The following is a 288,358-nucleotide window of genomic DNA, read 5'->3' as shown; positions in this document are numbered from 1 at the left end:
CATTCACCTTGTGAAAGGTTTATGTGTTCCAACAATGAGCATGCAAAACAGCCTCTTCAGACTTTCCAAAGTGGGGGGAGAGATGAACATGACAATATAAATCTTTTTTGTTCAAGCAACCAGAAATGATGATGATGACACCCAACATGTTGTTACATTCATTAAACAAGTGACCAGTGCACTCAAAAGGAGTTGTTTCCACTGTGCGAAAGAGTTATATGTTCTGGCAATTAGAATTCTCATAGCCGAGCCAGACAAGACAGGCTCTTCAGACTCTATGAAGAGGAAGATGCGGACAAGCATGACTATGTATCCTGTTGGTTTAAGCAGCCAGGGATAGAGATAATGATACTTAGCAGGATGTCACATTCAATAAACACATTGTCAAAATACTCTAAAGGAGTGGTTTCCACTTACGCTTTGAAAGGGTTATCTGCTTTGGCAATGAGAAGCTGCCAAGTCTTCCCAGCCGAAGCATCCCTCTTCAGGATTTCCAAAGAGGATGATGTGGATGGACATGACTGTATGAATACTGCTTTGTTCAAGCAACCAAGGATAAAGATGATGACATCTAACAGGTGGTCACATGAGGCTAAAACACTGTAAAGGCATGTTTCCACTGTGAAGAGGTTATCTATTCTATCAAGGAGCAGGAGTCTGAAGAATCATCTTCACACTCTTCCAAAAAAGAGTCCAATGAGCATAACTGTATGAACCAAGCAGCCAGTGATAAAGAGGTTGACTCCTAACAAGTTATCATATTTATTGACCATCTGGTCAATACATTCTAAAGGCGTTCTTTCCACTCGCCTTGTGAAGGGGTCATATATTGTGCTAATTAGCAGTCTCAGAACCTTGTCAGACAAATCAACCCTTGTCAGATTCATCCAAAGAACATGTGTATGAACATGACTGTCTTATTCCTGCTTTGTTCAAGTAGACCGTGATTAAGATGGTGGGCACCAAGCTGTCACAATTAATTAAGCATGTGGTCATGTCACACTAAAGGAATTGCTGAATTCACATTCTGCAAGGGCCATCTATTCTGCCAAAACCCAGTCTTCCTTTTTAGGGCCATTATAACTGGTCTCAGAGCCTCCTCAAGCCAATCAATCCTCTTCAGTCCCTTCTGAAGAAGAAGATTAGAGCAACCTGTGTCCAGGTTTTTGATTACTTTTGTAGGTTTAATGGAATGCCTTTAAATATAAGCAAAGCTGTGGAAGTATTTTAAGTGCCTTCAGAGGACGGCTTGACAATTCCGTTATGGTGACTGAATCAAGCACTCATTCTACAAGACTGAAGCATGTTGTCACAGCAGAATGTCAAGGGCTTTGAATCACCCCTTGGGTCTGTGTGTCCCTTACAGAATTGGCCAGATACATGACTTACCATTAGAAGCTGCTGTGGCCTTCAAGGACATACTCAATCACTGCATTGTTCTTGATCTTAGAAGGTGAAACCTATATTAACAGCGGTCAGTTTGGCTTCCTGCCTCAAGATGAACATCTGTTGAGTTAAAGGAGACTGAAGTTCAAGAGTCAGTTTCCACGCACACTCCAGGGAGTATGGCTTCTGCATTTCTGGCTGGGAGTCAAAGAAAAAGCCAGCACATAATCCAAGAAGTTAGTGAAGAGCTCCATGTCAGGATGCTTTCTGGCATTTTGGGGATTGTGCCATCCATATATGTCTTATGGGCACTTGGTGATGGACACATGGTCCTTCGAGACAAGCATTTCAGGCCATATTTGGGAGATCTTTCATCCTTCACATCTCAGATTGGGCCACATAAATTGCTTCACTCCAGCAGGTCAAGTAGGCTCAGTTGAACTCTCACCACCTTTCAAATCGGGTTTCTGGATTGGTAGCAGTCAGAGGGCCTAGGTCAGAAGACATGGATTACGCCCTATATGAAAGTGAGCCTAAACTTGTGGTTAGAGAAGTAGAATCTTCTATGATGTCATTCCCATCTGATGACATAGTGGCTGGGGGTGCAGTCAGACACCAACAACGTAGTTGGAGAGCCCTAATTCAGGAGCAATGGGCTGAAGACCAATGGCCTTTTTTAAGGGTTGAAGCTGGTGTGCAACATCCTGGAGCTAAGAATAGAATTTCAGACTCTTAGCCTTCAGTCACTTCATCCAGGGTGGGCTTGTCCTGGTGAAGTTACACAGCACAAAGACTGGCCTACATCCGGAAACAAGGGGGCACTCTGTTTCTCGCTTCTGAAGAAGGTTTCTCAGAATCTAGAGTAGGCCCAAGTCAATATTCTGCAGCTATCTGCAGCCTATGTGACGGTCAGAAGAATCTTTAGGCAAATTATTTGTCCAGGACAATCCTGGACAATAATGAATGGTCCAGACTACCACAAGTCTTTCGAGAACTAATGGTCTTGGTAATTTCTTCCAGAGGTAGACCTGTTCACATCTCCAGTCAACACCAAGTTGCTGAAGTTCTATTCCATGGTCCAGCATCCACAAGCAATTGGGTGGAGGTGTTGATGGCAGATTGGATCTCCAGGACAGCTTATGCATTTCTGACTCTCCCTCTGATTTGCAGCTTGCTGCTGAGGCTGTGGCAGGGGAAGGTGATAGTTCTGGTGGTGATCCCAGATTGGTGGAAGGAGCCATGGTACCCTCTGCTCTTCCTAATGAGTGTCAAGGATCCACTCCCTCTGCCAGTAAGATCAGATCTTCCCCAAAGTCCCATTTGTCCAACACCTGACAGGCTCAAGCTCATGGCTTGGGTCTTGAGAAGCAGAGGCTAATAGTTCTCTGGTGCTCTGTAAAGGTTGTGGATACTCTTATGAAAGCAAAGAAGAACCACACTAACAGTGCCTATAGTAGAATATGACATAAATTCACAGGATTGCTGCTGATCAAGGTTTTGCACTGGGCTGTTCACAAGTCTGTCACATTCTGAAGTTTCTGTAGGCAGGGCTTGATTTAGGTTTATGCATAAGTACACTATGGACCCACATTTCAGCTGTCTCTGCCTTCATCGGTATACAGTGGGCATCGAACACTCAATTACAGTGAAGGAAATAAGTATTTGATCCCCTGCTGATTTTGAATGTTTGCCTACTCGCAAAGAAATGATCAGTCTAAAAATTGAATGGTAGGTGTATTGTAACACTGAGAGACAGAATAGCAACAAAAAATTCAAAAGAAATGCATGTCTAACAAATTATGCACTGATTTGCATGTTCATGGGGGAAATAAGTATTTGATCCCCTATCATTCAGCAGGATTTCTGGCTACCAGGTGTCTTTAATACGGGTAACAAGCTGAGATTAGAAGCAGTCTCTTAAAGGGAGTTCCGCTAATCTCATTTTGTTACCTGTATAAAAGACACCTGTCCACAGGAGCAATCAAACAATCAGATTCCAAACTCTCCACCATGGCAAAGAACAAAGAGCTGCCCAAGGATGTCAGGGACAAGATTGTAGACCTACACAAGGATGGACAGGGCTACAAAGCTATCACCAAGCAGCTTGGTGAGAAGGTGACAACAATTGGTGCAATTATTCGCAAATGGAAGATTCACAAAACAACTGCCAGTCTCCCTAGTTCTGGTGTACCATGCAAGATCTCACCTCGTGGAGTGTCAATGATCATGAAAACAGCGAGGAATCATCCCAGAACTGCACCTGAGGATCTTGTCAATGATCTCCAGGCAGCTGGGACCACAGTCACCAAGAAAACAATTGTTAATGCTCTACATCGACTGCAGTGCCTGCAATGTCCCTTTGCTCAAGAAAGCACATGTCCACGCCCGTCTGAAGCTTGCCACTGAACATCTGAATGATGCAGAGGAGGATTGGTTGAAAGTGTTGTGGTCAGATGAGACTAAAATCGAGCTCTTTGGCATCAACTCAACTCGCCGTGATTGGAGGAGCAGGAATGCTGCCTATGACCCCAAGAACACCATACCAACTGTCAAACATGGTGGTGGAAATATTCTGCTTTGGGGGTGTTTTTCTGCTAAGGAGACAGGACAACTGCACCGTATCAAAAGGACGATGGACGGGTCAATGTACCGTCAAATCTTGGGTGAGAACCTTCTTCTCTTAGCCAGGGCATTGAAAATGGGTCGTGGATGGGTGTTCCAGCATGACAATGACCCAAAACACACGGCCAAGGCAACAAATGAGTGGCTCAAGAAGAATCACATTAAGGTCCTGGAGTGGCCTAGCCAGTTTCCAGACCGTAATCTGTGGAGGGAGCTGAAAGTTCGAGTTGCCAAACGTCAGCCACCAAACCTTAAAGACTTGGAGAGGATCTGCCAAGAGGAGTGGGCCAAAATCCCTCCTGAGATGTGTGCAAACCTGGTGGCCAACTACAGGAAACATCTGACCTCCTGTGATTGCCAACAAGGGATTTGCCACCAAGTACTAAGTCATGTTTTGTGAAGGGGATCAAATATTTATTTCCCTCATGAACATGCAAATCAGTGCATAATTTGTTAGACATGCATTTCTTTTGAATTTTTTGTTGCTAATCTGTCTCTCAGTGTTACAATACTCCTACCATTCGATTTTTAGACTGATCATTTCTTTGTGAGTGGGCAAACATTCAAAATCAGCAGGGGACCAAATACTCATTTCCTTCACTGTATACTGTTCTTCAAGCTGCAACTTGGTTGAAACCTACCTAAGGGATTGGTGTGTGTGAACTGGGATCTCCCATTGGTGTTGGACTTGTTTACATCAGATGCCTTCAATCAAAGTGGCCCCCTGTGGTACCTTTTGCTGAAAACTGCTTTCCTGGTGGCAGTGGCATCAACCAGAATAGTGTCTGTATTAGCAGCCCTGGTGTTTAAAGAACCCTATCTTACATTCATCCCGGACTGGGTGTTAGGTTGATCCTCAAGATCATGCCTAGCTGACCTTCAGAGTCCACATCACACAAAAAATTGTCCATCCTACATCCCTCTTGGGGAGTACCCAAGAAGTTAGCTCATCAGATGTGGGCCAAGTTTTAAAATGTTATATCAAGGGACATCTGGCATCAAGAAGTTGGAGCACTTGTTTGTCATTCCAGGTGGAGTATATAATGATTTCACTGCTTCCAATAAGATTATTGCCTCTTGGTTGGTGAAGCTCATCTCCTTGGGGCCTACAAGTTGAAAGGGTTGGCTGTGCCAGGAGGATCACTTCATTGCTCACTCGAAGGGTCTTGACCTTGTGAAAGGCAGCAAGCTGAGTGTCTATCTGCAAGGCAACCACGTTAGCACCAATATATATATATATATATATATATATATATATATATAGTGGGAACTCGCTTCAAATGGTAGAGCTTGGTTAAACGCACACAGCAACTCGCTTTCTTTTTTAAGGCCTTTTTAGCCCACTTTTATATAAATGAAAGTTCAAAACATCAGAAGTTTCCCACACAGGGGTATCTATCACCCACATAAACAAACTTCAGCCTCCTGGCTCTCTCAGATATACACAAGCTTCCACTGGCCTTCCTCTTCAGGCTTACGTCTGACTCCTGCAGAATCGTTCAAAAATGGCTCTCGCACACAGCTAGCCACTAGCACACAGCTACTTCCAAGCAGCTCCTTGCCGCTTTTGGCGTCCACCTCTCCTTGGTGGAGCCCTCCTGACTCCTATCTGCCAGGGTAGAGCCCTCCTGACTCCTATCTGCCTGGGTGGAGCCCAGAACCCTGGTCCTGACTCTATGAAAAGGCCTGCACACACCTGTGCAATCAGTCTCCTGGCCATTCCCAAAACCTTGGTCCCAGGATTGGAGATTTCATCCCTCCCAGATCTCTTTGAAATCTCCAGGCTCCAGATCCCAAAACAGACCTTACAAACAAAGGAGGAAAGTGAAAAGCCACTTTCCTCCGTATCAAACACTTACCCTGGAGGCCCTCAACCTGCCTTGTTGAGAATCCTGGGTAACAGATTGCCACACTGTCACTATATATATATATATATATATATACGTTCATAGCTCATTACTGTATAGAGGCAGTCTTAATGACAGTTGAGCTTTGCAGAGGCATCCTGGCTTCTGCTTTTTGCCAGAATTGAGGAGTGTGTGGCATAATCCCTCCTCCGTGTGGCTAGTTAGTTCAAAGCTGTGCTGACATGGAGCTGTCAGGAAAAAGGAAAATTGAATGACAGATACTTACTGTAATTTTCCTTTCCTGACGAGCTCCATGTCAGCACAATTCTCACCCCACTTGGTAGCACCAGTTACAGAAATTTGAGGCTGCAGGTGGGTTCAAATTTATGAGTGAGGTCCTGGAAGCATGGGGGGGGGGGGCAGGGCCGTCAACCCCAGCTGTGCTCACATGGCGTTCGTTAGTCAAGGAAAATTACGGTAAGTATCTGTAATTTCTATTTTTCGTTATTTGTCCTGTTTGCTGTTTTCACTGAAAGTGAAAGAGAATCACACATTTTGGGTTGTCATCAATACAAAAATTAGGGGACACTAGTTCTGGTGACTACCAGGGGTTCCCTGACAGGAATCGAAGAGAATTCTCCCCAATGGGACACAGATATCACAGAAAAATTGACAGGGGTTATAACCTTCTCTTATTCTATCCAAAATGAAAAAAAAAGTGCCTTCAGCTCTACCACACTCCCTGGGAGGAACTGATGAGTAGAACAGCAAACTCGGCAATAATTTAAAAAAATTATAATTAAAAAATATACTTATTCTACACTCACTAATGTTTGATTACAATGTACCACAGTAATAAAAAATCTATAGTATATAAAAGTACTTAAATATTTTGAAAATATTCATATAGTTCCTCTTATACATTTCCTGGAACAATGTCTACTTTATCAAGGATATATGAGCTAAAGGTGGAATATTCTCATATCTTCTACAATCATAGACAGATAACAGACCCATAATTGGAATTAAAATCATATGTACAAATGGGTACAACCTGTCTCTAGATTGCAATACCAGAGGCACATGGTATTGTCCCTTTGCAGGGATGTTGAGTTCCTATCGCCTGATGCCGGAGATATGTAGTTCTGGGCACCGGACAGGTAATTTTTTTTTCCTTCAGCCCTGCAGGGCTCGCCTGTCGCCCAATTGCTTCCATACAGTGCCAGCCTCTCAGCCTCTCCACCCCCTGTGTGAAGCTCCCCCCACCCACTGTCTCCTGGGCTCCGCTTGCCCATCTCTGGGCCCGGGACCAGCTCAATGCCGGTGGCTAGAGGGAAGGGAGGAGAGCGGACACGTCCCCGGGTCCCCGTTGAGAGATTCCTGGAAATTGAGACCTGGAAAGAAAGTAATGCGGTGCGATGTGCACTGCATTACATTCAGGGGAGCAGAGGGGAGACTTCCAGGGTCTTTTAGACATTGTCCCCTATGAGATGAAAAAAAAATTAGGTAGAAAAAAAAAAGGTTTTTTTTAAATTGTAAAAAATGAAAGTTACACCCAAGCACATAACATCCCCCCCAAAAAAAGTACACACTGGGTGCCTACTCATGAAATGGTGATTGCAATACACATGTCACATATCGCAACGCACGCTAGAAGAATTAGAGTAATAATTCTAGCACCAGACCTCCTCCGTAACACTATACTGATGACCTAGAAGGGGCTTTAAAAGCATCACCTATAGAAAATATAGGGTACTGAAGTTTGTCGCCATTTCATGATTGCACACAAATGTAAGGTTTGACAAGTTGGATATCTATTTACTCGGTGACACCTCATCTCTTATATTTTACAAAAAAATTGGGTAATTTATTGATTTTTTTTGTGCCCTAACATTAACTAACTTGTATTTTTTACTGACATTTTACAGTAATATTATGCAACATAAAAAATTGGAACTACAACTATTTTATTCTCTAGGGTCTCTGATTTCAGAAAATATATAATGTTTGGGGCTTTTGTGTAATCTTCAGGCCTAAAATTATTTTTTTAACCTTGTGCAGAAACCATTTTGGCAGCAAAAGGGATAATGGATAAGCCTGACATTCCCCTTTCCTGACAAGCACCCAATCAGTGCTCATTACACTGCATGGTGTTTGTCTACTCCATGCTAGTCCCCGAGTCTGGTGCTGAAGACAGGCAGGGAGGGGAGGAGGAGATAAACAGCGCAATGTTAAAAATATTAAACATTTAAGTCACCATAAAACCCCTTTTGTTTTTAAAACATTCCTAATATCACTTCCGATTTAAATATGGTTTTGGTTAAAAAAACATTGTTTTTATCAGGACAAGTAGATTGTCATGAGGGACAAGTAGATTGGGACACCGATTTAGTCCCTTGGACAAGTAGTTATTCAAAACTTTCCACACCCCTGCTTTGAGTCAATCCATGTTGGAGAAACAGGTGTCCCCGCCCAGCTGTCCATAGAGGCAGAAAGGGAGTACAGGCAGGTTGTGCTTCCAAGTAGAATGCAAAGAAAAAAACTGACCTTGTTGGGATGCATATGCTTCCATGAATGGTATGGTCAGTGTGAAATAGGAAAGCAGGTGGACTGCCAGGATCACCAAGTATTTAACACCAAGGAAGCAATGCAAAAAGAGCAGGATACTTTTTAACAAGTACATCGTACAGGAGGTACATATCAGGAATATGAAATGTTGGGGTAACATACACCAAACAGCTGTTCAAAAGTATGGCTATCCCTGCTTTTAGAATTATCTAGTTTTACTTGAATGATTTTTATTGTTTGTTTAGAAACATACAGCAGTGTGTGCTGTAGTAGCTTTGGATATTCTTAATTGTGTGTAAAGTGACACTAAACATTATCCATATTTTTCAAAAATAATCCATACACATTTACTACTTAGTGTTTCTAAACCCAGGACCCTGCATTCACAATATCTGGTCTCCCACAGTTCACAGAACATGGAAGTGCAATTATTTTAGTAATTATAAACTGCTAAATACCTTTTTCTCATCAGCAGTTAGATTGTGACTGCTATCACTGTCCAGCTGAGCACTGGTTAAAGCTTGTAGGAGTTTTCATTTTGCTCTAGGAGGATGCAGAACCCCTGACCTCTGTCTGGACAGTGCTGATTGGCCCCGTTCTGATCACATTCACTCTCCCAAGAAAAAAAAGTCAGAATCAAACAGCGTTTTTACACAATGCAGAGGATTAACTCCTTAGGTTTCACAGTGAGTATAACAAGCATGCTTTACTGAATGTACAGACTAATTTTACTGTTGTGGGTTTAGTAACACTTTAATTCCCCTGTCATCTATTTTTATGAAATCTTTCCTGCCTCTTTGTAACATCCTCTGTGAGCTCCTGAACCTTATCTCCCTCCCTGATTGTTTGAAATAAATAGTGCATGTTAGGTGTGGTCATGTGGCCTGCTCTATGCACACATAAAATCCCATAGTCCACAGTTCCTAGTCCATCTCAGGAGTGAATGGTTTTGCACAGAGCAGCCCTGATCCTCTTCTTTTTTGAGTCCCCTGTCAGTGGTTCTGGCTACCTGACTACTCTCCCTAACCGAGTACCTCCAAGAGCAAGCCTCTTGCTATGGGGGCACTTGAGCAGGCTCACTCCCAAGCCACGCTCCTGTGAATGAACACTGTCCATTCACACACAGAGTGAGTGCAGATGCCCCCCCCCCCCCGCTCTCTCTCACTGGCTGTGACAACAGTGAGGAGACAGAGAAACGGGAGAGCCATAGCTCTCATGCATATCACTGGATCAAGTTGGGGCTCAGGTATATGAGTGGGGAGCTGCACATAGGTTTTTACCTTAACACATAGAATGCATTAAAGTAAAAAACCTTCTGCGTTTTGAACCAGTTTAAGAATTCATAGTTGAAAATATTTCCAGCGTTTGGTAATATTTTAATATGTCCAGATAGACTGAGAAAGTGTTAGAATCATTGTTCGTTTTTACTACTATCTGGGTGTTAAGCCTCCTACACACGATAAGAAAATCAGATGAAAATAAAAACGTTTTCAGAGTGATTGTCCTATAATCAGATCATTAGTACACAGCTTTCGAGGGCCAATCCATGATAGTTCATGTGAAATTATCCAAAGGGACAAGGACACAAATTTTTCCCTTAAGATAATTGAACAAACGATTTTCGTTAATCAGTGCAGTATTCGTCAATAAAAAATGCTCAGAAATGAAAGAATACATTACAATACATTACATCAAGGAAGTTGTATTCTGTCTTATGAGCATTTTTGTAACTCTAGTAACTTATTTGTTTTCGATATGAGACTAGCATGCAAAGAAAAACGGATGATCATTTATCTGCTATTCTGATCGTGTGTACCAAGCTTTACTGTCTTGGAAACAGTTTCATCAGACAGGAAGTTAGATAAATCTGCAACAGGGGCAAAAATTGCACAAAAAAAGGTCAAACATTTCCTAGCCTTCCCCTAATTGGAAAGCATTTGTGTATCTGTTTTTGTTGAACATTGCATTACATTACATTTTGTAGTGGACTGAAAGCATCCAATGCTGAATACAGGTCGCTGCACACAGAGCAATTAGCTGCAGTTGCGGGACAGATGTCCAAGCCTAAAACTAATGTCAACCTTAAAAGTAAACATCAGTGAGCAACCAATTCACTTGCATTCACAGTTTTTTCATATTTGGAGAGTAATTGGTCACCCCACAAGTCTGAAGCAGGCATCTATCATGAAGGCAGAACATCGGGTACTGCAGGCTGTATTGCTCAAGTAATTTCAGGCTTGAATGTAGGGCAGCGGAAAGAGGCTAGTAATTGGTAGGGCAGTGTATAGAGGTCCGTAATAGGTAGGGGCGGTGTATGGAGATAAGTAACAGGCGGGGGGTGTATACAGGTCAATAATAGGTAGGGCAGAGTACAGGAGTCATCAGTTGTCAGGGCAAATTATAGGGGTCAGTATGGCAGAGGAAGGGATCAGTAGAACAGTATACAGGGGTTGGTAGAGCAGAGAACAGTGCCAGTAGGGTAGTGGACAGTGTCAGTCAAGAGAGCAGTAGATTGTGACAGTTAGTAAGGCGAAGGATGGTGACAGTTAGTAGGGCTGTGGATGGTGACAGTAAGTAAGGAAGAGGGTAGTGACAGTTAGGCTACTTTCACACTGAGGAGTTTTGAAGCGTTTCTGCGTAAAAAAAAAGCGACTGAAAAGCTCAAGAAAAATGCTTCCCTATGTATGTGAATGTATATCTATGTATGTTTTCACATTGAGACATTGCAGATCCTTCAAAAAAACACTCAAAGCGCTTCAAAAGCTCGGTAAAAACGCCTAGGAGTGGATGGTGACAGTAAGGCAGTGGATGGTGACAGTAGTGCAAAGGATAGTGACATTTGGTAGTGCAGAGAATGGTGACAGTAAGGCACTGGATGGTGACATTTATTAGTACAGAGGATGGTGACAGTTAGTAAGGCAGTGGATGGTGAAAGTTGGTAGGGCAGTGGCAGTTGGCAGGGCAGTGGATGGTGGCAGTTGGCAGGACAGTGGATGGTGGCAGTTGGCAGGGCAGTGGATGGTGGCAGTTGGCAGGGCAGTGGATGGTGGCAGTTGTTAAGGCAGTGGCTGGTGACATTTATTAGTACAGTGGATGGTGACAGTTAGTAAGGCAGTGGATGGTGAAAGTTGGTAGGGCAGTGGCAGTTGGCAGGGCAGTGGATGGTGGCAGTTGGCAGGGCAGTGGATGGTGGCAGTTGGCAGGGCAGTGGATGGTGGCAGTTGGCAGGGCAGTGGATGGTGACATTTGGTAGTGCAGAGGATGGTGACAGTTGGTAGTGCAGAAGATGGTGCCAGTTGGTAGTGCAGAGGATGGTGACAAAAAAAGGCAGTGCATGGTGATGTTTAGTAGTACAGAGGATGGTGACAGTAAGGCAGTGGATGGTGACAGTTGGTAGTGCAGAGGATGGTAATAGTTGGTAATGCAGAGGATGGTGACAGTTGGTAGTACAGTGGATGGTGACATTTAGTAGAGCAGTGGATGGTGACAGTTATTAAAGCAGTGGATGGTGACAGTAAGGCAGTAGTGCAGTGGATGGTGACATTAAGGCAGTAGGGCAGAGGATGGTGACAGTAGGGCAGAGGATGGTGACAGTTAATAGTGCAGAGGATGGTGACAGTTAATAGTGCAGAGGATGGTGACAGTTGGTAGTACAGTGGATGGTGACATTTAGTAGTGCAGTGGATGGTGACAGTTATTAAAGCAGTGGATGGTGACAGTAAGGCAGTAGTGCAGTGGATGGTGACATTAAGTCAGTAGGGCAGAGGACGGTGACAGTAGGGCAGAGGATGGTGACAGTTAGTAGTGCAGTAGATGGTGACAGTTGGTAGTGCAGTGGATGGTGACAGTTGGTAGTGCAGTGGATGGTGACAGTTGGTAGTGCAGTGGATGGTGACATTTAGTAGTGCACAGGATTGTGACATTTAGTAGTGCGTAGGATGGTAACAGATATTAAGGTAGTGGAAGGGGCAGTTAGTAAGGCAGTAGTGCAGAGGATGGTGATAGTAGTGCAAAGGATGATGACAGTTAGTAAGACAGTGGATGGTGACATTTAGTAGTGCAGTGGATGGTGACATTTAGTAGTGCAGTGGATGGTGACAGTTAGTAAGGCAGCAGTGCAGAGTATGGTGGCAGTTGATAGTGCAGAGGATGGAGACATTTAGTGGTGCAAGTAGATTGTGACAGTTATTAAGACAGCAGATGTTGACAGTTATTAAGGCAGTGGGTAGTGACAATTGGTAGTGCAGAAGATGGTGACAGTTGGTAGTGCAGATGATGGTGACCCTTGGTAAGGCAGTGGATGGTGACAGTAGTGCAAAGGTTGGTGACAGTTATTTAGGCAGTGGATGGTGACAGTAGTGCAAAGGATGGTGACAGCAAGGCAGTACATGGTGCCAGTTGGTAGTGCAGAGGATGGTGACAGCAAGGCAGTACAGTGGATGGTGACAGTTGGTAGTGCAGAGGATGGTGACATTTAGTAGTGCAGTGGATGGTGACAGTTAGTAAGACAGTAGTGCAGAGGATGGTGACAATTGGCAGTACAAAGGATAGTGACAGTTGGCAGTGCAGAGGATGGTAACAATAGTGTAAAGGATGGTAACAATAGTGTAGAGCCTGTTGACATTTAGTAGTGCAGTGGATGGTGACATTTAGTAGTGCAGTGGATGGTGACATTTAGTAGAGAAGTGGATGGTGACAGTTATTTAGGCAGTGGATGGTGACACTTAGTAAGGCAGCAGTGCAGAGGATGGTGGCAGTTGGCAAGGCAGTGGATGGTGGCATTTAGTATTGCAGTGGATGGTGGCATTTAGTAGTGCAGTGGATGGTGACATTTAGTAGTGCAGTGGATGATGACAGTTATTAAGGCAGTGGATGGTGACAGTTAGTAAGGCAGTAGTGCAGAGAATAGTAAGTTAGCCGTGCAGTGTATGGTGACAATAAGGCAGTGGATGGTGACAGTAGTGCAGAGGATGGTGACAATAAGGCAGTGCATGGTGACATTTAGTAGTGCAGTGGATGGTGACAGTTTCCAGGGCAGTGGATGGTGACAGTTTCCAGGGCAGTGGATGGTGACAGTTGGTAAGGCAGAGGATAGTGACAGTTGGTAAGGCAGTGGATGGTGACAGTAGTGCAGAGGATGGTGACAGTTGGTAGTGCAGAGGATGGTGACAGTTGGTAGTGCAGCTCAATTGAAAAACAAACTGAAATCTTGGGGGAAGTAAACAAAAAAAAAACCTAAAATAATGTGGTTGCATAGGTGTGCGCACCCATTTATAACCGGGGATGTAGCTATGTTCAGAATCAAGCAATCACTTTCAAAATCATGTTAAATATTAGTCAGTACAAACCTGCCATCATTTAAAGTGCCTCTGATTAACCCCAAATGAAGTTCAGCTGTTCTAGTAGGTCTTTCCTGACATTTTCTTAGTTGCATCCTATAGCAAAAGCCATGGTCCGCCAAGAACTTCCAAAGCATCAGGGGGATCTCAATGTTAAAAGGTATCAGTCATTAAAAGAGTTTCCAAGGCATTAGATATACCAAGGAACACAGTGAAGACAGTCATCATCAAGTGGAGAAAATATGGCGCAACAGTGACATTACCAAGAACTGGATGTCCCTCCAGAATTGATGAAAAGACGAGAAGAAAACTGGTCTGGGAGGTTGCCAAGAGGCCTACAGCAACATTAATGGAACTGCAGGAATATCTGGCAAGTACTGGCTATGTGGTACATGTGAGTGGCAAGACGGAAGCCTTTTCTTCCAAAGAAAAACATCCAAGCCCAGCTAAATTTTGCAAAAACACATCTGAAGTCTCTCAAAAGCATGTGAGAAAATGTGTTATGGTCTGATGAAACCATGGTTGAACTTTTTGTCAAGGTAGAGGGAATTATCAACAGTTCCAAATACCAGTCAATATTGGCACAAAACCTTCAGGCTTCTGCTAGAAAGCTGAACATGAAGAGGAACTTCGTCTTTCACCAGAAGAAGATCAAAGTTTTGGAATGGCCCAGCCAGAGCCCAGACCTGAATCCGATCAAAGATCTGTGGGGTGATCTGAAGAGGGATGTGTACAGGAGATGCCCTCACAATCTGACAGATTTGGAGTGTTTTTTCAAGGAAGAGTGGGAAAATATTGCCAAGTCAAGATGTGTCATGCTGATAGACTCATACCCAAAAAGTGCTGTAATCAAATTAAAAGGTGCTTCAACAAAGTATTAGTTTAAGGGTTTGTACACTTATGCAACCATATTATTTTACGATGTGAACCCCAGAAATCAAAAAGAAATGGAAGGCGAAAAGAAGAAAAATAGGCAGAAATACTTAAATGAAGTGGAGTTGTCAAGATTAACACAAGAAAAATTAGAGGCCCTCGAGAGATTGCCCTGGAAGAAATTACCTTGGCCCTGAAAAATACAGCTGCAGGAAAGAGCCCTGGCCCGGATGGATACACTGTGGGATATTTAAAAAAATTTAAAGATCTCCTTGTCCCTAAAATGTGTGGTCCTATGAACGCAATAGGTGAGGGGCTGGAAATGAGTGAAGTCTTTGCAGGCACATATAACGAATATACTTAAGGGAAAGACAGCACACAGTGTGCCAGCTATATCTGCGCCAGTCATATCTTTATTAAACATTGATACCAAATTGTATGCTAAGGTATTGGCAATCAGAATGAAGGAGCTGATGCTGGAATGGATACACCTGGATCAGGTAGGGTTCATTCCAGGAAGAGAAGGTAGGGACAATGGTCTGAGATCATTGCTCCTCTTACAAAGGGTAAAAAGAGAGAAATTGCCGACAATATTCCTGTTGATAGATGCCGAAAAGGCTTTTGACAGGGTCAATTGGGGATTTATGTTTGATACATTAGAGGTCTTAGGAATAAGGCCTAAAATGTTACGGTGGATAAAAGGGCTTTACAATGGTCCATCAGCGGGGGTTAAGGTCAATGGATTCCTTTCATTTCTTTAAAATGTATAATGGTACCAGACAAGAATGTCCACTCTCTCTCCTTTTGTTATTTGTGCTGTCCTTGGAACCTGTCCTGGCGAGGATAAGAAAGTGTATAGATATATCATGAATAAAAATAGGGGAAGTCAAATATAAGGTGGCAGCATACACGGACGACATGTTGTTTTACATTGTAAATCCTAGAATAACATTGCCTAACTTAATGAGATTGTTAAATTAGTACGGTGAGCTGTCAAATTTGAAAATAAGTCCTGCAAAATCAGAGATTTTAAACATCAATTTACCAAAACCACAGGAGCTGAGTCTTCAAAAAGTTTACATTCACTTGGAGGGGAAAGGAAATAGGCTACCTGAGAATAAAAGTAACTCCTTCAATAAAAGGCCTATATCAGGCGAATTATATCCCATTAATAAATGAAATAAAGGATGAGCTGAGGAGACTGTCAAAAGGTGGAGCTTCTTGGATAAGTCGTATAAATCTCGTAAAGATGGTGACAGTACCAAAAGTCCTGTATAAGTTTCACATGCTACCAGTACACCTTCCAGGATCATTTTTTAGGATAATTAAGAAGATGATACTCAAGTTTATTTGGGCAAATAAGAAACCGAGAATTAGGTATGAGGTATTGTGTAGGGCAAAAGGGAATGAGGGCCTGGGTATGCCCAATATGAAGAAATACTATCTAGCGGTGATACTATCACGTACAATAGACTGGACATTTAATGCACAAGGGAAAGGTTGGGTGAATATGCAAGGGATTTTGAGTAGGGCACAGTTAAGGAAGATAGTGTGAGTACCACATAAATTTTGCATATTAGATGTGAATATCAGCTCACTGACAAAGATAGTTTTAAATGTTTGGGATAGGTTGTATAAGCAAAAAGTATGGAAATATAACTCACGTATGACTCCCCTGGTGGGGAATAGTGTTCCCCCCAAGGAAGGATAACATTTCTAGGAAATGGCTTAAAGATAAAAATGCACGTTTGAAGGATATATTGAACAAAGGGAAATTGCACACTTTTTTAGATTTAAAGAAGAAAGATGATTTATTTTTCACATTAGATGAGTGGCAATTAAGTCACTTTGTTTCAATGCTCCCACAACCATTGAGGACTGAGGAGGATCTGTATCCATTTGATAAACTTGTAAACATAACTACAGTTCCTAGACAAATAATCTCTAGGATCTATAGGATTCTTATGGACATGGAGAGTACCGATCCCCTTCAGTTCTTGGGAAAATGGGAACAGGAGCTTGGAACAGAAATGAATGAACAGCAAAGGAATAAAATATTCAAATTAACACATGGGGTGATGAATGAGTACAGTCAAAATGAATTACGAATGTCTGGTGAGATGGTATATTACACCGAGTAAGGCACATAAACAACAAGCAGATGTTTCACCGTTGTGTTGGAGAGGTTGTGGGGAAAAGGGAACAATGGGACACGTATGGTGGAACTGCCCGAATATAGAGGATTATTGGCAGGGAATAATACAATTTTTATCCAGGAAATATGTGGGATTATGGTACAGAGAGATCCATGGATGTGTTTGTTTTATAAACTCGAGCCTTCAATAAATGTGTTTAAGACTAGGGTACTATATCATTTAATCAGTGTGGCTAAGGGCTTGACAAGTTTTGGCAAGCCTCAGAGCCACCAAGAATAAATGATTTGGATAAACATAGTGGAAAATATTTATAGGATGGAGGAATTATATCATATTGAGGTGGGCAAAATAGATACATTTAGGAAAACTTGGGGTAGTTGGTTAGATTTTTAAATATCTAAAAAATATCTGGAATTAGTTGGACTCTAGGTGAAAAACATTGAGGAAGTCTTACAGAGATCCTGAGAGAAAGAATGGATGTAGGCGTATAGATATGGATAGAGAATCATGAGAGAGGATAGAACGCAAGTAATAGGATGTGGACTGGGGTATGTGGAAGGTGGGAGGGTGGAAGGAAGGGTGGGGAAGGGGAAAATGTGTTGCAAAGGGAACTTATGTATTGGTGATGTGCTTGTGATTTGTATTTCCTTCTTATTTTTTATGTATTAGGTGTTGTTTTTTGTACCAGAAAAATTCAATAAATAAAATTAATAAATACATTTTGAAGTACTTTCACACAACATTTGTCAAGTCATTGAATGTAACGAGAATTTTCGGATGAAAGTTTAGTGTCAGAGGTTAGGTGTTTTGACGCAGACATGTAGCTTCCTCACTTTGCTCACTGTATCAGCTCCTAATGCTGCTTGATAAAGACCTGAGCGTAGCCCAAAAGCCATTGAGGATACTTTATTTAAAAGGTTGCAAAGTTCCACAAGCTCAGTTACCTTCTCTTGGAGCTTCAACTCGCCAAAGCGAATACCCACCTACCTGGCCTCGGTTACCGCCAGTGAATCCACATAATGCCAGTTTGGATAGTACCTCGAGTATGACTTGACACTGGAATCATAAGATAGGTGTGTCTCTTGTAAAAATACCACATCTATAGAATGTTGGTGTACTTCCCTCAGTATCTTATGTCTTTTGGTCGGAGAATTTAGACCTTACACATTATAAGTCATAAAAGTAATCAAACTCATGTCTATTTACTATTCCTCTTCACCTCTACATTTCCATTTACAGGTAGGGAGACGTAGGCTGTTTGAATCATGGACAACAACCCTTCCACAAACTCTCCACACCCGACTGCTTCCCTCACTTCCCCCCCTCCCCATCCCTTGCCCAACTTACTCCTAAGAACCCCCTGGCCTATATATTGCCCTGGAATCTGACGTGAGAATCCCCCACTAGTAATTCCTATTTTGGGCTATGGCTCTGAGCAAGCACACCTATCCTGACCCCCCTCAGCATGGGTGTGTTTTTTTTTTTTTTCCATTTTGTGTCCTTATAAGCCTCCAGATGTCCCACTGTTTTTAACATGTCTTACTTGGGCTTCTTCAAGAAAACCAGATGGGGAAGGAGACCCAACTCCCCAGCCCAAAAGGCAATGCTAAAAATTGGCTTCCCCTTCCTCACCCCTCCTCTCATCCCCCGAACCCACCTCTGGCTATCTTCTCCTTTGATTTACTTGCTGCCATTTCTCATTTCTTAACTCCGCTCTTTCATTAAACACCTCTGACCACCCCATAATATCCACATTCTGCAGTTCTAGTTTTTCACAAAAGTCTCTTAGTTCTTTTAGAAATCTCACCCTTGCCGATTTCCCATCTTTCCACCCGATCAGGCATGCCGGAAACCCTCAGTTATACCAAACTCTTTTCTTTCTCATCTGATCCAATAACGGTTTCAACGCTCTTCTTCTGGATAGAGTCTCCGAAGCTACATCCGCAAAAACTTGCAAATTTGTTTCTCTGAGTTTTATTTCGGGAGTCTCACGCATATTTTTCCATATTCTCTCTTTCCTCGTAATAATGGAAGCGGACAATCACATCTCTTGGAAGTCCTAATGTAATTCCTGGTGGACGTCTAATTCTATGTACTCTCTCAATTTTTAAAGGGTCTGTGTCTGATCTTCCTATCAAAGGGTTAAGCACACTCCTTATTTTTTCCCACAGGTCCTCTTCTCTTGTATCTTCTGGTAGACCCCAAACCCTTAAATTACTTCTCCTCTCTCTGTTCTTTTGGTCCTTTAATTTATATGATAGCTTCCTCTGTTCCCTTTTCATCTCTTCTACTTGCATTTCTAATTTAATAATCTGCTGCGCCTTTCCATTTTCCCTTCTACTTCTTTCACTCTTGATAACATTCATCCCAGATCCTCATGAATCGCCGCAATTTAATTTTTCATGGAAAGTTCCAATTTTGCAAACATTTCCGCCATCTCGGTTTTTGTAGGAATTTGAGATATAGCTCCCTGTTGATCCGCCACATTTTGCTCTATCACATTGTCAGTATTTATAGATTCATTTGTCAAATTTCTGTCCCGCATTAAAAAATGACAGTCTAGTTTGTTCCCCGTCATACTTTCTGCTTCTTTCCTGTTGTTTCTCAGGGCCTTGTATCTCTGAACTTTTTTTCTGTATTGGCATGTATTTCTTAATTGTACTCATATTTGCGTTCGATTGCGGGCTTTGTACACCTCATCCCTTAACAGATCTATTCTTCATGTTGATTGAGCTTATCTGCTGGTTATCTGTTCACTGCTCACGTGCAATATTATCACACCTATGTGAAGCCCCTCCTCCTAGTTGTTCTGTCACATATACAGTCCTGGATAACTTTAAGCGGATATGCAATATTATCACCCAGCACCTTAATCTTCTGACCACCCAGTCCCACCTCTCATGTATACATTTTACTGTTAACAGAAACAAAGCAATAATGGCGTAAGAATCCTGCCGTTGCCCATGCCAACTCATTACCACCATCCGAACCTGGTACACTGGCTCCATTCCTGTATGTGCTCTTCTGTCCTTTGCAGAGTCTCTTGGCCCTGTATACAGAATCACCCTGGGGGGGATCTCAACGGGAAATCAATCTGTCCAAAGTGTCCTGTGCTTACAGGTGTCTCAGGGTCTCATGCTCTTTCAAGTATGATTTGAGTCAGCAAACTCTCCTGGGATCCCTCCAAAGTCAGTCCTCCCTGGGGATTTCTCCTTCCTCCTCATTTCTCCACACTCCACCAACAGGCACTCCAGGGTCCTGGGGTCCGTCTCTCCACTGTGCTGCTCCTCAGGTAGGGCTCACCATGACCGCCTCTCAGCCTCCACCTCCACGCAGGTGTCCCTCACTGCCCCGGCTCTGTTCCTGGCTCTCAGGCACCTCTCACCACCCCGGCCAGCAGGACCGGAAACGCTCTGGGAGTCAAGCGCAGGAGCGCAGCGAGAGACGCCATGGGCACACCCACAGCACCGACCATCAGGATCAGGTAGGGTCTGGTTGTGGGGTGTCGAGCGGTGTCTAATTAGGCAGCCTCCATAGAGCTGGCATCTGGATCTCCTTCACCTCACAGGCTCATACATTTTTTTTATTTATTTATTTTTTCTTACGAGTAATGGCAGCGATCAGTGACTCACAGCGGGACTGCGGTGGGCATTGTGACACTGGGTGGAACTGACTTGGTGTCACTGATATCCCCAGTGACAACAATACAGTGATCAGTGCTAACAAAAAGCACTGACACTGTACTAATGGCACTGGGCAGGGAGGGGTTAACATCTGGGGCAATCAAAGGGTTTGCTGTTTCACTGTGTGCTGTGTGTGTGCTGCTATGCAAAGCCATACAAAGCAGTGTGCAGGAGCTGACAGGGGAGAGATCTGTGTTTATACACAGGTCTCTCCCCCATCGGATATACTCGGCAATCACCGGGCGCTGGTAAGTAATCACCAGCCGGGACCCAGTGATTGACAGCCAAGGCCGTGAATGGCAGTATATACACGTGATTTTGTGCACCCATGCCGCCCTGTAGCAGTATTTCTGCTATAAAGCAGCGCAGAAGCGGTGTAGTTGAAGCAGATAAAGTTACTTTTTTTTTTTTTTTGCTGGCTAGCTGGAAAAAGTGTTCTGGGGACTCCCTTTGTAAAATCATGTAAATCTTTGGTGCCCAGTGGAGTTCCTAGCTGTGTTTACAAATGTCTGTAACACATTAGTCCCCTGTTGTGGCCTCTCACCTTGTAACTTGCTACAAAGTGGCACTGGACTGGAGCTTAATTTTTTATTATAAAATGTACAAAAACTATACTGTTGCTATATGCAGTATATACAGTAAAATTACATGTGAGCAATTTATCTATGCAGACTTGTAAAGTTTCTGAAAAGTCCACTTTAAAGTGTTCTGGAAACAATATTTGTGTGGAAACAGCTTTGCAATGAATTTTGTTGACATAGACGATATTTTAATTACACACAGCAGGCTCTCACTGCAACATTCTGACCACAAAAGGATGGTAGAGGAGGTGCTTTCTTAGCTTCAGTTTTGTGTAATGTATACATCATACTACAACACTTCTGCTCTGGTGATAGATGTATCCTGTTATTGAAACAGACGATTTCAGCAAGAGCAGACGTAGAGAGCCGTGCTGAAGCAAAGGGCAGAATGTCTTTACGGGTTTTATATACTGCTGTGATCCTCTTCACTCTTTTTAGCATCTCCAATGCTTCCTGCGGGAAAGGTAACTATTAATGGGATCTATTAATGTGAGGTATTTTTGTGTAAAGCTATAGATGGAAAGACATGCTACAAAACGTGGATTGACAAATCTCCAACTGTGGATTTTGTATTTTGACGCCCTGCCACCTTGCCAAATACCTGAACAATGCCTGCAGGCATAGTTTGGACAACACTTTTCCATCCACCTCCATCAATTTTTCAATAGAGGAATGTCATGTTGGAGGCAACCGTCGGGGCCACCCACTGAGTGAATTTTGTCTGGTTCAGAAACTGGTCAAAATTCGCTCTGTGTAGGTCCAGCCTAAATTAATTGGTAGTGATCTCTGAGGAGTTTACTGTACATGAATCAGGACAAAAGCTCATCAGACAAAAGTGCATAGTCTGAACATCTGTAGCTTGATCCGGTAAGTATAAAGTATTTCTGATTGCATTGTTTGAATTACTGACTTTTTTTTAACTTTGGTACTGTGGCTGTTGCTATTGGGAATTGTTTACTAGGTACGGCTGGTATTGGGGTAATTGTTTACACTGCATAGTGGTCACACTGCATATTGGATGTAGCGTTCGAGTAGTCAGGGTTCATGCAAAACTTCTAATGCAGTTGCATTTAGACCTGCTGAATGGATCAAACTGACTTAAGCTTTGCAAACATGACTCAAATTTCCAGGCTGAACTAGAGAAATAATACCTTGTATGGCCAGCTTTACAGCCATGCTTCTTGCTAAGCACCACTATTTATTGCTCCCAGCAGGTCCATCTTTATGTTAGCATTTTCTCCCTGCCACATTCTTTTTTGTCCATTATGGCTTTATTTAACAGGTAGAGAAGAGTTAAGCATGCTATACACTAGTAGATTTTTGAGAAAATTTGTATGAAAAATCTCAATACATTAGTGGGCTTGAAAAATGTTTGAAAGTAGTTAAAAAATTATTTGCTTTTAGAAATCGATTTTGGAGCTAGTAGAGTTTACAGAATGAAAACCACATACACTTTTAGAAATTTGTTGATTTTACCCCATTTAACATTTAGATACATTTTCATAAAACAAAACATTTTGAACATAGTTCTACTAGTTTATAGCTAACTTTACATTTTGTGTTGGAACACATAGCTTAAGTTTTCTGGAAATACCATGGGCATGAAGTCATCCAGCCCCTTCTTGCAATTTTTAACCACTTGCCTACCAGGCACTTTACCCTTCCTGCCCAGGTCAATTTTCAGCTTTCAGTGCTGTTGCACTTTGAATGACAATTGCGTGGTCATGCAACATTGTACCCATATGAAATTTTTATCATTTTTTTCACACAAATAGAGCTTTCTTTTGGTGGTATTTAATTGCCACTGGGGTTTTTATTTTTTTGCACTATAAACAAAAAAGAGCAAAAAATATGGAAAAAAAAGTTTTTCTTTGTTTCTATTATAACATTTTTCAAACAGGTAATTTTTCTCCTTCACTGATGTGCATTGATGAGGCAGCACTGGTGGGCACTGATGAGGTGGCATGGATAGGTAATACTCTTGGGCACTGATAGGCAGCACTGATGAGACAGCACTAGTGGGCATTGATGAGGAGGCACTTATGATGCTGCACTGATATGCAGCAATGATGGGCACTGATAGGCAGTACTGATGGGCAGCACTGTGAGTGGCACTGCTGGGCACTGATGAGTGGCACTGCTGGGCACTGATGATCAAGGTAGATCTGCTCTGTGACATTTGCCGGTTATCAGCAGTACTTTCCTCTTGCTGTGAGAGCGTGAGGAAAGTGTTCCTGATAACTGTATTTACTTTGTGATCTGCTGTGTCATTGGACACAGCTGGTCACGTGGTAAAAGGCCGCTGTGATTGGCCTTTTACCTATTCATGTGATCAGCTGTGTCCGTAGGACACAGCGATCATTGACAGCACTGGTGCGCGCCACTGGGGGTGTGTTCTGGGAGGACATCATATGACACGCTCCCAGAACTGGACAACTGTACTGTAGCCGTTTTTCGACTATAGCACGGTGGTAAAGTGGTTAAGACACATGAGATAACAAAATGTAACTACTTTCAATGGTAATTAGCAGGTCAACAGAAAATGGGGCAGAACTATATGACAAAACATAAACAAGGGGGTATAAACAGGAAAGGAAGGAAGGATGAGGAGAACCTGAGTTTGTAGCTGTGACTAGCAGACACACTGAAAAAGCTAGATCACCATTGTGAACTAAGAGTATGCAATGATGGCTACGGTTAAGTCATGTAGAAATGTTATCCGTGAGCTGTGTATTTTGTAGTGGTTATTAAGTGGAACCAACGCTGGATCACGTATAGCCCCGGCTGTGGTGTTGTTCGCTACAGCACAAACCGAACAGCGGGTCCCAGTCAATGATTTATGGACCGGACTTGCTGATTGGATAAGTGGATAACAAAAGTGAGCCCTGTGTTGGTAAACACCACAGGACTTTCTACAGACAGCAGTGATGTGTCCGTTTTTCTCCCTGCAAAGCATATTCAACACTATCTATACTGCCAAACTATGAAACTGTATTGATGGCAGCTATGCTAGGCCTTGACTGACTAGATGTGCACTGTCCATAGAAATTAAGGAAATAGGAGACAGGAACAAGGGGGACTTGCAAGATGGTTTTATGGGAGGGGCAGTCCTCTATGTTCTTTTGTTGGCTATTGTAGGAGCCCTTTAAGAATCATTGCTTCTTTGGTTCATTAGTAACAACAGTTTAAGTAAGCCAACATGCAGTATAGGTGTGGTATAGGTACAGTATACTGAACAATGGGCTCTCACCAGTGTCTGTGGTGCAGCTGTGAACTCTTACTGTAGAAAGGGGGGCCCTCAATCCACAGAATGCCTCCAGAGATTCAGCAGTCTGTGATGCGCTGCCTCGGGTATCTCATCTGGTCTAGCCTTAGCAGTCTGGTCAGTATGCAGCAGATGTGCTCACATCTGTTTCCTTGGCCCCAAAAGGAAGACTTTCTTAGAGCAGTTTGTAAAAAACTATTCCATAACTCCTCTCAGTGTTTTATGGAAACTTTAGTGTAAAGCAGGGGTGTCAAACTGGCGGCCCTCCAGCTGTTGCGAAACTAAAAGTCTTATCACTCCTCTGCCTTTGGGAGTCATGCTTGTAACTGTCAATCTTGCAATGCCTCATGGGACTTGTAGTTTGGCAACAGCTGGAGCGCCGTCAGGTTGACATCCATGGTGTAAAGGGTTAATAAGATCCACAATATGGCTTACTTCTTGAACTTCAAATTTCATGATCCTCAGCATTCTGCATAGGAATCCATAGGCTTTTTTAGCTATTGTTCTCCTTTTACTGGCTGGAGGGGATAGTGCAACACAACAGCAGAACGTGAAAGTAAATGATTGTAAAGAGGGAAATGTCTCCTTCTTCATGTTACTGTAGTCCAGCACCTGGCTACACATGTGAAAGGAAAAACCTTGAGTTCGTAGGAAAAAGATAACAAAAGTCATATAAAGCTTTAAGCATTTTACAGCTGGGGGACCCTATGACTAATGTTATCCTTACTGTTTGTATTGCTCAGTTGAATTGCTTGGGCACATAGCAATCTGTTTCCACTATTAGAAATGAGCTACTGCTTAGGGTTTGTTCATAATGTTCATTGAATGGCCAAGCTAAATGGGAGTTCGACCAAGCTGAACCTTTAGCTGCAGCAGAAGGTGAAACATTGAACAGCAGTATTACTACCACTAAATGGTAATTAAGAAGCTAGTGGGAACAGAGTAAAAAACAGTGTGGAGGCCATAAAAAAAAACCCATCCTCTTCCAATTCCATATTAGACCTTTCAGGTTTCGTATGAATTTTAAGGGGGGACCCTACACAAATAACAAGAAAAATGTGTGTTCTCCCCCAGACTGACAGCAGACCCTTGTGCAGCCCTCCTCATGATATATTCTAGGCCACATGCCCTCAACATGGGGAGGGGACCCCCCTGGCACTACACCTTGTCCCCATCTTGATGAGGGCAAAGGCCTCTTCCCCACAAACCTTGGCACAGTGGTTGTGGGGGTGAACTCCAGAGGAGATCTTATTGGAATCTAAAAGCCCCCTTCAAAAATTAGTTGTCCCTCAGATACCCTTCAACGTGAATGAGTAAGGTGTACATAAATGGAAAATAAAGACACACACTTTTTGAAAAGTCCTCCATTAACTACTTGCCCTCCAAAGGATTTACCCCCCTTAAAGACCAGGCCTTTTTTTGCTATTTGGCGCTGCACTATTTCAACAGGTAATTGTGCGGTCATGCAATGCTGTACCCAAACGAAATTTATGTCCTTTTTTCACACAAATAGAGCTTTCTTTCAGTGGTATTTGATCACCTGTGTGCTTTTTGTTCTTTGGTAAAAAAAATCCCAATAAGTGTATATTGATTGGTTTGTGTGAAAGTTATAGCGTCTACAAACTATGGTATAGATCAGGGGTGGGCAACTGTGGCCCTCCAGCTGTTGGTGAACTACAAGTCCCATCATGCCTCTGCCTTTGGGAGTCATGCTTGTAACTGTCAGTTTTGCAATGCCTCATGGGACTTGTAGTTCTACAACAGCTGGAGGGCCACAGTTGCCCACCCCTGGTATAGATAATGGAATTCATAGAGCTTTTACTTTCTGACTGCCTATCACATTTCTTGAGGTGCTAAAATACCAGAACAGTACAAACACCCCCAAATGACCCCTTTTCGGAAAGTAGACACCCTACGCTATCTGCTGAGAGGCATATTGAGTCCATGGAAGATTTATTTTTTTACCACAGGTTTTTAGGAAATGACAAACTTTTTTTTTTTTACACAAAGTTGTCACTTAAATGATATATTGCTCACACAAGCCATGGGTATATGTGGAATTACACCCCAAAATACATTCTGCTACTTCTACCGAGTATGGAGATACCACATGTGTGAGATTTTTTTGGGAGCCTAGCCACATACAGGAGCCTGAATTCCAATTACCACTTTGAAAGCCTGAAGGTTTCACTTCCTAACTAAGTATAACAGTTTTGGAGGCCCTGAAATGCCAGGATAGCGCGAAATGCCCCAAAATTACCCCTTTTTAGAAAGTAGACACCCCAAGGAATTTAAAAAGAGGCATGGTGAGTATTTTACAGATTTCACAAGGTTTCGAAATGTAAAAAAAGAAAAGGAAAAATATGTTTTTGTTTTCTTTCTTCACTTTCCAAAAACTTATGGCAACAAACGAGATCTGCAAAATACTCACAATGTTTCTTATCAAATTATTTGGGGTGTCTACTTTCCAAAAAGGGGTCATTTGGGGGGGTTTGGTGCTATCTTGGCCTTTCAGGGCCTCCGGAACTGTGATAGGTAGTTGAAAGTAGGTAGGTGGTCTTTTTCCTGTTCCTTGGGGGCCCCCTCAAGATACCAACGGTCACACCTGGACACAGCTACGAGATCTCGGAAAGTGAATGCACTCAAATCACCTCAGTTGCGATTGCAAACACTTCAGTTTTATTGGCATAACATCAGGGTTATTATACTGTAGTCTTTAGGCAAACACACCCTCAGACCTTCCAATCAAATACATGTACATTGTTTTACCTTAACTCAACAATTATTTGTATGAGGTTTGCATTTTCACTCTTCTGCTTTATCTATCATACCATATCTGCTCTATCGCCCAGACCATGGCTATAATCTGACCTAACACCCAAGTTGTGGTTAAAACTTTTCAGAAGTGAGAGTAAACCTTATCTGCTTTTTTGTAAGGTTTGCAAAAACACTAATTTCTACATGAAGCTGACATAGACAGTTTTGTTAGTGTGCACATATCTCATATATGTATATTAAACTAGCATCTTGTATTAGTGTATACAAAATGGATTCAGTTATATTCCATTTAATCCTTTCAGTAGTCAGGAAGTGTTATCAGGAAATAAAGCCCTTTAAAAGCCTGGAAGTGCTTATTGGATTTTGGGGTCCTATACTTGGCTAGACTGTCAAAGTCTTTCACATGTGGTATCCCCATACTCAGGAGAAGTAGCAGAATGTCTTTTGGGGAGTAATTCTACATATACCCATGGCATGTGTGAGAAAAACACTATTTAAGTGACAATTTTGTGTAAAAAAAATATAAATATTTTGTCATTTTCCAAAAACTTGTGGTAAAAAAATTTATTCTATTGGCTCAACATGCCTCTCAGCAAATAGCATGGGATGTCTACTTTCCAAAAAGGGGTCATTTTGAGGGGTGGGTGCATTTTATGCCCAGCATTAGAAGTTTGCCACACATCACTTCTAACCCAAGGCTTTTCTGACACTTATTGTGCAGTATTTTTTCTAGGAAATTACTTTGAACCCCTAAACATTATACATTTTTTTTAAAGCAGACACCCTAGTGAATAAAATGGTGGGTGCTGCAATTTTTTATGTCACATAGTACTCGCGTAGTGATTTTTCAAATGCAAATGTTTTGAAAAAAATACACTTTTTTAATTTTAATGCACAAAAACACAATATATTGGTCAATTATTTGGTAACTTATAAATGATAATGCTATGCTATGAGTAAATAGATACCAAACATGACATGTTTTAAAAAAACTGCACATGCCCTGTGCAATGGTGACAAACTGCATACGTTTTTAATATCCATAGGCAACACTTTAAAAGCCTTTACAAGCTATAATTTTAGATTTACAGAGGAGGTTTAGTGCTAGAATTACTGCCCTTGATCTGACATTCGTGGCGATACCTAACATGTATGGTGCAATTACTGTTTACATGCTGGCACGGTGTCCGCTCTTGCGGTTGCAGGTGCGCGAGCATGGGGGGGGGGGGTACTTTTTTTTTCTGTTATTTTAATTTTTTAATTATTTGTACACTGTCCCTTCTGTTTAATTATTTATTTTTTTTAGCACTTTTCATGCTATCACAGGGAATTCAAATATCCTTTATAACTTCAATGGGCATTGTCATGTATTCTTTTTTGAGACATCTGGGGTCTATCAGACTCTAGATATCTCCTCTGCCCTTACATTATCTAACCTCACCAAGATCTGTGTGATCAGATGCTTTCCCAATTTACAAATGGTGCTGTTTATATCCTGTGAAACTGAAGTGATAAAATGCTTGTAGCTTCCGATTTCTTAGACTATAGAGATGATTGGTACCGTTCCGGTCTCCAATCAGCTCTATGGTCAGCTGGCAGAAACACTGGCTGCATTCTCAGGTTCCCCCGATGGCATGGGACTGCCCAAGAAGGCCGTGGAAGGCAGTGGGGGAGGGGGGGCATTGTCTCCCACTGATTGTAAAAGCAATCTTGCAGCTAATTAGCCACTAGGATTGCTTTTACATGAAAGCCCATCGCCAGCTGAAAACAAACGAAAGCAGGATGATGTACCGTACTGTCGCTGGTCCTTGTTGGGTGTATATGCTATGTTCTTTTCTTTTTATGCAGCCTGTGGGCTGAATGAAAAAAAGAGAAGACATCTCTGCCAGAAAAGTGTGTGGTTTGCCCACCATTAGAATATACCTCCCTGCATCCACCCACTTCTAATGGTGGGCACACATGAAATGTGCCAACAATTGTAACAAAATATATATGCCGAAGCATAGGGGCCATCCACCCACTGGCCAACCCAGGCCCCCATGCTTCAACATATATGCTGTTTTTTTTAACTGTGGATTAAAAATCTCATCCAACAGCACTGCACACTCCTACTTATGTATATTCTGGGAGAAAGACCCTGTTGCTGTCAGAATAAACAAGTCAGTGCTGCAGTTGAATGACATTCCTGCAAAGAAAACAACAATGGTTAACAATAAACAGTAACAGTAACTCAATAAAACAAATTTTTTATTGAAATATCTCTGCCAGAAAAAGTGTATGGTATGCCCACCATTAGAATATACCTCCCTGCATCCACCCACTTCTAATGGTGGAAACACATGAAATGTGCCAACAAATATTATAAAATATATATGCCAAAGCATAAGGGCCATCCACCCACTGGCCACCCCAGGCTCCCATGTTTCAGCATATATGCTCTTTTTTTTAACTGCGGATGAAAAATCTCATCCAACAGCACTGCACACACCTATTTATGTGTATTCTGAGAGCAAGACCCTGTTGCTGTCAGAATAAACAAGTCGGCGCTGCAGTTGAATGACATTCCTGCAAAGAAAACAGGAATGGTTAAAAATTAAACAGTAAAAATTTAACAGTAGAACAGTAACAACAACAACAACAAAACTACAACTATTTTTGTTTTTTAAAATTTTTAATTTTTTTTTAGAATTTGTACTTTTTATTTTTTTTTCTTTACTTTTTTTTTTAAAACTTTAACTTTTTAAAACAGATTGTAGGGTCTCTCCAAATGCAATAGCCAGTTTCCTGACTACCTAACATCTTTCGAGACCCTGTGTAAATATGTGCCCTGAACTGTGCCATGCTGTGCCCTATACTATGATGAGTGTGTTGACAATATTACACTATATTTGATTTACATTTCTTGAAGGGTCTGATTTTTATATTGTAAAGAATTTCTGAAAGAGGACTGCACTGAGTCAAGAATTGATTTAAAGTATCCAACTATTCAGGCCTTGCTGTTTTTTAACATTCAGTTCCCACTGACATCACACTGTTATCAAGTAATCATTGCCAGCTTTGCTCACTGATGCTGATACTTAGATGGGAATTTCTTCCAGCACTTCTTTGACTACTGTATACTAATTTTGTCCAGATTGATACTAATAAAGTGCATGTTAACATGCACACTTGTGTGTTCATTCATCCCCTATTGCCCGATATCAGCTGACATCACAGAGGCGCTCCAGGCTCTGGAAGGATTCTGACCATATTGTCGGGATCCACCCAGCTGCCTGGTGGACAGCTGGCTCTGGCTTTCAGCTAACTGCTGATTGCTGAAGCCAGCTGTTCCCACCTCCTCTCCAGCCTGGAACTCCAGTAAGCACTGGAGGGGCAGAGCAGAGAGTAGTGTCAGTCACTGGTCTCCGTTATGAGAAGACCCAGAACTGAGCGATCAGCGGTCATGTGCTTGTTCAGTTCTCAGTCTTAGAGCCAACATGGGACAGCTGCAGCATCAGTGTGATGCTGACGCATTAAGGTGAGTATGTGAGAATTAATTCACCCATATGTAAGGTTACGTATGATCCACTTGAAGTGGTTGTAAACCGCAGACATGAAATATGAACAAATCATATCCTTCTATAGTGTGTACTTCTCTCAATTAGGAGCACTAAGTGTCATTTTGTCTGCTGCCTCATTCTTCTGCTATCAGCATGAATTACTTCTGGCAAGTTTTCCTAACACCAAGGGAAAAAAGGTGATAGGAGAGGGAGCTCTAGCACACAGCCAGTGATTGACAGCCTCAACTCTGTTCCTGTGTGCTGTGTGGAGGGAGGTTTGTCTCTTCCTTCCAATCAGCTCTCAGAGCTCTACTTGCTGAGCTCTGCAGTGTGTCATTTCAGCTCTCAAACCAATATTTTCTGAAAGCTCAGTCAAGCTCAATAAATTCTGCATTTGAACAGATGTAGAGAAGAAAGGACTAAGGATAAACAGTTATCTTTTCTATCTATCTTAACTTATGTAGAAGGATTTGTTTAATTTCCATGTACCACCTGATGCCAGTCACTTCACTGGGTATACGCCAGGGGCAGACTGACCATTTGGAAACTCGGGTACTGCCCGAGGTCCCGGGGTCAATAGGGGGCCCCATGAGATGCCCCTGGTACCTTTTTCATAGGCTTTTTTGAGTTTGGGTAAGGACACAGGGGCCCCATGATCCTCTATTGCCCGGGGGCCCCATGACTTGTCAGTCCGCCCCTGGTATACGCAAAGGGTTTACAATCACTTTAACATTTTGTAGATCCATAGAAGGGTAGACACTCACAATTATGTCTCAAAGGAGAAAAGGAAATCGTACCTGTCTCCAAAGATGTTAACTGGTTCACACACTGGACCAAATTACCATTGAACCGTTTTCTGTTATATAGTAGCATATGTGTAAATACCACCAATGAACCTAGTAATAGCCAAAACAATATTGAGACACCTTAATTTCTTATTCCTTTAGTAAGCTGGCCATACATGGGCTGAACAAGAGAAATCTATAGATTCAAATTCACCCATCCACGCTAAACAGTATTGATGGATGAATGTCCTGCTGCCTGCCTGCATGTAAAAGCATCTGATAAGACTTAGCAGTTATTCAGCCAACTTTTTCCTCCCAGCTCCTTTGATTTCTCCATCGATGTTTGTGTGCTACAGTAGATGATGCTGGCAGGGTCACTCACGACTTGAACTTAGGCCGATTCACAGGATTCCTATGAAATTTAAGTTGTATATGGCCAGCTTAAATGTTCCATTGTGTCTTGTTCATCATTCACTTAGGTGTTTTGTCCACGTGTTTTAGCAGTCATTAAGTCATTAAGTCATTAAGCTGACTGCTGATTAGATGCTGTAGGTTAGATCACTTTGATTATTATTATTAGAATTCCTGTCTAGTTTTTACTACTATCTGGGGCACCCTCACAGATTTATCCTCACTTCCTGTCCCGCTGATTATTTAAGACAGGAAGTAAAGCAAACTCTACAGTAGCGACACAGACAGAAATAAACATTATTTTCTTTTGTAGGGAAGGCTAGAACCCACCTCAGATATATATTTTTGTCTGTGTCCCTGTTGCAGTTTTTTCCTCACCTCCTGTCTGGTGAAACCATTTTCAGCAGGACAGGCGAGGTAGGGTAAATCTCTTTAGGGCTTCGTTTTACGCTTGATTCAAAATGTGGCATTTGAGATGTCAATCAAAGCGCCTCTCACTAAATAAAATTGTTACTGTATAGTCCTGGTCACGCGGTTGCGTTTAGTTTGGTTTGTTCCAAAACGTATACCCCATGTCCCTTTCTTGGAGCTTCAAAACACCTCCAAAGCCTCCATAAAAGTCTATGACAATGCCTGATAACAGCACCTGAAGCTTTTGAGTGACTTTTATTCATAGTTAGCTTTGCTTTGGAGGTATGAGATAACCCAGGATGCACTGGGAAACTAATAAGCGAACCAGAAAGACATCAGCAGTGACTTCTGGCTCATGTGTATATATTCTGGTTTGCAGCAAGGAGTAGCAGGAAGTTAACTACTTGCCAACCACAGATAGCCGAATGACGGCTACACTGCGGCTGGCCAGTTCTGGGAGGGCCTCATATGACGTCCTCCCAGAACGCACTCTCCTGCGCACCCCCGTGGCGCGCACCCGGTGATCGCTGTGTCCTATGGACACAGCTGATCACGTGATGTGGTAAAAGGCCAATCACAGCGGCCTTTTACCACATGATCAGCCGTTTCCAATGACACGCTGATCACCAGGAAATGCAATTGACGATTATCAGCTGCACTTTCCTCACGCTGTCAGAGTATGAGGAAAGTACTGCCGAGAACCGGCAGTTGTCAGAGCAGGGATCGGCACCGATCATCAGGGCACTGATGATCAGTGCCCTGATGATCGGTGCCCCCCAGTGCCACCCACTAGTTCCACCCCCCTGTGCCACCCAGCAGTGCACCCCCCTGTGCCACCCAGCTGTGGCGCCAGTCAGTGCCCAGCTGTGGCGCCAGTCAGTGCCCAACTGTGGCGCCAGTCAGTGCCGACCCATCAGTGCCGCCTATCAGTGCCCATCAGTGCTGTCTCATCAACGCACATCAGTAAAGGAGAAAAATTACCTGTTTGCAAAAAATTTGAAAAAAAAAGTTTTTGTTTCTATTATAAAATTTTTAAATTTTTTTGTTTATAGCGCAAAAAGTAAAGTGCCCAGCGATGATTAAATACCACCAAAAGAAAGCTCTATTTGTGAGAAAAAAATGATAAAAATTTCATATGGGTACAATCTTGTATGTCCATGTAATTGTTAATCAAAGTGCGACAGCGCTGAAAGCTGAAAATTTTGCCTGGTAAAGAAGGGGGTATATGTGCCCGGTAGGCAAGTGGTTAAGCAGGGTCTGTACTGGAGCGGAGAAACTAGTGGATAACACACATGATGTGCAACATGGGAATGCTATAGCAGAAGCTGAATGGGGACAGGAAAAAAAGGCCTGACCGGCCAAGGATCAGCAGAGCTGGGGGACCAGAGCAAGGAAAACTAGCAGATGCAACATGTGGTGCACACCACGGGAGCAATATAGCAGGAGGCAAGAAGGAGGGACGAGGATCAGCAAACCAGAAGATCCCCACCCTGTGAAGAATTGCTACTGCTACAATCTGGGTGCTGGGCTTTCTCTCCCCTCCAGGTTCTTCCTCCTGTAATTGCCACGCTCCTCGATCTGGACTGTCACATCGGACTGAGCAGGATTTGTTTACCTGCCCCCTTCCCACATTCTTTGCTGGGAGATGGGGGCCAGGTAAGCCAATCCTGCCCAGTCCGATATGACAGTTCAGGTCGAGAAGCGTGGCAATGACAGGAGGTAGAACCTGGAGGCGATATAGAGCCCAGCGCTATCTGATAGGCATTGCATCTCTATTGTGAGTCTCTGCAGCTGCTATCCCACACCCCTGTACCTCTCCCTGCCAGCCAATTGTTAAAAGCAGGTTCCCCCAGGCTCCTCCTCTTCTTGACACCTCACAGTTCAGGAGAGGCCTGGGGGAAGCTGCTTTTTCACATCCCACAGACATCTGCAGCAGCATTGTATGTGAGGTCTGTATGTGAGGGAAGGAGGATTAAACTTTGCGGGGGGAAGGGAGGTGGAGTAACATATTTGTGCTGGATAGGACAGTATGTGTGCTAGGAGGGGGAGATAGAAGTGGATTAGTGGTAGGAGGAGGGGTTTGGGGGGGTGATATGTGGGAGGAGGGAGTTAAGATTTTTTTTTTTCTAGAACATAAAAATTTAAAATTTGGGTGGGGGGGGGGGGGTGAGTGCTGTGGGGAGATTGTGGGGGGAAGGAGCTAGGAGAGGTTTATGCTGGGAGGTGGGCTTTTATGGGGGGTTATTGAGAGAGGAGCATTTGTGCTAGGAAGGAAAGCTTTTGGGGGGGGGGATACAGTATGTGTTAGGAATTGTGATTTGAGGGGAGGTTATGTACTAAGGGGGGAGTTTGGGGGGATTTGTGCTGGAAATGAGGAAGAGGAACTTGTGCTGGAAGGTAAGATGAGGGACGTTTTGTTCTGGGAGGGGGAATTCTGGGGGTGATGGGGGGTAAGGTTTGTTCTAGGAGGTTTAATTTTTGGTGGAGAGGATGTGTGCTGGGGCAGAATTGAGGGTGTGCTAGGAAGGGTAATTTAGGGGGATTTGTGCTAGGAGGGGGGATTTGGGGGTGAGATTTATGCTAGTAGGCATGCTGAGGGGCATATTCGCTCAGAGGGGAAATTTGAGGAGTAGAGGTTTTGTGCTAGGAGGAGGGGATATGGGGAAGGAGAGGATTTGAGGGCGGATGGGGGGGGACATAGATTTATGCAGGGTTGGGGATTTCAATGAGGGGGTGGAATTTTGTATTGGGAGGAGGGGGATTTTTTATTTTGGAGAATTTGGCTTTCAAAGGCAATTCATGCTTAGGGGGTAAGCATGCACAATAGAGCTCAAATTTTCAGGGGGGGGGGGGGGGAGATTTTTGGCTGTGAAAATGGCAAAGAAAAATGGCATATTTTTATGAGAAAGTGCTGTGCTATTGGTAAAAAAAAGACACATCTGCACATTTGCCATACAATAGTGCCATACCGGAAATGCAAACATTTTGTTTTCAATGTCCATGTACATCTTCAGCAAATGTTGAACGGAACAGGCTTTTATAAACACAGTAGAAAAAAAGTTGTAAACGATCAGTTTACCAAAAAAAGTAACTACAGGTATGCAATCTTTTGTTAGTAATACTCCTTGGTCTTTGAATGCTTAAAGGATAACTAAAGGCAAATCTTTTTTTTTTTTTTTTTTGGGGGGAGGGGGGGGATTTGCCTTTAGTAACATTTTAAGCATTCAAATACAAAGGAGTACTATTGGATATCACTGTCTGTGCCCTCATTAAGGAGATTCACCCTCTCTATTTGTCCTGTTTACCATTATCCTTCAAAGTAAAGAAAGTCCCAAAATTTGGGTTGTCCCCAGAAAAGTAATAGGGGGGAAATCTTCCAATGGAGACACTAGTTCTTGTGACCTGGGGATCCCTGAAGAATTCCCTTAATTTGCAGGGATTTCCTCTCACTTCCTGTTTGACTATGGGACAGGAAGTGAAGGGAAATCTCCAAAATGAGACACAGATATAGGAAAAAAAATTGACAGGGTATAACTCTCCCTCACTCTATCCAAATTGGAAAAAAAATGTTTTGCCTATAGTTCTACTTTAAAAGATAACTAAACCCAAAAATAAAAATAAAATATATTGTGGCTTACCCATCCTTAGATGTGGTGGATGCTAAGTTTTTAATTTTTCAAGCTAATAACATTTTCAGCAGATGAAAAAAAATTCTGTTGATTTTGCTAGAAATGCAGTGCCCTTGTCCATTCCTGTACTCTGATGCAAAAACAAGCAACGTTATCTTTCTTCTGTAAATTACTAATATCCCCACCCCTGCAATGTAATTGAGATAAACAAAGGCAGACATGTATTTGAAGTCCAGCCTTGGTGACAACCATGGCTCCTTCTATAGAAATAGTGGAGAAGCGAACATAGCCAGTCAGGGATAGGAAATGTGTTATTCACAGGCGCAGGATCATCAAGTGAAAATAAAGGAAAGAATGAGTGCAGCTACTTCAATTGAGGACTGGTATGCTGCGATATAATAAACTATTGTGTTTAGGTTTAGATACACTAAACCAAGGTGGAGCAAGGACACACAGTAATTATTTTCCTATGATAGCTTGGGTGGGGGTGTATATTTAGGAGACATAATCTGAGTGATGGTCAAAGTTGAGAAATCCTGTAATGTAGAAATTCAGGCTTGGGTTTAGGTGTTCCCAGAATAACCGTTTAGTAACAAGCAGATAGTTTTACGTTAAGGTTTAATCTGGTGCTCTTAACGAAATGGATGAAAAATAAAAGCCATAGACAGCCTATGCACCATACTTGTATTGTCATAATAATTTCTTATGTTTACCTGGAGTGTACCTTTAAGAAAAGTCACCAGTATTCATTGATTTTGATCTTTTTTTATTCTACAGTTGGGAAAACATCAAGAATTTTACGCCCCAAAAATTGTAGTTCTCTGGTATTAGATGATGACCTTCAGTACTATCTAAAGTTTCCTGTCACTGTCCTTGTCGTGCCATCCTTCTATGTAGTCATATTCCTCTTGGGACTTCCAGCTAATGGGATTGCGTTCTGGGTACTTCTCTTTAGATCAAAGAAGATGCCATCTACATTTCTACTAATTAACCTGGCAGCTGCAGACTTGTTGTTTATGTTGGCATTGCCTTTTAAATTTGTTTATCACTTCCTTGGAAACAACTGGATTTTTGGAGAAACCCTTTGTCGGATAGTCACTGCGGTGTTCTATGGGAATATGTACTGCTCTGTGTTCTTTCTCATGACCATCAGCATTGATCGATACTTTGCTCTGGTCCATCCCTTTCTGGCCAGGAGTCTACGTGGTTGGAGAAGTTTTGCATCTGTCTCTAGTGGAATCTGGTTGGTCGTGATGGCTGGTGTCTCAATATTCCTTATTGTCCCCCAGTCAAAAACATATAACAATCCAAATTTGACAACCTGCCATGAAGTCTGGGTAATTTGTGATGGTTACGAATGGTACACTATATATTTTCTTGTGCTCTTCATCGTGGGATTTGCCATTCCTTTAATTGTTATTTTGCTTTGTTATGTGTCAATTTTGATCACTTTGTCAAAGAATAAGGAATCTCACAGTCAGGTGATAAGACTGATAATTCTAGTGGTTGTCGTATTCATCTTCTGCTTTACCCCCAGTAATATTTTGCTTATTTTTCATTACGTGGTAACAGACCGGGATTGTCACAACCAACTGTACATCTGGTACATGGTGGCATTATGTTTGACATCATTCAACAGTTGTATCGATCCATTCATATACTATTACATGTCAGAGGACTTCCGGACAATGGTAAAAAATACTTTTCACTGGAACAGCAGTGAAAACAGTGAGTCAGTAGAGTGCACGAAAAAAACTAAACTGACTTCAGAGATGGCCAGAATAAGTACCTAAACTATGCCTATCACATGAGCTATGTTTATACCACATCTCATAATACTGACCACATATATAAAATATGCATTTACTTTTTGGACAAATATTGAAATATATTTTTCTTTTTGTACATTGATAAATTATATTTTTCTTCTTGATCAATTTAAAATTTTATTTTTATTATTTTTCCTTCAAGGATATGTACTGACAATAAAACTGCATTCAATTCAAATGGCTGTTTCTTGTCTCATGAACAACAGACTATAATATTTGTATGAAATATCAATGTTATACATTTGCTTGTTGTCTGTGGGGTGTGTAAGCTTTTCAAATAGTTATTAAATATGTCAGTGCAATGAGAATAGTGGACAAACTGGGGAGTAGTAATCCAAAGCTATAAAGGAGCTCTTAGTTGATTAAACTTGGCAGATTATGAGTTATGCACAGTTTTCTAGCTGTTCCCTGTTAGGATGGACTGTCCTTTTGGAAATTAAGTCTGGTATACATGTTGTTTTTTTTTTTTTCATTCAACACAGAGGGTTGAACTAAAAAAATTTTGAGGAAGTCACTGTATTAACTATGCGATGTTAGCACAGTGATCTCCCCACTAATTTGACAGAAACCGGTCATGAAATCAGTTTCTGTTGAATAAGCAGCTGTACACACGCAGAAAGTCAGGCTGTTTCTACTGTAACGGCTGATTTCAGTTGATCTTTGGTGTGTGGGGCTTAAAGGAGAAGGACAGCCAAAGCTCTTTTGGTTGTACTTCTCCTGTGGATCACAGGAGTGCAATTAATTCTGCACTCCTGTGACCTGTTTTCAGCTGACAGCGGGATGGAAGCCCGCTGTCGGCTGATGTCAGCCGATCCAGGCTGGGGAAAGACCCAGATTTTAAAATGAAGATCCACCCCAGAGTTTGGAGCGGCACCTGGCTCAGCCTCTCAGCTATCTGCTGAGAGCCTTAGCCAGTTGCTCCCTTCCCCTCCACAGCCCTGCACGCCAGTGAGTGTGGGGGGTGTAATGGCTATTTTGGGCCTATAATAATTTTTTAACATTATTGTGAACTTCTGATAGGGGTCTAAGTCTCAGTTCCTGCAACGTATTTTTCATCACCTCAACACCCCCCTTTTTGAAGCTTTCCTGTAGAGGTTTATAGCAGTATGGCCACCTGGCTGAACAAGCCCTGGAGTTGTCATTTCTAACACCTCCTAGGGAGTATTGTCATAGATATTCCTGCTGGAACTGGCTTCAAAGGAAGTATGCTTCACTGGACATTGGCCTATCATAAATTCCATCTGGTGAGCTACAGTTGGCCAATATCTTTCACAAGTCACAGAGCCCCCCTTTGAACAGAAATGGCAAAATACTGGAACTTATTGAAGGGTGTGCCTTTACATGGAATGGAGGGGGGGGGGTCATTGCCCATTTTCTCCCCTTTTCTCTTTTGAAGCCCAGTCATCAAGATGTCTACGTAACGTATAATTCTATGTTTCTTTTCTGTAACTTTCTTTCCTGTAGTCATCTCTTTGTATTGGTAAGATTCTATATTTGCATTGTAATATTACTGCTTTTAAAGTTATACCGGCTACATTATATTTTGTTATATTTGATTAATAGCAAGCTTCTTTTCTGTGTAAATAAATTAGATCTTTATTTTTTGCACAGTTGTTATCATTTGATATTAACTTCATTGGTAATAGCCTCATCAGGATTGGCTAAATTCCTGTATAGACAAAAGGTTGTAATCACTTATTACATTTATAATCAAGGGAATAAGTGCAGTAGCAAAACCGCCAAAACAGGGGGCAGAGCAGAAAGCAGTGACTGAGAGTCACTGCTCTCTGCTCAGAGAGGTGGTGAGAATACAGCGATCAGCGTTCAAGTGAATTCTCACACTTAGAGCTGGCGAGGGACAGATGCAGCATCAGACCGATGCTGCATCCACCTAGGTAAGTATAAATGGAGGGGAAAAAAAGCCCATATACTTATTTTAAGAGCATATTTATGAGACCGTGAATGTGACTCTGACTGAACATTCACCAATGGTAAATTAATCACTGTCATTTAACACACACACCAGGAAACTTTACCTGCAGTGAAAGCTAGGTGAATACTATATTCACTTTATTATAAAAAAAAGCATATTTAAGCACAAAAGTAAACATTTTATATGTTGCAGCTTATCAGCTCTTAAAGTGTAATTCAACCTTAACCCTAACTACTCTTAAAACTGTCCCCATACCCCTCCGAACACCTATGCTAACCAACCTGAGAAAGAAAGATGTATATACCTGTCAAATCAAGGTGCTGTGGTCTGATCATGTGTCATCCAGCGCTGATTCAGGGGAGTGAAGGGAGAATCAACAACGAATGGGCTATTGAAGTCTATGGGTGATATCACCACTGCAAGCTTTACTAACCATTGTCAGAGCACTCTCTCTCCTCTTCCCTGCAGCCACGTCTGACCGGCATGGGAGATCACGTGACCAGACCAAACAGGTAAGTATATACATTTTTCTTATGCAGGTTAGTGAGTGGGCGGAGGGGACAATTTTAAGAGTAGTTAAAGCTAAGTTGGAATTGCACTTTAAATGTGCACTTTAAGTATGATGGCTGCTGCACTTTTCTTTTTGAGACTTTTTTTTTTTCCTTTATTTTCACCGGGTGATCTGGGTAGTATGTCTATTATAGTTCAACTTCTTTTGACAGACCAAGCTGTACAGCAAATGTGGTAGTTGGACAGTTGAGATGAACCATGTAACATTGACAGGGATGCTTATAATGGTCAGTATTTAATCATTTATGTTAAACCTTTTTGCCCTAAAGGAAAAAAATGTTTGCTGTAACTGCTTAAAAAGTGTTAGCGGGAGTGTATATTTAACTTGTCAGTCAAGCCCATCTAAATCTGCTAGTACATGTGACCCTACCCTCTCCACAGGTTGATAATACTGCTGTCCAAAGGTTTCTCTATTGCTTCTGCATCCATAGTGGAGCCACCCTAAAGTTGGCTATAGTCTGAAATGTGGCCAGTTCAGCAGGGCCCAGCAAATTTCAATCTGTGTGTAGCTGTGTCTGTTCGATAGAAGTTGAGTACTTGGAAAGTTTTTTTTCGATCAACCGTCTGCTTTTAATGACCCCTGAAAGGCACAGCAGTGTTCATAAACCTCCCAATGCTGGAATTGACACCCCGTCCATGTGAACTGCTGCAGGTGTGTATGTTAACGACACCCTCAAATCATTTTGCAAAACATGGTGCGATGTACAGTGTGAATTGGCACTCAATGCACCAAAGCTTCTCTTGTGTATGCATAATGACTAGAGATGAGCGAATCGAACATGACGAAGTGGAAGTCGTTTAGAAGATTAGGAAAAATTCGATTCGCGCCGAATCCGAAAATTAGCAAACTTCGGATGCACGAATCGAATTTTCCCAAAAATGGGCGGCGACATGTGTGGCGACGGAGCGGGGATCTCTGGGAAGGCGCGCAGACAAGGCGCGCTGACCCATAATGCATTCATTCATGACATGTGATCGCATTAGCCAATCAGCAGCCAGCCAGCACTGTGTAATGGTGGAGCTATAAATCGCGGCCATCTTAGAATTCTCCATTAGCCTCCGGTCATTCAAGAGAGACAGACCTGTCTGTATTAGGGACAGAGTTAGGGCCACAGAGACTTTAGGGCCACAGAATCGTTACTCAGGGACACAGAATTGTTACTCAGGGACACAGAATTGTTACTCAGGGACACAGAATCGTTACTCAGGGACACAGAATTGTTACTCAGGGACACAGAATCGTTACTGAGGGACACAGAATTGTTACTCAGGGACACAGAATTGTTACTGAGGGACACAGAATCGTTACTCAGGGACACAGAATTGATACTCAGGGACACAGAATTGTTACTCGGGGACACAGAATTGTTACTGAGGGACACAGAATCGTTACTGAGGGACACAGAATCGTTACTCAGGGACACAGAATCGTTACTCAGGGACACAGAATCGTTACTCAGGGACACAGAATCGTTACTGAGGGACACAGAATCGTTACTCAGGGACACAGAATCGTTACTCAGGGACACAGAATTGTTACTCAGGGACACAGAATCGTTACTCAGGGACACAGAATCGTTACTGAGGGACACAGAATCGTTACTCAGGGACACAGAATTGTTACTCAGGGACACAGAATCGTTACTCAGGGACACAGAATTGTTACTCAGGGACACAGAATTGTTACTCAGGGACACAGAATCGTTACTCAGGGACACAGAATCGTTACTCAGGGACACAGAATCGTTACTCAGGGACAGACACAGAATTGTTACTCAGGGACACAGAATTGTTACTCAGGGACACAGAATCGTTACTCAGGGACACAGAATTGTTACTCAGGGACACAGAATTGTTACTCAGGGACACAGAATTGTTACTCAGGGACACAGAATCGTTACTCAGGGACAGACACAGAATTGTTACTCAGGGACACAGAATCGTTACTCAGGGACACAGAATCGTTACTCAGGGACACAGAATCGTTACTCGAGGACACAGAATCGTTACTCAGGGACACAGAATTGTTACTCAGGGACACAGAATCGTTACTCAGGGACACAGAATCGTTACTCAGGGACACAGAATTGTTACTCAGGGACACAGAATCGTTACTCAGGGACACAGAATCGTTACTTTCTGCTTCACAACCACTATTGAATTAAAGAGTATGTCAGACAACACGCAGAGGAGTGGCAGAGGAGGCAATGTTTCAGGAGCGAGCAGATGTGGCAGCAGAGGAAGGGGTCGAGGCAGCACTAGTCGCAGCCAGAGGCCAGTGCTCCCGGTGTCATCCAGCGGTCGTGTCTCCACCGACAACCCTGCCGTCATCGATTGGTTGACTCGGTCGTCTTCCTCTTCCCAGGTCACCTCTGACACCTACAGCCAACGGTCGGTGGGTACGTCAGACACAACCGTTAGTTGGCATGGCCCGGGAGCAAGCCCACTGAAATCACGTGTCCTCTACCTGCCCCTGTCCTTTGGTGTTCCCTCACCAAGCGAAGTATCGCATGCTGTGGGCTCAGCCCCACTGTACAGTGAGGAAGAGCTAACAGAGGGCGGTCAGGAACGGGGGGAGACATCCGCCTCTTCAGCAGCCAGGCGAAGAAGTACTGGCGAGGAGAGTGGCTCGGTAGCCGGTCTAGAGACAGGTCTGTCTCCTGACCCACACGCAGCCGAGGGGGCTAGTAGTGAGGCGGAGACCCTAATTGATGATGATGAGGCTGATCGCACTTGGCAGCCTCATCGTCATCAAGCTATTGCTTCCGCATCATCAGGAGAAGAGGGTGCCAGCTTGCCAGCGAGCAAAACAGTCGGTGGGTTGCCCAGGAGGCAGCAGGGTCGCAGCAGTGTCAGTGGAGGCAAACGGCCACGGAGTAGAGCACCAGCTCCACTGCAGCCTACCACCACGGCCAGTAGTGGTGCCGGTGTGCACGGAGGAAGTAGCAGTCAGCCAGTGAGGAGTAGCGGGGGCAAAGTTTCCTACTCGGCGGTGTGGCAATTTTTCGTCAAGCCGCCCGAGGAAGTAAACGTAGCCGTATGTCGACTATGTGGCCAGAAAGTCAAGCGTGGCCAGGGGGCCCATGTTGGGACTACAGCGTTGCGTCAGCATATGCAGCGTCGCCATTCGGTGGCCTGGGAAAACCGTGATAAAGATACGGAGGTTCTGCCTGCCCCAGCCCCCGCTCCATCACCCGCTCCGTTACTTGCTCCGTCACCCGACGTCAATCGCCCTCTATCAGCCAGTCAAGGCTCCAACACCTCTGCTGAGGGGAGTTGTCGCTCGTTGGCATCTTCCGCTCGTTCAGATGCTCCTTCTCCTGCTACTCCTCTTCACGGATTCCGTCAGCAGTCTTTCTTGGAATCCGTTTCCAAGAGACAACAGTTTGCGAGCACGCACCCGACGGTGCAGAAGCTGAACGTCCTCCTGTCCAAGTTGCTGGTGCTGCAGTCCCTCCCTTTCCAAGTGGTGGACTCAGCACCTTTCTGAGAAATGATGGCTTGTGCCGAGCTGCGGTGGAGAGTGCCAAGCCGGCATTTCTTCGCCAAAAAGGCAGTGCCAGCCCTGCATTCACATGTAGAAGAGATGGTGGGCCAGTCTTTGAGCATGTCGGTCTCTGCCAAAGTGCACGGCAGCGCCGACGTGTGGAGCTGTAACTACGGTCAGGGACAGTACATGTCATTTACGGCCCACTGGGTGAACGTGGTGCCGGCACAGCCGCACCAGCAACTTGGACAGGTCACGCCGCTTTTGCCTCCATGTTTGCACGTCCTTGGTCCAGCAAAGATGTCCGCCTCTACCACCTCTTCTTCCGCCGTGTCCTCAGCCGCCACCCCCGTGCCAAGTCCCATTACCCGACCGGCATATCACATGTGCAGGGCGCAACGGTGTCACGCTGTGCTGCACCTGGTATGCCTTGGCGAACGTAGTCACACAGGGGAGGAACTTCTCAGTGTAATGAACAGAGAAATCGACAGATGGCTGTCTCCGCGCAAACTGAAAATCGGAACCATGTTGACCGACAACGGAAAGAACATGGTGTCTGCTCTGCGTCAAGGAAGGTTGTGCCATGCGCCATGCATGGCTCACGTGTTCAATCTGGTTGTCAAGCGGTTCCTAAAATCCACCATCCCACTGCAAGACATCCTTAAAATGTCACGTAAACTTTGCATGCATTTCAGCCATTCCTACACCGCAAAGCACACCCTCCTTGAGCTGCAGCGGCAGAACGGAATTCCACAGCATCGCCTGATCTGCGACGTTGCAACAAGGTGGAATTCAACCCTACATATGTTAGACCGCCTTTACGAACAGCGAAAGGCCATCACCGATTTCCTGATGTTACAAGCGGATAAAGGTACTCCCCTGTGTAACTTAGATGTCAGCCATTGGCAGCTCATACGTGACACCTGCCGCTTGCTCAGGCCCTTTGAGGAGGCCACGCTGTTCGTGAGTCGGCAGGACTATGGGATGAACGACGTCATTCCTCTGTTGCACGTCCTGGAACAAATGCTGTTAACAATGGCTGGTCAGGGTGCGGTAGACGTGGCGCACAGATCTCAACGCCACATGACCCCTGTGGGGGCAGGACAGGAAGAAGAGGAGGAGGTAGAGGAGGACATTGGTGCTCAGGAATTATTGAGTGAAATGGGTGGTTTTTCCACTCAGCGGACAGGAGTGGAGGAGCAGGAGCATCTGGTAGAGGAGGAGGAGGAGACAGAGGACCCAGACGCACCGTGGCAGTATGCTGTGGAGATGGAGGCAGGGAGTCCCTCGCATTCCTTGGCACAAATGGCCCATAGCATGCTCGGTTGCTTGCGTAGCGACAGCCGAATAATAACCATCAGACAGAGGGATGACTTTTGGCTGTCCACCTTGTTGGACCCTCGCTACCGTTCAAAAATGGTGGCCTTTTTCACACCTGCTGAGAGGGAGGCCAAAATAAAGTACTATAAAAACCACCTATGTAGTCAGTTGGTCTCTGCCTTTCTGCGCCAACGTCCATCCTCAGACACTGTGGGCCCTGTGCGCTCGCGTTCCGCTGCCATGGCAGCAGGGGAGGGGTGGGGTGGTAGGAGCAGTGGCAGCTCCACCAGCAGCGGCTGCCTCAGTCTGCAGTCGATGATGAGTAGCTTTCTTCACCAGCGCAGTGAGGAAACTACTAACCAGCCGCAGCAGCAGCAGCATCAGGTGGACCTGGAGCAGGACCTCAAACAACAGGCTCGGGCCTACTTGGACAGCACCCTGCCAACCGAGGTAGACAATCCCCTTGACTACTGGGCAACGAAACTTGACCTTTGGCCCCAACTAGCTGAATTTGCCCTTGAAAGGCTGTCATGCCCGGCCAGTAGCGTGGCATCGGAGCGCGTGTTTAGTGCGGCAGGAGGTATTGTAACTCCGCGGAGGACACGACTGTCCACCCAAAGTGTGGAGAGACTCACGTTTGTGAAAGTGAATCAGGCGTGGATTAGTCTGGATTTCAAACCACCAGTTCCTGACACAACTGACTAAATCCGCCATGAATCATGCCCCAAACATGTTATTATTTTTAACATAGGCCTCTGTATGGCCTTCAATTTAAGCTGCTTACGCTTCGCCACTCTGCCATGGGCCCCTGTACCGCCTCCTCTTGCTGCTGCCAGGTCCAGAGTGTGTCATGGGTCCCTGTACGGCCTCCCATTGCTGCTGACTTCATCGCCAGACTCTGCCATGTGCCACTTTCAGGTCTCCTTACACTGTTGGTGGATTCCATTTTGTGATAGGGTGCTGTATGGCCTTCCATTGCTGCTGCCTCCACCGCCACCCTGCGCCATGTGCCTCTGTCGTCTGCTCACGCTGCTGACGGCTTCCGCTTTTTAACCGAGGCCTGTGTTTGGCTTCCGAATACTGCTGCATCCACCGCCACCCTGCGCCATGTGTCTCTGTTGTCTGCTCACGCTGCTGACGGCTTCCGCTTTTTAACCTAGGCCTGTGTATGGCTTCAGAATAATGCTGCCTACACCGCCACCCTGCGCCATGTGCCTCTGTCGTCTGCTCACGCTGCTGCCAGGTCCATACTGATTCATGGCCCCCTGTACCGGCTCCTCATGAACGTGGTTCAGCGGGTTTGCATCACTTAACGGCAAATCGTTGACAAACGCTGGGACGTTCAGTGTTGTGCGCATTAAGCCAGACACCAAAGGGCAGCACAGACCTGTTATTACTCGCTCAAGCATGGCTGAACAAAAATAGTCTCTACCACAAATTGGACCCAGACCTGCCCAGGGTCTCGTAAGTAGATTGCACGGAGGAGTAGAGTTCGTTATTGGAATTAACTGTGAGGGACTTTTAAACCTAGGCCTGTGTATGGCCTTCAATTGAAGCTGCTTCTGCTCCGCCACTCTGCCATTGGACTCTTGATAGTCGTCTCCCCACGCTGCTGCTGGGGGGACTTTTTAACATAGGCCTCTGTATGGCCTTCAATTTTAGCTGCTTACGCTCCGCCACTCTGCCATGGGCCCCTGTACCGCCTCCTCATGCTGCTGCCAGGCCCATAATCTGCCATGGGCCCCCGTACTGACTCCTCATGCTGCTGCCAGGCCCATAATCTGTCATGGGCCCCTGTACCGCCTCCTCATGCTGCTGCCAGGTCCAGAGTGTGTCATGGGTCCCTGTACGGCCTCCCATTGCTGCTGTCTCCATCGCCACACTCTGCCATGTGCCACTGTCAGGTCTCCTCACACTGCTGGTGGGTTCCATTTTGTCATAGGGTGCTGTATGGCCTCCCATTGCTGCTGCCAGGCCCGTAATCTGCCATGGGTCCCCGTACCGTCTCCTCATGCTGCTGCCAGGCCCGTAATCTGTCATGGGCCCCTGTACCGCCTCCTCATGCTGCTGCCAGGTCCAGAGTGTGTCATGGGTCCCTGTACGGCCTCCCATTGCTGCTGTCTCCATCGCCACACTCTGCCATGTGCCACTTTCAGGTCTCCTCACACTGCTGGTGGGTTCCATTTTGTCATAGGGTGCTGTATGGCCTCCCATTGCTGCTGCCAGGCCCGTAATCTGCCATGGGCCCCCGTACCGACTCCTCATGCTGCTGCCAGGCCCGTAATCTGTCATGGGCCCCTGTACCGCCTCCTCATGCTGCTGCCAGGTCCAGAGTGTGTCATGGGTCCCTGTACGGCCTCCCATTGCTGCTGTCTCCATCGCCACACTCTGCCATGTGCCACTGTCAGGTCTCCTCACACTGCTGGTGGGTTCCATTTTGTCATAGGGTGCTGTATGGCCTCCCATTGCTGCTGCCAGGCCCGTAATCTGCCATGGGCCCCCGTACCGTCTCCTCATGCTGCTGCCAGGCCCGTAATCTGTCATGGGCCCCTGTACCGCCTCCTCATGCTGCAGCCAGGTCCAGAGTGTGTCATGGGTCCCTGTACGGCCTCCCATTGCTGCTGTCTCCATCGCCACACTCTGCCATGTGCCACTTTCAGGTCTCCTCACACTGCTGGTGGGTTCCATTTTGTCATAGGGTGCTGTATGGCCTCCCATTGCTGCTGCCAGGCCCGTAATCTGCCATGGGCCCCCGTACCGACTCCTCATGCTGCTGCCAGGCCCGTAATCTGTCATGGGCCCCTGTACCGCCTCCTCATGCTGCTGCCAGGTCCAGAGTGTGTCATGGGTCCCTGTACGGCCTCCCATTGCTGCTGTCTCCATCGCCACACTCTGCCATGTGCCACTTTCAGGTCTCCTCACACTGCTGGTGGGTTCCATTTTGTCATAGGGTGCTGTATGGCCTCCCATTGCTGCTGCCAGGCCCGTAATCTGCCATGGGCCCCCGTACCGACTCCTCATGCTGCTGCCAGGCCCGTAATCTGCCATGGGCCCCCGTACCGACTCCTCATGCTGCTGCCAGGCCCGTAATCTGTCATGGGCCCCTGTACCTCCTCCTCATGCTGCTGCCAGGTCCAGAGTGTGTCATGGGTCCCTGTACGGCCTCCCATTGCTGCTGTCTCCATCGCCACACTCTGCCATGTGCCACTTTCAGGTCTCCTCACACTGCTGGTGGGTTCCATTTTGTCATAGGGTGCTGGCAGATTACGGGCCTCCCATTGCTGCTGCCAGGCCCGTAATCTGCCATGGGCCCCCGTACCGTCTCCTCATGCTGCTGCCAGGCCCGTAATCTGTCATGGGCCCCTGTACCGCCTCCTCATGCTGCTGCCAGGTCCAGAGTGTGTCATGGGTCCCTGTACGGCCTCCCATTGCTGCTGTCTCCATCGCCACACTCTGCCATGTGCCACTTTCAGGTCTCCTCACACTGCTGGTGGGTTCCATTTTGTCATAGGGTGCTGTATGGCCTCCCATTGCTGCTGCCAGGCCCGTAATCTGCCATGGGCCCCCGTACCGACTCCTCATGCTGCTGCCAGGCCCGTAATCTGTCATGGGCCCCTGTACCGCCTCTTCATGCTGCTGCCAGGTCCAGAGTGTGTCATGGGTCCCTGTACGGCCTCCCATTGCTGCTGTCTCCATCGCCACACTCTGCCATGTGCCACTTTCAGGTCTCCTCACACTGCTGGTGGGTTCCATTTTGTCATAGGGTGCTGTATGGCCTCCCATTGCTGCTGCCAGGCCCGTAATCTGCCATGGGCCCCCGTACCGACTCCTCATGCTGCTGCCAGGCCCGTAATCTGTCATGGGCCCCTGTACCGCCTCCTCATGCTGCTGCCAGGTCCAGAGTGTGTCATGGGTCCCTGTACGGCCTCCCATTGCTGCTGTCTCCATCGCCACACTCTGCCATGTGCCACTTTCAGGTCTCCTCACACTGCTGGTGGGTTCCATTTTGTCATAGGGTGCTGTATGGCCTCCCATTGCTGCTGCCAGGCCCGTAATCTGCCATGGGCCCCCGTACCGACTCCTCATGCTGCTGCCAGGCCCGTAATCTGTCATGGGCCCCTGTACCGCCTCCTCATGCTGCTGCCAGGTCCAGAGTGTGTCATGGGTCCCTGTACGGCCTCCCATTGCTGCTGTCTCCATCGCCACACTCTGCCATGTGCCACTTTCAGGTCTCCTCACACTGCTGGTGGGTTCCATTTTGTCATAGGGTGCTGTATGGCCTCCCATTGCTGCTGCCAGGCCCGTAATCTGCCATGGGCCCCCGTACCGACTCCTCATGCTGCTGCCAGGCCCGTAATCTGTCATGGGCCCCTGTACCTCCTCCTCATGCTGCTGCCAGGTCCAGAGTGTGTCATGGGTCCCTGTACGGCCTCCCATTGCTGCTGTCTCCATCGCCACACTCTGCCATGTGCCACTTTCAGGTCTCCTCACACTGCTGGTGGGTTCCATTTTGTCATAGGGTGCTGTATGGCCTCCCATTGCTGCTGCCAGGCCCGTAATCTGCCATGGGCCCCCGTACCGACTCCTCATGCTGCTGCCAGGCCCGTAATCTGTCATGGGCCCCTGTACCGCCTCCTCATGCTGCTGCCAGGTCCAGAGTGTGTCATGGGTCCCTGTACGGCCTCCCATTGCTGCTGTCTCCATCGCCACACTCTGCCATGTGCCACTTTCAGGTCTCCTCACACTGCTGGTGGGTTCCATTTTGTCATAGGGTGCTGTATGGCCTCCCATTGCTGCTGCCAGGCCCGTAATCTGCCATGGGCCCCCGTACCGACTCCTCATGCTGCTGCCAGGCCCGTAATCTGTCATGGGCCCCTGTACCTCCTCCTCATGCTGCTGCCAGGTCCAGAGTGTGTCATGGGTCCCTGTACGGCCTCCCATTGCTGCTGTCTCCATCGCCACACTCTGCCATGTGCCACTTTCAGGTCTCCTCACACTGCTGGTGGGTTCCATTTTGTCATAGGGTGCTGGCAGATTACGGGCCTTCCATTGCTGCTGCCAGGCCCGTAATCTGTCATGGGCCCCCGTACCGTCTCCTCATGCTGCTGCCAGGCCCGTAATCTGTCATGGGCCCCTGTACCGCCTCCTCATGCTGCTGCCAGGTCCAGAGTGTGTCATGGGTCCCTGTACGGCCTCCCATTGCTGCTGTCTCCATCGCCACACTCTGCCATGTGCCACTTTCAGGTCTCCTCACACTGCTGGTGGGTTCCATTTTGTCATAGGGTGCTGTATGGCCTCCCATTGCTGCTGCCTCCACCGCCACACTGTGGCTCCACACTCTGGTTTTGGCCCCGTGACTGCCCAAATGAGTGAAGTGTGCGGTGATTCTAAGATCGACGGCACTCATCTGCATGTCATACTGACTGACAGTATTATTTCTCTTCCCCAGCAGACTCCAAGGGCATTTAAATTAAAGGTACAGTGTTCTGCACTAATATAAAGGCTCTCTGAAGCCTAGAAACACCCTTTTTATACGTTAAATTCGCAGCGAAATATATTCGCCTCAAATCGAATTTATTCCGCGAATTCGGCGAATCAGCCGAATCGAATTTTTGAATAATTCGCTCATCTCTAATAATGACATTTTCATCAAACATATTAAAGTTATCAGTTAAACAAAGCATGGTTGTCTAATCTTATATAAAAAAGAAAGAGGGGTAAGTTCTTTGACATATTATCATCCGAAATTGGTGTAGATGGATGCTCCTCTATCAAAACACATATTTAAATAAGGCTGAACAATGCACACAGCCAGTAAGGAATGAGGGCATTGCAAACACCAAATCTTAGAATATTGAATTTATTTCCATCACAAATTCATGAATAAGTATAAGCCTTGAATGGAGATGTTTAGATGCAGGACTACTCTACTCCCCACACCTAGTGCAACCATAATGTCAGGGAATGGGAACATCGCTGCGGCGATCGAATCCGCACATGCGTAGAATCCTGACAAAACGTACAGGTAGGCGGGCACTAGGACCCAGGTGCGCCTGTCACCAATGACGGCGCCGGGCAAGCACTAGGACCCAGGAGCGCCTGTCAGGAGTCGGGCAGGCTATTTAAACCCAGCTGTTGCAATGCTCAAGTGCCGTATGGTCTTTCCTGTGTTCCTGTGAGTTTACATTGCTGCTGACCCTGCCTGATCCTGATCTGCTGACTTCTCCTGCTCTGACCCCTGGCTTGCCTGACCATTCTCCTGCCTGCTCCTTCACTTTTGATCTCCTGTTGCCAAACCTGGACCGTGACCTGTTTATTCTTCTGCCTGATGTTTTGTACCGACCTACTCCGCTGTTACCAACCCGGCCTGTCTGACCTTGTTTACTCTACCTCCTCACATCAGACTCTCACCTGCTGCGTATCACCGACAGATGCCTCTACCACAGCTGGTTGCACCCAGGGGTCGCGACCTGGTCTCGGCTTGCTCCAAGTCCATCACCATCAGGGGCTCTGGTGAACAAGCAGGTCGGAACTTTGATTCCGCGCCCTGGGGAATTCTGGTCTGTGGAACGCTAGAGGCTACCACCGGCTGGTCCCTAACACATAAACACTGAAAAAACAAGTAAGCAAGGTATGCATCTTTTAATTCCAAATGACTTGCTGTAACCTATCCTGCTACCATTAATAATTAACAGAAATCCCAAAACTGAAATAAGAGGCTGTGCTATTGCCCTCTGGAGACATTTAATTGTATACATTTTATATATACAGTGCATTCTATTTAAATTATAGAGGGATGCCCTGTTACAGTAAGTTATTTGGAATTAGGAGATGCATAATAAATTTTGTCCTTGGTCCTGGAGCCCTGAGTGTTTGTAGAGCTTTGGGTGGGATAAAACCTAGGCCCACATCTTACCTAGTAGCCTGGTAGTCAGACCTCATTATTAGCCAAAGCTGTCCATGGGTCTTTGTAAGCTGATTGATGCTTGGGGCTACCTCTCTTGTTCCCCCTCTGCTGTGGGAGTCTCCTGCTGTGTAAAAAGCCTGAATGCTTACAGAACATGAAAAAGGTACAAGTGTTGCCTGTTTGTGTTGGGGAATTCATTGTTAGTCAGAAACTGATCAGAGTTATAAGTTGGCCATAAATCGATTGAAATTAAGCAATGAATCAATGAATCGTAACAAAGCAAGGACCGGCTGAGATTCGATCCATCTATGGGCAGGTTGGTTGTACTGAAGTCAATCCATCGATTGACTTCAGTACAACCAGCCTGTCGGATTTTGTGTATGTGATTACTGCAGGCGGCTATACCAGTGATCACTGTGTTCTGCAGGGAAGGCTCTCTGTCGGCAGAACACAATAGATCCGCTGAAGGCATTCTCCCATCAACACTGATTGTGATGGGGGAATCAAGCAATTTTCTCTCCTTCCACCCATAGTGGAAGGACAAAATTCATATAATTATTGGCCTACTTTAGTTGGTGGCTTGGACAAGCAGATTTTCTTTGTTTATGCTATAAACTTACTGTATAAAGCCCAGCTGCAATGAACCTGTATTTGTTTTCTGCCTTGTTGAATAAATGTGAAGAGTTAACCATTCACGGGCCAATTTTCTGACCAACCTGGTAGTTTTAGACCAAATCAATCAATAATCAGCCCATGTATTAAGTGTAGATTTCCCCACACATTTAGAACCGCTAAGGTTGTCGAATGTGTGAGATGAAGAATCCAGCAGCTGCCTGAGCTATATGCCTGTGTTCTGATTCTCTGTGTCTCAGTTGCTCCCTATGTAATTTACTATGTTGCAGATTTGGCAGTATATGTGTAAGTCTGAATCTGTGTGTGATCAGACCTTCTGAATTGAAGCCTGTGTCAGACAGTGTGGCCTGGAATTAATAAGTGCAATTAGTGAAGCCAATGCCTTTACTGATATATTCTTAGCAGATTGGTTTTGTCTCATCAGATGTACCATTATAAAGCAATGATAGTTTTTCCAGCTGATAAATTTCCAATTTGCAGTAAGTCTAGACAAAACTTCTTCTTTCATCTTTTGAAATACACCGAGATCACATGAAAAATGCTGAGATTTAATCTTTTTCTGCTGCTGCTGCTGCTGTGAATAGAACAGACATTTCCTGTTTGCAGAATGCGTAATGTATCATGCGTGGCTCGTGAGGACTGTTAGTAATACTGGCAACAGTTCTATGTAACAGCTGGTAGTGATTCCTTCATTTGTTTTTTTTTCAGAATGTAAACCATCAGGCAAATTCAGTAGGGCAATGCAAAGGGCAAAGTTGGCACGAGAAGCACTGTAAACCGTGGCATGCAATGGAAAATTATCTTGTAACTGATCTGACTACAGCACGCTGAAATTTGATTAGCTGTATTGTTTACTGATTATTGCACTACATTAGTGTTCATTACACAGCCACACTGAAAAACAAATATTTTAGGCATGTCAGGTTTTATAGGTTAAACTGTGGTCCTGTATTTAAGTTAAAGCCCAAATGAACGTCCAGTTTAAGGGTCCTTTCACACGGGCTTTCCAATCAGTTCTGCCTGTCAGCTTACCTGAGTGGAAGCTCCATGTAAGTCAATAGGCAAGAGAATATAAACAGACACGCTCCCATTTGCATCCATTTACCTTCACATAAATCCAGGTCCAAAAATGGAAAAGGACTGCGTTCTTTTTAGTTTTTCTGAACCTAGCATGGATTGGAGGTAGCCTTGATGTCACAAAAATAACATCTGTTCTGCTCCGATTCAGCAGGGATCTGTTCACAGATCCTCTGCTGAATGGACCAGGCATTGACTATGTGGAGTCGTAATCAACGAAATATAATCCAGGTGAATCAAAACAAAAAGTGTTTAAGATCTTACACTTCATTTTCTTTAGAAAACCTCCACAGCCTGAGTATAGATGCTGTAGAGAGAGACTCTTGCTCTCTCTGGGGAAGCAGTGCTTTCACTGCAGAGGTCCAACACACCCTGATGAGTTACAGCAAAGGCTCTTGTTGATCATTATGCACCAAAATATTATAAAATAATTTAAAGCCTAAACTCTAGCCAAAATTCTGTATTTAGTTTAGGATAGGGCAGGGAAGGTATTTAACTGCTATTGGGCTTTTATTACTTTTTATGTCTCTATTGTGAATCCACATTATTAGCAGCATAGGGAAGGGTTAAAGCTTCTGACACTGTTTTTTTGCTGTTTGTGGCTTCCTGTCCTAGTGAAGCCCATGCCCTCCTTTTCTCACATGGGTAACAGAAGCAGTTAGCAATGAGAAAGTCTCCAAGTCAAGTCACAGATAAAAACTAAAAATTCTATAGAAAAAGTAACTCTTCCTTACTATCCAAAGCTAATAAAATTCGGCTGAAAAATTATTACAGGAATTTATATAAAAACAGTTCCTAAATACACATCATGCTTTCAGTATAACATACAGGTGAAACTCGAAAAATTAGAATATCGTGCAAAAGTTCATTTATTTCAGTAATGTAACTTAAACGGTGAAACAAATATATGAGATAGACTCATTACATGCAAAGCAAGATAGTTCAAGCCGTGATTTGTCATAATTGTGATGATTATGGCTTACAGCTCATGAAAACCCCAAATCCACAATCTCAGAAAATTAGAATATTACATGCAATCAATAAAACAAGGATTGTACATAGAACAATATCGGACCTCTGAAAAGTATAAGCATGCATATGTACTCAGTACTTGGTTTGGGCCCCTTTTGCAGCAATTACTGCCTCAATGCGGCGTGGCATGGAAGCTATCAGCCTGTGGCACTGCTGAGGTGTTATGGAAGACCAGGATGCTTCAATAGCGGCCTTCAGCTCTTCTGCATTGTTCGGTCTCATGTCTCTCATCTTTCTCTTGGCAATGCCCCATAAATTCTCTATGGGGTTCAGGTCAGGCGAGTTTGCTGGTCAATCAAGCACAGTAATCCCACGGTCATTGAACCAGGTTTTGGTGCTTTTGGCAGTGTGGGCAGGTGCCAAATCCTGCTGGAAAATGAAGTCAGCATCCCCATAAAGCTCGTCTGCGGAAGGAAGCATGAAGTGCTCCAAAATCTCCTGGTAGACGGCTGCGTTGACACTGGACTTACTGAAACACAGTGGACCAACACCAGCAGATGCCATGGCTCCCCAAATCAACACAGACTGTGGAAACTTCACACTGGACTTCAAGCATCTTGCAGTGTGTGCCTCTCCATTCTTCCTCCATACTCTGGGTCCTTGGTTTCCAAATGAGATGCAAAAGTTGCTCTCATCAGAAAAGAGGACTTTGGACCACTGAGCAACAGACCAGGTCTGTTTTTCTTCAGCCCAGGAAAGACGCTTATGACGTTGTTTGTTTTTCAGGATGGCCTTTTCCTGACAATCCTCCCCAGGCTGCTTGTGCACTTTTTTCTTCCACACTTTTCCCTTCCACATAACTTTCTATTAATGTGCTTTGATACAGCACTTTGGGAACATCCAACTTCTTTTGCAATTACCTTTTGAGGCTTTCCCTCCTTATGGAGGGTGTCAATGATGGTTTTCTGCACAACTGTCAGGTCAGCAGTCTTTCCCATGATTGTGATTCCTACTGAACCAGACTGAGAGACCATTTAAAGGCTCAGGAACCCTTTGCAGGTGTTATGGCTTAATGAGCTGATTAGAGTGGGACACTTTGAGCCTAGAATATTGCACCTCACAATATTCTAATTTTCTGAGATTGTGGATTTGGGGTTTTCATGAGCTGTAAGCCATAATCATCACAATTATAACAAATCACGGCTTGAACTATCATGATTTGCATGTAATGAGTCTATCTCATATATTAGTTTCACCTTTTAAGTTACTGAAATAAATGAACTTTTGCATGATATTCTAATTTTTCAAGTTTCACCTGTATATCAGAATATGTTTTGGGTTTTTTTATTCTTCCCTTATACTCCCCGCCCACAAGTTAACAGTGTATCTAGCCGTGCTGCTAGGAAGCTTTCATTACCTGTGGAGGACCAGTAGCAAAATTAAATGTTTGCTGAATTTGCAGCAGCGTTATCAGCCCTCTATTCTGTGTCCTCCCATTCCTTCCAGAAGTGACATCATCACACTGGTGCATCCACCACCCTAGAAGCATTGGCGGCTGGGTAATAAAAAAAAAAAAAAAAGATATACCTGTGGTTAAATCCTAATAGCTTCTACACGTATTTAATCTAGCAGGTGCTAATGGGGTGTGACCACATGGTAATACTAAAAATTCTGGATGAACCCTCTGCATACTGCAATGCACCCTCTCTAGCAAACTTTGCAATAAAAAATAGGGTAGAAGTAGTGTGTTCTAACATTGTATGTGTGTCATTACACAGGAGCTGCAACACACCCCCTCTAGCAAACTTTGCTATAAAACAATAGGGATTTTTAGTTCACATACATTGCAATACATGTTTAAGCTGGCCAACCGCATCAAAGTAATCCTTCCAGTTCTATTCTGCTCTGCAGAGTGCAAATGCTACATTGGATACAGTGCCAATGTGAGGCAAATACACAGTTGTGCCAGCTTAAACATGTATTGCAATGTATGTGAACTAATTTTTTTTATTGCAAAGTTTACTAGGGGGGGTGCATTGCAGTGCCTGTGTAATGACACACATACAATGCTAGAACACACTACGTCTACCCTTCTCCCATCTTCAGCGCCAAAAGACAACACCTGGAGAAACTGAAGTCTGTCTGAGATAAGTATCTGTGGTCAATTGACTCCAGCAAATACTTAGGAAATCCTATTTAGAGGCATTTTTTTCAAAGCATCAATTACTGACGGACTATTCATGATGGGTTGTTCTGTATGTTTGATTGTGTACACTTCCCATATACTATTGTATATTGAAATGTGATTGATAATACTCGTGAGCCAAAATGTGATACTCCCCTTAACGTGATAAGTAAATAACTAGAATCATATATAGCTAATGGTGCATCAGCACTTTACACAATACTCATTATCTGTGCAAAAACATAAACATAAAACATAGTATGTATCTACATACACATATACGTGCCGCGCTCCATGATAAACTGAACAACTCATATACTAGTGAAAATTCAAGCAATAACGCGAACAAAATAAATGTGCTTCAAGCAAGTGCAACATATAGTGCATATCAAAATAATGTTCATCCAGTATTTAAACCGGTTATATAAACAGTCCTCTTTATACTTCTATAATATTTCAGTGACAAGTGAGGTGTATTGTGCCACACTCCCCGTGCTCTGTGGATAGGTGTGCGCTCACCTCCTTGTCAGCCAGACAAGCTGGCTAAACACACTTTTTTGTCCTCACAGGACAAGGTGGGAATCTTTACTTTATATGCGTGTTTCCATCCATATTATGGGTTGCCTTATTTCTGCCACCAGAGGCCTCCCTCCTTCCACACTTTAGCCTCAATAGGTTTCTTTAGGGATGGTTAAGATGATCTTTCCTCCTCTCAATGAACCATGTAAAAAAGAGCCACAGATGGTGCCTTATCCTTGTGAAGTCTCTTGGTAAGATTGTTTTATCTTACGCAGCAGTTCTGAGCAACTAATGGCAAGGATACCTCCATTCTCTAGACAATGGGCTCAACTGATCATAGTTTAAACAAACCAAGATGGCTCCACATTCTTCTTCCTCAAGCTGCCACTAGAAAACTGACTTTTGTTGAGACAGTTGGTGCCAACAGGACCATCAACAGAATGAATTTCAGGAGGTACAGCAAGGATCAACTGAGTTGTTCAGTTTATCATGGAGCGCGGCACGTATATGTGTATGTAGATACATACTATGTTTTATGTTCACTATTGTATATTGAACTTAAAAGTTCAATAAAGTGCATAATTTTTACAAACTCATCATTCTGAGACAGATTTTTTTCATAACATTAAGATATAAATATGAAAAATATAAAACTTATCAAAATTATTATCCTATGGTGACCATTACAAATCAGTGATAAACCAGCAAATTTATACCTCCAAATAAAGAAAAAGCATTTTTGGTTTTCTTGTTTTAGTTTTCAAGCATAATCATTTAACATCTACTCAAAGAGAAATAAATGGAATGCATTTTTAAAAGTGTTTTAATAAAAAAAAAAGTCAAACGGTTCCATCACAAACATGTTTCATTACATTTGGCCTGCCATCCTGACTCTAGCCTGCCAACCTGACTTTAGCCAGCCCTTGGATCATTTTAAAACTGTTTTGGTGGAAAATGTCTTAGTGGTCCATTTATCAATTCTTTCACTCAAAATTCACCCATTTTTCTAAATTAATCATATGTGAAAGATGGGTGTAATGATGTGAAATTTGTGTAAATCCTGGGTGTAAACACTGATAAACAGACCCTTTAATGTCAAACATGTATGATTTTGGAGTGCCATTATATACTGTAAGCCATGATTGACCTTTTTGTGTGCTCCCAAACAAATTCATGTCCTGCTACAATTCAAATAAGCTTAAAAAACAACAGGTTGAGATAAACCTTCCAACTGGTATAACCATAAATCCTTAATAAAATATATAACTTAATAGTCACAAGAATTAAACAATTTTAAAACATCATGGTCTTTATACAATGGATATTGAGTAAGCAATGTGCTGAATCTTGGCACTGATCTAAAGATGACCATGTATAATTTTGTACAAAGAATATTTAGATTACATTTATGACATATCAAAGCAAAAAGCCAATGATTTCATAGTGCCATATTAGCTCATGGTTACAGTTATCATTGTTTGTTCTCATGTTCTGTATTTAAATTAATATACAACAGAGTGCCGTGCTGCAGTTCAAGACTGAAGATAATTCATGTGATGGGGGTGTACTAGGTCACGTCACTTGCTGGCCTGCTCCTGACCCAGTATCATTTTTCTTATTAAGCATGGTGTTAAGTTCCTGTACTAGCTTTTCTTGCATATTCATGGAAATAGGAGAGGTCTTCTTCCACACAGGAACCTTTGATGAGTCTGAGGGGGCAGCTGGCTCAAAAAACAGTGGTAATGTGCTCAAATCAAGTGTGCTTTTCCCACCCTGTATTCTTGTAGTACCTAGCTGAGTTCGGTTTGGCTCCACCTGCCTTTCGAGAGAATATGATTTTGTGATGCTAGGACTGGCACCTCTGTCTGCCATGACTGTTTTATTGCTATCGCTTGGGAAAGTCTTGAAATTTTCCACACAGAGGTTTCGGTCTAAAGACTGAGTCTTGTTACAGTGCTCTTTGTCAGACCTCTCTGGGGAGCTGGACTTTGTTGGAGCAGATAGAGTTGTCTTTATCTTGTCTGGATTGGGATTTAGTACAGGTTTTTTGGTCCGGTCCAGTGGGGGAGGCAAATGAAGTCGCTCTGTTGACAAAATGCAGTCTAGTTCTGCCTGTGGTATGCTGTGGAAATTTCCTACTTCTTCATACACAGGCTCATGTTCATCATCTTGTTTTTCCTGAAGCTCTTCTAGAGAGTCCTGATGCATTTTCATGGGCTAAAAGAATACAAAATTTTATGTCAGAAATCAACATAAACATTTTCCTATTACCACTGCAGCTTTAAAGCAGACTTCTGCTTCACTCACTCATGCAGGACAAAGCAACAGGCTTGCTTTAATGAAGTGAAATAAGTGCCTGTTACTTTCAGGTATAGTGAAGTAAATGACTCCATATGACAGTGATGGTGCTTGTTGATTGTTCCAGATCCATCACTCCCTCCAGTCCTTTGTAAGCTCTAACTGCAGAAATTCAGAACTTACACAGGACTTTCTTTCTTTGATCTTGGTGGTTAAATAAAGCTGCGAGGAGTGACATAAGATGAGTATGTGTCACTAGGGAGTGGGACATTAAAGGGAACCTGTCCCTGTTTTTACTGGCAAAGTGCAGGTTCACTTCAAGAGCTAGCACATACAGAACCCTTCTCTGTCCCCCTGTTCTATTATGCTGAGCTCTTTTCCCTAAAGACTGTTTACTTGGCACAAGATCCTGGCTTAATTAAACTGTCTCTCGAACATTGCATGGCTGCATACCCCAAGGTATTGGAACATGTCCTATTGGCTTGTGGTCAGCACTGGGTATGATATCCCCATATGATACACCAGTACAGTGGCAGGTGCGTTAGCTGCAATGTTCAATGAACATTTTTATTTTTACAGGTAAGTTCCTCTAACCCTGTTGTCTGTGCAGCTCAGCAGAATAGAAAATTGGAAGACACTTGATGCTAGTTTTTTTTTAAAGTACAGTTCATGCAAAAAGCAATACACAAACACATGATAAGTAAATTTACCTTACATGCACATGCAATTTGAAGTACACTCATGTTAGTCTGTGGCTAAACATTAAAAATACTTGTAATTTAATTTATACTCACTCAGTCATGCTATCTAAAGCTTGTGTCACCGACTGCACAAAGCAGCAACTTAACAGGCAATTTCCCTAGCTCTGCAATGCTATCCCGTTACTTTTTCAGTTAATATGATTTATGGGTATTATTTATGAATACACTATATCGCCAAAAGTATTGGGACGCCTGCCTTTCCATGCCCATGAATTTTAATAGCATCCCAGTCTTAGTCCGTAGGGTTCAATGTTGAGTTGGCCCACCGTTTGCAGCTATGACAGCTTTAACTCTTTTGGGAAGGCTGTCTACAAGGTTTAGGAGTGTATCTATGGGAACGTTTGACCATTCTTCCAGAAGCGCATTTGTGAGGTCAGGCACTTGATGTCGGACAAGGCGGAATGGCTCACAGTCTCCGCTCTAATTCATCCCAAAGGTGTTCTGTTGGGTTGAGATCAGGACTCTGTGCAGGCCAGTCAAGTTCCTCCATCCCAAGCCCGCTCATCCATGTCTTTATGGCCCTTGCTTTGTGCACTGTTGTGCAGTCATATTGGAACAGAAAGGGGCCATCCCCAAACTGTTCCCACAAAGTTGGGAGCATGCAATTATCCAAAATGTCTTGGTATGCTGACGCCCTAAAAGTTCTCTTCACTGGAACTAAGGGGTCAAGCCAAACTCCTAAAAAAACAATCCCACACCATAATCCCCCCTCCACCAAACTTTACACTAGACACAAAGCAGTCAAATAAGTACTGTTCTCCTGACAACTGCCAAACCCAGACACATCCATCGGATTGGCAGACAGAGAAGTGTGATTAGTTACTCCAGTGAACACGTCACCACTGCTTTAGAGCCCAGTGGCGGCATGCTTTACACCACTGCATCCGACACTTTGCATTGCACTTGATGATGTAAGGTTTGGATGCAGCTGTTCGGCCATGGAAACCCATTCCATGAAGCTCTCTACGCGCTGTTGTGCTAATCTGAAGGTCACACAAAGTTTGGAGGTCTTTATCTATTGACTCTGTAGACAATTTGTGACTTCTGCGTACTATGTGCTTCAGCATGTGCTGACCACGCTCTGTCATTTTTGCAGTTGTTCCCAGTTGCTTACACTTTGTTATAATATCACTAACAGTTGACTGTGGAATATTTAATAGCAAATTTCACGGATGGACTTATTGCATAGGTGGCAACCTATCATAGTACCACGCTTGAGCTCCTGAGAGCAGCCGCCCATTCTTTCACAAATGTTTGTAGAAGCAGTCTGCATGCCTAAGTGCTTTATTTTATACACATGTGGCCATAGAGGTGACTGGAACACCTGAATCCAATGATTTGGTGGGGTGTCCCAATACTTTTGGCAATATAGTGTATATGTATGCAATAGTTAACGACTGGTTTAAGAATAAAGGTATTCTAAGGAATGAAACTCTGCAGCATTGGTGGAAGCAAATTCCCAGCATACTTACTAATAATGGCACTGGAAAGCCTGAGGCCTCTGAAGTCATATATGGAAAGAACAGATGGGAGAGGTACTCCACATAACAGGGTCTGCCATTAATTCTTCAAGCAAAGCAAAAATAGGTGAAGACTGCCTATTCTCTAGCACAAATGCAGATGGTCCAGGATAGTTTTGGCCTCCACAACTTCATTCACACTGTGCTCATTGGTATTGCTGATCCCTCAGCATCCAGGATAGTTGCAGTAGTATTAACAGTAAGACTGCAGAAATGTACAGTATGCATTGCAATTTGGAATCTGTCTTTCCAGAAAAATATGTGACAGAAGAATTATCTACACCAAATTGGATTCCTAGCAGGGACACTGTAAGCTGTGGGGCCTTAAAGCAAAATCATTTTAGGTTTATTCTCAATGTGGATTCACTATTTCTATTCAAATGGGTAACAAAAGTCCCCAGGACAGACATTAATGTAAAGTTCAAACTTGAAAGCCCACCTGAACATGAGAGAAGGAGTATGAGCTTTGCTGATTGCAGATGTCACACCTTCCTCTAACGCAGGTGGTCAGACACTATAGCTGGCTTCTGTGTTCTTCACCTATAACAGCCCCCTTTCCCATAAGGCAAGCAGGCCTACTGGTACTAAGTTGCCCCCAGGACTTATACACAATGCTATAGTGCCTAGCCACCACACTGGGGGAGGTACGAACTGAGCAAAGTACTTTGGCAGACAGGCAGAGTCCTTCAATGACAGTCCAGGTACAAGGCAGGCAAGGTTCAGGATAATGTGAGTCAGATATGTAGTCAAAAGGCAGGCAGAGTTCAGAGAGCAGTAGATATCCCATCCAAGGTCATCAACAAGGGAACCCAAACAGCAGAGCAAGGCAGACAGACAAAGAGCTTGCAGTATTTTTTACAAATGCAATATCACAAGCATGAGACTGCAGACTTGGCTGGCCTAAATCAGGTTTGGTCTCCACCCAGAGACTGGCAACATCAATCACCTTGCAGGGTGAATGTATCACCAAAACCAGCCAAAACCACAATGCTGGAATAAGACCAACAGCTGTGATGGATCAGCTGCGCTAGATGCTCCTGACATTACCCCCCCTCCTCCTGAGGAGAGGCCCCCTGGCCCTTAAAAACAGGCTGGACATCGAACACTGGACTATCAGGGGAATCTAGCATAGGGCCATCAGGCTGGGCAATGGTGGGGATCAGTGAGGTCAGGTTGGTTACCAGGCAGAAAGTCTATGGAGCCAAATTGGACAGTAGACAGTAATGACAGGCTGTGTCACTGGAGTAAAGCTGGATAGCTGGAACATAGGCTGAATGCAGAGTGTCTTTAGGAAATGGTCGAATTATCATATTTGGGATTATCAGTAACCTGGCCTCATCCTACTGCAACTACATCTACTCAAACCTTTTGAAGAAGTTCCATCTATCCTTTGGATAGGCTGCCCCATTCGGCCAGCTGCCTTCTGTATTCTTCACCCAATATGAACCTGCAGGAGGCTCAATTGGCATGGGTTGGACCAAAATAACCGATGTAGAGGCAAACTAGACTGCAGGTGTAAAAACAGACTGGACCACATCAGCAGGTATGGAGGCAGACTGAACTGCATCGGCAGGTGTAAAGGCAGACCTTGGGGAAAAGTTAGCCTGGATGTGTGACCCCAGAGCATTTAGGGGTAGGCAAAGGTAAGGGTATTCCAGAGGGTTTGAATTTTGAGGACTTAGAATGAGCACAGACTGCAATACATTGGGTAAGTTCGGCCTCTGGGAGGAAAAGATTCAGACTATGTCAAATGACTGGAGAGGTGGTCTATAGAGGATTCAATAAATTTGTCAGTGTCACATAATTTGTCATATAAAAGCAGTACTGGTATTTGCCACAAAAGAGTTACAAATAGGCACACGGGTCCCCATGGTCAGAGTAGTAGGTACAGTGCACAAGGTGACCAGGCCCATGGATAAGAGAGAGTTATCAACAGCTAAGAGTGAAAATGGTTTATGCACCTTAGTCAAGGGAAATTGTAGACTGTGTGGTAGGTCATTATCAATGAAATTGCTAGCAGCACCAGAATCTATGAAAGCTGAGAGGTGAAGAGAGAACATGGCAGAAGTTGCTCAGTAACAAATAGTTTGTCTGGGGGGGGGGGGGGGGGACCTGGCACCGTATGGTCTAGAGAAGCAGACCACACCCGCACTAGACTCTTGACAGTTCCCGGCTTATTGGGGCAGCTGCTGACAAAATGGCCGAGGTTGCCACAATACAAGCAGAGTCCCTGGGATCTTCTAGACTTTTCCCCAGTGGATAAATGGTTAGCTCTAATTTGCTTGACTCCTCATCCTGGAGAGGTTGAGAGGGTTCAGGAAGGTCTGATGGAGAAGAAATGGGCAGCATACTAGGTGGCAAAGAAACAAACCTTTCAGTATGCCTTTCCCATAAATGCCTGTCTACATAGATGTTTACTTGCATGGCTTCATTTAACGACTTTTGTTCAGGGTAGTGTACTAAGGAGTCATTGACTAAGTCTGATAAGCTTAACCTGAACTGGCTTTTTAGAGCAGGGTCATTCCACCCTGAGTCAGGTGACCAAAAGTGGAAATCAGAACAGTATTGCTCAGTGGTGCATTTACCCTGACGTGAAGACCTAAGGTTAGTTTCTGCTGAGTGGACATGAACTGAGCAATAAATCAGGTACTTGTGGCTGGCAGACAGGCAGAGCGGTGCAATGACAGTCCAGGTACAAGGCAGGTAAGGTTCAGGATAGTCAGTCAGATCCTTAGTCAAAAAGCAGGCAGAGTTTGAGGAGTAGTCGATATCAAATCCAAAGTTGTCAACGAGGGAATCCAAACAGCAAAGCAGGGTAGACAGACAAGGAGCTTGCAGCACATTTTACAAACACAATATCACAAGCATTAAACTGCAGCCTTGGCTGGCTTAAATCAGGTTTGGTCTCCACCCAGAGACTGGGAATGTCAATCACCTTGCAGGTGGACAGGCAGCGTGAATGTATCACAGCCAAAACCAAAATGCTGGAATGAGACCAGCAGCTGTGATGGATCTGGAGTGCTAGACACTCCTAACAGCAGAGCTATAAGTCTGACTATACAAGAGGCGCGTCAAACCTCTGTAGAGGGACCACTGCTTCCACATAAAGAGAAAGGGTCCTTCTCTACACCATGCTAACTGGGGACAGGTATCTCTGCTGGTGGCGTTTGGAAACCTAAAACATGGCTTTAGATATGCTGCATTTCTCTTTCTGCCTGGATAAACTATGCAATTAAAGATTTGCGACCCCCATCTGGCTGTCCCTATAGATTGTAGTCTTACAATTATTTAGGAAACTGGAAAATATTTAACATTATCTTGTTACAGTAGAAATATCCTGTTTCATTTACTGAACTCCAATGACTCTCACCAGCATTACAGAGAAGACACTGATCAAAGCAAGGCCAGTGAGAACAAGCAGATATGGGGAGAAAATGTCACCACTTCTATATGATGCTTACATAAAGGTTTCTACTCTTTAAAAGGTTTAATATACATGGAGAACCACACTGGTGAGTTATGGGGCTCAGGGGTATGAAACAAACTGGACAGCAAAGAAACAACTTGCCCAACCAAAAGCAAATCTGTTGATCATTCCCACACCATACAGAAACCAACATTGGCAAAATTCAATATATAGTTAAAAATTACATTTATGGCAAACTTTTGTGACAATATTAGATGCATATAGCTGCATATCAATGGTGTTAGGTTGTACAGAGGTAAGTGATCTACAAAGTACATTATGTCCTATTTGCTGACATCTTTTGGTTTAGTCTTTTAATAGGCAGAAATGGTTACAAAAGTCAGAAGACTACAGAAACCAGCATTCACAACATTTGGCTGTCATGCTACTGTACTTGATGTCTCAAAACTGACATGCATTGTGACTGATCAGTGCACATGCAAAGGTGTATATTACCACATATATACTTACAAAGAACATTGACAGAGTTCTTCTTGTATGGAGACGACGCTAAGGAACAGAAATAAGGTTGAAAGAGAAACATGGAGACATAAACATTGCTAAAAAGGTCAGGGGGTGTTCCCTGGGCCTGGCCTCTTTCTTTATACATTTTCCCTTTTGATCATCTTTGTGATTTTATTGGTCATTTAAAATAGTGCACTTGTCACAAACATGAACAATTCAAGCAGAACCTATGAAGATAAAATGAATAAGCAGTGGCAAAGACTATCGAAAAGAATAGTAACTCCAGAGGTATAGGCAACTGAAAATGCATGCAAATGTCAACTTTTTACATAAAAGCTCAGCTCAGCCCCAGTAACCCCCTTTATCTCCCTAGTCATCAATGGGGAAGATGTGCACAGCTCAGTGTACTTCCTCAAGAACTACTCTTGTAGCAAATCAACCCAATCCTATCGCTTCAGCAATTAAAAAGAAATCCGGCTTTTACAAAGAACACTTGTTTGCCTTTTGCAGTAAACTGTATTCTACCATTATCTGTATCAGATTAATATAAAAAGTTTCAAGCCAACCACATCCTCCAGCTCCACCTTCACGAAGTTGAAATTGAATCTTTCCTGTGGCTGAGGTTTTATAAAAGACCGCAAAAAACATTAGCTGCAAGGAAAATCAACCAACCTAAAGTCAATGTTTGACGTCAGGTTTATTTTAAATAACAACTATAATAATGAAAGAACCAACAAGAAATGAAAGTCCAGTATCATGCTATCATTAGGTTTATTTCAAGGAAAAAGTATTAAAATTAAAGAACCAATAAAGAACTAAAAGTTCAGGCTAATGCTCTCATTTCATTTTTTTTTAGTTTCACTGTACTTTTTTGCCAGTTTCAGGGCTTAAAATGTTACTAAAGTCTTTTTTTTACTTAAAATAACAAACATGTTATACTCACCTGCTCTGTGCAGTGGTATTCCACAAAGCAACCCTGATTCTCCTTCTCTGGGTTCCCCTGCTGGCGATCTTGGCTCTTCCCCTTCTTTGTGTCTCCATAGCAAGCCATTTGGTATGGGGCAGACGATGTCTGCTCTATCCCAAGCTGTGTGTCTACAGAGCTGCGCTCCATTGACACCCACAGTGGGACTTAGCTCTGCCCCCACTTCCTCTTCACTGAATTTGACTGACAGCAGCAGGAACCAGAAGAGATGCAGCCGGGCGCAGTGCTGGATCTGTTCTCCCCTCACTTCCCTTTCACACAGGGAAGGGGGAGGACAGAGAGTAAGGAATGCATTAAAGTAAAAAACATTTTTAAGTTTATACAACCAATTTATTTGTCCTTGAACTTTAAATGAGGCACAGCACACACGACCAACAAATGACTAGCTTGGAACATTCATTTTTAAAACTTGTCATTGCTTACAAAAAGGATAAAATGGTAACAAGTTGATTTGTAATAAGTCCATATTAATGCATTTCATACATAATTAGATATACAATTGACCATATACAGTCCAGATGTCAATATATAATTACATTAAAATTACATCCAAAAACTCAATGTGTTTCGTGATTCTTAGTTTACTGCTTCAGGAGTAGATGCACAATATCTGCAAGGTAAAATATTAAGTATATATATGGAAACTAACTATTCATTGGCCAAGTGTGTTGTGCCTCATTTAAAGTTCCAGGACAAATAAATTGGTTGTATGGATATATTAAGGGATGGAGGCACATCACTAAGTGCATCAGGTCACAGTCTATTGTTGCTAATGTTTTTAAGTTTAGTATCACTTTAAAGCAGAACTGGAGGCTAATGGTACCTCTGCTCTGTTAGAGAAAAAGTATCGCCATAAGATAAAAATTTGAACTCCCAAGGCACCAAGTGCATGTAGTCCTTGATCCTGTTCTGATCTATACTGTGGTTTTGCTCTAAAAGTTGGCTGTAGGTGCATAGTATAGTATAGCATAGCATAGCACTAAAGCCACTGCCCACTCTCACTTTGCTTTGCACACACTCCCCTGGCTTTTAAGTTCAAGTATGGATATGTATGCCAAGTGTCCCCTGTTGCTTGCATTGTATTGTGTACATTCCAATGACAGGTCAGTCAATTGGCAGCCCCACTAGCACTGACTGATTTGCTACTGCTGTAAGTGTGGGGGAATGTTTATTACCAGCTTAGAAATAGACTGGACTCACAATTGTAAAGTATCAGTGAGCACTGGTGGGGCTGTGTGGTCTATTTTTTGGCTGATGCTAAACATTCCCCTGCAATTTCAATGAGCAGCCAACAATGGCAGCGCTGTCAATAGCACCTTCCAGTGTTGACAACTCATTGTAAGTGCAGGGGAATGTTTACCAGTCACCATTCTTATATTCTCTACTGACCCCTGCCCATGCAGAATGATGGCGTTCGTGCTAAAGACCAACACTATCAAAGAGTACATTGATCTGCGTGGTCAGACTTTGGTGGAAGGAGAGGTGGCGCACTATTGTCCATGCTAGCTCAACTTCAACACCACCTGGAAAATCATGACAAATGCTGCAAGCACTTTCTTCCCTGGAGGACAGGGTTAACAAAGAAAAATCTTGTGAGACTTCATTTTTGAAGAATATGTACACTGTACATTTCATATTCCTTGTATGTGTCTGCTGTACCATGTACTTGTGTGAAAAAGTATACTGTCCTCTTAGTGTTTCGTTTGCATGAAATCCCTGGTGTTCCTGTCAGTCCCTCTGCTTATCTATTAAAACTGACTAAACTAGGCATGCACAGAGTGGTCAGTTATCTGGCTGTGCTGGGACACAATGATCAGGCTTGTGCTGACAGCCCCCCCCCCTTCCCAAACATCTATTCACTTGGAAGATCATTGTGCTGCTGTTTCTCCTCCCTGAAATCCTTATACAGTTGAGAACAGATGGGCATGTGAGCACTTTTAAAGAAGGAAAAAAAGGTATTCATAATGTTTTTTTATATCTATACACAAATGTTTTGCCTTTCATTTCTATTTTAAAATGAATGTGTTGTTTTGCAAGGTGAGCATTTACATATACTTTATGGCATATAAAAACTTGATAGAATTCATTCTGAAGGTCTTGAAGGTAGACACCTACAGCAGTGGCGTCCCGAGGCAGGTGCGGGGGATGCGGTTCCCACCGGATGACATTGACCGCACGGGGTGACATCAGACCCACTCCAAGAAAAGGTAAGTTGTAAAGCAAGCCGACGACCCCCGCAGGATAGATCCGATCCATCCTGCGATGATCGTCGGCTTTCTTTACAACTTACCTTTTCTTGGAGCGGGTCCGGTGTCACCCCTTATATGTTGCATGCCGATGCTCCTGCGGGCATCCTGCAACCTATACGGGGTGACACCAGACCCGCTCCTAGAAAAGGTAAGTTGTAAAGCAAACCGACGATCCCCGCAGGATGGATCGGATCTGCGGACTGAGCATAATGGATCGGAGTCCGATCCATTATGCTCATTCTGCAGATCCGATCCATTCTGCGTGGATCGTCGGAGGGGGTGTCACCAAGTGTTACCGCACCGGGTGACACCAACCCTAGGGATGCCTCTGACCCACAGTACTTTGTAGTAGGATAAAATCTCCAATTTCTGTAACAGGGTATTGAGCGTTGCCAGCTCAATCTTGTGAAACCTACAGACACACAATTGTACCCAATTTTCTTAACACACCTCAAAAACATCTAAACTTGCCCCACTTTGTGGGTTTGTGGGTGAGATTACTACAATGCAAACTTTTTTGCCCAAGTAAAGATTGATATAAATGGTTCTATGAATTCTGGAATGTATTCTGTAACGTACACTGTATGTCAACGCTATATAAATTAACAAAGAGCATTAGGAGAATTATAGAAACTATAGGAGTGTGAATAGACCTTGTCTATGGTGCATAAACCTCACAGTATGTAATAGTCTCCTGATCAGCTCTATAGTTTAGTGTAATAGCTCTTTGACATGGCATTTTAAACACAGGAAAGAACTTTACAACTGATGTTTTTGTGTGACAGTAATTTATATTTAGGTCTGTAATATACAGTATATGTCTTAATGAGGTCATCCTCTTGCTCACAAAGGAGGGAATATTTTTCAGCTCATATAGTGGGGAAAATAATTATTTGATCCCCTGCATATTTTGTAAGTTTGCCCACTTACAAAGAAATGAAGGGTCTATCATTTTTATCAGAGCTATATTTTAAATGAAAGAAACAGAATATAAACCAAAAATCCAGAAAAAAAACCGATACAAATGTTATAATATTGAGTTGCAGTTCAGTGGGTAAAATAAGTATTTGATCTCCTACCAACCAACAAAAATTCTGGCTCCCACAGACTGGGTATGTGCTCATGTGATACACAGATTAGTCCTGTCAATTTAATAAGGTGCTCCTAACAACAACTCGTTATGTGTATAAAAGACACCTGTCCACAGAATCTTTTTCTTCCATTCAAATGTGCATTCCATCATAGGCAAGACCAAAGAGCTATCAAAGGACGTTAAGGACAAAATTGTAGACTTGCACAAGGCTGGAATGGGCTACAAGACCATCAGCAAGAAGCTTTGTGAGAAGGAGACAACTGTTAGAGCGATTATTCGCAAATGGAAGAAACACAAAATAACCATCAATCGCCGTCGGTCTGGAGCTCAATGCAAGACTTCGCCTCATGGAGTAAGGATGATTATGAGAAAAGTGAGTGATCAGCCCAGAACTACATGGGAGGAGTTTGGGAATGATCTCAAGGTAGTTGGGACCACAATCACCAAACAAACCATTGGTAACACAATACGCCACCATGGACTAAAATCCTGCATCTCCCGCAAGATCCCCTTCCTCAAGAAGGCACATGTGCAGGCCCTTCTGAAGTTTGCCTATGAACTTCTAAATTATTTGGGAAAGAATTGGGAGAAAGTGCAGTGATCAGATGAGACCAAAATTGAGCTCTTTGGCATTTATTCGACTCGCCGTGTTTGGGGGAAGAAAAATGCTGACTATGACTCTAAGAACACCATCCCTACAGTCAAGCACAGAGGTGGAAACATTATGCTTTGGGGCTATTTGTCTGCTAAAGGTACAGGCCGACTTTGCCGCATTGAGGGGCCAATGGTTGGGGCCATGTATTGCAAAATCTTGGATGAGAACCTTCTTCCTCAGCCAGAACACTGAAGATGGGTCGTGGATGGGTCTTCCAGCATTACAATGACCCAAAACATATCGCCAATGCAACAAAGCAGTGGCTCAAGGAGAAGCACATTAAGGTCATGGGGTGGCCTAGCCAGTCTCCAGACCGTAATCCTATAGAAAATGTATGGAGGGAGCTGAAACTTCGAGTTGCCAAGCAACAGCCAAAAAACCTTAAGGATTTAGAGAAGATCTGTAAAGAAGAGTGGACCAAAATCCCTCCTGAGATGTGTGCATACCTGGTAACCAACCACAAGAAATGTCTTACCTCTGTGTTTGCCAACAAGGGTTTCTCCACCAAGTACTAAGTCATATTTTGCTGGGGGATCAAATACCTATTTTACTCACTGAATTGCAACTCAATTTATAACATTTGTGTCATGTGTTTTTTCTAGATTTTTGGTTGATATCCTGTCTCTATCATTTCAAATACACCTATGATAAAAATTATAGACCCTTTATTTCTTTGTAGGTGGGCAAAATTACAAAATCTGCAGGGGATCAAATAATTATTTACCCACTGTATATTTCTGTTGAAAAGCTAAAGTCATTGGATGTCTCAGATGTCATATGTAACTAGCCCTGATGAAATGGATGTTAGGAGAAATTCTTTCATAGATGTCTATTTAATTTAAGTATCCACTACATCAGTATAAAAAGATTTTTTCTGACTTCCATAATCATGTAGCAAAAAGTGTCAGTGGAGAAGGGGCTTGTCTTTTTTTTTCCCTCTGAATAGGTTACATTGAGCACATTAGATGAAGTGGCCAGTCACTTGGGTCATTACCAGAGGAAGGAGATGCCACATGTGCTCTTCAAAGTTAGCTGCACTGTTTGACCTCCTTCAGAGTGAGCTATGAGGACGTTCACCTTCTTCAAGGTGAACTATGAGTGTAGCCAGCTGGGTTCCCCCTTATGCCAGACCAAACATTGCACAAACAGAATAGTGTTAAAAATGGTTTAACCCTCCTATCCTTTACAGCCAAGGAAGGGTAATCCTAGACTCTGTTTAGATCAGCAGTTGCAATGGTGTCAGCCATTTTGAGAACTTGAAAGGGCTTGCCTTAATTGTAATTGTTTTGGAAAACCGTTAAATCAGTGGATTCACTTGCACTTTAAGCTTTTAGGGAAAAATAATAAATGCAGATATTTTTGCAGTAAAAAAATATGCATTTAATATTTATGTCTCCAGGAGCCTGCAAAGCATTGCACCCACGATTATTGGGGGTGCAATGTTAGGCTCCTGCAGATATGTCTTCCAGCTTTCTTACCTCTGTATGGGCTTTCTGTCAGAAAGCTTTAGAAAGTGCTAATGGCCTATGGGAGCACCCTCACAGTCCATTGAGAACTACAATTCTGTCTGCCAGACTGTCCTCTTCAGAGGGGACTTGTAGTTTATTCATTCACAGATCCTAGTGAATGAATAATAGGGTTGTGTAGGTGGAGCCCTGCATAGTCATCTCAATTTTGAATGTGACAGAAGCTGCAGTGTAAAGAACCCCCTGCCCACTGTTACAGAGTGGGGGGAAGGGATCAGGTGGGTGATGAAAGAAGGTGCTGGGGCATGCTACATGTTACACCCCAAATGATGGTGTAATATGTAACATGTGCCAAACATGAACTTATCCATCAAGGCATACATATATTAACCCAAGAACAAAAATGTAATATTCCAGTTCACCATTCCTTAAGCTGGCCATACATTATACAATTTTCTATACATTTACCTTCAACTATGCAGTGAAATGGCCTGGTTGATTGCATACTAACTGAAAGTGCCACCAGTTGCCACCTGGGCTAGACAGACATGTCTGCCTTTGTTTATCTTTGTTTACATAAGTAGTGGTTAGATTAGTAGTGTACAGAAGAAAAATTACACTGTTTTATGCTTTCAGCTAAGACCACAGGGCGTGACAAGGACATTGCATTTCTAGCAAGATCAACAGGGATTTTCTGTACTTGCTAAAAATGTAACCACAAAAAACTGGACTTGAGTTCATTACTGGATCCCTTAGTCTCAACTAGATTTGGATCCATCTGGCTAATTTTGCATAATGCAGTCATTTGGCATCTTGACCATTTCTCTGGAATAAGCAGCACAAAAGACAAAATGCATGAGGATGACTGCATACAGACCTTCATTATCTTGTGTCTGACTTTTCCACCTTGACTTTACTTGACCACTAGCAGATAAGATCTTGTAAACTAGTCTGATGTCAAACTATTTTCTTTAGAATAAACAGACATCATTCATCTGGCTGGCTAAAGAGAAGTAATACATCATACTGAAACTACAGTGGGTTATCTTGCTTTGCTGCCTTCAGAAAACTTCTATATTTATCTTTTTCTTGACTTCATAGAATATTTTCAGAGTCAACAATGTCTGCTGTTACCATATTGCTGGTTAAACTGTAACTAAAGGCAAACCTTTTTTTTTAGCTTTGGATAGGGTGGAAAGTAATAGAGGTCTTGTCTGGCTTTTATTGTTGTCAAAGCCCTCATTATGGAGATTCACTCTCTATTTGTCCTGTTAACCATTATCATTGAAAGTAAAAGAAAATCCCAAATTTTGGGACATTAGAACACTAAAAGAGAAAGTCTACCAATGGGGACCCTGGTGACACCCCAGGATTCCCACACTTTGGAGAGATTCCCTCTCACTTCCTGTTTTGGCTGTAGGACAGGAAGTGAAGGGAAATTTCCCCATTGGAAACAGATGGCACAGATGTATGAACCAGCAGTATTAAAACAACAGGAAGCTTGTACATATGCACTGACATGCCTGCAGTTTACAGGTCATTTATATAATGCAGAGCACAGTGTGGAGTCTGTAGTGTGCCATTTGTGACTGGAGCAGAGTCCTGTCCTGAATTTGCCAGGACTCTCCTCCTTCAACCTTTTTTTTGTTTTAAGCATTCGGTTGAATGGCTCTCATTTGTAAATCTCAAAGCTGTTCTTTATGTTATTTGTTTCTTTATTAAAATGGTAGTAAACTGCACCTAAAAAAAAATATTAAAAAAATCTCCTGCAAGGTAATGTGATAATGTGCTAATATGCATCGCATACTTACCTTAAAACGAAGCCCTTCAGCAGCACGCTGTCACTGCTGCAGAGGCTTCCATCTTCACCCGTTCTTCCTTTTGGGTTCGTGAGCTCAGGCCATCTGATTGACCAAGCCATGATGATGCCACTCCTGTACATACACGTGGGAATCCCAGGCCACGGCACAGTGCTCCGAAGGAATAGCATGGGTATGCCGTTTCTTCAGAGTGAAAGAGCCAGCTTTCAAAAAGAGCGCATATCTCCCAAACAGTGCACATTTAGGAGATATTCATTTTACCTACAGGTAAGTGTTATTATACTTTATTATAATCTTACCTGTAGGTAAAAGTATACAAAAAGAGTTTACTACCACTGTAACACCTTCACGCCTATGGGTAAAACAAATGTTAATGCCTAAGCACAATTTTGCAACCTTGACATATATTAATAAAACTGTAAATAGCATCACAACTGCTTTGTGCATCCAGGTGGATTATACCTTGCTTTTTTCAGGACAAATTGGACTTCTGATTTTTTTTTTTTTTTTTGTATACATACATTTTTTAAAATTTACCTGTATATTTCTTACTACTACCATAACCTGCCACCAAAAAAACAACACAACATAAATTCTCCTGCTCCTGATGATTGCAGTAATACCACAAATGTGTGTCTTAGTTGTTGTTTGTACCCCGTAGTACAGCCCAGAAACAATAGTATGCATTTTGCTTTTTTTATCCTATCTAAATCACACTAACTGACACTGATATTAATTTTAATTTTATTTTTATTCCAAAATGATAATAAAAAAGTTTGGTCTGTGATTGGCACCTCAGGCAACCAGCACTCTATCATGAGAAGAGGGAAAGTCACATGATGCCAAAATTGCCAGAATGGGCAGTAACAAAGGCAACATCATAAGGAGACACTGAGAAGCTATTCTCCATACATATCCTTCATGTAGCATTTGATATTATTTTTCGATAGAATGCCCCATCACTTCCAGTCAGTATCAAGGGCAAGATTTGGGTGGGGCAGGCTATATACACTTTGAAAATGTATGATTTGTGTTCCCCTATTTTTTCAACATATGTAATGAGATCAAGTTGGCAACTAGCATTGTTCTGGTGTAGGCTGTTTCAGGTACAGTGAGGAACAGAAGTATTTGAACACCCTGCGATTTTGCAAGTTCTCCCACTTAGAAATCATGGAGAAGTCTGAAATTCACATTGGAGGTGCATTCCCACTCTAATAGACAGAATTTAAAAAACAAATTCAGGAAATCACATTGTATGATTTTTAAAGAATTTATTTGTCTTGCACTGCTGAACATAAGTATTTGAACACCTAAGAAACAGCAAGAATTCTGGCTCTCAAAGACCTGTTACTGTGCCTTTAAAAAGTCCACCTCTACTCCACTCATTAATCTAACTTAGTAGCACCTGTCTGAGCTCTTTAAAGACACCTGTCCACCCCACAGTCAGTCAGACACCAACTACTACCATGGGCAAGATCAAAGAGCTGTCAAAAGACACCAGAGACAAAATTGTGGACATCCACAAAGCTGGAAAGGGCTACGGAGCAATTGCCAAGCAGCTTTGTGAAAATAGATCAACTGTTGGAGCAATTGTTAGAAAATGGAAGAGGCTAAAGACGACTGTCAGTCTCCCTCGGACTGGGGCTCCATGCAAGATCTCACCTCGTGGGGTATCACTGATGATAAGAAAGGTGAGGAATCAGCCCAGAACTACAAGGGAGGAGCTGGTCAATGACATGAAGAGAGCTGGGACCACAGTTTCAAAGGTCACTGTCGGTAGAACACTACGCCATCATGGTTTCAAATCATGCATTGCACAGAAGGTTCCCCTGCTCAAGTCATCACATGTCCAGGCCCGTCTGAAGTTTGCCAATGACCATCTGGATGATCCAGAGGAGGCATGGGAGAAAGTCATGTGGTCAGATGAGACCAAAGTAGAACTTTTTGGTCTAAACTTCACTCGTCGTGTTTGGAGGAAAAAGAAGGATGAGTTGCATCCCAAGAACACCATCCCTACTGTAAAGCATGGGGGTGGTAACATCATGCTTTGGGGGTGCTTTTCTGCGAAGGGGACGGGACGACTGCACTGTATTAAGGAGAGGATGAATGGGGCCATTTATTGTGAGATTTTGAGCAACAACCTCCTTCCCTCAGTCAGAGCATTGAAGAAGGGTCGTGGCTGGGTCTTCCAACATGACAACGACCCGAAGCACACAGCCAGGATAACAAAGGAGTGGCTCCATAAAAAGCATATCAAGGTTTTGGAGTGGCCTAGCCAGTCTCCAGACCTAAATCCAATAGAACATCTTTGGAGGGAGCTGAAACTCCGTGCTGCTCAGCGACAGCCCCGAAACCTGACATATCTAGAGGAGATCTATGTGGAGGAGTGGGCCAAGATCCCACTGTTGCAGTGTGTGCAAACCTGGTCAAGAACTACAGGAAATGTTTGACCTCTGTAATTGCAAAGGCTTCTGTACCAAATATTAACACTGATTTTCTCAGGTGTTCAAATACTTATGTTCAGCAGTGCAAGACAAATAAATTCTTTAAAAATCAAACAATGTGATTTCCGGAATTTTTTTTTTAATTCTGTCTCTCAGAGTGGGAAAGCACCTACAATGTGAATTTCAGACCCCTACATGATTTCTAAGTGGGAGAACTTGCAAAATCGCAGGGTGTTCAAATACTTCTGTTCCTCACTGTATGTGCAGTTAACTGATGTAACTCACACAAATACCATTATTTTTTCACAAAGTTTTCTGAGTTAATGCACAATATCATGTATTGCATGGCTGCATCACCAATTTGCCTTGATCATCCTTGGAGCTACTTCACTGAAACTTACTAGTGTCTGATTAGCAGTCACCATAGTAGAGTTGGTGTCATCCCCACGAATCGGTACTAAAGGCATAGTCCCAAACTTCTGCTTGGTCACATCGGAGGAGGAATGACGTCTTAAAATCACTGGGCGGAGGTCATCATGCTGTAAAACATTAATTGTGTTTTTATTAATAAATATTGCATCATTAAAATATTGTATCCTCATAAAAATAGTTTGTGATGTTTGTGTATGAGTATATTTAATTTTTTTGTTAAAAGTGAAACTTTTTATATATATATATATTTTTTTTTCAGTTAGTATACATTACTGTTTAAAATTTTTAGGCAGGTGTGAAGAAATGCTGCAGTAAGATTGCTTTCAAAAATATACACTCACCGGTCATTTTATTAGGTACACTTGTACCTATACAACATTGCAAAAGATAGCAGGACAAACCCCAAAAAATTATTCAAATATATTAATAGTAAAAAGGTTCGGTCCGAGCATGTAGGCCCTTTACAAAATAATCTAGAGTGGGTGACTGGGGACAAAGAGAAGCAAACTGGGCAATGGTATCGACACAGCTCCAGATGATCTACATTGGCTCACAATTGATATGATCCACAAATATTTAGACAGTATAAAGGTGAATAAAGCACCAGAATCGGATGGCATACACCAACAGGTCCTTAAAGAATTGAACTCTGTCATTTCAAAGCCATTGTTTCTAATTTTTAGGGACTCTTTAATGACTGGCATAGTACCTAGATTGGTGTAAGTCCAATGTGGTGCCTATATTTAAAAAGGGGTCAAAATCTTTACCAAGTAATTATAGACCTGTTAGTTTAACATCTATAGCTGGGAAGAGATTGGAGAGTTTAATAAAAGACCATATAGATGAGGTCTTGCTGGAAAAAAATATTTTAAGCAACAGACAGCATGGATTCATGAAAGACAGAAATTGTCAAACAAATCTGATTTCTTTTTATGAGGAGGTAAGCAAAACCTTGGACAGAGGGGTGGCGGTGGACGTGTATACTTGTATTTTGTAAAAGCATTTGACACAGTTCCCCACACATGGCTAATGTGTAAGGTAAAGTCTACGGGCTTGGAAAAATCTGTATGTAAATGGTTAGAAAACTGGCTAAAAGATCGTACTCAAAGAGTAGTGATCAATGATTCATACTCTGAATGGTCTAGGGTTGTCAGTGGTGTACTCCAAGGTTCAGTGTTTGGACCGTTACCTTTAAATATATTTATAAACAATATAGGGTCTGGGATTAAAAATATTGTTTCAGTCTTTGCAGATGACACCAAGCTGTGGAATAACGTCCTTACAGGATGTCTCCAATTTACAAGCCGACCTCAATGCACTGTTTAATTGGGCAACTATGTGGCAAATGAGGTTTAATGTTGATAAATGTAAGGTTATGCATTTGGGGGCTAAGAATATGCATGCATCATACATACTAGGGGGGGTACAACTGGGGCAATCAATGGTGGAGAAGGATCTGGGGGTTCTGGTAGATCACAAGCTTAATAATGGCATGCAATGCCAAGCTGCGGTTTCTGAAGAGAGCAAAATCCTCTCTAGTATTAAAAGAGGTATAGACTCCAGAGAGAGAGATATCATATTACCCCTGTACAAATCATTAGTAATACCTCATCTGGAATATGCAGTTCAGTTTTGGGCACCAATTCACAAAAAGAACATTGGGGAACTGGAGAAAGTACAGAGAAGATCAACCAAACTGATACGAGGCATGGAGGAGCTCAGCTATGAGGAAAGATTAGAGAAACTGAATTTATTCTCTTGAGAAGAGGAGATGAACCACTTCAAGTCCGGATACTTTCACCCCCTTCCTGTCCAGGCCAACTTTCAGCTTTCAGTGCTATCACACTTTCAATGACAATTGCACGGTCATGCAACACTGTACCCATATGCATTTTTTTGCATTTTTTTTTAGATAAATAAAACTTTATTTTGGTGGTATTTATTCACCACTGGGATTTTTTTTTTTGCTATATAAATGAAAAAGTCCAAACATTTTGAAAAAAGGTGTTTTTTTGCAAATAAATTATCTTTCTTCATAAATCTTGGCCAACATTTATTCAGTTATCTTTTTAGTAAAAAAAAACAAAACAAAAAACAAATTAGTTTATAACCAAAAATTATATTTAAATTTTTTTTTTATTTTTTATTTATATCTTTATGTTTTTTTTCTTCTTTTTTAACATACCATCACCCTAGCAGTACAGTGTCGCCATAGTGGCACTGTACTACTTGTGGGGGGTGACAAAGATTTTTTTTTACAGTGATTGGTTTTACACCCATAAAGGCTGTAAAAGCAATCAATTCTCCTTCTCTCTGGCTGCATTCTTGCAGCCACTGAGAAATACTGTGTGAGCTGTGATTGGTCACAGCTTGTCACATGGTACAAGGCTATTGTGAATAGCCTTGTACCATGTGATCTCTGTGATCATTCACAGATTTCACACGTAGTAAGCAATGATGTCACAAGTGATATCTTGCTTACTACTCTTCATGTGATCACTGATTGGCCAATCAGTGATCACATGATCGGGACCTCACACAGAGGTCCTGTACAACGATTGGATCATGGCGCTGTGCGCTCTCAGGGAGCGCTCACAAGCAGGGAATCAGGGAGGACATTTATAAACGGCCACCCGCCCCTGCACTGCTAACGTCTGGCCGTTTATATACATGGGCCGAGGGGAAGTGGTTAAGGGGGGATATGATCAACATGAATATATACATCAGTGATTCATATAGTGAACTCGGCGTAGAGCTATTTACCCTGAGGTCATCACAGAGGACAAGGGGGCACTGGAGGAAAAGAAAATTAATCTCCAAGTATGGAAAGGTTACTTCACAGTAAGAGCTGTTAAAATGTGGAATAGACTCCCTCAAGAGTTGGTTCTGGCCAGCTCAGTGGATTGCTTTAAAAAAGACCTGGATTCTTTCTTGGATACACAGAATATAATTGGATACTAACATTTATAGGTAAAGTTGATCCAGGGAATATCCAAACGCCTCTTGGATGATCAGAAAGCAAATTGGATCATGCTTTGCTGTTTTTTTTGCCTTTCTCTGAATCAACTGTGGGTGTAGGATTATAACTTTTTTTTTTATGGTTGAACTGGATGGACTTTTGTCTTTTTTCAGCCAGACTACTGATAAGAGTTTTCAAACTCCAGGGGGAACAAATTAGGGTGGAATTTTACTCATAACAACTTGTTAAAAAATAATGTTCTTTAGCATTAAACATACATTCCACATTAATAATTATGCTGCCAAAATGAGTGTGTGCTGTAAATTGGCTATATTTTTGGCATATTGCAGAAAAAGAGAGCAACTGAGCATGTGCAGAACAGGGTGACACAGTGTACCAATTGATTTTAAACAGTAAAGACTCTTATTCTTAGTGGTTTATATAGTGTAACCGCTTATCCAAAATTGTCCAGCACTAATGGGCCATTTTAACCCTCCAGTAATGTGTTTGTGGTGCTCAGATGCAGCGGAATTGCACTTTAACATTAGTGCACATGGCCATAATATATTACCCTTCTTTGAAAAATATAAAAGATGAGGTTGTATCATATAAGCAGTTACCAACATGTCAAGCCTTAAAACTGTATGCACCTGTGAAACGGTGAAGAAAATCTGGTACTCAAAGGCGTCCATAGCAATGTTTTAACCTCCCTGGCGGTATGATTATTTCAGATTTTTGGTGCTGAAAGCGGTACCATTATTTTGCATGGAAATATGTCGTTGTTTTATTGTAGGCCTGTAATTTTTAGGAATAACTCACTGAAATCTGTCCGAACAAGAGTCTATTAAACATCCCGGGTATGATAAAATTTGAAACACAAAATCATAAATTATAATTTAATAAATAATCATAAAAAATAATAATATAATAATAATACATTTAATTCAATAATATAATCAAACCGAAAACACTGAAATTTGAAATATAGCTCCAAGTTCGCACATTGCTGAGCAAAGTTGCAAAATCGTTTTCAGTGTCTGATGACGAATTTCCCCACGAATCATTATCACTCAATTCTGCAAGTGGTTCCGATTTACTATCGCTGTTCTCTAGCTGATATAAACCCGCTTTTGACCTAAAGGGACACTTTTTGGACGCCATGCACTTTTCTAAGTTGCCAGGCAGAAAGAACAGTAAAAATGCAGGCAGGGCACAGGACAAAGCACTAGGGACAAAATGTATGTGAAATGGGTTGAAACAGCAATGTTTTACTATGTAAAATTTGTTTGGAAAAAAATGACATTTTTTAAAATTTTCAAATTTCCCGCCGCCGGCGGCGCCCGTACGTCCCGACGTCACAGGGACCGGAACACAGAAGCCGGATGCCGGCATTGGCCGGAGGAGATGGCCGGGGACGCTGCAGGGGACACATCGCAGAAGCGCAGGACAAGGTTAGCTCTGCAGGGAATCCCTATGCAGCGCCGCATGGTAAGCCCGAGTGTAGCTCGGGGTTACTGCTTTTGGTACTGACATTTTACCCCGAGCTACACTCGGGAATACCGCTAGGGAGGTTAAAAGCCTTTACAGGTTATCAGTTTAGAGTTAACCATGAATGATGGTCCTATTATTGCTTTCACTTGTATGTGCATGTACATAAATTGTTTTATGTTACTTTAATTGTATTACCTTTCTGATTACATTTAACTTCATTGCAATTAAATAGGGAGACAGCCCCTCATGTGATAGCACAGTAGAAATGAGAAGTGCTCTTTAGAGTGAATCATGGGTCTATTAGACCCCTAATGTCACCTATGGAACCCACTGAAGCTAATCAGGCACAGATCGTGATCTTTCCAACAGAAAACTGACCATAGCAGCTGAGAGTGTATTTGAAAACCCTTGCTATTAGCTGCAGTTTATAAACAGTGCGGGTAGACAATTGGTTAAAGAGCAGCTCAGGCTTAGATATCCTTAACCCTTGAGTGCACCCATAGGACAATATTATTCCAAGTATTTAGAATGAAATATACTTAGAATTTTACTTGGATAGCTAAGGGAGAAGCATCCAGCCTCCTAGGACACTAGCAAAAACTAAAGTACTGTATGACAGTTAGAGGTGGGGTTATACTGGGGGAGTGACTTAATGTTTTTTGTTTACCAGTGTTCCAACCTCCTGAAAGCCACAGTTTAACCCATCAGTCTAAGATTAGCTACTATTCCTGTGTCTGTCAATGGACGATAAATACCCGGTGACCTCATCTATGGACTGATAAGCTGAAATATACTACATTTTTGTTTGGGATTCACATATACTTTAACTGGAATGCAGGGATTCATTGCTGGATGGACCTGTTTTGTGTGAAATTGATACTCTGTGTCCTGAAGCTACAGAAGCATCATTGCACTGCAGAAAGTATTTGTTCCTGCTGCGTGATTTGTTGAACAAAAACAGATGTCCACTTTGCAAAATGTTTGGTTTGGAGTGGTTTATAAGTTGGTGAAATAGCTATCAATTATCCTGCTTTCATAACACAGAAAGTTACATAGTCAATGGGGTTGATTTACTAAAACCGGTGAGTATAAAATCTGGTACAGCTCTGCATAGAAACCAATCAGCTTCCAGTTTTTTGGGTTTTTTTTGTCAAAGCTTAAAGTGTTACTAAAGTCAACATTTTTTAAATTAAAATAATAAACATGTTATACTCGCCTGCTCTGTGCAGTAGTATTGCACAGAGTGGCCCCAATCCTCCTCTTCTTAAGTCCCCCGGCGGCGATCTTGGCGGGTCCTCTTCTTTGTGTGTCCCCATGGTAAGCCGTTTGCTATAGGGGCACACAGTGTCTGTACGCTCCATAGAATTACACAGCAGGACCTAGCCCCACCTCCTACGTCTTCCTCACTTCATTTGATTGACAGTGCTTGAGTGCTGTGTGAGCAGGAAGAGAAGGGTGAGGAGATGCAGCAGTGCACAGCACTGGATCTATTATCCCCTCTCTTCCCCTTCACACAGGGAAGTGGGGGCAAATAAATACAAAACATTTTTACCTTAATGCAAGGAATGCATTAAGGTAAACAATGTTTTTAACTTTAATGTCACTTTAATTAAACAAGCTGCAGTTAGAAGCTCATTGGCTACCAAGTGCAGCTGCACCAAATTTTGCACTCTCTACTTTTAGTAAATCAATCCCAATGTGTTATATTACCTTTCCTTAATTAGTTATTTTAAGTACTATGCATGTTATGCATATTATTATATTACCTGTGCTTTAAGAATGCTAGTGATCCAGTCCCACATCTCTGGCTGTGTTGTGCAGCAGAGGCACCTGCAAAGTATGCAATATAAATACATTTTTATATCTATACATAGTTCCAGTTTTCCAGTAATATATAAGCAATCATCATCAGCTGCCACAAGTCTCTTAGCACACACAATACTTACAACTGCTGTTTATCCAAATGTATAGTGAAGCCCCATCTAGTGAAAAAACAAGGAATTGCAATCAGCATGAATAAAATGCAATAAAGCACTGGAAGGGTAATGCAGTAAGGCAGAGCAGAACATAAAGCTTATTTTAAAGTGTATGTGATTTAAACCTATAAAATTATATTCTCTTGTTATATCCATTTTAGTTAGTTAAATATACCATGAAAAATGTTTAGGTACGTATATCCAAAAAGAGCAAATGAAAAATAACAGAGAAATCTTGTGAGCTGATAACTTTCTGTGCTCTCTGCCTCTGCTCTCTGTTACCAGTTAACATCATTCCCAGTTCTCTCAGTGGACTACAGAACACCTCCCTTCTATGTTATGGAAAAAAGGACAGGTGTTCAGTTGCTCCAAAACACCTTAGGGTTTATTTACTAAAGCTGGAGAGTGCAAAATCAGGCTCACCTCTGCATAGAAACCAATCCACTTCCATGTTTTATTGCCAAAGCTTAGTTGAACAAGCTGATGTTAGAAGCTGATTGGTTTCTATTCAGAAGCAAGCCTCATTTTGCACTCTCCAGCTTTAGTAAATAAAACCCTTTCTGTCATAGCGTGACAATGTTGCCTCTCTATACTGCACAGAGAGTATTACGACCCTAGGACAGGAATCTATAATTTGCAGCATCACCAGATGAAAATAAAGCAGGAAAACGAATGCAGTCACCACGTCCAAAGATTGATGAACTGCAAAAAAAAAAATATATATATATATATATATATATATATATAATTTTTTTTCTGCGTTTACACACTTTAACCAATCTTGATTAATATTTTTATCAGTCCGATTACAGAAAACAACAATGGAATTGCCTGTGATGAACAACTGCATTTTGCACGACATCATTTTAGTGAATAATTGAATAGAAGCTATTTGACCATTACATTTTTTATTCTGGAAACATAGCATAACTAAAACAATTAACTCTCAAACAGTCTCAAACAGACACAGTAATGGATCAGCTAATGTGTATTGCAGAATACAACAGCTGATGTGACATAAGGACAGAACAGGCATATAAGAGGAAGTTTTTAATCTTGAAACTAAAGTTTTTTCTGTTTCTATATTTCACATATGACCTAGTCCTTCATATCAGTCACGTCTACTTCATAAGAATCCTTGCCAACACAAGTTGTATCATTATTTTTATACAACAATAAATTTAAAGCCTTTATTATTATATGATGCCCAATTCACATGTGATCAATGCATTTTTGATATTTTAAACAGTTACTCTAAGAATATATATGAAAGAAAAACATACGGAGATGGTGGCTTTACTTTCTTTCTAATTCCCATGTAAACCTTGGCAGTTTCAAGAGTCCATTCTCTTTCTGGCTTGGAGCTCTGTAACAAAAGATAATACTCACAGTGACTATGATGCTTAGGTTAGGGCTTCAGAGGTGAGTATATTTCTTTGTTACTGAGAGATTTAAAATATATGTAATTATGTAAACTAAATTAGTAAAATAAAATGATGTAATTTCAAAAGTCAAATTCTGCAGCTTTCTTTAAAATAATGCTTGGTGTCCTACCATGAAGGTCCTTGTTTACATACTTCTGGGTTGATTTCTGAAAACTAGAGCGTGCAGCTCTGCAGAGAAACCAATCCACTTCCAGGTTTTATTGTCAAAGCTTAACTGAACAAGCTGAAGTTAAAAGCTGATTGGCTACCATGCACATCTGCACCAGATTTTACACTCTCCGGTTTTAGTAATTCAACCCCTTCATGTCATGGGGCGACAACATTCTGCCCCTGTCTCTCAATTGTTCTACTGCATTGTCACCTGCCCATACGGACATCCAATGGAGACCACAAGTGTGTGTCCACAAACACTATGCAGGCGCGGTTTACTGCTGTCACTATCGGGAAACCCATCCCGAGAAATTCTATGTATCCATCACTGTAGTGCATGTAAACAGTAAATAGCTGCAAAAAGGCTGCAAGAAATCAGCAGCCTTAGGATGTAACTAAGGATAAAAATGTTTAAAAAAATCAGACATTTTTCCAATTGAATCTTATGTTAAAAAAAACAAGTGTTAATCTTGGGTGAAAGTTTTGTGAACCGCAAGTGAAAACATTGAAAAATGACTTTTTATTATTATTGCTGGACCTAAGGTGTAACCAGTAATAAAAGATACACTTTCAATACTCCTGTTTTGTTATCCAATTCTTGATTGATGTTTTTGTTAGAATCAAAAAGAAAAAGCATGAAAGCAAGGAAGAGGAGAGAAAATAAAAAGATGGGATGAAGAAGAGAAAGGATCAAAGGGGTTTTAGACATTACACCTTTTTTTCTTTAAGCAGAAGCAGTTTTCGATCCTTGATAACAAAATATCTCTCCTGAAATTTGCAGGCCAGCAGCTTTGGGGTTTCTTCTCTGCATTTCAACAAGCCACATTTTGGGGTTTCCCTCTTTGTACCTAATGGACACATATAAGTTAGCGATGCTTACGTTTTTAAAAATCTTTATTATGTGTTAAAGATACATATACTTTGAAAGCACAAACATTTAAATAACCATGCAATCCTGTAACGTTTAGTGTGAACTTGTGGTTAGGCTATGGACATTACTGACCTCTGTAGCTGCAGGCACTGTGGAGTAGTTCATCCTCAGATTCACAGCAGAAGCACTGAGAATCTTTAAGGCTGCTCTCTTTATAGACAGCAAAAAATATCACTGGTGTCTGTAACTTGGAAACCTTTGTTGTGAATTGCTGCTCTAATATAAACACAGAACAAATGCTTTCGGATAGGGCAGTAGAGTGAGATGAGCTGTTCAGAGAATGAATTAATTCAAGTGTGGTTTGGACTAACAAATAAGAATACATAATGGTGCTTCGCAAAGAAAATTATATTTCTTCACTGTGATAGCTAAGCAGCATCTCTGTAATCATGGCAGTAGACAGTTCTCTTCAATGCATATCTAATAGAATATAAAACACATCTACATGCCTTTATTACCTATGGCCCATGGATACGAGGATGCCACCTAGCAGTGGGCAGTGTAGGGGCTCCATCTGAGATATTATGGAAAGGGTAGAAGGAGGAATATTTTTTCTTGTTAGTCTTAACCACGTGTATCATCTTAATGAATGCCTATACAGGGAATCACATTATGCAGATTAACAACAAAGAAGGTTTGTCATAGACCTTGGCTGCTATTGCTCTGTTCTTGAATGTATTGCTTGCAACTTTCTTGTGATATAGATAATGCATTGATAACATTCAGATGGGATGCAGTGTATGATCATTCAATGATATGGCATTAGCTCATTTTTTACCATTGTACCCCAAATTAAATTCATGGTTGGTGCCTTTCCAGACTGTCAAAATCTGTCAAACTGCTCCATCATCTTGGAATGAATATGCTATAGATTAGGGGTTCCAAGAAATAAAAACCTTTAGTAGCCTGATGTGCCCATGTATGAGCCTTGTCTAACATGACAATTCACAAAGTCTGGAGTGGCCTATGGTAAAGAATATGAGCAAGGTGATTGTTTTAACAAAGGGCAGTGACAAATTAGTTTTGAGATCTGTGACTATGATCCACCTGTGAACAGACAGATTCCTTCAGCGAATGAAATCTTCTTTACAAGCAGGTAAGCAGAGCTAGGCTCCGCCAGCTTGCACCACTGTAGGGCTTGCTCCAGGACTCTCTCCTTGGGATGTAAAGGTCTCTCTGTGGAAAAATAGGAATATAATAAATATCAGGAAAGAGTCTTGTTAATTGGTCAGTTTAAGGTTATCATTGCAATTTACATTACAAGCCCATTGAAAGGTAGGCATAGCTTTAACATCACCACATTCTAAGGGATTTTAGACAGGCAAAAGCATCACACTTTCAAGTGCACTCAGCTTGTATTTGAGATCACTTAAATGTGTTCCCCATACTGTTTCTTCACAGGTGCTTCTGCAGCTAACTGCCAGGCCTAAACACCATTCACGCTGACAGGATGACATGAGATCAAGTCTGTCTAAAATCTGACATATCCAATAAGAAGCTTACACAGGGTGAGAACAGTGGAGGAATGAAGCAGCAGAGGAGTTCAGGGGAAGTAAGTATAAGTGGATCAGGAGTGAGCTTGATCTGCTTTTATATTCCCATAGACTTGTATGGTTTGAAAATGAACAAAAGCCCATAAAAAATATTTATAATACCCCTTCATCTTAATGGTTTTCTCTCTGTACACCTTGTGTAGCTACAAGGGGTGCAGAAGGTGTTTTAGTTCCTGTTCCCATGAGGTCAGTGGGCCCATCATTACTGTCATTTTATTCTATCTATTCTATCTTTACATCACCTCTTCTAGGTTATTACATGCTGTCTGAGCCATTACTAGGCTTGTCAGGATTGATGAAGATCCATTTATACCCATTTTATTAAAACAGTAACACCTTAGGGGCTGCAGAGTGCTTTTTGCTGCAAAAGTGAAATCAATATAACGACTGAAAATACAAGATTTTGAAAAGTTAAATCTCTTCATTTGGCATGACACAATGCTCAGTCTCTAAACCACACATTTGTTTCTCTAAAACTTAAAACAGAACTATAACCCCTGTCATTTTTCCACTGTGTCTTACTGTGAAGATTTACTTTCACTTACTGTCCCATAGCAAAAACCGGAATTGAGAATAAATCCCCCTCAAACTTAAGGAATTGCGGTTTGTCACTAGTCATCAGAACTAATGTCCCTATTGGAAGATTTTTCACTTATGGGTGACAACCCAAAACGTGGACATTTCTTTCACTTTCACTCTTGGTGATAAAGGTCAATAGGGGAAATAGTGAGGATAAATCTCCCTAACAGGGACAAAGACAGCAATAAAAAAAAACTGGTAGGTGTCCTAATACCTCTCCACTGTACCAAAATTAAAAAAAAAAGTTTACCTTTAACCCTGGTGCCCAGCATCAACTCCTATGAGCTCAAACCAGTGTTTCTCAACCTTTGTTTCAGTCAAGGCACACTTTAAAATTATGGACAGTCCTGAGGCACCATTTAAAATTATGGACACTCTGGAGGCTAAAATGGGGTGCCTCAAGACTGTCCATAATTTTAAAAGGGCACCACATTCTAAAATGTGAAAAACTATTCTAATAGTTTTATATAACGCAGCAACATCCACACATGTAAGACACCCAACATTAGAGGTGATTTATTCTTCCAAAGAAAATGCACTTTTGCACACTAAGTAGTATTCCAGTGTTTCTCTTTGCCATCAGTTTTTCTCCATCACTGAGCTAATGTGATCCCAGCACTGATAGAGGGGCAGGGGAGGGTCAAACTATGATGCTGTGCAGGCAGCTGACATCCTCCTTATCAACTAATGATGTAATTGGTTGTCAGGACGCCGGGGGTTAGAAGGTTGTAATGGTGCACAATGAAAACCTGTGGCTTTGTGTAATAAAAAAGCAGGCTTGATCCACATCCTGGCTTGTATACAAGTTTTGGGCAATTTTCAAACATTTTGCCACGGCACCCCTGAAGAAACCTCAAGGCACCCTGGTTGAGAAAGGCTGGCTCAAACCATCATGGACAAAAAGAACTATAACCTGTTTAGTAACAATCCTGGCCATGTTTTATTATTAGTGGTTCTTAAATCAATATGTATGAATTCTTCATCGCCTTTGCTTACCCAGTTCACCATTTTCAAAAACTTCAAAGGTCAACCAGATGTCTGTACTGGCTGGAATATTCCTCATATCTAAAACCTGATTGGTTAGTTCTTCAGCAGTCATCACAGGAGAGACCTAGAAAAGACTTAAAAGTTAATTTTGAACATTTGTAATGCTTATATTAGGAGTTACATACTGAAATTTTAGTCCTTAGCAATTTTGATGGGCAGGGGTGTCCCTTTAGGCCTAGTTCACACTGTCATGATGTGGTAATGCACAGTGCCATGCATTCTTAATTGCACCCCAACGTACTTTGCTAACGCATGTATGTTGTACTGCACCACAACACAGGGAAAGACTACCATTTATTGTTGTGCATTGCATTGCAGAAAAAGTATATGTTTTTTGGTGTGTTTTAAATGAATGGACTGCTCTTACACAATGCATATTAGTGCCTTAATAAACAAGTGCAATAACACACAGCAACAGTGTCAATCCAGCCTCAGGAATACCATAATCAGCTATTTTGAACAAATCAACTAAGTAGGGATACAGCTCCTCACTGTTGCTTAATTTTCTTTGGCTACCCTTGAGGGATCATTGCAACATATGACAACTAGTCGCCTATAAATAGGATGTTTTGACACAAATTTTTTCTAGAAGTCAGCGGCTCTGAAATTCTGGTTTAAATGTTGATGATTACATGCAGTGGAAAGCATAAAAATGTGACATTTCTGTCATTTTAAATAGTGCATGAGGGGTTGCCCATAAAGTCCAGTAAACAAAAACATTCGCCCTTTATAGTTTATTTGGGATAGCGACACCCTAAAAAACCTTGTATTTATACATGTTACAGTTCTATATCCTATTACGGCTCACTAATCACTGACCTTTAAAGTAACACAACAGTCTTGTTCTTTCCTTTCCAAGTAAACCTCAATAATGAGATCTCCGGCTTGTGACAGCTGTTGGAGAAAAGTATATATTTTATTATTAGATGTTTATTCACAGTGTATTACTTCAAGAACAACACTTGGTATTGGCTATAGTAAACATAAACCCCAGTTAAACATGAAAACATTTATATTAAGCCTGTACCATTCAAGGTTTAATTAATTAACTGTCAGGGTCTATAGCAGGCACCTCACAAGGATTTGATCTAAGTCCTTCAAGATTTCTATCAACTTTCTGCCCACCATAGTACAATGCTTGGGTTGGGTGACAGACCAATTGGAGAACAGAGACTGAATTGTGATAGACAGAATGGGGTTTATTTACTAAAGCTGGAGAGTGCAAAATCAGACTCACTTCTGCATAGAAACCAATCAGCTTCCAGGTTTCATTACCAAAGCTTCATTGAACAAGCTGAGGTTAGAAGCTGATTTGTTTCTATGCAGAAGGGAGTCTGATTTTGGACTCTCCAGCTTTAGTAAATAAACCCCAAAGTGTCACATATTCCCCCTTATTTAGATAAACCACATTTTTTTTTTTATTGAGACAGCAGATAGCACTTGTGTTGGTGAGGGTCTGTACTATCCAGCACAACTTAAAGGGAACCTTTTGCTGTATGAAGAAAACAAACATTGAATTACTACATAGCCGATGTAAACAGCCACTAACCCCTCTAAAGCTTATAGAATGATGGTACACGGAGTTCAGCTTTAATCCTTCAAGAGACGGCATTTAGATGAAATGTATGATAAAGATACACTACAGGATGTGTTGTTACCTGAACATCCTTCCAGGTTGTGATCAGGCTGTTTTCCAAATCCATTTGTGTCACCTGCTCTTCATCAATCTTAAATAAAAATTAAATGCGTCAGTTTTTTGTTGATAAGCTAAAATAGTCAAACTATATATCTCGCCTACACAAGAAAAATAAGTTTGTTTGTGCTTTCTGTTATAGGAAGATATAAGAGATACTGCATTTAGCAGTTATTTACTGAAAAATATTCTTGGCCTAAATGAAAACAAATGTAGCCACCCTTTTGAGGACTGTTAGAATGAAATATACTATACTTTTGTTTTTGGATTTAGATATATTTTAAAGTGACTCTGTTTAGAGAAAAGCATGGGGCTGCCACAACTGACCTCTCCTATAAGAATGCACCCATTCAAACTTGAGCGTTTTTGCTACTCATTTCCCTGCGCTTGACAACGTCTTACTACACCTGACTATGCAGAGCCCCATTCTTTCTAACTGTCCCTGTTCACACGTGTACGCTCAGCCACTCTACGCTTTATATCCTATGCTCTAAAAAGTACATGAGCAAGTTTTAAGTGGATTTAGGAGTTTTTGATCCCATAGACTTAAGTGGCAATGCCTGAAATTGCATGATTCACATGTTTTTGTGAATTTTTACACCTGAAGAATTTCTCTCCTTTACTTCCTTAGCCTAGGAAACAAATTCCTGAAGTTTGGTACATGTGCAAAAAACCCCATAAAACACATGAAATAGGCCTATAATATGCCAGGAAAAAGCCTTTCAAATGCCTGAAAAATGTAAAAAAAAGGTTCAAAATCACCAGGAATATGCTCTGTTCAGTTGTAAATGCAGGCTTAGTCTGCTACTTTCTCTTTTTTTACGGCACGTTTTTCCTAGGTCTGTGGTTAAAAATATTCCAAGCCAGGCACAGCCATGGAACATTTTTTAAAAAGTGGACCTGTGTTGGCAGACCCCATACTTATAAGCACAGAGTCACTTTAAAGTAATTTAGGGAAAAACTGGCTCCTCTTGCTGTATTTAACCATTGGAATATGCCCCATACAAAACTCACATTGTTATAAATGTGTAGCCTGCACTGTGAGCTGGGAAGTTAGAGGCCAAGAGTAACAATACATACATGGCTTTCCATGGAAATAAAGGGGAACCTATTGCCATCTTCATACTCTATAGATTAAAAGTCAGCTTTGCACAGTATCTCACTGTTCTCACTGGACAGGCTAGAAAATGCCAGCCCAGGCATCAGCTTCATCAGTTAAAGCAAAGTATGGGACTAATCTGAGATCTTGGTCATGCATGCAGCCTTGCTTGGAAGAGTCTGTACGGGGGGGGTCAACTGACTTTAACATATTTAGAATTATGGGAGCTACAATAGCTGCATGTGTCTGAAGATGCACACTCCAGGGCTGTCATCCTTTTACACTTCATTCACAGCCTGGTGAGTCAGTGACCTGGAATAAGCATAGTACATGCTTGTTCCAAGTCAGTAACTCTATAAGTAATAAAGGATAAGGACGTCAACCTTGAAACTGGCACATTCAAAGAAAAGTCAGCAGTAGTAGCTCCCTTATTTCTATGATGACTACAGTAGGTCAGACATACATACTAGTAACTCATCCAATTAAACAAAAATGTATTAAGTACATTACTTACAGAGAAAACACTAGCATAATTGTCAATCAAATCCTCCATTATCTTCACTTCGTGTTCTCCTTTCCCCTCTGTTTGAAACAAACTTGGAGCAAAGAGAAGTGCAAGATTCTTGGTGCACATCTGATTTAAATCTGCACATTTCTGGACCCTGGAATATCACAAAATAAATTAATAAAGCAATACACAAAGATCATTAGGGATACTGTATTAAACTGATTTGTAATTTCTATAATACAAAAAATACCAAGGAACATCTTAACATGATAAATCTTTAACAGAGAACACCATCCAAAAGTTGCCCATACAGCAGACCAATACATATGAATATTACTTAAAGTGAAACTCCAGCGAAAAGCCACTAAGTACAAGCAACAAAAATTCCCTTGCAGCTTGTAAAATGGCCAGACCTCTTTACTTGCAGACCTGTGTCAGATTGTAGGCTTGGGGTAGAGTGGGCTTTGACGTGTGCTTTTTAGACCTGCCAAAGGGACCTGCTACCAAAACTGCAAGGGTCTTCTAATTAGAAACCAGGGAAGGACCCATACAAAATACAATATGTTGCTAGTCATTTGGATGGATGATGTCCATAACAATTACAGAATGGTCTAAAAAATAAATAAAAAAATACAGAACATGCATGAGAGCCTGTATTCTCCTTGTATTCTGCCTTACATATAGCTGAACATATCTCCTAACAATGATTTGTTTAACATTTTGCAGAGTAAAGTGCCTAATTATACATCCTAAACAACAAAGTTTAGAATACCCATTTGTGTTTATTATAGTTGTTGATTACCTATGTGCACTGACACAAGTATTAGATGTTAACTCATATAAAAGCATATAAACTAAAGTTGAAACATGCACATAAACTGAGGTCAATGCACTTCTCCATGCTGAGGAAAACTACTTTTTTTGAGATGACTAGCATGGACAATTGTATGCCAATTAAGCATTGGATTGCAAAAAAGCCTGAACCAAAACCAAAAAAACCAAACAATATCCCTACCATATAAATATAAAAATATACACTCTTGATGGTAGGTTGCCTTGAATGCAACTGTTCAACTGTTTTCTGTGAAAGAATATAGCCAAATGAGCCAGATTCCAGCTTTACGATTTCATTGTATAGGTTATAGGAAATTAGAAGGATATTATGAGCAATACAGACACTATACTTTATAAACATACGAAGCACTGGTTGAGAACCAGTTATATGCAAATGAACGGTCAGTAATTAGTGAGGAGAAAAACCACACCACTGCTAGTGGACCCTGCTTTGGTCTCAGCCAGCAAATATTTTTGATGTGTGCCATTGTTGAGTGAACTAGTAACGATGTTTGACCTTTTACTAGTTCACTATGGTTAATAAGAAAAGTGCACAGCAGACATCTCCCCTGCCCTGCAGAAATGGCATGTTCCATTGGAGAGGACTGACTCTCAATGGGGATCTCAGGTCACCAATATGAGAATCTCTGTTCCTGTCCTAACAAAATAAAGAAGTACTTTGTTTCCTTATACCAGTTTCTTTTGGGCCACTTTACCAGTTAACAGAGACAGGTGTATACAGTGTTTTGTCATGTTACAACCAACAATGTAAATGTTTTTTATTGGGATTTTATTTTCCTTCCACTTCACAATTATGTGCCACTTTGTGTTGGTCTATCACATAAAATCCCAAAACGTGGAAAATTTCAAGGGGTATGAATACTTTTTCAAGGCCCTGTAGACCGTGCATGGATTGGCCAGTTCAAGCAAACTTTTGTTTGAAGTAATCCTTCATGAATTCTGACTTGAACAAACCAGTTTGTTCATTTCTATGGTCATATCAAGTCACTTCATTTTACAAACTCTGACTCAGTTTATTTCCTAAATTCTAAACACTTGAAAACCATGACAGAGTTCAATTTTTAATTTGTAAACTAATATATGATTTAAAAGTTGTGGCAAGTGTAGAGGTGTTACCGGTAGAGGTGACCAATCAGCGCAGCTAGTGTAGCTCGATTTACTTTAGGAAGGTGGTTAATCAGCTCCATGTATTTTTCTAGCCTCTTGGACTTTTCTTGATGTTCTTAAAAAAAAAAGAAAAAAAAAGTTTGGCATTTAAACAGGAAGATACAGTGTAAGCAGACACATGATGAAAATAGTCAATAAAAACCAGGAGTTTTATATTCACTGTAATATCCCTTTTTTGGAGTCCTTTGAAGAACACAGTCTAGCTATAATGCCACCTATAGGATGATTGGATACTGGTAAGCAAACTGTAGGCCAGCCTAGGATAACATTTCTACTACCAGCATGCCTCAATTTTAGAACAAAGCAGTATTAAAAGCATGATCAAAAACACAGAAGGGTCGAATCTGCGTTCTTTCATGGACTCAAAAAAAGGATTTTATGGGGAGTACAAAAATTCTACTTTCTTTCTCATCCATTGAGGAACACAGGAAGTCTAACTTTTAGGACGTCCAAAAGCAGTTGAACTGAGGAGTGGGGATATAGTAAACAGCCACTAACAAGCCCAAGAAAGAGACAACACGTAATGCTGGGGACAGCTTGCATCTCAAAGAGCTATTTGAAAGATCTTATGCCTAAATCTGGCATCAGATGAGACTGAAACATCCTCCTCCTTAGAGAACATGTAAACAGAGGACCAGGTGGCAGCCTTGCAAATTATGATGATGGTCTGCTTGGAAAGTGTTGGAATAAGAAGATGGTGCACCCGTACGAGGCCCATCAAGGATGACAAAAAGGGAATTAGTCTTTCTGAAAGAAGCAGTGGCTGAGAGACAGATTCTTACAGTCTGATAATGGAGGGAAATTAATTTTTTATGAACAAACAAAGGGATGAAAGAACAATGTCCTGGTTGAAGTAGGACACTGACAAAAACTACCTTAGGCAAAAAAGAGGTCCTGGGCCTCAACACCAATTTGTCCCTATGCAAAACTAGAAAGGGTTTCTTGCAGGATAAGGCTACTAGTTCAGATGTTTGCCTTACAGAAGTGATTGCTACAAGAAACATGACTTTGTGGGTAAGAGTAGAGAGAGAGAGAAATGTCTCTAATGGGTTCAAACAGCAGTTTCTGAAATTCAGAGAGAAACAGATTTAAAGCCCTCAAAGTCACAGTGGGATCGTAGGGGAAGGCTACATGAGAGACCCCTGTACAAACCTAACCCTTGATAGTGCTGAGATCCAAACACTGGTCCAGACCCAACTACAGGAAGAAGAAAATTCGCCCCACAGAGAATCTATTGGGATGGAAGCCCCAAAACTCTCCCTAATCAAGTATGCCTTCCATATATGATGATCGACCTTGTGAGAAGTAGACTTCATAGCTTTTATATCGTATAAGTCACAGACTCAGAGATTTCTCTGTCCCTCAGCCATGCTGTTAAAGCCAGCAACCATTACGGAAAATGGTAAATCTATCCTTGGGACAGAAGAATATGACAATTTGGCAAGGTCTATTGAGCATCTGCCAGGAGTTTTACCAGGCTGGCATACCATATCTACTTGGCCCAGCTGACATAATAATTATAACTGGAAGCCCTCCATCTTGAAGCTGCATAACAGACGAGAAAGAGGTATCAAAGAAAGAAAGGTAAATATCAGGGTGTACTGATTTTGGCATAGCCACCAGAGTATCTACTGCTTCTGCTAGAGAATCCCTGTACACTTCCCTGGCTCCAGGTGCTGCCAGCTGAGAAAATCTGCCTGCCAAATGCTTATGCCTACAATGTACATGGCAGGCAAGGCTGGAACGCAAAGTTCTACCCAGGACAGGATCCAATCTACCTATCTTGCTGCAGTAAGACTTCTGTTTCCAATCTGATTATTGATATATGCTACAGGCATGGTGTTGTTTGAATGAATCCAGATAAAATGCCCTCCAGTAGGATAGTCCTACTCTGGCGATACAGCAGAATTGCCTGAAGTTCCAGGAAGTTGATTAGGAGACAAGACTCCTCTGACAATCAAGCTCCCTGCAGTGAAAGAGAACCCAGAACTCCTCCCCTGCCCAATAGGCTGGTATTCATTGCATGGATACCCTAAAGAAAAGAAGCAAGGACTGCCACTGCTTCAGATTCCAGAGTTACAAAGCCAGAGACAATATGTTCCTTGGTGACAGACAAGTGTTGCATTGTAAAAGTCTGGAAAATAAAGGGGGCAAATAGAACTGTTTTGAAAGAAGCTACCATTAGACCTACGACTCCCATGAAAAAGCAGAACTTTGGACTCCTGGCCTGTTTATCTTGTGGCCTGTATTATATCTAGAAATAGACCTAGATACTCTAAACCAGCCTTTCTCAACCTTTTTACAATAGAGGAACCTATAAACAAACTTTCTTATCTCAGGGAACCCCTGCAAAGAAATACTATATCTACAGCAAACAGTACATTAGTGTGATGATCACTAGGAAGAATGCTCCTTACATTGTTGGTAAGTGTGAAGAATTCCCACAGTTAAAGATAGCTAAAGTGATTATTGCTGTTAATTGTTACTTATCTGAGAGGCAGATACTGCTCACTGAGGAACCCATAGCAACCTCTGGAGAAATCCTACGGTTCTACAGAACCCTGGTTGAGAAAGGCTGTTCTAAACAATGAGTCAGTTTCAGCTATGATTTGTGAAGGTTCAGAATCTGGGCAACTCACTGTATGATCTGGACATTTAAACACGTTTTCTGACAGAGCACACACCAACTGTTCGCTCAACAGGAGGTCATTTAACTATCCCACAATGAGGATGTGTCAAAAGCCCAGAAGGGCTAATACTGTAGCCAGCTCCACAGTGAATACATGAGGTGCGGAAAAGTAGCCAAAGAGCAGAGCCATGACCTGGTAGCGCAGGAGCCCTAAAGCAAAGTGTGGAATGCTGACCAGGTTCAGGCTCTTCAACACCTCAGGTTCTTTTTAGGGGGGTACTTGCAAAAGGGGCCACATACTCAACTCTCCTCCTTATGGGGGCAAAAATGTGGTTGATCTGTTATTAGTTAACTGGTTTTAGGGGACCCCTAACCAGGTGCCTGTGGGTAAGAGAAAAATGCAAATAAGCAAATCCTGCCAGAAAATGCTGGTCAAATTGTCCTTGAGAAATATACAAGCTGACTGTAACAAAAAAAAAAAACAACAACAAAAAAACAGAATTATAATCTGTTTACAACAAGAAGAATTAATAAACATGCAGATAAAGCAAGTACGTTCGCCTCCCTGTTACTTTTCATGATTTTTAATTTCACGGTTTAATGAACAGTATTTTACTTTTATGGTAAACAGCAAACAAAACAACAAAGATAAATGTGCTGCTGCTGTAGCAAGACTTTGAATGTCACATGTAGAACAGTACACTTGCTTGACATAAAAGATTTAAAGAAGAGCTCTATTCAAAAAAAAAAGGACTCGTGCACATGGGCTGTTTGGCCCGCCAGCATTAAATCCCAAGATATTAGGGTGCCTGCAAGGCACAGCATCAATTTTTCGGGCCAGCAGCCTATCAGAAATTCTGCACTCGGAGCATACATATATAAACACGTGTATCCTGAATGCATACGGCCCTAAATGTGTGTGAACACTCGGTGCTTAGCTGCCATGTATTTCAGCCTGTCATACATTTTGACAGGCTGCTGGCAGGGGAACTAGATGCTACACCTGTGCTCCCCCCTCCCCGTGTCAGCATTGGCGGTTCTACTTCTCTTAAATTTTTTACAACCAGTATCCACTACACATACACAATCCAATAAGTGTTCAATTCCTGGGTGCCAAGATATCACTTTCTCCCCAGAAAGTTCAAAATCAAAAGTCCTTCACAACGTCCAAACAGTGAATATCCCCTATATCCCTTATAACCATAAATGTAGACTCTCCTTTTTCAATATCCTTTAGTGTGCAATTCTCACACCAAAATCTTCATGTTCAACTTGGTACCAAAAATGTGTCAAAATCCATGCATATCCACTCCACCATGTGTTCACTTCTATTCGTCTGCAATTCTTACTCTTATCCTGTCTATATTTAAATAGCCTTGTAACAAGTTCCACAGAAAATTTTCTTTAGTTCACAGCTTCCTCTTTCCGTCCTCCCCTTCATAGGAGATTTACCCTCTGGAAAAATTATATTACATAGTGTAGTACTATCAATTCCTCAATATCATGTCCTCCTGTGCTCCACTCTTTATCAAATTGTGACCACCAGTGAAAAAGTGATAGAACCACTCCACCACCTAACAGACCATGCACCTTACCATACTAAATCAGTCAGATAGCATTGGATAGAGACAGCTCTTCCCAACCAACATTATTCCCGTTTTTCCAATGATAACGATATGTAATCCTCTCTTTGAGCTCTATGGAAAGTCCTGGCTGGTAGAAGAGAGGAGGAGAGGATTTCAGACCTACATATTGTTATCATTGGAATGTACTACACTACGTAATATAATTTTTCCGGAGGGTAAATCTCCTATGAAGGGGAGGACGGAAAGAGGAAGCTGTAAACTGAAGATAATTTTCTGTGGAACTTGTGATGATCTGGTGATTTAAATACAGAGAGTAAGAATTGCAGACGAACAGAAGTGAACAAGTGATGGAGTGGATATGCATGGATTTTGACACATTTTTGGTACCAAGTTAAACATGAAGATTTTGGTGTGAGAATTGCACACTGAAGGATATTGAAAAAGAAGGAGAGTCTACATATGGTTATAGGGGATATTTACTGTTTGGACGCTGTGAAGGGTTTTTGGTTCTACTTCTCTGCATCTGATGTAACTTTTGAAATCAGCAAGGGCTCTGAACTGCCATGTCATTCATTCACACAGATGTTTGAATGGATGAACTACAGGTCCCATCTGCCTTTACCACACTGGTAGTTCACTGGCACTTCCTCCAGTTTTACACCTCAAAGCCCATACCTAGGTAATGACAGGGAGCAGGAGGATAACTCTGCAGGAACCTGGCTTTGCGCCTGGGATCCACTGAGCACATGTCCAATTCCAGGTTGATCAACTGATTGTAAATGCTTTGCAGGTTCCTATGCAAAAAAAAACATCTTTTGCAGCAATATTCTTTTTCAAGCTAGAGATTTCACTTGCAGTACTTTTGGTCAGCATTATTTGATGGCCAGCATTATTTAACTCACTTCCTCTGACCCCAGATCATCCAGGACTAACCCCAACCCCAGCCCCAGTCTATGATTGGACATTGCACAGTGATGAGCTCATCTTGCACTGCTTTCTCTTCATATTAGCATTCTCTGTGTCAGCACCTAAACTGATTTGCTCCTTGTGCTGTTTCTTCCTCTCACTCTCTAGCCCTGCTGTACAGTGAATGTAGGAGACTGATAGCAGGTCAGATTCTGGTAGTTACACTGCTTGTGTTTACAAAATACATTAAATGATGTATAGTAATAGGCATTACAGAGTTGCAATAATCTGTGTCTTTTATATATGCCTGGAGTTCAGCTGCCAGTTATATATATATTGCATATTCCTACTTATTCTGGTCACACAGGTGACTAGTTTCCTCAAGCCTCCTCCAGCAGACCGCTGAGTTAGAGGTCCTGCCTGCTATCCCTCCAAAATCAGGCCCAGTGTAGTAAGCACAAACAAATCTACATCTCTGCACTTTTGCAGATACCGTACAGCAGTAACAATCTCACCAGTGGCAGCAAACCTAAGAACAGAGCTCAGAACGGTTGTGATTTTACCACCAGCACTGTGCACACTTCTGGAAAAATCAATGAGCTAATCACACGAGTGGGAAATTATGTTTCAGGATGTATATTTTACATAAATAATGTCTGGTTTATCTTTTTGGCTGACAAGGGCAGCTTGCTCCTGATTTTTTACCTGCAGCTTCTCTCCATTGTGGGTGGCGCTCTGTTGTGAAAATGGGATCATCCAGCTCCCTGAAAAACCTCTTCAACACATCTGTGACATCTTCAACAAAGTTGTCGCTGATACGAAGTTTGACGTTTCGGGCATCTTTTCGGAACTCGTCCATTAGCAGTTTAATCCGAGATTTGGCTCCATTTTTCCGATATATTCCCTCGTGACGAAGACCTGTAAAAACACACTTCTAAATATCCATAGACACCTTGAACATATGTAATGTGTTCCAGAGTCAGGACAACTCATCAGATTATGGGGAGGTGGGCAAATGTATGGCAAACACTGAGTTCTTTATTGCTGTGCCCTCTTATATTTCCATTCACACAACTATGCTTTATGGAATGTGGAACATTGGCAAGGTTGAAGATAAGGACACACTGAGCATTAGAGTCTTGAAAGCGAATGTGTTAGTCTGGTAAGACTAATGCATCAGTTATCTGCAGGATATATTTATAAAATGGATTTATCTGACTACCTATTATGGGTCATGTCTATTGCTGCCATTTTAATACAATAGAAATAATAAAGAAATCTCCGACTGTACAGTCCATGGCTAGAATTAAATACTGATATGAAGAATATGGAACAACATATAACAATAGACAGGGATAACATATACAAGATTCTGGTCTAGCTAGATCATCTGTAAAGAATCACAGAGGTTTAAAACCCTTATTACTCAATTCTCCTCTTAACTAAGTTGAGTCCTACAACTTCCAAATTCTACATTGACAAATATGACTTACTATTCTTGCTCTACACCAGATATGCAGATGCAGCCAGGATCATGGAGGGAGAACTAACACTGAACTACAGCTCTTCCCTCTTTCCTTCCTTTCCAACCTTTCTCTTCATACACTTTACTGATTCCTTAAGCTTTTCCCCTTGTGTAGTCCACATTTAGAGAACTCCCCCATCCTTTCTCTGTAGTTAATTACAATGCAGTGTTTGTCCTTGTATCAGGCTAAAGCTTTGTTTTACTTTGTGAATGTACTTATACAATGCTGTACTCTTCAATGTATGTAATGTAACACACACATCTTTTATGCACCGATGGTCAGTGTACATGTACGCTCTCAATTAAGCTCAAGCTGAAAAAATAAATTGGCCTTTAGATCAAAAATTAAATAGAATATTAAAATATATTTTTAACATAAAGGAAGAATCTAATTTCAGTACAGATTTTGAGATGCTTCGCTTTGTAAATTATAAGCTTCATGTTAGCAGTCATTTGAAACTGAGAAAAGACTGACTGCTATGTGAATGTCACCAATATGCAGTATGTATACTAAACTGTGTATAAACCTAGTTGTAATTTAGGAATCAAATGTATGTCATATTTTTCATCCAAAGGGGCTGTGAAAAGTTAAATACACAAGTATAACTTTTCATTTTATCTTGCTGCAGTGTCAATACATTGGCAAGTAATGATCAGACAGTATAAATAAGACTGGGTAGAGGAAACAATTTTTAAATTGCATGTCTACACAGTCAAACACTGAAGGAGGAATCACTACTCAGAGATCCCCCTGTGTCCCTTCTTTCTATAGACTCCTTCTAGCACAAACATCTTCCTGATTTTTTTTTATTTTGCCAATGAAATCCCTTTAATTTATCAGGTAAAATAAAATTACACCCACCATACTGAGTAAGGAAAGCAATGCAACTGTCTACAATGATGGGAATGTCATTCCTGCTAAGTTGCTGGTCTCGTAACATGTTGCCGCTACTGCATGCTGCAGACTGGATATCCAAGCTCCATGCCAAGAAATCTGCCCGTGTAATACCTTGCAGATAAAGGGTCCTACAGAGTGGAAATAATGTCAAGTCAAGTTTATTTTAAAAACTGAAAAAGCAGGTGCATAAAAACATCCTTTTGTTCATGTACACTTTATAAAGCCATAAAATCGTCATCACTAGTTTTTCATAGTGTCAACATAAAAATGGGGCTGGCTCCGTCCCTTGACCACATTGGTATGTTTACATGATGGAAGATAGAAAAAGGAAAAAGTAGAAAAAGGAGGAAACTCCTGTTAAATGCTCACCGTAATTATTAAGACCAGAAAAATAATCAGGGAAATTGTTGAGTTAATCAAATCAGAGGGTGCAGGCAGACCCATTGTTATGTGGATATGAACAAGACCAGGAAAAGAAAATAACTATTAGTATCTGACACCAATTTTCTCCTCTCAATCTAGCATGTGCAATTACCTGAATACTATCCACCTAAAACAGATATAATGAGTGTGTGTGTGTATTCTTTGAGTTTCCCTGAAAACGCTAACACTATTTATATAGTTACAAAACTAAGATTTTGAAACATAATTAAGTAAAGTGAAATACAACTTTTGTAAGATAATGCATGTTATAAATCGGGGTCAGCAACCAGTAGATCTTGGCCAGGTGACTGGTAGATCTAGGTTGCTAACACGCCATCCCAGAGCATCAGAGTGCAATGCAGAGGGACTGCTCGTAAAGCTGGAGCTATAGTAGGGAGCAAGAGCCACATAGGTTGATGTCTCCTCTGTAGTGCTGCTCCTATGCCCTGTCATGGTTGGTGGGTGTAGCACCAGCCAAGCATGACTCATTCAAGAGAATGAGGTTGCTCAGCAATTGCCCTGCAACCTTGTGCTGTACAGCAAACAAGGGGTTAAACAGGCAGCGGTGTGTTGTTTTCTCACCACCTGCTTTAAGCCCTTGGACCCCACAGAAGCATGAAGTTATGCAGAGTGGCCCATTTACTTGAATGGGTTTTGGTTGCGGTAGCACCAACCAACAGCAATAGAGAGGGGGGGGAACTTTAAAACCATGATTCAACCGCAAGGTTTTGTCACCCCCAAACTTTAAATGTGAACAGGCCCTAAGGGCGCCTCTGCCGACTACAACTAAGGGCTCATTCACAGGTGCAGAAGGCACTGCTGCTCCCCCGCAAAGCAATCCCAGTCCATTTGACAGGTGGTGAGCAGGTGATATGTTGCCTTCTCATCACCTGATTTAAATGATTTGACTTCTCCCATTTTGTGAGGTAGATCTCCACCTCTTTAAGGTTGCCTACCCCTGTTAATAAATGGTCTACGTTTATAGTTTAACTCTTTTCTGTTGTTCTGAAAAATGGCCACCAGGTGGCAGAAGAGCACCATGCAAAATTATCAGATTTTTTTTTAAAAGGAATGTAAAAAAGTGACAAAAATTAACATAAAAAGAAAGAAGATAAACATACCTTCCTTTTTCTACAAGTATTATTATATCTTTCTTCTCAGAATTTTCTGCAGCTGGTGATACAGCTAAAAATCAAAGAAAGGCAAAAGTAATGAGACACTCACTAAAATGAACAAAATCTAGTTTTCAACATTTAAATATATTCCAGGACATAAATCCACTTTGTATTCACCAAGATGATCTGCAAGCTCCGATATTAGATTGTAAAAGTAGCAGTAAAATCATTGCTGTGTTACAAAGCCTGTGCAGAGAGCAGAGCTGTGAGTAGAACCCAAAACAAGCTGCCTGCAGAGAACTATAGAAGGGGGCAAACACAAGAATGCATGAAGGTAAAACACCTTGCGCCTTTACAGCCACTTTAAATTTAGCCTGATAACACAGTGAACATAAAATGGTGATAAACAGTTGTCACAGGAACCAGTCAGACATCAGATGTGAGCCAGAAAAATGGGTGTTTCACATGAGAGGTCCAATAAGGTCCACCTGCCAGTTTTTCAAGCAGACCTGATTAGACCCTCTATTCGCCTCTATGGAGCAGTGGGTGCAAATTGACTTGTATTCGTTTACACCCACCTACATCCAATATGATCTGCTAAAAGGAGCAGAAGGGGACCGGTTCCCCTCCCATATAGGTGGATCAGATCAGAGGGCAGTTGGATGTAAACAAGCAGCCGATCTGTTTACACCTGGCCGCCCATACAGCAGAGTGGCTCTGTTCATGTCCGCTCTGCAGAAACTGAGCAGATGCAGACCTGTCATCCGCCAGCTCAACTCAGGTCAGCGGGGGATCAGTGGAGAGATCCCCTGCTGCGCAAAGCGGAGTCTGCCCCATGTGTAAGGGGCCTTATGAAAGATGGTGATTAATTGCTTACCATGTGTTTAAGTAAGCCTTGGACATACGATGGTGGTCTGAAGTGTGTCCAAGGAACAACATCCTCATTTCTTTTTAAGCTAACTACTGCACAGAAATTTATATTCATATACAGTAGCATAAAGTGCACCTATCCCCAAACTATAGAAAAGTAGTTTTTCATATTCTTAACAAGCAGTTAAATGGTTTTAAAACAAGCCATCCCTGACCTTTGTAGCTGCTTGTATTTTGAAGGAATTCATACTCAAAGATCAGTCTCTAGAGTTTCAGTTAGTTTGTAACAGCTTAGAAACGCCCATTGATTGATTATACTGAAGGGCTGGTAGGCTGCCAAGAATTGCAAAAGCTTTCAGATTTCAGTGCCACTGTCATGAACTTTAAAACACATTTCCTCATAATGGCTATAGCTGCAGAGATGAGTGAGGGCTTGTGTTAAAATGATTTTACTTCTATTACAAAATATGTAAGACTCTATTTAGTGTGTTTAGTCTGGGCACACACTAGTTTTAAGTGTACATATCTTAGCATTTGTCTGGGAATAGTAGTGACTGGCTGGAAAGTGGTCAATGCTTGGTCTAAAAACAGAGAGGCATATTATAGAGGCTAAGAACATAGACAAGAACATAGACTGTGTTTCCCATAAGTTCAGTTCTAGTGGTTATCTTCAACCCAACAATACTGGCTGAGACACAAGTGGTTTAGTGTGGACATATATAATTAGTTGAGTAGTACTAAAGGCATTTTTTTTTCAGTTTGCATTGGTTGAAGAAAGGTTATAACCCCTGTCAGTTTTTGCCATCTGTGTCCCAGTGGGGAGATTTCCCTTCACTTCCTGTCCCACAGTGAAAACAGGAAGACAGAGAAATCCCTCCAAAGTAAAGGGTCACCAGAACTAGTTGCCCCAAGTTTTTTCCTTTATTTCTCTTCTGGTGACAACCCAAAAATGTGTGATTTTCCCTCACTTTCACTCTCAATGACAACGGTAAAAATGGCAAATAGAGAGGATGAATCCGCTGATGGGGGCACCAACAGCAATAGCAAAACCTAAGATGTACTCTAAACCCTCTCCACTCTATCCAAAAAATCAAAACAAAAAAAGTTATGCTTTTACAATACCCCAGAATAGAGTACTGCAATGACAAATTAGAGGCTGGGCCACATAGATGTCAATAGGGGTATATAGAACAGGAATTTTTTAACTGGTTGTAAAAAAAAAAAAACTCAGGTGGCTGCTAACTAGTCCTTGTTTATGGAAACAAAAAATAATATGATCCTTTCACATGATTTTCTAACACAAACTGGATGACAAGACACACTTTGCCTCAAAACACCTTGTTCCTGATTACCCATGTGCCAGCTGAGACATTGTGTCACATTTGTAGAAAACTGTCTTTATAATACTTACTGAGTTCCTGGAGCTGACGTAAATTGACTGTGTCCTCTGCTGCATCCTGCTCTTCTGGACAGATAAAAAGGTGACTTTTCTGTAACAGAAAGAAGCCTTCCTTCCACTGATCTGGGTTCAGCATTGCTTTGTAGCGCATCTTACCCACTCTCTGGAACTCATATCCTAGCAGACAGTGGCAGCTGATTGGGGTGAACCACTGCATGGAAAGAAAAATATCTACTGTCACAGGTTTTAGAGAATAACCCCTTAAAACCTAAAGAACAACTCTTGACAGTGGGGATATGCAGAATTTAATGTATTATGTAAAACACAATCACCCCAATGACCCTTTACAGTAGATTCCCCAGGTGATAGTGAAGAACCCATGGGCTGTACCTCCAACTACTTAGAATAATTTCCTGTAAAACCTCTGCAGTTAACCATATATAGTATATATATATAGAGAGAGAGAAAGAGAGAGAGAGAGAGAGAGAGAGAGAGAGAGAGAGAGAGAGAGAGAGAGAGAGTCAGATGTCATAAAGGCATGGAACTACAATATAAAATGAAGTGTAATTTATGATTTTCTCCTCCTCTCTGTTTGCCTGTGCTGCATGAAGTTGCCATTTAAAGTAAAATACACTTTTGCCAGTTATGTATTCTATTTATTTAGTTTTTTAACTAAATCTGATTTTTGTTAGCTTTTAATAACCCCTGGTCATCTGGACCAGGACAGGAAAGGGCAGCATTGTTTTGTGCTATTAATATAACATTGGGAGGTTATGTGTAAGAACGCAGAGAACAAGGATACTTTATTAATGAAATATAGCTCTTTCTTTGTCTAGTCACAAGCTAAGGAGAATCAGTTCCAAGTTGATTAGCTTAAAAGGAGTGGAAGAAAGAAAGTTACTAACCTGACCTTACTATATGGTTGAGGTGCCTGCATCACAAGACTGACTGAACAGAATTTTACATTTTTAGCAGGTATATACAGTATATATACTAATTGTGAATTTAGCTGGTATACTGTAGTTGCCCTATAATAAATAACTTTTCTGCTCACCTTCCCAATTGCACTTGTCCATGTTTGCAGTGTTTCAGCAGCATCAGTCCCAAACTGGTGCACCTTTTCACAAGCCAAGACAATTTCAAATGTGTACCGAAACCTAAAATGTTAACATATACAAATCTGTAAACTGAATAAATCGGTATCCAAATATTAAAAACAAAAATTGTGAAAATTATACAAATAAATGTGAAAGAATTATGAATATAATAAATAAATGTGAAAAAAATATGAAAAATGTAATAAATAAATGTAAAAAGTTTATGAAAAATGAATATCCTATCCCTTGACACTTAAAAGTCCCACTTTCACCCCTGAAAGTCCAAAGTATAAGTCATAAATCCTCTTTAGTGTCAGTAAGTCCCTTCAAATAATCTTCAATGTGATAGTCCAAAAATGAAATCCTACATTGCCGTGTACCTCAAAGAATACAAAAACTAAAATTGTGTATTATCCTCAGTGTAACAATAATCAGAACCATATATACATATGTGAAAAATTGGGAAAAACACAATATAAACACTGCGCGAGAACACGAGAATTGGTGCAATACTCCGTGTACACTCCAATATAAACATGTACACTCCAATATAAACGCCACTCCTTGAACACTCCGTGGACACTTCTATGTGGCTAGAGTGAATACTCTTACCATCAAAATGTGATTAAAAAGCCTTAATTCAATTGCCACCACTCCTTCAGTTGATCCTCAAACGTTATGTCAAATGCCAGACATCCTATACTTCCAAGTATGGTACATAGCCTCCCCCAGCCAATCACAGGTAAACACCCATAGAAAAGAAAGGATAGCCATATAGTGTAATATGTCACATAAATCTATTCAGACTTTATTGGTTGTGCTTACATGTATATGTAAAATATATTCAAAAGACATTATTGAATAAGTCAGGAAGTGACGAAACGCATCAAGGGACATGACTTCAGACGTTGCATGGTGACTGGAAGTGCCCGAGCGGCCATCTTAACTGAGGGAATATCGCAATTGGCGTTCCTGGAAGCTGCTCTGGAATGGGAATTTTTAACTATATTTTACATGTAAGCACAACCAATAAAGTCTGAATAGATTTATGTGACATATTACACTATATGGCTATCCTTTCTTTTCTATGGGTGTTTACCTGTGATTGGCTGGGGGAGGCCAATTCACGTGTTCTCACGCAGTGTTTATATTGTGTTTTTCACAATTTTTCACATACGTATATATGGTTGTGATTATTGTTACATAGGATAATACACTATTTTAGTTTTTGTATTTTTTGAGGTACACATTGATATTGGACTTAATTTTTGGACTATCACATTGAAGATTATTTGAAGGGACTTACTGACACTAAAGAGGATTTATGATTTATATACAAATTTGTGCAGCACAAATGATTATGCATTCACATGTTTTCAAAACAGGAACTAAACTCAATGGAACATAAAGACTGTCCAAAACCAGCTACTTTCTGCAACAGTTCTAGGCTGCTGGGGAATACTATACTGACTTCCAAAGTGGTACATGGTATTATTTAAAGTATTACAGGTTAATATTTTTCTGTACACAGAGTGTTCTTTGAAGATCAGTTAAGCTGGGTACCACTCAAAATTTGCTACATGGGTGCTCCTGTTGGCCACCTCCATCACCCTTTAAAATCGAAGAAGCCTAGCAGAAAATTGTTGGTTGTACAGCAGCCGTATCCAGACAAATGCAACTGCTGTATTAGTTTTCTGACAGGCGTTTGCTGAAGCTGTCAGAATACAATAGCCACAGTGGGAGATTCCTCCATCAGTGCTATGTAGCATGGATGGCAGAAACTGTTGATTATTTTAATTCGGCCCATAGACTGAACAAACATAATCTAAGCCTGAACACCCAGCATAAGTCTATGGTGCTGCAATTTTAGTGTAGGATGGTTATGAAGTTTTTGGAGAAAATAGCACAATGGCTTGAAAAAGTAAATATATGGCATTCCAAAGATAATGCAGCGGTAAGCACAAACTGGGGATCAAGTTTAGTATTTACAGAATATTTTCAGGCAAAGCAATAGGTTAAAGCTGAAGTTTAATCTGCCTATAGTTGCTTTCCTTGATTCCTCCTTTCCTTCCTAATCAACATAATAATGAAATTTTAAAAAGAACCTTTCTGATTTCATTACACACCTTGTTTTACACCCAGCGACGGCATAACTGGGTCTCTTTGCTTTGCTATTCAATGGGGGCTGATCATGACTGGTGGAAGGGATTGGTAGGGTGCTGTATAGCTTCCTCAAAACATCATAGCACCCAGCCTCAGTACTTTTCTCAAGAGCCCTCAGCCCTGATGCCAGCAGTGTGTTGGTTCTTGGGAGGAGTTATGAAAATACCAAACTGCCTACATGGACGGGTGTCAGTTTGGAGGAGTAGGTGTTCCTAGGTAGGCTCTATTTGCATGCAGACCATGCTAGGTAAGGCCCACTTGTGGTGCATCCATTATTGAAAGAACTGGAATCCAATGAATGAAAGGGGTGTGTCAAGGACAGTAAGGCTGGGGAGGAACAGCTAGATAATGCTGGACATCCTCCAGCCAGTAAATGGGGCATGCACTATCTGACTTGTGATGCTTCTAATGTACAGTGTGAGAAGCTTACAATGTGTAGTGAGCTCAAAGTAGGCATTTTCAGTACTTTGCAAGACTGAAGGTAAGGCTGGAGCTTTAGGAATCCAGTTTGTGTTAATTTGAAGGGTAAGTGTTAAGGGCTCTAAAAGGATGTTTTACTAAAGGGAGGAGTTCCACACAGATAATAGATTTTTATTTTTCAGGAATGTAATAACAAAAAAAAATACAAAATGATCTTGTGATTTTGGGACATTATTATCCAAATTTAAAAATTGTATTTATACAATATACTGTATAGCACGGAAGACACTCTACAATATCGGTATATTTATATCTTTCTACCCTAGTAGAGTAGCTAAAATAGGGTATATTTTCTCATCAAGGTAGTTCAGAAAACGATACTGCGTTTTAGTCACTAGATGGAGCTGACAATTAAAGAAATTCACCTGTTATAGAAAATACAGGGAACATTTGTCCATCCTGCATGAATGTGTGTGATATTTGTTCAACAAACGTTATATAAATAGACCCCTTATTGTTTAAAGGCAGCCATTAAGTATGATTGTTTTTCATGATTGACAAAAGTCAATTATTCAACTGGCTTTTGTAGAAGGAGCTGGGCCAAAAATTGGCAGCCAAAAAGCACCCGCAGGCAGTCAGCTTCAGACACGGTTTGGGTATCCTAACAGCTGGAGCTTAGGACTGTCAGAATACAATGTCCCAGCATCGGGGATTTGTCCATCCACGCCATTTGTGAAGAAGTAGGAATCTGTTCGGTTTATTTTTTTCAGCCTACAGACTGAGTGAAAAAAATCTATTAGTGTATGGTGAGCTTTAGAATACTGTACGTCTGTATTTCAGGTTTAAGGAGATAATCTAAATGTTAGAAGACCATAAAGATATACTACTGATAAATGTAGTACATGTTATCTGCAGGTACTTTCTCGGGCTACCAGAAAGTAGGCCTTACTGCAGTAGTTTGAAACCTACTGTCACAGTGGGCAGCACAGTGGCTAAATGGTTAGCACTTCCGCCAGGCAGTAATAGGGTCATTGGTTTGAATCCCAACCGTGGCACCACCTGCCTGGAGTTTGCATTTTCTCCCTATGCTTGTGTGGGTTTCCTCTGGGTACTCCAGTTTCCTCCCACATTCCAAAGACATGCTGGTAGGTGAATTGGCTCCTGTCTAAATTGGCCCTAGTATGTGTATGTATGAATGTAAGTTAGGGAACTTAGATTGTACGCCTCTTGAGGGTTAGGGACAGATGTGAATGTACAATATACATGAAAAGCGCTGCGTACATTGACAGAGCTATATAAGTACCTGTAATAAATAAAAATAAAATAAATAAATCGCAAAAGTAGACATTTGTCTGCTTCCATGAATAGACAGTAGAAACATACAAGGTTCACAACAGTCAATAATATATTAACGGGTGACTTCTGCATAATGGAATGTATTTAAAAGAAAAGCAGCCTGCCCTATACATGCCATATATGATGTCTGACCTTTCCACAGGTACTGGGCTGTTCAAGATGTCCAGCTTGTTCACTCCCAAGCAAACCACTTCTGGAGGATCGATCTTCCCAACCTGTTCTGAGCTTCTGTCATTCTCATAAAATATAAGGGATCTTTCCAGGACACACCAGTGCTTGTGGAACTCTGTTCATGAAAACAAATGTTACATAAAGGTATCTGTAAAAAAGGATGGGACAGGAGCAACTAGACCTCTCTCTGTTTCAGTAGATATTATTATTATTATTACTTACAGTGCTCAGCATAAATGAGTACACCCCAACAGATTTGTCAGAAAACCTTTACTTTCCTTTCAGAATCAATATTTACATATTTATGGGATGCTATAGTACAAAATATTCCCACAAATGCGGGCCATTGATTGCAAACAAGATTTATTAATTTGCACACACAAAAAAGTATTTTTCCAAACAAATTAATTCAAGACCATGTTGCAAAATTAATGCAACCCAATTCAATTCTTGGGAACAAAGCTACATTTTAGAAAACATAATCTTAATTAACATGAATTCAACTACAGGTGAGTCTAATTATTCATTAAACAGGTGTCCAGCAAAGAGTTGATTATAAAAGGGCATTACTTAACAAAGAAAACCCTTCCCATTTCATGCTGTCAGCAATGGCACCACATGGAAGAGAAATGTCACAAGGCCTAACAAAGAAAATAACTTCTTTACACAAGAAAGATGAGGGCTACAAGAAGATCAGCAAATCTTTACTTATCAGTCAGAATACTGTAGCAAAAGTGATACAAAAATGTAACCACGATGGAACTACAACCATTTCATACAGACATCCAGACCGTCCACAGAAGTTAAAGTGTTACTAAACCCAGGACCATACATTCACTATATCAGGTCTCCCACAGTACACAGAACATGGACGTGCAATTATTTTAGTAAATATAAACTGCTAAATACCTCTTCTCATTAGCAGTTAGAGCAGTCTTGTGGCTACTATCAGTGTCAGGCAGAGCACTGGTTAAAGCTTGTAGGAGGAGTTTTCATTTTGCACTAGGAGGATGAAGAACCCCTGACCTCTGTCTGGACAGTGCTGATTGGCCCTGTGCTGATCACATGCACTCTCCCCCCCAAAAAAAGAACCTCTCTAGCAATAAACACAAAACTGAGCATGTGCAGAGTGACTCCACATGATATGTCTTATCAGTAGACAAGAGGGGGACACTGGAAGAAGGGGAGGATCAGAGAAGACAGGATCAAACAATCTTTTTACACAATGCAGAGGATTAACCCCTTAGGTTCAACAGTGAGTATAACAAGCATGCTTTATTGCATAAACAGACTGATTATACTGTTTTGGGTTTAGTAACACTTTAACACCTCAACAGGATCATCTTTTGATGAGAAGAATTGAAGAAAATTGGCATGCAAGTTCACTGCAGTTAGCTAAAGAAGTAGAAAGCCAAACTGGGGTGATTGTTTCCCATCATACAATACGGCGTACACTCCAGAAGAATGGCATGCATGGGTGTCATCCACAAAGGGCACATCTCCTAAAGCCCATGCACAAAAAAGCCCACCTAGAATTTGCCAGGGCCCATGCTGAAAAATAAGAAGACTACTGGGATTCTGTACTCTTGAGTGATGATACCAAGATACATGTTTTGGAACGAATGGCTTCAAAACTGTGTGGCATCTCAAAGGTTAGGAGTACAAAGAAAAATGCATGGTGCCTACAGTGAAACATGGTGTCTTTCTGTGGGGTTGCATGAGTACTGCTGGTGTCGGGGAGCTGCAGTTCATTGATGGTATCATGAATTCACAGATGTACTGCTCTATATTTAAAGAGAAGATGCTACCAGCACTCTGTGCCCTCGGTCATCGTGCACTTTTCCAACATGACAATGACCCAAAACACGCATCTAAGGCCATTGTTGCATTTCTGAAGAAGAAGAGGGTGAAAGTGATTTAGTGGCCAAGTATGTCTCCTGATCTTAACCCAATTGAACACCTATGGGGAATTCTGAAGAGACAAATTGAGCATCACTCTCCATCCAGCATCCATGCTCGAAAAGAGGTTGTTCTTGAAGAATAGAAAAAGATAGATGTTGCAATATGTCACCAACTTGTTCGTTCCATGTCTAGAAGTCTTGGCATAGTCCTTACAAATCATACAAAATACTAGAGTAGTTTTTGTTGTGGGGTGTATTCATTTTTGCATCAACTAATTTGAGTAAAACTGAAGATTTTATAATTTAAGTTATATTATTTACCTTACTTTCATATAATGAGCTAAACAAACTTTATATAAAACACAGTTTTGTCAAAATTTTGGAAATTGTCCTTGTGTTCATTGAGATATGGATTAAAATCGTACTTTTCAAAAGTGGTGTACTGATTTATGCTGAGCACTGTATATACTTAAGAGTCATAGACTCCAGAGAAGAGACATAATCATGCCCCTGTTTAAATCATTAGTAAGAACTCATCTTGAATATTCAGTTCAGATTTGGGCACCAGTTCACAAAAAGGATAACTTGCACAGAGCAGGTATGACATGTTCGTTATTTTAAAAAAAATTATGCTTACAATCACTTAAAAGGTGGTGTCTGATTGACCACTGTGGTTCTGTGTACATTTCACTATTTCATTGCCCTTTTCCTTGCCTTACTAAGTAGCCCTTAAGGCCTCATGTGCACTGGCCATTTTTACAGCTGCTTCTAGGGGCGTTTGGTGTTTTTTTTTTCCTGCCTCTAAACTCCACTGCATGTTAACTTGTAGAAGAGTTTAGTGGCAGGAAAGTTTAGAGGCAGGAAAAAAAACCCACTGCCAGTGCATCTATGAGCAGCAGAGTTTGGGCATATAAAAAGGTTGACGCTTCTAAACGTGTCTAAGCAAACATTAACAATAGGTTGGTTTGGTGCTTGAGTGTTAATTCATTTCAACAGCCAGAATAAATAATTTACTCTGGACAATGAAGTGATTTAATGCCCAAACGCTTGACGTGGCTAAATGTGCCTAAAGGTGTTACACACTGTTGCAAGCAACAGGCATTTTTTCTGCCAAAATGGTGCTGCCAGGAGGAAAGGCTTCTAGGAGAATTTAAAAAAAATCCTGTGTGCATGAAGCCTAAGTTCTGGTACAAAAAAGTTTCAATTGACAACAAAAGGCATAGAACAAGCACAATATAATGGGCAAACATGGGCGGACTGACAACTCATGGGGCCCCTGGGCAATAGGGGATCATGGGGCCCCTGTGTCCTTGCCACACTCAAACCACAGCCAAAAAAGCCTATAAAAAGGTACCAGGGGCATCTCATGGGGCCCCCTACTGACCCCAGGCCCTCGGGCAGTGCCCGAGTGCTTTAATGGTCAGTTCGCCCCTGCGAGCAAACCTTATGAAAACGGCCTCACCTAGACTGCAAGCTCATGCAGGGGCAATTCAGCATACAGCAGAAAAGAACTAATTCTAAGGTCAATAACAGCCGATAACAAAAGTGAAAGGAGCACAAAACATAAAAAGATACAATTAAAAGGATGTTTCGGTATATATCTAGGTAGTCGAGTGGAATTGCCTCATAAACCACAATGAGTAAATAAAGTGTGCTCAGCATTAAATTGCTGATGTGTAAATGATTCAAAAGTGGACAGAAAGGAGGAAAGGCGGGAAACTGGTATAGACAGAGAAAGGAAATAATAAGGGAAATGAAAAAGGAAAAGAGAAGAGAAAAAAAATAAAGGAAAGAGAGGGCTAACTCAAGAAAATCTCCGAAGACAATATTAAGAAAGAAAAGGAAAAACACCCTTAGCTATCAAAGTTGGCACAAACATGATGTATGTAACGAGGAGGAAAAGGTAATCCAACTAGGGCTGCCAGATCGAGAAGAACTTATTACGCTTATTCTCCAAGTCTGCTGTTAGCAGGACAAATGTACCGAGCCTTAGATTTGACCTCTTCAAAGTTGAGAGGAGGGGACTTCCAGACATGCACGATGGCCTGTTTAGTGGCTATAAAAATGTGTGAACCTCTTAATAGTTCTTACCATCTTTTGTTTTCTTGGCTATGAATGTTTTACTTAAGATGGCAGCCTTGTTCAAGTACCCAGAATGCACCACGGGCTGCATGATCTCATCGTAAACTCTTCCTTGGTTCAAGTCATCTGGAAAGAGTCCTTCAGCTACAAAATTAGCAAGCACAGCAAAATTATTGTTTTTATTATACATAAGAGCTCATTTAATTTACTGTTAAAATTACAACTGAACTATAACTGATCGTTATGAGAAACACAGCAATTTTCCATGTATTCACAGTTTATAAACAATGCCCTGTGCAGGATTTTTTGATAATTCCTAATATCTATACAACATTAAGGGGCTTATTTAAATAAGCATGGCCATATTGCAGTAACAAGGCACCAAATTTCAAATGCTAGGCATAAATTGAAGTGGTTGCTATTTTATAGTTTGTTGACTGGAAATGGTGTGGGGACATATTTGATGCCTTCAGTTTCCAGTGCACTCTTGCTGGGCTTCTAATATGTCACAGTACTTTTAAGGTGGAATGGGCTGCTTCCAGACATACCTGCCCATAATTTATTAATTAGAGAAAAATGGGGAGATAGTGTAGGACCCATATGTTTATTTTACTGGTATTGTTGTCTCAAGGTATTAATAATGGTGTAAATGATTTGGTTCCTGGGCAGATGGCTTCTACACCCCAGAGTATCCCCACAGTCTGCTTGGCTTGTAGTGTGATGTAAAAAGAGTTGAAATTGAACTGCCACACCACTGCTAAGAGGTCCAAATACAACTTTATTCAATTAAATTAAAAGCATATGCCTAATCAGCACTTGCTTTCCCGCCAAACAAGCTGTTGATTAGGCCTGTGCTTTTAATGCACACTGGAAAAAATACCATTGCAGGTCCAGTTAACTTCTGCTTTGTTTACTTTGTTGCCAGTCGAATCCTATTGAAGAGAGCAATTAGATCCCCAAAACACGTTGGCTACTTTTTGAACCGTACCCCTGACCTTTAATGGAATAAAGTTGTATCTGAACCTCTTAGTAGTTGTGTAGCGATTCTATTTCAACTCTTAATTTTTCCATTGCTGTATAGGCTTCAAAATGGAGAATCTCAAATATAAGCGATAGAACCGCACTTTACATAGGAGCCTTGGTGACACAATGCATCTTCCACATATTTTTGCAAATGTGTACAACTAAAACCTCTGCTTGTAATGTACATTTTAGACATTGTCATTTTTTTTTTTTTTGCAGACTAGCTGTGCTGGGAAATCATTTGTTTTATTGTGCTGCAGTAATAAGGCGCAACAGAACTGAATGAAAAAAAGGAGGAAAGCCCAATCATATGTCCTGTAAAAGGCAGATGACTTGCACTTCTCACAAAGCTCTTACACAGAAAGAACATTTTGGGACTCTGCCGGTCACACACCCTGGCCTGATTTTTATGAATGGAATGGTAAGTAGTGTGCATAGTGAAACACAATGTAATGGAAAACTGGTAGAGAAATATCTACCCTACATTGTAAATGAGCCCCCAAGTGAGGAAGTGTTACAACCACTAATCTCTGTGTGAAAAGAGGGAGCAAATGTTGACATTTTGCCAGATCATAACAGTCCAGCATCAGGCGAGCCAAAGGATAGTGAAAACTGCTGCAAGTATGTGCAAGCACCTTTGGGCTTGTGTCCTTCATATCATTCTTTCAGAATTCCTAATGTGGCAAAGCTTCTTTAATTACATAAACTGGAAAAATACATTTTATCTTAATATGGAAGTCTCTCTGACTAAGGAAGTGAAACACTTGTAATATATGGTAGAATTCAGTGGGTGGGAAATTATGCTTAGCGAGAAATGTGAAAGGGACATCACCCTTCTACCTCTCTCTGAAAGGTGGCAGAGTGTCTTCAAGTGATTGTTACTTTCACATGCCTAGTTCCCCCCTCAGCCTCCCATAATGCTTACCTGAGCCTGATCTCGATCCAGCGATGTGCATGAGAGCAGCGGCTCTCCTGGGTCTCTCCCTCCTCATTGCCTCCTGTTGCTGTCAATCACTGTCAGTGAGGAGGGAGCATTGGACGGGGGCCGAGCCGCACTCTGTGTCTCACAGACACACAGAGGTGGCAAGGGAGCAAGCATGCATGAGTGCCCCCAGAGCAAGCGGCAGGGGACCTGAGAAGAGGAGGACTAGGGCTGCTCTGTGCAAAACCATTGCACAGAGCAGATAAATATGACATGTTTGTTATTTTTAAAACTGAACCTTTAGTATCACTTTAAATCAATAGTTTTTTATGTATTTTTTAAAATCTTATTCAGGGAACACATCCCCGCATCTCCTGTATTCTTGCCTAAGCAAGAATGACATATGCATTACCCACAGCCTTCTGGAATATTCATGTCATGCATGCCAAGAGATCAAAGGGTATTCTACTGCACATGCACCACACCATCAGGGTGACCAGCTGTCTTTTCCTAGCTCTTTAACGTGTGGAAATGCATGTGTGTCATCAGGGGCCAACTGCAAGAACTTGGAAAAGACAGCTGGCCTCCTGAAGACGTCAAAAAGATGGCGGAGTAGGACTCATTGTGCTGCAGTGGTAAAGCAGATTCCTACAGAACACAAATGGATCATTAGGTGTGACCATTTTTTTTGTGGATAACATAGCTACAGTGATAAGGGATGGGTGTATAGAAGGGAGGGGTGAAGTTCATGTTTAATCGACCACTGGAAATCATGTGTATTCTATGCTGAAATGCAAGTCTGGGCTAGAGAGAAGGCTAGTTACAGGGCAGGGGTTGGGTGGATTTTATGTAGATTTGTATACTCCTCCAGGTAATAGAGGCTGTTGAGGAATCTGCAAATTCCAGAGGAAAGGTAGAATATGGACCATATTTGTGTTGGGAGCAGGTACTAAAGTTTTTAGTTTCCTACTCAAGAGATTTTATCCTGAAACAATATTTTATGGTTGCATTTCATACATAATTTCGACTCTCTCTTATTTCCTTTAGATATTAAACCTGTTTTGTGTTCATTCTTTTCAACAATAAAATGGCATTATAAATCACTGGTGTGCTGTTCCTCACTGCTCTTGAGAATAGTGTGAGTCATTTTTATGAATCAGATTGAGGGCAGTCAGTGTTATAGTGTATTCATGCAGATCACATGCCATTGAAACCCCCCTTCGGGCAGCACGTGGTTTGTTACAATGAGCTCTTGTTTGCAGTGGAATTAAACGTTAAGGGGAATTTATAGCCACGGCTTATTTGCCTTATATGGACAGGAAACACATCAACATAATTAATTGTAGGCTGACAATAAGTCTTTTCTATGAGATGGGTAATAACAGACTTTCCTATACTCATGCTGTATAAATGTGGGGAGTACCTTGTGCTTCAAGCTCCAGCACACCATACATAGACCCTACCTTGTGTTTTGTTAAAGGTCTATCTGTCCAATGTGTCATTTAAATTTTCCTGTCCAATTACAATTGTCATTGGGACACAAAGTATGGTTAATAAATTATTTAGGTTTAATCTCCCTAGTGGGGGCACAGACAGCAGTAAACACCTGACAAAGATACTGATATTTTCACACCCCATCCAAAATAAAAAAAAAAAGTTTTGGTGGAGTCCACTTAAAAGGACAGCAACCCTAATCACAAAAGAAAACGGCTTTAGTTTAAAAAGCTGTTAATATTTGTAAATATAATATTCCCAAAAACGTATGAACATGTTTCTACAAAGAAAATTTTACATGTTTATAACTTTGCTGGACAATCCATTTGTCAGCAGCAGTTTTATGGTAAAGAAGGCTAATAAAGCTGGGTTCACACTAAAGCTTTAAAAAATAAACTGAGGTAAAATGAGCAAAATACATAAAAATAGTGTTAAAATTCAGGGTTGCAAGCCCTGTCATTCTTTTCGAAGGGAAGAAGTCACAGGAAGTGACGAAACGTGTCATAACGGGGCTACCACGGTACCAGGAGGGTGTCCATACACACAAGGGCTTGGTAACAGTTACATCTTTTTAAATAGACATTATTGGAGTTTGCTAGCTGTGATTTGAAGTGGTGCACTACTGTCTATTTGTGCACTAGAATTGTAAGCACATATTTTATTGGTTTAATAAATATATAGTGGTTTTAAATGGTAAAACAGTATGTACAGTTTCTTGTCTTATCTGAGCTAACACGCAAGAGTGGGGCGATCAAATACTTTGACAGAAGCCAACACAAGCATAGAAAGGAGGAGTAGTTTCGATAACCAAATAGACCCCTTGAAGGGGAAGGCGTATGGTGACCTACGTACATACAGGTCATAAACTAAGGTGAGAGCTGTGATTGATAGGTGGTGGGAATCAATGAAGATTTTGTCACTTCCTAATTTTGTACAAGGATTGGAACAGTAGTTTGGAGAATTTTCAGTTGGACTGTGGGGACGTCACTGAACACAGAGTATTTCACAAGGGAAGGTTTATTGTTTGGATGAATTTTACTTTTTATTATGTACATTGATGTGATATGGAATATAGAATTTTATACTAGTAGAAGCAATACAGGAATTGTACAATTGATTAAGTTGTTTATCACAGTGGTGGTGTTAACTTTTTGGATATATAGTAGGTACTATAAGATCGGGTTGTATAATATTCACACCATCAGAAGGTTTGATGAATAATTATGTATTAATGTAGTGCAGCATCTCAGGTTAATATTCATTTTGTGGGATCACATATGGTGCGTTGCAGCAACACTAATATACACACAAGTTTATTTGGTGTTTATATAGAGGATGTTTGAGAATTTAACACTTTTCATTGCACATAAAAAAAATTGTTTTCAGAGTTCTCTAGCAGTGACTTGTGTTTATCCAGTGCGGAAAAACACAGGCCACAGCACATAGTGTGAATAAGCCCCAAACATGTCAGACACAGTAATCAGAATTTGTTTAATAATATTAAAAACCTTATTTATTAGAAAAACAAAAATACACAATTGATCATGCAAGTAAGCAGGTGTAGCCCTAGCATTCGTTCATCACGATCGTGCAATTCCCATTGCACTGAGAATTTTAGCCATACTTGTATGATCAACTATCTATTACCATTGGTGGATGCGTTTACTGTGACATATGCTGCGTGTGTGTTTAATACTTTTGTAACTATTATTACTTTAATTTTTTAACAAATCATTTAATCAATTTTTCAAACTGAAACCTTTTTTTTTCTTATATCATTTCTCAAAAACCCATATATGAGCTGCACCCATATACAGCTGTGTTCAAAATAATAGTAGTCAGACATCACTAACCTGGTCAATCACTGTTTTTGGTAGAAAGTATATTTCTACATTGCAAATAATTTACTAGCAGGTGTAGTAGAGTAATAGAAATCCAACAGACCCAAAAGTCATGTCATGCATGCTGCTGATTCTGTGTAACTGAATCACTAATTGAAAGGGGCATGTTCAAAATAATAGCAGTGTGGAGTTCTATTAGTGAGGTCATTCATTCTTTGAAAAACAGGTGGCAATTATTGCCCTTATTTAAGGAAGGAAGGCAGCAAATGTTGCACATGCTGGTTACAGTGTATTTCTCTCTGAAATTCTGAGGAAAATGGGTTGTTCCAGACATTGTTCAGAAGAACAGCGTATCTTGATTAAAAAGTTGATTGGAGAGGGGAAAACATATAAAGAAGTGCAGAAAATGATAGGCTGCTCAGCTAAAATGATCGCAAATGCTTTAAAATGGCAACCAAAACCTGAAACACATGGTAGAAAGCGAAAAACTACCATTCAAATGGATAGAAAAATAGCCAAAATGGCAAGGACTCAGCCAACAATCAGCTCCAGGAAGATCTAAAGTTACCTGTGAGTACTGTTACAATTAGAAGACGCCTATGTGAAGCCAAGCTATCTGCAAGAAGCCCCCGCAAAGTCCCACTGTTGAAAAAAAGACGTGCCGAAGAGGTTACAATTTGCCAAAGAGCACATTGACTGGCCTAAAGAGAAATGGCGCAACATTTTGTGGACTGATGAAAGTAAGATTGTTCTTTTTTGGGTCTAGTGGTCAGAGACAGTTTGTCAGACGACCCCCAAACCCTGAATTCAAGCCACAGTACACTGTGAAGACAGTGAAGCATGGTTGCACAAGCATCATGATATGGGGATGTTTCTCATACTACGGTGTTGGGCCCATTTATCGCATACCAGGGATCATGGATCAGTTTGAATACATCAGAATACTTGAAGAGGTCATGCTGCCGTATGCTGAAGAGGAAATGCCCTTGAAATGGGTGTTCCAACAAGACAACGACCCCAAACACACCAGTAAACGTGCAACATCTTGGTTCCAGACCAACAAGATTGACGTTATGGAGTGGCCAACCCAATCTCCGGATCTTAATCCAATAGAAAACGTGTGGGGTGACATCAAAAATACAGTTTCTGAGGCAAAAACAAGAAATAGAGAAGAACTGTGGAATGTAGTCCAATCATCCTGGGCTGGAATACCTGTTCACAGGTGCCAGAAGTTGGTTGACTCCATGCAACACAGATGTATAGCAGTTCTCAGAAACAGTGCTTATACAACTAAATATTAATTAAGTGATTCAAAGGAAAGCAAAATCTTCAAACATTTTTCAGTTTATATAGTGAATGTTTGAGTTTGTAAAGAAGAATACAAACACTGCTATTTTTTTGAACAGTCTAATATTCACTTTTCTTCAATTCTTTTAGAGGAACAACACAAATTTGATATATTTTTCTTCATGTTTTGATTTGGAATAGAATGTGTAGTGTTCCCAATGCATTTGTGTGTATGGAAATAAAAGCTATTAGAAGGACTTTGAGCTTTATTCACTTTTTTCAACACACTGCTATTATTTTGAACACAACTGTATAAGCTAAAACATCCTTTTTATATGAGCCCAACAAGACCTGTCTTTAATTATCTTTCTGTAGACTAAATTGTCTTGATTTCAGTTTCATATATTAGTCCAGGGGTGGGCAAACTTTTTGACTTGTGGGCCGCAATGGGTTCATATATTGGACCCGGGGGCCGGACCAAGAGTAGATGAATGATGTGTATGTGTCATCCATAGTAAGTATAGTAATATTCCCCCATAGTAAGCATAGTAATTAATCCCCCATATAGTAACTCATCCCCCATAGTAATTCATCCCCCATATAGTAATTAATCCCCCATATAGTAATTCATCCCCCATAGTAATTCATCCCCCATATAGTAATTCATCCCCCATATAGTAATTCATCCCCCATAGTAATTCATCCCCCATAGTAATTCATCCCCCATATAGTAATTCATCCCCCATAGTAATTCATCCCCCATATAGTAATTAATCCCCCATATAGTAATTCATCCCCCATAGTAATTCATCCCCCATAGTAATTCATCCCCCCTATAGTAATTCATCCCCCATAGTAATTCATCCCCCCTATAGTAATTCATCCCCCCTATAGTAATTCATCCCCCATATAGTAATTCATCCCCCATAGTAATTCATCCCCCATAGTAATTCATCCCCCATAGTAATTCATCCCCCATATAGTAATTCATCCCCCATATAGTAATTAATCCCCCATATAGTAATTCATCCCCCATAGTAATTCATTCCCCATATAGTAATTCATCCCCCATATAGTAATTCATCCCCCCTATAGTAATTCATCCCCCATATAGTAATTCATCCCCCATATTAATTCATCCCCCATATTAAGTCCCCAAGTCCCCCCTGTGTCAATTCACTTACCTTTGCTCCGCGTGTTCCCGTGCCATTCCGGTGTAGCATAAAAATCTGTCTCCTATGAGGATCTGTCCCCCTCGACGTATCTGCGCATGTGCCAGTTTCAGGCATCAGCAGCCGATCGGCGATCTCTGGCACATGCGCAGATACGTCGAGGGGGACAGATCCTCATAGGAGACAGATTTTCATGCTACACCGGTCTTCAGGGCGGACTGTGAGAGGAGCCTAGCTCCGCGGGCCGGATTAAAAGGTCCGCCGGGCCGTATACGGCCCGCGGGCCGTAGTTTGCCCATTGCTGTATTAGTCAGTTGATCTCTTACTCATGGTTCTAATATGAGGCCACAGTTTCCTTTGGAAATCAAGATATTAATTTTGAAGGATATTAATCACCCACAAGAATGATATATAGTAAGAAAATACTTTTTCATCATAAATGAAGTGCCCAGGCAGCAAGTAACTACACTGTATCAGGTCTTTAGTTGTCAGAGAATAGGTGTAGAAACTCTTCTTCCCCCCGACCAACCCCGCCAATCGCGGGGGAAAATTAGTGATGAAGCGCATTGTACGGTCCATGTCATAGGGTGGATGTGGCCAAACTGCACAAACAGGGGGCGGGGAAGGGGGGGTCTTAAAGGTGCATTGTTAAATAAAACCAAGAGTGCGTTTAGCACACAAAGTGGAAGGGGTTGGGAGTGCGCAGCACACAGAATGCAGAGTTCAGGAGTGCAGTATGCACAGAGTGCCACATTCAGGAGTGCATATCTCATAGGCCAGTTTACAACCAAAAATATTCTCCCCCAGTTTCTCACAATACCCTCTCCTTCTGCCTAGTGCAGAGCTTTCTCCCAAACTTCCCCATAACAAACACCGAACTGCTGAATTACATACTCTTGACCACTGTGCTGTCCCTCCCTATCAAGTAAAAATCTTCCCCAGTGGAAATGTTTTCCCCCAAAAAAGCAACACCCATCATTTACCTCTGCAATCCTCACCCACAGTTGAACTGTGCAACCCTCTTTCACAGCTCACCTCTGCACCTCCCACCCACAGCTCAGTTCTGCACCTCCCATCCACAGCTCACCTCTCCCTCATCCAAAGCTCACCTCTGTACCCCTGTCCAAAGCTCACCTCTGCACCTCCCATCCACAATTATCCTCTGCACCTCCTGTCCATGGCTCACCTCTGCACTCCACTGTCCATAACTCACCTCTGAAACCCCATCTAAAGCTCACTTATGCACCTTCTACCACAGGTCAATTCGGCACTTCCCGTCCACAGCTCACCTCTTTCCCATCCAAAGCTCACCTCTGCACCCCTGTCCAAAGCTCATCTTTACACTCCAGTACACAGTTGACCTCTGCGCTCCGCAACTTACTTCTGAACCCCCATCAAAAGCTCACCTTTGAACTCCTGTCCAAAGCTCACCTGTACACTTCCCATTCACAAATCACCTCTATACCACTGTCCACAACTCATCTCTGCACCTCTTCATTTGTAATTCCATTCCATTCCCCCCATTGGCCAGATAGAGACTGAAATGTACATGCAGCACAGCACCATGCCTGCCCCCCTCCTGCTCATAAACACACTGCTCTTTTTTTGCTCTGCCCAGAGTGAAGGGTCAGAAGGGTCAAAGAGGGTTCTGTGGGAGCTGTGCTGTGGAGCGGTGCACTGTCACTAGCAAACATGGAAGCTGGGCTTCTGTGTTTTCAAGTGACAATATAGAGTGGTGAGTTCAGGGCTGATCACAGAGGTGGAAGAACTCAGTTCTGCCATGTTCCAACACAAAAAAAACATACTGCATACTAAGTAATATATATAAAATACAAAACTGAATCAACTGTTGGTCTTTTTACATGCAAGGTAACTTTAAAAAACAAGAAAATATCTTTTCTATGTCTTATGCTAGGTTAAACTATCTTGGATTTAAATTATGCCATCCTGGTGAGTTAGCTGCCTCCGGGTTTAGTCAAATGAGCAAGCCAGACATTATGTAGAGAACATGCAGCTTGATTGATTGAGTTTAACTTTTGGTAAAGTTGCTTTTAAGAGGATTTTTTAAAATGTTAGAAAAAAAATACAGAAAATATATAATTACTGTTGAGGCTGTAGGAGCTTGCCCTCCAGTTGTCTGCTGAGCTGGAAGAAAGGGTAGGGCTCTCAAATGGCTCAGCTAAAGACTCAGCATCAGAGAAGAACTGCATGACCGTCTTTAGCAGATTTGGTCCTGAAACAGCACCAGAAAGCACCTGAAAAATACAATTATCCATATGAATCAGGAATTACACAAAAAAAGTTTTTGTTTTTGCAAAAAAGTATTAAAAAAAAAAAATTACCCAGCATTCCAAACTAGATTTATAACATTTTGGTTTTTTTTAGTATAGGTTGCTATATATAACCTACAGTACATGGCTGTTTGCCCCAACCTGAAATTCACATGAGTACTGATGTGATGGCTATGTAAAATTTTACATGTGCTATTCAAAAAAATCTCTGAAGAAACTGCAGGAAGGCTCAGTATTATGTATTTTAACATGTGTTGTCTTGATGTGCATGCTTTGAGATATGTTGCATTGACATTCTGAAAGACTCTTTAAATTTACTTGAATGGTAAAACGTAGGCTAATGAGCCCTTTGTCTAGCACTCGGCAAAACCCAACATGCTGGCATGAGCAACTCTATTGAAAACAATTAATTTTCTTATGTCCACACATCTTGCCTGCATTGGAGAATGAAGGAAAATGCATTAAGTCATATCTGGTGTGAATGAGACCTCGATTTTCCACTGCAGAGGAAGTAAGGATTCATCGACAGGTTCTTCTGGATATCCTGCCTAGTTTTGACCTATGGAAGGATGGGGGGGTGTAAAAAATGAGTGGTTGAGCCACATTTCTGCCACCCGCCAATCGCCTCCCCCCCCCCTTAAGCTGCAATAGGCAGCTGACAGGGGTGTTTACATGCCACAGCTGCAATGCTTCACTGCCCTGGCAATATTAACACGATATGTATTAACATCAACAGATCACTGCTATAGTAATATTGTTCTGTCTGAAAGCCAGTAATAGATCACTATTAGAAGAGTTTATTGGTGCACAGCTACAAGGGGGGGGTCTAGATCAGGTCTCCTCTCACCAGATTCAGAGCATCCAGAAGAAAAAAAAGTGTATCAAAAATGGCACTCTTCAATCTGGTGGCAGCTGCATTGAATGGCAGGCAATGCAGGGCCCTCCTATCCCTCTTGTATTGAACTGTATTGTTGCTGTGTGTATTGAACTGTATTGTTGCTGTATTGTCTCCTGTTATATTGTAAAGAGATGAGCAAACTGTTGGAGCTATATAAATCCTGTATAATAATGTATGTTTTTACATTACGAGTGTTTTTTTAAACTCAGCGTCATTTTGATACATTCATTATTGTATTACTAGGATTATACAATGTAAATTTACAGTAAGTGTATGATTGTAAAACTTTGTTTCTTTTGTTCACCTTCAATGTATCATAAGTAAAGAATTTCAAGAGTTTTTTAGGTACTTTTCACACATAGAAATACAAATTTTACAGAAATGATTTTCCAACATGCATGCTTGACATTTACAGTGTACTTTACCTTGAGGATTTCCTCTTGTGTGCTGTAGTTGGGATGTGGACCTCTATATTTCCCATCTCTGTACTTGTGTGCTATAAAGTCTCGTCTTTGTTCAATACTGTCTTCTGGATGGAGAATCTCTGATGGTGGCAACCGTGCAGCCCAGAAGCGGTTTGCTCGATCATTACCCAGGATAATAAATAGCTGCAAGTGTTAATATATTTTCAATTATAATTATTTTCTGTTTACTATTGCTTCCCCTGTGATATGCCATAAACGGGACTTTCGGAAGCACATAAGCAGTGTTTCCCTCCTGCCTGAACAGGGACAATCTTATGTCCCATACGTCCCAAGTACGACTGAAAGTAAAGTGGACCATAATACATTGAGACACAGCCAGATCACTAATGTCAGGCATTTTGATGCCCAGCTTTTGTCTGAAGCTGTCCATAGACATAATAAAAGAGTCAAACATGCTTGTACAGTGGATTTGTGGTCAGTTTTTCTTGTACAGAGAACTTGAAACATAATTTCTTCTCCACAAAAACACTTGTTTAGGACTGTTGTGCACTGTCATACAGACACTGGATTGTTACTAAGAAACAAGACTATCACGACCAAAAGCTAATGTGTATAGGCACCTTTATAATAAACCTCAACTGAAGGTGTTCATTTTTTTATTCCTGATGATGTAATGTTCCTTCTTTCCACTACAAAGTGTAGCACCCTCTTAGGAAAGCTAGGGGAGCTAGTTAATTATTTTTTAGTTAGAGACTGAATAGCAGCCTGGTGTAATAGCCAGAGGGGTCATATTTGGGTCAGGACTGAGAGGCTCTGCAGATCAGCTCACTGATATCCCCCCTGATCTGGAGACTTGGAGAAGTCTCTATAACCCAGTGGGCAGGGGTGAAGAGGAGCTGCTCTCATGGGATCCTGACTAATCTCAAGCATGGAGCTTTGCATGGGGTCAGGGCAGCCCTTAAGAGTGACCGAGCCTGCTCAGTAGCAGGAGAGTTCGGGTAGAAGATGGAGTGAGCAGGATGGAGTGTGGAGTCTGAGAGGGGGTCCAGGAGAGGTGTCTACCTACAGGTGGTGGAGATGGAAGAAAGGATCTCTCAGCCTCATCATCTCCTGAGAGAGGACACCCTGGGAAGCAGGGAAGTAGCTAGCCCAGTGTAAGGCCTGAAGGCAGCCACAACCCACAAGCTTGCAGGAGAAGACTGATTGTGTAATCCCACGCCCCCAGATAAGGGGAAAGGGCATTTGTGTGGGAAACCTGACTAGCCCCTGTCTGGGACTGCTGATCATAAGGAGGCAGATTCTGGGTCCTCTTGCCCAGGGATTCCCTTAGGCAGCTGATTGAAGAGGAGATTTCATCTAGGGTCTGAGGTGGTACACCAGGAGAGGCTGGATAGCTCTCCAAGAAGAGAAAACCCTTCTGAAGACTTGTACATAGTTCCAGGACATTGTCCTCAGTTCAACAGTTCCTTGGGCATCCCATGTATCCCTCATCCATATCCAAGTTTAAATCTCCTAATAAAACTCTAAATAAACAAGTTCAATGACTGTTTACCGTCTCTGGAGTGCAGGGCTGGAAGGAAATGCCTGTTGCCAGGCTGTGCAGGACTATAGGGGGACCCAGATCTCTAGCGACTCCTAAGAGGGTAGTGGTACACAAGGACACAGATACAAACACTTTAGTTCTGGGTATATTGCAGTCACTCTCCTCATTTCCAAATAAAATGCACTCCTCTTTATCACGTGCTAGTGGTTGTAACAGCCTGTCAGTACAGCAACTGACAAAGGTTCATCTTGTTGGTGCCTGCAGATGAAGCTGTGGCTGCTTTGGGATGGAGATAATAATTGGTTAAGATCCAAAACCAGTTCTGATCTTTATTGTTTTCCCCTGATATGATGCTGCTAACAGCTCCCCTCCTCTTTCTGTTGCTCCTATTTTTACATACACTTGTAAAGTCACTTGTAGAGTCAGTCATAAACAGTTATATGCAGACATCTGGATGATCTTGCTCGCATGAATGACTGACTTCTCAGTTTTACAGACAAGTTAAAATTGGCACAGACAGACAATTAGGAATATCAGAGTAGATCCACAATGCATTACTATTTAACAGCAGTAAATATGATTAGATCTGCAGACTGAGTTGAGTCATACCTGTACAATTTCATTGCTCCAGATGCTGATGTCTAGTTTTAGACTCTGCACTTTAGAGATGCTTGTTCCCAGACTTCTGTGTTGACCTGTACAGCAAAGACAAGCATGCTAGTGATTTGTCAGCTGCACACTCCTGTGTGTTTTTTTCTTGCATTTTCAAGTATGCGGGGGTGCCATTAAGTGCACCTGCCTCTGCCTGCAATTGTAGGAACATGTGATTTACATGCATTCACACACCTGCATCAGGGTGAACCTACTCCTATTGGATAAGATCTGGTGATTGGCCTACCATCTACCAAGATTTATCTGAGCTGGCCACATTTTTCCAGTCTTCAATGGTCCAGTTTTGCTGGGTCCGTGCCCCCTTCAGCCTCAGTTTTCTGTTCTTGACTGGCAATTGTGGAACTGGAAGTGATCTGAAGTTGTAGCCCAGGGGTGCTCAACCTTTTGAAGAGTGAGGGCCCCTTAAGTGATTTAGTAATTGGTCGCAGGCCTCTATGAAATTAAATGGATCAAAGTTTCTAAATTTTTATTTTGCATAGCATAATAGCACATTTTCTTCCTGCAGCCCCTGAATGCAGGGGGTAGGTAGATTAGGAGAAGCCAGCTTTCAGTGGTTGCAGGAGGAAAATGGAGAGGATCGGTTCCTGTATATGCCACCCCCGCTGCCCCTAGTGTCCAAGTGTAAAACAGAACATGACAGGGAGGCTGCACAGGCCCCCTGGAGTATTGGGCGGGGTCACCAAACTGCAAATGGAAACAAGCCCTTACTGTCCTGAGCCCCTTTAAGGTTGCTTTCACAGTGATTACCTGTGCATTACCCGCGCTTTGCCATAGGCTTCTAATATATTTTGCAGGTGTGGTGCACTTTCAGAAAGCGCACCAAACCCGCAGGATATATTAGAAGTCTATGGCTCACTACAGCTAACCCACAGGAAAGCAGTGCACCTGCGAACCAGTGTGAAATTTGCCTAATCCTTTTTTAAAAGTGCTAATATGCCCAAGGCAAATGTGCAGTGTATGTGCGATGTTTAATACATTTACCTTTTTCTCTTCCAGCTTCTGCTGGCATTGCTCTCCTGGCTGCTAGAAAGGTTCCAGGTAAAATGCACATGGTAGCATGGGACAGGAGCCGGTGCCATGGAGGAAGCACTGGCTTATGAGGCTCCTCCTTCCTCCACGGCCGCTTGCTTCCTCCGCTAGTGGTTTCATGCACTTTGATGGTCTGGGATGGCAGGTCGGCAACTTGCGATCTGGGCTTGCCCACTTGCCATCCCAGAGCATGAGGTCAAGGGGCACATCAGAGGGCCATGGGTTGAGTGCCCCTGTTGTAGCCCATCCACCCCAAGGTTCAAAGTGTTGTGCATTGTGAAATGCTTTCTGCTCACTACAGTTATAAAGAGTGGTCATCTGAGTTACCATAATCCCTCTGTCAGCTTAAACCAGTCTGGCCATTCTCCACCAATATCTCCTATCAACAAGTCAAGTGTACCAAAGATAGTGGCCACTAAGACAAGCAGGGATAGTAAATCTCCTCTGCAGGAGCACTGACAGCAATTAAAATCTGACAGAGGTTAAAACTCCTCGTTGCCATTCAAAACTAAAAAAGTATTAGGTTTACATACATTTTAGCTCCTGAGCTGAATCTGCATGATTTTATGCTCTGTCTTCCTGCTACATGATTGGCTAATAATTGCATGATTAAGCTGGTGTACAGCTGTTTCAATATATTGTTTGGTGACTGCAGTTTTTCTAGCATGCCCTTAGTTTTACTGCAGTTTTTCTGAATCTAAAGAGATGCTATAGTGGCAATGTCACAACACTTGAGATAAACATGAAATAGAGTAAAAGCTGAACCCCCCAATAAACAATTTTAAAAAGTTCAGCATTTCCATTGGAATATCTCATTTTAACCCCTTTAAAGTTCATAATTCCAAAGGCGTTACATACGATTCCTGATCATGTGATCACTATTATCGGCTGTCACAGGGATCACAATTGGCAGCCAATTCTAATTGCTCCCGATCATAACTGTGTGACCAGGAGCTGTCAGTGACAGCGTGGGCACTGTGCTGGAAGCTCCATGCCACCACATTTATGTATACCGTGGGAAGACATTAAATAAATAAATAATAAAAATGTGTATAGAAATGAAATAAAGTTTGCTAAACTCATAAAAGTATGTGTAGTTGGCCTTTACAAAATTGGAGCTTCACTGTCATTTAGGAACAAATAACAGATTTTGTATTATGTCATTACTAAAACCCACCTGCACATTGCTTGCATATGATTACACACAAGTTAATGGAGGCCCAGTCGGGATTGCAGGTTCGGCAATCTGCACATGACTTGTTGGCTTTGTTTGACCAGATCTTCTCAGCAACCTCATAGTCTGACAGGGACTCAGATATACATTCCAACAGGGCTTCCATCCATTCCTTCTTCTCCCTCTCTGAGTCTGCAGTGAAACTAGGAAACAATGGCATTTTGTAATAGAAAATATCATATATAAAAATATATATATACAATTTAAGATCCAAGCTGGCCAGTATTCCCTGCCCATTTTTTTGATAGTTTTCTATAGAGTGCCAAAAGATTGGAACCCCTGACTGTTTTTTATTGCTTTCTAGGGCTTCATTAGAGACATTTCCACTCACTTATAGTCCTGGTGATAACATTTTCACCAGGCAGAAAGTGAGGGAAAATATCTGACAGCAATAGCAACTTTTATTTAATAGTGCAGGAAAGGCTAAAACCCAAGTTAGCTTTTATTGTTGTATGTGTCAGACTTTTATCTTACACACTCTCTGGCTATACTGTTGTCCCTGGGGCAGTAAATGAGAGGAAATTTTTCTAAATGAGCCCCAGATACCAGAATTCTTCCCCGCTCTATCCACAATTAAAAAAATAGCTGGACATACACTTTAGAGCATACCTTAACCCAAGAACAAATAAGTTATCTACTGCAGCTTTCCAGTCCTTAGATGTGGTGAGCATACCTTAACCCAAGAACAAATAAGTTATCTACTGCAGCTTCCCAGTCCTTAGATGTGGTGAGAGCATTCGTTTTTTCAGGCTAATTAAATTTTCTGCAAGTAGAGAAAAATACCTATTGATACTGTCAGAAATTCAGTGCTCTTGTAACGTCCTGTGCACTGAATTGACAATCTTAATCAATGTTATTAGCCATTCCAACTACTTTGTATGAACTACAAAATACCTTCCGCACCTTTGAAATGGAGATGAGGGAAGGGGAGGTGTTTGTAGTCTAAATCAGGAGAGCAGCATAAGACGACATCCCTGTTCCTCTAGAGATACAATACAGTGAGTAAGCGTTGTCACCTTAGGACAGGAAGTGTGTTACTAGCAAGATTAAAGTGATATCTTTTTTTTAACATAAAAAACATGTCTATACTTACCTGCTCTGTGCAGTGATTTTGCATAAAGCAGCCCAGATCCTCCTCTTCTCGGGTCCCACGACTGTGCTCCTGGCCCCTCCCTCCTGTTGGGTGCTCCCACAGCAAGCAGCCTGCTGGGGGGGCACCCGAGCAGGCACGCTTCCGAGCCATGGCTCTGCGTGTCCATTCACTCATGGTGCCGCAGCTCGGCCCTGTCCCCTCCCTCTCCTGACTCACTGTTTGTGATTGACAGCAGTGGAAGCCAATTTATTCCATTGCTGCCTCAGCCAATCAGGAGTGAGAGTCCTTGGAGAACCGAGGCTCTCGCGGACATTGCTGGATTTGGATGGAGCTCAGGTAAGTGTTAGGGGGGCTACTATGCACATAAGGTTTTTTACCTTCATACATAGAATGCATGGAGGTAAAAAAAAATTAAGTCTTTGTAAACACTTTAACACCTGAAAGGCTAAAAAACCAGAAAAAATAAAAATATATTCAGACATCACATTTAAGAATGGGTAGGCTGCAATATGTTAGATTTTTATGTTTTTGAGTTTGTATAAGCTTTAAGCTTCTATGTGTGCTTTACAGTCACACATGCTAAATATACTAAGCCTAATCTGGCTGTTTTTTACAACTCTATAGCTACCAGGCATAGACATAGTAGGCTAAATGTTTGCAAACTTTTGTATTCAACACCTTTGTTTTTCACCTATTGTTAGAGTATCCTTGGTAAAAGTAACCTCACACAAAGGTCGATTTGGTAAGAATATTGAATAGTCGCACCACTTAAGCAGTAGGATTGCAAAATGTGTGTAGGCACCATAAAACCAACCATAGATTAATTGAATCTCAGTCAGTGTTTAGAGACCGGCAGAGATTTGATCCATCTATGGGCAGGCTGGTTGTAACCAAGTTGATCCATCGAAAGGCTTTGGATTGACTGTTGGATTTTTTTATGTGTGATTACTGCAGGTAGCTATAGCCGCTAGCAGTATTCATTGTGTTCTGCCAGCCAGAAAGGCTCCCTAACAGAAGAACACAGCGTGGGAGGAACTGACTGTGTTGGTGGGGGGATCGAGAGAATTTATTTCACAATAAACATGCAAATTTGATCACAGATATAAATGAAATATAATGTATTTACCTGAAGGTTTTATGCGGCGTGATCAACTCAAAGGTTTTGTTCCTTGCATCTCGGATAGTAGAGCCATTCATATCGATTATAAACATCCCAATGCCCATTTTAAAAAACTGCATGCAGGAACAGATAATCATTACATGGCTAATTTATAACTACAGTCAAATAAGGTTAGACACATTTTTTTTTAATCTTTTAGACCTCATGCACACAGAGCTTACAAAATGCCTCTTTTACAGCCATTTGGCTTTTTGTTTTTAGCCAGTAAAAGCGCCTCTATGTTAGCCTAGGTGTCTATGAACACATATGCCTTTACAGGAATATTAGCAGAGGAGCGTTTACAGGCTGAAAAAAAAACATCACATGACCGTTCAGGAGAGGAGCTTTTGGGCAGAAAAAACACTTGATGCGCCTAAACACATGTAAATGCACATAAACACTAGGCACGTTTCTGCATTAATGCATTCCAATGGCCAGAATAAATTATTATTTAGGCCAATGGAACCCATTAACACTCAAATGCATGATGCACCTAAACGCATTTCCAATATGCAACTTTAGGTGTGTTTTATTACCAGCATTTCTCCAACATGAGTTCTGGTATTTAGAGAAGAACAAATGCTCTGTATGCATGAACCCTAGTCATATTAAAACTCATTTTTTTTTTACTATTTTAGGAGAGCCCCATGAGCTCTGCAGAGCTATTCCGATATGTGAATTGTGCAGCAGAGTGGGGGGGGATTGGGTTTGAGGTCACAACATATAATTTGGAGTTTAACATAGACCCAGTCCTGATGCAGTGGGGTTCTGAAAGTGTTGCTCCCCACTGTACATATCAGAATAGCTTAATGGGGCAGTGGTGAATATATGCTGTTCTCATCAGATGACCTACACAGTATAATAAATTATATCAGGATGTGGTAGCTACTTCCAACCCAAGATTTTTCTTGTTCTCATCGCCAGTGGTGAAGCTAGGCATTTTTTCACCTGGGACAAAGACTCTGTTCATTAACCTCGCACCCCCCCCCCCCCCCCGCCCCCTCCCCATAGAGGACAGTACCAGTAGGGCAGTGGACAGCAGTTTTTTTTATTTGTATTATTTTCTTTTTAATATTATTTTCTGCTATTTTGTCATTATTTACATTTTTTAGGAGCTCTACTAGGGGTTTTGCTGATATATCAGGGGTCAAAACAGCCTTCCAGCTGTTGCCAAACTACACGTCCCATGAGGCATTGCGAGATTGACAGTTACAAGCATGATTCCCAAAGGCAGAGGCATGATGGGTAATTTTGCAACAGCTGGAGGGCCGCCAGTTTGACACCCCTGCTTTACAGCCTCAGCTGCACTGGACAGTGAATGATTGGGAAGTGCTCTGTGATGAGCAACTTCCTGTACACTCACTGGGGTTGATTTACTAAAAGTAAATATACTGTGCACTGCACCTGCAAGTGCACTTCAAGTGCACTGCAAGTGCACTTGCTTTATATCTGAGGGGAAGCTCTGAAATGACGGAAAGCTCTGTTGCTTTATTTCATCCGATCATGTGCAAGCAAAAATGCTGTTTTTTTTTTTTCTTTGCATGTTCCCCTCAGAACGTTTAGTGCAGTTACTTCCAGTCTATTTGCCTTTAGTAAATCAACCCCACTGTTTTCATTCACAAAAGAAAGGGGCTGGCAAATTACATATTTACTGGCCCCTTCCCCTGCTCTCCATCCTGAAATATCCCCTACAACAGCCGGTGGGAAAGAAGAGGAGGGGTGCCCAGGTACCCCTCCCCTCATCTCCAATTCAGCAGAGACCCCTTCCAAACCAGGAGACCCATACACTGGAGGGCACAGACTAAAGGGGGTACCCGGTATTGGAGGACAGAGTAAAGAGAGGGGCTATGTACTGAAGGACACAGAATAACAATTGACCCCTACACTGGAGAACAGAGATACCATAATGAAGGAATTATAGACACCCACAAATGAGAATACACATTAAAAGGAGACCCCCCATAATGGAGTAATTAATGCTGCCCTCTCATTGGAATTATAGTAACTTTGAACCATCCCTACAAAGTTCAATCATTAATGAAGACTTAGAAGTATTTAGGGGCCCCCATAATCAGAGATCCCCCCTCCTATTGCAAGGAGTAATCTGAGACACCCAACTGGAACTTCGAAAACCCCTCCACACACACACAGGCACATGCATACAGGGGAAATATTTAGAGATGCCCTACCACCTAGGAGTGCAGGGGGTGATCAGAGGAATACTGAATCCAGGAATACTGACCTTCCTCTAGGAGAAGGAGACCCCTTAATAGGAAGAGTGCATGGCGGTGAATAGAAGGGACCCCCTCTCATCCTCCTGGGAATATAGACAGACACAGGAAGATACAAGAATACAGGAACCACCCCTTCCAGTTAAAGGAGACCCCTGGATAGGAGGACTACAGAGGAGTGATGAGAGGACCCCTATGCAGTAGTACAGAAATTTCCTCCTTCCCCCTCCAGATAAAGAAGACCCCCAGCTAGGAGGGCAGGGGTGTGAAAAGAGGGGAACTATAAACTACAAAAACTTAGATTTATTATTATTTATTTATTATTAATCAATTATTTATTTATTATTATTTATAGCGGTACCTTGTTTTTTGGGGCAAGATCTGTTTTAAAGGAAAACTGTCATGCAAGGAGAATGCCATTGTTGACTTCCTTCTGCAGACAATCAATGCCTAGCTGTTTGCTATTTTGTTCTTGGTTACTGATGTAGAAAGAATATCCAACACTTTGTCCTAACTTTACTCCACAGACAATGCACAAAAGTCACTGTACTCATAGAACTAAAATTTTCTAAATACAAGTTATCACCAGTTAGCCCCACTCACGCTACTGTCACTTCAGTTTTATCTATGAAAAGGAAATAGTTGCTTCCCTTTTTGCTACCAAGAAAAAATAAGACATCACAATTCTTATGAATTCTTATGTAATATGCTTAAGGGTTGAGTTAATAAAATGTATGTTTTCATTTATTTGCCTATATTTTTTTTATATAAGCGCATTACCTCCTGAAGTTATGTTATCCTAAAATTTATCTAAAGTATTTTTTGTTGTTGTTTATAGAGTAGGGTATGTTAAAAACTTCAAGTCAGGCCAGGTTTCTTTTTTTTTTTTTTTTTTTTTTTAATTTAAATATTTATTAATAATTTTCACAGAAATAACAATAAACAATTTCATCTCAATCATCATAAATATACGATTATTTCTTATTATTTCAATTACCCCCCTCTTAAAACCTTGACCCCCCCCCCCACTCTGCATTTCCTTGACTTGTATCCAAAGCAAGCATATCCTACCCAATTTTTCTCTATAACGTTTTACTTTTCACTTTCTCATACTTATTACAAAATTTTCCCATTTTTCCCATTTCGCGAGATATATCTCCAGCTTATCTTCCTGTATATAATATGTCTTCTCCATCTCCCTAGTCCAGTTTACTCTCTCTATCCACTCCTCCTCTTTCGGTATTTCTTTTTTCTTCCAATATTTGGGGATCAGGCTTTTTGCTGTGTTCAAATAGTACCCTAAACCTAATTTCTTATATTTACTAACTGATATCTCTGAACTGTGTAACAGGCACAACCCAGGATCTAACCCGATGTTCATTTCAATGATGTTCTCTATTAAATATATTATTTTTTTCCAGAATATTTGAATCTTTGGACATTCCCACCAAATATGATAAACTGTCCCCACTTCCCCACACTCTCGCCAACACCACTGTGATTTCTCCGCACTTATCTTACCCTCCACACTCGGAACAATGTGCCATCTTGTCAAACATTTATAATTTAATTCTACATCCCTCAAACTTACATTTCCGTGAACTAATCTATTTATTTTCTTCTGTTTTCCTTCATCTAATACCACCCCCATATCTCTTTCCCAATTCACAATGTGCAATGGTTTAGTGTTTGTGTCTAGATCTGTGAGAATTCCATATACTTTAGCTATTCCATGTTTCCCATCACCCCGTGAATCCAACAACCTTTCAAACAAGTTCCAATCCTTTTTCGTTCTCAGGGGTTTTGGGAGATTTCCCCAAAAACGTTTTAATTGATAATAACGCCATTCATCTAGCCTAGTGAAGATATTTCAGGCCAGGTTTCTATTGCTTTCTTGGTGGGGAGATAAACCCTCTCTATTTGTCCTTATGACCACTGTCACCAGTACTGAAAATAAGTGATAAGCTGACATTTTGAATTTGCCAGGAGTCAGGAATATCTTACAAGGGGGCTATTTGTTACAATGCCAACTAAGAGAAATTGATTTTGAGAGATTGCCTCTCATTTCTCATTGTGTCAAGGAGTTTCAGCAACTAAGTTCTCCAAAGTTTTGGCTTAAAGTTGAATTCCAGGCTAGAACTAACTAAGCTCAAAACTGCTCCCACCCGCCTTTTAACACCTATACTAATTACCCTGTAAAAGGACCTACTCTCAGGGTGTCTTCAGGGGAGAGGAGAGACAGCAGACAATGGATGCCCCATAATGAGCTTATGGATGATGTCCCCTCCCAGGCAATTCATCCGTTGTCGGCGCTCTCTCCTCTCCACTGATGCCGGTCGCTGAAAAGATCATGTGACTGGACCGGAGCACCCTAAGAATAGATAGGTATATGCATCTTCCTTTTACAAGGTAATTAGTAAAAGGGTTAGAAGGTGGGTGGGAGCCATTTTAAGCTTAGTTCTAGCGTGGAATGTGACTTTAAGATGTACTTCAAAAGAGCATCTAATCTTACATCGCTTACCTGTTCATTTTTATGAATCCATAGTTGATCTGTAGTGAGAACGGCATAGATTTTTGACTTATAACCTTTGAGTTCTAGATAGCCGAATTTCTGACCGAACAGAAGACAACTTGAACGTGAGCGAGGATTAAACATGCGCTGTTCTTTCACCCTGTTCTGGATCGTTGAGCACCATTCACTCCTTTGAGCTAAGGAATTTACATATGGACATAGGTTAAATTATTTCTTAAAAGTTAAAACGTGCAGTTGCCGCTCAAGGCCCATCAGCCTTATGGCACTCTTCCCCCACCCCCATTTTTAATTATTTGCACTCAGTTACAACTACTAAAGGGCTTTTTTCTCGCTGCTATACCATGCTTCTGTCAGACTATTTAGAAAAGTACCCAAATAGGGCTAGTAGGCAGTGGGAGACAGATGTGTGGGCTTTTGAGGAAGACCAGTGGGAAGCTGCTCTGCAGTCTATCCATCTTAGCTCGCTGACGGTTTCTCACCGTATATATCACAACTGTATACTGTACTTAGGGCTCATTATACACCAGCTAAAATGTGTATTATGGGGCTACACCAGGACCCTCTTTGTGGCAGATGTAAGCGGGACCATGGGGCTCTTATTCACATGCTATGGCGGTGCCCGAAACTTCATCGATACTGGGAGGAAGTGGTCAACACACTTAATTTACTGTTTTCGAACTAACCTAATTCTAGACCCTAAACAAGCCTTTTAGGTATTTTAGATAATGTTACCCAAGATACATTTATACTAGAAACCCTCTCCAAGGCCCTGTTCAATGCGTGCAAGGATATTCTTGTGTGTTGGAAATCAGAAACTCCCCCTACTATGGATGATTGGAGGCAGAATATGGGAACCATCTTACAATACGATTGTTTAATTTACCAGCATCGGGAATGACCAGGTAAATTTAAGAAACTTTGGGAAGCATGGTTGGCCACTCCGGGTCTAGCCCCATTTGATTTGATAATGCATAGGCTGTTGTAATTATCCTTTCATGATGTGCTCTGTCTGCGCAGGTTCACCTCTATTACCATGTAGGGAGATCTATCTGCTCTACTTTCCACTGGTCCACTGCTGGAGAAGTACATCTGCTGCTCTGTGTGTGTGGGGTTCCGCATATGCCTTTACTGCATAATTTTACCACAGGTTTGTTGTATTTATTTGTTCATTGGACAACTGGTAACACAGGAAACTTTCTTTTAGTACTTTTGTTCCATTTGTTAATGGCTGATTCGTTCGCACTGTTTTATATATGGTACTATATTCTGTACTTTGTATACCTTAAACATTAATAAATAATATTTCTGATTTAAAAAATAAATATATTTCTTAAAACCGGTCAATAACAAAGTTTCACCAAGTTTTAGATGTGTTAGTCCAAAAAAGTCCAAATGTTTTAACCAGGCATTGCAAGTTTTCTTGCAATTTTACAGCACAAACTTACATCTGTTACCCATAAAATGACACTATTATTATCTTATTGCTAGATGTAAAATAACCAAATCTGTCATGTATGGGTATTTAGTTTCTATCAATATATATTTGCTTTCTGCAAAGAATAGAAGTCTATGCCTTTACTCGTATCCTTTCTTCTTGCTAAAACTCCTTTAGAGCATGATATAACTCTGTTAAGGAGACTTCTACATACGAGTTTAACTGACAAAAATAATACAGATGTTTGAGAAATAGAATATCAGAGACAAAGCAATTGTTAGTCTGAAACAATAACCTGTCATCTTCTTACACTAAGGAGAAACATTTCTTTGAATGACATCCAGACATCCTGCTCCACAGAACAGGAAGTCCTGCTTTAATGCAGTAAAAGTCAGGAAGCAGGAAGCCACTGATATCTACTGTTGGAAGGTTTCAGGAGACAGTTCTTGAAGTTTACTATATCTTGTGTTACTGGCTATTAATGGTACACTCCAGTCAAAAAGAAAGTTAAGGCTTCAGTTTTTCATAGCTGTTGTACATTGGTTCATTCCACTGTTTTTTGTTTCCATCCACTTTAATGCCAGCATTCCCAGCAGCTTATATATCATATATACAGTGAAGGAAATACGTATTTGATCCCCTGCTGACTTTGAATGCTTGCCCACTCACAAAGAAATTATCAGTCTAAAAATTGAATTATAGGGGTATCACTGAGAGAAAGAATAGCAACAAAAAATTCAAAAGAAATGCATGTCTAACAAATTATGCACTGATTTGCATGTTCATGAGGGAAATAAGTATTTGATCCCCTATCATTCAGCAGGATTTCTGGCCACCAGGTGTCTTTCATACAGGTAACAAGCTGAGATTAGAAGCAGTCTCTTAAAGGGAGTGCTGCTAATAACATTTTGTTACCTGTATAAAAGACACCTGTCCACAGCAGCAATCAAACAATCAGATTCCAAACTCTCCACAATAGCAAAGACCAAAGAGCTGTCCAAGGATGTCAGGGACAAGATTATAGACCTACACAAGGCTGGACTGGGCTACCAAACTATCGCCAAGCAGCTTGGTGAGAAGGTGACAACAGTTGGTGCAATCATTAGCAAATGGAAGAAACACAAAACAACTGTCAGTCTCCCTAGGTCTGGTGCAATCTCACCTTGTGGAGTGTCAATGATCATTAGAACAGTGAGGAATCATCCCAAAACTACACATGAGGATCTTGTCAATGATCTCCAAGCAGCTGGGACCACAGTCACCAAGAAAACAATTGGTAACACACTACGCCAACAAGGATTGAAATTCTGCAGTGGTCCCTCTGCTCAAGAAATCACATATCCAGGCCCGTTTGAAGTTTGCCACTGAACATCTGAATGATGCAGAGGAGGACTGGTTGAAAGTGTTGTGGTCAGATGAGACCAAAATCAAGCTCTTTGGTATCAACTCAACTTGCTGTGTTTGGATGAGGAGGAATGCTGCCTATGACCCCAAGAGCACCATCCCAACTGTCAAACATGGTGGTGGAAACATTCTGCTTTGGGGGTGTTTTTCTGCTAAGGGGACAGGGCAACTGCACTGCATCAAAGGGACGATGATTGGGGCAAATCTTGGGTGAGAACCTTCTTCCCTCAGCCAGGGCATTGAAAATGGGTCGTGGATGGGTGTTCCAGCATGACAATGACCCAAAATACACGGCCAAGACATCAAAGGAGTGGCTCAAGAAGAAGCACACTAAGGTCCTGGAGTGGCCTAGCCAGTCTCCAGACCTTAATCCGATTGAAAATCTGTGGAGGGAGATGAAAGTTTGAGTTGCCAAACATCAGCCACCAAACCTTAAGGACTTGGAGAGGATCTGCCAAGAGGAGTGGGCCAAAATCCCTCCTGAGATGTGTGCAAACCTGGTGGCCACAGGAAACTCTGTGATTGCCAACAAGGGATTTGCTACCCAGCACTAAGTCATGTTTTGCGAAGGGGATCAAATACTTATTTCCCTCATGAACATGCAAATGAGTGCATAATTTGTTAGAATTGCATTTCTTTTGAATTTTTTTGCTGCTATTCTGTCTCTCAGTGTTACAATGCACCTAACATTCGATTTTTAGACTGATCATTTCTTTGAAAGTGGGCAAACATTCAAAATCAGTAGGGGATCAAATTCTTAATTTGATATTAATTAAATATTTACAAATATAAATCATGTTGTGGGATGCTTTTTTTCAGCAGATGCAGGGCAGCTGGTCAGAGTTGATGGGAAGATGGATGGAGCCAAATACAAGGCAATCTTAGAAGAAAACTTGTTAGAGTCTGCAAAAGACTTGAGACTGGGGCAGAGGTTCACCTTTCAGCAGGACAATGAACTTAAACATACAGCCAGAGCTACAATGGAATGGTTTAGATCAAAGCATATTCATGTGTTAGAATGGCCCAATCAAATCCAGACCTAAATTCAATTGAGAATCTGTTTCAAGACTTGAAAATTGCTGTTCACAGGCACTCTCCATCCAATCTGACAGAGCTTGAGCTATTTTGCAAAGAAGAATGGGCCCAAATTTCACTCTCTAGATGTGCAAAGCTGGTAGAGACATCCCCAAAAAGACTTGCAGCTGTAATTGCAGCGAAAGGTGGTTCTACAAACTATTGACTCCGGGGGGCTAAATACAAATGAATGCCACACTTTACAGATATTTGTAAAAAAAAAAGTGAAAACCATTTATCATTTTCTTTCCGCTTTACAATTATGTGCCACTTTGTGTTGGTCTATCACATAAAATCCCAATAAAATACATTTACGTTTTTGGTTGTAACATGAAAAAATGTGGAAAATTTTAAGGGTATGAATACTTTTTCAAGGCACTGTGTATATATATATATATTTTCATTGGCTTGTGTAAACTCCAAGCACATACTGCTGCATGCCCGAAAGTATCAGGTATTTTCTTGGCTCTTAGCAGATGAATGAAGGGTAGGTATCAGGACTGTTGCATTGGAAGCAGGATTGGCTATTTATGGCTATATTTTTTTATTGAAAGTGGCAAATATGTTACCAATCTTATCTGTAAGTTTTATATCCATATTACAAAGAAATCCTGTCACCAAGATAAAAAAAACAAACTGTATGTAAAAGCACTTAAAGAGCAAGTATTTTAAATACCAACAATACATTTTTCTATTATATTAACAATTTTTTTTATTGACTTGCACTGTGACTCAATGCCTCTAGCACAGATTCCTACTTCCACTTACATCATAGCTCTCTTCTCTTCTGAGAATGTATATTTATCGTCTGTGGTGACCCAGCTCATTTGCCCCACCTCATCTACCAACATAACATTTGATGTGGTAGCCAGCAATGAGTGAAAGGGGAACACTATAGAGTGTCACTTGAGTGATCACATCCAAGAAGACAGCACCCAGCAGCAATCACAGGGCCTTTGGATGTCTTGAGTAGAGAGCCTTTTATAGCAAATAACACGCATAAAATACATCAAGTACACATATAATCTTATTGTAGGTGTTTTACTGAAATAATAGCCTGGTGACTGGATCTCTTTAAAGCAGAACTTCATTCTCTCAATCAGCATGGAATATTTGTAATCCTTATGTTGCTAGCATTAGTAAATAGATACATTCCTTCAGTTACTTCCTGGTTTCCATGCCTAGGCAAATTATGTCAAACATTCCAGGAGTCTTCAGGAGGGGAGGGAGAGTTCTCAGCTCAGGCAATGCATGATAGATTCCAGGAAGTAACTGCTGCATGAATCAGCTGCCCTTACTCAAGATGGCCACTGTCAGGAATGCCAGGGGGTGTTTTTCAAAATGATTTCTCAGCAAATAAAGCATGGGGACATGGATTGATGGAGAAGTTTGTTTTGAATGTTAATAATGAATTATATAGCATTTTTGGTTTGTGGTACCAAAAATGTGTAGTTCCACTTTAAGTAATATTTTAGCCAATTTTATGATGCTTTCATATTACAAAGGACTTTGCAAAGACACTTTACAGCAGTAGCTGTACATACATCCATTGAAGCTTGTTTGGGTTGAAGCCTGACCATATGTTTTGTGGAATGTTAGAGAAAACCTACACAAATATAAGGAAACTTTACGTAATGGTTGTTTCAGAGATTAAGCTGTGCAAGGCCATTATGCTAACCACCAAACTGATTCTCTTTTATAAATTAAGAGCATCTTACTATGTAAAAATGCTTTAGCATACCTTCAGACTCAGCTCGGAAGACAAAAATTCTGTGTTTAGTGACCACTTCAAATTTGTTTTCCTTTGTTGAGCGTGCCATTTCAATAGAGGCCAGTGGAATCACACCTTTAGAATATATGTCCTGTGATATGAAAGAAAAGAGTCAATAGAAATTCCTCCTTGTACCAAAAACAAGCCATAAATTTAAAGAAGAATTCTGGTATAGGCAAAAAAAAAAAAAATCACCCCTTAGTATACCTCCCTACACAAAACAATAAACAGTTAATACATATATGAAAATCCTTACCATTTAGGAGAAAAGTCTAATTGAATTTTCATGGCCTCATCTCTGTAATTGAAAAGATAACAGCATCTGCTCTGCCAAGGAGGGGGTGTAACAGCGGGGATTACATCATATCCTCTCCTCTCTCTCTGTAGTAAAAGGAAACTACAGTTCCCATCAACCACTGGGAATTGTAGTGAATGTAGGTGGGTACACTAGCCTGTACATGTTTAATGTGTCTGAGAGTCCTGGTCCGCCCATCCCCGCAAGTGGGGTTGAATTATGTCACTGCTTCCTGGAGAAAGAACTACAGAACGGATGTGCCAACACCAGTGGCTGGGGGGAATAGGAGGCATAGAAGCCACTGGCCTTATAAACAGGTAACCAAAGAGAATTAACGGTTTGATTTGAAAATGAATAGGCTATTTCAGAGCAACTACTGTGCAGAAGATGGATGAAATATTCAGAGAAGGTATGAAATCAGCAACAAGGACATGTAAAGAAGTTTTTCCCCGCAGTTCTGCTTTAAGACAGCAGTCAAATCATAAGAAACAATTCACACTTTCTTCCCAACATCAGGATGCATGTTCAAGGAGTGGTGTATAGCAAAATACCAATAATCCAACCTGGTCAACAAATTCTACTCCCTAAATCCATCAGTTGGAGACTCTTTGAAATCTGAAGATATCTAGTCTTTATGTACTTTTAGCCAGTAACACTGTTCAACAGGTAAAAAGTTTTGGGCATAAAATTAGCTAATCTTACATAATTTTGGGGTGCTGAAAACGAAAATGACCCTAAAAAATGTTGATTGGCTCTAGTTTCCATGATATATTCACCCATCTAATGACGTAAGCCATTCAAAATTATGATGCAACTTCAGCTGCATATTGCGCAATTGATACTGGTGACCAATAGAAAATTGCATGTATACTGAGATGATGCAATATTAGCCATTAATTGCATCACTTCACTGCATAAAAGCTGCAGTATCTGTAGCTGATTGTAGTTCGACAGCGTCTTTACATTTCGTTTTATGCTTATATAGGCTACTCAGTAATGCCTCGAACTTGTGTGAATAAAGCAGATAATTTCTGCTATATCTGCGGTGAAATAACTTTTATCTCACAAAAAAGGAGGATAACAGGAATGATTAAGAAAGCCTACAACTTGTATTTTGGCTGCAAGATAGGAGACCAGGACAAGAGCTGGGCACCACATATATGCTGCAATTCTTGTGGGACGGCACTGGAGCAATGGTTGAATGGAAAAAAGGCATCTATGCCTTTCGCTGTGCCAATGATTTGGAGAGAGCCAACAGATCATGTTAGTAATTGTTACTTTAGTATGGTGCCTCCAATTGTAAAAGGGCTAAATAAGAAGAAAAAGTTATCTGTGCACTATCCAAATATTCCATCGGCAATACGTCCAGTTCCTCATGGAGAGGGGCTACCAATTCCTAAAGCACCAGAATCCTTCGTGGTTGAGTCAACTGAGGAAGAACCTGAAGCATGTAGTCACGTGCAGTTGTAAGAGATAGCCCTTTCCTCGAATACAAGAGAAAAGCCAAGAGAAGCAAAACCGACACAAACTGAAGACAAAACTAGTGAGAATCCTAAGTATTAAAATGATTCAACTTAGCTTATGGCTATAATTTTTCTTGGTAATCCTATGCAATATATTATGCCATTTAGGCTTTGTTATGTAGTCAATATCACTTGCTTTATATTTGTGGAAAGACATCTATCTATATAATTATTGTGCATTATGTAGTCATTACGCCTATAGTAGAAAACTTTCCGTTTACAGAAAAACTAGAGCCAATTGACAAATTTCATTGTTATATTTGAACTCAGAATGTGAAATTCATTAAGAAATGGATCCTTTTGTTTCCAAAACTGGCAAAAAATAAAAATTTGTTGAACAGTGTAATCAGCAATTCACATGGAAGTAATAAACCCAAAACAAAAAATGTATTATATTTCAGTTTATCAATCCTTAGATGTGGTGACTGAATTAGTTTTCTTGTTTGAATTTTTTTACCCCTTTTGTTTTCACCTGGTGATCTGGTCAGTAACATACCTCCTGTATTAGAGTGCCCCTACTCTGGATGGCATCTTTGGACAGCAGATGGACTGGCAGATTTAAATAAACTAACAAACTGAAGCCAAACTCCAGCTAACACTTTAAAAGCAGTTACAGCAAAGAGTTTTTTTCCTTTTGGGATAAAGGTTTTACAAAAATAATTAAAAGCTGACTATTGTAAGCACCCCTGTCAATGCTAAACGTTTTGTCACAAAGCTGTAACTGCAAGAGAGCTTGTTCTTTTGACAAACAACAGATTTACTGGTTGGATCACCAGATGGAAATAGAAGAAAGAAAACCAAAGAAAAAAATGGTAAACTGCAATATATTAAACATTTCCTTCTGAGTTTAATACCACTTTTATTGAATAGGTCAAACATGTTTAATGCCTTTAAAGTGTATCTAGACCCAAGATCAAACATTTAAGATTTTTATTTTTTTTTTACAGCATATCAGTCCTTAGATGTGGGGCTGCATTAGTTTTCTTTGTCATGATTTTTCCTTTATTTTCACCTGCAGACCCTGTCAGTAACACACTTCTTCTCCTACAGTGACAATGCTCACTCACTGTACTCAGTGATATATTTAGGCTTTGTGCTGCCCCAGGCAACACAAAAATCAGCTGCCCTCCCCTCCTGCTCACAGAGAGAGCCTGATATCAACCAACACCACATCACCCTGCATCTATCAGAATACCCCCCCCCCCCCCCGTGAGAAGAGCCTGACAAGGACCAACACCAACAAACCAATCCTGCCACCCCCTGGCTGGGAGAGCCTTCCACCACCTCCACTCACCCGCTACCATGCCACCACCCCACCCAGCGAGAGAGACAGACATACCTCACAGCATCATACCTGATAGGCATCCCCGAGAACGAGAGTCAGGCTCTGCATACACAGTCAAGCAGCCCGCAGCCTCTTGCAGATCCCACCTGGTCCCCATGCCGCCCCCTGAAAAATGCCGCCGTAGGCAAATGCCTTATTTGCCTTGTGGTGAATATACCCCTGACTGTACTCTTTCTAAGGAGGAGCAGTCTGGTATGGAAAGTGTGTTAGGGCTACAGAACACCTGCTCTTCTCCAATAAGTGTTCTGCAGTCTTAACACACTTTCTGATAACAATGAGGTAAGACTGCAGAGTGCACAGGATGATATGGAATGTGTGTGGCAAGATCAACAGATTTTTTTTGGTTGCATTTAACTTGTACAACAAAACTCTTTCAATGGTAAATTTAACAGACCAAAGCAAACCAGAAGTTCATTGTTAGGCTTTACGTACACTTTGAATACACCAATTTACAGATTATTGTTGCTCGATCATACTATTATTCACTCAAACAAAGACTGATTAGTTAGTAAAACACCTTCTAAAGCTCCAATTGAATGATACTGATTGAATGATACTGCCATCATATGATACATTCTGTTTTATAGGCAAAATTGTAACTAGAATGTCTTCAATTTATCTGCAAATAACGTTTAAAAACAAACGTTTTTAGGTCTATTGATACATCTGGAAATCTACCACCTAAAAAATGTTATTTGCTGGTGTGTTCTTGTAGAATGACCATTCTAAGCCATAACTTGCTATTAAACAAATCAATTACACTACCTTCTAACAGCCATTCATTTATTTTATAAGAGAGCTCTTTGCTGTCAATTCCGAAATGAAATCTGTCTATAAATTTGTCTCTGCCCCAAACTACACTAAAGGAAATCTGAAGTCAGATGTACCATACCACAGGGCTGCTGAAGAGGAATAATAGGCACTTCCCACACCTTTCTTTAGTTTCCTTACCAAGTTCTTAAAAATCTTCAAATCCTAGAGTACTCTTGTGTGCCTAATTTCACTTGCTTTTCCACTTGGCCCAATTCCAACTCCTTTGTCCTATTGTGACAGATGGTCTCTCTGGCCAAAAGTCAGGTAGGGAAGTTTGGAGTAAGCAAAGCATGGCTGTCGACTCAATTAATAGGTCAAAATCTGGATAGTAGAATACTCTGGGATCTATGGATGATCTAACAGTATTAAGCACAAGACTAAAATAAAGACACTATGGGCATCTTCTATTGCATCATAGCAGTGTGCCAAGCCCCTCCCTCGTTTTACTTTTTATTCTTTATATTCATTATATGCACCCTTGCAAAATTTGTCTTTTAATATCTTAAAGAGTAATTCCACTTTTGTTAAGAAAAAGAACACTCCCAGTTTGGGTGAAGGATTGTAAGGATTTTAACTAACTTTGTTGCAGATTCCTATCTTTTGTTATTCTGCAGAAATAGCTGTTTGCCAGTGTATGTGTGCAAAGTAAATGTGAATGAGAGTGGTGCTATAATTATTAGTCAGCTGCTGTACTTGCAGGGTTCTCCTGAAAAAAGTTGCAGGGTCTGCATCCTTTTAGACATGATTTCCCTTTGGGAGTACCTCACCAAATATGACATATTTGTTTCAGGCCATGCCAAAAATTTGACTTGTATCTTAGTGCTGTTGGAAAAATCAGCAAGTCAACCATACACGCAGGAAATTATGTTTCTGGGGGGGAGCGTTCTGTACACTATCTGTGTTCAAACGCCTCCAGGTTGCCATATTGTATTGCATTTTACAGAAAATCACAGTGCTGTAGATTGAAAAGGAAAGGTAATTTTCAGTAGCAATCAATAACAACATGACTTGTTTCGCAATTTTTGCTATATTTTTTTTTTATTTACTATTTTTGTCACACAAAAGTGGAGTTTTCCTTTAAATCCATCATCATTTAGTTGACTTTCTGCCCACATTACTGAATTGAAAGCTGTTGGCACACACATAGAATATGCACATAGAACAGCATTGTGTTTATTGCTAACAAATAAAAGTCTGGACAAGATTAGTATTTTAGCACCATTGACATCCCCACAATGTTACCTTATTTCCAGTTCCTATGGGATGGCAAGGAAAAACAGAAGATAGAGGCAAGTTTAAAGAAAGAAGGAAAAAAAAAGTACTGAAAAAGAAAACAGACATTTGTATAAGACAGTAAGGACAGTTGGATTGCATTTATATACTTTATGTGGCCCATTATGACGGTGGTTCAAGTACCGCACACTAATGTCAGTGGGAAGTTAAAATGGGCTGAGACCAAACACAAATGGAAAAGGCACTGTGCAAGGACAAGTCGAAGAGTAGCCATGTGACAAGCTACATCTGCTTTTAAATCCACAGCTCTTATCAAACAAGTCACAGACTCTAATCTCCATAATATGGTTTATTTTGTTATTATATGCCTACTACCAACAATGCCATCTTTGCTTCTAGTCCTCCATGTGAGGAAGGTCACATAAAAATGGATCAGCAAATGAGCCACTTACCTTATCATTACTGAAGTACATTAAATTATTTCCATCAAACTTTACAAATCTTCTCTGGAAAACATAGTTCCTGCAAGAAATAGCAAACGGCACTCATTGGGGTTGATTTACTAAAACTAGAGAGTGCAAAATCCAGTGCAGCTCTGCATAGAAACCAATCAGCTTCCAGGTTTTATTGCCAAAGCTGAAGTTAGAAGCTGATTGGCTGCCATAAACAGCTGCACCAGATTCTGAGTGTTCCAAAGTTAGTAAATGTCCCCCATTACATCTTAGGGCTGGTTCACAAGCTTGTATTTCATAATTCATGCATTTGTGATTGTTTTTCATGTATTTTCAAGAATGTTTTAATGCATTTTCATGCATTTTCTAGGCTGTATTAAAATAAATATAAATCACACGTGTTGTGTTTGTGTTTCTCGTTTTCTTTGCAGATGCATCTTTGTAAAAATGCTGCTTGCAATTTAAAAACTGCACTGGATAACAGTGCAAAGATCTGAGTATTTTCTGAGCAGTTTCACATGCAATCTTACTTGCACCAAAAATAGAAACACAGGCATACCTCAATTTACAAATTTAATGCGTTCTCCAGGCCGTTTCGTATTGCGAAAAATTCCCCATAGGAATGCATTTAAAACCAATTAATCCGTTTCGTAGGTCATAAAAAACAAAAAAAAAGTATTTTATCTGTTAAAAATTCTTTATAAAGTGCACTTTAAAGGCATAAATACTGTACAGGGACACGATTAAAAATTAATTCGTAAATGCATTGAAAAATCCATTCCGGAGGTCAGCAAAAAGTCAAAAAAAGTCTTATCTGTTCAAAACTCTTTCTTTATAAAGTGCACTTTAAAGGCATAAATGCTGAACAGGACATGATTTAAAAAAAAATGTGTAAATGCATTGAAAACCAATTAATCCGTTCCGGAGGTCAGAAACAGGTAAAAAAAAGTCTTATCTGTTCATAACACTTTATAAAGTGCACTTTAAAGGCACAGGGCCGGCGCTATAAACCTCCCAGGTGCAATGTATCCTGGGGAAACTTACTTCGTATTGCGAAAACAATTTGTAAACCGAGGCATTATTTTCAATGGATTTTCATTTGTAAACCGAAAATTACATTAACAGAGGCATTCGTAAACTGAGGTACGCCTGTATATGAGATATATATATATGGGGTATTTTTTTCCAAACTGAGGGTTCCATCATAAAAGCAGATCTTGAGCTTCAGTTAAGTGACTATTTCTAGGCTGAGATAATGTGGCCAGTCTGCTGCAGGCAGGAGGAAACATTTTTTTAGTTTTCTCTCCCCCAGTATCCAGACTGCAACACTGTGACTTTTTAGCATGTACAGTGAGGAACAGAAGTATTTGAACACCCTGCGATTTTGCAAGTTCTCCCACTTAGAAATCATGGGGGGGTCTGAAATTCACATTGTAGGTGCATTCCTACTCTGAGAGATAGAATTTAAAAACAAATTCAGGAAATCACATTGTATGATTTTTAAAGAGTTTATTTGTTGCACTGCTGAACATAAGTATTTGAACACCTGAGAAAATCGGTGGTAATATTTGGTACAGAAGCCTTTGTTTGCAATTACAGAGGTCAAACGTTTCCTGTAGTTCTTGACCAGGTTTGCACACACTGCAACAGGAATTTTGGCCCCTCCACACAGATCTCCTCTAGATCTGTCAGGTTTTGGGGCTGTCGCTGAGCAACACGGAGTTTCAGCTCCCTCCAAAGATGTTCTATTGGATTTTGGTCTGGAGACTGGCTAGGCCACTCCAGAACCTTGATATGCTTTTTACGGAGCCACTCCTTGGTTATCCTGGCTGTGAGCTTCGGGTCGTTGTCATGTTGGAAGACCCAGCCACGACCCATCTTCAATGCTCTGACTGAGGGAAGGAGGTTGTTGCTCAAAATCTCACAATAAATGGCCCCATTCATCCTCTCCTTAATACAGTGCAATCGACCTGTCCCCTTCGCAGAAAAGCACCCCCAAAGCATGATGTTACCACCCCCATGCTTCACAGTAGGGATGGTATTTTTGGGATGCAACTCATCCTTTTTCCTCCAAACACGACGAGTGAAGTTTAGACCAAAAAGTTCTACTTTGGTCTCATCTGACCACAAGACTTTCTCCCATGCCTCCTCTGGATCATCCAGATGGTCATTGGCAAACTTCAGACGTGCCTGGACATGTGATGACTTGAGCAGGGGAACCTTCCGTGCAATGCATGATTTGAAACCATGATGGCGTGGTGTTCTACCGACAGTGTCCTTTGAAACTGTGGTCCCAGCTCTCTTCATGTCATTGATCAGCTCCTCCCTTGTAGTTCTGGGCTGATTCCTCACCTTTCTTATCATCAGTGATACCCCACGAGGTGAGATCTTGCATGGAGCCCCAGTCCGAGGGAGACTGACAGTCGTCTTTAGCCTCTTCCATTTTCTAACAATTGCTCCAACAGTTGATTTATTTTCACCAAGCTGCTTGGAAATTGCCCCATAGCCCTTTCCAGTCTTGTGGATGTCCACAATTTTGTCTCTGGTGTCTTTTGACAGCTCTTTGGTCTTGCCCATGGTAGTAGTTGGCGTCTGACTGACTGTGGGGTGGACAGGTGTCTTTAAAGAGCTCAGACAGGTGCTACTAAGTTAGATTAATGAGTGGAGTAGAGGTGGACTTTTTAAAGGCACAGTAACAGGTCTTTGAGAGACAGAATTCTTGCTGTTTCTTAGGTGTTCAAATACTTACGTTCAGCAGTGCAAGACAAATAAACTCTTTAAAAATCATACAATGTGTTTTCCTGAATTTGTTTTTTAATTCTGTCTCTCAGAGTGGGAATGCACCTACAATGTGAATTTCAGACTCCTCCATGATTTCTAAGTGGGAGAACCTGCAAAATCGCAGGGTGTTCAAATACTTCTGTTCCTCACTGTAAGGAGTGGCAGCTGGGGCTGAGCTGTGTCAGACATCTGTGAGCACGGCTATGACCAGCTCAGGCATCAGGATGTACATTTTGTCATCTATGAGCCAGCATCCCAGCCCAGGAAGTAGATTTTGACTTTAGATGTGGCCTGAACAAAGATGGAACCATCTTTCTGGAGAGTACTTTGGTCATCAAGGGGAGTACTTTGGTCTCTTTGAGAAGTAGTGAATACCTTACACATAAGGGCTGATTTTCTAAAGGCATACAGACTGTTCACTTTGCATGGAAAATTTCCCCTGAACTCAGTGAATAAGGTCAAGCGCTGCTGACTTCCATCATCTATTCACGTGCAAACAAAAATGCTATTTTCTATTTCCTTTGCACCTATTTAGGTATTCTTTGCAAAGTGAAATCACACAACATTCACTAAACTCTGGGGCAAATTCCCTTGCAAAGTGCAACTACCCTTGCAAAGCAAGGAGCCTATGTGCCTTTAGCAAATCAACCCCATTATGTAACATACATGCATTTAAAGTGGAAGAAAAGATAATCAGTCATATAACAGCTTCTTTTAATCATTGTAACTTGACTTACCCCTGCGGGGACAATTTATCAAGCCATCCACCTAGAACTGGCCTCGACTTGTCATGCATGGAAGTGAAGCTAGCATACGGTGAAATGGTCATATCATCTGTTATTTCATCTGTGTACAGGTGAGATGGGAGGCTGAACCTTTTATTTTCCTCAGGAGAGTCTAGAGTGGAGTAACCTTCCTGCTCGTTGTGCACAATCTGTGTGATTCGCTGTGTTTTCCCATCTTCAGCCTCACTTTTCTTCTCCTTTGAAGCATCACCAGCATTCCTATAATATATTGACACACTCGTTTACAGAAATGTATTTCATTGTGAACAAAAAAGTTTACAACAAAAAGCAATTATCAGTGGTGGTGGGAGGTAAGTAAGGGAGAAAAACATCCATAGCCATGAGATTCACGTTTATCCCCCAATGTAATTTGTATACAAAACCGTAATTTTAGTCATCATGGCTTTCTTAAAAAAAATCAATACAGTTCTATTTTGACAACCTAGTTTTAAGCCACAAGAAAATATACTACTCTATCTTTGCTTAAAAACTGTGACAGGCTAAAATACTGAACTTTGTAATAATTTTTGGAAACAACAGATCAACAACAATATGCAAACTTTACAATTATTTGTAAAATAGTTATTGCTCTCCTTTTCAATACAGAAAGCTTGCCAGAGCTCTGTTCAGCCTAATTTCCCATTTAGAAAATGAGCTCAGCCCCCCACTTTAATGTCCTCAGCCTCCACACACCACATTCCTTAGTCCCCCACATTACTGTCCTCAGCCCCCCCCCCCACATCACAGCCTCTAGTCCCTCACATTTCAGGCCTCAGCTCCTCCACTTTAAGTTTAATGTCCTCAACCCCCCCCACACACTACTGTCCTCAGTCCCCATACATTACTGTTCTCAGCCTCCCCCACTTAATGTCCTCAGCTCCCCATCAACATTACCGTTCTAAAACCCCCCACATTCAGTCATCGGCTCCTTTTTACATCAGCCCCCCCTTCATTATAATGTCCTTAGCCCCTTTAACTTCATCCCCCCTCCCCCCACTGACTTACCTTACAGAGTGACTGACAGACAGTGATTGATTGCTAGGGCTGCCTTTCATCCTAGAAACCAATCACCTGCTTGTTAACCTAGGGCAGCTCCCGCCCTCCAGAACTGTCCTGCCTCCCACTGTCAGCTCTGTGAGGATGACCGCGAGATGGCTGGGGGAAGAAAAGTCTCCAAAATGTTGGGAATGCATGGGTCCCGATTTGAGAGTGACTTGGTCCACATCCGGACCCCGGTCCACCATTTACTGATGCCTGTTCTAGAACATTATACTTAATATTTTGTAACACAAAGTCTGTTTTTGCATGCCACCAATCAGCATAAACCACCATCTCCATAAATACCAGACCCTCTAAAAAATCTCTATACTCTGGAGATACATTAAAGGCTAGAGAAAATGTTTCACATTCTGATTATCTCCCTTTGATGGGAAAACCCCAGGTTTGAGCTGGGTTCATCTACAGAGTATGCCAAGATGGGATGGATGTGGGTTTCCCAAAGACATAATCTTGTGTAGAGAATAAGGGAGAGCTGATCCCATTTAATACAGTGTATGGGTTATATCAGGATCTGTAAGATCACAATAAACACTGATTGGAGAGAGTCCTATTTGAAAATCATGAACATGGCATATTGCAAGATATGGTGCAATGTATAATAAGGAAGATAAACTGTTATAGACTGTGCAAAGCATTTAAAGTGGTTCTAAGTCAGAACATTTTTTACCTTAATGCATTCTCTGTATTAAGGTAAAAAATGTCCCAGTAATTGTATTGTCCCCCTACCTCTGCAAACATTTACCAAGTCCTTTCTCGATCCAGGGTTGTCCTATCTGCAGCAGCACTCTACCCTCTTCCCTTTCTCATAGGACAGTGAGGCAGCAGCAGGAGCCATTGGCTCCTGATGCCGTCAATAAAATCATATGAGAAGGTACCAGGGGGTGAGGCTGAGCAGTGCTGTGTGTGTCTATTCATGCACACATTCTGACTTGGTAGTGCGCCCACATGAGTGCCCCCATAGCAGCTGGGTTGCTATAGTGGAGCTCACAGAAGATGCGGAGTAGAAAACGCTGGCGTGGGACCACAGAAGAGGAGGTAAGAGACCGCTCTGTGCAATATGTCATGGCATGAGCAGGTAAGTATAACATATTTTTTATGCTAGGGAAAAAAATTTACCTTTATAACCACTTTAATTATTTTGACAGCACTGGCTGATGCATGGCAAAATATCTCCCCCATATCTCTCTTAACCAAAATAAGTGTATTGTAACCAAAACTGCTGCTTGATATGAAGCTTTGCCCGCAATGTACCCCAAAACACACTCCTCTGCTAAGGATCACTTCTTTTAGACATAGCATTTCTTTTTATCTGTGCTTACCTGGTTTAAAAAATTGAGACAAAATATAATGTGTTAAGGATAGATACATTTTTGCAACTGATATCTGATATCTGTACAGAAAAAAAAGCTATTCCTATATCTCTGCCAGGTATAGACAAAAGTATTGTTTGCCTAATAGTAAATCAAGCCTTGCTTCCAAGTAGATGTCAGGTGGAGGACCATGCCAACTTCCGAGGACACAGAAAGTGATGCCAGCCATAGATCTCAGCCAGTTCAGCAGGGACCGGCTGAGACTTGATCTGTGTATGGGCTACCTGGTTATACTGAAGTCCATTGTCTGACTTCAGTACAACCAGCCTGTTGAAATTTTTGCATGCAATTACTAATGGCGGCTATAACTCCCGACAGTAATCACTGGGTTTTGCTGGCAGGGAAGCCTCCCATCTGGCAGAACACAATAGCGCTGCGGGGGGGATTCCCCCATCAATACTCACTGTGTTGATGGGGAATCCAGTGATTTGCTATCCTGCAACCCATGCTTCCAGGAAAGAAAACTGAATCATCTATGGCTGGCTTAAGGATTCTCATGAAACACCTGAAAGTAATAGGCCGTTTAAAACTTCATAAAATCTTAAAACCAACCAATTCTCCTTTTCACCCACCTCATTACATAAACCTTCATAAACACAGAGCTCAGATCATACACATCTGTAATCCTTTTTAGTCTGCTCTAATTTTATGCAGCAATTTCCCCTTCTTCTAGGCATTTGGTTGCCTAGTAGTGCACATGTGCTGGTTTCACCATAGACTATAATATTTGCATATATACTTGTCTGCAGGCAGTCCATTATACTCTGTGGCAGAACTCTATGCTCATACCACAGGTACTGGGCAACCTCTATGTTAGAAGAAGAGGAAGATGCTACATGGAGAATGGGCGGGATACAGAGCTGAGTATCACACCAGGTTTAAGGTCTGTGTCCAAGTAGGATTAGCTCCTGAAGATATGAGAGGGCAAATAGGGGTAAATTATTTATAAATGTAGTTTTTCTGATCTGAAATATTTCAGACAATGCTCTATTGTTCTCTCCTACTTAGGCAGCGATAACAGACACCTCAGCATATTCCTCTATCTATAAATCTAGGCATTTCACTACAATTGAGTATCCAATAACTTGCAAAGGTTCATATAGACATGTAATCTAGTAAATAAATCTTACCATGGAAGACTTCTCTCTTCCCCGGGTGTAAACATTGGCATGGTGGAACACGTTCGTATTTTTCCATTCTTGACATCCTGTGTAATCAAAAAATATTTCCTAAAACATATTTCTTTTTCAGGTCACAGCACTGTTAACATTTCAACCTTCTGTCAATGAAGTATAAAGGTCCATGCATGAAAAGTTGAACAGGAACATAATATAAATTGTGATCTTAAGAGACAATGAAATACTTTTGCAGTGTTGACTACCAGGGTTGATTTCTGCTTCAATGTACCTATAGTATCTTCTTCTGTATACATAAAATCTCACAGGAGCACCAAGTCATTCACCTCTGAAAGTCGAGAATATAACTAAAGCTTGTTTGTCCTAAGGAGAAACTACATTGTAAACACATATTTTGAGTTACTTTTGTCATATTTTAATGCATCATTCTGATTTCACATGCTTGCTGTACCATATCTTGGCTACTGTATTATATATAAAGATTTATAGATTCTCTTTCTAATGGCTGTCTGTCTTTTACTTCAACAAATTTACCAACCCAGAGGATGACAATGGCCTGATTTTGTCTGTTTTTGGCTAGATTGGGTAACAGTCTGATGTCTATAGGTTAGACAGACATCAATCAACCAGGGGCAGACTGACAACTCATGGGGCCCCCGAGCAATAGGGGATCATGGGGCCCCTGTGTCCTTGCCCAAACTCAAAAAAGCCTATGAAAAATGTACCAGGGGCCGCTCATGGGGCCCCCTACTGACCCCAGGCCCTCGGGCAGTGCCCCAGTTTCCAAATGGTCAGTCCGCCCCTGCAACCAACTGACTCTGGGAAGGAATGTCAGTCAGAGAGGTCAGGTTTTCTGTGACAGTAGTGGCTCTAATGTAGTCTGCCTGATCCTTGAGGAGAAAGAGTTAATTGTGAGAACTATAGAGGAACTGTAATATTTAAATCTTTTAAGGTATACAGGACATGTAAAGCGATCAACATAAGAAACTAATTCTGATAAATGTATGTTGAACAGTAATTCCAGTCAAAAGGAAAGTTTTTGTTACTGATTGTGTTCAACTTCTAAGGACTCATTCTCATCAGCCCAGTTGGGCTTCTCCCATTCTAAGCAAAAAAAACCCAGTCCTGCTAGAGCGTAGGCTGCACTGTGCGTTAAGCACTCACTCCTAGCATCACAGGAGTGCTCTTCCTCACTCAAAACCAGTGCATGCACAGTGTGCTGCCCAGTAGCGGCAGTATTGAGCACTGGGGGTGACATTTAGTGCACCTAGCTATTAGGAAAGAAACGGCTGATGGCTTACAATGAGAGTTTATCGGGCAGGTTTTGGAGGTGGCACTCACAGCCTATTGGTATGGCATTTAAGCGAAGCAAAATTTAACCAACTGGGAATGTTTTCAAATTAAAGAAATTAAGCTTTTCTGAAAACATTTCCTGTTTCTGTACTGTACTGTGACACGTCAGGAAGACTTTAATAAGAATTTCTTTTGTTTACTTCAATGACCTCAAGTTATACCATTTCTGCAGGACTGAAGCAGGACTTGTGTATGTAAAACACAAATATGGCTGACACAATGCACATATATGATTTAAAGGTATACATAGAAGCAAGGTTTTTAAAACATTATAGTATATTTAGAAGATTATTTACATCAAGCTGATCTCTTCTACATAAATATTTAAAAAATTCAAAATGACTGTACATTCCCTTTAAAGCAAACCAACATATCAGTAGAATAAACTTTATAAATTGCCTGGTGGTTACAGGTGTTAGCAGATATTTCTACATGTGTGGAGTGCCCCTAATCACTGAAAACTGGGGGGAATCTTTTTTTGCAATTACAGAGAACATCAAGCCTTGGCATACTGTCTGCCACTTTTGGCTTTGCCTATCCATCTTCCGAACCACATTCTGCGAATCAAACAATGCAAACTTCTGCAGTTCATCTGGCACTCCAGTAGGTCACAGCTACCAGTGGCGGTGCTTTACTGTTGCAGGTGGTGGGTGGCTTGGCGGTCCCTAACCTTAAAAATTATTATAATGCGGCCCAGCTACATTATTATTATAATACGGCCTCCCTACTCTACGCCCTATGCCTTTGGGACTCCATGAAATACTTTGGTAATCTTATCTCTCCCCATCTCCCCCTGTCAGGTATTCTCGATGCTCCACAATTCCTCTGGCTCATGATAACCCACTGGTTTTTCACTGGTGGCGTAGCAAAGGGGTCAAATATGTCTACGAACGTTTATCACTCCATGGCATCAAATCCTTTAGTTATCTTAGGAAGCACTGTCAACTATTGGCCTTGGAAACTTTTTGTCATGTCCAAATTACACATCATATCCATGGCCTTCTCACCTACCGGAACCTCTTAAGTAGATGACTTCCTTCGAAAACCATTGCCAGAAAGACGCGCACTTAAAAGGGCATATTTCTGATCTTGATTCCTCCCTTATATCTACCTCAAATTGTGGCAAATTAATGTATGTGATGAAATGGGAAGCAGATCTTGATATGACGCTAGATCAGGCGGCCTGGAACACCATCTGGCTGACCTCCTCAAAGTGTTCCGAGAACATCTTCATTCAAGAGAATGCTTTTTAACTGCTTTCTTGTCGGTGCATAACCTCTGATCATATAACCCTCTTTGCCCCTGGTGCATCTCCATTGTGCTTTCGGGGCTGTACAGAACATGGTACTTTACTCCATATATGGTGGACTAGTCCCAGGGCAATCTGCTTCTGGACTCAGGTATGGGCCATGATTAGAGCTGTTCTGAATGTCTATTTAGCCTTTAATCTGTAGGAGGCCTTACTACATAAACCCATCATGACCTTGTCCAGAATTTTTGCTTGGTGCAAAACAATTTCTTAATATAGCCGAGGTCAAACAGCACATCATAAGAAACTCACTTTTATTTTGAATGACACACATGCTTTATTCCTAAAAGTTTGGGAATCATGGCTTGCATACAATGACAGCCTGAACATGGACTGTTCCCTGCTCTTGACTTAATGAGAAACTTTGGATGAGACCAATTGGTGTACCCTGCAGGATTTTTCCCCCCTCCCTTCCCTTCTCCATCCCTTTCCCCTTCCCTTATTCTTCTGCTGTGTCTTCTTTTTCCCTTTTAGGTGTCTTTCTCCCCCCTTGTATATTACCTGTGAGTTTAATTCATTGACCAGGAGGTGCAGAACCCACGATGAGGGGTTGTCCCTCTGACACGCACATCCTCAAAATTTGATAATACTCGCTTTGTCTGATGTTATGATGATGGCATTTTCCCATCTTTATTAGCAGTTGATGACCTCGACCTATGTGCTGACCTTTCTTGTACTTCTTTAATTGTATGTGCAGTTGTTTGCACTGTTATCTCGCGCTATATGCTTTTGTTGAAGAATTCAATAAACACCTTGTTTACAAATCATTGTTTAGGAGTTGGGAGATTGTGGGCCATGGACTGGAGTTTCTCTGGAGATTTGCATAAGACAAGTTTCCAGGTCCCCGATGTGCCATGGCACACGTGTTTGCTTTGAAGATATGTAGGCAGCATATGAAGTTTGTTCTACTGAAATAATTACTTGAAGCACAGATGCCATATATACCATCTGTGTGACAGGTATGTTGAGGTAATCTATGTATAGTTTGAGATAAGGCAGGTTCTTTCCCTCCATCAAGATTTTTATACGCTTTGTATCATTCACTGTATCTTATCATGCTGTAAGTGTTCACAAATATGGTTATCACAACTTTTTTATTCTTGATGTGCTTTATATTCTTAAATTAAAATACATACACAACATAACAATCTTACAGGTGCATCTGTACTTCTTTTCCCTTCTTTAAACTGGTAGTGGAGATATTCTTGAATTTTTTAGGTGGTTAATCCTATAAATCTGCAAGAGGAATTCAAAGCATGCACCCTCAGGTGTGCATACATACCTTCCAAGCTCTTCTCAAGCACACCAGAATCCCTAAAATCCAAAATGCCCTGATATACAAATATTTGTCAGCTGGAAGTATTTATTATAGTAAAATGCCAGTAAAGGTATGCTTGTTGATAGCACAGACTTAGTAGTCTGAGTTGTATAATGTGAATAAGTTATGGCATGAATAAATTCTATATACCAATATTGATATTCCATAAGGGGCATGGAATATATAATATACAGCACAGCATTCAAAGTGGACCACTGCGTTGTATGTCATGTAATACACAGAATGGCTCAGTCTGATGTATGCCTTGTCCTGCATAGTGAACAGAGTGGGATAGTTTTGAGAATGTCACATACAGCACAAACAGAATGAGAGTACTTTAGCTATTATCATAGTGGACATGGAGCTCTCCGCAGCAAACAAGATATCTAACTGTGACATATGAAAAGGCGTGGGTTTGGCTATCTCTCACTCATGTCTTGGGTTTCTCCTTTAATATAACTAGGATATATACAGCTCGTACTGTATAGTCCTTTTTTTAAAAGATTTTATTTTGCAACACCAAAGCGTTTCTGGGGCAAAAAGCTAAGCAATAGAGAAAATCTAAAAAAAAAACCTAAAATGTGTTAAAAGATATATCTATCTATCTACTATATTCCCAAAAGTATTGGTACACCCCTCCAAATCATTGGATTCAGGTGTTCCAATCACTTCCATGGCTACAGGTGTATAAAATCAAGCACCTAGCCATGCAAACTGCTTTTACAAACATTTGTGAAAGAATGGGTCGCACTCAGGAGCTCAGTGAATTCATGCGTGAAAGATAGGTGATAGGTTGCCACCTGTGCAATACGCCCAATTTCCTTGCTACAAAATATTCCAGCTGCATCCAAGCTTTACATCACCAAGTGCAATGCAAAGCCTTGGATGCAGTGGTGTAAAGCATGCCTCCACTGGACTCTAGAGCAGTGGAGACGTGTTCTCTGGAGTGGCAAATCATGCTTCTCTGTCTGGAAATCCTATGGATGTGTCTGGGTTTGGCAGTTGCCAGGAGAACGGTACTTGTCTGTCTGCATTGTGCCAAGTGTAAAATTTGCTGGAGGGGGGGATATGGTGTGGGATTGTTTTTCAGGGGTTGGGCTTAGCCTCTTAGTTCCAGTGAAGGGAACTCTTAAAGCATCAGCATACCAAGACATTTTGGACAAATTCATGCTCCCAGCTTTGTGGGAACAGTTTGGGGATGGCCCCTTCCTGTTCCAACATGACTGCGCACCAGTGCACAAAGCAAGATCCATAAAGAGGAGGTCCTGACCTCAACCCGAAAGAACACCTTTGGGATGAATTAGAATGGAGACTGTGAGCCAGGTCTTCTCATCTGACTCAAGTGCCTGACCTCACAAATGCGCTTGTGGAAGAATGGTCAAACACACCCATAGACACACTACTAAACTTTGTGGACAGCCTTCCCAGAAGAGTTGAAACTGTTATAGCTGCAAAGGGTGGGCCAACTCAATATTGAACCTTACGGACTAAGACTGACCATTAAAGTTAATCTGCATGTAAAGGCAGGCATCCCAATACTTTTGGCAATATAGTCCTTCACACGGACACACACCATTGCTCAAATATAAAGTATACAACGCCAACAAAAAAAAACCCGAAATGTGTTCTTCTTAAGGTGAAAAGACAAAAAAAAACAAAACACAAACACACAAATGAGAACTACTGTATATAGACTAGTACAATCTGTAAACAATACAATATTCTTACAAAGAGTCTTTTAAAGGATTATACAAGGTGGTATGGCGCTCAAAACTTTAGTAAACTCCTCTGGGTGTTCAGCCTGAGCAGCCCCTAGGATTGCACACCACTCATTACGTTATAACGCATCTCCATAAGGATCAGCGCTCCTACATCACAAAGATTATCTATCTGTCTATCTATCTATCTATCTATCTATCTATCTATCTATCTATCTATCTATCTAGGCAATAATGATAGTTCAATTATTAGGAGTAAACCAAATTCTTACCTTTGGTTCTTGAGAGATTCGGTTGAAGACAGTTTCACAGTAAGGGCTTATTGCTTCAGCTGTTAAGTAAACATATACAATTAAACACAAAGGAAATAATACCAGTTTGTTCCAATATACCAAAATATTCTGGAGTTGATTTAGGAAAGGTAAATTGGCTATTCACTTTGCAAGGAGATTTTTACTTTGCAAGAGGTATTTCTCTTACCTGAGTGAACATGGTAAAAATCCACTTTGTCAAGAATACCCAACCACATGAGAGGAAAATATAAAAATAAAAATTGGCTTTTTGCTTGCAAATGACTGGATGATGGAAAAGCTACACCTCATTCAATCAACTAAGGGAAAATCCCCTTGCAAAGTAATCAGATTTGCTTTTAGTAAATCAACCCCTTTGACGCATATGAGCTTTCCACTACAACAAACTACAATACAAGAAACCACATCACACACACAAAATGCATTAAAATATATATTTTTAAAGAAGCCCAAACAATATAATAAAATCCAAAACTTCCTTCCTTCCCTTCTTTATTTCTTTCCTCTTAACCCTCTCTAATCCATCTCTATTTCCCCCTATATATTTATCATTAATCTGTGCAATGGAAAAATTAATCTACAAATGCCTTAAAACAGCAAGTGTAGCTTTCATAAAACCTACAATTATGCTAATTGATATTGTTAAATGTAATGTAAATCTGTGTTTTGCCCAACTAGGACAAAGCAACAGGTTTACTTTAAAGCCCCCCTCCCCAGAGGCAAATACCTTCCTTTTGCTCCTCTGATGTTCTATTCAACAGTAGGGAGCAAGGAAATACAGCATTGTGTATGCACTTGTATGTAAGCGCTTACACAGGGTTGACTGTTTCTTGGCCACTAGCCAATCAGCTTCTAACTTCAGCTTGTTCAATTAAGCTTTGACAAAAAAATTAACTGGAAGCTGACTGGTTTCTATTCAGAGCTGCACCACATTTTGCACTCTTTGGTTTTAGTAAATCAACCCCTATGTGACAGCTCTAGACCAATCACTCAGCACTAGCACTGTCACATGGAATGAATCACATACCTAGAAGATGTTCTTATTTTATTTGCCCCAGTAGCTGCACTGAGCAGTGAGGAAGTAAAGTAACAGATTTGACTGTCTCTTGGTCCCCATGTGACAGCACTAGGCCATTCACTAAGCACCAACACTATCACATGGAGTGAGTCACAGTTATCTAATCCCAAGAACAAACATTTAATATATTGAACCTCAGTGCTTAGATGTGATGGTTGCATTAAGCTGACCATACATGGATCAAAATTCAGCTGATTCAGCAGAGAACAGACAAATTCTGATCCATGTGAGCCAGCTGGTTGCACATCTATCGATTGACTTGTGTGCAACCAGCCTGTCAGTTTTTTCCTGAATGATTAGTGCTGCCAGCTTTAACATTGTATTCTGCTGTCAAGGAAGGCTCTCTGCTAGCAGAGTACAGTAGCGCATCTGGATTAATTTCCATATCCATCTCGAATCTGTGGATCGGAAGCATCGGATCACTTTTTTTCGTTCAACCCACTGGTTGGACGAAAAAAAATTAATCATGTATGACCTTCCTAAGTTTCCTTTTGCGGACATTTTTTCTTTTATATTCTTCAGTTAACCTTGCTAATAACACAGTTTCTGTTTTAGGGTAGCTACAGTCACTCAGTCCTTTGTATTTACAGATGGAGCCATAGTTGTCACAAAGCTTCTTTCTCTAATTTAGACTACTAATATTATGCAGGATTTGTGCCACTAGCTTGCATAGCACTTTACAATATCAAGGGAGACAATACAGTTATAATACAGTTGAAGACAAGAACGTGAGTTGGGCCCTGCTTGCGTAGTTCACAAAAGGTAACTTGGAAAACTGCTAAATAATTATGTGTCATATCAGATCAGTACATAGGAAGTTACAAGAAAAATAGAATTTTGACAAGATCATTCTTCTATACTTGCTGAAAAAAAGAAACTCATGCAGTCACTACATCTTAGGACTAGTAAACTGCAATATATTAAATATACGTTTTGGGGTTTAGATATCATTTAATCTCATGATATTAACTATATATACAGTATAATGTGTAGCTCATCCATGTGTAGACACCATATCGACATCATTGGTTCCAATGACAATATAATGTATGTATTAACAAGCATTTGGAGGTGGAAGCATATTTTCAATGTGCACTGCTGTCTTCAGCTGCTTAAAAAAGTAACAAAGGCTTCTTACCTAAACTAGAGAGGGGTCTCTCTGGAATCACTGGCAATTCTGCTTCTGAAGAACCTGGACAACTTCAAAACATATTAATATAGTTTAGTATAATAATATTACCATGGATTGAACAAGCAAACAAATAAAATAAAAAAAAATGGTGGTGGGGGGTATAGGAACAATGTACTGTATGGGAAAAGATTAGAAGTAAAAATTTACGGTAAGTTCTTTTTTTTTTTACATTTCTTTTAGCTCTATTATTATATTTATCAATCAATAAATAATACTATTTATTTGTAAATGTAGGATTTTTTGTGATATACATCTTTGTTTAACCGAACTACTATTTACATGATTTGATGCTTTCATTTCATTAGTTAACTGATGTATATTCTTTCTATTGTAACCTATAACACTCTGACTGTTATTCATTACAAACACCCCCCCCCCCATAAATTGTACCGAAAAAAAAATGTGTTTTGGCAAAGCTTTTGTATCTTTCTTTAGCATTAAACATTAAAGTGATACCAAACCCTCAGTTTTTTTAAAGTGGAATTCTGGGATAAAATCCAATCATAAAACTGCTCTCACTCCCACCACTCCCCATTCTAACACCTAAACCAAATATTCTGTAGATGCACATGCTGTACATACTTATTCTCAGCCCACTCCGGTCCAGTCACGATTGGCTCCCTGTGTCATCCAGCAGCGACTTCAAGGAAAAGGAGGGAGCACCGACAATGGATGGCCCATAGTAAGCTTATGGACGATGTCAACACTCAGACCCCAGTCACGCTGGATGCAAATTGGCATTGGGTTTGCATGCCTTGCGTCTTGCAAATCGCAGCCTATTGTCCGCAATTAGAGCGGACATATCAGTGTGGTTTCAACTTGGAGCTGCACCGATTTCCAAAGTAGTACATGCACTACTTTTGGTGCAATTTGTATAGACATCTGTATCAGATGTCTTGCAAATCGCACCTGAAATTGGTATGTCATCTGACTTTGAAATAGTGCAACTTAACTGTAAGTCGCACGATTTAAAAGTAGGGTTTGATGTGACTGGGGTGTCAGGCATTCCAGCCATGGTCAGAGCGCTTTCTACTCCCCCTGTAGCTGACTGACACAAAGGCAATTACGATGGAACAATAGTTTGCTGGGGAATACTGTTCAATGTGTTAAACTAAACAACAATGAAGTTTTTATACTACTTTAATTTATAGTAGTTTTGTACATAATTTCTTTTTTTATTCATTAGTTACAGGTAATTTTATAATGAATAGGCAATTTACACATAGCTTTTACCTATTGTACATTCACATCAGTCCATCACCCACAGAGATTACAATCCAACATCCCTACCTCACATGCATACATATACATATTGCAGCCAAGTTAAAAGGGAGCCGATTAACCTAGCAGCATGTTTTGAACATTACGATCAGGACTGAAAAAACAAATACAGAATAATTTTCCCTTTTATTTTACAGCTGAACTCAGCAGCCAAACACACAGATAAAATACATATAAATGGGAGCTGTTGTACCTGCCAAAAGATTTGTATTCCTATCCATCCAGCAAAGAGATTTATACAGCTCTGCACAGCACAACCTTGTCTGGCAGGGCCAGAGACCTGTTTTTTTCTATACACAGTTAAGTAACACTTTTTCTGTGAACATTGACGTAAGTAACTATCTCTGTTATTGTCTGATGGATATACAAAGATTTAAGATAATACTATTAGTAATATACTTTTGTACTTTGTAGACAAATTTAATCCATACTCTCCTAAAATAGTGAAATTCACAAAATGCTGTATGACAAAAGGAGGAACTGTGGGTTGAAGTTATTTCTTTTGTACATGTTGTACGTTATGGGCTATACGATTTTATCTACTGATGTATATAAAACCTTTTAAATCTTTGCAATAAAAATGTAAATTTACTAATTGGAGCTAACATTGTGGATCTATTTTTGGTGACAGGATAGTCCTAAATATCTATGTTCAGAATTATTGTAATTTGTAATTGGGATGGAGGCACTCCCATTCAAATCCACTAGAGAGCTTTGAGGGTAATATAACAAAGTAATACTTTCAGGTCTTGTTCTCAGCCTGTGAGTGGTCAGTGAATGGAGAAGCAGTAGACTGATGAGTTCATCTCTGTGTCACTCTACTCTTTCCTCCTATCAGCATGTCCCCTTTTGGCACATGAGAACTGCAGCATAACTGACCATCTCCTTGTGCTGCTTCCCAACAAAAATAAATTGATTGAAGTATTAAAGTGGTTCTAAAGGCTCAAGGTTTTTTACGCATGAAGGTAAAAAAAGTCTATATGTAGCAGCCCGTCAGCACCCCCAATGCTTACCTGAGCTTCCTCTTGATCCAGCAATGTCCACGAGAGCCTCAGTTCTCCGGGGACTCTCACTCCTGATCAGCTGAGGCAGCAGGGGGAGTCATTGGCTCCCGCTGCTGTCAATCACAGCCAGTGAGCCAATCAGGAGTGGGAGGGGGCAGGTCCGAGCCGTGGTTCTGTGTGTGAATGGACACGCAGAGCTGTGGCTCAGGAGCGAGTCTGCTCAGGTGCCCCATACCAAGCTGCTTGCTGTGGGGGCACCCGACAGGAGGGAGGGGCCAGAAGCACAGAGAAGAGGAGGATCCGGGCTGCTCTGTGCAAAACCACTGCACAGAGCAGGTAAGTATAACATGTTAACATGTTAAGTATAACATGTATAACAAAAAAAAAAGACTTTAGTATCACTTTAATATATGCAGAGCTGCATTAATCTGTATATTTTATATCAGCTTTCAAGTGGTTGTAGAGGCTCAAGGTTTTTTACCTTCATTCATTCTATGCATGAAGGTAAAAAACCTTCTCTGTGCAGCATCCCCCCCAGCCTCCCTAATGCTCACCTAAGCCCCCTCTAGATCTAGATGCACTGGAGTCTCAGCTATCCCGGAATTCCCTCTTCTCATTGGCTGAGACAGAAGCAGGAGCCATTGGCTCCCACCGCTGTCAATCATTGCCAGTGAGCCAATTGAAGAGAGAGGGGATGGGGGTGAAAGCAGGTGCCCCCATAGCAAGCTGCTTGCTGTGTGGGGCACCTGAAAGGAAGTAGGGGCCAGGAGTGCTAGCGAAGGACCCGAGAAGAGGAGGATCCGGGCTGCTGTGTTCAAAACCACTGCACATAGTAGATAAGTAGATACAATTGTTATTTAAAAAAAAAAAGCCTTTAGAATTACTGTAAATAAAAAAATAATTAATATTAAAGCGGACTTTTCACCCAAATATATCTAATAACTATATGGTAGCCCCCTACCCCCAACCTAAAATCTCTATATATTAACATACAAAAATGTTCTGCTTTCCCAGGACACTGAGTAAAGTCTGCATTGCCTAGACAAATATGCTGGAAGCTGGATTGTAAGGTAAGTATCTTCTTTTATGCTAAAAGGTTTATTTTCCTTACAAATAGTGGCTTTAGATTACATGGTAGGGGACCATCACCAAGTTGTTAGGTATATTAAAGTGAAATAGATCACCTTGAATTCTTCTTTTGAACCAGTGGGTTAAGCTTTAAACTCATTTTCATGTTTTCCAGGCCATTACTTTGCTGCAAAGTTACATAGACATATGACTGACTTATCTCAGTGACTTTTTAAATAAAGGAGGGCTATAGACGGTTTCGAAATAGGACCAGTTCAACAAGGGCCGGCCGAGGTTCGAACCATGCATGGGTAGGCTGAATGTACCCAAGTTGATCAATTGATCAACTTGGGTACCATCAGCCTGTCGGATTTTGCATGTGATTATTGCTAGCAGCTATTATGGCTCAGCGGGAGAGATTCCTTCATCAACACTGACTGTGTTGATGGGGTAATTAAGTGATTTTCTTTCATGCAGCCATCTATGGTCAAATCAGACAACTGAGACAAAAGGCAGGTAGCTACTGTTGAGTTGTCTCTTTAGCAAATCCACAGTACTTTAAGAATCCTTTATCACATATTAAATGCCTATTTTCAAAGAAAAATTGTGTCTAAATAGTAAAAGACACATATAAAACAACATTTTAAAAACATCATCTAGAAAAATTAAACAGACCTAAAATCATTTGACCTTTCAACTTTGTGGAAGCTAATAGATGCTCAGAAATAATGCATAAAACTATATTTATTTAAAAAAAATGTAAATTGACAGTTGTAAAGATTGATAAAACTTTTAAAGATCAGGACAAAATTTATTTTGAAAGAGTTATTATCTTTATTTAAATAAGGTGTGTCTTGACCTTTCAGCTTAGTTTATCTCACGTTTATTTTAGTGGATAGAACTTTATAAAAGTCGATGTTTCCCCCTAGTATAGATCATGTAGTTTCAAGTTATCCATGATGTGGCCACAACCAGAACCCAGAATACAAATATTTTCCAAACTGCTCATCATTTTTTAAAAAACATTGTTATGAATCATTTGTTACACGAAACAGAAGTACCCCCTGAAGCCAATGTAACTCGGGGTACAACTAGATTTGAACTATTCTATTGCTTCATCAGCACAATGCAGAATACAGGTTCTCAGTAAAGAGTATATCCTACTTGTCAAACATAACAATTTAGAGTTTTCACAAACAACAGGTCTGTATTTACATCTCTTAGAAACACTAACACACACAGAGGGACTGACATAGCCAGAAGGTACACAATTTGTGGCTCAATATGGACCTTTACTTTTTTTCTTACTCCAGCCCACCCCCTCCCTCCTTCATTCTTGCCTAAATGAGAATGACATGTCTTTCCTCCTGCGGCTTCCTGGGATATGTATGTATAATATCCCAGGAGGGACTGGCTTCCATACTGCAGACAGTGGAGGACAAACCTTGCTCTGCATCATCAGGGGAACATCGGGGGACACGCTAGAAGAACCCAGAAGAGACAGCGGATGAGGATGAGCAAAGTAAGAATAATGGCGGCATGGGCCAAGTGAGCAGTGCAATAGAGATCTCACAATTACTTTTGTTCATTGCTGAAATGCAAAGTGCGGTAACCCATTGCAACCATAGCAGTCAGAAGTTGTTTTACTGAAGTCAGTTTCTTACAATGTGATTGGTTGCTATATTTTCTATATGACTCTGCACTCTATTGAAGACAGTTCTGACAAAAATCTATTTTTTGAACTTCCATCACAATGATAAAAGTGATCATCACAGAATAAGGTAATTCATACAGGCAAACTTGACAAATTTTAAGTAAATAATCACAAGAATACAACAAAGTGCTTTCACCATTTTTATTGTGTAACTTCTTAAGCCAATTGGACAAGTTGAAAAATACAGAAATAAACTGAGTCCACGTTGTACAACATAGAAAAGTTTACTAACAAAGAGGAGAAAATCCCAAACCAATGAATTAACAGATATGACAGCAAACTGATGGTTGAATTATGCACTGCATCTTCGTTCATTGTAAAATTTAGATCAGATTGACTCCCCTAAAATTAGAAGCAAAAATCCAGCTTGTAAAGTAAAGGATCAATACTTACCTGTCCCATGACACTAGTCTTTGCTCTGTGGTCCCATCTGCCAGTTCCCATACCACTAAAGGGTACAGAATTGGTGTTGGAGCACATGGAAGAAAACAGTGCACAGAGGGGAAGCAGGCATTCCACACACCTAAGCTGGCTAAACACGGCTCAAACTTTACCAGATTCCTGCTAAATTGGACAAAATTCAACCCATGGGTGGCTCTGTTGGCACAGCCCAGCTCTAATAACTTTGAATGGAAAATCAAAGGAGAAAGGTGGAAAGTTGTCAACTAAACCGTGAAAGCATCCCATCAGATGCAATCTTTGGGTATACAGACAGCTGCGGCAGCTTGAATACATTAGTCAGCAGCAAAGATTTGACTAGCCTTAGAAGTGTGTTGGATACAAAAATTTTTATTTTTTTAAAAAAAAGCTTAGCTTTTCAATGGAGTAACTGCACAGTTGCATTTGAATATTATTTTTACCATCAATGGATTTTTGAGTAAGACAAAGCAATTAGATATTCTGCAAAGGACAATGGCCTACAACACTTAATAAGATTGCAGCTGACTGTAGTCAGTTAGGCTTAACAATCTTAAAGATTTCAAGATAAAAGACTATGGGGATGATTTACTAAAACTGGAGAGAGCAAAATCTGGTACAGCTGTGCATGGTAATCAACCAGCTTCTAACTTCAGCTTGTTCAATTAAAGTGTTAGGCAGGCCATAGACGGGCCGTTTATTGGTCGGCTCCGTTGCTGATACTGCCACCAATGTCCACGAAAAACTGGCTTTTTTCGTGGATTTTCCAGTATGACCGATAAAAATAAATGTGAAGATCCGCAAAAAACGGCCGACGGGCTGACCCCACTAACGACATGAATATCGGCCAATTTTTCGTGCAGATGAAAATTTGGCCTTTAAACGACCCATCTATGGCCTGCATTACTATACCCACAACAGTACAATCAGTCTGTATATGCAGCAAAGCAAGCTTGTTATACTCACTGTGGAATCTAAGGAGTTAATCATCTGCATTGTGTAAAAAAGGCTATTTGATCATTTCTTCTCCATTCCTCCCCTTTTTCAAGCGACCACCATTTATCTCCTGATAAGAAAGACTGAACCATAGGCATTTCACATGCTCAGTTTGCTGTGTATTGTTAGAGAGGTTTTGTTTTTCTTGGGAGAGTGCATGTGATCAGCACAGGTCCAATCAGCACTGTCCAGACAGAGGTCAGGGGATTTCCATCCTCCTAGAGCAGAAAGAAAACTCCTCCTACAAGCTTTAACCATTGCTTGGCTGAACACTGATAGAAGCCAAAAGACCGCTCTAACTGCTGATGAGAAAAGGTATATAGCAGTTTATATTTACTTAAATAATTGCATTTCCATGTTCTGTATACTGTGGGAGACCAGATATAGTCCTGGGTTTACTAACACTTTCAGCTTTGGAAGCTGATTGGTTTCTTGCCTCAGATTTTGCACTCTCTAGTTTTAGTAAATCAACTCTTTATCTGACTAGTTGCAATATGTCTGGGCAGGAATAAAGTGAATATATTAATGTAGTTCATGTAGTTCATGCCTCTGTTCATGAGATCCACAGCTGAAATGTTTGGATCCCTGCAAGCTTCTGACTATAAAAATAGTATAAAATATGTTGAAACCAGAAAACTGCGCCAGACCTCGGGACTAAGGACATACTCCAGCCAAAACTTTTTTTTTTTTAGAGTAGGGAAGAGCTAGTACCTGAGCTACTTTTTTAATTTCTGCCTTTGTGTGAAAATAAATCACTTCTTTGACAGTTGTCACTGGAACTGGGAAATTTCTGTTCTGCTGAGTTTGAAATGGAAAGGTTTCCTTTTCCCAGTGGAGAGACAGACAGGAATTAAAACCTGACAGATAATTTAACCCTTCCCCACTCTATCCAGAACTAGAAAAAAAAACATTTAGTGCAGAGTTCTAGTTTAAAAGTAGATCAAATTAAAACTGATAAAATGAAAGGACATTACAGTCTGAGTTAAAGATTAACTGTAATAATGATATCTGGTGCAGTAAATGTTAATGTTCCCTATATTTCCTTAGTATGAATGTATTACTATGATGACAGATGTAACATGGAGCAACAGATGACCATCTACATCCTATCAGGAACCTGTAACAGCAACTCAGGCTTGTCACAACAGCAAAGTGAGTCTTTTCATGTTTCATGTGATCCTGATTACTGAAGAAAAAGATGTCACCTCTGGTCCCTGTGCTTCTCTAGGCAATACAGGCAAATTATGGTTGTGTATTTGTGTGGGGGGACATCACCCTGCCTCAGTACTCTTCTTAAAGCAGAACTTTACTCTCTCAATCAACATGAACTATTTTTAATCCTTATGCTGCTAGCATCAGTAAATGGATAGGAATGTATATCATATTTACTTGATTTAAACTTTTTTTTACATTTCTTCAGTTACTTCCAGGTTTCCATCATGTATGATGTCATACATCCCGCCAGTCTTCAGGAAAGAAGGCAGGAGTCTCAGCTCAGCCAATGCCTGAGCTAAGGGCAGATGGATTCCAGGAAGTAAATGCTACATGAATCATCTGCCCTTACTCAATATGGCCACTGCCAGAAGTGCTAGGGACTGTTTTTGAAAGTGATTTCTCAGCAAAATAAAGCATGGAGACATGGAGGGATGGGTGCATTTGCTCTGAATATTAACAATGAATGAAACAGCATTTTTGGTTTGTGGCTCTCAGATGCAGTGCAGTCCCATTTTAAGAGCCCTCAACACTAATACAATCAGTGGACTGGTTCTTGCATGCCGACTAACCTTGGCAGCACCAACATGTGCAGCTGAGCCTCCATGACTGAAAGTACCAAAACACAATGAATGAAAGGAGCAACTCAGGGACAGTAAGGTTGGGGAGGATAGACTTAGAAGATGTTGGACATCCTTCAGCCAGGAAATGGCTGTATCCTGTTGCAGCTTGGGGGAATCGGATCATTTTTATTTGTTTGACTTGCTTGGCTGAGTCACAAAGGCAGCCTGATGATGTCACAATCTCTGACACCACGCCAATCGGTGGAACTTCTGTATTCTTTGACAGAATACATCGCTTTCTATGAGTGGCTGAGCACTGCTCAGACAGACTCTACTGTGTTCTGGGTCTGACACAGAAAGGTTGCATTTTAAAATACATACTATTTTTTAATGAATTGCTTTAATATTTGCCTGGAGTTCAGCTTTACATTTACAGAGAATCTATTCTGTGAGATCAAGTTAGGCCTGATCCTTGAGTTGGCACTCAGAGAGAGGAGCAGTAAATCACAATCTATGAAGAAAAAAGCACAGTGTGCATATGTAATATTTAGAAACTACGCAAAGAAAGATTTTTTTTTTCTTTTTACATTAACACTCATTGATAACAATACTGCATTACACTGATCACATTCACATATTTATCTTAAAAAGACTTTTAAAAAAGGCTATAGTTTCCTTTTAAGTATCAAATAATGACACAAAAATGGAAAAGTGCTCAACAAAAGAACAAAGCATTTACAAATTATTTCTGAATATTTAAAAATAAAAATATTTTACACAGCTGTATCTTCCCTCAAGAAAGGCTACAAAAATATAAAATTGATTCATTCTTAATATGTTAAAACAAGTGCTCTAAAAAAATCTAAAAATAGTATTAAATGACTCCCCACTATCCAGTAGTGGAAGCATAATTATACAACTTAGCTATTGAATAAGTTCTTGTAATATGATTTTATGATAGTGCTTTCTGTTTAATTCAATTTATTAAATATTTTACAATGACAGCTACTTAAAGTGTTAGCATATGGAAGACTCCACCTTGTTTTTGTGTATGGGGGAGCATGTGACCTACGCCTAGAATGCTGTCACATGAAGAGGAGGACTTCACGGTCTGACTCTCAGAGGAATGGAGCAGTGGGAAAGTGGGTCCATAGGGTAGACCTGCAAGAAACCCTACTGTGTTCTGAATAGGCCAATAATGCAATAAGGAAAACATAGAAAACAAAAAGAATTCATGTTTTACTGATCGGAATACAGTAAACAGAAATCTGATTGATTGTCCTGGGTTACTGCACATTTCACATTGTAATTCCTCTTTTTACTATCCTTTTGTAAAGAGTCACTGGAATGAGCTTTCCACAGTAGTGAACACTGCTAAAAGGCCCAGACAGAGAACAGGACCACACTGTAACCTATGATTCTACCACCAATAACCAATGTCCTTTGGGCAGCTTATATTTTGGCAAATAATGGATGGCACCAAGGGCTTTCTTTAATGTTTTTCATTGGCCTCAACCATTTTAACATGGGGGAACCCTTGAAATAACATTCTGGTCTCAGAGAACCCCTGCTAATAAATACTATATCTACAGCTCATGGTACAATAACATGATGGTCATTGGGCAAAAGGCTCCTTACATTTGTGGTAATTGGGAAGATTCCCCCTCTAAAGCTAGCCATACATTAGAAATGTTTTTTATTCAGCCTGTGGGCTGAACAAAAACAAAAAAAAAATTCACAGTCTCAATTCTATATAGGGCGGATGGACAAATCTCTTGAAATCGGCCAAAATTCGGTCACTCTAGAGACAAAAAGATCATTGGTGTAAGTGGTTACTTATTCAAGAGGCATAATTTCTCATTGCTACCTCTAGTGATCTCTGGAGAAAACCTGGGGTTACAAGGAATCCTGGGTGAGAAAGGCTGTGTGTAATGGGGATCATGGAAAAGGGCAGACATAATTGGTTGACTAGTTTTTACCTGTGTACAAAATGGTAATGGCTCTTTATAGGGGACATGGCTGGACTGAATGAATGGGCATGCAGTCCAGGCATGTCACTTATAACAGAAAAAAGGAGGCTGGAATTGGCCTCCTCTCCTCCTGAAAATGCTAGCTGCTTTCATGCCATCCTACCCTCTTGCTTTAACAGATATTCAGATAAGAACGTCCTACTTTTGTTGTACATTCCTGATCTGCATGCTGGTTCCAGATCAGTGACTGAAAGCTAGTTAGTCAGCATGGCAGCAAGGCAGGTAGTATTTTGAGAACCTTGGTAACAGCTGAGCTCTCTCATGACAGGTTTATTTCAACTCAGAATGCCCCTCCTCTAGCTGTTTTATAGACTTCATATATGGATATATATCAAGTAGGAACTGGTATGATTCTCCTAACTACTGTCACAGTTTTAACTTAATTTGGACGAGGGTACGAAAATGCAAGCTTTACCTTTAGCCCCCTGTATAAGGTTTTTCTTGGCAAGAAATCTTTCAACAGCATGAGTGGCAGATCACTTGATATCAATGGCATAAACCAGTGGAAATATTTTATAAACCTATATTAATATTTGTGTAGTATTACTTTTCATTTAGGGCCCATTCACACTTCTGAATTGCTACATAGGCGAGGTGCGAATTGTGGTGCATACAGTAGTAACAACACAGATGCACTGCAACACGCTACAAAGCATATAGTCTATCTTAATGCGCTTTAACATATGATAATGTGCTTCATCAAAATGTTGCAATGCATAGTCTGAAAAGGCCCTCAAGGCCATAAAAACAATACTAACAACATTAAAAAGGGGTTTCAGATTTCGCTAGAAAGAAGGAAAACATCTGCACCTACTGGCCATGTGGGCTTGGGTGAGGTCTCCATGCTCTGTGCCCCAGCAGATCCACTGTTTGCAGTTGATGAGAAATATAGCTACAAGGCAGCTAAATCCTAATTGCCAAGTGCCTCTCTGTTTGCCACACTTCGTGTAACACAATGCTTAACCCAAAACCCATTGCTGTAAAGCTGAAAACGACCAAACAGGCACCACTATTACACATCACCAGGCAAATGCAAGGGTTTTCCAGGGTCCTTCTATGTTAGGAACTTCAATAAATTCCACTGGAGGCAGAGTATACTACACTTAAGGAGACATTTTGCAGACAGTTGTAGGAATCCTACAAGCAGTAACATTAAAAAAGAAAACTGGAAACACTGGAAATTGGAACACATGCACACCAAATAAGGTGTTCGGTGTTTTGAGATGTAAAATGCTTTCTGTCCATCAATACTGTTAAAAGTTTCATCATTTACCATCTTTAGCTTTGGAAATCCGGTATTTTTGCTCAAGGTACTCATCACTTATATGAGATCCCAATAGCCTTGGCCTAACAAGGACTAAATGTTCATCCTGTATTGGCCTGAATATAGCTGCATTTGCCCTAAGTGCTGCCTCCAGAGACTCCTCTGTTAAGCTTGTATCCCATGTGTCTGAAAATGTGTTATGTAGATCAAGACTGTCCTCTACTGGAGGGAAGTCCTGCACTGGATCTGTCACATCAGTTTCCTCTACTCCTGTTACATTAGGAGCAACTTTCCACCCTGGTGAACACACAAAATAACTATTCTCCTCTGCTCTGGAAACAGAACTTTTCATAATAGTCATTTTTGGAGATTTCTTCTGCATAAATGGCAACCTAGGCAAAAGCTGGCTGGCTAATTTTTTCGGTGGAGTTCGTGCAATGCTTTCAGAAGGCTTTTCATAATTAGGTGAACTCTTTGATTTAGAGGGTATTGATTTATTTCCCAATGTTTGTGGTCTTGGTGTGACAGTATTAGTAGTAGTGTCATTCTGCTTTGCTCTTGATATAGGAGTTTTTTTAATCACTTTTGAAAGCGATATGGTGGAGGTGCTTGCGGTCCTTGCTACTTCAGCATTCCCTAGTGGCCTTGGCACAGTAACACTCTGCTGTGAGTTTTTTGTACTTGACACAACATTCCTGCATTTAGCTGTTTGGGAACCAGTGTTTCCTGTTTGCTTTGGCCTCTGGAAAGTTACGCTTCCTGCAGATTTCTGTATTGATAATCCATATTTTTCTGCTGGTTTCTGCTTCAGTGAAAACTTGCTTCCCTTTGCTTTTGTCCTTTCAGCAGGGCATTGTTCTGCTTCTATTGGCTGGGGCGATAAATCGTTTTTTGTAACTTTTACTTTTTGTGTGGCTGCAATCCCTATACATTTTGTCCTTGGCATCCATCCAGCTGGCTTTATTTTTGGTTTAGCAGTAGTTTCAAGAGGCCCTTTTTGTGAGAGAGCACTGTCTCCAACCTTTGATTTTGGTGTAGGAAGACCACTTACTGCTTTTCTGGGTGAAGAAATAAATGAAGCAGACTTTCCAACAAATGATTTTTTGAGAGTAGAAGATGGTGACATTCCCATTGGAGATGGTCTTTTTGATTCACAATTATCAGTAGCATTTGCTATATTTTTCGTATGTACATCCTGAGATACATCTAGGCATGCTGGAGAAATTGGTTTAAGTGCACTTGTATGCGTTGTGAGGGCATTCTTTGTAATTGGTAGCCTTGCAGGAATGGTATACCTCATCAGAAATGATTTCTGAGATGGAACATTACCTGATGGTGTATTGGAAGTACCTGCATTTCCAACTGGTGTTGGCCTGTGTGGCATGTCTTTTGCTGTCAGGGGAGATCCCATGGAACCAATTTTGACGTCAGCTGCAGATCTGTTCTTTGTAACAGACCTTTGTCTCTGCAGTGATGCATTTCCTGTTACATCCTGACGTCCTGTCATCTGTTTTTTCTTTGTTTGCTTTGCAGATGCAGGATTTGTTATAGCAGAGACATCATTCTTTGTTGTGTCTGCCACTTCTGGAGGCGAACTCTTCCCACGGGGCAGCAATGGAGAGGCAGAATGTCCAATCGGAGAAGGTCGTGGAAAAGATGCATGTCCTGTTCGTGAAAGTCTTGGTGATCCAGAATCTCCTACTGGATTTGGTCTTAGAGAAGCAGTTGAAAAAGTAACAGGTATAATGCTTTTTTTCTGGTTGGGTGGAAGATGACCTTGATAGCTAGCTGGCACCTGTCTCCCTGGAGCAGATGTTCTCACTCTGGAAGCAGTTGGTGATGATGAAATCCCTACAGGTGCAGGCCTTGATGAAACTCCATCTCGTATCCCAGCTGGAGTCGGTGAAGGCGAATTCCTCATTTGGGCTGGATTTTGAGATGAATTCCTCATCGGTGGTGATCTAAATGAAGCAGCCACTAATCAGGTTTAAATGCTAGTCAAACTATGCATCCACCCTGTTCATGCTGCAGCAGTATCTATTATCCATGCATGTAATGGTGGAGTGGACGCTACAAAAACTAAACTTTACTGCATCAGATAAAATGAGCCTGTGGATTTTGCTCCCCTGAAAGCAAGCATTGCCTAGCTATTGCCTTTAATGAGTTATGTAAAGTCATTATTATAATTTCAGCAAGGTCAAGACTTCCTTCAATTGTCTGAATCCAGCTGTAAAGTAATCTCCACCCTTTCCTCAACCACTGGCTCCAGGAAACTCTCTTAGACTTCCATGGTTGGCTCCCTCTACATACTTATCTGTAATAACCCAGAGTTCCCACTACTATTATCTGAGCACACACACATTAACCTCTTCCTAACCAGCTTTTATGCCATAATTTTTTTATTTATCACCCCAACAATAATAATGGCTATAACATCAACAATGCCACCAAAACAGTATGCACCATGTGTTGTGCTTTACCTCACCAAAATGAAGGTCATATAACCAGTGGTCCTCCAGGTAGTCAAGAACTCAAATTACCAACATGTCCTGCCAACAAGGCGCGGCATGCAGGCATGTTTAGTTCTCAAACCAGCAGAAGAGCTGTAGGTTGTTCAGGACTTTTGTAAATCACTCTTTTAAGATTACATAAGATTACACAAAGGATTAATTTAAAGAACCAACACAAGCACAAACATGTTTCTACATCAGAAAGGTATTTCCTCTTGTGCTTTGGTCTGCATTAATTTTAAAGTCTCCTACCCACTCTAGGATCTAACACTTTTATATAGACAGCTGCAGCATATATCCTCTCTACATAAATACGTACACACTGTGATTTATACATTTCCTGAAAGTCAGGGGAAAAAAATGATATCACATTTCTTGATTTTAACTATTAAAATTATTTTACCTTTTGACCTCATTAAGAAACTTTGCAATGCAAGATGTTTCCAAGGTTTTAAATATATTTCCAAATAATGATGAAGTGACATTTTTTTTTAAAACAGTAATACATTTATTTTAAGTTAAGTTTAATTGCACTTATATTTGCCATCAATTCATAATATAATTTGAAGCTACTTTAGTAATTTAGTAAATAAATTGTGCTACATAAATGCATGTAATGCTTCTTAGAATATTGGAAACAAGAACATCCTTTAAGGTTTACGCATTATAACAACATATAAGGTAGGATATTGAACAAAGTATACTTACTTCTTTCGTTCTTTTGTTGATGATGTTTCTTGATTAATCATGTCAGGAGGGTTTATATGTATTTGTGGGGCTTCAGCGTCTGGGGCACAGCTGACACAGCCAGTCCTGGAACCAAACCCAGAATAGATTTCATTGGATATCATTGTTAGTGTTTCCTGTGGAGAAGAAGGATTGGTTGAAAAGGAGGTGACTTCCTCTTCATTTCCAGCAAAGGAAGACAAGCTCGATAACGGGGAACACTGCATAGTATCCGCTTCCATCTGAGTCCTGTGTTGCTGGTAAGAGGATCCAGGCTGTAGACTTTCTTTGTTCTGACGCATAGGCAAAGAAGGAATGGGATGAAATGGTTTCCCAGCCTCAGCGGATGTATTCTTAGGAATCCCAGCCTCCAGCTCCACCCCTCCTGGCTTCGACTCCATACATGAATTACAGTTCTCTGTATCTAAACTGTTTCCCCTTGGAATAACTGTTTCCTGCAGAGAGGACCTTCTAGCAACACTTGAATAACTGTCTAAAGAAACAGGTGATTGTACGGCATATATGCTAGCTTCTTTTGTAGCATTTGGATTGTATTTATTAAATACTGTCCTAGGTTTTGGTACTGGTTTGACAGCCAATTCCAAATCACCAATTTTTTCATTGCTGTTATTTTTATTATTAATAGCATTATCTTTTTCAGATATGTGAGGGTATTCCTGGGAATTAGTCTTCTCAATGTTTCGTAAAGTTGGTAATGAGTTTGATTCTCCAGAAACATGCCGCAATCGGCTCATTATTCTTTTTCTATGGCCTGTTGCTCCAACACCAATTTTCTGAAGTACGTCATTGTCCACGGAAAGAATGTCTTTGACTCTATGGTACCCATGCTGCCTAAAGCTGTCCTGGTATCTCTCAAGGTGGATGGCAGAGAGCCAATCTGCAATGTCCAGCTGTTCATTGTCAGAGGAAGTCATGGCCACTGTGGCCACCAATTATTTGTTTACCTAAACAAGAGCCAGGTGACCATATTTGTGGAGGAAAGCAGATGGATCTAGAAAGAAAGAAAATATGTAGTTATTAAGCACATTAAGTTAAAAAAAATAATGTACACATTGACTACATTTTACAGCCATTTTTGTCATTATGCCCCCACAACCACATAACTACATATTATTATTATTATTATTATTATTATACAGGACGTATATAGCGCCAACACATATAATTAAGGCAGTGCACAGTCAAGGTGCACCATTCTTTTTCTTGTTTCTTCTTGACTATACTTAGTGATACTTACTATACCTACTATAATGAGAGCTGAAGTGACATCTGAGAGGACTTACAAGACTCACAGTAGCTTAAATAACATTTAGCCACCAGGTCACTGCTTTTTCTACATGGCCCTCCTCCATCCTCACATGAGACGTAAGTGCAGGTACACTTGTCCCTTTATTCCACTTATCTTTCATACACTGTATAACTTACCCTACTTTTTTCTCCTGGCAACTGGCCACTTTGTTGCCCACATAGACTTTGTACCAAGAACACCCTCTTGCTTTTTATCTACCATGAAACTTAGTGGACCAAATGTACCACTTTTTTCAACCTTTTTTCTTTCCACTTTTTACATTTTCTGGAAAATACAAGACAATATAGGTATTATATAATTAACAACACACATTATATTGTGCACCCTTTTCTGTAAAATGATGTATTCCATGCAGATGTGGTTCTTGTTTCCACCTGTAAGCATCAATACTTGGGATGTCTATATTGTACTTTTATCGATGCCTTGTTAAATAAAGTTATTTTAGTTCTCTGCAGCCACCTGAATAGCGGACTATAAGGTTCATTTGTAGTTCCATATACGGTATACAGCAGACAATACGCCTTAGTGGTCCTCGCTCAGGCTAACAAGATCCAATAAATTGGATGCCGCTGACTAGTGAGGGTGCAGGATGGGGAAAGGTTCGTCCAGACCCAAATCACGCTGTAAAAATAGGAAGAGATACCAAGTGTCCCCAAGTGTGTTATTATTTTTTTTATTTATCTGACCCTGCTCCTTTATTTTACTGTATGTCCCACTGGTGCATGGCCTTTCCAAAGGAATGAACAAAGGTATTCCTACACAGAAGAAGAAGAGCCACCTATGAGACCTTTAGCACAGCAGCTGTGTAGAGCCCAACAGGCTAGACACTGAAGATCCCTGAAGCGGAAGAGGGTAAACACTAAAGCAAAACTGTGCTTAAAGCACCAATCCTGTGATTTGAGAAGAAGGGGACTGTTTTTGTCATTCCGAATCAAAAAGAGGAGCAGCTGTGATAGGCACAGACTGCTAAAGCAGGTAATTAATCACCCAAGCAGAGCAACTTTTATACAACAATGTGACAAATCTTTATTGATAGTGATATAAAAAAGGTAATGACATTTTCCAATTGTGAAATCTACAACATTTCTACCTAATAAAACACAATTAAAATTAAACCATCCGGATGGTCTCACTAATGCGGTTGTCAATAATAATAGGGGAGGTATAATTAGTCACCAGCGCTAGTGAATTCAACTAAGTGCTATATAGCAATCAATAAATAAATACAACTATACAAATCACCGTATTTCTCTAGGTCAAAAAGAAATGACCTTTCTAAATACAAACTGCGCTATAAAGATATCATGGGTATACTGCAAAACAAATAAACATTCAGCTGCCACTTTCCACTGTAAAAAATTATAAACAAATCATATTCTTTAATAACAAAATATAAGTGCAGTGCTCTGTAAATGATAAAGTGATAATCAAAAAAGTCCGTACATCAAAGGTCCTTCTGTAATCACCATGTGAATTAAATCATAATTGCCAAAAAAATCACCACGTGACTGATTAAATAATATCTTCAATGTGCCGTGCTCCCCCTTCAGGTGTGCACTCACCAAATTTATTTGCCTCCCACTCTCATGGTTGGCAAATGCGCTTTTGTATATATTTATATTCTTCCAGAGTAAAGGTGTTTTCTCATATCACAAATCGATTTCTCCCAAGAATGGTTCAAATTCTCCAATATTATTGTCTCTGATATTGACTCTCCACAGACATCACATAAAAGAAAAAAGATAGACGCCGACATGGTGCAGTACCATTTAAAATCATTTAATCTCTGCCCACAGAATCTCACTTACAAGATAATGAGTTAAAATAAGCCCAAAGATATAAAAACCTCCATGTGTCGTTAGTATCAGAGAGGGAAGACCGTACAATGCTCTCACAAATTGCCGCTCCTCGCTCTTGGACAGTCAGTGTCACTTCCGGTTCCAAGGTCCGTCACTTCCGGTTATCACTTAGCAAATCTTTGACGTGTTTCATCACTTCCGGACTTATTCATAGGAAGTCCCTATGAATAAGTCCGGAAGTGACGAAACGCATCAGTAATTGGCTAAGCGATAACCGGAAGTTATCCAGGTATTATCCAACATTACTACCTGATCACACAAATGCTCTGTAGGCACAAATTCCCAGGGACACAATCCAAAATCTGCATTATGTTTTATGACTTCTAGGGTCCAGAAAAAAAGCTCAGGTGTCAGGACATAGTGCCAGTCCAACGGAAGAAAGGCACATTGAGCTACTTGCCCCAAAACTGTGAATCATTCCACCAACTACGGTGACCACAAGCCTTCTCAGACTTCTTGTCTGGACCTACAGAGTGAGTGGTAACCTTGATTCTGACAGTGTCTGTAATGTCACAATACAGCACAGTCTTTACATGTGTTGCTTTGCAAGCTGTCACTCTACATGCTGTACTGAAGGTGAGGACCGATAGAAAAGGCCTTACTTATGAAAGGGGTATACACATAAAAGAGGCTGATTAAAAATAATTGAACAGATTGCCCCATCCACAGTATATAGCGCAGATGGAGGAATCTCCCACTGTGGCTATTGTATTCTGATAGCCACAACCAGTGACTGTCAGAATATTTGAACAGCAGCTGCATCTGACTGGATGCAGGTGCTGTCCAGTGGACAATTTTTCAATCAAAGAATACTGGGTGCAAAATTTACAACTGGAATTTATATTACATTTTCTTTTTTGCCTAAATCCCAATCTTGACCAGGATGAGGTCATGGTCCTGGCGCATGAGTAGACATGCTGCAGGTCTCTTATGCAGGATCTTGGAAAGTGGATCCTGGGATTTGGGATTTAGACGTTTCAGGATCTCTTTGCAAGACATTGTGCATGCGCATGTGTTAGGAGTCCTGCAGCTCGGGCTTCATGTGTACAAGGCAGTATTCAACAAAGGCTGTAAAGTCTGGGAGCCCTGGCATCATTTTCATGGCCCAGCCATTGTTGGCGCTCCTTCCTCTCCTCTGCAGCAGCTGCTCACTGACACAGAAGACCTGGAGCTGCTGGATCATGTGACCGGACTGGAGTGAATAAAAAATAGATAAGTAGACAGATCTTTTTATACAGCTTTGGCAGGATAAGTAGGAGGAGGACAGAGGGAACATTTCTTAGGAATAGTTAGACTAAAGCAGTGTATACACATTCTGTTGTTTTTAACCTGAACCCGGCCCCTCTCCACTCTGCAGCTGACTGTCTGTACGACAGTATCCTTCCACTGTCATGGCCTGACCTGGCCACTGCTGCGTATAACAACATGCTATCAGCTGTCCTAGACTCCTTAGCACCCCTAACCACACGTAGCATTAGACCCCGACCGCTTCAACCCTGGCAGAACGACCACACTAAACATCTTAAACGACGCAGTCGCGCGCTGGAACGATTCTGGCGCAAAACCAAATCCCCTCAAGCATTCTCCCTCTACAAATCCGCCTTCCTCACCTACACCTCCTCCCACACGCTGCCAAACAAACCTACTTCGTAACCCTCATCAACACCCTCTCCTCCAATCCTCGTCGGCTCTTCTCCACTTTCAACTCCCTACTCTTTCCCCCCCACCCCCACCCAGTACCTCACTTAATGCCCACGAGATTGCCATTCACTTCCAAAATAAGATCGACGCAATCCGTAAGAACATTGCCAATGCTCCACCTACCTCCCCACCTAGCCTCCCTCCCACTACAACCCCTCCAACTCTCCCCTCCTCTGACCTCGCAACCGCCCTGCCCCCCACCACCCTTAACATCCCACACACCATAACCCCCCCAACACTCTGCTCCTTCAGCCTTGCCACCACTGAAGAGGTCACCAAGGTCTTCTCAGAAGCCCGCCTCACCACTTGCCCCCTTGACCCTGTCCCCACACAACTCCTCCGGGCACCCTCCCCCTCCATCCTACGCTCCCTCACCCACATCTTCAATCTCTCCCTCTTTACTGGTGCATTCCCCTCCCCCCAAAGCACGCACACATCACCCCCATACTCAAAAAACTCTCCTTGGACCCCACTGACCTAAACAACCTTAGACCCATCTCCCTGCTGCCATTCACTTCCAAGCTCCTTGAGCGCTTAATCTACAATCGCCTAAGCTCCCACCTCACTGACAACAACCTCCTCAATCCAGTAGTCTGGCTTCCGTCCCCTACACTCCACCGAAACCGCCCTACTCAAAATCACTAATGACCTGCTAACCGCCAAAGCTAATGGCCACTACTCAGTCCTCTTACTCCTTGACCTCTCCGCGGCCTTCGACACAGTTGACCACCCCCTCCTCCTCGATAAACTACACTGACCAGGCATCAGAGACTCCGCTCTCTCCTGGCTCTCCTCCTATCTCTCCCAATGCTCCTTCAGCGTTACCTATAACGCTACCACCTCCCCCTCTCTCCCCCTCTCTGTTGGGGTCCCCCAAGGCTCTGTCCTCGGGCCCCTTCTCTTCTCCATCTACACCTCATCCCTTGGCAAACTGATACACTCTCACGGTTTCAACTATCACCTCTACGCCGATGACACGCAAATTTACCTCTCCACCCCTCAACTCACCCCTTCAGTCTCTGCCCGTATCACCCACCTGCTGAACAACATAGCAGACTGGATGTCGCTGCACTTCCTCAAACTGAACCTTTCAAAAACCGAGCTCCTAATTTTCCCCCCAGCCCGCGCCCCCCCCCTCTCCATCACGACCAACAACGCCACCATCAGTCCCACCCCGCAAGCCAAAGTGCTAGGTGTCACTCTAGATTCAAACCTGTCTTTCCAACCCCATGTCCAATCGCTAGCCAGCTCATGCATGCTCCACCTCCGTAACATCTCCAAAATACGTACGTTCCTAACCCCAGACACTACTAAACAACTCGTTCACTCCCTCATTATCTCACGCCTGGACTACTGCAACTCCCTCCTCACCGGCCTACCTCATCACAGACTATCCCCTTTTCAGTCAGTCCTGAACTCAGCGGCCAGACTCATCCACCTTACCAACCGCTCCTCTTCTGCCACCCACCTCTGTCATTCCCTCCACTGGCTCCCAATTGAACAACGCATCAAATTCAAACTACTAACACTGACATACAAAGCCATTCATAATGCTGCCCCAAACTGCCTCACTGACCTGATACCCAAATACCACCCAACCCGTAATTTTCGCTCCTCACAAGACCTCCTACTTTCTATCTCCCTGGTCTCCACCTCCCACGCCCGACTGCAGGACTTCTCCAGGACTTCCTCCATCCTCTGGAACTCACTACCCCAATCCATCAGACTGTCACCTACCCTCCTCACCTTTAGGCGCACCCTGAAAACCCATCTCTTCAGGGAAGCCTACCCCACCCTCACCTAACTGCCGATCTCCTCCACTCCTCCTACCACTCCATCCCCCACAGCCACTTCCTCCAGCTTCTACTGAACAGACAGCAGTACACATCAGCTTCCTGCTGAACCAGCTGATTTTCTGCCTGTGTATACCCTGCTTTAGGCTTTTCTTTTAATTTAAAGGAGCTTCAATAAGTGCTCATTGTCTGCACTTACTTTATGTTTGTATCTGGTATGTGTAAAGTGGTGACTTACTCACTTTAAAAGATATGTTAACCCCAACAAAATTCTTCTCGTATTTACTACTTTCTGGCCTAATACACATACCATTGAAAGAGTTTTGGTATACCTTTTAGATAAGTGCAAAAAAACTGTTGATTCTTCCTGAAATCTTATCAGCTGATAATTTCCTGAATTCCTGTGCTGCACTGTTATCAGTTATATTGTTCTGAAAACTACAGGACCCTATATAATTTACAAGAAGAAAGAGGGAGTTTCAAGTAGTCCTCTCCTGTTTCAGTTTTTCTTTTAACCACTTGCCCTCCAGAGGATTTACCCCCCTTCCTGATCAGGCCATTTTTGCGATAAGGCACTGCACTACTTTAACTGACAATTATGTGGTCATGCAACGCTGCACTCAAATGAAATTTATGTCCTTTTTTCCCACAAGTAGAGCTTTCTTTCGGTGGAATTTGATCACCTCTGCGTTATTTTACTATTTGAGCTTTTTGAGAAAAAAACAATACTTTTGACTATTTGCTATTAACCTCTTGCCGACCGCGCATAGCCGAATGACGTCTTCACCGCGGCCGGCCAGTTCTGAGTGGACGTCATATGACGTCCTCCCAGAACGCGCTCTCCTGAGCGCCCCAGGGGGCGCGCACCCGGCGATCTCCGTGATCGCTGTGTCCTACGGACACAGCTGATCACGTGATGTGGTGAAAGGCCGATCCCACCGGCCTTTTACCACGTGATCAGCGGTGTCCAATGACACGCTGATCACAGGGAAATGCAAGTGCCGGTTCTCGGCTGCACTTTCCTCACGCTGTCAGATCGTGAGGAAAGTACTGCCGAGAACCGGCAGTTGTCAGAGCGGGGATCGGCACCGATCATCAGGGCACTGATGATCAGTGCCCTGATGATCGGTGCCCAGCAGTGACACCCGCAAGTTCCGCCCAGCAGTGCGCCCACTAGCCCCGCCCACCTGTGCCCAGCAGTGCCCCCACCTGTGCCCAGCAGTGCCCCCACCTGTGCCACTCTGCCTGTGCCCAGAAGTGCCACCTACATGTGCCCAGCAGTGCCACCCACCTGTGCCCACCCACCTGTGCCCACCAGTGCCACCCACCTGTGCCCACCAGTGCCACCCACCTGTGCCCGCCCACCAGTGCCGCCCAGCAGTGCTGCCAGTCAGTGCCACCAGTCAGTGCCCAGGGGTTGTGCCAGTCAGTGCCGCCAGTCAGTGCGCAGAAGTGATGCCAGTCAGTGCCGTCTATCAGTACCCATCATCAGTGTCACCTATCAGTGCCGCCTATCAGTGCTGCATATCAGTGCCGCCTATCCGTGACCCCTAATTAGTGCTGTCTATCAGTGCCGCCTATCCGTGCCACCTCATTAGTACTGCCTATCAGTGCCCTTTAGTGCTGCCTATCAGTGCCCATCAGTGCCGCCTATCAGTGCCCATCAGTGCCGCCTCATCAATGCAAATCAGTGAAGGAGAAAAAATACCTGTTTGAAAAATTTTATAAAAGAAACAAATAAACTTTTTTTTTTTTTTTAAATTTTTTGCACTTTTTTTAATTTATAGCGCAAAAAGTAAAGCGCCCAGTGGCGATTAAATACCACCAAAAGAAAGCTCTATTTGTGAGAAAAAAATGATCAAAATTTAATTTGGGTACAATGTTGCATGACCGCGCAATTGTCAATCAAAGTGCGGCAGCGCTGAAAGCTGAAAATTGGCCTGGTAAGAAAGGGGGTATAAGTGCCTGGTAGGCAAGTGGTTAAACATGTCCAGTAAAAAAATTAAAAAAATCAAATTTCGTCATAAATTTAGGCCAAAATGTATTCTGCTACATGTCTTTGCTAAAAAAAAATCCCAATACGTGTAAATTAATTGGTTACAGTAAAAGTTATAGCTACTACAAATTGTGGTATATATGTTGGATTTTTTTTTTGTATACTAGTAATTGTGGCGATCAGCGACTTATAGCGGGACTGCGGCGCGCATTCTGACACTGCGGGAGAACTGATTATCTGTCACTGATATCCCCAGTGACACCAATACAGTGATCAGTGCTAATAAAAAGCACTGACACTGTACTAATGACACTGGGCAGGAAGGGGTTAACATGTGGGATGATCAAAGGGTTAACTGTGTGCTGTTTTACTGTGTGCTGTCTGTGTAAGCACACTGCTTTGCATGGCTCTGCTATACAGATCTCTCCCCCGTCCATAATACTCGGTGATCGCCAGGTGCCGGTGGGGAATCACCAGCCGGGACCCAGTGATTGACACACACACACACATATATATTATATACAGTTGCAAGAAAAAGTATGTGAACCCCTTGGGATTACGTGGCGTTTTGCATGAATTGGGCATAAAATGTGCTCTGAACGTCATCTATGTTACAACAGTAGAAGAACACAGTCTGCTGAACATAATACTACACAAACATTAGATGTTGCCATGGTTTAATTGCACATAGCATGTAAACATTCACAGTGCAGGGAGGAAAAAGTATGTGAACCTTTAGACTTAATAACTGGTTGACCCTCCTTTGGCAGCAATAACCTCAACCAAACGTTTCCTGTAGTTGCAGATCAGACCTGCACAACGATCTGGAGTAATTTTGGACCACTCCTCTTCACAAAACTGTTTCAGTGTAGCAATATTCTTGGGATGTCTGGTGTGAATCGCTCTCTTAAGGTCATGCCACAGCATTTCAATCGGGTTGATTTCAGGACTCTGACTGGGCCACTCCAGAAGGCGTATTCTGTGCTGTTGCAGCCATTGTTTTGTTGAATTACTTGTATGCTTTGGGTCATTGTCCTGTTGCATCACCCATCCTCAGCGGAGCTTCAGTTGGCAGACAGATGGTCGTACGTTTTCCTGCAAAATGTCTTGATAAACTCTGGAATTTATTTTCCCATCAATGACAACAATCCGTCCAGGCCCTGAGGCAGAAAAGCATCCCCAAACCATGATGCTCCCTCCACCATGTTTTACAGTGGGGATGAGGTTTTGATGTTGGTGTGCTGTGCCTTTTTTTCTCCACACATAGTGTTGTGTGTTCTTCCCAAACAACTCAATCTTGGTTTCATCTGTCCACAGTATATTATGCCAGTAGTGCTGTGGAACATCCAGGTGCTCTTTTGCAAACTTCAAACGTGCTGCAATATTCTTTTTAGACAGCAATGGCTTCCTCCATGGTGTCCTCCCATGTACTCCATTCTTGTTTAATGTTTTCCTTATTGTAGATGTGTCAACAAAAATGTCAGCATGTGCCAGAGATTTCTGTAGGTCTTTAGCTGACAATCTGGGATTCTTCTTTACCTCATGCAGCATTCTGCGCTGTGCTCTTGCAGTCATTTTTACAGGATGACCACGCCTAGGGAGAGTAGCAACAGTGCTAAACTTTCTCCATTTGTAGACAGTCTGTCTTACAGTGGACACATGAACATCAAGGCTTTTGGAGATACTTTTGTAACCCTTTCCAGCTTCATGCAAGTCAACAATTCTTGATCGTAGGTTTTCTGAGAGCTCTTTTCTGCGAGGCATGGTTCACATCAGACAGTGCTTCTTGAAACCAGTAAACCCAAAACAGGTGTGTGTTTTTTAAGAGCAGGACAGCTGTCAGCAACACATCCAATATCATCACACTGATTGGAGTCAAGGTTGGTTCACTCCTGGCTCCAATTAGCTCTGGGAGAAGTAATTAAGCTAGGGCCTCACATACTTTTTCCCCCCTGCACTGTGAATGTTTACATGTTATGTGCAATTAAACTATGGCAACATCTAATGTTTGTGTAGTATTATGTTCAGCAGACTGTGTTCTTCTATTGTTGTGACTTAGATGACGTTCAGAGCACATTTTATGCCCAATTCATGCAAAACTCCACGTAATCCCAAGGAGTTCACATACTTTTTCTTGCAACTGTGTATATATATATATATATATATATATGTGTGTGTGTGTGTGTGTGTGTGTGTGATTTTGCGCACCCCAGCTGCCGTGTAGCAGTATTTCTGCTATAGGACGGAGGGGAAGCGGTTAAAGTACAGTTAGCAAATGTTCCCATATAGAACAAGAAGTGTGTTACTGGCAAGATCACCAGGTGAAAATAAAGGGTAAAGAGTCTAAAAAAAATTAAAACTACCATCACATCCAAGGACTGATAGACTGTTCTTGGGTTTAAATATGATTTAACTACTTGCCACCCCATCACAGTACATCTACTGTGACAGGGCAGCATGTGTGGGCTCACATATATATACAAGATTGTGCCTGGTTTGGGAGCATGAAACGTGCCCCTTTTGTAACTGCTGTGTACACCAGATACAGCAGATCACTGTTACTGGTAACAGGTAACTGGGTATCATGTGATAGCTATGATTGCTTATAGTGATTACGTGATAACAATGTAAACAACCTATCATGAATGGCTTTCCATTCATTCACAGTTTGCTTTACTGTTGTGATCTGTGATTGGCCCACAGCAATCACATGGCACCTGGCAACCTGTACCATGTGATTAGTTGTAGCCAATCACAGATCACAACCAAAAGAAAGCTGACAGCTGAAACTATTGCTTAAATAATGATCATCATAAGCAATGACAGAATGTAAATAGTAAAAAAAGAAAATTAAATGTTGCAAAAAGAAAAAAATGTTTAAAAAACTGAATAAAAAATTATTATTATTTTCTACATACTGTCACCAGTTGGGTTTTCTGATCACTACCACACCAGTCATATGATGATGATGTACTGCACTGGTGACAGTATGTTAAAACATATTGTGAAAAAATTGTATTTAATTCATTTTATTTTATAAAACATTGTGCCACACCTCTTATTAGTTTGTAGATGCTAAAACTTTCACACAAATCAATAATATACACTTATTGGGATTTTTTTTTTATTTTTTCATTAAAGACATGTAGACATGTTATGAAGAAATTAGATTTTTCAATTATTTTATTGGATATGTTTTATTAACAGAAAGCAGAAATCTTTTTTTTAATTTTCAATCTTTCCTAATGTATATAACAAAAAATTAAAAACCCAGTGGTGATCAAATACCAACAAAAGAAAGCTCTATTTTTTAAAAAATAATTATATAAATAATTACATTTCATTTGGGTACAGTACTGCATGACCGAGCAATTGCCAGTTGAAGTAGCACAGTGCTGAATAGCAAAAAATGGCCTGGTCATGAAGGGGGTAAAAGTAGGTAAAGTGGAACTTTACTCTCTCAATCAACATTGACTATTTTTAGTCCTTATGCTGCTAGCATTAGTATACAGATAGGAACTTATATCATATTTCATGTTTTAAACTATTTTGTTTTTACATTTCTCCAGTTACTTCCTGGTCTCATACATCTCAGGAGTCTTTTGGAAGGGAGGAGGAGTTTTCCCAGCTAACCATGCCCTCCTGCTTGTATGCTTGAGCTAAGGGCAGATGGATTCCAGGAAGCCCATGCTACATGAATCACCTGCCCTTACTCAACATGGCCACTGCCAGAAATGCTATGGGGGTGTTTTTCAAAGTGATTTTCTCAGGAAAATACAACATGGAGACATGGATGGATGGGAGCGTTTGCTTTGAATATTACAAATGAATGAAATAGCCTTTTGCTTTGTGGTGCTTACATGCAGTGTAGTTCCACTTTAAAGTCTGTAGTAAAGCAACACAGTCTTGTATTTTCTAAGTATAAAAACAACGTTTGACATCACCCTGGCTCTGAATGCTGAGCATCATCCGAATTAAATGATTGCTTACATTTTATCCTATGCTGTTATGAATAAATGTGTTATTTTCTCTGTACACAGAAATGCTACTTATGTATAAACTGTATATATGTGTGTGGGGGTGTATTTAATATAAAGGTAGACAATATTTATAGGTATTGGAGCCAGGCCTGATATTTTATTTGCAGCAAAGATTTGCATCACGTCTGCTAATTCAAACAAATATAAAACCAAAGGACTATGTCTAGACTTCTTCAGGCTTGCGCACTGAAGGCTGACATCCAGCGGGGGAGTAAAGGGGAGAAGAGGAGCCAGAATATCTTGTGTCTTCTCAGCTGGAGCATGAGAGAGGTCAGTATACCGCAAGAACAGACTAGAGAACAAAATATAGGAAGCAGGAAATCTGTGGTTTCTAAACATTTCTATCTTATCTAGAATCCACACTGCCCCCTGATCCTACTTCTTCTGGGCAAACTAGAGAAATTAGGTGTTATTTGACTTCCATTGTTATATGGTGTTAGAAGACTTTAGTTGTCAGAAGTTTAATCATTTACTTTACAGATATACAGTGTACTCAGGAGTATGATTAACCACTGACATATGGTCCTATGGCTCCTGCACACCACAATGCATGTCAATACACGCAATTAAACTGTATATGTGTGTTGTTGTGCGTTGCCATTTATTGCTAATTTCTAAGTCCTCGTGCACACTGGACGTTTTTACAGCTGCTGTTTTTGGCTTTTGACTTTTTGTTTTACACCTAGTAAACCCTCCAGCATGTTATCCCATGTGTTCATGCACATATACACTGTAATCAATGTTTTTTGGCAGGGACGTTTTTGGCTGGAAAAAAAACCCCAGGACTAGTGGGTTTCTAGAGGAGTTTCTGTAGCTGTAAAAATGCTCTAACACTGAAAAACGCGGCAAAATGTGGTAAAACGCGGTCAAATGCTGCAAACTGACGTTTTTTTGACCTCTGACCCCCCCAATTTTTTTTTGGTAAAAAAAGCAGCAAAAAACGAGAAAACCGGAAAAAAGCCGGAAAATGCTGTTAAATGTGGCAAAACACCACTAAACGTTTATTCAAAAACGCTAAAAAAACCCTGAAAAGCTCACATTTTTAACATGTCTTTACACAGCTAATGTTACCAGTGTTATTAAAACACTCAGTGTTCATGGAGCCTCACAGTGTATGTGGGATTCATTCAGGAAATACGTTCCAAAATCAAAGAAACTTTCAAGTACTTTCATAAAGTCATTGAACTTACCAAAGAGGTACAGCGGGAGGGAGGGGAGAAGAAGCTAGCTTTCAGCTGCTTCAGAGAGAGCCATAAAGGGGATCGATTCCAATAATTGCCCCCCCCCACGCTATGCCGATCACCCTCTCTGCCCACATCCATTTCATCCAGCTGCCTGGGCCCCCCTACTGGCCTGGGCCCTGTACAGGAGGACTGGTGGTACCCCCTTATATTCGGCCCTGGGTTCCTAAGGAATTCTCTTAATTTGCAGGGATTTCCTATCACTTCCTGTCTGGCTATAAGACAGGAAATGAAGAGAAATCTCCCCAATGGGAAAAAGATGGCAAAAAAAATCTTGCAGGGGTTATAACCCTCCCTTTCTCTATCCAAAATGAAAAATAAAAGTTCTACTTTAATATCACTGGATTATCTCCATAAAAGCTAAAGCCAGTTGTACAGTAGACTTTCAAATGCGCATCCCTATGAAAATTTGTGTTTGTTCTAATCCATCTCCATTCTATCCAAAACTAAAAAAAAAGTGTTGTCTTTTGTTATACTTTAATATTTGTCATTGTGATCACTGGAACAGAAAATTAAGGGAAACACAAGATGTTATGGCTGTCACCTTGATAGAAATAGAATAGATTTTGTCCAGTGAAGTCACTTGTTTTAGTGACAGCTGGGATATCCTCACTTTGAGATCATTTTTCTAACAACTCTCTGGTAAATGAGGGTAAATCTCTTTAAAGTCACTCTGTTGCTGAAATAAAACTGTACAACATAGGCCATGTCCCTCTTTAAGAAGTAACTGTCCATTTTTTGGAGCCAAATTCCCATGTCCTTTTTTCCTCCTCAGTTGTTCATTTTTTTGGATGTATAGATCTCTATAAAAAAAGAGTAGTATTTACTACATGCGAACAGGCATGGACAGTATCAGCCTGTCATTGATTAGTATAGGTTTCCTGTCTACAACTAAACATACACACCAATGGTGCACAGCCATGAACAGCCATGTGAATGAGCCGCAACTCTTTCATCCAATCTTATTATTTTGAAAAGCCATAATAAAGGGAATGTGGTGAGTAAAAGCAATTTTTGTTTTTATTATACTGTGCATTCATTATTCAGTCTTTGTATCTGGGGGAGTGTCAGGGGTGTCTTTTTTGCTTTTTTTTCAGCTTACTTCAGGCTAAAAGGTGTCCATCTTTCTCATCCTCGAAAGTTAGGACATATGCTTACAATAATACACCCTCTGCAAAGAAGAAACTGAATACTAACCTCCCCTGTTTTCCACTGCTGCCAATTTCTGTAGTAATGAAGATTAACTGATGGCTTGCAGAATCTGACACATCTGGTCCCTCAGGCTACACTCACACTATAATAGTGCATCCATGAAGCATGCAACAAACATGCCGTGCTTGTGGTGCCATTTATTGCTAATGGCACCCCAAATGTGGCAAAGAGACGTACAGTTGCAAGAAAAAGTATGTGAACCCCTTGGGATTACGTGGAGTTTTGCATGAATTGGGCATAAAATGTGCTCTGAACGTCATCTAAGTCACAACAATAGAAGAACACAGTCTGCTGAACATAATACTACACAAACATTAGATCTTGCCATGGTTTTAATTGCACATAACATGTAAACATTCACAGTGCAGGGAGGAAAAAGTATGTGAGGCCCTAGCTTACTGACTTCTCCCAGAGCTAATTGGAGCCAGGAGTGAGCCAACCTTGACTCCAATCAGTGTGATGATATTGGATGTGTTGCTGACAGCTGACCTGCCCTTAAAAAACACACACCTGTTTTGGGTTTACTGGTTTCAAGAAGCACTGTCTGATGTGAACCATGCCTCGCAGAAAAGAGCTCTCAGAAGACCTACGATCAAGAATTGTTGACTTGCATGAAGCTGGAAAGGGTTACAAAAGTATCTCCAAAAGCCTTGATGTTCATGTGTCCACGGTAAGACAGACGGTCTACAAATGGAGAAAGTTTAGCACTGTTGCTACTCTCCCTAGGCGTGGTCGTCCTGTAAAAATGTCTGCAAGAGCACAGCGCAGAATTCTGCATGAGGTAAAGAAGAATCCCAGATTGTCAGCTAAAGACCTACAGAAATCTCTGGCGCATGCTAACATTTTTGGAAAGGAAAACATTAAACAAGAATGGAGTACATGGGAGGACAACACGGAGGAAGCCATTGCTGTCCAAAAAGAATATTGCAGCACGTTTGAAGTTTGCAAAAGAGCACCTGGATGTTCCACAGCACTACTGGCAAAATATACTGTGGACAGATGAAATCAAGATTGAGTTGTTTGGGAAGAACACACAACACTATGTGTGGAGAAAAAAAGGCCCAGCACACCAACATCAAAACCTCATCCCCACTGTAAAACATGGCGGAGGGAGCATCATGGTTTGGGGCTGCTTTGCTGCCTCAGGGCCTGGACGGATTGTTGTCATTGATGGGAAAATGAATTCCAGAGTTTATCAAGACATTTTGCAGGAAAACATATGACCATCTGTCCGCCAACTGAAGCTCCGCAGAGGATGGGTGATGCAACAGGACAATGACCCAAAGCATACAAGTAATTCAACAAAACAATGGCTGCAACAGCACAGAATACGCCTTCTGGAGTGGCCCAGTCAGAGTCCTGACCTCAACCCGATTGAAATGCTGTGGCATGACCTTAAGAGAGCGATTCACACCAGACATCCCAAGAATATTGCTACACTGAAACAGTTTTGTGAAGAGGAGTGGTCCAAAATGACTCCAGATCGTTGTGCAGGTCTGATCTGCAACTACAGGAAATGTTTGGTTGAGGTTATTGCTGCCAAAGGAGGGTCAACCAGTTATTAAGTCCAAAGGTTCACATACTTTTTCCTCCCTGCACTGTGAATGTTTACATGTTATTTGCAATTAAACCATGGCAACATCTAATGTTTGTGTAGTATTATGTTCAGCAGACTGTGTTCTTCTATTGTTGTGACTTAGATGACGTTCAGAGCACATTTTATGCCCAATTCGTGCAAAACTCCACGTAATCCCAAGGGGTTCACATACTTTTTCTTGCAACTGTACATGTTTGTGCATAAACAAAATTGCAGCAAAACACATGTTTAGAAAATGAGCAAAATTCAAACAGGTACATGAGCTACTTAGATGCATTTGATACTCATAGGGCAGCCCATTGAAATGAAAAGGCTACCCTATGTGTGCAGCACGACAGTGCACAAATGTACGAAACCTTATGTCGTGAATGGTGCCTCACTAAGCTCAATATTTTGATATGCCAGCCCCATGTCATGAACCCAGGCCCTCAATTCTATCAAGTTTGATTTATGTTTATGCTCAACTCTTACAAATATAGTCTACAAAACATTAAACATTTGAACTTAGTATGCAGTAAAGGTGGAATGTATTATGCATTTTTTCAGATTTGAAAATTGGGAACATTTCATAGGGACAAATATTTAAAGCCTAAGACTGCTGCTGAAATTCAGGGACAGTTAGTAACTCTGCATAGACTTTATTAGGTACAGCTCATCAGAGGTCCGTGAAGCCACCCAGCTGTACCAGTTTAGCAGAGACAAGTTCAGGCAGAGATGTAAGACAGCAGGTGGAAGTGTGCCAGCCACCCAAAAGCTGGCCATACACTAGTAGAATTGTGTACGAAAATGTTTGTTCAATTTGCTAATGGTTGGTGGGGTCAAATCAAAGTTAGTTTTGCCAAAAATTGGAAAGAGCAGGATGGACATTTTTTCTCATATAAACAAAATTCTAACAGTAATGTGATTTTCATTTGGATGAAATACTTTACGAAAAATCACACACACACACACACACAGTAATAAACCCTGTCTAACATGTCTGGGATTACATTCTTGACATAATTTTAAGGCCTTTTGAACTAAATCAGTTAACTCAATAATGGCAAAAAAGAATGTTCCAAAAATGTTCTGATGAGAATTTTCAGGGGAACGTTCATACAAAATTTTATTAGTATACGTCCGGCTTGAGGTATGCCTCTCAGCTAGCCCTTCCATAAGCACGAATGCTCAGTTTAGCCTATTATGCTGTAAAATGGGAGAAAGAAGGGAGGCCCAAACATATCATATGACATATCAGGAAGCACAAAATCAGAATATTTTGTGTCTTCTTGGCCAGAAGCTCTTTTCTACCATGTATGATTGGCTAGTCCCCAGACAACGGTCAGCTGCCAAACCACCTGCCCTATACACATGAGTTTGTTAAAAATGTCCAGAAATGGAAATTGTTATCTTGTGCCATGGTTATAAAAGGACAGGATATAGTGTAGCCTTTTTAACACTGAGCTCAGGGAACCAGTGCTAATATTTACTATATCTAGAGCTCCTGGTACGTTAGTGTGATGATCATTGGGAAGAATCCTCCTTAGATTTTTGGCCAACAGCAAGAATCCCCCTATCCTTACAGATAGCTATATAGAATGATGTTGGCAGTGGTTACTCATCTAAGAATTTGCTCATTGCTCATGGAACCCCTTGAAACTTTTTCTGGAACCCTAGGGTACCATGGAACCCTGGTTGAGAATTGTGGATATAGTACAACAACTTAAACGATGGATGTCCACATCAGCTGGAGCATTTGCCTTGCAGAACCTGGGTTCTTACTAGGGTCAATTTTGTATCAGATTTTTAGAGCGTCTGAAATCCTTGTGCTGGAATGGCTGAATAAGCACAGCATACAGTGAAGTATCTTCAGTTGCATCACATCAAACAATTAACAGACTATACAGTCTGACTGTAGACTGCTTTGACTAAAATTGATGCAGTACTCTTTTATTTGCTTTGTGGCTAGGCTTACCACATATAGTAGCAGACTCGTGAGGTCAATGTAGGAAACCACTGGGATCCAAGTGATGGATGCACTACTGCATACAAGTCTATGTATACAATACATAACTTAGAAGACAACACGCTTGACATGACAAGTACAGGAATATTTGGAGTTAATAATAGTAGGCAGGAAGACAATGTATTGGAAAACAAGATTTCACAACCAAAAGGATGTGCTTTAAAACAGAGGAGAGGAAGGTTGGATAGTAGCAGAAACAAACATTATGAGGTGTAACAGATTCATGCAATAAGACCCAGGAGGTGTCTATTATTGTCCACAGACACTTCAATCTGATTGTTTCATTGTGCAGATGTTTCTATATTTAAGGCCTCTTTCACACGGCCGTTTACATGCAGATGGCAGATTCCTGCAGCTGGAATGACTAGCAGCAACTGCTCAGTCTACTTAAAGTAAGGACAGGCTGACAGCAGGCGTCTGCTGTTCGCATGTAGCTACACACAGAACAGATAGGGATGGATATCTGGCCTGGATGCAGTCAGCTAAGCCCATCAGAGTTGAGAGGAATGGAAAATAGATTTAAAAATTACATTTAAAAAAACTAACAAAAAACAAAAGGCAATTATGATTCACAGTGGGTAAGCAAGCTAAATATTATTTAGTAGGGGTTTATATGTACTTTAAAAAATAAGATAATAGGTAAAGACAATAAAACAGTCATCTTCATTTGATACCAGAGTCTGGAATAAACAGAAACACCACCCACTTACTAAAAATCGTTATGTGATGTGTATTGTTTGTATAGACATTAGCTGTGTGTGGGAGAGATGATATATGGTGTAGAAGAAACTAATAAATGTACTGGGTGACCACAGCATTGCTGCATTGGAGTGAGTCATGGGGAGTCTGTAAGATCGTATACATATATCATGGATGGAGGTCAGTAAAGTTCCGAGTTCAGTTCATGAAAAGAATAAAGGGCCATCATATATCTATCTGTTTGCAGCAATGCAGCATTTTGAAGATAAGATTAGCCACAAACATTTCAGAGACAAAACACTGACCTCTTTTTAGCAATAGATTATGATGTAAAAAGACAATTAACATTCCTACCAGTATAATGAACCTTGCGTGCTCAACAAACAGTATAAACTAACATTACTGCTACAGATAAGGCACCTTATGGTGCCTGCAAGTTCATGCTCTTGGCTTCAAGCAGTTCCTTTTGTGTTTAGGACAGTCAGGGTCTTGCCTTTATTCAGGTTGAGATTATTTCCTGTTCCTTCCTCTACTAAACATCTCCATTATTCATTAGTGTGATTGACAGGTAAGTGACAGTGGGTGGGGCTTAACTGCAGTTTAGACAGAAGTAGAGTCCCTGAATCTATAATGGGCCTAGGATTAGGGTCCTTAAAGGGGAAATGAGCTTATGCTTTCTCCAAAATGGAGACATTTTCTTAGTTCATCTCCATTTTATATTTAAAGTGGAACAGGCAGGCTCTTTACTGCAGAAGAGACATGTAATGTTCCTGTATGCCGGGATGACTGCAATCCTGCACATGCGCAAGAGTGACATCATCCTGCGCTGGCCAATCACCCAAAAGAAGTTGGGGAGAAGATGTCTATGCCAGCAAGGGACCTCGTGGGCATCATAACATAGGAACTAAGGTTAGTATTTTTGTCTCTAGTTCTGCTTTAACATTAATTTTTATCTTATTTTCATGACTTTTTTTTTCCATGCAACTGACACAAGATAAAATAACAGGTATATCAAGAACAGTTGAAAAACAAAACCAAGCTGATGTGTGTGTGGTTGTGATGGAAACAGCACCCCAACCCTCAAAGTGTATGTTATTCCATGATTTCATATTCCTGACATGTTCATGTTGTACCATGTACATGAGGTAAAACGTATCCTGTTCTCATGCATTACTTCTTTTGTGTGAAATACCTGGTGATCCTGCCAGTCCGCCTGCTCCCCTATTTCAAACTATCAGGCTAGGCATAAAAGCACAATAAGCACATCCATCCTGGCGTAGTCAGTTTTCTGAATGTGCTGGGATCACAGTCCACCTGCCCTCCGGTGGTTAGACTTGTACTGACACGCCCTCCAGCACAGCTCTTTACTGGGAAGGTCAGTGTACTGCTCTTTCTCTGCCTCCTGCTGACACACGCCCCCCCCCCCACCTTTCTAAGACCTTAGGGTCCTTTCACACAGGCGGACTCTGCCAAGTGGATCTGCCTGCTCAGTGGGGGATCTGTCCCCTGATCCCTGCTCAGGTAGATGACAGGTGCACAAGTGGACACGGACACAGCCTGCTGTTTTCTATAGGGCAACTGGATGTAAATGGACTGCCTATCCGTTTACATCTGTCATTGGATCCACCAGACAGATGGGGAATGGATCCCCATCTATCTGTTTTTAGCAGATCAGGTGTAAACAGAAAGGGCCCTTATGCAGCTTAGAATGGAGGTCATGTGATCACTTATTAAGAAGAAAAAAAAAGGTATTTATAATTTTTATTAAATATACACAAATGTTTGCCTTGCTTTTCTATTGACTGAATGGATTGTTTTACAAGATGAGGGTTCACATTTACTTTAAGCACTTGCCCTCCAGAGGATTTACCCCCCTTCCTGACCAGGCCATCTTTTGCGATACAGTACTGCGTTACTTTAACAGACAATTACACGGTCATGCAACACTGCACCCAAATGAAATGTATGTCCTTTTTTCCCACAAATGGAGCTTTCTTTCGGTGATATTTGATTGCCTTTGTGTTTTTTATTTTTTGCTCTATAAACAAAAATAGACCGACAATTTTGAGAAAAAACAGTACTTTTGTCATTTTGCTGGTAAACATGTCCAGTAAAAAATTTTTAAAAATCTAATTTCATCATAAATTTAGGCCAAAATGTATTCTGCTACATGTCTTTGCTAAAAAAAAATCCTAATACGTGTAAATTAATTGGCTACAGTGAAAGTTATAGCGTCTACAAATGGTGGTATATATAGTGGATTTTTTTTTATATACTGGTAATGGTGGCGATCAGCAACTTATAGCGGCACTGCGGGACTGCGATGGGCATTCTGACACTGGGGGGGAACTGACTAATTGTCACTGACGTCCCCAGTGACACTAATACAGTGATCAGTGCTAATACAAAGCACTTATGACACTGTACTAATGACACTGGGCAGGAAAGGGTTAACATCTAGGGCGATCAAAGGGCTAACTGTGTGCTGTGTGGGTTTTAGTGTCAGCACATTGCTTTGTATTGCTGTGCTGTGCAGAGCAATGCAAAGCAGTCTGCTGGAGCTGACAGGGAAGAGATCTGTATTGTTTATATACAGACCTCTCCCCCATCAGTCATACTTGGTGATCATCGGGTGCCGGTGGGGAATCACTGCCGGGACCCGGTGATAGACAGCTGTAGCCACCAATGGTGGTGCAGGTAGGGAATTGCAAAATTATGTATAGATACGTGATTTTGCGCAGCCCTGCAGAAGTATTTCTGCTATAGGGTGGGGGGCAAGCGATTAAAGTATATGTGAACCCTCACCTTGTTAAACAACCCATTCAGTTTAAAATAGAAATTAAAGGCAAAACATTTGTGTATACATGTAAAAAAAAAATTATAAATAATTTTTTTTTTTTACTTTTTGTTAAGTGATCACATACCCTCTGTTCTCAGCTGCAAGGGCTTAGACAGCTAGGGAAGGAAAAACAGCAGCAGGCTGGTCTTCCCAGTGTAGACCATGGCTTAGCAGAGTGGGGGGGGGGGATGCACAAGTTTAATCATTGGAGAGCAGCACAGCCAGAAAATTGACCACACTGTACTTTTATGCCTGCTGTGGTCAGTTTTTAATAGGAAGGCAGAGGAACTGGCAGGAACACCGGGGATTTCACATCTCACACAAAGGAAGTAATACAAAGAGAAAGAGATACTTTTTCATACAAGTACATGGTACAGCAAGCACATATCAAGACTTTGAAATGTTGGGGTAACTGTGGAGTCGCTTTTATTGTGTATGTAACCGGTTATGTGTAGGTAACCGGTTATGTGTTATTGTGTAGGACTCGGTTCTGTTGTGCTGTGTAACTCAAGACCTATCCATTCTTACCCATCTTCAATAAATCAGAATAGCTTTTATACACACCTTGGTGTGTGTGTCTTCTCTTGCAACTGCAATAATATCATAATTTGGGTCCTCCGACTGATGCTATCATGAATAAATCCCTGATATCCTGAACAGGTACAAAGGGTCTGCCATATGGACAAGCATGGGTATTGCTGGCTGCACATTACCAACAGTGTTAGTACAATGTCATAGACATGCCAGGTTCACTTTAGGTGAAGTTAGACAAATAGTTGGCAGTTCATGGATCAGTAGCTGAAGTGGATGTGACAAATCAAGCATCACTTGGGATAAACATGATTATTTGGCCCCGTAAGTTTTGAGTAGAGGTTGATAGGGAATACTTGTGACTGTCAGTAAGTGTCAACATGTTGGAAGGTCTCCATTAGACAAAGGAAATGGAGAAAAGGAAATGACCCTTTCACCGACTCTAATACATCCTCGACATGCTGGCTGCCATGTACAGAAGACAATATAGATCTGTGTTTCAACAATAAGAAGGATGGCAAGCTATGTCTCGCCAAGTGTTACAGAACAAACCTGTGGGCCAAAATGATTTTTTAAACTGATATCTATTTTTATAGGGTAAAGAGCACCCTGCAGCCTGCAAAATTAGTGAGCTCAGAGCTCAACATTTCTTCCCCCATAGCCCCACTATTAGTTATTCCACTCATCATCAGGATGGCAAGGGAAGTATAAGCCAGCAACCAAGAAAAATCTAAATGTTTACAGATTACAGCATTCCAGTTTTGAGGAGAGGATATGCAGGCACCTATTTGTCTTATAATTTCAGCCTTTTCGGGGCACCATAAAGCTGTCTAAACACATTTGAGGGTGCAGGAATCTCTTTTCGCAGAGGTTTGTCTACTGGACAATCATAACCTAAATATGTATTGGCACATATCCTTCCAGACTGCACCACACTCCAGCTGCAACTTGTGGATAAATATGAAATGTGCAGATGAATACATGGCATTTTCAATGAAGTCAACAGGTGAAGCTCTAAGCTTTTTTCGTGTTTTCTTCAGGCCTCCTTAGCTTGTGCGATGCATCTGTTGTTAAACAACCATAGTAGCTCAAGATGAATGTACACACACAACTAAATATAACACAGGAGTGATTCTTCTCCATTAGACAACTTCATCCAAAGTTTCAATGATAGACAATATTGGCTGAAAGGGAAATACTTGTGCTTTAGACACAGTGCTTTGTGAACCCATTGCTATATATCAAACAAAAGCTCCAGTCATTTCTAAAAATTAAAATTCAGCAGCTACAAAAAATAAACAGACACTCACCTGTCCCAGGATCCAGTGTTGTGCTCATCCAAGACATTGTTTTCCACCGGTCTTCGGTTCCTGGCTCCGGCATCTTAACTGTGTGCACTCACCTGTGATAGCTTGGGGCTTAACAGATGGCTGCCTACTGCACATGCAAATGGTCACGCAGTCTTCTGGGACCTATGACGTGTCCCAGAAGACTGCAGGGCGGAGGTGAACCTCTGCTTGGATCGCCTAGGCAGAAGTGGATAACTGTCAAAACCAGTTACCCGCTTTCCCCCCAAAAAAAGTGCCATTTGTTAAAAAGGAGGCAGGAGGCCTGAAAGTGGAAATTCACTTTTTTTGGGTGAAGCTCTGCTTTAAAATGTGCTATTTCTTACAAAAAGATTCAAAAGATTATCTATCTATCTATCTATCTATCTATCTCTAAAAACTGTGATCCCTGGTGAAGTGTTTTTCTAAGGGTGGGTAAGCAGCGGCTTCTAGATACTCAGAAGGCAATCCTGCCACCTCCTGAATGCCTTTTTTATTTTGTTGTGGCCTCATTGACATTGAATGGGCACTTTTGTCAGGAGGTGCTACCTGTCAACTCGACAGGCGGCGTTAAATTTACTATGGCTGTATAGTAGGTTTTATGTGGCCAATCGGTGGGTGGTAAAAACTTCGCTCAATCTCCATCTCTCTGGTTGTGTGAAAGAGGTCCTAAAGTCATTGGGCAGGAACAGAGGGAAATCACAAAACAGAATAGAATATTGATCAACAAAGTTTTAAAATCTGTCCAGTTGATCTTGCCCTCCTGTTAGCTGAGGACCTTATTTGAAATAGTTTACTTATTCAACAATTGAGCATTCATTAAGGACTTTGTATATACTTCTGCTTGTCCAAAGGTATACCTCTTGTGAAGGTACATGTTAGATTTCCATGTTTACAAGATGTGTGTGAAGTGAAGTAAAATAAAGAAGTGATCCTGGTTCTATAGTGATCCGAAACACATGACAAAGCATTTTTGTAATGTAACTGGGTATATTGGAGAAGAGGAAGGAAAGAATATGACATTTCTAGTTATGCATTACAGAATAGCTAAGCAAAAGAGCATGTAATATATTGTAGCTTACTAGTCCTAGTTACTAGATGTGGTGGCTGCATTCATTTTCTTTTTTCAAGTTAAAGCGATTCTAAAAGTTCTTTTTTTTTGTAAAATAACAAACAAGTCTATATTTACCTGCTGTGTGCAGTGGTTTTGCACAGAGCAGCCTGGATCCTCCTCTTCTCGGGACCCTCGCAGGCTCTTCTGGCTCCTCCTGTCAGTTGGGTGCCCCCACAGCAAGCAGCTTGCTATGGGGGCACCCTCTGCTCCGTGTGTCCATTCACACATGGAGCTGTGGCTTGGCCCTGCCCCCTCTCCTCATTGGCTGACTGGCTGTGATTGACAGCAGTGGGAACCAATGGCTCCCACTTGCTGTCTTAGCCAATGAGGAGGCAGAAGCTGTCATTCACATCGCTGGATCGCGATGAGGCTCAGGTAAGTATTGAGGAGGTTCGAGGAGATGCTGCACACAGAAGGTCTTTTACCTTCATGCATAGAATGCTTGAATGTAAAAAACCTTGAACCTTTACAACCACTTTAAAGTGGAGTTCCACTTACACTGTCAAAAAATAAAAGTCAGCAGCTACAAAATACACACTCACCTGTCCCTCGGTCCCGCAGTGTGTCCCCTGCAGCCCGTTTTACCAGCCGTCTTCTCTTCCTGGGCGCCGGCATCTTCAGTGTGAGCACCCGGCTGTAAGAGCTTGTGGCTTCACAGCTGGGTACCCATTGCGCATGCTCGAGTAGCGCTGAGTTTCCTGAATGGTCCTGTAGTCTTTTGGGACCTGTCACGTGTCCCAAAAGACTACGGGGAGGGAGGAAGGGAGGACATCTTCCACTTCCGATCACCTAGGCGATCGGAGCGGAAGTGGGTACCTGTCAAATTCGAGTACCCGCTCCCCCCCCGCCCCCCAAAGGTGCCAATCCTTAATGGGGAGCGGGGGAGCAGTCTTTAAAGTGGAACTTCCCCTTTTGGGTGGAGCTCCGCTTTAAGTACTTTTTACACAAGTACAGAAAACAGCTGTATACATGTAACATCCATTCAAGCACATAATTCCAAGGTCCATGTAAATTCCTCTGTACTGGAACGATAGCACAAACACTGTAATCAACTTTCACTGATCTTTTCTTTAAACTACAAAACCACATCTTCCTATGTAATGGATATAAAGAGAGGAGGAGGGGTCAGTAGTCCAAATCAGGAGAGCTGCTTAGGATGCCGATGCGGCTCCCTCCATAGATACAGTGAAGTGAGTGCTTTCCTTTGACATCTGTGATGAGATCATTGTGTCACAAAGATTGTAGATGATTTTGAAAACAAAAAAAACAAAAACAAAACTAAGGGGTAAAATTTTGAGCAAGCCCCAGTTCACTTGCAACACATAAAGTCACATGACAAGTCAAAAAGCATTCATATCAATAGTTGCCATCTTAATCAATGTGTCTCAAGTCACAGCAACAAAAAAAGGTTCCTGCATTACTCTTCTGCAACTTTGGTGCGACTTGAGTGCCATAGATTGCAATGTTAAATCACAAAAGTCGCAAACAAATTGCAAGAAAATATCAAGCAAGTTAAAGGACTGTGAGCAGTGTGAAACGAGCCTAAGGAGTTTCATTTTAGTTGCATGCATTAGCAATCTTTGGTTGCCAATATTTACCCAAAATCTCTTTAGTACCTGAAGGACTTACTTGTATTAGTTAACCTCATTTTTTTTACAGAAGAAATAAGTACTGTATCTGTTTTCCCATAGACTAGGAGAAAAAGTAGAACCCTACTCAGTTTTTCATGGCTATCTGTCCCTGTTGCTTCCCCTCACTTTCTGTCTGGTGAAACCATTGTCGCCATGACAGTAAGTAAGGGGAAATAGCGGTAAAAACACAACCAGGGTTTTCCCACTCTATCAATAATCTAAAAAAAACTTTGGCTAGAGACACACTTTAAGATTTAAAGGGTACTTTAATAATAGAGACAGTTTGCAAAATTCATTCAGGAACAGAAGTATTTGAACACCCTGTGATTTTGCAAGTTCTCCCACTTAGAAATCATGGAGGGGTCTGAAATTTACGTTGAAGGTGCATTCCCACTCCGAGAGACAGAATTTTTTTAAAAAACTCAGGAAATCACATTGTATGATTTTTAAAGAATTTATTTGTCTTGCACTGCTGAACATAAGTATTTGAACACCTGAGAAAATCAGTGTTAATATTTGGTACAGAAGCCTTTGTTTGCAATTACAGAGGTCAAATGTTTCCTGTAGCTTTTGACCAGGTTTGCACACACTGCAACAGGGATTTTGGCTCACTCCTCCACACAGATCTTCTCTAGATCTGTCAGGTTTCGGTGCTGTCGCTGAGCAACACGGAATTTCAGCTTCCTCAAAAGATGTTCTATTGGATTTAGGTCTGGAGACTGGCTAGGACACTCCAGAACCTTACGGAGCCACTCCTTGGTTATCCTGGCTGTGTGCTTCGGGTCGTTGTCATGTTGGAAGACCCAGCCACGACCCATCTTCAATGCTCTGACTGAGGGAAGGAGGTTGTTGCTCAACATCTCACAATAAATGGCCCCATTCATCCTCTCCTTAATACAGTGCAGTCGTCCTGTCCCCTTTACAGAAAAGCACCCCCAAAGCATGATGTTACCACCCCCATGCTTCACAGTAGGGATGGTGTTCTTGGGATGCAACTCATCCTTCTTTTTCCTCAAAACATGACGAGTGAAGTTTAGACCAAAAAGTTCTACTTTGGTCTCATCTGACCACATGACTTTCTCCCATGCCTCCTCTGGATCATCCAGATGGTCACTGGCAAACTTCAGACGGGCCTGGACATGTGATGACTTGAGCAGGGGAACCTTCCGTGTAATGCATGATTTGAAACCATGACGGCATAGTGTTCTACCGACAGTGACCTTTGAAACTGTCGTCCCAGCTCTCTTCATGTCATTCACCAGCTCCTCCCTTGTAGTTCTGGGCTGATTCCTCACCTTTCTTATCATCAGTGATACCCCACGAGGTGAGATCTTGCATGGAGCCCCAGTCCGAGGGAGACTGGCAGTCATCTTTAGCCTCTTCCATTTTCTAACAGTTGCACCAACAGTTGATCTATTTTCGCCAAGCTGCTTGGCAATTGCCCCGTAGCCCTTTCCAGCCTTGTGGAGGTCCACAATTTTGTCTCTGCTGTCTTTTGACAGCTCTTTGGTCTTGCCCATGGTAGTAGTTGGCATCTGACTGACTGTGGGGTAGACAGGTGTCTTTAAAGAGCTCAGACAGGTGCTACTAAGTTAGATTAATGAGTGGAGTAGAGGTGGACTTTTTAAAGGCACAGTAACAGGTCTTTGAGAGCCAGAATTCTTGCTGTTTCTTAGGTGTTCAAATACTTATGTTCAGCAATGCAAGATAAATAAATTCTTTAAAAATCATACAATGTGATTTCCTGAATTTTTTAATTCTGTCTCTCAGAGTGGTAATGCACCTATAATGTGAATTTCAGACTCCTCCATGATTTCTAAGTGGGAGAACTTGCAAAATCGCAAGGTGTTCAAATACTTCTGTTCCTCACTGTAGGGATAGTTAGAAAATTGACAAGGTTTACAGGGTGTTCTCAGTGCCAATATTACCAACACTGCTATCAGCACTAAAAAATAATATCAGATCCAGGGGGTGTAACAGTTATGGAACCAATAGTGGAGAAGGATCTGACTGGCATTGTAGATCATAAACTAATAATGATAACAATAGCACACAATGCCAATCTGCTACTTTTAAAGGCAGCAAGATATTTTCTTTTATTAAGAAAATAGGCATGGATGCTATAAAAACATAATTTTCCCCATACGAAGTAAACACAGACTTTGTATAGAATGACCAATTCGACCCCTTGTCCCAACACCAATAATCAAGCGTGACAACTTACCATAGAGACTGAAACATCAAGTCCTAGTATCTCTACTACAACTATTTGAGCTAATTTTGGCCAGATGGTTGGGTTTTTCCCTGTGCTAAGCTGAAGTCAGACGCTACTTCCTTTATTATCTCCTTTATTATCTGCACGGTTATGAGAAAGTCTACAAAAAAAAAAACAATCTGTAGGCAGGCACAATCTGAATACCCTCTGTGTGTACTGTATATATTACATGCGGTGCTGGAGTGTATGACCACATATTTCCAGAATAGTCATGGTTATATTACAACTGATGAACAGCTGCCAGTACTGACATGCTATAGTAGTAAGTTACAATTTTTTTTCCTACAAAAATAACTGCCAATTGATGAGATTTCAACAATTTTAACTTAAAGTGATTGTAAACCTCAAACAGGAAATATGAAAAGTGCATATCCCTCTATAATGTGTACTTCTCACAATTCCTCTGCTACCTGCATGAGTCACTTCTGACAAGTTTTTCAGACACCAAGAGAAAAATGGTGACAGGGAGGAAGCTCCAGCTGATTGACAGCCTCAGCTCTGTTCCTGTGTGCTGTGTGAGGGGGGTGTGTCTCTTCCATCCAATCAGCTTTCAGAGCTTTTCTCACTGAGCTCTGCAGTATGCAATTTCAGCTCTCTGCCCTCTGTTTTCTGGAAGCTTACACAGGCTGTAAAAATTCTTGACTTTGAACAGATGTAGAGAAGAGAAGGCTACTGCTAGACAGGTACAACTTATGTTGGAGGATTTGATTAATCTTTGTGTATAACCTGAGGCAAGTCACTTCACTGGGTATATGTAGGGGGTTCCAACAACTTTAAATTACATTTGTCCGTGTGTGAAAGAACAAAACACCAATGTTCATCTCCATCTCACACTAGTGACAGAATTCTGTAGCTCAGCTCATCTTTTCTTATGAAATCACTCCCTCACTTCCCAAATCAGCAAGTGTTGAGCTGGTCATACACTTATTGAAATCTGGTTGGTCCTTGCTGGACTGGTGGAATTCTTAGAGATGAGCGAATTATTCAAAAATTCGATTCGGCTGATTTGGCGAATTCGCGGAATAAATTCGATTTGAGTCGAATATATTCGCTGCGAATTTAACTTATAAAAAGGGTGTTTCTAGGCTTCAGAGAGCCTTTATATTAGTGCAGAACACTGTACCTTTAATTTAAATGCCCTTGGAGTCTGCTGGGGAAGAGAAATAATACTGTCAGTCAGTATGACATGCAGATGAGTGCCGTCGATCTTAGAATCACCGCACACTTCACTCATTTGGGCAGTCACGGGGCCAAAACCAGAGTGTGGAGCCACAGTGTGGCGGTGGAGGCAGCAGCAATGGGAGGCCATACAGCACCCTATGAAAAAATGGAACCCACCAGCAGTGTGAGGAGACCTGAAAGTGGCACATGGCAGAGTGTGGCGATGGAGACAGCAGCAATGGGAGGCCGTACAGGGACCCATGACACACTCTGGACCTGGCAGCAGCATGAGGAGGCAGTACAGGGGCCCATGACAGATTACGGGCCTGGCAGCAGCATGAGGAGTCGGTACGGGGGCCCATGGCAGATTACGGGCCTGGCAGCAGCAATGGGAGACCATACAGCACCCTATGACAAAATGGAACCCACCAGCAGTGTGAGGAGACCTGAAAGTGGCACATGGCAGAGTGTGGCGATGGAGACAGCAGCAATGAGAGGCCGTACAGGGACCCATGACACACTCTGGACCTGTCAGCAGCATGAGGAGGCGGTACAGGGGCCCATGACAGATTACGGGCCTGGCAGCAGCATGAGGAGTCGGTACGGGGGCCCATGGCAGATTACGGGCCTGGCAGCAGCAATGGGAGGCCCGTAATCTGCCAGCACCCTATGACAAAATGGAACCCACCAGCAGTGTGAGGAGACCTGAAAGTGGCACATGGCAGAGTGTGGCGATGGAGACAGCAGCAATGGGAGGCTGTACAGGGACCCATGACACACTCTGGACCTGGCAGCAGCATGAGGAGGCGGTACAGGGGCCCATGACAGATTACGGGCCTGGCAGCAGCATGAGGAGTCGGTACGGGGGCCCATGGCAGATTACGGGCCTGGCAGCAGCAATGGGAGGCCGTACAGGGACCCATGACACACTCTGGACCTGGCAGCAGCATGAGGAGGCGGTACAGGGGCCCATGACAGATTACGGGCCTGGCAGCAGCATGAGGAGTCGGTACGGGGGCCCATGGCAGATTACGGGCCTGGCAGCAGCAATGGGAGGCCCGTAATCTGCCAGCACCCTATGACAAAATGGAACCCACCAGCAGTGTGAGGAGACCTGAAAGTGGCACATGGCAGAGTGTGGCGATGGAGACAGCAGCAATGGGAGGCCGTACAGGGACCCATGACACACTCTGGACCTGGCAGCAGCATGAGGAGGCGGTACAGGGGCCCATGACAGATTACGGGCCTGGCAGCAGCATGAGGAGTCGGTACGGGGGCCCATGGCAGATTACGGGCCTGGCAGCAGCAATGGGAGGCCCGTAATCTGCCAGCACCCTATGACAAAATGGAACCCACCAGCAGTGTGAGGAGACCTGAAAGTGGCACATGGCAGAGTGTGGCGATGGAGACAGCAGCAATGGGAGGCCGTACAGGGACCCATGACACACTCTGGACCTGGCAGCAGCATGAGGAGGCGGTACAGGGGCCCATGACAGATTACGGGCCTGGCAGCAGCATGAGGAGTCGGTACGGGGGCCCATGGCAGATTACGGGCCTGGCAGCAGCAATGGGAGGCCCGTAATCTGCCAGCACCCTATGACAAAATGGAACCCACCAGCAGTGTGAGGAGACCTGAAAGTGGCACATGGCAGAGTGTGGCGATGGAGACAGCAGCAATGGGAGGCCGTACAGGGACCCATGACACACTCTGGACCTGGCAGCAGCATGAGGAGGCGGTACAGGGGCCCATGACAGATTACGGGCCTGGCAGCAGCATGAGGAGTCGGTACGGGGGCCCATGGCAGATTACGGGCCTGGCAGCAGCAATGGGAGGCCCGTAATCTGCCAGCACCCTATGACAAAATGGAACCCATCAGCAGTGTGAGGAGACCTGAAAGTGGCACATGGCAGAGTGTGGCGATGGAGACAGCAGCAATGGGAGGCCGTACAGGGACCCATGACACAATCTGGACCTGGCAGCAGCATGAGGAGGCGGTACAGGGGCCCATGACAGATTACGGGCCTGGCAGCAGCATGAGGAGTCGGTACGGGGGCCCATGGCAGATTACGGGCCTGGCAGCAGCAATGGGAGGCCGTACAGGGACCCATGACACACTCTGGACCTGGCAGCAGCATGAGGAGGCGGTACAGGGGCCCATGACAGATTACGGGCCTGGCAGCAGCATGAGGAGTCGGTACGGGGCCCGTGGCAGATTACGGGCCTGGCAGCAGCAATGGGAGGCCCGTAATCTGCCAGCACCCTATGACAAAATGGAACCCACCAGCAGTGTGAGGAGACCTGAAAGTGGCACATGGCAGAGTGTGGCGATGGAGACAGCAGCAATGGGAGGCCGTACAGGGACCCATGACACACTCTGGACCTGGCAGCAGCATGAGGAGGCGGTACAGGGGCCCATGACAGATAACGGGCCTGGCAGCAGCATGAGGAGTCGGTACGGGGGCCCATGGCAGATTACGGGCCTGGCAGCAGCAATGGGAGGCCGTACAGGGACCCATGACACACTCTGGACCTGGCAGCAGCATGAGGAGGCGGTACAGGGGCCCATGACAGATTACGGGCCTGGCAGCAGCATGAGGAGTCGGTACGGGGGCCCATGGCAGATTACGGGCCTGGCAGCAGCAATGGGAGGCCCGTAATCTGCCAGCACCCTATGACAAAATGGAACCCACCAGCAGTGTGAGGAGACCTGAAAGTGGCACATGGCAGAGTGTGGCGATGGAGACAGCAGCAATGGGAGGCCGTACAGGGACCCATGACACACTCTGGACCTGGCAGCAGCATGAGGAGGCGGTACAGGGGCCCTTGACAGATTACGGGCCTGGCAGCAGCATGAGAAGTCGGTACGGGGGCCCATGGCAGATTACGGGCCTGGCAGCAGCAATGGGAGGCCCGTAATCTGCCAGCACCCTATGACAAAATGGAACCCACCAGCAGTGTGAGGAGACCTGAAAGTGGCACATGGCAGAGTGTGGCGATGGAGACAGCAGCAATGGGAGGCCGTACAGGGACCCATGACACACTCTGGACCTGGCAGCAGCATGAGGAGGCGGTACAGGGGCCCATGACAGATTACGGGCCTGGCAGCAGCATGAGGAGTCGGTACGGGGGCCCATGGCAGATTACGGGCCTGGCAGCAGCAATGGGAGGCCCGTAATCTGCCAGCACCCTATGACAAAATGGAACCCACAAGCAGCGTGAGGAGGCCTGAAAGTGGCACATGGCAGAGTGTGGCGATGGAGACAGCAGCAATGGGAGGCCGTACAGGGACCCATGACACACTCTGGACCTGGCAGCAGCATGAGGAGGCGGTACAGGGGCCCATGACAGATTACGGGCCTGGCAGCAGCATGAGGAGTCGGTACGGGGGCCCATGGCAGATTACGGGCCTGGCAGCAGCAATGGGAGGCCCGTAATCTGCCAGCACCCTATGACAAAATGGAACCCACCAGCAGTGTGAGGAGACCTGAAAGTGGCACATGGCAGAGTGTGGCGATGGAGACAGCAGCAATGGGAGGCCGTACAGGGACCCATGACACACTCTGGACCTGGCAGCAGCATGAGGAGGCGGTACAGGGGCCCATGACAGATTACGGGCCTGGCAGCAGCATGAGGAGTCGGTACGGGGGCCCATGGCAGATTACGGGCCTGGCAGCAGCAATGGGAGGCCCGTAATCTGCCAGCACCCTATGACAAAATGGAACCCACCAGCAGTGTGAGGAGACCTGAAAGTGGCACATGGCAGAGTGTGGCGATGGAGACAGCAGCAATGGGAGGCCGTACAGGGACCCATGACACACTCTGGACCTGGCAGCAGCATGAGGAGGCGGTACAGGGGCCCATGACAGATTACGGGCCTGGCAGCAGCATGAGGAGTCGGTACGGGGGCCCATGGCAGATTACGGGCCTGGCAGCAGCAATGGCAGGCCCGTAATCTGCCAGCACCCTATGACAAAATGGAACCCACCAGCAGTGTGAGGAGACCTGAAAGTGGCACATGGCAGAGTGTGGCGATGGAGACAGCAGCAATGGGAGGCCGTACAGGGACCCATGACACACTCTGGACCTGGCAGCAGCATGAGGCGGTACAGGGGCCCATGACAGATTACGGGCCTGGCAGCAGCATGAGGAGTCGGTACGGGGGCCCATGGCAGATTACGGGCCTGGCAGCAGCAATGGGAGGCCCGTAATCTGCCAGCACCCTATGACAAAATGGAACCCATCAGCAGTGTGAGGAGACCTGAAAGTGGCACATGGCAGAGTGTGGCGATGGAGACAGCAGCAATGGGAGGCCGTACAGGGACCCATGACACACTCTGGACCTGGCAGCAGAATGAGGAGGCGGTACAGGGGCCCATGACAGATTACGGACCTGGCAGCAGCATGAGGAGTCGGTACGGGGGCCCATGGCAGATTACGGGCCTGGCAGCAGCAATGGGAGGCCGTACAGGGACCCATGACACACTCTGGACCTGGCAGCAGCATGAGGAGGCGGTACAGGGGCCCATGACAGATTACGGGCCTGGCAGCAGCATGAGGAGTCGGTACGGGGGCCCATGGCAGATTACGGGCCTGGCAGCAGCAATGGGAGGCCGTACAGGGACCCATGACACACTCTGGACCTGGCAGCAGCATGAGGAGGCGGTACAGGGGCCCATGACAGATTACGGGCCTGGCAGCAGCATGAGGAGTCGGTACGGGGGCCCATGGCAGATTACGGGCCTGGCAGCAGCAATGGCAGGCCCGTAATCTACCAGCACCCTATGACAAAATGGAACCCACCAGCAGTGTGAGGAGACCTGAAAGTGACACATGGCAGAGTGTGGCGATAGAGACAGCAGCAATGGGAGGCCGTACAGAGACCCATGACACACTCTGGACCTGGCAGCAGCATGAGGAGGCGGTACAGGGGCCCATGACAGATTACGGGCCTGGCAGCAGCATGAGGAGTTGGTACGGGGGCCCATGGCAGATTACGGGCCTGGCAGCAGCAATGGCAGGCCCGTAATCTACCAGCACCCTATGACAAAATGGAACCCACCAGCAGTGTGAGGAGACCTGAAAGTGACACATGGCAGAGTGTGGCGATAGAGACAGCAGCAATGGGAGGCCGTACAGAGACCCATGACACACTCTGGACCTGGCAGCAGCATGAGGAGGCGGTACAGGGGCCCATGACAGATTACGGGCCTGGCAGCAGCATGAGGAGTTGGTACGGGGGCCCATGGCAGATTACGGGCCTGGCAGCAGCAATGGCAGGCCCGTAATCTGCCAGCACCCTATGACAAAATGGAACCCACCAGCAGTGTGAGGAGACCTGAAAGTGGCACATGGCAGAGTGTGGCGATGGAGACAGCAGCAATGGGAGGCCGTACAGGGACCCATGACACACTCTGGACCTGGCAGCAGCATGAGGAGGCGGTACAGGGGCCCATGACAGATTACGGACCTGGCAGCAGCATGAGGAGTCGGTACGGGGGCCCATGGCAGATTACGGGCCTGGCAGCAGCAATGGGAGGCCCGTAATCTGCCAGCACCCTATGACAAAATGGAACCCATCAGCAGTGTGAGGAGACCTGAAAGTGGCACATGGCAGAGTGTGGCGATGGAGACAGCAGCAATGGGAGGCCGTACAGGGACCCATGACACACTCTGGACCTGGCAGCAGCATGAGGAGGCGGTACAGGGGCCCATGGCAGAGTGGCGAAGCGTAAGCAGCTTAAATTGAAGGCCATACAGAGGCCTATGTTAAAAATAATAACATGTTTGGGGCATGATTCATGGCGGATTTAGTCAGTTGTGTCAGGAACTGGTGGTTTGAAATCCAGACTAATGCACACCTGATTCATTTTCACAAACGTGAGTCTCTCCACACTTTGGGTGGACAGTCGTGTCCTCCGCGGAGTTACAATACCTCCTGCCGCACTAAACACGCGCTCCGATGCCACGCTACTGGCCGGGCATGACAGCCTTTCAAGGGCAAATTCAGCTAGTTGGGGCCAAAGGTCAAGTTTCGTTGCCCAGTAGTCAAGGGGATTGTCTACCTCGGTTGGCAGGGTGCTGTCCAAGTAGGCCCAAGCCTGTTGTTTGAGGTCCTGCTCCAGGTCCACCTGATGCTGCTGCTGCTGCGGCTGGTTAGTAGTTTCCTAACTGCGCTGGTGAAGAAAGCTACTCATCATCGACTGCAGACTGAGGCAGCCGCTGCTGGTGGAGCTGCCACTGCTCCTACCACCCCACCCCTCCCCTGCTGCCATGGCAGCGGAACGCGAGCGCACAGGGCCCACAGTGTCTGAGGATGGACGTTGGCGCAGAAAGGCAGAGACCAACTGACTACATAGGTGGTTTTTATAGTACGTTATTTTGGCCTCCCTCTCAGCAGGTGTGAAAAAGGCCACCATTTTTGAACGGTAGCGAGGGTCCAACAAGGTGGACAGCCAAAAGTCATCCCTCTGTCTGATGGTTATTATTCGGCTGTCGCTACGCAAGCAACCGAGCATGCCATGGGCCATTTGTGCCAAGGAATGCGAGGGACTCCCTGCCTCCATCTCCACAGCATACTGCCACGGTGCGTCTGGGTCCTCTGTCTCCTCCTCCTCCTCTACCAAATGCTCCTGCTCCTCCACTCCTGTCCGCTGAGTTGAAAAACCACCCATTTCACTCAATAATTCCTGAGCACCAATGTCCTCCTCTACCTCCTCCTCTTCTTCCTGTCCTGCCCCCACAGGGGTCATGTGGCGTTGAGATCTGTGCGCCACGTCTACCGCACCCTGACCAGCCATTGTTAACAGCATTTGTTCCAGGACGTGCAACAGAGGAATGACGTCGTTCATCCCATAGTCCTGCCGACTCACGAATAGCATGGCCTCCTCAAAGGGCCTGAGCAAGCGGCAGGTGTCACGCATGAGCTGCCAATGGCTGACATCTAAGTTACACAGGGGAGTACCTTTATCCGCTTGTAACATCAGGAAATCGGTGATGGCCTTTCGCTGTTCGTAAAGGCGGTCTAACATATGTAGGGTTGAATTCCACCTTGTTGCAACGTCGCAGATCAGGCGATGCTGTGGAATTCCGTTCTGCCGCTGCAGCTCAAGGAGGGTGTGCTTTGCGGTGTAGGAATGGCTGAAATGCATGCAAAGTTTACGTGACATTTTAAGGATGTCTTGCAGTGGGATGGTGGATTTTAGGAACCGCTTGACAACCAGATTGAACACGTGAGCCATGCATGGCGCATGGCACAACCTTCCTTGACGCAGAGCAGACACCATGTTCTTTCCGTTGTCGGTCAACATGGTTCCGATTTTCAGTTTGCGCGGAGACAGCCATCTGTCGATTTCTCTGTTCATTACACTCAGAAGTTCCTCCCCTGTGTGACTACGTTCGCCAAGGCATACCAGGTGCAGCACAGCGTGACACCGTTGCGCCCTGCACATGTGATATGCCTGTCGGGTAATGGGACTTGGCATGGGGGTGGCGGCTGAGGACACGGCGGAAGAAGAGGTGGTAGAGGCGGACATCTTTGCTGGACCAAGGACGTGCAAACGTGGAGGCAAAAGCGGCGTGACCTGTCCAAGTTGCTGGTGCGGCTGTGCCGGCACCACGTTCACCCAGTGGGCCGTAAATGACATGTACTGTCCCTGACCGTAGTTACAGCTCCACACGTCGTGCACTTTGGCAGAGACCGACATGCTCAAAGACTGGCCCACCATCTCTTCTACATGTGAATGCAGGGCTGGCACTGCCTTTTTGGCGAAGAAATGCCGGCTTGGCACTCTCCACCGCGGCTCGGCACAAGCCATCATTTCTCGGAAAGGTGCTGAGTCCACCACTTGGAAAGGGAGGGACTGCAGCACCAGCAACTTGGACAGGAGGACGTTCAGCTTCTGCACCGTCGGGTGCGTGCTCGCAAACTGTTGTCTCTTGGAAACGGATTCCAAGAAAGACTGCTGACGGAATCCGTGAAGAGGAGTAGCAGGAGAAGGAGCATCTGAACGAGCGGAAGATGCCAACGAGCGACAACTCCCCTCAGCAGAGGTGTTGGAGCCTTGACTGGCTGATAGAGGGCGATTGACGTCGGGTGACGGAGCAAGTAACGGAGCGGGTGATGGAGCGGGGGCTGGGGCAGGCAGAACCGCCGTATCTTTATCACGGTTTTCTCAGGCCACCGAATGGCGACGCTGCATATGCTGACGCAACGCTGTAGTCCCAACATGGGCCCCCTGGCCACGCTTGACTTTCTGGCCACATAGTCGACATACGGCTACGTTTACTTCCTCGGGCGGCTTGACGAAAAATTGCCACACCGCCGAGTAGGAAACTTTGCCCCCGCTACTCCTCACTGGCTGACTGCTACTTCCTCCGTGCACACCGGCACCACTACTGGCCGTGGTGGTAGGCTGCAGTGGAGCTGGTGCTCTACTCCGTGGCCGTTTGCCTCCACTGACACTGCTGCGACCCTGCTGCCTCCTGGGCAACCCACCGACTGTTTTGCTCGCTGCCAAGCTGGCACCCTCTTCTCCTGATGATGCGGAAGCAATAGCCTGATGACGACGAGGCTGCCAAGTGCGATCAGCCTCATCATCATCAATTAGGGTCTCCGCGTCACTACTAGCCCCCTCGGCTGCGTGTGGGTCAGGAGACAGACCTGTCTCTAGACCGGCTACCGAGCCACTCTCCTCGCCAGTACTTCTTCGCCTGGCTGCTGAAGAGGCGGATGTCTCCCCCCGTTCCTGACCGCCCTCTGTTAGCTCTTCCTCACTGTACAGTGGGGCTGAGCCCACAGCATGCGATACTTCGCTTGGTGAGGGAACACCAAAGGACAGGGGCAGGTAGAGGACACGTGATTTCAGTGGGCTTGCTCCCGGGCCATGCCAACTAACGGTTGTGTCTGACGTACCCACCGACCGTTGGCTGTAGGTGTCAGAGGTGACCTGGGAAGAGGAAGACGACCGAGCCAACCAATCGATGACGGCAGGGTTGTCGGTGGAGACACGACCGCTGGATGACACCGGGAGCACTGGCCTCTGGCTGCGACTAGTGCTGCCTTGACCCCTTCCTCTGCTGCCACGTCTGCTCGCTCCTGAAACATTGCCTCCTCTGCCACTCCTCTGCGTGTTGTCTGACATACTCTTTAATTCAACGATTCTGTGTCCCTGAGTAACAATTCTGTGTCCCTGAGTAACGATTCTGTGTCCCTGAGTAACGATTCTGTGTCCCTGAGTAACAATTCTGTGTCCCTGAGTAACGATTCTGTGTCCCTGAGTAACGATTCTGTGTCCCTGAGTAACAATTCTGTGTCCCTGAGTAACGATTCTGTGTCCCTGAGTAACGATTCTGTGTCCCTGAGTAACGATTCTGTGTCCCTGAGTAACAATTCTGTGTCCCTGAGTAACGATTCTGTGTCCCTGAGTAACGATTCTGTGTCCCTCAGTAACAATTCTGTGTCCCTGAGTAACAATTCTGTGTCCCTGAGTAACAATTCTGTGTCCCTGAGTAACGATTCTGTGTCCCTCAGTAACGATTCTGTGTCCCTCAGTAACGATTCTGTGTCCCTGAGTAACAATTCTGTGTCCCTGAGTAACAATTCTGTGTCTGTCCCTGAGTAACAATTCTGTGTCCCTGAGTAACAATTCTGTGTCCCTGAGTAACAATTCTGTGTCCCTCAGTAACGATTCTGTGTCCCTCAGTAACGATTCTGTGTCCCTGAGTAACAATTCTGTGTCCCTGAGTAACAATTCTGTGTCCCTCAGTAACGATTCTGTGTCCCTGAGTAACAATTCTGTGTCCCTGAGTAACAATTCTGTGTCCCTGAGTAATAATTCTGTATCCCTGAGTAACAATTCTGTGTCCCTGAGTAACAATTCTGTGTCTGTCCCTGAGTAACAATTCTGTGTCCCTGAGTAACAATTCTGTGTCCCTGAGTAACGATTCTGTGTCCCTCAGTAACAATTCTGTGTCCCTGAGTAACAATTCTGTGTCCCTGAGTAACAATTCTGTGTCTGTCCCTGAGTAACAATTCTGTGTCCCTGAGTAACAATTCTGTGTCCCTCAGTAACGATTCTGTGTCCCTCAGTAACAATTCTGTGTCCCTGAGTAACAATTCTGTGTCCCTTAGTAACAATTCTGTGTCCCTGAGTAACAATTCTGTGTCCCTGAGTAACGATTCTGTGTCCCTCAGTAACAATTCTGTGTCCCTGAGTAACGATTCTGTGTCCCTGAGTAACGATTCTGTGTCCCTCAGTAACAATTCTGTGTCCCTGAGTAACAATTCTGTGTCCCTGAGTAACAATTCTGTGTCCCTGAGTAACGATTCTGTGTCCCTGAGTAACGATTCTGTGTCCCTGAGTAACAATTCTGTGTCCCTGAGTAACAATTCTGTGTCCCTGAGTAACAATTCTGTGTCTGTCCCTGAGTAACAATTCTGTGTCCCTGAGTAAAAATTCTGTGTCCCTGAGTAACAATTCTGTGTCCCTCAGTAACAATTCTGTGTCTGTCCCTGAGTAACAATTCTGTGTCCCTGAGTAACAATTCTGTGTCCCTGAGTAACGATTCTGTGTCCCTAAGTAACGATTCTGTGTCCCTAAGTAACGATTCTGTGGCCCTAAAGTCTCTCTGGCCCTAACTCTGTCCCTAATACAGACAGGTCTGTCTCTATTGAATGACCGGAGGCTAATAGAGAATTGTAAGATGGCCGCAATTTATAGCTCCACCATTACACAGTGCTGGCTGGCTGGCTGGCTGCTGATTGGCTAATGCGATCACGTCATGAATGAATGCATTATGGGTCAGCGCGCCTTGTCTGCGCGCCTTCCCAGAGATCCCCGCTCCGTCGCCACACATGTCGCCGCCATTTTTGGGAAAATTCGATTCGTGCATCCGAAGTTTGCTAATTTTCGGATTCGGTGCGAATCGAATTTTTCCTGAACTTCGAAACGAATTCCACTTCGCCATGTTCGATTCGCTCATCTCTAGGAATTCTTATCAGTTTGTGGGCTCCCTTGCTCAACAGAAGTAAATTGATCGACTTCTGTCAAAGTGTTGGAAAACTGTCAGCCTCGACAGCCAATCAGATCAGGGTATTCTGACACTGTCACGGCGGAGTGGATTCCTCCATCCACCTCGTTCATGTGGATGGATGAATATGAAATAAAAATGTATGGCCAGCTTTAGTAATCAAGATTCTACAGCACTTTTGCCAGCGATGGAGCAACTTTAAATAGAGAAAATGGCAGCTGTATTTTATTATTACCAGTAGAAGAATCAGCAGGGTTACATGACCATTACTAGATGATTACTGACACATGAAAAGAACCTATCCAAAAAGTGTCATCATATAGGTTTAAATATAATCTCATCATGCAACATCCTTCTCTTTTTCTGCATGCTAGTGCTCAGCAGGGCAAAGACATGTCACTGAACAAATGCCACAGTAAAATATTTCTGACCATGAATCACCCACATTCATTTTTCAGTTGACTCTACTGTGTAGTCACTGCATGTGCACAATATATTACCATAACATAGAACCATAGCTAACAGCTTACTTCCTACTACAAAGCAGGGGTTGTTTTTAAAGAGCCCAAACATGTGACTAGCATGTCAGGCTCAGCCACTAATATACTAATGTATTCTTTTCCCATGATAGCTACGGGGTAACTGGTATTTCATTTATAGGTGAGCTTCAGTGTGCTTTACTATAGATATATGACTGGTCTGCTCCCCTGTTCTGGGAGGACGTACCAGCACATACTGCAGGAGCCGAGCTCCTGTGATTAAACACAATGGATCACAAACAAAAGGTACAGAGCATGTTGGAGTGGCTGTGTACAACATGATTGCTGTGACCAGTCACAGCATCACAGAATGTAAACCTAGGCTGCAGCGAGCAGTCACTGACTTAATGGTGATCAGGAAGCACTATTTGCTCTCACACACTGATCTGTGTGTAAAAGGAAAGTACACCATCCAGCCAGCCAGCATCAGTCAGCATCAGTTCTGTACAGTACAGTGCCAACAATATTAAAATCCATTCCTCTACTGTAACTCACCCCTCTCCTGTATATGTCAGCCCCATCCTGTCTCAGATCTGACCTATATATTAACCCTTCATTCATCCAGTTATCTACAATGTATTGGTAGACAGCTCACACTGACAGTCTACAGAAGACCTGTATGGCCCCAGCGATCAGCTGATTGCTGGTGCAATGCTTTTTACAGGCTCCTAAAAGAAATAGATCTGCAAAAAAAAGTGCATTTATTATTTTTGTTAAAAGGTAAACTTATCCTTTAACGTTTCCTTTAACTCTCCCCTCATCTTAACTAAAATCATCTGCTGTGTCTGGAGGTCTCATTCCTTCTACTGGATTCTCTGTCATGTAAAATAAACGAGACATTATACATGGACACTGATACTGCTTTATAATGTCCATGGCAGGTAGGTGGACCTAGAAGTTCTGCTAACATCTCATAAGCTGGTTTAACCCATCGGGATGTATAGTGAAAAAGAGATCCTGTCATCCGCTTAAAAAAATTGCAGGTAAAAGCACATTAAAATCAAATATTTAACCTCTTCACGCCTAAGGGTAAAACAAATCTAAATGTCTAAGCACAATTTTGCAGCATTGACCTGTGTTAGTAAAACTGTACATATCATCATAACTACTTTGTACATCCAGGTGAATTATACCTTGTTGTTTTCAGGACAAATTGGGCTTTCATTTGGTGGTAAATGGTAATGGATATCTCCTGATGTTTTTTTGTTATCAAAGCAAAACTTTCCCAAAATAGTAACAAAAAAATAATAATTTAGCTGTGTGTTTCTTATTATTACCATAACCTACCATCAAAGAACAACCCAAAATACATTTTCCAGCTCTTGACGATCGCAGCAATACCATATATGTGTATGTTATTTGTTATTTGTACCTGTAGTACAGCCCAGAAACAATAGTGCGCATTTTGTTTATTTTTTTTATTTTTAACCTAAAAACACGACACTGACACCAAATTTTTTTTTAATCCTGACCTTTGACCCTGACCTCGACCTAAACACTTACCCTGGTACTGAACTAGATCAAACCTTGATCTAGGTATTTTTTCTTTATTATTTTATTTTTTAATATTTATATTTTTTACAAACTTTTTTTCCCCCTCTATGCCAAGAGTTAGAGATACAATGTATCTCTCTCCTCCAATCATAGAGAGAGAAAAAAAAACCAAGGGGGCTCGGCTTTACAGTGACTGATCACTGCCAATCAGAGGCTATCACAGCGATCATGTGACCCATAATCGGGAGTCCCTGATCCCGATCATTAGAACGGGACCAGGGCTCTCAGTGACACCCTCTCTCAGCACAAAGACAGGTACGCAAATATGCGGCCCCACGGAAAAAAGCCCACTTCTGTGAGGCCGCATATTTGTGTTACATTGGCGTCAAGGGGTTACAATGCTTACTTGCAGTTTTTTTTCTAGTCATATTTTATTTTCATTCACTTGCAACGTGCCTGTGAAATTGCTAGAAATTGTGACTACTTAAAGAGTAACTCCACTTTTGTCAAGAAAAAAACATTCCCATCTGGGTGATCTATGTAAATTGCAAGGATTTTAATAAACGTTGCTGCAGATTCGTACCTTTTGTTCTTCTGAAGAAATATCTGTTTGTTTGTCTGTGTCCAAGTGAATGTGAGTGATTTATAATTATCAATCACCTGCTGTACTTGCAGGGCTCTAATTAGGAAAGTTGCAGGGTCTGCATCCCTCTAGGATTGATTCCCCTATGGGAGTATCTTACCAAAAATGAAATTTTAGTAAGATACTCCCACCACAATAAGTGGTAGCGTGACCTGCGAGTGCCGGGCGCCATCTCAGGAGCCCACACTGAACCCGGCTCAATGCCCACCAAAGAGCGAGCCAGGAGAGCAGATGTGGTGGGCACGACCCTTGGAGTTCAGGGATATTTTTTCCTCCCTGTGGGACTATGTGCCACGTTTCCCCGCCCTTTGGCCATCTCTGTGCATGTTGGCAGCTCGCCGATGCATGACGTCATCCTGCACACAGTATTGGGGGATGGAGTCTGATGCCTGGAGGTGAAGGAGCGGAAGTGCTCTGGCGTTTGGCGCCATCTTTGAATTAGGGATTAATTGAGATGCACATTGTTGGAGATATAAATAGACTTCTCTCTCTGACCTCATTCTCTCTTCCCTATATTTGGGTGACAAGCCTGGCATAAATTGTTGCGGCTTTGCTGCTGGTTCTCCATTTAGGTAAACTGATTTTTGATTTTTTTTGTTTGCTTTGTTACATGGCTCCATATGGGGCTTAATGTGTGATTATATGGCTATGTATCTTATTGTGACCTTAATATGGGCTTTTTTGCCTTTATTCTGATACTCTTTTTAGGGTTTTCTGGATGAGCTGTTGCTTATAATATAGGAGGATTTTACTGTGTATGGAGCTGTATTTTTCCACTAACCTATTGAGAACAGTGGCTATAACAGAATCTGCATTTTCACTAGATCTAATAGTCATTATACCCTTTTTATATATGAAAAAAATGCTATGATATTCTTTTCTTTTCGGCTATCTGGTAGTTTCTATTGTTATTTTTTGTATATAGCTCGCCTCTGTGGCTATTGGTGCAGCCTCAGTGCTCTCTTGGGGGGTGTTAGTCCAATTGGTGCTTCTCCGGATATGGTCTGGGGAGGATATACAGACTTGGCTATACACCAAATGTTTTTAATATGGCGGAAACTCCATTATTGATATTTTCTGTTTTGTCTCCATTATATTATGCTGTGAGTATTGTAATTTTGACACATATAATAACATTGTCTATAATTGTCAATAGAATTACTGCATGACTGTAATATATATGTTTCAGTCTTTAGAGGCCATATTTTTCAAGCACAATCTCGACCCTGAAGAAGGAGCAGACTTACTCTGAAATGCGTTGGATGCTTTTTTTCAATAAAGATTACTGTAATTTTTACTCATTTTGGTGATGCTTTTAAAGTCCTATGTAGCGGGGTCCTTTCTTCTATACAAATCTGTGTGCAGAAAACCTCCAGATTGCAATACTGCATTGCATTTTACAGATAATTACAACATTGCAGACTGAAAAGGAACAGCAATTTTTTAATAACATTCAATTACAATATGACTTGTGTCACAATTCTCCCACAAAAGTGAAATTACCCTTTAGGGAAGAGTCAGTTTCCTAGCACAGCCCCCTCCATCCTTAGACATCATAGTTCTTTTCTGTGAGTGTCTAATTACTGTCTGTGCTGGCCAAGCTCCTCTGCTCCTCCCCTATCTACATAACTTTTTATGTAGCAGCTGGGGGAGGAGTGAAGAGGAACACCATATATCGTCAATTGAAAGACAGCTCTGAGTCTGCAGGGGCTGCTGAGCTCACTTCCATTTTGGATGTCTGTACAAGGAAGGTTTATACAGGTAAAAAACATACAAAAAATATAATAAATGCACATATAACCTTGTGAGAAGATTTTTGTGAAAATATTTGGTTTGGTAACAGGGGCAGGGCTTCAATTAAAATAGAAACAAATGAAGCTCCTGCTTTTCTCCATACTCTGAATGGCATCTGTGTTGCTCACTGCAACCAATTAGAATCCTCTTTTCACTTTCTTAACTGCATTAGAAAGCCAACAGCAGAAACACAATTGCCTGCTGCAAGCAACACAAACACTTTCCTTTCAGACCACACTTTTTTCTATCAGGTGCATTGTGCTACAGAGACAAGTATTTCTTAGAACAATACACATTATGGCTGATATGAACTTTTCTATCTGAAATGACATTTGCAGCATTGATTTTAATTACCTGAATTATTGATCTAGACAAGCCCAACCCCTTTTCCAAATGTATAAGGTCGTTGGGAAGTGGAGCTGAGGGAGAAAATTATGCCAGCCCCTGCCGGTGTGACTGCCACTGGTTATGACCCGGGCATCCTCCCAACCAAGACATCTTCTCGTTTTCTACTAGGCATGAGGGCTCTCATACAAAGGAAAAGGAAAGGGAAGTGACGGCAGCTGAGAACTACACTGCAAGCAATGACCATTACTTGCGATGTTATCAGTAACATTCGAAGCCTATCTTCCCTTCCCTAAAACACAACTGCTGCTTTGTTACAGGGTTCAGCCTTTCCTAGTTATATAAGTGTGGGTACATACACTGCCCAATCTCAGCTCAATTTGATCATTGTTGTGACAATTGGTCAAGGATCAGATTGTCTGACCATAGAAAGCACTCTGCGGTACACACTATGAGAAAATCAGAAGAAAAATTCTGTGTGAGGAACAAACGTTCAATTTTTGTATACTGTGTATACAGCTTTCAACATCCGATTCAGACTTTTCCAACGAAAATTTTCGAAGGGACAAACCCCCAAATTTTTCTTGTATGTGAACAAAACTTACGATTTTCATTTAATGTGTACTGTTTTCGTATGTTAAAAATCGAATCCGAAAGACTGTGCATTATCAGAAAGAATAAAAAACAATAATCTATGCTACAATGTTTCTACGTCATACAAAAAAAAGCCTTGTCATTCGAGAATTTTAGTAAAAGTAGTACCATCCTCGGGTTTGCTTTGCTGTGAAATGTCAAGGAAAACCGGACGACTGTTAGCCATGGCAAGTGCACATTCCCAGCACTCTAACAAAGCTGTCACCAATGGCTCTCGGTGAAGGCTTCTGACCGGGAGCCAGCACTTCCAATCATGTGATGATAGTGAGAACCAGTCACAGCATGATACAGACGTTGTACTGCCTCCCAAGTCCCTTGCTGCCACTGACATCTTCCCTCTAGCTTCTTCCAGGGGCTAGTCTTCTAGCATTTTTATTGGCCACTGCATGGTGATGTCACTTGTGTGGGAGTCATTCATCCCGACCCACTGGCACTGTGCTGGATATGTAAACGGAGTTGGACTTGCACTTGTACATTTTACAGAGGATTACAGACAGGTAGAATAGTTTATTTTATTGCAGAAGAGACATAGTATATCTCTTCTGCAATAAAGTGCCTGACTGTAGCTAAGTTTTTATATTTTTGTCTTCAGTTCAGCATTAAAGAGGTCTATGTCCCTTTTGTTACAGCAGATGTCCCTCTCTTGAAACCTAATTATACTGTCCCTGATTCTTCCTCTTTTAGCTGTGATCTGGTAAAATATGTACCATTTAACTACCAGGTTGTTTACATTGTACTAAACTCTATATCCATCCTTCACCCTATGTTTTTAATTTTTAAACGTAAAGATTAATTCTGGTCACGGTATATTTTTACATAGTAACATTGGTCCAGCTTGAATAATGCCATATCCAGCCAAGGCCCCAGGAAGCTGGAAATCACTGAAGCAAATTGTGCTAACCAGCTGGCCTGATGCATGGTGAATACAGGAGTCAGCTTCACAGCATGGGCACCATTCAGAGAATGCTTTGTATTTTCTGAATGAATGCAAACATTCTCTAATTAGATGAGCTGGAGAGCATGACATCACTGGCTGCCTCTCCACCTTGTCCACATCATCCTCGTGCCAGAATTTTGTGGGCTAATAACTTTCTGGGCTGTCTGGCTGTGCTGACTGTTATTATTCTCAGCTATCTGAGGACTACAAAACCGCTCCCCTCTATGTTATAAAGAGGTGAAGAATGTAGTCCTATTCTGTTTCTGTTGTCTTGATACAGAAGGCTGAGTGAGCGCTAGTAGAAATACGTTTCTAGCAGTATCACCGGTAAAAATAAAGGAAAAAAAAAAAAGAGGAAAAATAATGAAGACAAAAACATCTAAGGACTGATAAGCTGCAATATATTACAACAGTAAAACCTGACAGGTGATCTAACAGTTCTGGATGCAGTTACACTTTAAAAGTAGTCTAACCCTGTAGGCTTACAATTCACAGGGTGTGAGAGCACATGTGCTCTCAATACTTACATACCTATGGAAACTCAATCACTAACTTACTGCGCTACATATTTCCTACATTGCAAGATGATTTTTACCCCCCAAAAAACTAGAGTGCCAGAAGAGAACATATTTATGTTTAATCATGCTTTTATCCTTAAAGCAGAACTCCTCCCAAAAGGGGAAGTTCCACTTTAAGTCCTTTACGTAGTTTTTTTTTGGGGGGGAGGGGGCACCTAGTTTTGGAAGATACCCGCTCCCACTTCTGCTTGGACTGCCTAGGTGATCCAATTGGAAGTTCTTCTGTCCCCCTCCATCCCTGCAGTCTTCTGGGACATGTGACAAGTCCCAGAAGACTACTGGACCATTTTAAAAATGCAGCGTGTCTTGCAAATGCACAGTGGGTGGCCAGCTGTGAAGCTGGAAGCTGCATAGCCAGCTGCCCACAGTTAGGATGCTGGCGCCAGGAAGGTTAGTAACCAATTAGCCCAGGTGAGGACAGCACTGGATCTCTGAACAGGCAAGTGTCCTTTTAATAAAACTCAACAGCTACAGGATTTGCAGCTGCTGACTTTTAATTTTTTTATAGAGTGGACTTCCTCTTTAAAGTGAAATTCCGGGTATAACCCAACTACAAAAAAAATCCTCCACCCCCCCAAACACCTGTGCTTTTTAACCTGTGTAAAGAATATCCATATACCTACGTTTTTTCAGCCGTCTCTAGTCTGTTCATGTGATCTCCCATGTGTCAGCCAGTGGTGCTGAAGGGGAGAGGAAAGAGTGCTCCAACAATGGCTAGTAAAGCCTGGAGCGGTGATGTCACTCCTAGGCTTCAATGGTGTATCTGTTTCTCGAGCGCTTTTTTCTCTCCCCTTTAGTAGTGCTGGCTGACTCAGGGGAATGATATCAAGTGATCTGATTGAAGAGGACTGAAAATAGGTAAGTATATATACATCTTTCTTACACAGGACAGTAAACATAGGTGTTAAGTGAGAAGAAGAGACAGTTTTAAGAGTAACTAGGGTTATCCTAGAATTCCATAAAACGGCATAATTCAACATGCTTGTACATGTCACTTTAAACCACTTTAATGTGTTTAATCCTGTCTACTCCCTCTGAAAACCTCCTCTGGATAATCTGTGTTCAATGTTATCAAGGGAATCTGTATTGCACACACACTAACACTGAATCAATAGGCGCATGTTGATTTATGATAAAGTTTCTAATGAAATTTGTCTTGGGATTACTATATGGTTTTTAACTGGATTTACATGAATAAATCACTAAGGACTACAAGTCAACTTCAAAGCCTCGCTTGAAAGCCCCTTTTGTTTCTTCATGTACATTTGATTCATAGTTTTGTGAGGCCATGGATCACTTTACATCAAACAATGCATACAATGGGCTTTTAAATAAATGCATCTAGGTGCAATGACAAAAGTGGTGAAAAAGCAATTATTCCTAGCAATTCCGTAATATAGGTTTGTGGAATATACGGTAATCATTCAAATATACACCGCACAAATGTTATGCTCAACTGAAAAATCTGATGTAAAAAGGGGTAGGATGAGGACTTTGATGTGAAAGGGGGAGGTGAACTGAGGACTCTTATGTTGGGAAGGGGGACTGTTGTAAAAAAAGATGGGGGGGTTGGGGGCTGAAGAATTTGATGTGAAAGGGGGGGATGACAAGGACTCTGATCTGAAAAGGTGGTATGTAGATGACGACTCTGATGTAAAAGGGGGGGGGGAAGGATTCTGATCTGAAAAGGTGGGAGGTAACTGACGGCTCTGATGTGATGAAGACTCTGGTGTGAAGGGGGAAATAAAATAAAAATCTGATGCGAAAGAGAGGAGTGAAAAATCTGATGTGGGGTGGGGGGAGGTGTAGGCTGAAGACTTTGATGTCAAAGGCAGAGGTGCACTGAGGACTCTATGTTGGAAAGGGGGACTGAGAACTCTGATGTCAAAGAGGAAGGGGGGGGGGGGCTGAGGACTTTGATATAAAAGGGGGTAAGAGGGAAGAACAAGGACTCTGATCTGAAAAGGTGGGAGGTAAATCATGACTCTGATGTAAAGAGGAGACAAGTACTCTAACATGAAAGGGTGCGAGGTAACTGACAACTCCCATGTAAAAGGGAGGGGGGGGGGCAAAGGCTCTGATGTGTAATGGTGGGAGGTAACTGATAACTCTGATGTGAAGGGGAAAATGAAGACTCTGATGTGAAACAAGAAGCTTCTGATGTGATGGGGACCTCATTTTCGACTGGGTGCCTCAAGATTTTACATATTCTCATAGGATGCCATCAATGAAACAAGGTTGAGAAACACTGTCCTAAACAACAGTGAACACAGTGATGTGCACAACATAAATAAAACATACGTGCCAATAATTCAAACTCCAAAAAAGCAAGACCAGCCCAAGTAACTGGAAAGCACCATGTTCTAAAGATGATACTTAATGATAGCTGCCTCCCACATTTTTGGAGGACTTTTACAATAACCAGCAGCTTGCAGGACACGGGCTACTTTTTAATAGAGGTAAATTAACTGACTGGTGCTATCTCCCAATTTTTTTTTTTCTACTATAGTTTTACTTTAAATAGCTGGTTTACTTTCTGGTCTTTATACTTCCAGTGAGTTTTATATTCCAAAATATAAAAATGGGGATCCTTTAGTGGTACTGCACACAGAAGTGATCTTCCGGCGTTGCAGTGGTGAGTAGCAGCAGCAAAGTGGTAACGGATACTGTGTTTTTTCAATTCCTTTCCTCTCCCCACATCCACTCACAAAACTGGTCATATTCTTTTCATAAAATGCAAGTCATTCTTGGAATGGGTGAGGGCAGAGGAGGGGAAGATGAATGACAGGATCTTCCCTTATACTGATCACAACGCAAAAGTGCATAGAATTACAAAAGTGAACAGAATTAATATAGAACTTAAAAAGAAGAAAAATAAGCAAGCACTGCAATGTGTTAAAACAACAAATTTCAGAGCATATCAGTGTGTATTTACATCACACACCAGGGGACATGCTATATTAGCTATTTCATGCAGACTATAGATCTGACTCAGTAGGGGGAGTGTCAGACCTCTGGAATGAGACCACTGCCACCTCAGAGAGAACAAGTGCAGGCAGGGGACAGGCGTTTCTACTTACACAGTGGCTATATGAGGGCTTTCACACCACGGTGCAGAGAGGTCAGTTCTTCGGCATGCGTTCTGCAAGGGCACAATGAAATCAATCATTCTCTGTGTGCCCTGTTCACACTACACTAGTATCCCATGCAGTTTTTGTCCTCACAGTTATCTGCAACGTGCATAAACTGTAGGACGTTGAACATCTTATTTTAACACACCTTGCATGTATTTAGCTGATTTAAACTTAATTCAGTTGATCATTAACCACTTGCCCTCCAGAGGATTCACGCCCCTTCCTGACCAGGCCATTTTTTGCAATACGGCGCTGCGTTATTTTAACTGACAATTGAGCGCTCATGCAATGCTGCACCAAAATGAAATTTATGTTCTTTTTTTCCCCACAAATGGAGCTTTCTTTCTGTGGTATTTGTACGCCTGTCCATTTTTTATTTTTTGCACTATAAACAAAAAAAGACCAACAATTTTGAAAAAAAACCCCAATATTTTTGACTTTTTGCTATAAAATATATTCAGTAAAAATTAAAAAAAAAATCTAATTTCGTCATAAATTTAGGCCAAAATGTATTCTTCTACATGTCTTTGGCAAAACACATCCCAATACATCTAAATTAATTGGTCTACAAATGGCGGTATATATACTGGGATTTTTTTTTAAGTTATACTAGTAATGGTGGAGATCAGCGACTTATAGCGGGACTGCGGTGGGCATTCTGACACGGGGGGAACTGACTAGCTGCTACTGACATCCCCAGTGACACTAACACAGTGATCAGTGCTAATAAAAAGAACTGAAACTGTACTAATGACACTGGGCAGGAAGGGGTTACCATCTGGAGCAATCAAAGGGTTAACTGTGTGCTGTTTTACTATTTTGTCTGTTTGTACTTTACTGGCCTCTCCTCTGACAGTGTTCCTCGGTGATTTCTGGGTGCTGGTGGGGAATCTCCAGCCAGGACCCAGTGATCAACAGCAGTAGCCACCAATGGCGACGCAGGTAGGGCAGAAAAACAAAATCACGTATATATATGTGATTTTGTGCAGCCCTGCTGGCCTGTACCAGTAATTTTGCTATAGGGCGGTCGGGAAGTAGTTAAAATGGAACTTTATCCATGACAATCTGATAAAAAAATAATGTTCTTGATCAAGGAACATACATTCCATATTAATAATTATGCTATCAAAATAAATCAGCACTGTGTATGTGTCTATGGATGCACACAGCCTAGCCTGGGAGAACACACGCACAGGTGCCTAGTTTAGTATTCAGCTAGCCGCAGGAGGCACCCAGAGGAGGGAGAAGCTGACAGCACTGGCGGTGGAAGTGCGAGAAGAGGAGATAAATGACCTTTCTGTACAATATTGTTGTGCACAGCAGGTATTACCTCTCTGTTATATATATATATATATATATATATATATATATATATATATATATAAAAGCCTTTAGTACTAAGGGCTAATTCATACCTGCAGCTGAACAGCCCACTGCTCTGAATAATGTAGTGGGTGTAGTACTTTTTTTCAGCTCACACAATCTCAACACAGTACTGTTAATTGACACCAATGGAAACAAGGCAAATTGTGTTGTGTTGAGACTACTTTTTGGCAACATATCCCAGCATATCCCAATACAAATTGTGTGATAAGTCCTCAGAGATCAGGAGCAGCAGAATTGATAGTTGTAAACTGCAGGTGCTGGAGTACACAAAATAGTTTAGGCTTCATTCATACTAGAAAAGCTAAATACTGTGTTAGAACACTGGACAAAAAATGCTAATGCTTAATAGCTTCAGGTTAAAGGAACAGGGCTGCCGGCATCCTTAACAACCAGTAAATAGCTGGTTGTTAAGGAACGGATTTGGAAGCCGGCCGTCGCATCCTTAACAACGGATCAGTCATCAGCTGACAGCTGAATGTCCCCCCCAAAATCCATACCAGACCCTTATCCGAGCATACATCCTAGCAAGCCAGGAAATGGGGGGGGGGGGTTGGGGGGGGCGAGCCAGCACCCCCCTCCCTGAAACATACAAGGCCACAAGCCCTCAACATGGGCAGGTGCTTTGGGGAGGCTCCCCCTTTCCCAAAGCACCTTATCCCCATGTTTATGGGGACAAGGGTCTGTTCCCTACAACCCTGGCCAGAGGTTGTGGGGGTCTGTGGGCGGGGGGCTTTTCAGAATCTGGAATCCCCCATTACAGGTTTTTGATAAGTCCTTTATTACAAAATAAAAAAGGGTCTGGCATAGATTTTTTTTTCTTTTTTTTACATTTTGGCGTGGGGGTTCCCCTCAAAATCCATACCATACCTAAAAGCCTTCTTTTCCAATTTTTTATTGCCGGCTAAGGGAACCCTGCTGACAGCTGATGACTCATCTGTTGTTAAGGACACAGCGGCTAGCTTAACCGCCCACTCCTTAACAACCATCTTCAAAACAGAAAAATATCTATTAAATACATGTGCCTCTACTATGGGTGCTCTTAAAATTTGTAGAGTTAGGAATACTGGGGTGCTATGACGAGGCTCTGTAGCTTATGCATGTATTTGTAAATGTGTGCTAACTAAACCCCTGTTTTTAACGCATACTACTAGACAGGTAATTCAGTTAGTTTGCACGTTAGCTGGCAAGTGTGAACTGAGAATGTTTCTTTTTTTTTGTTTGACATGCATCACCAGTCCATGTGCTCCTTGCTATGAAGGCCAGTTATTAACTGGGGCAATGGCCATTTTTTGCACTGTATAAATGAAGCCAGGCCTTGTTGTATGGAAGTTTAGCCATTGTGCCCTCACAAGCCAACAGCTGCACTGCTGTATCCAGCTCAATAACTGCCAGTTTCCATCTTCTTGTCTGTTTCCAGCTATTGTTAAAAAATCAGACTTCCTTCCTCTCTGCAGATCTCCCACGCGCCCATTCCCTCTTCCCAGGAGAAAGAATAACAATCACACTCAGTACTGCCTGAATGGAACAGTTTGGCTATTTTCTGCAAAGTGCACAAGGCAGATTATTGGCCCACCTGGAAGTGATATTCACACAAATACAAAGAATTATAAAACATACAGAATAATACATCACAAGCTCCGCCAATAAGTACATCTGGGGACTGTAAAAGGATCTGTTAGCAAATTTGAAAATTCGCTTTCTTTGTATGCCAAGAATCACCTAATACTTTTTGTCCTTACATTCTTTAAAGACAACTCAATCCCACATCCATCACTCCATTTTATTTGAAAGTATGATTTGCATGTAGAACAAAACAAGGCAGAAATTTTTGTAATTCTACCCATGACAACTTGAGAGTCACTATAAAAATTACTATAACTCCCAGATGTATTAAAAAAAAAAAAGTAATTATGCCTAGTCTGGGAAAAGTAACAGGTCCACTTTAGAGCAGGAAGAGTAATACAGGCCATACATGCGTCAAGTTCTGAACAAATTTTCTTTAGAAAATTGGAAAATTTTGTGCCTTTTGTAATCTGATGGTGCCACCATTGATTTCGAAATTCAACCAACCAAGCCTTTAATGTCACCTCATGTTGCTACAGAAAAGAATTTTCATGGCTAGCAATCTCTTTTTCTTTCTAGGTCACACAGCTCATGCTATTTTTTTCTATTATATTTCTTACACGATTCTCCCACTATTGATTAAAAATTAATTTGTTTTTCAAAAAATTTCTAACATTCCCGATCACTCAGATTCGATTGCTGCATGAAAATCGGCCGATGCTGCAGCCCACCAATGGTGTGGAATTTATATGAAAATTCTTAGTTACTATTATTGAAAGAAAACTATTTCTGAATTCAACGCATGTATGGCCTGCATAAGGAAGCCTTCACTTAGCATCCCCTAACTGAGCTCTGCAAACCTAGTACTGGGTGGGCACAGAGATTTAAAGCCTCCTGCTCCCATACCTGGCAATTGCCAATTAGTCACTGAACACTACCTGTATGGAGGGCAGGGTCCTAAGCCCATTACCCTTTACATACAGAAGTACAGATTTCAGTTCAGCACTGGTGGGTGAACAGGTCACCAGGGAGAATTGTCTCCTTACTTTCCCTGTTCTAAAGTGAACATGTTACTTTACTCTGGATGGGCAAATCTAGTTGCTTTGATGCTTCCATAATAGTCGTTAAATCTGCTAGATCATAAAAGCGTTCAAACCAACATTAATGCCAAAGTGAAGGTACCTTATGGGGCTTGCAAAGTACCTTTGATGACCCTAATTTCTCTTTTGTACAGTGGGGCAAAAAAGTATTTAGTCAGCCACCAATTGTGCAAGTTCTCCCACTTAAAAAGATGAGAGAGGCCTGTAATTGGCATCATAGGTACACCTCAACTATGAGAGACAAAATGAGAAAAAATCCAGACAATCACATTGGTTGATTTGGAAAGAATTGATTTGCAAATTATGATGGAAAATAAGTATTTGGTCACCTACAAACAAGCAAGATTTCTGGCTCTCACAGACCTGTACCTTCTTCTTTAAGAGGCTCCTCTGTCCTGCACTCATTACCTGTATCAATGGCACCTGTTTGAACTTGTTATCAGTATAAAAGACACCTGTCCACAACCTCAAACAGTCACACTCCAAACTCCACTATGGTGAAGACCAAAGAGCTGTCGAAGGACACTAGAAACAAAATTGTAGACCTGCACCAGGCTGGGAAGACTGAATCTGCAATAGGCAAGCAGCTTGGTGTGAACAAATCAACTGTGGGAGCAATAATTAGAAAATGGAAGACATACAAGTCCACTGATAATCTCCCTCGAACTGGGGCTCCACGCAAGATCTCACCCCGTGGGGTCAAAATGATCACAAGAACAGTGAGCAAAAATCCCAGGACCACACGGGGGGACCTAGTGAATGACCTTCAGAGAGCTGGGACCAACGTAACAAAGGCTACCATCAGTAACACACTACGCCGCTAGGGACTCAGATCCTGCAGTGCCAGACATGTCCACCTGCTTAAGCCAGTACATGTCCGGGCCCATCTGAAGTTTGCTAGAGAGCATTTGGATGATCCAGAAGAGGATTGGGAGAATGTCATATGGTCAGATGAAACCAAAATAGAACTGTTTGGTAGAAACACAACTCGTCGTGTTTGGAGGAGAGAGAATGCTGAGTTGCATCCAAAGAACACCATACCTACTGTGAAGCATGGGGGTGGCAACATCATGCTTTGGGGCTGTTTCTCCGCAAAGGGACCAGGACGAATGATCCATGTACAGGACAGAATGAATGGGGCCATGTATCATGAGATTTTGAGTGCAAACCTCCTTCCATCAGCAAGGGCATTGAAGATGAAACATGGCTGGGTCTTCCAACATGACAATGATCCCAAACATACCACCCGGGCAATGAAGGAGTGGCTTCGTAAGAAGCATTTCAAGGTCCTGGAGTGGCCTAGCCACTCTCCAGATCTCAAACCCATAGAAAACCTTTGGAGGGAGTTGAAAGTTTGTGTTGCCCAGCGACAGCCCCAAAACATCACTGCTCTAGAGGAGATCTGCATGTAGGAATGGGCCAACATACCAGCAACAGTGTGTGCCAACCTTGTGAAGACTTACAGGAAACGTTTGACCTCTGTCATGGTCAACAAAGGATATATAACAAAGTATTGAGATGAACTTTTGATATTGACCAAATACTTATTTTCCACCATAATTTGCAAATAAATTCTTTCCAAATCAGCCAATGTGATTGTCTGGATTTTTTTCTCATTTTGTCTCTCATAGCTGAGGTTTACCTATGATGTCAATTACTCTCTCATCTTTTTAAGTGGGAGAACTTGCCCAATTGGTGGCTGACTAAATACTTTTTTGCCCCACTGTATATTCAGGAGCCCCTAAAGATATTTTTTCTGGTCTAAGCCTTAAAGCGAAGCTCCACCCAAAAGGGGAAGTTCTGCTTTAAGCACTGGTCCCCCTCTCCCCGTTAAGGACTGGCACCTTTGGGGAGTGGGACGGGTGCCCAAAATTGATAGGTACCCGCTCCCACTTCTGCTGCGATCGCCTATGTGATCGGAAGCGGAGGTTGGCCACACTCCCTCCCCGTAGTCTTCTGGGACATGTGCCAGGTCCCAGTAGATTACAGGACCATTCACAAAGAGCAGCGCTACTCGTGCATGCGCAGTGAGCACCCGGCTGTGAACCCATACACTGTCACAGCCAGGTGCCCACACTGAAGATGCCATCACCTGGAATACAGGGCAGCTGGTGAAACGGCTGCGGGGGGACACTGCGGGATCGAGGGACAGGTAAGTGTCCATTTTCTAAAAGTCAGCAGCTACATTTTTTGTAGCTGCTGACTTTTATTTTTTTTATTGTCACTGGAACTCGACTTTAAGCTTTCCATACAAGAGTTTCCAGCCTAAATCCAAGCTGTGGGTGGCCTTATTGGTATTGAAGAATCAAAGGAGCTGAGCGGAAACTGTAGGCCAAACAGTGATTGTATCCAGTCAGATGCAGCCACTGTTTGGGTATTCAAAGAAATGTGAGTGCTGAGGCAGTCTGATTACAATAGCGTGCAGGGGAGATTCCTCCATCCACGCTTTTTAGCCCCGCAGGCTGAACAGTAGAAATATATGCGTGTATGGCAGGGCTTGAAAAAGCCGCTCGCCAAATGCGAGGAGAAATTCCTCTGTGGTGAGCAGCGAGCACAGATGAAGCATGGAGCGACTGCATCTGCGCTCCAAGCCTCATTTTGAAGCCGAGTTCCGGTTTACAACTTCCGGTTTCCAGCTTCTTCGGCTCCGCTGAGAGGAGACACCCTCTCCACCGCCGCGGGGGACTCGGAGAGACTAGGAGTAAGTACTGTATACAACATGTCATATCACTATAATGGAGTACAGGGGAGCTGGGATATACATTACTGTATACATGTCATATCACTATAATGGAGTACAGGGGAGCTGGGATATACATTACTGTATACATGTCATATCACTATAATGGTATAATGGAGTACAGGGGAGCTGGGATATACATACTGTATACATGTCATATCACTATAATGGAGTACGGGGGAGCTGGGATATACATTACTGTATACATGTCATCACTATAATGGGGTACAGGGGAGCTGGGATATACATACTGTATACATGTCATATCACTATAATGGAGTACGGGGGAGCTGGGATATACATTACTGTATACATGTCATCACTATAATGGGGTACAGGGGAGCTGGGATATACATTACTGTGTACATGTCATATCACTATAATGGAGTACAGGGGAGCTGGGATATACATTACTGTATACATGTCATATCACTATAATGGAGTACAGGGGAGCTGGGATATACATACTGTATACATGTCATATCACTATAATGGAGTACAGGGGAGCTGGGATATACACTACTGTATACATGTCATATCACTATAATGGAGTACGGGGGAGCTGGGATATACATTACTGTATACATGTCATCACTATAATGGGGTACAGGGGAGCTGGGATATACATTACTGTGTACATGTCATATCACTATAATGGAGTACAGGGGAGCTGGGATATACATACTGTATACATGTCATATCACTATAATGGGGTACAGGGGAGCTGGGATATACATTACTGTGTACATGTCATATCACTATAATGGAGTACAGGGGAGCTGGGATATACATACTGTATACATGTCATATCACTATAATGGAGTACAGGGGAGCTGGGATATACATTACTGTATACATGTCATATCACTATAATGGAGTACAGGGGAGCTGGGATATACATTACTGTATACATGTCATATCGCTATAATGGAGTACAGGGGAGCTGGGATATACATTACTGTATACATGTCATATCGCTATAATGGAGTACAGGGGAGCTGGGATATACATTACTGTATACATGTCATATCACTATAATGGAGTACAGGGGAGCTGGGATATACATTACTGTATACATGTCATATCACTATAATGGAGTACAGGGGAGCTGGGATATCCATTACTGTATACACGTCATATCACTATAATGGAGTACAGGGGAGCTGGGATATACATTACTGTATACATGTCATATCACTATAATGGAGTACAGGGGAGCTGGGATATACATTACTGTATACATGTCATATCACTATAATGGAGTACAGGGGAGCTGGGATATCCATTACTGTATACACGTCATATCATTATAATGGAGTACAGGGGAGCTGGGACATACATTACTGTATACATGTCATATCACTATAATGGAGTACAGGGGAGCTGGGATATACATTACTGTATACATGTCATATCACTATAATGGAGTACAGGGGAGCTGGGATATACATTACTGTATACATGTCATATCACTATAATGGAGTACAGGGGAGCTGGGATATCCATTACTGTATACACGTCATATCATTATAATGGAGTACAGGGGAGCTGGGACATACATTACTGTATACATGTCATATCACTATAATGGAGTACAGGGGAGCTGGGATATACATTACTGTATACATGTCATATCACTATAATGGAGTACAGGGGAGCTGGGATATCCATTACTGTATACACGTCATATCATTATAATGGAGTACAGGGGAGCTGGGATATACATTACTGTATACATGTTATATCACTATAATGGAGTACAAGGGAGCTGGGATATACATTACTGTATACATGTCCTATCACTATAATGGAGTACAGGGGAGCTGGGATATACATTACTGTATACATGTCATATCGCTATAATGGAGTACAGGGGAGCTGGGATATACATACTGTATACATGTCCTATCACTCTAATGGAGTACAGGGGAGCTGGGATATACATTACTGTATACATGTCATATCACTATAATGGAGTACAGGGGAGCTGGGATATACACTACTGTATACATGTCATATCGCTATAATGGAGTACAGGGGAGCTGGAATATACATTACTGTATACATGTCATATCGCTATAATGGAGTACAGGGGAGCTGGGATATACATTACTGTATACATGTCATATCGCTATAATGGAGTACAGGGGAGCTGGGATATACATTACTGTATACATGTCATATCACTATAATGGAGTACAGGGGAGCTGGGATATACATTACTGTATACATGTCTTATCACTCTAATGGAGTACAGGGGAGCTGGGATATACATTACTGTATACATGTCATATCACTATAATGGAGTACAGGGGAGCTGGGATATACATTACTGTATACATGTCATATCACTATAATGGAGTACAGGGGAGCTGGGATATACACTACTGTATACATGTCATATCACTATAATGGAGTACAGGGGAGCTGGAATATACATTACTGTATACATGTCATATCACTATAATGGAGTACAGGGGAGCTGGGATATACATTACTGTATACATGTCATATCACTATAATGGAGTACAGGGGAGCTGGGATATACATTACTGTATACATGTCATATCACTATAATGGAGTACAGGGGAGCTGGGATATACATTACTGTATACATGTCATATCACTATAATGGAGTACAGGGGAGCTGGAATATACATTACTGTATACATGTCATATCACTATAATGGAGTACAGGGGAGCTGGGATATACATTACTGTATACATGTCATATCACTATAATGGAGTACAGGGGAGCTGGGATATACATACTGTATACATGTCATATCACTATAATGGAGTACAGGGGAGCTGGGATATACATACTGTATACATGTCATATCTCTATAATGGAGTACAGGGGAGCTGGGATATACATTACTGTATACACGTCATATCTCTATAATGGAGTACAGGGGAGCTGGGATATACATTACTGTATACATGTCATATCGCTATAATGGAGCACAGGGGAGCTGGGATATACATTACTGTATACATGTCATATCGCTATAATGGAGTACAGGGGAGCTGGGATATACATTACTGTGTACAGTTTTATATTTTGGACTCTTTATTCTAAAGAAAAATGTAACTTCATAAGCTTTAAGGGGGCGTGGTTGGGTGGGGCAACTGGTGGAGAGTAAGTTTTGTGACCGGCTAGTAGGATTTAGGATTGATAAATGGCAGACCAGGTGGCTGCACAGGTCAAAGCAGCCATTAGACAAGTCAAGTGACAATCATCTCATGTAATAAATGATCACAAAAAGTATGCTTGTTCATCGCATAGGATGAACTATAGAAGTCCTAAGGAACGTTATACAGAATGGAACTGCCTGGAGTATGTAGCATACTGTACCAGCACATTGAAGGGCAAACTACTGTATTTTATACACCATTTCTACAGTGGCAAGTGGTCCGGAGTATGTCACGTACAAGTGTGTGAGTGGTGCACTCCAGAACATATACTGCACAGCATACAGAATGGAGTGTCTGAGAGTATGTCATGTACAGCACGATGTGCAAAGTAGGGAGTATTTTGTTACATACCAGGGGGGGACTGACCATTTGGAAACTCGGGCACTGCCTGAGGGCCCAGGGTCAGTAGGGGGCCCCATGAGATGCCCCTGGTACCTTTTTCATAGGCTTTTTTGAGTTTGGGCATGGACACAGGGGCCCCATGATCCCCTATTGCCTGGGGGCCCCATGAGTTGTCAGTCCGCCCCTGGTACGGAGTTCAGGGTTACACTGTGTATGGAGTGCAGGACTGAGGGGTGCCCTGTGTACGGAGTGCAGGGCTGAGGGGTGCACTGTATATGGAGTGCAAGGTTGAGAGGTGCGCTATGTACAGATTGCAGGGTTTAGAGGTGCACTGTGTATGGAGTTTGGGTTACACTGTGTATGGTGTGCAGGGATCAGGGGTGTGCTGTTTAGAGAGTACAGGATTGAGGGGTGTGCTGTGTACAGAGTGCAGGGTTGAGGGGTGCCCTATGTACAGAGTGCAGGGTTGAGGGGTGTACTGTGTACATTCAAGTCCCCCCCACCCACACACAAGTACAAAGCTCTCTTCCTAAGGACACAGGGGCCCCATGATCCCCTATTGCCCGGGGGCCCCATGAGTTGTCAGTCCGCCCCGTTACATACAGTTTAGAGTGTATGTAACATACAGCAAAGCCATAATGGAATAATTTGCTACGAAATATTGAAATATTGAAAATGACTTTAACTCAAAACTACATACTTTACGGTTAATAATTAAAATATCTGTCAAAATATCTTCTTCCACTGAAAATCCAAAATACATTTCTTTTGATCACTGGTTCACAAGTCAAAGCGAACGCAGAAAAATAAAATCTTGATGGTGGTGTAATAAAAACATTTTGTTTAGTGGAAGTTCTAAATAATTCCACAGAGGTCATAAAAAGTAACTGTGATCACGTATAGCCACATCAAAGGCAGGAAAATTGCTTTGATGACACTATAATTAAATACTGCTGAGACAAGCAAGCTGTTGTGTATTTGTTTTGATGCATTGCTCTTGTAATATCATCACTTTATCTGCTTTAAGGCCTGTGCCGATGGGCTTTGTGCCATCACAGAGTTTCTGAGTTCATTCATAATTTATTGACAGGTGCCTGCTTCATGGGGTGGGGGGGGGGGATTTCTATGGATTTTGTATGGAAATGCAAGCTCTGCTTGAAGTGAATAAACCCTGTCAGCACAGACCCCTAAGTGATATTAAACCCTCAGATTTTGAAAGAACTTTCAGCAGCTGATCTAATCATTTACTACCGAGTATACAGCTTCTTTAGCTTTTAGGCTGCACTCACACGTAAATGTAGCGTATTTGAACATTTTGTCACACAATTTTTGCGCTGTTTCATACAGTGTTTTTCAGGCATTTAATAGTCAAAAACTATCATCTGTTGCATCAATTGTCACTAGGATTTGCAGCTTTTTAGCTTCTCCATCAGCTTTTATTTCTTTTTTTTGATTAAATAATTTATTATTCATTTATTATTATTTTTGCTAGGGTAAGAGGTTAGAGGTAAGGTTAGGTTAGGGTTAGGGGTTGGGTTTAGGGTTGGATTAGGGGTTAGTATTTGGGTAAGGGGGTTAATATTTATTGTCTTCTTAGTACTTTCTTATTATTATTTTTAGGGTTAGGATGTTATTATTATTATTATTATTATTATTATTATAATATATAATATAATATTATTATTATTAATAATAATAATAAATAAATACATAAATGTTAAATAAATACATAAATAAATCAAAATAATCACATATAAATAATAAATAAATTTAATAAATGAATAATATGTAATAATAAATGAATAATAATTAATCCCCTAACCCTTAAAAATGATTATTAATAATAATAATAATAATAATAATAAACACCCTAAAACAAAATAAATAAATCAATTATTATTATTAATAATATTAATAACCACTTAAAGACTGCCCGCTTGGAATGTATTGCAGACTCGCGGCAGCTACAGGACCAGCTACATTGCTGTGGCTGTATCAACACAGGAGGGCGCAGCAGACACAGCGGAATGCAAATACCGGTAATCAGGACCCAGCGATCATGTGATTCCTAACAGCTTTGCTTTTCTTCCTAGTGGACTGTGATTGGCCCAATTAAACATTTACATCATTTAACGCAGGTGCAATTTTTAAGCATGTTATGTTTGCTATCTATTTACTCAGCATAACACCATATTTTACATCAAACAATTGAGCAATATATTGTGTTTTTGTGCATTAAAATTCAAAAAACTGTTTGTGTTTGGACTCCGCTGTGCAAATATATTCGCTAGGTCCTCTGCTTTAAAAAAAAATATATAATGTTTGGGGGTTCAAAGTAATTTTCTAGCAAAAAAAACTGTTTTTTCATGTAAACAAAAAGTGTCAGAAAAGGCTTGGTCTTCAAGTGGTTAGAAGAATGGGTGATGTGTGGCATAAGCTTCTAATGTTGGCCCTGAAATACCAGGATAGTAGAAGCACCGCCTCAAATGACTCCTTTTTGAAGAGTAGACAATCCATGGTATTTGCTAAGGGACAATTTGAGTATTTTGCAGATATCATTTGTTGCCACAAGAAAATTAAAATTAATTTTTTTCTTTTCTGTTTTTTTTTTCAAAAACCTGCGACAAAAATTAATATCTGATAAATACCCATCATGGTTCTTATCAAATTCCTTCGGGTGTTTTCTAAAAATAAGTCATTTGGGGGTGGGGCGGTTGTACTATCTTGACATTTTAGGGCCTCCAAAACTGTGATAGGTAGTAAGGATGTGACATTAGGAAATATGCCCTTTGAAAGCCTAGAGGTGGTCATTGGATTTTCAGGGCCTGTATGTAGCTAGGCTGCCACAAAGTCTCTCATGTGGTATGTGTGTGAGCAATATATCATTTAAGTGACAAAAAAAATAAAATCTCCCATGGACTCAACATTATTATTATTGTACAGGATTTATATAGTGCCAACAGTTTGCGCAGCGCTTTACAAAATGAAGGAAGACATTACAGTTACAATACAATTTGGTACAAGAGGAAACAGAGTGCCCTGCTCATTAGAGCTTACAATCCAGGACACCTCTCTGATAATTCCTTGAGATATCTACTTTCCAAAAAGGGGTTATTTGGGGGGGGGGGGGGTTGTACTGCCCTGGCATTTTAGCACCTCAAGAAATGTGATAGGCAGTCAGAAAGCAAAAGTTGCGTAAATGCCAATATATACATATCATATTTTGACTGGAAGTTCAGGGAAGCAGCAGTAAGAGAGCACGAGCGAGGAGCATTGACAATTGTAAGTGCTGGGGTAAGAATGTTAACAAGTAGTTTGCTGGGGAATGTTTATTTTATTGTGCTCAATGTGTTAAGCTAAAAAAAAACCCTGAGAGTTTAATACTACTTTAAGAAGGATGGCTGTAAAAAAGAATTAGAAAATGTTCTGTTTATTTTCACTAGAGTAAAATTCATCTTTACACAGCATGCGTTTGTTACAACAAATGAAATCAAATAAACTGAGCTAGTGATGTTATGGACAAAACACCCAGTCTACTGTTTAATCTAAATCCCACTTAATTCTCAGACGCTCTATAAAAAAGTCTTTTTTTTCTTTCTCTTTCTTCTCGCCTACTGTTCACAGGTCTTTGAAAGTGACTCCCACTTGAAATATAAAAGGATCTATTCTTCTAACTCCTGGGCTATGTTTTATCACTCTAAGTCAGAAAGAATGTCATCACTCACAGTGGACAGATAATGCATCTTTAAATGGACTCTGCTGCTAACCCAGATCTTAAATAAGGCTGTTACCTGCAGAGAATGAATATTTACCTCTCCTGCTGCTGCTCCATCTAACATCACTCTGCTCATTAGAATGTGTTCCCTGAAGTCCACAGCAAAACTGGCACTTCCAGAAGCGTTGAGATCCTGGTCCCCGTGGCTCTCAATGGTTCCTCCCACTACTATCCACATCATTACAGGAGACAGTGAAGGTCAGCAGGAGGAACCAATGAGAGCTGCAGGAGACCCAGTGTTCAGTGCAGGGGCGGACTGACCATTTGGAAACTCAGGCACTGCCCGAGGGCCCGGGGTCAGTAGGGGGCCCCATGAGATGGCCCTGGTACCTTTTTCATAGGCTTTTTTGAGTTTGGGCATGGACACAGGGGCCCCATGATCCCCTATTGCCCGGGGGCCCCATGAGTTGTCAGTCCGCCCCTGGTTCAGTGCCATGACCAAAAGGAGAGCTATTCAGGTTACAGGTAACAGCTTTATTTGAGATTTTAGATTTACCAAAAGATATGGGGGTTGCACGTCTGACCGCTTGCTAATCCAAAGGGTTCAGTCATTTCTGAATTGATGACCTGGAACAAGCATGCCGATCAGGAAATAGAGTGAGGTTATAGAACAGTCAGGAAGCACAGTGGCTTAGCAATGAGTTCCCCAGCATGTATCCTAGTCAGGAAATTATCTGCATGGCGTTTGCATAGGTTTCCTCTATCACTGCAAAGACATGCTGGTAGATTAAATGGCTCCTGTCTATGTCTATGGACACAGTCAGTGCCGCTCGGGCCCACACCCTTCTCACAGGATTTGACTGAAAGCAGCGGGAGAGAGCGGGACAGGCACAGCGCTGGATTGAGTGAGGACTCAAGTAAGTATAAGAAGAGACAGCAATACTTCTACCTAAAAATTTTTTACCTTGATGTGAGGAATGCATTAAAGTAAAAAAAGTGTAGGCTTTAGAACCTCTTTCAATTTCCATGGATGTGTTAAGGGGTCTAACAGTTAATGATAAATAAGAGATTAGGGGCAGTTGCTTTACTTGCAAATTGCTGGGGGGCAAAATGAACATACTAGAACAGATAACTATTGATAAACATTTGCTGCTCCTTGGATAAGCTAGCTAAGTTGGTAGCTGCAAGTGTCAACAACATCTGTCAAGAGAATATGTATTTTTACAGCTTTCAGATCTACCCCTATGACCTGGCAATAGACTTACATGAGAAAGTTACAAAATGTGGATAAAAGTTCAAGAACATGTAGATTCTGGTACATGTGTATCGTCATTCAAATGTTGATGCATAGATCTGCACTAGAAAAGTATTAAAAAAATTCAACTTCCAGCACATAATCATGCAGCAAACACTGCAGATGTTATTTGGTGTAACTGGATTGGTTCACACTAGCTGCATAGCACATGCTTTGAGTGTGACTGGTAAACAGTTAAATCGTTGGATTTAGTTCTGCTTTAAATGGATTGCCTCATCCCTCTAACTGCCACTTTTCTTGAAAAGCTTGGTCTGTTAAAGGAAGTTGAAAAATAACAGACATACTGGCTGGATCGCCAGGTGAAAATAAAGGATAAAGTCTACAAAGAAAACGAATGCATCACCACAACTAAGAACTGGTAAGCTGAAATATATTACATTTTTGTTTTTGTGTTTAATACCACTTTAAATAAACATTGTTCCTAATAACCCAGTTATTAACCCATACCTTCCCCTTTTTTGCTGATTTCTACATTTTATTTTTACAGCGGGGCAGAAAGTACATGCAAAGTGAACAGACAGAATAGATACTTTTTGACACCTTGACAGTCCTATATGTAAGATAACAAGATTCACTTGGACTTACTTCTTAGTCCACATTTGGAAGTTTGAAAACGTGTTAACTTTGAATCAAAATGACTCTATTAAGTCTTGTCAGTCTTTAATTACTAAACTGATTACAAATTCAGTAAAAATTTGACCTTTATTACATAAGGCCTTGTGTTTTAATCTGTTTTAATGTTTGTTCCTTTTTGAAAAGAAAATAAGTTATTCTTAACAAAAAACAGAAGTAACCGCTTTGGAAATGTAAGTATATCGCCATAATGCACAGTAACATTTTTATACTACAGTCCTTCTCAGATATGCATTATTTGTGCTCATTCAGACAGCCAGCATCAAAGCTCAAACACAAATATGCACCACTCATCAGCTTTTAAAGTGGTAGTAAACACCGCTTGGTGACTTGTACCCAGGGGTAGACTGACCATTTGGAAACTCGGGCACTGCCTGAGGGCCCGGTGTCAGTAGGGGGCCCCATGAGATGCCCCGGTACCTTTCTCATAGGCTTTTTTTAGTTTGGCCAAGGACACAGGGGCCCCATGATCCCCTATTGCCCGAGGGCCCCATGAGTTGTCAGTCCGCCCCTGCTTGTACCTACTGGTGAGCTTATAAGAAAGCTTACCTGTAGGTACAAGGCATATCTCCTAAACAAGCATGGTGTAGGAGATATTCACTACTTCACTACATCACCACTGCATGTGCATTGTGCTCTGAAGGGACATATACCATCCCTTCAGAGCACTGCGCCATGGTCATGGCTCCCGTGCGCTGCTCGGTCATTCAAACAGGAGGAAGACCGGATAAAGATGGAAGGCCTGTCAGTGGTAACAGCTTGCCGCTGAAGGGCTTCATTTAGGGCTAGTTCACACTAGATGCAGTTCAGTGTTTTTTTTTCTGCATCAAAAATGCCTGCACATTGTTTTCCATGTATTCCAATGGCCCTAGTTCACACCCGTGCAGTCAGTTCCAGGTGCAGAAAAAAAAAGTTAGAACATTTTTTCTGCACAGAACCATACTGGAACATAGCAAACTGCATTAAAACTGCACCAGAACTGCATGTGGTATGAACAGTAAGCAAAAAACATATCCTGAATGCATCTGGAGTGCGTTTTTGTAGTGTGAACTGACCCTTAAGGTAAGTCTTTCATAATTTCATAATAAATTCATTATGCAACGCACACTAGCACATTATGACATTTTCTTGCAGGGACTTTTTTTTCTTTGTCACAACTTTACTACTGCTTCATCTCAGATTCACCCACACTCATGGGTAACATACATGATTATCCATGATTTTCTGTGTAGTTAGACTTATGAATATACCAATCACATTTACATTTGCTGTACTGTATATAATATTGTGTTTTGGTGTAGCCCTAATAAAGGGAGCTTCTTCTGGCCCCCCAAAAAACATTGTCAGTTTTCTTGTACACCAATCCTTTTGGACTCTTTTATTATTTAGTCTTCCATTGGTGAATGTTTCTTTCTGATAACCTGCTGGGTATCCATTAGAGGGTAGCCCTAACTGTTGTGAGCAGCCTAACCTGAGCCAGTGAGCTCTGAGTATGTTCTTTTCTCTCACTACTTTGTATGAACTCACATCAAAGTCCCAGCGCCTCTTGGATGTTTTTTTCTTTATAAGGACCCAGCCATGGCCTGGACTCAGAGGGGAATTCTGCAGAAAGTAGTGTACTGCTTTAGGACTCTCCCACTTCTGATGGTTAACCCCTTTACACCCCAGTAACCCATACAGCATGTGTTGTGGCAAAAATCTTTAATGCCCACACACCACACATAAGTGTCACTGGGCAAGCAACTTTTATGTGCTGGGAGCATGCAGGTTCCCGAGAAACCATCGGTAGCCAGCAGGACATAATCACCAATCCTTCCCACCCACTGGACATTATGAATTTTTAAAGGGGGTGCCAGGGTGGGCAGAAAGGAAATAAGACCATGAAGAGGACCTGTGATGTCAGTGCACGGAACCAAAGACACCTGGAAAAAGGTACAGTTGTGTTTAAAATAATAGCAGTCAGACATCACTAACCTGATCAATCACTGTTTTTGGTAGAAATGATATTTCTACATGGCAAATAATTTACTAGCAGGTGTAGTAGAGTAATAGAAATCCAACAGACCCAACAGTCATGACATGCATGCTGCTGATTCTGTGTAATTGAATCACTAATTGAAAGGGGCATGTTCAAAATAATAGCAGTGTGGAGTTCTATTAGTGAGGTCATTCATTCTTTGAAAAACAGGTGGCAGTTATTGCCCTTATTTAAGGAAGGAAGGCAGCAAATGTTGTACATGCTGGTTACAGTGCATTTCTCTCTGAAATTCCAAGGAAAATGGGTCATTCCAGACATTGTTCAGAAGAACAGCGTACCTTGATTAAAAAGTTGATTGGAGAGGGGAAAACATATAAAGAAGTGCAGAAAATGATAGGCTGCTCAGCTAAAATGATCGCAAATGCTTTACAATGGCAACCAAAACCTGAAAGCCGTGGAAGAAAGCGATAAACTACTATTCGAATGAATAGAAGAATAGCCAAAATGGCAAGGACTCAGCCAACAATCAGCTCCAGGAAGATCAAAGAAGGTCTAAAGTTACCTGTGAGTACTGTTACAATTAGAAGACGCCTATGTGAAGCCAAGCTATCTGCAAGAAGCCCCCGCAAAGTCCCACTGTTGAAAAAAAGACGTGCTGAAGAGGTTACAATTTGCCAAAGAGCACATTGACTGGCCTAAAGAGAAATGGCACAACATTTTGTGGACTGATGAAAGTAAGATTGTTCTTTTTGGGTCTAGTGGCCGGAGACAGTTTGTCAGACGACCCCCCAAACACTGAATTCAAGCCACAGTACACTGTGAAGACAGTGAAGCATGGTTGCGCAAGTATCATGATATGGGGATGTTTCTCATACTATGGTGATGGGCCTATTTATCGCATACCAGGGATCATGGATCAGTTTGAATACATCAGAATACTTGAAGAGGTCATGCTGCCTTATGCTAAAGAGGAAATGCCCTTGAAATGGGTGTTCCAACAAGACAATGACCCCAAACACACCAGTAAACGTGCAACATCTTGGTTCCAGACCAACAAGATTGACGTTATGGAGTGACCAGCCCAATCCCCGGATCTTAATCCAATAGAAAACTTGTGGGTGACATAAAAAATGCAGTTTCTGAGGCAAAACCAAGAAATAGAGAAGAACTGTGGAATGTAGTCCAATCATCCTGGGCTGGAATACCTGTTCACAGGTGCCAGAAGTTGGTTGACTCCATGCAACACAGATGTACAGCAGTTCTCAGAAACAGTGCTTATACAACTAAATATTCATTAAGTGATTCAAAGGAAAGCAAAATCTTCAAACATTTTTCAGTTTATATAGTGAATGTTTGAGTTTGTAAAGAAGAATACAAACACTGCTATTTTTTTGAACAGTCTAATATTCACTTTTCTTCAATTTTTTTAGAGGAACAACACAAATGTGATATATTTTTCTTCATGTTTTGATTTGGAATAGTATGTGTAGTGTTCCCAATGCATTTTTGTGTATGAAAATAAAAGCTATTAGAAGGAGTTTGAGCTTTATTCACTTTTTTCAACGCACTGCTATTATTTTGAACACAACTGTATGTATAAAGATTTATTTAAGGGTATAGGGGTGCTCCAATGAAGGGGAGCAATGGGGAGGTCTTGAGCCGGGAGTTGGGCTTTAAATATTGAAGGGTAGCTGTGCCTCTGTGTGATGCATTATTTCTGTGCTGTTAGCAGAACACAGACTGCCTGCATCCAGAGACGTACATCCATACAAATGCACGTGTTTACACAAGTATACCTGCATACCACTGAGCACTATGAGTGACCCAGGAGATCAACACTACTGTAAGCCTCGGTTCACATATATGCGAATTCTGATGCGATTTGAACCACACAGATTTGCATGACAGGTGAAGTAAAACACTTTTCTGCAGAGCCTGCTCACATGCATGCGGCCCAGCCACAGAGCAATTTTGAAAAGCGTCCTGTGCGATATTCAGTGTGGGTGTGATTTAAATCCTGATACACTTTAACAATTCGAATCGGAAACACACCTGCACCGCATGAACAATATCACACCAGCACCAAAATCACATGGCATCCAAGCCCACATATATGTGAACCCAGGCTGTCTGCTTTGAAAGAAATTTTAATTCAGGGATTACCTAGCATCTGATCAGTGTTTGGTGTCATGGGCAACAGGAGAGATAAGTATTCCTTTGCTTCTTTGCAGATACAGAGCTTTTGAAGTATTGAACAGAGTCGCTTTAAAGTAATCCTGTCAGTACTATAATAAGTCTAAACAGGCTACAGCACTACTGTGCAGACAAGTGGCACAGTCTACCCATACCTTCAGATTCTTCTGAAGCCAAATCCCAGGGTCTTGCAATATCTAATCTTTAAAGTAATTGTAAATACAGTTTATTTTAATAAAAAAATAAGAAACATGTTGTACTTACAATACCTGGTCTGTGCAATGGTTTTGTAGCAGGTCCCACGCTGACACTCTTGACCTCTCCCTCCTGCCAAGAGCCTCCACAGCAAGCAACTTGCTATGGGGGCACCCGAGCAGGCTCATACATGAGCCGCTGCTCTGTGTGTCCATTCAAATACTGGGCAGCACAGTAGTTAAATGGTTAGCACCTCCGCCTGGCAGTACTTGGTTTGTTGGTTTGATTCCCAACCACAGCACCATCTGTCTGGAGTTTGCATGTTCTCCTGTGTTCCTGTGTGGGTTTCTTCCGCATACTCTGGTTTCCTCCCACATTCCAAAGACATGCTCACAGGTTAATTGATTCCTGTCTAAAATGGCCCTAGTATGTGTATATATGAATGTGAGTTAGGGACCTTAGATCCTACGCTCCTTGAGGGTTAGGAACTGATGTAAATGTACAATATATATATATATATATATATATATATGTATGTAAACCCCTGCATAAGTTGATGGTGCTATATAAGTACCTGTAATAAATAATAAATAATACAGATGCAGCTTGGCCCTGCCCTCCACTCATTGGCTCACTGACTATGATTGACAGTAGTGGGAGCCAATGATCAATGAGGATGGGGCTCAGGTAGGTACTGGGGGGCGGCTAGGGTTAACTGCTGCACATAGAAGTGTTTTTACCTTCATTCATAGAATGCATGAAAGTAAAAAACCTTGAGCCTTTACAACCATTTTAACACTTTCAGACAGTGTCCAAAGCTGGCCTGCCACTTCCTTTCCTGTTGGGTAATAAGGCGCTCTGTCATTGTTACTTACCTCATGCGATCCAGCTTCAGCATTCTATCTCCCATGTAGTTGTGAGCTCTTCCAGATTTTACCTGGAGTGTCACAGCCATGTCATGTGATGTATCACATAATGCATTATGTGATACAATTGCAAGCAATGTCCAATGCAAGCATTGTGTATAAATATTCCTGAGCTGTCCAAGAAAATGTAATTGTTAATCGCTCCCCTGAGCTATCAAAGTTATATGCTGCAGCAATACTGCCCTAGTGCATGCTGCCCTTCCAGCCACCCTTGCACCTCGGTGGCTACAGTATATCCACAGTCTCCACTGCCCATACAACCTCCACCGCCTCTCTGCTAAATCCACAGTCTCCACTGCACCGTCAGTCTCCATTGTACTTCTGCTACATCCACACTCTCCACTGCACCCTCAGGCTCCGTTTTACCTCTGCTACATCCACACTCTTCACTGCACCCTCAGGCTCCGTTTACCTTTGCTACATCCACAGTCTCCACTGCACTCTCAGCCGCCATTGTACCTCTGCTACATGCACAGACTCCACTGCGCCCTCAGCCTCTGTTTTACCTTTGCTACATCCACAGTCTCCACTGTGCCCTCAGCCTCTGTTTTACCTCTACTACATCCACAGTCTCCACTGCACCCTCAGCCTCAGTTTACCTTTGCTATAGCCACAGTCTCCACTGCACTCTGAACCTCCATTTTACCTTTGGTACATCCACAGTCTCCACTGCATCCTCAGCCTCCATTGTACCTCTGCTACAGTCACAGTCTCCACTGCATTGTTAGCCTCCATTGTACCTCTGCTACAGCCACAGTCTCCACTGCACCCTCAGCCTCCATTGTACCTCTGCTACAGCCACAGTCTCCACTGCACCCTCAGCCTCTGCTACAGCTCTGCTACATCCACAGACTTTGCTGCATCTTTGTTGCATCCTGCTGCAATCTCATTCTCTGCTGCCCCTCAGCTGTATCAACAATTTCTCCTACACCATCTCCACATTCACAGCCTGAACTTCCACTGTGTAATTTCTGCAGAAACAGTCTCCGCTGCATCCACATTCTGTACCTCTGCTGCTCCTCCTTCCCCAACCACAGCCTCAAGTCTCATTCCTGCGTCCAGCTACCCAGTGTATCATGCCTCATCCATACTCCAGTTCTTCATTACACAACACCTTCCTTTCTTCACAACTTCAAGTATCTGTTGGGGGATCTGGAGGTATCCAGCAGCTAATCCAAAACTCCTGTAAGGGAGTCCCTGGTGAAACACCAATTACCTCTTAGATTTTACATTCAGTGAAATCAGCCACACAGAGGAGCAGGGTCCTCACCTTAGGTTGTGACACCTTTCATCATATTGAAGAACCCACAGGAAGGTGCAGAAGGCAGGAATGGGTGGGCCAACCCAAATAGTAAGTGTTGAAATGTTCATATTATGGACTGCCAAGCCGGTTCAGAAGACATTTAAAGGTTTTTCCACATGGTAGTGCTACAGCCTGATTAGTACTTTTTATAAAAGCAAAATTGCTGGTACATTGCGTCAACCGGATAGAGATTTGTTTGAGTTTGTGTCCACCCAGTCACTTACAGGGACCCATTATATCCTGGTGAGCTGCGGTGTGCATACACTAAACTAAAGAGGATGTCAGTTGCACTCTAGTTGCTATGGATAAACAACACCTGCCTGGCCACGGCAATCTATGCCTGCTATTCATTCCATGTAAATTATAATTATTTTCATCTTTAAATTAATAAGAGGACTGTAAGGAACATGACTTATTTCTATGTCAATTTTACCTGTAAACTACCCAATGTAGTGATTGTAGTACAATGTTGTATTGTCCTCTATAATTTGGCATGGTTACCACTTTGGTGAATGCAGTTGGCAAGGCATAATGCAATTCAGAAAAATAATTTTAGTGACGCTGCATGTTGCAACAGGGAGCTGAGAAAATGTACATTTTATCCAGTTGGAAATATTTGCTTAATGAGACCAAAGCTTTTCATGTTGTAGTGTTCTCAGCCTGGCAGAATGTATTAAGCACTAGTTCCATTACAAGGGCGGACACTAGAATTCTTTTGATGAGCTAAATAATTCCATCCAATCATTCCAAGTCCATACATAACATAGAAATGTTTTTTTTTTCTTGTAGGCTAGTGTGAATTTCCGGTTTGCAGATTAGTTGATAAAATTTAAAGCTGAAGTGTAATCTACATATATTGGTACTTGTACAAACACAGCCTAATGCCAAAATTTGACATGCGAGCAGGAGTGGGTGAATGGATCAGAATGCACAAATTTTAACTATTAAGAACTACCTGATTCTGTCATAAGTTTCCTTTAGGCCCCTTTCACATGAAGGGTCCGATCAGTTCTGCCTGTCATTTTTTTAAGACGGACCTGATCAGATCATTCATTCACCTCCATGGACCGGCAGTTGTAAACAGACATGTGCCCATTTACACCCACCTATTTCCAATCCGATCCACCAAAAAGAAACAGCAGGGGATCCATCCCCCTCTGTCTAGGTGGATCGGAGGACAGTCAGGTGGACACAGATCCATCATCTGCTGTTCTGCTCAGACCAGCATGAGATAAGTGGACAGATCCCTTCCCTTTTAGTCCTTTCCATGTGAAAGGGGCCTAAATCTACTGAAACTAGTGGCAGGGGTTTACTGAATCTGGTGCAGGACTTTATGAAGAGCCAGACAGCCAGAAAAAATGGCACAAATGCTTTATTGTCTTCTTCCCTGTATGTCCAACAGAATTGTACTTTACATTTCATAGCTATGACTTACAGTACATTTGTATTATATCTGGAGTTACTGTTTTGCAACAGACCATAACTTCCTTATGATAGAAAAATCCCTCTCCGGTCACAATAAACCCGACATTGAAATTGTGCAACTTCACTTGAAATTGCACGATTTCAAAGTCGGATGTCAGTGTGACTTTAGGTGCGACATGGAAGACATCTATGTGACTTCATGCACAGATATCTGTGCAAGTTGCACCTGAATTTGCAAAAAGTAGTGCATGAAGTACTTTCAAAATCAGTGCAACTCCGATGGAGTCAGAATCGCACTGATATGACCACTTCCATTACGGACAATAGGGTGCAACTTGTCATGCGATTTGAACCTATCAGTAGCATTGGTGTGACCAAGGACTAAAAAATGAACTGTCTATAAAAAAATTACTTTCACAAAGACTTCTGTAAATTTGTTGAAACATTTAAACATCCTGATAAGACATAATGGCATCAGATCACTTCTTAAAGTTGGGACAATGGTCTTGCTCACAGCAGTATATCAATTATCTAGTTTCACTTTCCAGAAACACGCCAGAATCAGACCAGTTACTAGTGACAATACTTCACAGCAGTCTATATTTCACTCTGGTTTGACTCAGCACATCTATTTAAGGAGTTCTAGAAATGATAGCGTATTGGACAGTGGTTGTTAGAGATTTTCAACATTATTATTAGATAGAAAAGGGAATTTCTGTGCACCTGCAACCCTCTCGTGCATCTGGTAACCAGACTAGTAAGAGTGACTTTCAGGCTGCAGCTCTATTAACAATTGCTGTTTTTTTCTGCCTGTCCTTTGTACATGTATTTATGTTAATGTAAACTTAACTGCATGATGTATAGAGTATCATAAACAATTGCCTTTTTTCACAAATAATGCTAACACTGGTGAAGGTCTTTTCCTTTTCCCATTCATGTCCTGTTACGATGCTTAATATAACCCCTGGCCCTTAGGCCTGGTTCATGCCTAGGCATTTTTTAGTGCTTTTTGGGTTTTGCAGAAATGTACTACAGTCCATTTAACATGGTTTACTATGGCACACGTTCACATCTATGCATTTTCAGCTGTTGCGTTTTTAGAGAGGGTCATGAACTTTTTTTCCCGCAGCAGATTGCAACATGCATAGGTGTAAACCAGGCTTAAGTGCTTGAAACATGATGAGGATGATAGCCCTGCTCAATGCAATAAAGCTTAACTGGCTCACAGGACTAGCAGCAACACTCTTAAATTGGCCATAGATGTATCAAAATCTGTCCAGGTTAAGCAGGGACAGACTGAATTTCAATCCACCTAAGGCTGTTCCTGTTTGAGAGGAGTTGATCTAGTGATCAATTCCTCCTGACCTAGACTGCTGAAAAATTCATGTTCGATCAGTACATGCAGCCATTGGTTGCAGCGCTGATCAGTGTATTCAGGCAGCGGAGGAGTCATACTGTCAGAATACAAAAAGCACAGCGGGGATGATTTTCCAATCCACCTCAAATGTGTGGATGAGGCAATCCGTTCAGTTTTTTTTTTTCGGTCAGCCCACTGGCTGATATAAAAATAATAATAATAATAATAATTTATGGCCAGCTTTATTCCAGTTTTTGGTGTGCAGGTGGTTAATAGTTATTATTACGGATCATTTTCAGTAACAGTCTTGCAGTGCTTAAAAGGCATGTAAAGATTTTTTTTAATGAATACTCAAAGCTACTGCTAGTACTCACTGCTTGTTCCCCCTAAAAGTTTTACCTTAAAGCCTAAGACTATTCAAGGAGGTACCCCCCAAAACAAACAATATTCCTAACCCCTCTATCTAATATCACCATTCATTAAAAAACTACGCTAAATACCACAAACACCTACATTTGTGCTCACATGACACACGGGTCCCAAGTCCCTTGACCATTAAGGTCAATACTGACTTCACTGACCAAAATACTGGCTTCATTGACCAATAATATGTTGTAGGGGAAAGCAGGCCAGGGCTCAAAGTCAATATTTGCTCCTGGAACACAAGACGGCCAGTGAAACGGGCTGCGGGGAGAACACCATGGGTGCATGGGACAGGTGATGTGATACATATGTGACATGGGTGTATAGAATGTATGTGTGAAGGATGATTGACACTCAATTGCCATATATTTAGTAGGATATATCAGTGGAGGGGTAACTAGAGTTTAGAATTATAAGACAAGGACATTGTTAAGATCTATCAAGGCTAGATCTATGATTCATAGTTACCAGATGTGCAGTTGCAATCAGTCAAGGATTTATAGTTACAAGATCTATAGTCGAACAAGTCAAGGTTAATAGTCACAATAGTTACACAAACAGAGTCTACTGCGCATGGCAGTAAACAAGGACACTGCAAATTGTGTATATAAAAGGCGGGGGATTCTAGGGGAATTTGGGACTCATTGAAGACGCGGCAGACGTGCCTTGCGGTGATTTCCTGGATTTCCCCTTTGCTGATTGCTGAGAGTCCCCCAATCGTTGGGCAACGGGTGATGCTACAATATCCAGTGATGTATTGATGTATTCTTGCTATAATATGATCTAAATATGATTTGCAATCCTGACAATTCTTATGTTATTATACTAACAGAACTTATTCAATAAATCATGTTTTGCTTTAATATTTAATAATCCGTGTATTAGTGAGCGATTGTAGTAGTGTTAAAAACACTCTGTTTTGAGGCAAAACAGGTGAGTGGCTGTTTTTTAAAAGTCAGCAGCTACAGTTTTTGTTGCTGCTGACTTTTATTTTTTCACAGTGTGAGTGATACTCCGCTTTAGGTAAAATGCATTATTTATTCTTTTATTTTAAACTCTCTACAACCTTCTGATTGCACTAGTGTACTATATGTGGTAGGTGGGTGTTCCCAGTTAGTGGGTGTTCCCTGAGAACTAAAAACTATTTCAAAGGTGAAAAGATTGAGAAAGGCTGACTTAGATCACCAGAAACAGCTTAGTTACTGAAAGCAATGATAAAAAGCACATGTAATGCTGGCTACTATAGTATAAGGCCATTTACGTCTAGAGGAGTGCACCCCTAAATCTCATTAGTTTAGGACCAATTACTCATCTAAATAAACTCTAGTTTCTACAGTTACTTTACGATCAGCCATACAAGAGTACTAGAACAGCAAACAGTAAAAACAGAGCAATGTAAGAAAAGCAACATATTGCTTTATTCTTAGCAGTATTTATTGTGAGCACAGAGGAGAGTAACAGTTTTAAAGCAGAAATTCACTCTATCAACATTGACTATTTTTAAAACTTATACTGGTAGCATTAGTGAATAGATAGGAAAGTATATAATACTTTTTTTACATTTATTAAGTTACTTCCTGGTTTCCAGGCCTAAGTAAATGATGTCATACATCCCAGGAGTCTTCAGGAGGGGAGGAGGGTTTTTCTCAGCTAAGTTCTGCCTGCAGGCCTGAGCTAAGGGCAGATGAATTCCAGGAAGTAAGCGCTTCATGAATTATCTGCTCTTACTGATTTCCCAACAAAGTAAAACTTGGACGGATGGGTAAGCTTGCTTTGAATATTAAAAATGAATCAAATAGCGTTTTTGGTTTGTGATGCTCAGGTGCAGTGTAGCTCCGCTCTGTTTCCAATCCCATGACACCTTTATCTATTGTATATATTTACGTTTCTACAGTCTCCACAGGACATCACTAGAAACAGGGGCGGACTGACCATTTGGAAACTCGGGCGCTGTCCGAGGGCCCGGGGTCTGTAGGGGGCCCCATGAGATGCCCCTGGTACCTTTTTCATAGGCTTTTTTGAGATTGGGCAAGGATACAGGGGCCCCATGATCCCCTATTGCCCGGGGGCCCCATGAGTTGTCAGTCCGCCCCTGACTAGAAATATTCCACGCTGATCTGGCATTTTATATTTTATTTTATTTAAATATTGAAGAGCACAGTTTGGAGATGTCCTGCAGGGTGTTCTTTGCATAAGCATTGCAAAGAACATTGTATAGGAGGAAAGAGCTGTCACATGACCTATTTCAGGTCAAATAACCAGTCATATGACTGGTTTCCTCCTCCACCAGGCACACTTTTATTCCCTATTTATTTCTGCAAACTAATGGGACATTACTAGGTTCACAGTCACAAGGCAAGGAAGCCCAAACTATGTTTATAAAGCACACAGACATCTAGCAGTGCCTGTATCCTGAACAATGAAACCCCTGATGCTTTCCTGTATGTGCTGTGTACAGCCACCAATACAAGTGAATAGCTGTACACAGCCATGCTTAGGTAGACAGACACTGATTGCTTCTGCCTCGGCTTTTGCCACACATGTGTATGGCATTTCTCTCCACACACCAATTTTGCAGTTGGGGGAAAATGCCATACATGCTTGCGTAGGTAAACCCCAATGCCGAAGGACAGCTATTTACTTGTATAATCAGCTATACGTGGCATTCGTGGCTACACTTGAACACACAGACACTGCTATATGTTCGTGTTCATGAGGCCTAAATCAAACAGGACTTTATAAATGTTGCAATGGAGCTTTTATTATAAACGTGTCAGATTGTCCAATGTTAGACACTACCGCTACTTTAAAAATGGGCTCCCTAACATACAGTATAGTCTTTTTGTAATTACTGTAACATTATAGGCAAACGAATATAATCAAACATTTCATGCAGACCTCTAGTTTCTAAAACAATATGTCCTTGTATGTCTGCACTATACCCTCTCTAGAACAAATGGGTTAAACTGAAAGCAGGACACCCTTCTCTGACTTGGCAATACTTTAATCAGCCACTTCCTGTAAGGCAGAGGTTAAAGGTCATGCTGCTTTCAGTACATGTCCAGTTAACAATTTTTCTTTGCTAGCTTATAGTGCTATTTCCTGTTCAAAGAATAGTGGGCTTATATTTAGGAAATCCCTTGCCTTCCTTTTTTTTTTTACTTTCTAAGCCTGCATTATGGATAAGGATTTCACTTCGAATAACTTTCTCTCCCTGATAGGGAAAATGGAACTGCCCCACTAAAACATGCACCTTTGTATCCGTCCTTGCACAGTTTAATTGATGGTCATGTGACATGCAGGTCAAGAGTGATTTAAAGAGATCCTGTTGCCAGACCATTAGAGCTTGTTCACACAAAATGCATTGGGGCGATGCTGGCAGCTATTTCCAGAGCAGTCCCAGGGCATAGTCAAGGTCAAATGTGCTGCTGTGTTGTAGTGTCTTTTTCAGCACAGTTGATAGCAAAGCAAACCCTTGGATCGCAATGCTGCAGCAGAGAAAAGAACTGTATTGAAACATAACTCATGACAATTCAATAGTTTTGTTAAAAAATGGAAACAGTGTGATGCATTAGGAACAGAGCATTGACACAGTGTCTCCCAGTCACACCAGTGGATCTAGAGCAGGGGTCTCCAAACTTTCTAAACAAAAGGCCATATTACTGTCTTTCAAAGTCTACGAGGGCCGAACTGTAAACAATGCCCCATCACTGGTATTAGGGGGAGTAATAAGGCCCCTTTGCTGGTATCAATGGAAGGAATAGTGCCCCATCATTGGTGTCAGTGGGAGGAATAGTGCCCCATCATTGGTGTCAATGGAAGAAATAGTGTCCCATCATTGGTATTAGGTGGATGAATAGTGCCTCGTGTTAAAAATGTTCAGAATAGAGCCCCATTGTTGGTGTCAGTGGAAGAAATAGTGCCCCATCATTGGTATCAGTGGAAGCAATAGTGCCCCATCATAGGAAGGAATAGTGTCCCATCGTTGGTATCAGTGGGAGGAATAGTGTCCCATTACTGGTGTCAGTGGGAGGAATAGTGTGCCATCGTTGGTGTCAGTGGGAGGAATAGTGCTCCATCGTTGGTGTCAGTGGGAGGAATAGTTCTCTATCATTGGTGTCAGTGGGAGGAATAGTTCTCCATCATTGGTGTCAGTGGGAGGAATAGTGCCCATCATTGGTGTCAGTAGGAGGAATATTGCCCCATCATTAATGTCAGTGGGAGAAATAGTGCCCTATATTTGGTATCGATGGGAGAAATAGTGTCCCTTCATTGGTGTCAACGAGGGAACTAGTGCCCCATTGTTGGTGTCAGTAACTATGCCCCACTGTTGCTGACAGTGGGGGTGGGGGGATAATAATGACCCAAGGGCTAGATTAAAGCAAGCAAAGGGCCGCATCTGGCCCCTGGGCCACAGTTTGGAGACCACTGGTCTAGAGGGTAGAGGAAGAAGCTGTACTACTTAGGCCTCATTCACAGGGGATGTACTAAAGCATAAACCCATGGAGGGTCATGTTTATCCGCATGGGGATGCACAGGTGTTCTGTGAATCCCCATGCAGGGTTCTGCTGATGTAAATTGGGATGCAGCAGCTGTACGGACGGAGGCGCTGCTCCCAATTATTCTTTGCACTGTCTGCATTTGGGGCCATACACCCAAATCCTCACAGAAGGCAGATTGTGAGCAGCCTCTGTGTCTTTGCAGCCGCTGTGTTCCAACTGACATCAATAGGCCTGCACAGGGGTGCACGGAACACCTATGCATCCCCGTGTGGGTAAACCTGGCTCTCCATGGACATACACTGTAGTACACCCCGTTTGAATGACATATTACCTTTCCAGCTGGTTCCATTGTACTCCTCTGCTACAAGCTGTAGGTGGTGCCTTGGCATCATCACTTACAATGCAGGGATTTTAGTCCTGATTTGTATGTGAGGAGGTGAGTGTGTAACCGCAGCTGAGAGTACCTGTTTCTTTTGCACAAAGTTGAGCTTTAACATCAGCAACAATTTTCCCATAAGATTGTATGATCATTTAAAGAATTTCATGTATGTTAGTTATCAGTAAACACTTTCCCTGTGTAGCCATCCAAAAGCACTGGGTAACACCTTCTTGGATGTGATGTCAGAAGCCCAAACAGACTCAGAGCAGTCACTTAAGTGACAGTCTATAGTATCCATCTTCACTCCATTTCTAGGATCTACATAAAAGGTTACATAGCAACAGGGGCGGTAGAGGAATTAGACAATCCCTGAAGAGGAGAGGTCTATGAAATGCAAAGAGGGAAAAGCTGTGCTAAAAAATTGACTCTTCCTGGAGGGTCAATTCTCTGGCAAGTTCAGAGATACATTGAAAGTCAATAAAAGCCTTTATGGAAAATAGTAAGCATTTAACATTTTTCTTTGCTTTTACCTGTAATTATATATGACAGAGTATCTTTAATGAGCTGCTTAATGTATGTCACTTTAAAAATCCTAGTTCTTTGTTGAAATTGTTTAAAAGCAGTGCATGTGGTGATGTTTGCAAACATTACCTTTAGTTGGCAAAGTCAAGCTTTGGGGCATCGTTACTGGAGCTTGAATTTGTTTCCTCAGTGTGATAGATGGCATCATAATGCGATGCAGGCAAGACAACTTTCAGAACACAAGATAGCATTTGCTTATCAGAGCGCCCCAGTTTTTTAAGTGCCTATAAAAGCTATTTAATGTGATACTAAACCCAGGACCCTGCATTCACTATACCTGGTCTCCCACAGCACACACAACATGGAAATGCAATTATTTTAGTAAATATAAACTGCTAAATACCTTTTCTCATCAGCAGTTCGAGCAGTCTTGTGACTTCAGCAGAGCACTGGTTAAAGCTTGTAGGAGGAGTTTTCTTTCTGTTCTAGGAGGATGTGAAACCTCTGACACTCTGTCTGGACAGTGCTGATTGGCCCTGTGCTGATCACATGCACCCTCCCAAGAAAAAAAACAAAAACCTCTCTAGCAATACACACCAAACTGAGCATGTGACCATGGGTTCAGTCTGTATCAGGTGGTCATTTCAACAAGAGGAGGGGCAGAGAAGGATCGAACAGCCTTTTTACACAATGCAGAGGATTAACTCCTTAGGTTCCACAGTGAGTATAACAAGCATGCTTTACTGCATATACAGACTGATTTTACTGTTGTGTGTTTAGTAACACTTTAATTATATGTGCAGGCACCAGTGTTGCCAACCTCCCACAGCATTTTGTACTGACAAAATATGAACAATTAACTGACCAAGCACATTTTTTACTGACCACCTAAAAAATTATATTAAGAACTAAGACAATCAATATCTAAACAGTATAAACACAATGTGTAAACACCGACAATACTCATAACAAGCAATATGACTGGTTTATACTTACAAAAGTCAACAGAGCATGGCAAATTATCAGCCCCTGATATTTACAGACAGTTGTAAAAATCACTGATTTTTACAAACTATCCGAAAATTTACTGATGGTTGTCAACCCTGTCAGGCACCCCTAGGTGCATTATGCCCTCTTCTACTCTTCAGAAATGTTTAGTAATGGCAATCTACAACCAGATACTTGGGGGTTTATTTACTAAAGCTGGTTTACTCAGAATCTCGTGCAGCTGTGAATGGTAGCCAATCCGCTTCTAACCTCAGCTTGTGCAATTAAGCTTTAGCAATAAAACCTGGAAGCTGATTGGTTTCCATGCACAAGTGCACTAGATTCTGAGTGAGCCAGCTTTAGTAAATAAACCCCTTGTAGTCAATTTCAGGCTTCTTATTCTCTGCATACCTCCTTTTTCTTTCCCTCTCTATTCTTCTCACAGTGGTCATTTCACTAAAAGCAGTTGAATCCATCTCCCTGCAACTTCCTGGAACTCTAGGTCTACCTCCTGGAATATGAGATTGTTATATATGCGATATGTTCACATCATCTGAAGTGGAAAGCACTGGTGAAGTAGCTTTCCCGGGATGCATCTATGAGGCCCTGGTTATATCACCATTGCTTTGAGAAACCAGTAAATGGACAAAGAGTAATTTTAAGTAAAAACTACAAATTAATGGAAGATCAGGGTGGATAAAAATCAATGATTTTTTAAAAAAAATAAAAAAAATTGAATTTTTTTTATTTAATTTGGATTTTTTTTATTTAAATCGGATTTTTTTTATTTAAATCGGATTTTTTTTATTTAAATCAGATTTTTTTTAAATAAAATGCTTTTTGAGGGAAATATATTACCATCCAAAGGTTATTCCATCATGAAATAAAGATTAGTTTTTTAATTATGTAGAATAAGGCTGTATATGTTTAATTATTTTGGTAAATAAATTCCATGAATCCATTCACAATGTCATGCTCTTCCAGAGGTTTTTGTAAGATTATTGGGCAGTTTCTCTGCCTACAAGATATTATCACAGATGCTTGGTTTACTTTGCAGTTCTCAAAACTGAATTTGACTCAGCGGAGATCACATGCCTCTTCTTCACAGCAAAAATGTTATAACATGAACAGAGTTAAGAAAAAGACCTTAATCCTAACTTCTACAAACCTATGAATACAGAATCAACCCCTTCAGTGCTAAGTTTCAAGAAGTTCAGTGAATAGAATAGAAATAATATTTTTCTGATTGTTTGGAGTGGAATAGATCTGCACAAGAAGAAAGTGAAACTAAGTGTGAGGAGGAAGGGGCTGACAGTCTAAGTTTCTTAAAATATATATATTTTGTTTAGCCAAATTAGTTAACAAACATGGATGCAAATAACATATGCTGTAATGTTATTGTTTCAGTTGAATAAATCTATTTAAATTGTTATTAAGGTAATGATTATTTTTCTCCTTCCTAAGTACAACAGAAAAGTTGTCCAAATATGAATGATTAACCTATTAAACTGGGGATAAAAAAACTAATATGAAAAGTTGTTATTCTAAAAATCTTCATCTACTTGCATATTAAAGTTATACCAGCAAGAATTAGTCTTGATGTAGAAAACTAGGATTTAAATCAAGCCTTACTGACTAGTGATTTAAATCGTGATTTAAATCAGTTTGATTTAAATCAAATCCACCCTGTGGAAGATGATTTCATATCAGCATGCAGATATGAGTTTTAGTGAAAGGTGGGAAGCATCCACTTTACAGAGAGAGCTTAGCAGTAGTTACCACCTTTCCACCCGACCCTGTCTGCTTGGGCCTTGGACCTTGGATGCAGCTTTTCTGTAAAAAAATACTTTCAGTTGTGAATGTAAACTCCAGTTTGAGCTACTGAGATTTGTTAACAAATCACTTTTTCCATGATGAGGTAAACATGGAAAGGAGCCTAAAACTCCACCTGCTACCTTACATGCAATAGACAGAATATTGATAGGGCATATTTCATATTTACATTACTAAAACTGTCTTTCTTCATTTTTTCTGACTTTGTTATAATAAATAAATGACAGTAGGTCATAAGTGTTCAGTGTTAAATGTAATGGTCAATCCAAGACTCACTCACTAGCATCAGCAGCATAATGCCCACCAATGAAGAGCACCTAACAGCTTTAGAACAACTGCAACAACAAGTCATTGCCACAAGCTGCTTGCTACGATTGCTAACATTTTTAGGAAGTTATCAAACTGGAAGTTTAGAATCAATTGCAAGATGCTGAGATATCCTGTTTACAGTCATACCCACAAGTATTAGGGCTCATGTACACTGCAGCAGATGAACTCACATTCAGGAACTTTTTTTCAGCAGCCCCTGAACTCTCCCTAATGTTTTCCTATGTGTCCATGTACACTATGTCATTTACAGTCGTTTTTTTAAATGCACCAAACTTGCATTCGGGAGTAGATTTTAACAGCGTTTCAAACGTCAAATGCTAGTAAACGCGGCTAACCGTGTTTATATGCGTTTGCGTTTAGAAGTGGTTTTCTAACTGTTCCATATCCAAATGCTGTCCAGAGCCTTTTTTCATCATCAGAAATGCATGCAACGTGTTTTCCATGTATTCAAATGGACCCAGTACACCAGCGCAGTCAGTTCCAGGTTTCGTGTGCAGGAAAAATGGTAGAACGTGCTGAGAATACAACCAGAAAAGATAGGTAATCTCAACACATGCTGCTCTCTCTGCTTCTACTCTCTATATTTCTCTCAAAATGTCTGAAATAGTTCATTTTTTATTGTTTTTACTGGCATTTTTTAGTGCATTCTGAGAATTTTGGAAGGTCTCTTGATGTTATCTTTAAAAAACACTTCTAAACGCAAACGCACATAAACGCGGTATGCAAATGCAGCTAAGCAGGCATTTTTTAACCTACGTTTTCTAGCGGTCAGTTTCCATCGTTCCGAAGTGTTTTCCAAATGTCCCGTGTACATGAGCCCTTACAATGTGACCTAGGTGGCCGTAGAGATAGCTGAAAGCACAGGAAAGATCTAACTGCCTAAACATTTATCTCTCAATTTGTATACAAATGTACAAATATTTACGTTGGTGAGGTGGGAAGGGATTTGTGGCCAGACACCTCTTAATTCAGCTTATTCAACATGGCTGATCACTATTTTACATCCAACCTCAGGGCTATATTTAGACATCATGCTGCCTAGGGAAAACTTGAGTAATGATGCCTTTATGTACAAATTATGTCCCTTTTGTCATGTTGTTGTGCTATAGGACGCATCAGATTGTCTTTTTCATATGCAGAGCTACATTTTAGGGTCTTGAATATGGGCAGCTAAGACATTTCAAATGAAAATGCTGGCATTTTGTCCACCCCAGGAAGCCCAGGTAGGGGAGATACAACTGCTGTACAGAGGTATACAGCCATACCTTCATAACATAAGTATACTGTAAGCAAAACATATAGATTTTACATATGACCGTGCTATCATTACCATGTGTACACAGTAGAGTATGGGCGCTTGCAAAAAAGTCTATACACCCCTATGCTATACTTGTGTTTATGATAGCAGCAGCATATACCCGAATACAGCAGCACACCTTAGATTGTACACCCCTTGAGGTTTAGGGATTGATGTGATTGTACAATATATATATGTAAAGTGCTGCGTAATTTGACAGCGCTATATAAGTAGCTGAAATACATACACACAGGCGTCCATGCCTATGGGAGGCTGTACGCTGCACCTGGGTTTTACTGGTTGGGAAAAGATGCTGGCATTTATGTTTAAAGGGCACAGCAATCTCCTAAAGCCAATAATGGAATTTATCGTTTGATGGCCGAAGTGCAACATATTGCACAGGTATGAAAATTCAAGCGGTCTATGGCCAGCCTAAAAAAACAGATTCCCCCATCTACACAAGCAAGGTGGATGGAGGAATCTGCCACTATCAGAATACACTGATCAGTGGTTGCAGCTGGTTGGCTGCAGTCAGCTTATCGACTTCCGACTGGCAGGAACGGACACAGATGGATTGAAATTTCAATCCACATATGGGCAACTTTAGGCTAGTCATATATTATACAATATTCACAAACAATGCAGCCTGTTTCTTTGTTTCTTGCAACAGTCACATTCTGTAAGTTATGGGAAGCTGTGCAGACACAATTGATAACATTTTCCACAATGGGGAAGTTTCAAAGATTTAAAGGAAACCTGTATTGTAGGAAAGATAGAGGCTGCCATTGCTGACTTGCTTCTGAAAATGCTAGCTTGCCAGAAGTAATGCTGATCCTCCGACTTCAAGTGACTGTAAAGGTATTTTTTTATTCTGTTAAAATAACAAACATGTCATACTTACCTGCTCTGTTTAATGGTTTTGCACAGAGCAGCCCCAGTCTTCCTCTTTGGGGTTCCCTGCCAGCGCTCCTGGCTCCCTCTGCCTTCCGAGTACCCTACTAGAAAGCTGCTTGCTACAGGGGGTACTTGTGCATGGTCAATCCTGAGCCGCATTAAGTGCATCTATTGACACACAAAGAGTGTGGCTCAGCCCCGCCCCCTCATCACTGAATTTGATTGACAGCATCAGGAGCAAAAGGCTCCCACAGCTCTCACTGAGTCCAGAGAGGACGAGGAGAGTGAGAGAGCTGCTCCGCTGGATCGAGATTGTGCTCAGGTAAGTATTTAGGGGGGCTGGGGGGGAGCTGCACCTAAAAGGCTTTTTTACCTCAATGCAGAGAATGTACTAAGGTAAAAAAAAAAAACTTTAGCCTTTACACCCACCTTCGGTAAATTCTGTGTCACTGACTTGGAATAAGCATGTATCAAATCAGAGGGAAGTTCATAAATCCTCACCTGCATGCTTCATCCAGGTGACCCTGGCACCACCTGCCTGGAGTTTGCATGTGCTACCTGTGACTGCATGGATTTCCTCTGGTTTCCTCTCACACTCCAAAGACATGCTGGTAGGTTAGTTGGCTCCTGTCTAAATTGTCCCTAGAATGTGAGTTAGGGACTTTAGATTGTACGCTCCTTGAGGGTTAGGAACTGATATGAATGTACAATATATATGTAAAGCGCTGTGTAAATTGACAGCACTATATATGTACCTGAAATAATAATAAAGATACTATGACAGCCAGGGAGCTAGCAGTTTCAGGGAGATAAAGGCAACCATGACATCCTCTGGTTTCTTTTAACATGGGTTTCATATGAGAACCCAGTGGAAAATCTTTTGCGGCCAAACTTCAGCCATCATCATTAATGTTTTGCAGCATCAGATTCCAGAATTCTATGCCCAAGGCCTATATCTGCTCCCTTTCTCTTGTTTCAGTGGGTTATCTCTGGTATCCTCCCATAAGCCAAACATCAAGGTTAATTACTGACCCTACTAGAGTGTCTGTTTAGCTGTGACAGCAAGGGCCACTAGATCATAAGCTGCTGCAGAGTCAGCAAAATCATCACTAGACTCTGTCAAAGATCTGTGGAATCTGTCAATGTTACGTAAATAAACAAAATCTACAGGAAGATATGCTTTCTTCATGCCAGGTATAAGTATTTAGGGGGGCTAGGAGGGGAGCTGCACCTAAAAAGGTTTTATTACCTTAATACAGAGAATGCACTCAGGAAAAAACAAACACTTTCAGTAAATTCTGTGTTACTGACTTGGAACAAGTATGTATCAAATCAAATCAGAGGGACGTTCATTCATTGTCAGTTTTTTAAATCCACCCACACAGCTGCATCATTCATTTATAGAGTTCTGTGAATGAATGAACTACAAGTTCCAACAGCCTTAGCGGCTGTCATCTTGTAGATCTCAATTAACTACCATGGTTCTCTGGACCAGGGGCGGACTGACCATTTGGAAATTCGGGCACTGCCCGAGGGCCCGGGGTCAGTAGGGGGCCCCATGAGATGCCCCTGGTACCTTTTTCATAGGCTTTTTTGAGTTTGGGCAAGGACAAAGGGGCCCCATGATCCCCTATTGCCCGGGGGCCCTATGAGTTGTCAGTCCACCCCTGCCCTGGACTCACTTCAAAATGCTCATTAGCTCTGAGTCTAATCACTCCATATCACAAGATATAAAACTTGTACATCCTTATGCGATACAATGTTTACATGTTTTGTTGTGGTCAGATATTTTTGAAGTATAGCACTGTGGTAGACACATAGAGGTCTAGAAAGTAATACCTTATAACTTGTGGGTGTTGAAAGAATAGACTTAGTGTGCTTTTTAACCTCCCTGGCGGTATGATTATTTCCGATTTTTGGTGCTGAAAGCGGTACCATTTTTTTGCATGGAAATATGTAGTTTTTTATTGTAGGCTGTAATTTTTAGGAATAACTCACTGAAATCTGTCCGAAAAAGAGTCTAGTAAACATTCCGGATATGATAAAACTTGAAACACGAAATCATAAATTATAATTTAATTAATAATCATAAACATAATAATATAATAATAAATTTAATTCAATAATATAATCAAACCAAAAACACTGAAATTTGAAATACAGAGGCAAATTCGCACATCACTGAGCAAAGTCGCAAAATCGTTTTCAGTGTCTGATGACGAATTTCCCCATGAATCATTATCACTCAATTCTGCAAGTAGTTCTAATTTACTATCGCTGTTCTCTAGCCGGTCTAAAACCGCTTTTGACATAAAGGGACACTTTTTGGACGCCATGGACTTTTCTAAGTTTCCAGGCAGAAAGAACAGTAAAAATGTAGGCAGGGCACAGGAAAAAGCAGTAGGGACAAAATATATGTGAAATGCATTGAAACAGCAATGTTTTACTATGTAATAATCATTTTTAAAAAAATTACATTTTTAAAAAATTTTAAATTTGCCGCCGGTTCCGGCGCCCGTATGTCCCGACGTCACAGGGACCGGAACACGGAAGCCGGATGCCGGCATCGGCCGGAGGAGATGGCCGGGGACGCTGCAGGGGACACATCGTGGGAGCGAAGGACAAGGTAAGCGCTGCAGGGAATCCCTGAGCAATGCCGCATGGTAAGCCCGAGTGTAGCTCGGGGTTACCGCTCTTGGTACTGAAATTTTACCCCGAGCTACACTCAAGAATACCGCCAGGGAGGTTAATGAGTTGCCATTGACTTCTAAGGTCTACTAATTGCACTAAAAATGCAGAAAAAGTGGATGTATTTTGTTAAAAAATGCACGGATCTGCAGATGGGAGCAGGCACTATTTCTAGTACAGGGAAGTTGGACACATGGCATTTCAGCGTGCTTCTACATGTGCATAAAAATGCAGCAGTGTAAATGGATCCTTAAGCATGCCACAGATTATACAATTTTCTTTCCTTTCACCACCAAATTGCTCGATTCCTCCATCAACACTGCACTATTGTGTTCTGCAGGCAGGGGGGCCTTCCCTGCTGGAAGAACATGATGATTACTGTTGCCGGCTGTAGCCGCTGGCATTGATCGCATGCAACAAATCAGACAAGCCTGTACTGATGTCTATCGATGGATCGACTTCACTATAACCAGCCTTCCCATAGATGGATAGAATCTCAGCCAGAACCTGCTGAACTGGCCGCCATTTGATCTATCTATGGCCGCGTTCAGTGTAGTGTATATACTTGTGTTGTCGGCTCCTTACCAGCAATTAGGAACTCACTGGATTTCTGGAGGGATCAGCAGCTCATTGTAATTAAGGAACAGACATAACAAAATCCTTTCCATACTTAACAGACCAAAAGGAAGCAAATAAGAGAAGATCATTATTAGGCCAACAATACATGGGCAACTTTGCCGCCAGTGATCCCACTGCTGCTGATCAGTTCCAATGGCCAGCATCTGGATCACCAATTGGTTGCCTGTTTGTCCCCTATGGAATTGCTCTGGAGCAGCGATTTGTCACTCACATCACTAGCGATCAAGATTCAGCAGTGTTCGAGCCAGTGGTGGTGTGACAAACCACTGTGATTCCATAGCGATAAATGGCCAACATATTGGCGATCCTGATGCTGGCAATTGTGTAGCAAGCAATGGAATTGCTGGTGCGTCATCAACCTTATGGTGGCCATAGATGCATTGGTAAATGACTGATTTCTTTTCAGATTTATGTCCCACAATCTATAGCTGACAACCCATGTAGCTGATATAACACACATGGGGAAGAGGATTTCGACTGATAGTCGGTAAAATATGATTGTAAATTCCGTTATCCCACCATGCAAACTCATAATCTGATCAATCCATTGCATCTCAGGGCTGCCGGTCGATGCAATTAGTTGTTTTACACCCTGGTGAATAAATCAAATTCAAATTGGAATGGAATCTACGTCTGTTCTACTGTTTGTTGATTTTATTGGTTTGATGGAATTGCACATCAATCAGATAATAAAATACCTGTATAATATCTTTTAAGCTTGGTACACACTATGAGATTATAGAATGATCATCCTTTTTTTTTTTTGCATGCTAGTCTCATATCAAAAATTAAGAGGTCAGTAAAGTAATGTATTTGTCTTGTATTTTCAGATGAAAACTCTACTGATTAAATGAAAATCGTACGATCTGGTATTGTACGAGAAACATTTTCTTGCTTGTGTAATTGGCAAATTTCACACGACCTGTCCTGATCGGCTCTCGAAAGCTGTATACTAACGATCAGATTATCATATGATCGCTTCCAAAGCGGTATTTTAGGTACAATTTTATGATCGTGTATACGGGCCTTTAAAATGATACTCCTATATAATAGGAGGACACATCTAAACAATCCATTCAATTAACATCCAATCAGACTGGCCCTTGTACTACATAGTTGTTGTAGATCTAAGAGATTGTACAATCACATTGCATATATGGGCAACACAGTGGCTAAATGGTTAACACTTCTGCCTTGTAGCACTAGGGTCACTGGTTCAAATCCCAACCACAGCACCACCTCCCTGGAGTTTGCATGTTCTCCCTGTGCCTGTGTGGGTTTCCTCCCACACTCCAAAGACATGCTGGTGGGGTAACTGGATCCTGTCTAAATTGGCCCTAGTATGTGTATGTATGTAAGTTAGGGACTTTAGATTGTATTCGCCTTGAGGGTTAGGTACTGATGTGAATCAACAATATATATATGTAAAGCACCAGCACTGCATACATTGACAGCACTATATAAGTACCTGAAATAAATAAATAATACTATCTAAATTGGCCCTAGTATGTGTATGAACATTGGCTAGGTTCACATCTGTGTAGGTGGGGTCCAAAGAAATAATGGTAGCCACAACCACCCATGCTCATCTACAGAGCCTCCTCCATCCTCTGGAACTCTCTACCCCAATCTATCCAACTAATGCCTACTCTGCTCACTTTTAGGCGATCTCTGAAAACCTATCTCTTCAGGGAAGCCTATCCTGCCTTCAGCTAATAACCAAATATTATATTTCTCCCATCAGTTCGTCCCCCACAGTTTTTACCTTTTGTACCACTAATCCCTCCCTCTTAGATTGTAAGCTCCATGGACCAGGGCCCTCCTATCCCTCTTGTATTGAACAGTATTGTTGTTGTATTGTCTCCCTTTATGTTGTAAAGCGCTGAGCAAACTGTTGGCGCTATATAAATCCTGTATAATAATAATAATAACCTCCCAGAGAAATGCGGGACCTTCCTAATGGCACGCCACCTGCACTGGAAATCGCAACCGTACTGGGAACCTCAGTTCCCGTGCGATCTGCGATTTTAAAAATAGTGCAGGGACTCCTTTCAGGCATGGCAGCCCATTTGAAAGAATGGGCCCTCGTGTCTGCGCCAATTGTGGCCCGCATGGCCGCACAGGTATGAACCTAGCCTTAGGGACCTTAGATTGTACGCTCCTTCAGGCTTAGGGACTGATGTGAATGTACAATATATATGTAAACCGCTGTGTAAATTGATGGCGCTATATAAGCACCTGTAATAAATACATTTTTTTTAAAAAAGACACCTTTAGGGTTCCTATACAAGTCCTGTAAAAATACACTTGCAGCAGCTCAGACCTGTAAATGAATGGAAGTGAATGGAAGACACAGACATAGTACATTCCTAGGTAATAACCCTCCATTGTACTGACCTCAATCACAGGTTCTTAGTGAAGGAGCCAGAAGAAGAGGATGGTGAGAGAGACTCCTGATGGAGCTGAGAATCCTCTGATCAGTCCCGTGCTCCCAGCCTTCAGTCCAGCTCAGCACAGCCCTCTAGTCATCTCCTCACAGACAGGCTTGTGTCTTTGTATGGCGCCCCAGCCTAGGGATCCGGTATCAGTGTCCAGGCATTCGTGCAGTGCCCGGGACTCTGCTGAGCCGCCTTCCCGTCCTGCAGAGCTGTATCCGGCTGTGTGAGGCGCTCTGCTCCCTCCTGCTCGGGAGAAGGCACGAATCCCCTCATACATTCCTCTCACAGCTCCCCCTCCTCTCCTCTCCGTCTACTCTCAGCACTACATCCTCCTCTCATGAAGATGCTGCTGACTGGATGATGTCTGTGTAATAATGTACTATGTATACAAGGACATGTTTACCACCAGACAATGTATACTGTGGCTGAGTGCTAGAATGTTCCACCGGACCGCGTATACTGTGGCCGAGTGCCAGAACATTCCACCGGACCGCGTATACTGTGCCCGAGTGCCAGAACATTCCACCAGACCGCGTATACTGTGCCCGAGTGCCAGAACATTCCACCGGACCGCGTATACTGTGCCCGAGTGCCAGAACATTCCACCGGACCGCGTATACTGTGCCCGCGTGCCAGAACATTCCACCGGACCGCGTATACTGTGCCCGAGTGCCAGAACATTCCACCGGACCGCGTATACTGTGCCCGAGTGCCAGAACATTCCACCGGACCGCGTATACTGTGCCCGAGTGCCAGAACATTCCACCGGACCGCGTATACTGTGCCCGAGTGCCAGAACATTCCACCGGACCGCGTATACTGTGCCCGCGTGCCAGAACATTCCACCGGACCGCGTATACTGTGCCCGAGTGCCAGAACATTCCACCGGACCGCGTATACTGTGGCCGAGTGCCAGAACATTCCACCGGACCGCGTATACTGTGCCCGAGTGCCAGAACATTCCACCGGACCGCGTATACTGTGCCCGAGTGCCAGAACATTCCACCGGACCGCGTATACTGTGCCCGAGTGCCAGAACATTCCACCGGACCGCGTATACTGTGCCCGAGTGCCAGAACATTCCACCGGACCGCGTATACTGTGCCCGAGTGCCAGAACATTCCACCGGACCGCGTATACTGTGCCCGCGTGCCAGAACATTCCACCGGACCGCGTATACTGTGCCCGAGTGCCAGAACATTCCACCGGACCGCGTATACTGTGGCCGAGTGCCAGAACATTCCACCGGACCGCGTATACTGTGCCCGAGTGCCAGAACATTCCACCGGACCGCGTATACTGTGCCCGAGTGCCAGAACATTCCACCGGACCGCGTATACTGTGCCCGAGTGCCAGAACATTCCACCGGACCGCGTATACTGTGCCCGCGTGCCAGAACATTCCACCGGACCGCGTATACTGTGCCCGAGTGCCAGAACATTCCACCGGACCGCGTATACTGTGCCCGCGTGCCAGAACATTCCACCGGACCGCGTATACTGTGCCCGAGTGCCAGAACATTCCACCGGACCTCGTATACTGTGCCCGCGTGCCAGAAAATTCCACCGGACCGCGTATACTGTGCCCGAGTGCCAGAACATTCCACCGGACCGCGTATACTGTGCCCGCGTGCCAGAACATTCCACCGGACCGCGTATACTGTGCCCGAGTGCCAGAACATTCCTCCGAACCTCGTATACTGTGCCCGCGTGCCAGAACATTCCTTTTTCTGAGTGCTAAAAAAACAAGTCATGAGCTGAGAGAGCACCCGTGCCGGTGTGCTCACAAACCAGGTCGCGTGTGTCCATAGACACCCACAGCACACCCCTGGCTCTCCCCTCACAATGAAGTCCAATGGCTCCTGCTGCTCCTGGAGCCTGCTGTGAATACTGGAAGCGGGAGCAGCGGGGCTGCAGACAGGATAGTTCTGGATCGAGAGAAGACTCAGATAGGTGTATAAAGTGGTTGTAAACCTGAGACATGAAATAAGAACAAAGCATAGTCCTCTGTAGTTTGTTCTTGTCCTTGTCCAGAGCACTAAGCATCATTTCTGTCTGCTGCCTCATTCCTCTGTCATCTGCTTGAGTCACTTCTGACAAGTTTTCCTGACACCAAGAGAAAAATGATGATGGGAGAGATCTCCAGCTGATTGACAGCTTTAGCTCTGTTCCATGTGTTATGTGGAGGGAGTGTGTTACTTCACTCCAATCAGCTCTCAGAGCCTTCATCATTGAGCTCTGCAGAGTGTAACTTCAGGTCTCCACCCCCTTGTTTCTGAAATCCCAGACAAGCTTTATAAATTCAGCATTTTGAACGGATGTAGAGAAGAGAAGACTGCAGATAAACAGGTACAACTTATGTAGGAGAATTTATTTAATCTCTGTGTATCACCTGAGGCCAGTCACTTTACTGGGTATATGGAAGGGTTTACAACCACATCTCTTAGATTGTAAGCTCCAAGGAGCAGGGCCCTCCTAACCCTCTTGTATTGAACTGTATTGTTGCTGTATTGTCTCCCGTTATATTGTAAAGCACTGAGCAAACTGTTGGCACTATATAAATCCTGTATAATAATAATAACTAGAAAAGCTACAATTTCTGGGGAAATTGTGTGAAGTGTTCTTGCCTCCACCAGTAGTCTACAACTGGAATGGGCAGAATAACTGGGTGGAGTGGCTTGAGTAACTGTTGTGTGGTTGGAGTGGCTGGAGTAACTGTGAAAAAGTCAATGGGTGGCGTGAGTTGCAAACAAATGGTCATATTGTGAAAACTATCAGGACTATGGCTTAGCCATGGACAATTGTAGTGGCAGCAGGGATAGCTGAACGTTTTAATATATGATTTGTGTAGGTGGGCTTGAAAATGAGGGAGTGATGGCAGTTTAGATATCATGTCCTGATTTTTCAGCTCACACTCTAGCTTTTGTCAGCTCCCACTCTAGTTTTGAACATTCCGCCATTCATTCCTATGGGGCCAATTTCACCACAAACGCCGATATTTTGTGAACCATTCAGCGAAATGTTCCACAAGGTAATAACACACCAATCAGGAACAATCCGCACGTTTCGGTATATTACTGTATGTAGTGTAAAAACTGTGGGAGGGTAAATTTGGCTATAATAATAAGAATATATATGTGAGATTACAGTAAGTGGTCTTGCCATGCAAGAACACTTAATTAAGGTAAAATAACCTTTGTCGTTTAGGACCACTTTAAGAATACTTGTTGGAGTTTCTAATTATAACTGTGGTCAAAACAACCTCCATTTTCGACCACAGTGATGAAAAAATTCAAAGGAGCAGGATGGAAATTTTTTTCTGAGATGAACTTATTCCCAACAGTGACTGTGGTTTTTGTTTGGGAAATTACAATCATTCCAAAAACAAATGTTAAAAGAAACTAAAAATTTTAACTGCTTTTGAACAACATTGGTGAAGACGTTCACACTGATGCGGTGCGGTTTTCTGTGCGAATTCTGCACCGCATCACAATCACACCACGTTCATTCGAACCGTTGCAGGCGTGTATGTTAACAACACCCCGAAATCGATCCGCAAAACGCGGTACGATGTGCCAAAATTGGATTGCATGGGTGTGAATACCCATGCGATCTGATTCTAGTGCGGACCAAAAAAAAGAGTCCTGCACTTTTTTGGTGCGGATGTGGTGCGATTAGAGCCATAAAAAATGTATGGATCCAATCGCACCGCACACAATTCACGGAATGCGGTGCAGTCCCTGTGCAAATCACATGCGATATATCGCAACGCACAAGTGTGAACCCAGCCTTAATGTACTGAGAATTTTTTTTCCCAATTTTTGTTTGAAAATCTACTAGTGTATAGCCATCTACAGTTGCAAGAAAAAGCATGTGAACCCCTTGGGATTATGTGGAGTTTTGCATGAATTGGGCATAAAATGTGCTCTGAACGTCATCTAAGTCACAACAATAGAAGAACACCGTCTGCTGAACATAATACTACACAAACATTAGATGTTGCCATGGTTTAATTGCACATAACATGTAAACATTCACAGTGCAGGGAGGAAAAAGTATGTGAGGCCCTAGCTTAATGACTTCTCCCAGAGCTAATTGGAGCCAGGAGTGAGCCAACCTTGACTCCAATCAGTGTGATGATATTGGATGTGTTAATGACAGCTGTCCTGCCCTTAAAAAACACACACCTGTTTTGGGTTTACTGGTTTCAAGAAGCACTGTCTGATGTGAACCATGCCTCGCAGAAAAGAGCTCTCAGAAGACCTACGATCAAGAATTGTTGACTTGCATGAAGCTGGAAAGGGTTACAAAACTATCTTCAAAAGCCTTGATGTTCACGTGTCCACGGTAAGACAGACTGTCTACAAATGGAGAAAGTTTAGCACTGTTGCTACTCTCCCTAGGCGTGGTCGTCCTGTAAAAATGACTGCAAGAGCACAGCGCAGAATGCTGCATGAGGTAAAGAAGAATCCCAGAGTGTCAGCTAAAGACCTACAGAAATCTCTGGCACATGCTAACATTTTTGTTGACACATCTACAATAAGGAAAACATTAAACAAGAATGGAGTACATGGGCGGACACCACAGAGGAAGCCACTGCTGTCCAAAAATAATATTGCAGCACGTTTGAAGTTTGCAAAAGAGCACCTGGATGTTCCACAGCACTACTGGCAAAATATTCTGTGGACAGATGAAACCAAGATTGAGTTGTTTGGGAAGAACACACAACACTGTGTGGAGAAAAAAAGGCACAGCACACCAACATCAAAACCTCATCCCCGCTGTAAAACATGGCGGAGGGAGCATCATGGTTTGGGGCTGCTTTGCTGCCTCAGGACCTGGACGGATTGTTGTCATTGATGGGAAAATGAATTTCAGAGTTTATCAAGACATTTTGCAGGAAAACGTACGACCATCTGTCCGCCAACTGAAGCTCCGCAGAGGATGGGTGATGCAACAGGACAATGACCCAAAGCATACAAGTAATTCAACAAAACAATGGCTGCAACATCACAGAATACGCCTTCTGGAGTGGCCCAGTCAGAGTCCTGACCTCAACCCGATTGAAATGCTGTGGCATGACCTTAAGAGAGCGATTCACACCAGACATCCCAAGAATATTGCTACACTGAAACAGTTTTGTGAAGAGGAGTGGTCCAAAATTACTCCAGATCGTTGTGCAGGTCTGATCTACAACTACAGGAAACGTTTGGTTGAGGTTATTGCTGCCAAAGGAGGGTCAACCAGTTATTAAGTACAAAGGTTCACATACTTTTTCCTCCCTGCACTGTGAATGTTTACATGTTATGTGCAATTAAGCCATGGCAACATCTAATGTTTGTGTAGTATTATGTTCAGCAGACTGTGTTCTTCTATTGTTGTGACTTAGATGACGGTCAGAGCACATTTTATGCCCAATTCATGCAAAACTCCACGTAATCCCAACGGGTTCACATACTTTTTCTTGCAACTGTATACCAAAGAGGAAAAGTGTGGGAACCATTATCACTTAAAGTGTATCTAAATCCAGAAAAAAATGGTTGTATTGCAGTTTACTAATCCTTAGATGTGGTGGCTGCATTTGTTTTCTTTTTTTTTTTTTAACCACTTGCCCTCCAGAGGATTTACCCCCCTTCCTAACCAAGTCTTTTTTTGCGATACGGCCCTGCATTACTTTGACAATTGCGCGGTCATGCGACGCTGTACATCAATGACATTTATGTCCTTTTTGTTCCCAAATGTTTTTCAGTGGTATTTGATCACCTCTGCGATTTTTTATTTTTTACGCTATAAACAAATAAAAGACTGACAATTTTGAAAAAAAACTTTTTTTTAACTTTTTGCTATAAAACATATCCAGTAAAAAAAAATTTAAAATCAAATTTTATCATAAATTGAGGCCAAAATGTATTCTGCTACATGTCTTTGCTAAAAAAAAAAATCCCAATACCTATAAATGAATTGGTTTATGTGAAAGTTATAGCGTCTGCAAATGGCGGTATATATACTGGAATTTTTATTTATTATTTCTTATGCTAGTAATGGCAGCAATCAGCGACTTATAGCGGGACTGTGGAGGGCATTCTGACACTAGGGGGAACAAACTTGGTAACACTGACATCCCCAGTGACACAAACACAGTGATCAGTGCTAATAAAAAGCACTGACACTGTACTAATGACACTGGGCAGGAAGGGGTTAACATCTGGGGCGATCAAAGGGTGAACTGTGTGCTGTTTTACTGTGTGCGGTGTGTGTTTTGCTACGGAAACATACTGCTGTTTATGTCTCTGCTGTGCAGAGACATACACAGAAGCATGTCCTTGCTGGCAGGAGAGATACCTGTGTTACTTACACACAGGTTTCTCCCCTGTCAGTTTTACTCAGCGATCGCCAGGTGCCAGTGGGGAACAGGGGCGGACTGACCATTTGGGAACTTAGGCACTGCCCAAGAGCCCAGGATCAGTAGGGGGCCCCATGAGATGCCCCTGGTACCTCTCATAGGCTTTTTTGGGTGTGGTTTGAGTGTGGGTGAGGACACAGGATCCCCATGATCCCCTATTGCCTGGGGGCCCCATGCGTTGTCAGTCCACCCCTGGTGGGGAATCTCCAACCGGGACCTGGTGAGTGACATGCCTAGCTGTAAATGGTGGCGCAGGTAGGGCGGCGCATGTCCCATACCCGGGAATGCAAATTACGTGTATATATAAGTGATTTTGCGCAGCCCTGCCACTCTGTAGCAGTAGATCTACTATAGGGCAGCAGGGAAGCGGTAGTCTTTCTTCCTTTGTTTTATCTTTCAATATTTTGATTCAAGTTTCTTTCACAAATATCATTACATGTAGTGTGATACAATATAACATATAACAGCCTAAAGTGGCTGTAAACATCAGACATGAAATCTGAACAAGACCAAGGGTGGACTGACAACTCATGGGGCCCCCGGGCAATAGGGGATCATAGGGCCCCTGTGTCCTTGCCCAAACTCAAAAAAGCCTATGATAAAAGGTACCAGGGGCATCTCATGGGGCCCCCTACTGACCCCGGGCCCTCGGGCAGTGCCCGAGTTTCCAAATGGTCAGTCCGCCCCTGAACAAGACGCATATCTATAACCACTTCATGTCTGGAATATTTACCCCCTTCCATGACCAGGCAATTTTTTGCTATACAGCATTACGTTACTTTGACAATTGTGCGGTCATGCAACGCTATACATAAATGAAATCTATCACATTTTTTTCCCCACAAATAGATTTCTTTTGGTGGTATTTGATCATCACTGGGATTTTTTTTTGTGCTATACACAACAAAAAGACAATTTTGGGGGAAAAAACTGTATTTTTTTACTTTCTGGTATAAAACATATCCAATAAAAAATTTGTAAAAAATCAAATTTCTTCATAAATTTAGGCCAATATGTATTCTGCTACATTTTGTTTGGTACAAAAAATCCCAATAGGCATATTTTGAAAATGTATAGCTTCTACAAACTATGGTGTATGTGTATATATATATATATATATATATATATATATATATATATATATATATATATATACTGGAATTTATATTTCTTTATTTTTTTAGTAATGGCGGTGATCAGAAACTTATAGCGGGACTGCAATATTGCGTCAGAAAGTCTGATACTGACACTTTGTGGGAACCAGCAACACTAATAGTTATCAGGACTAAAAATTTACACTGTCACTGTATTAACCACATGCTGCCCAGCCACTGTAGAAATACGGCGGCAGGGCGGCACGGCTGGGCAAATTCATGTTTTAAAACGCGTGTTTTCAAAACAGGTAGGGAGCGCGCGTGAGGTGCACCGCCGCCCTACCTGTCCCGCCGATCACGGCCGCGGATGTCAGTCGCCGGGTCACAGCCGGTCGTTACCGTCTGTGTCCCGGCGATTAGCGGCAATCGCTGACAGAGAGCACAGCTGCAGTAGCTGTGCTTTCTGTGAGTTCCCTGACCGCTCCTGACACGCTGATTGGGACAGAAGAGTTTATCTGTCCGGATCAGTGTGTCTCCATACAGTACACACCCCTGCCCCCTAGTAAAACACTCCCCTCACACAGTTAACCCTTTCACTGAATAATAAAGTTAACCCCTTCCTCCCCAGTGCCATTAGTACAGTGTCAGTGTTTTTATTTTTGCACTGATCACAGTATTGGTATCACTGGGGATGTCAGTGAGCCCAAGACGTAAATTTTGTTTGGGTGCAGCCAAGTTAATGTTTAGGAGTGTGTGTGTGTGGGGGGGGGGGATAGACAGTGGGATGTTTTTTAACCTTAATGCAAGGGATGCATTAATATGAAAAAAAAGGCATATGTCATACGGTCCTGACAGCAGGTTTTATACACAATCCAGAGGCTGCAGTCACCAGGATTGTGTATATTACTGACAGGCAGACTCCTGCCTGTCAGATGGAAGCAGTCGGGCAGCTACACTGCTGCCCAATCACTTCCACAGCACTTTGTGTCCCCTATGTCAGGGGTGGGCAAACTGCGGCTCTCCAGCTGTTGCAGGACTACAAGTTCCATCATGCCTCTGTAAGTCATAGCTGTAACTGTCAGTTTTGTAATGTTGCAATGCCTCATGGGAAATGTAGTTCCACCACAGCTGGAGAGCCACGATTTGCCCACCCCTGCCCTATGTGATGAAAACAAAAGTAAAAGAAAGTTTTTTTTTATTGCAAAAAAATAAAGTTACACCTAAGCACAAAGCATCTCCCACATATAGGCACGTACGAACGTAAACACACATTGGGGCTCCTATGCATGAAATCGTTGATTGTGATACACATGTTACATATCACCGTGCACGCCGGAGTGAGAACAATAATTCTAGCACCAGACCTCCTCCATAACACTAAACTGATGACCTATAGGGGCTTTTGAAGCGTCACTTATAGAAATAATAGGGTGCTGACGTTTGTTGCCATTTCATAGGCACACACAAATTTAAGGTTTGGCATGTTGGGTATCTATTTACTTGGTGCAACCTCATCTTTTATATTATACCAAACAAGTTGGCGTTTTATTGCGTTTGTTTGCCCTAAAATTCACTTTATTGTGTCTTTTATTGAAAATTTGCATTTCCTAGACCTTTGCAGTAATGTCGTGTGACATATTGGGTGGTAAGAAAATACAGTTGAACCACCTTTGTACCTCCCCCAGCTGCTCCCCCTTAAGCTGCAATGGCAGCAGATGATGGTGTACACATGCCATGGCTGCAAAGCTTTGGTACTATAGATTATGGGATTTGTAGTGTGCATAGAGCAGTGCACATGACTGCACTTGAAGAGGGGAGCCCACAACTGTCTGTGTGTTAGTGCCAAAGTGTACAAGTCCCTGCTCTGCTTCTTGAACAGCTACCCACCTGCTGATAGTTGTATTCCTTCGCCATATTGTGTCAAATTCCTGGCCATAGGCCTTATGACATCCTTAGTCATAGCTCTAATATTCAAGAATAAAGGAATGTCCACACGTGTAGTATATTCTATTTATTATGTCAAAAGAACTGCCTTTTAATAATAAAATGTACATTTTAAAAATATATATACTGTTGCTGTATATTGTGACATTTCAGAAATTCCTTCTTCAAGACACCCAAATATCCTCAGTCATGGGATCATTACATTTATGGGAGAACATGTCATTTAAAGCTTGTGATTCAGGGTAAACGGATTTATGGCAATATTTAATGAAACATTCCTTTTAAGAGACTAAAATTGAATGTAGCATGTAAAAGTAATTATACTGTACAGAAGACATGACAATGAAATGCTGTGTATTCCGAATGAGGGATGAATATCTTATCATTCCAAAGTTCTGCTAAAAGGTTCTCACCCTGCTCAATATTACAAGCCAACACACAGCTCTTATGGGTACATGTATCTACTATTTACTTAGCGAATAAAGTCACAGGGCAGCACAGTGGCTAAATTGTTAGCACTTCTGCCTAGGGTTGTTGGTTCGAATCCCAACCACAGCAGCACCTGCCTGAAGGTGCCTGCATGGGTTGCCACCCTGTGTCTGAGTGGGTTTCCTCAGGTTACTCCAGTTTTCTTCCACACTCCAAAGACATGCTGGTAGGTTAATTAGATCCTGCCTAAATGGGCCCTAGTATGTGTATGTATGAATGTAATTTAGGGACCTTAGATTGAGGCTTAGGGACTGATGTGAATGTACAATATACTGTATATGTAAAGCGCTTCATAAATTGATGGCACTATATAAGTACCTGTAATAATAATAAAGAGGTCTAAATTTCTTAGATGTGGTGGCTACATTAGTTTTCTTTTTTGCCTTCATTTTTACCTGGTAATCTAGCCAGTAGCACACCACCTGTACTAGGATGGCTACACTCACTCCTCCACTGCATCTATGGAGGAGCAACATAGCCACCCTTGGACAGCAACATTGTCAATCCGTGGAAAGCTTTTTTGGAGAGCTTTTAGCTGGACTAGTAGATTTAGATGGACTTTACATAGAGCAAGTAACTAGCAAATTAAAGCTGAACTCCAGCTAACGCTTTTTAAGCAGCTACTAAAATATTATTTTTTCTTCTGGGTTTTACATAAATGAATAACAGCTGATCATGGTAAGTACTCCTGTTGGTGGTAAAGCAATACTAAACCCAAAATAAAAAATCTATTTTATTGTGGCTTACCAAATTTTAATGCGATGGCTGCATTCGTTTTCTTCTGTTAGGTTTTTCTTCCTTTATTTTCATCTTGTGACCTAGCCAGTTAGGGTCCTTTCACACAGGATGCTCTGCTCTGTTCAGCTGGTGAACCGTGTGCACATCCCCTGCTGAATCTGAGCTGATGTCAGTTTTGTGCCCATTAAGTTTGTGTCTGCATTTTGACAGTGGACGTTGGTGTATTCATGATGGCTCTATGGGCGGTTGGATGGTCCATTTACACCAAGGTACCTCCAATCCGACACATTTAGGTCCAGAAAAATTGAAAAGGTCGCAGTCCTTTTTTTTTTTTCTGGATCTGGACGCATTTGAAGGTAACTAATTTTAAAAGGACACAAGTCTGATTACATCTGAATGCCCACAGACCTGCATTGACCTTCCAATCAGGCAGACCTGCATGAAGCTTCCTGAAAAACTGACAGGCAGGCCTCATCTGAATGCTCTTTAGGTGGCTGTAGGCAGTCCCTTTTTAACTGGTTGAATTTCAATCCATGTGTGGCCAACCCCATTCGAACAGACAAGCTGGAAAAGTTTTGGCAATTGGCTGAGGCTGCTGGTCTTGTATTCTGCCAAAATATGCTATTACAATTTACCTGTCTGCTTGCTTTCTTAGTACATTCCAGCTGTGCCAGAATGACTGACTCCTGTGCGCATGTGCAGGGTTATGTCAACCCATGCAGCAAATCAAAAGGCTGAAAACCTGACACACAGAATAAGATGACAGCAGCAAGCAAGAGATGTAACCATTGCATCACTGGAACCCCCTTCACCCGGGGGGGGGGGTGAGTATTTCTCGGCATTTGCTTCCAATTTACAGTATATGGCCAAAATCCCTAAAAGACCCTAGAGAATAAAATATTGGTAGTTGCAATTTTTTATGTCACATATTATTAGCTCACTTGTTTATCAAACACAAATTTTCACAAAAAAATAAATTTAAGCCAATTTTTGTGCATATAAACACAATATTTTAGCTAATGTTTGGCTATATATAACAGATCAGGTTGCACCAAGTAAATAATTACCCAACAAGTCAAGCCTTAAAATTGCACAATCCATGAAATGGTGACAAACTTTCGTATCTAAAATTGACCATACGCATCACTTTAGAAGCCTTTACTGGTTATCATTTTAGAGTTGACCAGGAATCATTGCCGTAGATTTATTGCTCTCATTCCCAAGTTTGCAGCGAAATGTAACTTGTAGAGTGCAAACATCATTTCTGGATGTAGACATACCCTTTGGAGTTTATGCCAATAGCTTCCTATGTGATAACATTTTGCTGTAATAGGTTCTCTTTACTGAGAACCTGAAAAGCAAAGCATTATGGCTGCAGCAGGTATACAACCTGATCTGGCTGCCTTTGAAGCCTGAGTGGGGCAGTTGGGGGGAGGTAAAAATGCAGCTCAATTGCCTCTTTTCACCATCCCCAACTTCAAGCATAATCTTAGCCTAATGCAAGCCAAAGATGGATTGAAGCAGGGAGTGGTCAAATTTCAATCCATGTGTTCCTGTAATCTATTTTTCATAAAACTGTTTCATACTGTGTTTTTTCTGCCTCCTTGTAGCATCATCTGTGATCTCACATACCTATGCCCCTCTCCCACTTTAAATTGTTTGGAGTGAGCAGTACATGTTAGTTGTGGTCCAGTGCCCTGCTCTATGCTCAATAACACATCCCATAGTCCGTAGTCCATCTGAGGAATGAGCATAATAGGGTGGCTACGCTCCACCCTCAGTGGGATCGTGAAGAACAAATGCAGCCACCCTCTAACAGGAAGTCAAACCACAGCAGCACATTAAAGGAATTTGAAGAATTGGAGGAGGCTGAGAGCAATAGAACTTTTTTGAGTTAAGAATACTTACTTGAATATAATTTTTTTGAAACAGAATATGGTGTTGGTTTAGAAGCTTTTACTATATTTAGATGGGACTTTGGACTTCAGGCTGCATGGTGCTCTGAGTAATTTCCAACCACTCACAGTGCTCTTTGGGATTGGGCCGTTATTTGAAGTGTGAGTTGATTATTATTTCATGGGTCTTTCCTTGTTACCCTGGGGAAGAAACACATTCTATCTGAAATACGTTGGGAGTGAAGAGAATTTTACTCAATAAGCTCTGATCATTATAATGGCCTGATATGTCGTTTTCAGTTTTATCTATGGAATACCTGAAAAGTCACATCTAAACATACTGTAACACTACTTCTGTAGGAGCTGCAGAAGTATTGTCCAGTTTCCCAAAATCTTCACCTCGCAGCCTAATTCCCTCAACAAGGGTTAAGGGAAATAGGTGGGATATTCCAAAATACAAGAACTACTGTATGTACACTTAGGTCTTAGGCATTTTTCAGGACTACCTTTAATGAGGTCTGTGTAGTGATAGTAAGCTAGAGTAGAGTCCTTTCAAGTAGGAGATTAGGTAGACAAAGCTCTTCAGGACACCAGCCGATGTCTTCTTTCACTAGACCCATAGCTGACTATTGAGCACCAGAGGGGTATTAGCAGCACAAAGTCTCTAAGATCCTGTACTCACAAGGCCCAAGAACAGCTGATTTTCCTTCTTCTATGATACCAGACCAGATCTTCAGTAGATGGTCCCTCAGTCAGCTCTTAGCAGTACCTAGGTCTCAGCATTCAGGCACTCAGGTCGCCCATAGGCATCTCGACAGCAGACATAGCAGCATTACCTGGAAAGGCAGTGTGCCCCTCTCCAGGCTGGACTAATCCTATCCAGGAAAAGACCCAGAACTCAGTGTGCTCACTAAGTATGTACAGTCCCCCAGCATGCCATCTTAGCCTGCTTTCTAGGATTCTGGGGCTGTATCAATATTCATGCTGCCATCTGCATAGCTCCACACCTATCATCCAGAAGCTTCTCAAGCCTCCTGGATGTAGATGGTGCTCTCAGACTGGCAGCAGTTGAACACATTGAGCAGACCTGACTAGCAGAATACAAGTTCACCAATTACACAACTACAGTGTAATAACTAAATTTACTTTTAAAAGCACATACTGAATCTATATATCTAAACTTAGCACCTATCTAGGAGGGTGCAACAATAGTAAGGTATATTTAAAGATTCAGGAATGTTGGCATTCATTGAGGTGTGACCACTTGGTTATTGTTTCTGTTGATTTTACCATCCCAGTAAATTTAAAGCAAAGCTCCAGTCCAACCTACAAAAAATAAAAGTCAGCAGCTACAAAAACTGTACCTGCTGACTTTTAAAAAAACAGCCACTCACCTGTCCCATGATCCAGCGATGTACTCACCGCAGCCCCTTTCACTGGTCATCCTCACTACCCTATGTCGGCATTGCAAGTGTGGGCACCCGACTGTGACAGCTTGCAGCTTCACAGCTGGGTTCCCACTGCGCATGTGCGAGTAGCGCTGCACCTTGTGAATGGTCCCATAGTCTTCTGTGACTTTTCACGTGTCCCAGAAGACTATGGGGAGGGAGGACAACTTCTGCTTCCTATCACCTTGGCATTTGCTGCGGAAGTGGGTCCCTGTCAGAATCGGGTACCCACTCCCCAAAGCTGCCAATTTCTCACAGGGAGCGGGGTACCAATACCTAAAGTGGAACTTCCCCTTTTGGGTGGAGCTCCACTTTAACAACAGCCTGCAGTTGTGCTTTCAGAAAACTGTATACAGCCAGACATGATGTCTGAAAATAGATGTATGGTTTACAGACACTTAAAATGTATTTAAATAATTAAACAGGATTTATGTAAAATTATGTAAACTATATAAAATTAAGTAAAAACAATTTACAGTTGCAAGAAAAAGTATGTGAACCCCTTGGGATTACGTGGAGTTTTGCATGAATTGGGCATTAAATGTGCTATGAACGTCATCTAAGTCACAACAATAGAAGAACACAGTCTGCTGAACATAATACTACACAAACATTAGATGTTGCCATGGTTTAATTGCACATAACATGTAAACATTCACAGTGCAGGGAGGAAAAAGTATGTGAGGCCCTAGCTTAATGACTTCTCCCAGAGCTAATTGGAGCCAGGAGTGAGCCAACCTTGACTCCAATCAGTGTGATGATATTGGATGTGTTGCTGACAGCTGTCCTGCCCTTAAAAAACACACACCTGTTTTGGGTTTACTGGTTTCAAGAAGCACTGTCTGATGTGAACCATGCCTCGCAGAAAAGAGCTCTCAGAAGACCTACGATCAAGAATTGTTGACTTGCATGAAGCTGGAAAGGGTTACAAAAGTATCTCCAAAAGCTTTGATGTTCATGCGTCCACGGTAAGACAGACTGTCTACAAATGGAGAAAGTTTAGCACTGTTCCTACTCTCCCTAGGCGTGGTCGTCCTGTAAAAATGACAGCAAGAGCACAGCGCAGAATGCTGCATGAGGTAAAGAAGAATCCCAGAGTGTCAGCTAAAGACCTACAGAAATCTCTGGCACATGCTAACATTTTTGTTGACACACCTACAATAAGGAAAACATTAAACAAGAATGGAGTACATGGGAGGACACCACAGAGG

At 42.1% G+C, this 288,358-nt stretch overlaps 2 protein-coding genes across 3 annotated transcripts; one reads left to right on the top strand and one right to left on the bottom strand.

The window, feature by feature from the left end:
- Positions 1-21,348: 21,348 nt before the first annotated feature.
- On the top strand, positions 21,349-37,880 carry LOC149474316 (proteinase-activated receptor 3-like). Its single transcript, XM_089653607.1, has 2 exons — positions 21,349-21,519; positions 36,651-37,880. The coding sequence occupies exons 1-2, from the start codon at positions 21,444-21,446 to the stop codon at positions 37,664-37,666; spliced, it is 1,092 nt and encodes a 363-aa protein (XP_089509733.1). The 5' UTR covers positions 21,349-21,443; the 3' UTR covers positions 37,667-37,880.
- A 20,230-nt stretch (positions 37,881-58,110) lies between these two features.
- Positions 58,111-273,430, bottom strand: ARAP3 (ArfGAP with RhoGAP domain, ankyrin repeat and PH domain 3). 2 transcript variants are annotated; one of them, XM_089653443.1, is made up of 34 exons: positions 273,097-273,429; positions 179,323-180,352; positions 164,502-164,563; positions 162,247-162,305; positions 156,271-156,347; positions 152,664-152,930; positions 149,146-149,215; positions 143,455-143,575; positions 137,789-137,976; positions 133,004-133,110; positions 130,728-130,927; positions 128,459-128,544; positions 126,307-126,489; positions 124,797-124,947; positions 114,963-115,097; positions 110,932-111,085; positions 106,818-106,920; positions 105,776-105,974; positions 103,501-103,564; positions 101,921-102,084; positions 100,239-100,451; positions 94,362-94,467; positions 92,397-92,544; positions 90,749-90,817; positions 89,910-89,984; positions 89,040-89,154; positions 86,959-87,087; positions 85,695-85,828; positions 84,669-84,751; positions 83,356-83,391; positions 83,176-83,239; positions 76,929-77,066; positions 65,822-65,860; positions 58,111-59,522 (listed from the first exon to the last, which is right to left on the bottom strand). In XM_089653443.1, exons 2-34 carry the CDS (start codon positions 180,273-180,275, stop codon positions 58,878-58,880), a joined length of 5,337 nt encoding a protein of 1,778 aa, XP_089509569.1. In that variant the 5' UTR covers positions 180,276-180,352; positions 273,097-273,429; the 3' UTR covers positions 58,111-58,877. The 2 variants fall into 2 exon arrangements, with proteins under 2 accessions (XP_089509569.1, XP_089509624.1); XM_089653498.1 differs by lacking the exon at positions 65,822-65,860 and having other exon boundaries at positions 273,097-273,430.
- Positions 273,431-288,358: the final 14,928 nt, after the last annotated feature.

This window comes from Staurois parvus, unplaced genomic scaffold (assembly GCF_062004578.1).
Source record: "Staurois parvus isolate SC_StPar_1 unplaced genomic scaffold, SC_StPar_1.0 ptg000006l, whole genome shotgun sequence".
NCBI lineage: Eukaryota > Metazoa > Chordata > Amphibia > Anura > Ranidae > Staurois > Staurois parvus.
This window is presented reverse-complemented; position numbering and strand designations above follow the sequence as displayed.

What these genes read in the sequence shown, in the direction of transcription:
- LOC149474316 (XM_089653607.1), top strand. Translation starts at nt 21,444, where the DNA reads ATGTCTTTACGGGTTTTATATACTGCTGTGATCCTCTTCACTCTTTTT. An exon ending in CAATGCTTCCTGCGGGAAAG is followed by an intron (nt 21,520 to 36,650) that starts GTAACTATTAAT and finishes TTTATTCTACAG; the next exon opens with TTGGGAAAACATCAAGAATT.
- ARAP3 (XM_089653443.1), bottom strand. Translation starts at nt 180,275, where the DNA reads ATGACTTCCTCTGACAATGAACAGCTGGACATTGCAGATTGGCTCTCT. An exon ending in AGCCAAGAAAACAAAAGATG is followed by an intron (nt 111,086 to 114,962) that starts GTAAGAACTATT and finishes TTTCATGAACAG; the next exon opens with AGTTCCACAAGCACTGGTGT. An exon ending in CTGATTGGTCACCTCTACCG is followed by an intron (nt 92,545 to 94,361) that starts GTAACACCTCTA and finishes GTGATATTCCAG; the next exon opens with GGTCCAGAAATGTGCAGATT.